General features: G+C 37.2%; 3 protein-coding genes and 3 pseudogenes across 3 annotated transcripts; 4 read left to right on the forward strand and 2 right to left on the reverse strand.

The window, feature by feature from the left end:
- Positions 1-7,106: 7,106 nt before the first annotated feature.
- Positions 7,107-7,724, reverse strand: LOC145991350 (uncharacterized). Its single transcript, XM_083127351.1, has one exon. It carries the CDS (start codon positions 7,722-7,724, stop codon positions 7,107-7,109), a length of 618 nt encoding a protein of 205 aa, XP_082983477.1.
- A 5,045-nt stretch (positions 7,725-12,769) lies between these two features.
- On the reverse strand, positions 12,770-157,297 carry LOC145991352 (uncharacterized). Its single transcript, XM_083127352.1, has 7 exons — positions 157,147-157,297; positions 69,604-72,594; positions 64,796-64,971; positions 60,932-61,125; positions 58,611-58,947; positions 45,519-45,616; positions 12,770-14,163 (listed from the first exon to the last, which is right to left on the reverse strand). The coding sequence occupies exons 1-7, from the start codon at positions 157,295-157,297 to the stop codon at positions 13,662-13,664; spliced, it is 4,449 nt and encodes a 1,482-aa protein (XP_082983478.1). The 3' UTR covers positions 12,770-13,661.
- Positions 157,298-195,868: 38,571 nt separating this feature from the next.
- On the forward strand, positions 195,869-196,396 carry LOC145991353 (uncharacterized). Its single transcript, XM_083127353.1, has one exon. The coding sequence runs from the start codon at positions 195,869-195,871 to the stop codon at positions 196,394-196,396; it is 528 nt and encodes a 175-aa protein (XP_082983479.1).
- A 64,465-nt stretch (positions 196,397-260,861) lies between these two features.
- On the forward strand, positions 260,862-261,566 carry LOC145991354 (uncharacterized; annotated as a pseudogene).
- Positions 261,567-264,827: 3,261 nt separating this feature from the next.
- Positions 264,828-265,532, forward strand: LOC145991355 (uncharacterized; annotated as a pseudogene).
- A 3,261-nt stretch (positions 265,533-268,793) lies between these two features.
- On the forward strand, positions 268,794-269,498 carry LOC145991356 (uncharacterized; annotated as a pseudogene).
- Positions 269,499-288,358: the final 18,860 nt, after the last annotated feature.

Consider the following 288,358-nt stretch of genomic DNA (forward strand, 5'->3'; position numbering starts at 1 on the left):
AAAAAACTGAATCACAAAGGTCACGTGGTCGCTACACTGCCAGTCGCTCTCTATCTTAACAGTCCATACGCGCTGAGTAATGCTCGTTCGTTTCGAGTCCCTGTGACGGGTACGCCAAGCTTTGTATAACCACCCTGCCTGAAGCTGTCAAACACATTTCGGGTTATACAAATAAAAAAAAATACAGTTGAAGTAAGATATATGTAATAGCTCGCTTTCATACAGCATACACTTACATTTCTGCAAACGCACAAGCAACACTTCGAAGTAACCTTGCACGTAGCTGGCTTCGTACCGAATTATTTCCTTCACTTGACACTGGTACAAACGAAACAGGTAACCTCTCACACATGCGCGATACACAAAATCCTGTACGACAGGAAATGGTCATAAACTATAAACAGCTAATGATACACATACTCAAACAGAAATAATAAATTGGATAAAGAACCTTGAGGAATTTTTATGATTCTGCATGCACGACTTGAAATAACATATATTTTCAACTGGAGGAAATCACCATCAACTTTGAGCATTGAGAGGAAAATTTCGGAGCAGTTTATGCGACATTTCCTTTACAATATCCTGCATAATATGGAGGAGTTATCAAAAAATCTATTTCAGGACTTCTGGATAAAATGTGCTTGGAACACAGGAAGGTTGAAAGGTATTCAAAAATGTCAACGTGTTTTTAACACTACATTGGTACACGTGTTCCATAGTAACGCAGTTGGTATACCATGAGCGTGGTGCTCAGACATGAATTTTATTATGTTTTGTATTTTTTTCGAATATATCTTCTCGTTTATCATATTGAAAATAGTTTATAAATATGTATTGCCTAATATATATGACTTATAAGTGAACTATTTTCTTATAAATTGTATAATAACAAAATTATATTCTTGTATTGCAATATTACTGATTACACTGATTAACAGAAAAAAAATTTCGGCGGATATCTTGGTATCCAACATGCACTCTAAGACAATTGAAACATGCTGATTCAAAATATGCAAACCATTTGTGTGTAACACCCACCATTCTTGAGATATACATCAACCATTTATATATGTTTAACATTGTATCAAGGCAAACAACTCACAGACATAGGTTTCACTAAAGCACTTTTTGCTACATGGAGTACTATTGAACATGGTTTTAGCTAAGAAAATTGTGCAAATGCATCACATGACACATATACTATATAGTAACATCTAGTTGAAGGTATAATACACATATAAAATACATACATATAGAAAATACTTCCTTAATCTAAGGTGTGGTTGGTTTGAATTTCTTGGCTGTAGAGTTGCGTTTGGGCTGAGCATTTGGCATGTCACACTGAAGCATCCAACAGTAGTCAGCCTACATTGCTGCACTCCATCGACACTGATAGTGTGATTCCATCACCAAGATGTCCTGATGAAAATGTTCACCATGTTCATCGCTGACTGAACCTAGGTTATTGGGGAAGAAGTCAAGATGTGAGTCGAGGAGATAATTTTGAGGGACATGTTGCAACCCAGCTGTCTTCTGTACACACTAATGCACTTCTGCACAACATTCACATAGTCAGCAGATTTATAATTTCGAAGGAAATTGGCTACGACTGACTTCAATGCCACCCAGTAAGTCCTGGAAGTGGCTGTCAGCAATGATCTTCCTTATTTGTGGACCTATGAACACACCTTCTTTCACTTTCGCATAACTCAACTCCGGAAACTTGTTGCACAGGTACCGAAAAGCATCTGAGTCGTTGTCTAGTGCCTTCACGAAATTCTTCATGAGTCCCTGCTTCAAATGAAGCGGTGGCATGATAACTTTTTCACGCTCAACCAATGGCACACGAAAGATGTCTTTACTTCATGACTGCATTCTATCTCTGATCGGCCAATTTTTCTTTATGTAGTGGTGCTTCCTATCTCTGCTATCCCACTCGCAGATGAAGCAGAAGTACTTCTTCGCCTTCCTTATCCAACGACGCAAGTTGCGTGCACATGTCCAACATACGAACTGTGGTGCTGATATATATTATAAAATATATTATTATATCTGGTGAACTAGCAGTTATGGCGAATGTACATAGTCTGTGTATAACAATGATTATGCATCTTGTTTATGTGTCTTATGGATGATTTAAGTTTTAATAATGTAATCCACCTTGTTACAAGGTTTAATATATTTAATTATGAAATTCCAATCTTGAGATGTTTATTTCTGTTTATGTCATAAATATTAGGACATAACAAAATGGCAACGAGGATTAAAGAAAATAAATAATTACTACGGTAAGTCAGCAACATAATGTGAAGGCCAACTTCAACAAATGTACCTTTCTATCACCGGAAGTTGAATACTTGGGATACTGCATATCTTCGAAAGGCATTAGTCCTTCCCGTAATAATCTAGAAGCAATATTGGACTATCCAGAACCATCTGACATCTCACAGTTGAGGTCCTTTATCGGCATGTTAAACTTCCATCGCTTCAAAGATACCACATCTTACCTCTCTCTTGAAGAAAGATGTTTCGTGGAAATGGACTACTGAAACATCCAAAGAGTTTGGGAACATTCTAAAGGAACTACGAGAAGCACAGCCCAAAATACCATTTGATCCAAATAAACCTATTGTGCTGATATGCGATGGTTCTCCATACAGTTACGGTGCCCGATTATGCCATCTTGTTGAAGGTGAGCTCGCTACGGTGGCATGTACATCATCTACACTTAGTGATGTGGAGAAAAGATATGCACAGGTAGAAAGAGAAGCATTAAGTGTAGTATTTGGCGTGAGGAAATTTGAAAAATTCCTAAGAGGACTTCATTTTGAGATAATCTCCGATGCTACAGCCATTAAGTTCATATTTTCACCAGGGAAGTCAATCTCCAAGCATGCCTCGAACAGACTACTGCGTTAGTCTCTCTTTCTATCTGGATTCAACTACGACATGGTGACATCATCACGTGTACCTGTGGCAGACATGCTCAGCAGGTTACCTTGACCCAGTAGATGAGGAAGCTACATTGTGTTACAACATGACAGGTACCAAAGTGCTGATTTCTCTACAGATGATCGCTGATCACACCAATGCTGATCCAGTGATATCCGAAGTTGCAATATATGTAAAAAGGGGTTGGCTGAAAAGTTTAATCAACGGATGAGGGATTCCAATATTTACCCTTACTATGAAAGGCGAAACCTTCTCTTGCTAGAGGCAGGATGTCTGTGGTGGATGGGAGGTTAGTCATCCCACAGTTGCTTCGCTCGTGGAACTCTTCCATTCGCACCACCCTGGGGAAAGGACAATGATGGAGACCTTACGATCACAAGCATGGTGGCCCAGGATGACAAGGGATATACAACATTGTATCCAGACCTGTGAAACATGCCAAGCCACACGTTTCAGGATCAAGAAAGGTCAAGATAATAGGTGGCCGGAAGCTAGATTTGTAGGACAAAGACTCCACATAGACCATTTCTTCTTGGCTGGGAGGAAGTTCCTATTAGTTGTGGATGCTTAGTTGCTGGGTAGATGTCTGTCCCGTATTGTCCTTAGATACACCGGAGACCATACACTGGATTCTTCAGACATGCTCGACTCTCGGAATTCCACAAACAATAGTTTCGGATAATGGTCCGACATTCATCAGAATCAAGTTCCGTTCCATTTGCCAACAGTTCGGGATTGAACACATCACAAGCAACGGGCTTGAATAGAGGTACATACGCACGGTGAAGACTGGCATGTCGAAGGTGTTGCACGAACATTCACATCTGACTTCTTTACAGTTAGATGCCAAGTTAGAAGAGTACCTGCTGTTTTTGAGGAATTCCTGGTTGTGAGAGAAGTGTAGTCTTCCTGCAGTCTCAGTCCTCACCTTCACTCCAAGAACATGGTGGAACTGTATACGTGATGTTCATACTAGAGATGCCGAGGGGACAGAAGCTTCTCCTTTCTTGAAGCCTAGGAGTAACCACGGCAACCCATACAGGACATTATCACCTACCGAAACTATGGGTTCAATCACCAAAGCACTTGTCACCTAACTTCAAGGAGGCAGATATTGTAGAAAGGTTGGGTGGATCTCGCCTTTACAAAATGCACTTTGCCAATGGAACTCAAAGAGTGGTACATTCACGTTGGATTCGTCACAAGAGACACACCTCTCATCTCTTTTTCTCTATATCCCCCCCCCCCTTCTCTCTCTTTGTTTACAACAAAACAGTCCAGTAACCTGGGATGGTGATAGTCCACCCGGACCAGAAGGCATGGCGGAGGATCGAAATTCAGATTCCGAAACTACCCCACCTCAACCAGACGTTGATGACCATCAACCCCAAAATGCTGATGCTGCTCCACGACCAAGATACACTCCTCATGTGCCTAGAAGATCGACCAGTATTAAGATACCCACTGACAGATACGGTTACCATTGTTAATTTTTTTTTTTGTAACTCTGGGAGCAATGTAGTGCTGCCTCCTAGAGGAAGAAGAAGCAAGCTACTGTTGCTAAACAATTTCTTTTTTTTTTGCAAACATAACCTGGAATGGAGAATGTAGTTTCATTATAACGTAAAGTGTTACGTTGATTTGTGAGTTCCTTAATAAATGCAGTTAATCTTGTTAATACATATACGTGTGAGGTAATTGATGTGGATGCATCAAATGATCATAAAACCCAGAATGGAAAGTTTCATGACAGAGATGAGCATGATACATTAACTAACACTGAATAACTACATGAAAAAGTTGTGGAAACAAAAATCATTGTATTCCATTGTTATTTCTTTCTATTTTATTTATTTTATATCACGTTCTAGGTCTTAGATTAATTGTAATGCATTGATGAAATGGGTGAAGGGAAGGACAGAATGATGCATCCATACCTTAACCAGGTATCCAACCTGGGGCCTCTGGCTTCATAATGTGTGTGATGCTGACCACTTCAACAGACAGCCATATAATTATTCAAGACTTACAGATTTTACATTTTCCAAAAAATTGAATGACACTATTTTCAACCTTTGTATTATTCTGGTACTTACAATTTTATTTTGTATTATTTTACATCATTAACCTCTGGATCTACAGTTTAAAAAGGGATCTGAACCACTGTTCAAGGATTGACCCAGAATCACACAATCATTGGGAAGACTGGCTCATTGTAACGATGAGGGTGAATTATAATCAAATTAAATTGTTGAAGGTATTTTCGTACTAGACTTTTATTACTCTGTATAATCTTGATGTTATTTTTGGCTAATCAGGAAGATAACTGTACAATGGTGAACACACGAAACTAATGTGACATGCACAAATGAACTTCCATGGCCAAGTCAGGATTCAAACCTGGAACCCTCAGCATATGATGATTAATACACACACACACACACACAACACTAACCTTTACCTTTACAATGGAACACCCATGCCCTACGCAGGGTTCAACTGTGACAACGCAAATCAAATGGCAACAAGCTTAGGCACTGACTCAGCTTCTTTCTAATCTATTCTATTTTTTTTAATATTTTACATCAACTTTACTTACCTCTTGGGTTAACCATGACAATGACAAGAGATGATAAACTAATGAAACAAATGCATAGAATAAAAACATTCCTATCCAAGATTCAAATCTAGGACATCTGGTCTTCTGGTATGTTAAACAGCATTTGTAAAAAAATCAATTTTCTTGAAAATTAAACAAGTCATTCCCCAGCTGCATACCTTTCAGCTTACGATATTAAAACATTGAAGTGATCAGACCCTTTAAAGGTCATAGAGCATGCCCAGCAGGGATGCCTTCATTCTAGGTGCACAATCCTTACGGGAAAAAATTAAAACTGCATGGAAGATGACTGGAAAATGCTGCTTGGGTCCCAAACTTTGTGTGGGGTGTTTTTAGGTCCATTGGCACTGATGGGTGACTTGCTAAATCGTCACCTTTTGGGAATTTTGGACTATGCTAATGTTACAATAACCACTCCGACATAACTTCTTACAACAGAAAACAAAACCAAATTAGATAATCTTGTATTACACCACTTGTGCTGTGTGAAATGAAATAGGAAAATAATAATACTCCCTCTGTCCCATAATTATTGTCCGGTACACCTTTGTTTGTTGTCCCATAATAATTGTCCGATATTCAAACTGTGAAATTGGTGTATACAGAGGAAGAAAATGAAACATGGGAATGAGTCATACAACTTTATTACTCAAGGATCAGTACAAATTGGCCGATCAAGTATACAAAAGAACCTAAATAAAAAGTAATCAATCCAGGATCAATACAAAGTGACCAAGAAGTTCGACAAAATAAAACATCAAGACGAAAGAGATTGTTGGTCCAGGAAGGTTGTCATCCCATCAACGAGCTAGATCTAGTGCTGCAGTGCTGCTGTAGCCTCGTCATAAATGTTTCGAGGACACTCCAAGCGAGATGGCAGGACGTTTCGGCGGTTCAAGTGTGCTTTTGGCATATGGGGAATCCTGTAGTTGTTCCCACCTTTGGAGGCGCATAATTTCAATGAGACAGGACTGCAAAGTGAAAAAGATGTTGATGAGCTTGTCGCGTGTCAGATCAGAGAAAGATGTTTCAACGGCGGCGATCAACTCATCAATAGTTTGTGGAGTTGCCTGATGCTGGAGAGACTGAATTGCCTGGAAGTACCCCATATCTAAAACATTCATGTCCGGACTGTTTGGCGGTTGGCATACGAGATCCAAAGTATTACACTCGCTGCTGCAGCATCCATCCAGGCGCGGTCATTGGGAACGATATGCAGACGTGCATTGTTCTGCTGAACGGACACCTGGATTCTCACTGTGTGCAGTCCACGAAGCCATTGTGCATCTATGGCTGGGATTAACTTGTTGATGATCATGTTACTGTAAACATCTTTGGTAACAGTTAATGGTTTGGTGACCATTGTACCAGCAGGACGATTCCTACTGTTCCTCTTGGCAGGTTCCTTGCTGACGAACGGCCAAATGCCTAACTCACCATTAAATCACTGCTTGCGACCAGGATCCCAACGAGGCCGGGCGACGGCAGCCAGAAACATGATGTTGGGAATAAAAGATTTGCTTTTACATGTTCACTGCGGGTCTGGTTCGTTGGGCAGCAAGTACAATTTCTGACCGTCCTTCATCAGGTAGAACGATTTTTCATCTACATGAACTGTCTCCATCATCATGTTGAACTTCGGATTTCCGATTTCAGGACAAGCGACTGTGGTAGGATCCAGCATTGACAAGGCAAATTTTAGACATTCCATCTTGTTGCTATCAGTCAATAATGGCTTCAGCGCATTCGTATGCACTCTGATCTCTCCTGCCTTCACACGCCTGTGTAGGGTACTCTTAGCAACATTTAGCGCCACTACCATTGAACGAATATTCTGCCGCTTTCGCAGTGGTAGGTTCTGTAGTCGTTGTAGGGCGAGATCCTTCTTCTTTGGTCCAACTTTGCCCTTCATCAGAGATGCAACCGCAGCACAAATGGCCCCATTTTTCAACGATTGCCGCCCCTGTTGCCAAATGTGACGTACTGTTCTCGTACTTACATGAAATTTCTCAGCCGCACTTGTCATGGCACCTTTCTTCACTACGCCAGCCGTACTGTTTTCAAAGAGAAACTCGTACACTGTCTGTCGTTTACTGTCCGTGAGGTTCTTGCTACCTCTGTCGCTTCCTATCATGGGTTGTGTGTTCATGGCTGTTCTTCTCACACGTACTTACTGAAGGAGTGCTCTACTAACGATTTGCAGCGTGCCTTGCTAGACCGGTTGCCATACAGTGCCACACCGGTGTGTTGCAACCCAATGCCTCCTTTTGGTAATCGTCTGGGCGGTATTTCTTGCTCGTTGCGATAAGGTCACATTGTTCCCCTTCACAATCTTGAAGACTGATCTACTGTGCCTCTCCTCATCCGTGTGCTTTCCATCAGCCTCTTCATCTGTAATTCCTGTACTACCATTTTGGCATTCTGGACTATAATTATGGGACAGAGGGAGTAATAATAATAATACACCAACTGAAATTTGGACAGTAAAATTTTATTAACTTTTCATTGAAACAAAAATACAGCTTTTTTCCAAATAAGATAGATGGAATTAAGAGTATGTCTTTCAAAAACACTAAAACTTTAAAATTCAATGGATAACTACAGAACTACAGATGTAAAAAAAATATTTCCCAATGTTAAAAAATTGATTCCTGACTGATCCCTTTCTTTCTTGCAATTTATGGTCGCTACAAAAAAGTTAGCACTTTTCAACTGTAAATTGGAAGAAGGAAACTACAATGCAAAAAAAAAATACATACCTAGAGAAACAGATAACTCAAACAGTAATTTTAATACAAATGTAATACTCAAATCCGCAGGATAGTAATTCTCTCATTTTCAGTAAGAAAATTTGTATCTTTTCATCATTTTGTGATTGGGTTTTCAATACTGTTTTGCACATTTCTCATGTGTTAATGTGTTGAAATGTTTGTGTAGCTAAAAAAAAAACTTTGATAATTTTGATTTGTTGATTATGTCTTGAAAGTGCCCTTCCAGTAATTATACTGTTTATTTCAAAGGTAAACTATAGGTTTTCATGACATATTTGCTTAACTTCCACATACAATACCCATTGCAGGAAGATTTCTGAAACACATGCCACTTATATTTCACTTCCCTTTGTGGTCAAAAGGTTGCAAAAACATTCTTCCTATCTTTCCTGTCCACTATCTTGATTTTCTCAATAATTTGAGAGTTTATCTGGATAAATACTTTAATACAGTATATAATTACAGCTATAATAACATTTAGATATCTATTAACTCCACACTACTATTAGCTAAATACTTTCAAAATAGTATAAAAATATATACCTAACAACGTACAAGGTTATAAAATCACAGAATATTTCATATGTTGATTTCTCATTGAGATCCAAGTAATGAATGTGCACAAATTATTTTAAGGTGTTAATTTATCATCACTGAACTGACGATATGTTCCAAAGATGGCGTTTACAAATATTAGCATCATCTAAAACTAGGGATGTGACGAAGCTGAAAATTTACCGATGCCGATGTACTCACCGATAATTTTTGGAACCGATACCGATGCCGATATTTAACCGATTCCGATACATAAGATAATTAAACAGAAATGGGATGTTATTTTCTGCATGACAAAAGTAAATTTGGTATGTACATTTCTATTGCATATCATATGTATATACATATATATTCTCAAGAGGTGCGAATGTACATTTGCATCTACAAAAGGTGGTTATGTGAACCTTTAAGAACATGGATTCTCAAGAGATTTAACATTAGTACACAAGCAGCTCCTTGAAATGCTAAATGAATTCCTGTTCTTAATGTTGGAAATTTACTGCTGCCAGATTCAACTTCAGAAACACGAGTTTTGGAAGCACTTCAGGAAGTAACCTACTTCTTCTCTTATCGCAAATCTGTTCAGCAACACTGAACACTCAATCACTGAATACTGATGCAGCAGGTATGCCCAAGTATTTTCTCAGCACTTGCTTCAGGTTTCAATATTCATTTTTGAATTTCCAATACAACAGCAGATCCTGGTTCAGCAATGTTCTGTTTTATTTCCGATTTTGAGTTAGGTTGATCCTCTGAATGAGAGTTTGCAATAATTTTATTACATAAACTCTACAATAATGATGAATCATAATCTAATTTTCAATAAATCTTACAAAACTGATATATATAACTTATTAGAAGGTAAAACTCTAGTATAATCTGTACCGGTTTAAATATCGGATTTTTTGCCGATTCCGATACCGATGCCGATATGTCAATTTATGGCCGATTTTCATACATCTGTAATCGGCTTCGGCACATCCCTATCTAAAACCATCATTGTGCTAATGTATTCATTTGGCACTTTGTTCTTTACAATAAATGCATATAAAAATCTAATACTAATTAAAGCTAATACTTTCAATAGATTTTGTTCACTGTTAGCCTTCAACCTTTACTGTTGCGTGTTATGTAATGTAAAGTTGAAAGTAAATAAAAATATTGTCATGTGGAGTGGTCCTCCTTCAGTTCTTGTGTTGCACGTGGATCTCTTTTGTATGCCATTGTCTCCCTTAACAGTCTCTCCCTCTTCCCCTACTAATGCGTATTAAACAGTCTAGCTGAAGTCATATTGTGTAATGGCTGCATATCAATTAAAGAGCCTGACGAGTGCAAACGAGAAAATTACTGCAGAAGACTTCTGAATAATATCGCTACACTTACATGAGTTATTAAGTATGGTTTTTTCCTTCCTGGCAAGTACATTTGCAGAATGCACAGTATTTTGCAGCAGAGAACCTTACCTTGCACGTGAACAGCCACTCCTTGATGAAATAATTGGTGTTGAGTGTGCTGTCTTGTGGTTGTGCACCACTGGGCCATCATGGATATGTTTGATTAATTCTGTGCTCAACTCACTGAAGAGGAAGGGTCAGTACTATCACCATTAGACTCCACAAGAGCACTCAGTACAAATTAAATCCACCCACAATATAGGAACTGACAACGTTAGTTACTCAGTCACTGTTATCAATGCTGGGTATGCACAGCTTTGCATGTTGGATGTGTACTGACGGGCACCAATTTCAACATCTTCTATGACAGTGAGTCATCCCTAATTCTTTATGTACTTATGTATATGTGTATGTATTTTGGTATATACATTACAGTACAGACACACGCTACTTTTTCAGGCACCACCTGAGCATATGTACATGTGAGCTACAACAGAATCCATGTATACAAATTATAATGTAAACTGTCTAGGTTAAAAGTGTTTACAATAGTTACAAATGTCAGAATACAAATACATTGTTAAATGTTGCTTGAAAATATCACAGATTTTCTTATCACATAATTAGGAAATGAAGATAGCTCAAAATCACATTTAGTACAAATATTTGGTGTTTTTTGCATAATTCCCAGAAAACATGATAATGTCTGGCAGTATTTTGCACAATATTCTGATTCTAGGCATTTGCAGGCTCGCATTGGCAAATACATACTTATAGCAGGCAATATTGGCACTTCAGCACTGGTATTGGTTCAACCCTATCACACAATTTTTTTAATAATTAGCATAAATATTCATAATACGAGGGTTGCTTGCAATACACAACATATGAATATAAATAACAATTAAATTGATCAATTGATATGCAATTTTAACTAATATCAAAGAGTTACTGACCAAAAAATTTACTATTACCAGTAACTGATATTCTACCTACTCTATATGAAATGGAAAATGTTTCATGAAAATGCTGAATGGTCCCTTCATGTCTTTAGCATATGTAAGTATCAGATGACTGCAATGAGTTTTGACTTAGACAAATATACTGCACATTTAGAAATTAATTAGAAAAACATGATGCACAAATTATACCTTTATATATATATACAAAACAATAACAAGCCACATTGCATCTAAAGATATCAGTTTGGCGGTTAAGCGGATATAAGTAATTAACTCTGATACACTTACAACAAGTAATGGTATAGGTACATTCTTGGTAATAGAAAAGAACACAGTATATAATTATATATCTTGACACAGCAAAATATGTCAACATAACAATACTTAGTGGCAAGTAATTGAAATACATTTTAGGCCCCTTCACTCTGTGTAAGGCACTTTTCAGATAGGCCGATGAAAATTACAAGAATAACTTGATTTATTTCTTGTTCAAATCATTAATGTGCAATCATGGAATATTGTGTCAGTCAAAAAATAAAATAATACTGGCTTCTACTCCAGAAAGGCTACATAATGTGAATAACAACAGCATTACTAAAACTTTTCTCTTACTATTATTCCCTCTTTATTTTGTGTGTTGTATAAAGTCATTCATGAAGAAACTAAGATTTGTTTGAAGCCTTTTGAAAAAGAAATCCATTAGACCTTTTCCATTAATTGTTTTCTTTGAGTGTCTTTATGGCATTACACCATAAAACAAAAGAGTTAAAATACTTCAATGGATGCTGGTTTAGAAACTTGTATTAAGAGCCACACTTACCCAAAAAAACTAACACAGCTTCTTGTTCATTAGAGAACTATTAAAAAATAACTACAGTGGGTGCCCATTTAACCGGCTGCTCAGCTGAGGAAGTGAGTCAAACAACATGTTTGTCCCTAGCCTTAATTTTTTTGTTAAATCTCTATTCAGTTGAGCAGTGAATGTATTGTTGTGCAGACATTATTATTGTTATGTGCGAACAGTGTACTGTACCCTACATGCTTATTTTTACTCATTACTGTTCAGTAATTTTCCTTGGCAAAATGAGTGAAATACGAAAGCACAATTTAGTGAGGGTGGAACAAAAAATTAAATGCTCTTGAATGTTTAGACAAGGGGAACCAGTGAAACATATCTGTGATGAATTCAAAAAATGTATGTATTTCTGAAGATACAGTTTTCTGTGGATTTTTTCCTCATCTTGTGAAGTGATGTTGTGATGTTTACTGTAATATTCCATTACATAATTTGGTTTAATTGGCCATTTCATTATCCAGTCAAGGGTCCGGTCCCATAGTAGCTGTAGGGCACCCTCTGTAACTAAATAACTCAAGAAGTGACACATTAATTTTGTATATGCAATTCACTATCATAGCTGATTCTGAATATACATATGTGTGTGTGTGGGGGGGGGGGGAGTGGTTAAAATGGCTACTGGCTATGACCGTATGATACTATTTGCATTTGGGCATGATGGTGGGTAACATTCTTAACTTCTGGATTGCTATCGTGCCTTCTCCACTTCTTCTTTGCTCTTGTTAACCTATAACTGGCATAGCGTGGTCCCAGGGACCCGCGATCTAGAACAACACCTTCGTTCTCTGAAGCAATAACATGTACTTCCCTCTCCTTTTCGGTAGCTTCATATTTTGGAATATCACGTAACCTGCTGGCGCCACTTCGCTAGCTGCGATTTAGTTTCAGAGCAATAGACACCTGTGGGTCCACAGATGATGCGACGCCATTTGAGTAAATATTTTGGCAAGGAACCTTCTTCAAGAATCTGAGATGTTGAATCGTTTTTCAGTGAAAATATTCTTGAAATAAAAAATAAACTTGAATAAGTTGCAAGCGGCAGTGATTTGTCAGATCTGGAGTCTGATCACAAAAGTGATAATGAAGTACTTATCTCCACTGACTATCACTACGATCAATTAGCTTTTCCCCCTCATTTCGACATTGTGCAGAATTTTTTTATGTGATTTTGTTTTCATTGGGTAACTACGTGTATGTTCTGTGATAATTGAACAACTAAATGATTTTTTGTATCTTACAGTCCCATGAAAATGTATTTTCAGCCTTTTACGAAAAATGAACAGATTTTTATAGTGTTAGATAAATTGAGTAATAAAAACTGCAATAATGGAAATAATGGACAAAAGTTTATCATAATTCCATAAAGTAGGTCCGAAATAGATGACAATTTGTGAAAAGTTTGCTACTGTTTTGATAACTTATGGAAATAGCGAATTTAAGTTTGTGGTCCACGGGACCACGTCACACCCTTACAATCTGGCAACATGTCAGTTACGGGTTAATTTTAATGTCATTTTCTTGCCTCTCTGGAGAAGAGTTGCTCACATATTAAAGATCTGTAATTGCATTTACTTGCCTATCATCTACCACTGTGATTTCCTCTGCCATTCTTTTGTTAATCTTTCTCTCCCACATGTTGGACACTTTTGTGATAACATCAGAAATGGCAGCCGAAGATGACTGCTCGCTGGTAAAAAATGACAAAATCATCGACTTGATAACCTCATGAAATAAATTACTGTCAAATACTGCCTTCTTCACCACATTCTCAATATTTTCCACAACAGTACTGCTAAGATATAAAGATGACTCTTTGGTTCCATAATCGCTTAAAATTTCACTTAAGGTGGATGTCAGAATTTCCTCAAAAGATGGATTTAAAATGTTCATCAAGGAGCGCTTATGTTGAGAAGACACACACACATCTGTTCCACTGGCAAGCTGATCTAATGGTGCACCCTCCACTGCTGTTGGAGGAACATCCTTCCCTTCATTCTGCTCAACTTGTTGGGTCACCTCTTCGAATGGAACGGGCTCACCATTTATCATTCTGCAGTGGAAAGAGGGTATGACGATTGTTTCATTGTGTCAGATTTCATACATGCCTTACACAGGGTGTCCGGGCTTCAGGTAAACAAAAAGAACATGCTATAACTTTCGAACGAATTCATAGAAATGTGCAAGCAAATACTCATTCGATAGGAAATATCTTCAAGATTTTATAGCCAACACGGCAACACTGCAACTGTCACACTGTGCGCTGTATGATGGGAAATTGCAAAATCGTTAGGTATCGGAGCGCGCTTGCTTGATTTGTTATTCATGATGTGGACCCCGCAGCGGAAAGTGTAGTGCGTGCTTTGGCTAGCTGAATTGAAATCAGTTACACGTGTTAAGCAGCGTGTCAGAATGGAATGGAATGTGGATCCTCCCACGCAAAACCATTTACGAGTGGGAAAAGACTAAAGGAAACTGGCAGTTTGCTGTCTCAGGCAGAGAAGTATCTGAAGAAGAGACTGTTGAACATGTGCGGGACTCGTTCTGCAGGAGTCCACGGAAGTTGGTAAGTCAGGAAAGTAGAGAACTAGGGATTCCTCGTTCAACAGAACATGATATTGTCCACAAACATCAACGTTTGCATGTGTACAAAGTGCACTGCTTCAACACCTTAAGCCAAACGATCCACAGAAGAGAAGAGACTTCGCTGTGACAATGCTGTCCTGGATTGAAGAAGATGAAAATTTTCTTGATAAGTTGTTTTTTAGTGATGAGTCCACCTTCCATGTTTGTGGTAAGGTAAATCGGTATAATTGTCATGTGTGGGGTAGTGAGAATCCTCACCAGCTGATGGAATATGAAAGGGATACACTGAAAATTAATGTCTGGTTAGGACTGCATAAGAATGGCATGGCAGGACCTTTTTTTTTTTTTTTTCATAGAGGCTACAGTGATTGGACAGGTCTTCCGGGATATGTTGGAGAACTTTGTACTTCCTCAGATACCCCCTCATTTCCTTTTCCAGCAGGATGGGGCCCCTCCTCACTATCGCAGAGATGTCACAGCGTTGCTCAATCGGACATTTCCGGAACAGTGGATTGGATGAGGTGGGCCGATACCTTGGCCCTCAAGATCCCCAGATTTCATGCCATTAGACTTTTTTGCTTGGGGATTCATAAAGGACATTGTGTGCCAAACAAAAATTCAAAATGTGGCAGATTTGAGAGAACGTATCAATAATGCAGTTCAGTTATAACGCCCCAAATGCTTGTCAATGTGTGGCAAGACGTAGATTATCGTTTTATCTGTAGAGCTACAAATGGTGCTCATAATGAGATTTATTGACACATGAACAATTTCAGCTATTCTTCTACGATTATGAAGAGTTCATACATAGTTTTCTTTAGTTATTTGTAACTTGTAACGTGAAAATCATTTCATTCATAACATGGCTGCTTAAGAAATTCTGCTCTTTTCATTTGTATATCTAACGATATTGCAATTTCCCATCATGCAGTGTGCAGCATGGCAGTTGCAGTGTTGCCATGTTGGCTATAAAATCTTGAAGATATTTCCTATCGAATGAGTATATGCTTGCACATTTCTATCAATTCGTTCAAAAGTTATAGCATGTTCTTTTCATTTACCTGAAGCCCGAACACCCTGTATATCAAAACACCAAATAGTTTGCTGATTCACAGAAGGTGGCAGAAGTATGCACACCATAACCCAATGCTTACATCTGTAGTTTGCAAGTCTGCAAATAGAGGGGTCTCACCAGCGACACAAAGTAAAAGGAACATTTTGTTGCTCACAACATGGATGATTGTTTTTTAAACTGGTTCTAATTATCACTTGCAGACACTATTTTTCTGCTTAAAACTTGAAATATTGAATTTGTAAATGATGTTTTAGTTAGAAAAGCAATATTGAAAGATCCTTACATGTACAGAGGTGTAGAAATGTACAATGGTTTTGCATCTACCGTATGTGTAAGGATCTGACCTGATGGAAGGTAGTGGAACTAACGTGTGATGGACTCTCGCAAAGATATATGATGTTGGAAAATAGTGATTATGTGTCGCTAAGAAAGTGGATCATGGTGGGCACTCTAGGATCATAATAAAATTCAAGTAAAATTCATGGTTTTTCAAGGTGAACTTTCGAAAAATTCAAGGGCATAAGAGTTGTATTCTCTATTTCAACCTTTCGTATTATCGCCTGTCACCACCCACACTCATACACACACAAATATATTAATAATACAAAGGGACTGTGTGATGCCAATGTATCCAAAAATTCTAATTCAATTAAATAGTATATATGTTTAAAATATTTAATTCAAGGTGCATTTCACACACTTAGACTCGAAATACATCTACAAACACAAATTGCTATTGTTATGGGACATACAAATCTTCAAAAAAATGTTAATTGTGTCAGAATTTCAAACTCAAATTTACCTAATCAACGTCAAGATTTCTTATCTTGCAGTAATCTTAAGTCTGTCAGATAGATTGTTCTGCAAAGGACACTAACAAAGTAAACGGATTGAGAGAATCATGTTTTATTTACCACAAAGCTTTCTTTTCCTTGCTTGATAATAATTAAGGCTAAACTTTGAAAAACTTGCCCATGACATTTATAAATATGTATAAATTGAATGGGATTTGGATTAATAGAAGTTGGAATTTTTCATGTCTGAGGAGAAAAATGCATGCAGAATTCCCAGAGCCAATAATTCACGTGAATCATGGAATTCAAGGAATTCCTGGTGAGTAGCCACCGTGTGGATGTTCAACGTGACATTTGGGGAAAGAGTTTCTGAATGACAGTTGGATGTTTGTGTACAGGAATACTCAAGGATTACATGGACATTTCAAATCCAGTCTGGGAAAACTAACTTGACATGGATCCCGGAAGTGAGGAAGGAAGGGAAGAAACGTCACAGGTATTCCAACCACATGATGAAACGAGGAGGTAAGGGAATTTTACTTTCCTTAAGAGCAGAGTCGACATAAACTCTGAACATGCACGAGAACACTGTAGTTCTTTAGTTATTGTTTAACACATTGGGGTCTCACGACGGGCATAGCCCTCAGTGCACTTAAAGTCAATGTGGACGAATGATGGGCATAGCCCATCCTGCGGTATGCATTTGCTTTGCCGATTGAACTACGGGCTATGTTCATACTTCGTCTCATGTGCGTGTTCATTCAAGCCCCTCTGTTGAAATTCCGATCGCTAGGTGGCTCATGTGCTATTTTTATCTCGCACCTGCGACTGTTTGTTGTCGGGTTGATGTATGTTGCATTGTTTAGAATGGCGTCCTTAGATCCAGACTGCATAGCGGAAATTATGAATGAGGATTCCGCCTCAGGGTTTGAAGTTAGCGACGATTTTGATGATGCAGATGAATTTGAAGATTTGGAAGGTAGGTTATATTCGTAATAATTAATTGTTGACAATATAAACAGTGTTGCAAACTCTAGTATTTTATGAATGAAGTGAGAAGTGGTATTTTTTTTGAGTCTATTCATCTTGCCTCTTGCTTGATTCTCCTACATGCACTGATGTATTTTTAGTTTTTCCATTTAAAGATAAAAATATATTTATAGCATGAAATGATGACATGCGAGCTAATTGTATTGGAATATATATTAGCTTAATACTACAAGGTAAGCCAATATGAATATAAAATATAATATAAAATTTACCGATACCGATAACCGATATTCTACCGATCCGATATAAGATTAGAGATGGTCCTTGAAAAACCTGGAAGGTTCACTGACCTCTTTAAGAAATGTGTGTTTCAAGGTGACTGCAGTGCAAAAGAAGTTGCATATTTAGTCATTTACTTTTTAGAAAGTAGGGCATGGATATTATCCATAGAAATTACAACGAAATGGCAGAATTTTGCACTAAATTATCAGATAATAATCGATATATCGGATCGGTGAAATAATCGGTAATTTTACCGATAAACCGATACACCGATATGCCTATATCGGCCGATACCGATAGAGTACCGATTAATCGGTCCCATCCCTACTACAAGGTATATTTGTGGTGAAAGGGTTAGGCCAAAGAATGCTTTTGTTTATTGGTAGGGCAAAAATAATGTGTTTTCAAGAAAAGGATATTACCTATAAATTCCCGACAGTTATTGTTTGAATTATAGTAAAAATAAGAAACTGTTGTGCCAAACACAAGTCCTGATCGATCAAGTCCTGATCGATCATGTGCTGACCGATGCCATTTTTGGTCACAGTCCTGGTCGGTCATACCTTGACCGATGGAGCAGAACCTTTTTCATCGCCTTGCAACCCTGTTTATATTCTATGCTTATGACTCGAAGTGCATGAGACTTGAAACGAAGAGTCGATATGCATCGACAGCAACGCTGGTGCTCTTCAACTCCCTAATGACATCAGCAGCAGCTGGCGATTCAGAGGATGAAGAAATACTTCCAGACACATGGAAGCAGCCAGGGACGGGCAGTGTGGGACCTACAGTCCCACCGTTACATTTATTTTTAATTTTTTCTTTGGATGGAAAAAGGCATTAGGAACAAAATAAATATTGAATTATAATGTAGACATGTGGTTGCAAATAGGACATAGAATTTCAGAGTAGCTACGATTTTTTGATTATGAAATTCCCCGACTTTTCCAGGTTTTCCAGACCAGAAATAAAATTTTTCCAGACATGTTTGTCGTCATGATTTTTGCTTTTGAACCTCATGTTTTTCAATTAAATATGCATGCACGTTAATTATTATGAATATACCCAGTTATTAGCAGAAAATTTACCAAGTGATTAATATAATGCTATTCAATGAAAAAATAAATAACTAATGTACTTCCCAATTTTCACTGTCATTACAATTAAGGTGGTGTAAAAAAATCAATAAAAAAATGTGGCATTTATCAAAGCTTTACAATGTAACCTGTATACAACCTCAATTAGCCTACATCAATACAAATGAGAAACAACAGAAAATTAGGTCATGTACCTTTAGAAAATATGCAATAAGTTTAATGATTATATTTTTTAATTTATTGAAAATAGTAGGCTACATATTACGGAAATTCAGAACTTAAATGGGGCCGGTGACCAACCATACACCTAAAAAAAAAAATATATACGCGGGCCATACTTTGGAATCAAATATCTCCATTATTTGAGTTTCCCACATGCTGGAACCAATTTTATATTACAGAAAGCATCGAAATCTGTCTTTTAAAAGGTAACAGTTCCGAATGTTTTATGATTTTTTTTTCACATTTTCCTAGCAGGAAGACTAATTATCATAGAATTTTGGCAATCATTGTGACATGAAATTTGAACCTTCCTTAAAATCATGAGCACTATTTGGATTCGAAAAAAGTTATTTATGTAGAAAAAAAAAACCTTCAAAATGACCTTACTCAATCAAAAAGGCTTCCCACAGACAAGGTATTCTCCGGTTGACAAGCGACAGTAAGTATGTTAAACTAGTGGGAATGAATGTAGAAATAAATCGGAACCTTAGTAGAGTGCATTCAGGGTCATTATTTTAATTCTAAGACAACCAAACCTGACATTCCTAACCTAACCACAAAAGCATATATTAACAAAATCTTAAGTAATCGCTAAAACTCTGCAGTATGTGTTAACAGACAGAAATCGAAATTGAACCATGTAAAAGTTGCATTTGTAACATGATGAAATCGTAATAAAACAAAAGGAACTTGGGCTCATTTTCTCCACTTTTCAGCATAATTTCATTCTACATGCAAACAATACGTAAAATTACTATCGGCATGAAACCAACATTCCTAACCTAACAACGATGTGTGACCAGCGTAAGTTTAATTCCTCTAATTCGCACCAGTTTTTTAAAAATAAATTCGTTCTACATGCACAAAACACGTGCATATTCGAATATTGACATCACTGATACTGCATAAAATCACTAATTTCTCGGGTGTAACACCATAGGCGTAGCTAGAACTTTATATTTGGGTGTGCACAAAGAAAAAAATGAGGTCTTGTACCTTTATAATAGCATATTTTGCAACACATCACTTGGCTCTTTAACTGCACTGATGTTTGTAAAGGAATATGAATTCACTACATGACAGTGCTGAAAAATTCTGCATATATGTAGTAGACCTGTTTGAGTTGGTGTTTTAAGTCCACTTTATGCACAGAAAGGCTAATCGGGACTGGACCTACAGTTTTTAAAGTGGGATCCGAACCACTTGTGCCTCCACCGGGTATCAAACCCGGGATCCCTCGATTGCAAGGTAATGACGCTACCAATGCGCCATGGGGGAGGCCCCGAATATATGTAGTAGAAAAAATAAAATTGCATAGAAATTACACACACAAAAAATGTTCATAAATGTTACAAACAAATACATCAAAATACATGTCATCTATAACAAGAGAAGTCTGTCAAAAGGTGCAATGTTCTTAAACTCATCAATAACTTCATTTACATCAATAGATTAAGCTTTTGCCTGTTCCACAAATAGCAAGAGCAGGGCTTCCAATTTATCCTGCTTCTGAGTTGCTCTTAATTTAGTTTAAACTTGGGTAAGCTTGGAGAAAGCTCTCTCACACGTACAGCTTGTGACAGGTATAGAAGAAAAGCGCAGTAGTACAGAGTAGAATGCAGTAAATATCATCTTTCTCCAATGACATAAAAAGTATCGAAAATCTATAGACAACAGTTTCATCAGCGAAAATGCACACGTTTGTACAAAGTAATGACATTTTCAACTTCTTACAAACTGCCGCTTATTTTTTCTCTTATTGAAATATCTGTCTTTAATTCTCTTTGATAAAGTAACCCATTAGGGTGTGCCTAAGCACACCCAGCACACCCCGTAGCAACGCCTATGTGTAACACATCTCTGCAATGTAAAAACTATGACAACGAGCAAATGAACTAGTAGATCAGGTTGCTTCTGAACGGGTCGGAAACGAAGGACTCAAATTCACAGAACGGGTTCACGGAGGAACAAAGTAGTGAGTCCCTTTGTTTTTACTCGGCATCCGCACGCATCCAGTGTGACGTCAACCACAGCCAGTTACGTGAAATTCTGCTCTTCAAGCTTTATTACAGATCCAAAACCAATGAACTGTCCGAACACCAACCTGTTCCGCTTCACGTATCAAAAGAGAATGGGTTCCGAACGGGTGTGTTCTTGAAGAAAGAAAATTTCCTCACTACACACAAAGCTAAAGCAACATTTTTTCTGCAAGAAATTCTGAGGATGGCTGGTGCGTAGGTCTAGTCTTCAGTAGCTTCTTCTATAAGGAAAAATCTCACGCCTCTCCAAATTCCGGTCTTGAACAGGTTCACAAGAACGAGTCGCAAAATGAACTGATCCAAGAACCTAGATCCGAGAGTGAATAAATATAGAATTGAAATGCGAAGAAACCATAATTCTGTACGTAACAGACTAGAAGTCATAATGACGAGAGGAACAAGTTTCTGAACTGAATCTTTTGGGAGGACTGGAATCACAAGAACCGAATTCGGAAGTGGAAATGAACTGTTCGTTCATTTTGTAACTGGTTCTCCTGCAACTCCAAAATGCACGTAAATTCCAGAAAATATGCAAAATTCCCTGACTTTTCCCTGACCAACCAAATTCCCTGACTTTTCCCTGTTTTCCAGGTTTTCCAGTCACGTAGCAACCCTGAATTTATTCCTGTCCCATGTCTCAACAGGGTGGGAGGAAAGGCAAAATTTTGTCATTTCTGTTTTTTCAATTTTCACATTTGAAGCCATGAATATTAACAAATACATACAGATAGCAACACTTCGTATTTTCTATCAAAGTACATTTTATTCTTGGTAAAATGTTTCTTGTTTCACTAAATTATTTGCCATAGGAAGGAAGCTATAACAATTTTTGCTAAATCTTACAAAACTCGTTTAAATAGCCTGGCAAATAATTGGTATGTACAGATGCAATAGGTCTCATAGAGAAACTGCACCACAGACTTTAAAGGTTGACAATCAAGAATAGTTAACCAATAAAATAAATTTTAAAATGATCTTTCACATTTGAATTCTCAAAATAAGAAATATTTTTAGAATATTGTGATATTTTGGTAGATGTACAGTCCCTACCAAAAGTTTAAGACCACCAACTTTTATCATATAAATGAATCCTGACCGAAATATGGAGTGAAATTGTATGGAAGTAATATAGTATGTGAGGCATATATTGCCGAAAAAATATTGGTATACGTCTTGTAGTTGTTGAGATATGAAAGTGGAAAATCAAATTTCTTAACTGAAAAATCCAGCATTTTGAAGTACAGATGAATGTGTATACACGTAACCAATGTCGTTATGACAGTACTGAATTTTTTCCAGTATTGTGAAACATGAACAAAGATTTTATATTTTTTTTTCTAAAATGTGCAAAATGAAAAAAAAAAATACAGCTAAAACTGAGAGGTCTTCAGATAACAATATCTTCCTCCAGCATTAAAATCATGTTGGGCTGATTCTGGGTCAGGAGATTACGGAGTTCTTGGGAAAGAGGGATGAAGGTCGTTTTGGAATTCACTTTGTTTTATCCGCATTCAAGTGAAGAGGGAGGGTTGTGGATTCAGCAATTTCTTCTCGTGTATTTGTATGACTAAGTAAGTAGCCTTTGTTGCTTTAAACTTGAATTATACAAGGATCGGTATAAATATCAGTAGGAATCAATAAGGGTATTGGAAAATGGTGGTATTGGCTCAGACTGACTTGCACCTGAGTTGACAATGAGGCACCTTGGAAGATACAGGAAACTACGAACATATGCAGGATGCATGCACATGAAGTTTTGAGCAGCGTCATGACTCTGTGCCCCATTCTTGACCTATTAGCTTCTCTAGTGGCAACAATCAAGCACAAAAACCCTCAATGATGTGAAAGTGTGATAAGAAATTTAAGAAAGGGCACTTGTCCTAAAATTTTGACAATTTTGGCATATTTATGGGATATATCTCAGTAAAATGTCTAAAAAAAATAAAAAATGGAAGAATGCTGTCATAAAAAAGGTAGGTACACCCTCTAATTGGTCATCTGAACAACATGCATGGACAAGAACACATTCAGATGATTTAATAGCACCAGAAGGAAGAAGACCATTTATGACGATATTCTTTAATGTGCTACTGTTGTATCCTCTGTAAGGAAAGGGGGGGGAGAGAATACAATTCTTCGAAGCTATGTGTCGTTGGTCCGGTGAAAGCTTGCTAGCTAACTTCAAATAAATAAAGTTCGTACTTGAGGTTTTAAATATATATGTATATTGAATAAAGTCACTGGAGACACCACAATCACAGTTTGGTTACAGTTGCCGTCACAGGTACATATTCACAAATCAATGCAGACACCTAGTTTTTACAGACAGTCTTCCAGACAGAGCACAAGGAATAATTTCCAAAGATATTTACCCGGCAGCTCCACTGGAATAGCGTGTGGATGTGCAACTGTATTCTAACACAGAATTTTTGGGCTTCTTATACAAAACTTAGGTCATTTACATGATCTATTACAAGTCATTAAGTTCTTTCTGTTTTTCTATTTTGATGGGTCTACGTGCGGAGCACCATGTTTTGACATTTGGAATAGTTTACCGACACCTGAGGGTTACCTGGTCAAGGTTACCAAAACATGTTTTGAACTTGAGGGTTCCAGATCCCATTAAGCAAGAGGAAGAGGCCTCTGAACTATAATTACATTAAATCACTTTCGCTACCCTTTTACCTTAAATCTAACACAAACATTGACACAAATTGACAGCCGTACTTCCCTTCTTTTTTTTTAACTAAGAATAATTGTATATCAAAAAGGAGGGTTAAATCAAAATACGAGTACAAATGAAAAAGGTTGTCACCTACAACACTACCAAGCCCCATGTAATAAAGAGACCCAGGTTTGATATGCAGTGAAGGTGCATTGCACAGTGGTTTGATCCCACTGTATACTGTAGGGCCAGTCCCAATTACCCTGTCTGAGCAATAAGTAGACTTAAAACAAACTTTGCTGCAAAGCCTCAAATTTTCTGTATTAACATTTTACTTCTATTTTTTCATCCCATTTGTTGCATCATTCTTAATGTTTCAAACCCCTGGGAAAAGTCCTGGAAACAGGACTGAAATGTACATATTTTAGGACAAGAACCATATGTAAATACATTGAGGAATGGCTATTGTGTGAACATTCAAGAAAGTGCAAAATATACGATGATTTTTTTGTACAAATAATGAAATATTCCAATATGTTGGCATGTGGTTGATAATACACGGGAGCAAGATCTCCAGTGAGTCAGTCTGGATGGTGCGGTATGTCTGTGTTTGATTTCCAGGTTTCCAGGATAAGTGGTCTCACCTTTTTCCTGAATAACTGGCTCTGGGGGCTGATCTAACCAGTAGCGTGCGCTCAAGAGAAACAGGGCAATCACTGCTCGTGTAGATTTTCAAAAGTTCTTATGGAATATTTTGTGCTTTTGTTGCTTCCTGACTTTTAGACTGGGGCTGCTTCTCTGCTGAAGAGAGAGGCAGAATTCTCTATTCATGTTTGTCTTTTGTCCGTGCCTGCAGTCTACCCCTTGCAGATTTGTGTTGTTTTTCCATGTATTGCCTGGTAAGTTTACACAGGACTGCGGCTAGCTGGTACATGTTAATAACTTTTTGCTTTCCCAAATGTCAGTGTCTGCAAGTGTGCAAACTCTACTCTACAGGTAATTTATCTTAGTTATGCAGGGATGGCGGAAGTCTCTCAAAAGTGTTTGAATCAGTTACATTTTGCATTGTGCCAAAGAAGTATTAGTAGTTTTTGCTATTCTTTTTTGGGGTAAGAAATAAGTCATGTACATATTATTCATGAATATGGGTTATTTAGTTCCTGTCAAAAAAAAAAAAAAAAAAACCTGTAGTGTCCTCTACTCAGAGTTACCCTTCCACACAGTTGCTATCACGCTCGATGCATTTGTGCCAGCGTTTTATCCAACCCTCAAAACCAGTTTGAAAAATTCCACAGAACACTCCCTGCCCCACCGTTCAGAGCTGTTTTAACTTCCTGTAGGTCATAGAATCTCATGTCATGAAGCACATACTTAGCTCAGACTTAAGTACAGTCAACTCTCGATTCAACGACCTTTCACAGTTCCCGGGAAAAGGGTCGTTATTTCGAAGGGGTCGTTATTGGAATTTGCACCAATTTTCAGCTTAAAGGGAGCTCAAACGGACACAAAGATGCCTAGGAGATGACAACAGCATTTATCCTGGTAGTTATACAACCTGTTATGAACATGATGCGTGTTGTGAAAAGGAAAATAGAACATGAAAAAGTTTCACAAAAGAGAATTTAAAATAATGTTACTTTGTTTCAATTGTGCACAGTCGTTGCTTTTCCAGGAAATTCTTACAATTCTAATTCATGAGAAACCCGTTTGCACTGAGACCAATGGAAAGGAAAACAATCTCTCTCTTATTGCAAGCGAAACTCGAAGAATCTTGACACCAGTCAGACTGGTGCCAGCAAAAGTCGGGAGATAATCGTGCAGAATGAATGTTGGATTTTATACCGGTCTACTGGAGCATTGTCTGTTACAAGATTAACTGGTAAGATTAGATCTCTCGGGAGAAACAACACAACCTCTCTAGGTACCAGACAAAAAAAAATAAAGGCAAGGCTGTAATTTTCGTTCTGGTTCGGCTGTGTAAAATACATCGTAAAAAAAAAGTCACTTTTCTTTGCTTCAACCAACTTCATTCACCCTCCTTCCCCATTCAAGGGAGCAGTCCAAACTCCTTCCTTGACTTGCATTGTAATCCAGCGTGAAAAAGGAAACGCGCAACTTGCGATCTGTTTTCACCCAATGCGTATTCTAGGACACGTCATTAAACCTCATTAAACAGTGTGGCAGTCGATAATCATTCGGGTTTGGAATTGAATTTCACTTTAAACTGTATATTTAGTCCCGATTAGCCCATCAGCATAAAATGAACTGAAAACAAGCTTTATGAAACTGCGCATTTTCACATATCAAAATGGTAGACCGTTATTTACTCTCACGTTAATCGACGATTTAATGTTGGATTTAGGAGTATTCTCGATGTCAAACACCCACCCCTCCAAACATTTTCCCCTTGAATAATGTCTTTTTAATTGGTCTCAGCAACCATTCCTACATTGAACACTTTTTTTTTCCTCCACATGAATGGTTCTGAAGAAAAGCGGATGCAAATTAACAGATTTGAGTAGTAGGAAAGTATATAGGATGAGTGCCAGAAAGTACGAGCCCCCCTCAAGCAGATTTGCTACACTTAAAACAGGCTCAACATGCCCATATGAGCTTTTTGCTCAAGTGTGGAACCCTTGCCTAATCCAAGATTTTTGTAAAAATGCCCTCATGGATTCCATGAGAAAGTACGAACCCCCTCAGATTGATTTGTCTACACTTACAAAAGGCACTTCTGTAAGATTGTTGTCCATAAATTTGTTAAAAATATGCCCCTCTTGGGCCATACTTAAAACTAGGCTATACCCACCTATATACACCTACACCCACCCACACCCACCCACGCATATTCACTTCCGGTCTACTTCCGGTCCACTTCCGGTCCACTTCCGGTTCACTTCCGGTCCACTTCCGGTTCACTTCCGGTCCACTTCCGGTCCACTTCCGGTCCACTTCCGGTTCACTTCCGGTCTACTTCCGGTTTAAGTTCAACTGGATACCATTCAATTTGTTTATCTATTATTAAAACAATGCAATATGCAGAGACCCTCTAGAATTGCTCCGTGACTCTCTCATTTCTTACGTCATAAACATATGATTTTTCCCCTATGAGAATGACACTACATATGGTGTCATCTGGTAATGCCTCCTGGAATTCACAGATAATTTTAATGTTTGTCCTGTCATTAACCACAACTTGTTTTCTTTTTGAAGTGTTGATTACAAACATGGGTCTCTGTGTTTTGAATTCATCTGGTGTGTAATACATATCAGTATTGCCAGTAGTGACTCTTTTGAAAGCCGAAAAAGCCTCATATAATTTAAGGAAATCATCCTTGGACATGTCTAAATTGTAATTTTCTCTAGGAAATACCTCATTTCTGCCATTTTTAAGATATATGTTCTTGATGTTGCAGTTATCAAATTTACTTGAATTTTTTTCCTGATTATTGTGTCTTCCAGTCTGAAACAATACCACCACAAAATCAGGCATGTCGTATTGTATGCTGGAGAATGAGTTTGTAGCATCAAACTCATAATATGTGCCAGATGCGGGCTTCTGTACGCATTGATATGTGTAAAATTGCAGAGGAATCTGTGGATTTTTTACTATATCAGCTTTGTATTTAAGAGCATAACTGGCCTCATATTCAACAACTGGGATTCTTAACTCCATAGTCTGAATAAGGCATTTTCCTGCATCTGGTAAGGTATTAGGCAGAGCTTCCCCTGTAGGGTTTAATGTGCTGTACCTCATCAAAGCATTATTATCATTTGCAGCTCTTCTAAATGTGATTCTTAACCCGCCCTTCCACATAATATCTTTGTAATCCGAGAAGAATCCTGGCAACAGGCGCATGGGGAACAGCACTGTGTGGTTCTTGGATAATATTTTATCACCAGCTTCAAATCCACCGATTCTGTAGTAAGAAGCCTCGGTTTTGGATAATTTTAATGTGGCCAAAGCTGTGGAGGTAATGCCGGGATAATCCACTCTGTTTATAACAACGCCATGCTTTCTGATATCAATTTCAGAGAACAGATGCGGTACAAAATTGTCCACCAATCTTATGTTTGAATTTGCCGGATAATCTGTACCATCGAGCTTCACAACATCAAATTTGATGTATAGATCTGCTCTGTGGGGGTGTATAAAGCCATCCCCTACATCAAGATCAACCTCAATCTCTGTGTTGGGTTGATTTAAATTTGCAAATGTCCTCCTGTTTGGGGGGAATGATTGTAGCTCATAACTCTCAATATTTTCCATTGTATGTATTTTTATTTAAATGTTAATCTCTATGATTGCAGTTGTTGTGGCTCCATCAAAATCAACTAATTCTTCTTTTTCATTAGTGACCATCAATTCAATGTAATCTATTCTATTATGGCATACAGGAAAATATAATGTTGGGGATGGATTGTAGATGATGGGCTCCATAAATTCGGAATTAGGTTTGAATGTTGCAATGATGCCAGTTTGTTTGTGAGTGCCTATGCCATTTGATTTGGTGATCATACCCTCGGCCACATTACAGTGAATATTCAGAGTCTCTATGGCTAAGAATTTAGGTATATTCATAGCAGTGTGTTTGATGGCCGCTTCAAGTTTTGTGTTGTTCTCAAATCCTAACAGCTCTCCTATAGTACCCAGATCCACTGTTTCTGTAGCAGATACAATCTCTACTCTGTGAGTGACAGAATTTTGACTTAACACTACACCTCTGGGTAATTGAGCATTTAGAGTGGACAGATTATATTGCCCTGGAGTGATGACAATTTTTTGATCCCCTACTGCAATTTTGTTGTTGTGGTGTGTAATATTAGGGATTAGGTACATGCCGTAAAATGCTCTGAGAGCTATTGTTTTGGGATACACTATATCATCATGTAATTTGAGTTTCAATATTGAATTTTGGCTGGTGAGATGGAATACCCCCATGATGTTTCAGATACCACAAGGCCTTTTGAAAATTTTCAATTGATGGTTTATTTATTTGAGACATATATCTAAGAACAGATAAACACAAATGTCCGCAATTAACATCTTTAAAGTTTTGAACACGGGCATTATTGTAATAAAGATTAGGTGATTTTAGATATTTTATTAAATTTTCAGGTGGAACACCTCCAAATGAATCAAACACAAATGCCTCATCGTTTAAATATTTAAGATAACAGATCCAGTGAGTGCCCTGATTTTTGTACTCATCCAAATTAACAATGCCACACTCTTTGTTGAGTGGTTGTTCCGGTAAAGAATCAGACATGTACACACCTCTAAAATTTTTGATGCCCAGTGGCTTGATTAAAGCTTCAATATCTTGGTTTGTAAGCGGCTCTTGTTTTTTTTAAACTTACTCATGGCTCTCTTAACACCTTTGCCTTTTTTCTCCATTGCCAGGTTATGGCGCTTCTGCTCATCTAATTCTGCCCTATTTTTCTTGGCATCTATTACTGTTTTTGCTATGGCAGCTGATCCCCCAGCCAAGCTCCCAACAGCCCCGAGAGCAGCTAAGATGGCAGGGATGGTAAATATAAACCCCCCTGTATGCAATTTTTTCCTGGATTGCTGTAATTTTTTTAATTGGGGGGTACTAAGCAACAATTTCATACCATGGCCCTTTGCAAGACAAGAGCGTTTTTTCTTGCGCTGCTTTTTGGTTAAAAGACTATCAATAGTTTTAAGAGATTTGAGACCTGCATAAGGTATTTGATACATAACACCCTTGGCCTTCATTCTAGGTTTATTATATACATATTCACAACCCCCACCCCAGTTTTTGTTTGGTGCTCATAGCTATGGTGGTTCCCAATGCTGATATTCTCTCACTTAAAGAAGCATCTTTGCTTACAAATCTACCAAATGCAGCCTCTTCTAATTTCTTGTCTGCAACATGTCTCTTGTCAAGATCAGAATGTGTGTTGTATGCTATGTCATGGTCTCTACAAGCAGCATCTAGAGGATTTACACCAGGATCTCCTCTGTTTAATCTATGATCCAATTTTGTACCGGGACCACAATACTGATAGCCTGGAATGTGTAGTTCAAATGGCAGCTTGTTTATAATGTCATTAACAAGCCCCCGACCCTCAGAAAGATTCCAAAATTTGGGGGGTAGAGTATTAATAATTTTTATGAGATATCCAATCCCCTTAGGGTCATTCACTATAAAATTAGACAATTTTGTGCTTATCATGTCCATAATTCCAACCTTTTCATTGTAAAAATTGTGGTTGCCAGCATTTTCCTCCCCAGCTATCACCAATAACCTATCCACAAGTTTCCTGACATCATCAACCCAGACAAATTCTTTAGGCAGGGTGTTGTATTGTTTGATTCCACTGCCAGTCTTAATCTGTGACCATATGGGCTTGATTAAATTATTGTATTTTGCCCCACTGCTAGACTTGACTCTTTTTTGTGTGGGATCATTGTTCTGGTATAGAGCATCTGATTTTATTAATATTTCTTTGTAATCCTCATAATCTTGCTCTGTATAGCTGCCAGGCCTTTTCCTAGTCATCAGTTCCCACAACCCAGGTGTTCCGGTGTACTTAACAAAAGCACCTTTTTCTCCGAGACGAGATTCTGAATATACAATTATATCATCTCCCATAAATGTTACTCTAAAATTGCCAATTCTATGAATGATGCTCCCGTCAAGCTCTGTGTCGGCATATAAGCCAAAAACCTCATCTTTGTTGTCTTTAGGTGTGGTTAAATATTTTTGAGCAAGAAGACCCAATTCAATAGGATCCTGACTAGCCTCAATTCTTCTAGGAGCAACAGGACTAGGTGTATGAATACTGGAAAGTGGGGTGAATGGATAATCTAATATGTTCCTTGCAGCTACAGGTACAAGCTCCGTGATCAAATCTTGATTTTGCTCTGTAACAGTTTTGATATTCTTACCTAAATTATTAATAGCATCAATTACAGGCTGTTCTGTTTGTTTGTGTTTTTCATAAATTCCCCGGTTCTCTGATTTCCATCCCTTGAATCTTTTTACAAGATAATCTCTTAATTTAAGATCGTCAATGATTGGTCGTTTCATGGTTGTTTATATACGTCTCTACGTCTAGAAAATCGTTGATTTTACTTCTATATTTGCCAGTATTAGGTGTTCTTGTCATATCAATTGTGACAAACCCATAACTGTCCTGGTTCCAGCACTTGCTGCAAAATTTGGAAAAATCATTGTAGCTCAAGTCCCCACCTACATATTCATCATGTATGTGTTTGAGGTTGGTATGATCTTGATGAAACACACATATAAAATTGCTGTTGTCTCGGATCAGCTGCTTCGGTATTTTAGAAAAAGTCTGTGCCAGGTAGAAGCAATCAATGTTTTTGTGTCGGCCCTGTGTAAAGAAATTTCTAACCTTGTTTTGATTATCCAGTATAATGTCATCAAACACAACAACAGAATTATCGAGACATTCATGAAGTGGCTTAACATCTGGTTCAAAAGTGGCAATATCCAATCCATCATATAGCTTCATCAACTGCTGATATTTTAATTGTTCCAAGCTCTTAGAAAAGACATACAAGTGCCTGTTTTTCCAGTCTAACCAGTTGGGTGCCAATAAAAAATTATCAACCATTAGTGTAGTTTTACCACAAGCAGATGGCCCAACAATAAGACATCTAATATTATCAGGCAGCAAGTTGCCATTTCTCTTATTCTGTTGTTCAGGTTCTGGCAGCCTTTTTATAACATCCCAGGTGCTCATATTATCACTTTGTCTGCATCGATCCAGCTGTTTTCCGGATGACCCAGCCATTTGACAAGTAACTTGTTGCCTTTTCTGCGGATGATTTTTTCTATGAGATATGTGTCAGGCTGTTTAGTTTTGCTGAGTTCTTGTTCATAGAACCTGCCTTTGAGAATTTCTCCTCGATGATCTTTTATTATATATGTGTTAAGGGTTCCGGGTTTAACTTGAACTACTGTAAATAATTCAGTACTCCAGTTTCTTGTAAAGCCTCTTTTGAATAAGTGCTTATATTTGCTGATTCTTACTTGATCGCCCACCCTGTATTTGGCCTTTCTTGTTGTTGGCTGGTATCTAGGATAATAAACAGTCCTGATCAATTTTTGCTCATCAGATGAAGTTACTTCAGAGGGTTTCATGTTGATTGTGGAATGGACAGAGTTGTTATATTTATGTAGAAGTTCTGGAAGAATATTAATCCATTTATAATTACCCTGCAGTGTAAATTGTTTATACATAAGATTTTTTAGGGTTCTGTTGAATCTCTCTACAATTGAGGCCTTGAGATCACTGTAACTCGAGTAATGTTTTATTGCCTGGCTTTTAATAAATTGTTGAAACACTGAATTATAAAATTCTTTGCCATTATCTGTTTGCAAATAGCGTGGTGATCTTCCTGAATGATTGATGATTGTCCTGATGGCTTCTGTAACACATTTTCCAGTCTTGGATTTGAGTGGCACAGCCCAGGCAAATTTTGAAAATGTATCTATTACAGTGAGTAGATACTTGTAGCCCTTGTTGATTTTGTCTAAGTTTTTCAACTGTCCACTTGACAACTCAATCAAGTCGCTCTGCCATAAATCATCTATGCCCTTTGTGACTACTGGGAGTCTCTTAAAATTATGTCTGGCCTGTCTGTGTAGTTCATCAACTATAATTTCTCTAGACATAATATGAAAACAAGAATATTGCAACTATGGGGTATTCAGCAGCTGAGACTGCAGGATTTTCTAAATATAATTTGTCTCCTATTTGTATTTTAAATTCCAAAGTGCCATCATCTTCAGTATAGGCTGTTTCTAATGTGTTGGGATCTGTAAAATCCTCCAATTCTACACTGGTGATTTTCACTTTGTTCTCAGCATTTGTTATTGATAAGGTAGGGTAGTGGTGTGCCTGTGGCTGATGCCAATATTTGATCTTGATTGGTCTCAATGTGCCCCCAACAAAAAACTGGTAATAAAATTGTGCAGGGGACAGCATATATATTTTGCCACCTGGTGTAAATGGTGAATCATATTCTTTGTTGGGGATGCTGTACAATTCAAGAATTACTGAATGTTTTGGATTCTCGATTATGCCTGTTATTTCCTTTTCTGCTGTAAGCAATCTGCTTGTTACAGATTCAAGATGCTCATTGATGGTCCTAACAACATCATCGTGGCCTGGCTTAATTTTTATGTCCACAACAAGTTTCTTGTATTGTTGCACAATCTCTTGTAGCTGGGTGGCAAAAACAGACAGAGCATTTGCTTGATTGGATTCCATGGTCCCTAGCTGCTGCTTGATATTAGCTACAATTTGTTGCAAATTTTCAACAACTGCCAATTTTGAATTTTGAGCAGTAAGATCATGGACCTGTCTTCTGATATCCTCAAACAGGGCATGCAATTCATTAATATGTTGATTGGTTGGAAGAGTGGCCACTGTCTGAGTGAGTTGTTTGATCTCTGTCTGGATATTCTTGATATCTTCTGATTTCAATATCCTATTCACAGCTCTCTTAATATTTTTAAGTTCCTGTGATGTGGGAAGATTTGATACTGTATTTTGCAAAAATTCAAGTGCCAATTTCACATTGTTTAATTCAGAAGCATCAGCCACATTTTGCATAGCATTTTGGAGCAGGACTATATCTGCCTGAGTGGGTGTGGATTGTTGTAAAATTTCAAGTTTTGTTTGGATATCATCGATCAAGTGATGAAAATGAGATAGTTCAGATTCAGTGTTGAGGTTTTCAAGCTTTGTGATTTGGCAAATGTACAAGAAACTCGCCTGCCCGGTATTGTAGATACTCTTGTCAGTGTCCAGCAACAAATCACAAAGCTTGAAAACCTCAACACTGAATCTGAACTATCTCATTTTCATCACTTGATCGATGATATCCAAACAAAACTTGAAATTTTACAACAATCCACACCCACTCAGGCAGATATAGTCCTGCTCCAAAATGCTATGCAAAATGTGGCTGATGCTTCTGAATTAAACAATGTGAAATTGGCACTTGAATTTTTGCAAAATACAGTATCAAATCTTCCCACATCACAGGAACTTAAAAATATTAAGAGAGCTGTGAATAGGATATTGAAATCAGAAGATATCAAGAATATCCAGACAGAGATCAAACAACTCACTCAGACAGTGGCCACTCTTCCAACCAATCAACATATTAATGAATTGCATGCCCTGTTTGAGGATATCAGAAGACAGGTCCATGATCTTACTGCTCAAAATTCAAAATTGGCAGTTGTTGAAAATTTGCAACAAATTGTAGCTAATATCAAGCAGCAGCTAGGGACCATGGAATCCAATCAAGCAAATGCTCTGTCTGTTTTTGCCACCCAGCTACAAGAGATTGTGCAACAATACAAGAAACTTGTTGTGGACATAAAAATTAAGCCAGGCCACGATGATGTTGTTAGGACCATCAATGAGCATCTTGAATCTGTAACAAGCAGATTGCTTACAGCAGAAAAGGAAATAACAGGCATAATCGAGAATCCAAAACATTCAGTAATTCTTGAATTGTACAGCATCCCCAACAAAGAATATGATTCACCATTTACACCAGGTGGCAAAATATATATGCTGTCCCCTGCACAATTTTATTACCAGTTTTTTGTTGGGGGCACATTGAGACCAATCAAGATCAAATATTGGCATCAGCCACAGGCACACCACTACCCTACCTTATCAATAACAAATGCTGAGAACAAAGTGAAAATCACCAGTGTAGAATTGGAGGATTTTACAGATCCCAACACATTAGAAACAGCCTATACTGAAGATGATGGCACTTTGGAATTTAAAATACAAATAGGAGACAAATTATATTTAGAAAATCCTGCAGTCTCAGCTGCTGAATACCCCATAGTTGCAATATTCTTGTTTTCATATTATGTCTAGAGAAATTATAGTTGATGAACTACACAGACAGGCCAGACATAATTTTAAGAGACTCCCAGTAGTCACAAAGGGCATAGATGATTTATGGCAGAGCGACTTGATTGAGTTGTCAAGTGGACAGTTGAAAAACTTAGACAAAATCAACAAGGGCTACAAGTATCTACTCACTGTAATAGATACATTTTCAAAATTTGCCTGGGCTGTGCCACTCAAATCCAAGACTGGAAAATGTGTTACAGAAGCCATCAGGACAATCATCAATCATTCAGGAAGATCACCACGCTATTTGCAAACAGATAATGGCAAAGAATTTTATAATTCAGTGTTTCAACAATTTATTAAAAGCCAGGCAATAAAACATTACTCGAGTTACAGTGATCTCAAGGCCTCAATTGTAGAGAGATTCAACAGAACCCTAAAAAATCTTATGTATAAACAATTTACACTGCAGGGTAATTATAAATGGATTAATATTCTTCCAGAACTTCTACATAAATATAACAACTCTGTCCATTCCACAATCAACATGAAACCCTCTGAAGTAACTTCATCTGATGAGCAAAAATTGATCAGGACTGTTTATTATCCTAGATACCAGCCAACAACAAGAAAGGCCAAATACAGGGTGGGCGATCAAGTAAGAATCAGCAAATATAAGCACTTATTCAAAAGAGGCTTTACAAGAAACTGGAGTACTGAATTATTTACAGTAGTTCAAGTTAAACCCGGAACCCTTAACACATATATAATAAAAGATCATCGAGGAGAAATTCTCAAAGGCAGGTTCTATGAACAAGAACTCAGCAAAACTAAACAGCCTGACACATATCTCATAGAAAAAATCATCCGCAGAAAAGGCAACAAGTTACTTGTCAAATGGCTGGGTCATCCGGAAAACAGCTGGATCGATGCAGACAAAGTGATAATATGAGCACCTGGGATGTTATAAAAAGGCTGCCAGAACCTGAACAACAGAATAAGAGAAATGGCAACTTGCTGCCTGATAATATTAGATGTCTTATTGTTGGGCCATCTGCTTGTGGTAAAACTACACTAATGGTTGATAATTTTTTATTGGCACCCAACTGGTTAGACTGGAAAAACAGGCACTTGTATGTCTTTTCTAAGAGCTTGGAACAATTAAAATATCAGCAGTTGATGAAGCTATATGATGGATTGGATATTGCCACTTTTGAACCAGATGTTAAGCCACTTCATGAATGTCTCGATAATTCTGTTGTTGTGTTTGATGACATTATACTGGATAATCAAAACAAGGTTAGAAATTTCTTTACACAGGGCCGACACAAAAACATTGATTGCTTCTACCTGGCACAGACTTTTTCTAAAATACCGAAGCAGCTGATCCGAGACAACAGCAATTTTATATGTGTGTTTCATCAAGATCATACCAACCTCAAACACATACATGATGAATATGTAGGTGGGGACTTGAGCTACAATGATTTTTCCAAATTTTGCAGCAAGTGCTGGAACCAGGACAGTTATGGGTTTGTCACAATTGATATGACAAGAACACCTAATACTGGCAAATATAGAAGTAAAATCAACGATTTTCTAGACGTAGAGACGTATATAAACAACCATGAAACGACCAATCATTGACGATCTTAAATTAAGAGATTATCTTGTAAAAAGATTCAAGGGATGGAAATCAGAGAACCGGGGAATTTATGAAAAACACAAACAAACAGAACAGCCTGTAATTGATGCTATTAATAATTTAGGTAAGAATATCAAAACTGTTACAGAGCAAAATCAAGATTTGATCACGGAGCTTGTACCTGTAGCTGCAAGGAACATATTAGATTATCCATTCACCCCACTTTCCAGTATTCATACACCTAGTCCTGTTGCTCCTAGAAGAATTGAGGCTAGTCAGGATCCTATTGAATTGGGTCTTCTTGCTCAAAAATATTTAACCACACCTAAAGACAACAAAGATGAGGTTTTTGGCTTATATGCCGACACAGAGCTTGACGGGAGCATCATTCATAGAATTGGCAATTTTAGAGTAACATTTATGGGAGATGATATAATTGTATATTCAGAATCTCGTCTCGGAGAAAAAGGTGCTTTTGTTAAGTACACCGGAACACCTGGGTTGTGGGAACTGATGACTAGGAAAAGGCCTGGCAGCTATACAGAGCAAGATTATGAGGATTACAAAGAAATATTAATAAAATCAGATGCTCTATACCAGAACAATGATCCCACACAAAAAAGAGTCAAGTCTAGCAGTGGGGCAAAATACAATAATTTAATCAAGCCCATATGGTCACAGATTAAGACTGGCAGTGGAATCAAACAATACAACACCCTGCCTAAAGAATTTGTCTGGGTTGATGATGTCAGGAAACTTGTGGATAGGTTATTGGTGATAGCTGGGGAGGAAAATGCTGGCAACCACAATTTTTACAATGAAAAGGTTGGAATTATGGACATGATAAGCACAAAATTGTCTAATTTTATAGTGAATGACCCTAAGGGGATTGGATATCTCATAAAAATTATTAATACTCTACCCCCCAAATTTTGGAATCTTTCTGAGGGTCGGGGGCTTGTTAATGACATTATAAACAAGCTGCCATTTGAACTACACATTCCAGGCTATCAGTATTGTGGTCCCGGTACAAAATTGGATCATAGATTAAACAGAGGAGATCCTGGTGTAAATCCTCTAGATGCTGCTTGTAGAGACCATGACATAGCATACAACACACATTCTGATCTTGACAAGAGACATGTTGCAGACAAGAAATTAGAAGAGGCTGCATTTGGTAGATTTGTAAGCAAAGATGCTTCTTTAAGTGAGAGAATATCAGCATTGGGAACCACCATAGCTATGAGCACCAAACAAAAACTGGGGTGGGGGTTGTGAATATGTATATAATAAACCTAGAATGAAGGCCAAGGGTGTTATGTATCAAATACCTTATGCAGGTCTCAAATCTCTTAAAACTATTGATAGTCTTTTAACCAAAAAGCAGCGCAAGAAAAAACGCTCTTGTCTTGCAAAGGGCCATGGTATGAAATTGTTGCTTAGTACCCCCCAATTAAAAAAATTACAGCAATCCAGGAAAAAATTGCATACAGGGGGGTTTATATTTACCATCCCTGCCATCTTAGCTGCTCTCGGGGCTGTTGGGAGCTTGGCTGGGGGATCAGCTGCCATAGCAAAAACAGTAATAGATGCCAAGAAAAATAGGGCAGAATTAGATGAGCAGAAGCGCCATAACCTGGCAATGGAGAAAAAAGGCAAAGGTGTTAAGAGAGCCATGAGTAAGTTTAAAAAAAACAAGAGCCGCTTACAAACCAAGATATTGAAGCTTTAATCAAGCCACTGGGCATCAAAAATTTTAGAGGTGTGTACATGTCTGATTCTTTACCGGAACAACCACTCAACAAAGAGTGTGGCATTGTTAATTTGGATGAGTACAAAAATCAGGGCACTCACTGGATCTGTTATCTTAAATATTTAAACGATGAGGCATTTGTGTTTGATTCATTTGGAGGTGTTCCACCTGAAAATTTAATAAAATATCTAAAATCACCTAATCTTTATTACAATAATGCCCGTGTTCAAAACTTTAAAGATGTTAATTGCGGACATTTGTGTTTATCTGTTCTTAGATATATGTCTCAAATAAATAAACCATCAATTGAAAATTTTCAAAAGGCCTTGTGGTATCTGAAACATCATGGGGGTATTCCATCTCACCAGCCAAAATTCAATATTGAAACTCAAATTACATGATGATATAGTGTATCCCAAAACAATAGCTCTCAGAGCATTTTACGGCATGTACCTAATCCCTAATATTACACACCACAACAACAAAATTGCAGTAGGGGATCAAAAAATTGTCATCACTCCAGGGCAATATAATCTGTCCACTCTAAATGCTCAATTACCCAGAGGTGTAGTGTTAAGTCAAAATTCTGTCACTCACAGAGTAGAGATTGTATCTGCTACAGAAACAGTGGATCTGGGTACTATAGGAGAGCTGTTAGGATTTGAGAACAACACAAAACTTGAAGCGGCCATCAAACACACTGCTATGAATATACCTAAATTCTTAGCCATAGAGACTCTGAATATTCACTGTAATGTGGCCGAGGGTATGATCACCAAATCAAATGGCATAGGCACTCACAAACAAACTGGCATCATTGCAACATTCAAACCTAATTCCGAATTTATGGAGCCCATCATCTACAATCCATCCCCAACATTATATTTTCCTGTATGCCATAATAGAATAGATTACATTGAATTGATGGTCACTAATGAAAAAGAAGAATTAGTTGATTTTGCTGGAGCCACAACAACTGCAATCATAGAGATTAACATTTAAATAAAAATACATACAAGAAGAAAATGGAAAATATTGAGAGTTATGAGCTACAATCATTCCCCCCAAACAGGAGGACATTTGCAAATTTAAATCAACCCAACACAGAGATTGAGGTTGATCTTGATGTAGGGGATGGCTTTATACACCCCCACAGAGCAGATCTATACATCAAATTTGATGTTGTGAAGCTCGATGGTACAGATTATCCGGCAAATTCAAACATAAGATTGGTGGACAATTTTGTACCGCATCTGTTCTCTGAAATTGAGATCAGAAAGCATGGCGTTGTTATAAACAGAGTGGATTATCCCGGCATTACCTCCACAGCTTTGGCCACATTAAAATTATCCAAAACCGAGGCTTCTTACTACAGAATCGGTGGATTTGAAGCTGGTGATAAAATATTATCCAAGAACCACACAGTGCTGTTCCCCATGCGCCTGTTGCCAGGATTCTTCTCGGATTACAAAGATATTATGTGGAAGGGCGGGTTAAGAATCACATTTAGAAGAGCTGCAAATGATAATAATGCTTTGATGAGGTACAGCACATTAAACCCTACAGGGGAAGCTCTGCCTAATACCTTACCAGATGCAGGAAAATGCCTTATTCAGACTATGGAGTTAAGAATCCCAGTTGTTGAATATGAGGCCAGTTATGCTCTTAAATACAAAGCTGATATAGTAAAAAATCCACAGATTCCTCTGCAATTTTACACATATCAATGCGTACAGAAGCCCGCATCTGGCACATATTATGAGTTTGATGCTACAAACTCATTCTCCAGCATACAATACGACATGCCTGATTTTGTGGTGGTATTGTTTCAGACTGGAAGACACAATAATCAGGAAAAAAATTCAAGTAAATTTGATAACTGCAACATCAAGAACATATATCTTAAAAATGGCAGAAATGAGGTATTTCCTAGAGAAAATTACAATTTAGACATGTCCAAGGATGATTTCCTTAAATTATATGAGGCTTTTTCGGCTTTCAAAAGAGTCACTACTGGCAATACTGATATGTATTACACACCAGATGAATTCAAAACACAGAGACCCATGTTTGTAATCAACACTTCAAAAAGAAAACAAGTTGTGGTTAATGACAGGACAAACATTAAAATTATCTGTGAATTCCAGGAGGCATTACCAGATGACACCATATGTAGTGTCATTCTCATAGGGGAAAAATCATATGTTTATGACGTAAGAAATGAGAGAGTCACGGAGCAATTCTAGAGGGTCTCTGCATATTGCATTGTTTTAATAATAGATAAACAAATTGAATGGTATCCAGTTGAACTTAAACCGGAAGTAGACCGGAAGTGAACCGGAAGTGGACCGGAAGTGGACCGGAAGTGAACCGGAAGTGGACCGGAAGTGGACCGGAAGTGGACCGGAAGTGAACCGGAAGTGGACCGGAAGTAGACCGGAAGTGAATATGCGTGGGTGGGTGTGGGTGGGTGTAGGTGTATATAGGTGGGTATAGCCTAGTTTTAAGTATGGCCCAAGAGGGGCATATTTTTAACAAATTTATGGACAACAATCTTACAGAAGTGCCTTTTGTAAGTGTAGACAAATCAATCTGAGGGGGTTCGTACTTTCTCATGGAATCCATGAGGGCATTTTTACAAAAATCTTGGATTAGGCAAGGGTTCCACACTTGAGCAAAAAGCTCATATGGGCATGTTGAGCCTGTTTTAAGTGTAGCAAATCTGCTTGAGGGGGGCTCGTACTTTCTGGCACTCATCCTATATACTTTCCTACTACTGATTTGCTTATCAGAAGGCGTAGAACATGAAGTTATTTTAACTCTTGTTTTCCTTTCTGGAGATCGAATTTCATTATCGTCAAATCAAAACAGCTTTGCGAGATTCAAAACAATAACTTTTTCCTTCGCGCTGGATGAGTCATCGCTGTTATCTGCAAGCAAGAGCTTTGCAGACGCTGGACAAAACACTGGCGCCAGCTGCATCGTAAAAACAAGGAGACCGGCTGGAAGTTCGAGCAACAGGTGGCGGAAGAGAAAAGTCCCAGCATTTTAAAGATAACGCAACTGTCGAAGACGGAACTTTCAACAGCAGTGTAAAGAAGAAAGAAATGACCCTTGCTTTACGTTTTACCATGCAACAGACAATAATATGGGCAATATTTCCTATGCAGACAACAGCATTAAAATAATAATAATAATAATAAATAAATAAAAAAAACAACTGAAATCTGCAATTATCAACATTGCCGTGCACACCAGTGGCGGAGAATGAGCTGGGGAAAGGGTAGAGGGTCACTTTTTTTTTTAATTGTTCTATGGTTTTTGTTCGTTTTCAAGAATATATCAAGAAATGGTTGCCCCATTTTAGACGTCAAAGGAAAGGAAGAGGGGTGGTTCCTTTTCCACTCTCGCCTGTAATCAGCCCGCATCAGCAAGAAAATCGTGGCTGAAACAATCTGCATCGCCCCCCCCACCCCCTATGTTTGCTGACAGAAAAAGAGGGAGAAGTCAGTCAGCCAACGGAACACTTTTTTGGCAGATATTACGACGTGGACACAATTAGGAAAACGTATGAAGTGGGAAACGGGAGTTATGATGCACTTAAGATCGAAGTAAACTTTTGTGGAAACCTGGATGACAACACATTAAGCAGGTTGACGATCTTTACTTCACCTACAGTGAGTCACATAATTATTCGGACACACAGTAAATTTCTAACGTTTAAGAGCGGGAAGGGAGTGAAATCTGTGTACAGCGTTGAAGTTGATTTTCGTTTAAAAAATGTCATGTTTAGCACAAAATTGGACGATAAAAAGTTAAAAAATGAACATCAGCAACAATATAACGAAGGATGAATCCCTACCATTGCAAAAATAGTGCCACAAAATTATTCGGACACATAGTAAATGTTAACGTAAGTTTGCGATACAGTGACAATTTCGATTTACGAATTGATTGATACTCTGTTCATATATATTAAGTCTGGTTTCCTGTAGGTTTCTGTAGCAATTATGATCGCGTTTTGTTTAACAAAGTTGTGATATAAGAACATTTTCTATGTAGAAATGGAGCGAAGAGGAAAGTTCATTTGAACAACGTCAGTTAGTGATATGGCACCACGCTAAGGGTAAAACTTACCATGCAATAGCCTCAATGTTGAAAATGAAAAAAAGTACAGTTGCAGATATTATTAAGTGATTTAAAGATGAAGACAGGATTGAGTCCCACGGTCATACAGGGAGACCAAGAATTTTTCCCCCAGAGAAGAGACAGTAATCGTGAGGAAAATTTAAAAAAAAAACCAAAGATGTGTGCTCCAATGGTGTGTGCTGAGGTAGCTGAGGAGTGTGGAAAGCATAGTCATCCTGAAACTATACGAAGAGTGCTCAGAAGGGCAAACTATCATGGCCATGTAGCCAGGAGAAAGCCATTTGTAAGTAAGCCAAACAGGACAAAAAGACTGGTGTTCACAAAGGAACACTTAGGAAAGGATCAGACATGGTGGAATTGGGTAATTTTCACTGACGAGAGTAAATTCAATATTTGTGAGTCAGATGGGAGGGTAACAGTGTGGCGTAAACCAAATGAGGAACTCCGAGGGAAAAATTTGCAAGCAACAGTGAAGCACGGGGGTGGTAATGTAATGGTTTGGGGCTGCATGTCGGCCCAAGGCGTTGGTAAATTGGCTTTCATCGAACAGACAATGGACAGGTACCGTTACCTTGACATTCTGAAGTAAAATCTAAAGACTAATGCTGAAATGATGGGCATTCTCTGTAACTTTATGTTTTATTAAGATAATGACCCGAAGAACACTTCCCGCGTAGTACAAGAATGGTTATTGTACAACTGCCCAAAAGTGCTCCATCCTCCACCGCAGTCTCCAGACTTGAACGTCATTGAGCACCTCTGGTGTAAGTTGGAAAAAGAAGTGAGGAAAATGCCTATAACCTCGAAGGCAGACCTCAAGGAGAGACTTCAACATGAATGGGCCAACATATCGCCAGTGTACACCAGAAAATTGGTAGAAAGTATGCCAAATCGTTTTATCCGAGGTGTTAAAAATGAAAGGGATGCCTACCAGATACTGACATTTCTGTTCGTTGCTTTTCAAGCGTGTTTTCCTGTTTCTCCTTCCATGTGTCCGAATAATTTTGTTTAACCCACAAAAAATGTTTGTTTTGTTTAATGAAAATATTTTACTAATATATTATATTAAACATAATTGAAGATAATTAACAGTGTGCTCATATTGAGTTTTATTTGTTAAATAAATATTAAACATTTATCATCGTATTATATCACGACTACGTCAGTAAATATTCAGAAACCTTATCTGTCCGAATAATTATGTGACTCACCGTATGTGGTTTTTATTATCTCTAACAGTTTCGCTTTTTATGAAGTGTTGCAGGGAACAAAGAACACGTTTTGAATGAAAGCGGTTACCGGAAGTTGTCGGCTACAAGGCCGAAAGTTGCTCACTCACGGGAACCTGCTGAACTCTAGGTCAGAGCTGGACAGATGGGCCAGACTTCCAGGCGCCACGCATCTGTATTTTCGAACATTCCTGCGCTCTGATCTCTCAAGGTGATGTATTTATCGATGAAAGAGCTTGACCTGCCATACATATTGGCAAAGACTGCAAGTCCAGCAGTCATTTCCCCCCTTCCCCCGCGAGTTTTCAGCAGCTCTTAGGACAAGGAAACAAGTCAAGTAGATTCAAAATAACATCCAAGCACATTCGATCTTCTCTTCTCGCGTATCCAAGAGAAAGCGTGGCAAAACAAGCCTGGCACGTTGGGTAGTGGCCGTCGGGTGCAAGGTAACATTGGTGCACTTGAGGGAGGGGAGGGCAGAGGTCAAGTGCTATTGGATATGACTCAAGCATGGTGAGGTGGTGTCTATTTTTAGTTCAGACCTAATTGTGAGCGGTAGAGCACTCGTAAAGGGAATGAGTGGAGGAAAAAACAACGCAGTTTTCGGCCGATTTCCTTCAATTTTTCAACTTTTTTTTTCCAAATTTTTCTATTTTTTTCTAAATTTTTCACGGTTCCCAGGAAAAGGGTCGTTACTTCGAGAGGGTCGTTATACCGGGGTCATAGAATCGAGAGTTGACTGTAGTTAAGTTCAAAGAGGAAGAAACTCAAAGTGTGGACATGACAAGGAGTGGCAGGCCATCAATGTCGTTGACCGACGACAATCTCCACAGGGATGATGAGTTCATTCGAGAGGACAGACACTTCACCATCCAGGAAATTTCTGATGCAGTGCACATGTCCTATGGGTCAGCACATGCAATGATTGATAGTTTGGAATACCATAAAGTCGGAGCTAAGTCTGTGCTTCGTGGCATGAGATTCGATGAACTACAGGAGGTTACAACAGCTCTAAACGGTGTGGCAGGGAGTGTTCTGTGCAATTTTTCCAAACTGGTTTTAAGGGCTGGATAAAACACTAGCACAAATGCATCAAACGTGATGGCAACTGTATGGAAGGGTAACTCTGAGTAGAGGACACTACAGGTAAACTATATGTATGTTCATTGTTTCAATCTTTTCACTATTAAACAAATTATACCTCAACAGACAAAACTTTTTTATACCCCCTCGTATGTAAGGTAGGATATGAAAGGTAGTTAGTATGAAGTAGGGTAAGGGAGACCAGGTGTAAAACTGTAGCCTGGACTGACTATTGCTTACATTTTCCTTTCTTTTATTTTCAAGACGAAACACAGTTGATAAGATACTCATCACATCATTTGACAAGTCTGAAAGGCAGCACAAAGGAAGGTTTCCAGATGGTTCATAACACCTTCGTCATTTTTCAAAATTGCGGCCAGTAAGGTAATTTCAGAGGGGACCACAGAGATGAAAAAAAACTTGATGATAGGTCTGGGATACATTGAAAGTGATGGTCAGTGGACAAGAGACTCCAAGGCACAATTACATGTAAATATGGACATCTGGTTGAAATTGTTCTCTGTTCCTTTGTGAAGGTGGTTTAGAAACAGATCTATCCCCTGGGAAAATATTGAACCATTTTGATTAACATTATCTGTTGATGCTGTACTTTTCTCCAGTCAAAATGTGCATGTGTGTTTCTTTTTTATTTGCGCCAAATGTGTATTATATTTTTGAAAGTTGAGCAAATTTGGTACATTTAAATTACATAATGTACCAAAATAATAAATGAAATATGTCCATATCTAGTGTATGTTTTATATATATATCCTAGACTATTGAAGCTAATAAAATATAGCATTCTGGTCCTTTTTTTGTGCTTTTCAAGAGCAATTCAATAAAGGCAAATTATACACTAAGTACACGCAAAACACCAAGAAATACTCAATGTTAGAATAATAACTATCATACCTTTCCGAGAAACAACATCCATCAGAGACATCCAAAGAAGACATGGGAGTGTGGTTTCTACCACCTGCATTGGTGGTTTCTGAATCCTCAGAATTAAACTGCGGAAGGTGAAACAAAAATAATTAGGTACATGCAATTCAAAAAATAAATAACTAAAACAACATGCTCAAATTTAACTTGGACTAAAAAAAATTATCACAATGTCAATAAATATCCTTCTGGGAGTAGTGACAGCGAGTCACTGAAATTGATTGGCAAATATAATACAGTCACAGGAAGTTATTACACATTGATATAAGAAGATAAAATCAGATAATCGGATATATTAGGTAATAAGGTATTAAAAATTATGAATACTCCAATTTAGAAGTAACCAGTAGACAGACCTACATAAACATGAGTTACTTAAAAAAATGTCCTTATTCAGTTCCGATTTAATCTATGATAACCATTTTTTTAAAGGTAGGCTTTCAATCTTTTATTGCCATAAGAACAAAGAGTGTTTTTTTTGGGGGGGGAGGGGTTCGAAATGACTGCTCTCTTTTGAATTCTATAAATAAAAAACCATGATCATGATTAAATTTTAATATGGTGCAGGTAGAATGGTTTATAAATGCAATTTTAAAATGTCACTTTTTTTTAAATTGATCAAAAATAACGTCTTCATTTTGTGAAGCAACTATTTCTTAGTATTGTGTAGTCCTAAAAATATGATCTTGATCTTGTTTTAAAACCCTTTGAAGCTGTTTTTAAAACCCATCATCATTGTCAATTCACATTGTGAAACCAATTGATACAGATTTTTATTCAACAAAGTAAAGATGTGTGCTGAACGTTACTACCAGGCTCACAGTGACAGCCCACATATTCCATGGTTCAATGCACATTTCTGTTGAGTGCAATTCAACTTATTTACATTTTATCGCTATTGGATAACACATGTTTTACAGAATTTCAGAGAGAGCAGTCAACACAAAACAAAACACATGTACTTCTTTTTCTTCTCATTAACATAAAAAATTGAAGGTATACCTGAAAAAAATTGGTTACCATACATTATCACAGGATTGAATAACTAAATTTTGAAATCACTTGTTTCTATGTAGGTTTATTGGTTACTTTTCATTTGGAGTTCAAAGTTGAGTGTCCATAATTTTTAATCGATAGTAATTCTTAAATTGGCAACATTTCAATACTCTCATGGTAATTTTATAAAGCATTGCGACTAATATTTGTTACAAGTGACAATGCTTACCTTGAACACATTTAAATACATCTTTGTGTAAACACCACTGGATTTAAGAATTTGAAATTTTGAAGAAAGAAAGAATGTTAATTCATGATATATACTACCCCAACTGCTTCCATGTCCCTGATATCATCACATTTTTAATATTTTTTTTTCTCATTTTTTCTAACCTTAGGCCAAGTCATCAAACTCCCTTCTTTTTTCTGTTATCTGTATATATGTCTGTATCAGGCCCATACCCAAGGGGGGGGGCAAGGGGGCCATGCCTCCCACCCTTGAGCCATGAAATATTTTGAGGCAAACCTACAAAAATCACATGGATAATTTTTAAGATTTTTGCAAGAATTTAGATTCTCTTCTTGCATAAATGAGTGGGTTGTCTCTGGAGAGAGGCAGACTCCAGAAGTCTGCAGTCTACTATATTTAGTAATTTTAGTTTTATAACCATTTATTATTATTATTATTATTATTATTATTTATTTGTTCAGCACAGGATACATTTCCCAATTATGTTGAACATAATACACTGTGAATAAATAACAAGATAGAAGAGAGAAAAAAAAGAATAAAGTATGAACGTCTATGTACACAATATTTACATCAATTTATGAACTTATTGTTGTGATTATCTTTTTTCTCAGCACACTACGTGGGTCTGTGAACATATCAAAGTCTACAGTTTCTAATAGTTCATTCACCGTGTCCTGCATGTGGACTGCAGGTGAAAACCTATGCGTGTTAACCCTTGACCTCTCCGTGTAGAATAATTTTCGGTTTCTTGCACTGTGTCGGCCTACATTAAAGTTTATACTTTCTAACAGTGCAGAACACTCACAGCCGTGATTAATCAGTTTCTGTAAAAAAAATGACATCACTGACGACTCTTCTGTTGAACAAAGTTTCCAGACCGAAATGCTTGCATAAAGATGTATAGTTCTTTTTGTGATATTCAATGTTCACCTTGAAGCACAGCCATTTCACAAACTGCCTTTGGACGCTCTCCACTTCCTCTTGCAATGTTTTGTACTGTGGATTCCATATGGGACTGCAGTATTCCAGTACTGGACGAACAAGTGTGACGTATATTTTTACAACCATAGGCACAGAAAAATTAAACAGAAAATTTCTTCTAATGAAACCAACTAGCTTTATACACCTTTTCACCAAGGCTTGATAATGGGTGTTGAATGACAGGTCAGCTGTGAAGTGGACACCGAGGTCAATGACAACTCTCATACGCCTCACCGTCGAGCTGCCAATTTTATATTCGTGTGTAATGGTTGTTCTCTTGTCGGTGAATGATGTTACTTACTCACATTTATGATCATTCCCATCTGCTTACACCAGTCTGCGAAGCAGTTTAGGCCTTCCTGCATCATGTGACAGTCATTCAATGAGCTGATTGGATAGTACAGTTTTATATCGTCTGCGTACATTAGAATATTGACTTTTTGCAGGTGGCTCAAAATGTTCCAATTTGGTCGGGACAGTTCACCATATTTACTCCCTGTTTTGACCTTTTTCGAACTGTAGTCTTGATGAGAAAATGTCCTCTTTTTGCGGTTAATTCACATTCAGACATGTTCTTCATTATAAGGATAATTCTGTAGCATTGGTGGTCACATTCAGGGTACGAATTCCCATGATGGAAGGGGGATCTCCCACCTTCCCACCAACGATCTTGTTCTATTAAAATTATTCCCCCATTAAAATTTTCCGAGGGTAAGATTTTGTGTTCTAACAAGAAAGATAAGCAATTAGTTTGGACTTCAAACATACTTTACTAATGTAAGAATAACATCATAAACACATACAAAGAAGGACTAACAAAGAATTATGTCTGCCTGTGTGTGAATGTTGCATACATATTTTGTTCTCTCTCTCTCTCTCTTTAGGGCTGGTAACAGCATGGGGTAAAAACATACTTCTACAGTCATAGATAAGATTTTAAAATTATATCAAATTGAACTAGTAAGAAATGGAGCCGTAGCTGCGAAGGCGGTTGTCATTGTCACCCTACGCCCCTGGAACATAGAAATTAGACCGAGCTGTTATTTCTCCTCCATTTCTCACCCCCTTTTGTCGGGAATAAAACATAGCACTTGCATGTTAATTTAATAAAACTAATGTCTTCTTAAAGTTTCTCATTTTTTGTCCCTCCACCTTTAATTTGCAATCGATTTTGCAAATGCAAACAATAACACACACTGCTTCAAGGAAGATGGTGTGGGATGCCCAACCAAATGTCTTATTAGCCACATTTCTTGAATGCTTAGTTTTCTTTTCATCGGAAAAGAGTAAGTACATAAAATTTCTACAATGTCTAAGTATGCCAGCCACATCTAGGCAGGAAAGTGGGGGGAGGGAATCATTCTCGTCCTAGGTGCCGAAATCTCTAGCTACAACCCTGATAAGGAAATATGCATGCACAGTATATATGAGTACAGTGAAATAATATAGTGAATATTTCTACACAAGGATTATAATATTATATCACTGTAGCATATATGAGAAACCCATACCTGAAAGAAGCTTGAAGGTATTTATTCATAAGCGCTCTAGTCGTCTTCCTCGGTCTCCATGTCACTGATTTCACTCATTTCCGAGTCACTCTCCTGGAGGTTGATAATTAGATTTTGCACCCTTGGTGCCTGTACTACTGGTGCTAGGTTTTGAGAGTGACATTATTTAAAATAAAAAGAACACACACTATTGCACGAAAGGGCTGTGTTTAATCTTTTCACAAACTGTTCTTTGTGGCGCACATGTGAACGATAAGCAAATAATTTTACACCAGCCTTGCTACGAAAACGCTGAACTCAAACTGACCCAGACTTTCAATGTTCGAGAATGCCCAGAACAATGAAGGGTTCATAGTTTATATCGAGGCGAATTTAACACCCACAGTTTTCCCTAGACACAACAACTCAGCTGCGTCAACACGATAGCAACGAAAGAAAACAGGCGGAAGGAAATGAAAGGTGATGTTTCCCTTGTTTCTTCAAGGAACCATAACTCTGGCTGTACGCGACGGAAATTCATGGGACTTGGACAGTCAGGTTCAAAATGTATTTCCCCATCTTATGATGAACCTTAAAGTGGCGAGTTTTATGAAAACTTCTTGCACGCAAGAAAAATACAGAACACGGCTTTTAACTTCCGCGCCGCAGTCTCCCAACTGTACAACATTGGACTCCTGCCATTGGCTGATCGCCACGCACACCCTCTGCGTGGCCCTGCCCGATATCGCTTCTAAAAGCGTGCGTCGTATAGTATTGTAAGAAGGAGACTGGATTCTGGCCAAACAGTCTCTTTAAGCTCTCTCTCTTATCTTGCGTCAGAAGAAGGGGCTGCATTTCTCTAAATGATGCACACTACCACCTCTGGACTGCTATCCTCATCTGCGCATAACTCTCCCACCCCTGCCACAGGCCTCAAGGGAAAAGTGTGATTTGTTGTATCTTCAAAAGTAGAAACTGTGGGCTCTGGGTTCAGCAAAATGGACCAGGGCATTTTTCCAACTATGCCCCCACTACCTTCATGCCTGACAGGTTGAAAATCAGAGACCATCCCCATCAGTGTTACAGTACAAAGCCATTGGTCACTTTGATTGAACATTGTGGACTGTTCTGTAAAACCATGCAAAGTTGCATTGATTGATTGATTTGGTGTGTTTTAAGTCCACTTTATGCACAGTAAGGCTAATCGAGACTGGACCTACAGTTTAAAGTGGGATCCGAACCACTATGTGTCTCCACTGGGAATCACACCTGGACCCCTTAATTACAAGACAACATTGGGGCCCAGTCTTCTGAAATGGTCCTGATATCACTTACATCTGAAGAGAATTAGAAGGGGGTGGATGAAATGATTGAAGTCCTCCAGTCACCTGCCATTTAACAGCTAGAACCACAGGTGGGTTCCTTGGTTGTCTTCGGTTCAATTCATTTCCGCAAGTTTTTATCACCATTTATTTGTTCTGCAAGCACCTTAACGTTGGACTCTGCGTCACCAAATTATTCGTACCGCTCAGTGTTTTAGCACTTGGCCGTTCACACGCTCTAGCCACAACAATCAGCACTGCACACATATATGTACAAAAAGAACTTCTTGGGAGCGACCCCTTCACCGCCTTACTTCTTCACTGTTAAAACTTCGATTGTCTGTCCCAGGACTCTCCACATTCCTGAAAACACTATTTTACACTATTATCTTCTCCTGACCAATCAGGAGCTTTCACTTTCTACTTCTTTATGCACTATTGACAATGGACAAGGAGGGTGTGTGACCTCGCAAGTTTACAACATTATATTTTACCCTTTTATTAAAGTAGGCAGAAACGTTCCCAGGGTCGAAATTTATGTAAGCTAAATTGTTTACTTAGGAACCTAATTGTGAACTTCGCACGCAAGGGATGTCTTCGAAATGGTGACATGCTTGTAAATATTCAAGTGAAAATATATGGTCACACAGATGGACAGAGTAAGGCCTTGACATAAGAATGTTTGAAAATATGGTGTGACTCGAATTGGAAGAGACCCCTCCCTAGAATGGAGGATGTGGAGCCATGTAAGATGGAAGAAAATCACTAATTTGAGAAAGTCGAAACAGGAAAAGACAAAGTGATACCTTTACGTAATTTTGCCAGCGAAATTTTGATATGCCTGGCAACACAGATGTCCAGGCACTAATTTTGTAGCTCTATTCTTACACCTATTGTCTAACGTAATAATATTCCAAACTTTTTGTGAGGAGTGTATAATTACAATTTATAACATTTATCAGAAGTGAATAACATAATTGTATCACTGAACACGAAACTATTTCCAAAAGTCTACAACACATTACTTTATGTGTATAAAGGATGGATGATTTATATCTAGAATGTAGTAATCCATGTTTAAGTTTTTCAAATGTAGTAAATGGCTTTTTAAAAATAAAGTTATTAACACAATCACATCTCCATCTTCAGGAAATATTGAGTACTATATTCACATATGTCTGAGACTGATAAATCTAGTTAACAATGTACAATAAATGCATCAACATTTTAATTGATGATTACTCTATAACCACCTAAACACAGAAAATCGAGGAACTTGAATGAAAGTCCCAGAAACAATGTAATATGTGTTAAAAAGATATTGGTAAATTTCCCATATCCGGAAAATGGATTTCTTCAAATTTACAGGTGAAATTACTTACCGAATGTAGTTTTTTTATAGTTGTGGAAGTTCGAGGAAGTGTTTTGTTGCATCGTTCATTGAATTCTGTCCATTTCCTTCCAGCTGGATGTTGCCTGTGTTTGATGACGTAATCCCGGTCAGTGTTTCCAAACACGTGTTTTGTAACTGAAGAAGGTACGTTTCTGCAAATGGTTTGTAGGGCTCTGTGCCAATGGTTCGTGGGGCTATGTGTCAATGGTTCATGGGGCTATGCAAGAATGGTGTGTGGGGCTACAATTTTTTTGTTTCTAAACCAATTTTTAACTATTCTAACCTAAACGTGATTCAACCTAACCTAACCTATCCAGAAATGGTTTGTGTGGCTATGTATGAATGGTTCGTGGGGTTATGCATCAATGGTTTGTGGGACTACATAGGTACTTTTGGGTGGGGTGGGGTGGAAACACTGCATGCTGACTGTGACCGCCATTTCACGTGTTACGGAAGGGAAGAAACAACGAAGAAAACTTACTCGATATGTCGCAAATAGAGCATATTTCTGTGAAATAAGTGAAATGCCACCTTCAACAATGTTTCTCAATGCAGAATACGTTTAAATGTACTAGCAAATTTCAGCCATTTTACGGATATGGGAAATTTACCAAGATATTTTACAAAAATATAAAAAATCTAGTTCAATAAAGCTGTTTTATTTCAAGAAATAATATTTCACATATGTGTGAATGATGGATTTTCTTCTTGCTGTTGTTCGGTTGGGGTGAGATTCATTTTCCGACATGTAAAACTTCAAATTCTACACAATATTGGACATTTCCACTCATTTTTTTTTACAACAATTTTAAAAACTACACTCTGGAAAAATGACCCCTGCAAGTTCTCGCGTTTCTCTGCGTCCAGTTTAAGGCAGAAACTAGACTTCCAAAGTTGCGAGGCTAGTGATGGCATCCCCCAGCTAATTCACTTTCAATTGCATCCCAGGATTAGGTACAGTGAGAATTAATATCTTAGAGCCATTCAAGAACATTCCGACAATAGATATCTCTGATATATCACTGAAATGACACATGAAAAGAGAAAGATACGTAACAGTAACTGTAACTCAATTATTTTGCCCAGTAGTGAATAATAAAAATGACAGTTACTTCAAGTTTTTATATGAGAGGAAATTTTGGAATATTTTGAATTTTGTTACCTCTATATTGCCATTCATTGATTTGGGTTATTTTACTGCACTTTTTGCCACTTTTGGCTAATCGTAAAGATGAAGATTAGTGATGGCATGAAACTCAAGAAGGGACACTCACAAAGAACACCCATGCCCAGGACAGGATTTGAACCTGGGATCCTGTACTATATTGTCAAATATAGATATACATCAAGATTCAATGTATAATGCAGGGAAATGTAAAATCTGGGAATGTAAAATTAGGGTTTCACTGTATAAAGTTAATTATGATTTAATGAAAATAAATTTTAGATGGTCTTGAGTGGAAAGAAAATGAACAATGTGTTTGCATTTCATTCATGAAACATATTACAACGAATCCAAAATGCCTGCACTCGTTTAGTTTTCAATCTAAAATACTGAGAGCATTTGACACCGTACTTTATGAAGGTCAAGTGGCTTAAATTAAATGACAAACGTAATATTTATAAGTTAATTTTACTGTACAAAATCCTCCAAATAAAAGACCAGCAATATCTCTATAACCGATTTCAACATCTTTCTGACTTTCCCAGTTGCAAAAAGCAAAGGTCTATGCTCTCCATTCCACTCCACAAATCCAACTTTTTTGCAGATTCCTTTACTGTTATCTCAGCAGGCCATTGGAACAAGTTGCCACCTGAAATCATCTTTTTTCCTCAATTCTGATGTTCAAAAAATTGTTAAAGTTACGCATATTATATAATGAAAATTAAATGTTTGACTTCCCTAATAAAGTGGCGGGCACAGAGAATGATAGAAGGACGTAAGGCACAAAAATGATATAACGTAATACTTAAGATGAATTATCGTCAAAGTATATCATTTTGGACTGTATTTAAGTAAGTGTAATGTTATGTATTTGCTTGTACGTGTGTATGTGTAAGGGCAAGAATATGTACAGGGAGGTTATTTCAGTCGTTTACCGTCAGAGCGTCGGTTGTCGAGCAGCCCCTTCATGCAACAGGTCCCGGCAAATTAACTTACAGGAAGTCCGTAACAGAAAATGCTTGTTTTGTAATGTTTCCACTTTTCACAATTACAGTTACAATTACAATTGAAATAAGCATGTACCTTGTTGCAAGGATGCTGCAAAAGGTGTCCTTCCAAATACAAATATTTCTGGCACCTTATTTCTGACATCTAATCTTAGATTAGACATCGCTACTTTATTCTCAGTTGTCGCGACAGCACCGGCAGCTTATCGGGGGTTGGGGGAGTTGTTAGCCGCGAGCGGGTGCTTCATACTGAACTAATGTGACACCTGTCGGCAGTGATGCCAACCGTAGGGACATGTCCCTATGCATACAGACTTTTCACTATATTTTGCCCGCGTAGGGACAGATTTTAGTAAATAAGGGAAAACGTAGGGACTTTTTTCAATCTTGGAAAATAACAATTTATTGCGCAAAGTTGCAAAGCTTACTCACCAGTCAGGTGCACTGTCTTCGTGCTCGGTTTGGAATGAATGGATTAGTTTATCTGGATACATTAGCGAGTAGGAGAAAAAAGAACTAACACATCTCCATCAGAATTTTGGAACATGTTATCGGTTACCAAGAACTTTCAAGGCAAGTTCTTTTTTGAAAACATTTCCACTCTCGCAAAAATAGTGCTAACATTGCCACATTCTAACGCAAAAATGGAAATAATATTTTCAATGTTAAGTGATACAAAAACAAAAAAGAGAAATAAAATGGGACCAGAATTGTTCAAGACTGCAGGAAATACAGCATCAGCAACCAACATCTATCTCTTCACAGCAGCAGCATGTATGACTTAAAATAACATAATCAACATTAAACAACTCAACGTTCTTCATTAGAGATGTGCGGTATCTTGAAAAGTCAGGACCGGGATCAGGAAAAAAAATTCCCATCCCGATCCCGACTTCGGGAAATGACTTCCTGACTTTTCAGGATCCCAAACAGTCAGGAAATAAAGAATGGTCACTTTAAAAAGTTGTTAATTCTTGACGTTTTCTGCATTGTAAGTTTCTGGAACTTATCGGTAAGTTTTTATTCTAGAAATGCAAAAACAATCACTTAAAGTGAAAATGACGTGTAGAATTCGAGATTTCCAGAGCTTCGGGAAATTTCGAACATTTCCCGTCCAAAAAAAAACTTCCCAGTTGGTCGGAAAATTGCAAATTTTTTCATCCCGAATGTCGGGATTTAAAAAAAATTACATCCCGTCCCAAAAAATTCTGTCCCGCACACCCCTATTATTCATTAAGGCAAGAATTTACAATACTGGACCCTTCTGTAATTTCTATGCTACGTCTTATCTCATGAAATAATTAGTCGTGATGATTTATCTCAAGTTAACATGTTGGGGTGAGGTGAAAAAATTGTTCATTAACGTGTGGAAGTTGTAAAATAAGTATTTTATTCTCACAATGATTCTCAGTATACAAATATGGTAGCCATATTTGTTGATATGAACAATTGATGATTTTCGCAATTAGTTACGCTGTCTACAGCGTTCCCACAATGTTGATTTCATACTTGGAGAGCATGGATCATGTAAGAATGGCGGAAGAGAACAGTAAAAAAGTTGTTAATGTTGTACAGATTGTTAGGTGGAGTGTCCAGGAGGATGGCCGTGGGCTAATTAATAAACTTATGGGTTTCAGTATATTGCCCAAAGAAGGTGCTTACATGTGACAGCGACAATCACGATGTAGAAGAACATGTGGAGTGTGGATTGATTTGATTACAGGTAAGTTTGGCAACAGTGCTTCAATCGTAAAATTGCAGGATACGAAAATGGCATCTTCGATAATGTGCATTTGCCGTTAAAGTGCTAAGAAAATATGATTTTTTTAATCGGTTCGTAATCACAATTAACACAAAACCATTCATGGATAACCCCTCTGACCATTCTCGGTAAGGTTAGGTTAATTAGGTTAGGCAAGTAAAACATAGTTAAAATTTAGGGTCGAAAAACCATGCATGGGTAACCCCACAAACCATTGACGGATAGCCCACGAACCATTCAGTTAAGGTTAGGTTTGGTTAGGGTAGGCAAACATACTTAAAATTTGGGGTCGTAGTAATATCAGGAATGCATATTTCATTTTTTAAGTATTGGAAACACAAAGTCTTTCAGTAAATAATGAGCAATCGTGCCGATCGTGAACCACTCAATTTCACTTATTTTGGAATTTCTACACGTGACCCACAAATTTTAACTTCAAATTCGTGATTAGGAGGCTTCAATTAGTGAGTATGCAAAATATTACAAAAAACGGGGAGGGGTCCTGTATTGTAAATTCACTCCTTCATTGATTGTGGAAGCACCGAACAGAAAGATTTGGTATGTAAATGTGTATAATTTATCTTCTGTTTTGTATGCGCATGAGTTGTTGTTTTTTTAGTCGCTTTACTTGGCGCAGGGACATTTGGTCAGTAGTAGGGACATTGCCGAAAAATGATTAGCAACACTGTCGGCTACCACACGTAGTGAGTGTACCGTACCCTCATGCTCACTTCTGTTTGCGTTTATCAGTACGAGTGTTTTTGCACTGTGTTATTGAGTTCGTGTGCTATTCAGTGCTAGTGCTTTATTGTATGTTAATTGTTATTCATTCATTAGTTATGCTGCTAAATAAATATAGCCTTGAACAAAGAGTTTTTATGTACAATAATTACGTGAAAACGAATTCTTGCAGAAAAGTGGTCATGCAATTATGAGAGACAGGATCTCTTGAACCTAAGAAACGTGTTGTATTGCTGTTGAAGGAGGTCATTTTCAACATCTCTTATAACACAGGAGGTTAGTGATCATCATTATTATTACTTTTAAATATCATTTTACGCTTCTGGTTTGCTTTATGCGCCGGGATGCTGTCTTCCCTTTCTGTCAACTGAAGATAAAGCAGTGATGTCTAATCTAAGATTAGATGTCAGAAATAAGGTGCCAGAAATATTTGTATTTGGGAGGACACCTTTTGCAGCATCCTTGCGACAAGGTACGTGCTTATTTCAATTGTAATTGTAACTGTAATTGTGAAAAGTGGAAATATTACAAAACAAGCGGTTTCTATTACGGACTTCCTGTAAGTCAATTTGCCGGGACCTGCTGCATGAAAAGACTGACACGCTGACGGTAAACGACTACAATAACCTCCCTGTATGTGTGAGTGTGAGTGCCTGTATCTATACGTTAGATTATCATTCAGTATGTATTTTTTCTTTGTATTTTTTATTCCTCTGTAATTTTTATATATTTTCTTTTTTTTCTTTCTTTTTTCAATATGTCAATATTCCACACTTAAATTTTTTTGTAAAAATGGTCAAGTGCAAGGAAAGGCTCCACACCCTTAACTTCGCCATGTAAAAGAAGACAAAATAAATTAAATACGTAAATAAATTACATGAGGAGTTATATCCCATACAGAATAAAGAATTTAAATGCAACAGTAACTCATTTAACCCCAACATTAAAAGTATAAAACTTTTAAAACTTTTATACTCTTAAAACTAACTTTAAAAAAAAACCTCCACACACACACACACACACAGACTTAGAAAGCCATACAACAGTGGTGTAGTTACTCAATATGCTGATCACGAAAATTAATTAGCAGCATGAAATGAGAAAATGCACATGGTTTTTAATAGGGATCGAGTGATATGAACATTTTACTGAATAAGCACAATAGGAAATTTAATATCCAATATACAATTGCAATGTTCCTTGAAGAACATGATGGTACAATTAACCTCCTTTATTAAGGCATGTAATTAGATGACTGCCATGGATTTTACCTGCGTATTTAGGCATTCCCTCTACAAAACCATGATGTATGAATTACATGAGTATATTTATAAAAAATTAAACAAAAGGGCAGAATGTTCCACTAAATTACACCCTACTTAAAGAGGTATTGGACCAGTAAAACCATACACAATTTCAGCTGGCCCCCATGGTGGAGTGGTTAGCACATCACGCTACAATGCCAGGGGTACCAGGTTCGAATCCTGGCCTAGGCATGGTTTTGATTGATTAATTGATTTACTTTATTTTACTTCGCATCGTGTGACACTTTTGGCCAATTTGCAATGATAGGGATGAGTATTGATATGATGAACTTGATGAATGGACACTCACAAACATCCATGCCCATGCCAGGATTAGAACCTGGAACCCCTAGCGTCGTAGCGCTCCACCACGGGGGCTGGGCATGGATGTTTGTGACTGTCCATTCATCAATTTCATCATGTCATCACTCATCCCCACAAATTAGCCAAAAGATGCACAAAAAACTAAGTAAAATAAAGAAATTCAATCAATCAATTTAAACACAATTTTACCTATAAACAGATAGTGAAGAGTACAGATTAACCTGTCCCATACTTGGTTTTAACATCACGAGCAGTTTTAAAATATAAATGTTTGTGGGGCATAGATAACAAAAACATTTCAAACATGCATCAGTGTATACTCACTTGCATTGTGTATCTCTTCCTTGGAAGCACAATGTAATCATCAGCAGAGAGTATTACAGCCTCCTGTATCTCCTCACTTGTCTCTTCCTCCGAGTCATCAGGAACATTAACATAATCATCCTCTGCATACTGAAAGCTGCTACTAGAATCAGGCACAGCTGCAGTTTGTACACAGCCATTTTCTCTATGTGCGAAAACGTTCCTTCCTGAAATACCCTCTTCTTCCTGTTCCTCACCACTCGTGCTACTGCCATGACTCTGCCCCTTATCTTTGCTATCTCTTGGTTCTGAAGAATTTTTGATGTTATTATTTTTTGCATGTTTCAATTCGAAAGTTCTGAAAATGGGAAAATTTGACAAAATTGAAAGAAACATAAAAAAGAAAGTTTACAATGGCTGTGACTATAAGAGCAATCTGCATTAATCTACCCAAGATTTTATTTGGGGGAGTGGGGATGGGGTGAACTTTGAACCTGATTTAGCCTACAGAAGCAATATATTTTGGCAATATTATTTTTGCAGATAGACAATGAATTTAGTAAACTCATGTCATTTAAACAGCATTACATTGATATACTCATTCACATGTCATATACTCATTTACACAGCAAAGTACAGATAAACTAATTCACATCTCTAATGATATTCTTTTAAACTTTCAGTTGGGAATGAATTTAGAAATGTACATTTTGGGAAAGTGAACAAGGGGGAGGGGGGAACCCTCGGTTAATGGATATGGTGATTATATACTACATATCATAAAGGCATTGGATTACCAATTTTTTTCTTGTCTGTTAACGGAAGTGGTGTAAGAAACATGCTGCCTCCTAACCCCTCTGGGTCTTTGCACCTTTCACTGCAGAACTATCGAAGTTTTACATATCAGGTGGGATGATATCTATGTGGTGGTTTCATAGGTGGAGTCAGCTAGCTGTCGAGTGGATTCAGCCAGGTAATCAAGAGAGTTTAAGACGATCATGGTGGACTCCATCTCAGCTGATATCATCCTTGTGGTGGAGGTCTAGAAGAGCTTTTTGTTGGGAGGGGTAAAGTTTGGTTTGTCATGGAGCTTGGAATGAGCAGTCTGGTAGAAATAACGGCAGAGGTGTACCTTTCAGGGGGTAGTTGGAAGAAGGAAGGACAAAATTGGAGAATACTTAGATGGGTTTTCTTGGTTCTGGTCACGAGGAAGAGTTTTTTGCCCAGAAATATTGCCATCGGAGATTCCAGGCAAATGTATGGATGTTAAATAGTGGCAGAATTGATTGGGAGAAGCATTGGGGGAGAATGTGAGGCCTTTGGATAAAACATCTATTTGGGCAGTGGTGAGTTCATGGCTGGACAAATTAAGTAGTGGTGAGAATGAGGCAATGGTAAGGGGGATCAAGTAATAGTGGACATTTGGGAGAGAATTTGGGTGAAAGTGTGAAATGGGGGGGAGGGCAAAGAGGACAGTCAGCCGGGAAAGATTGATGGCAGAGATTGGGACAGTTTGTGAAGGTGTTTTTTGTTGAGATCACTATTGATGGAGTGGGCAGTGTGCCAGAGGGAATCAATTTTTTCTTGGCAGTCACCTGGGGTCAACAACAGGATTTTGGTTAGAGACTGGATAGAAATGGACAGTTCCTGGGCATTGTGCAGCTGGGATTGGTACATGCATGGGTAAGGTGGCTGGAGCATGGTGCTGATCACATCACTTCTAAAATGGCAAAGATCAAGAATGTGTGACTCCATACCCCCATATTTCCTGTATGTGCCTTAATGCCATGGTGCTGTATGTACGGGGAACTTTACCTTTTACCTAAACGTGGATGTGACATAGCTTTGGCCAAGATGAGAAACCATGGAGGGGTAGGCAGGGGGAATTCCCCCACCAAAAGTTTGCTCTCTCTTTTTCTCAAGAAATGATTAACAGATCCACACCAATAACAATAAACAGACAATAAAAGTTAAATAAGAATGCAAGAGAAATACAGTAAAACCTCGACTTTATGTTTTTCAGGGGACCAAGCTGAAAAACTTACAATGTTGGAAAATGTAAAATCAGGGTTCAACTGTATAACCACAAAATATAATTGATTTACAGAGGTCTATTAATAGAAAGCAAAAAATAAATAAAAACTGATACATAATAAAACTATGTCAACTATTTTCTAATTATTGACAACTTTAACCAGTTAGTAAAGGAATTACCTTGCTACATGTATGTGTGTGGATTAACATATTCCTCCCCCAACCAGTCTTCAATGATTTGGCAGTCTGGCTTTGGAGTAGGAAACAATGAAGGATTGAACACTCTACTTACTCAAAGCAATTCTTACCTGTCATCATCGATAAAATTTGAAGAAGCTGTCTCTAATATTTTCTTGTGTTCATTAATTATCTCTGAGTCCCTACAAATGGATTTCCCCTCCTTTTCCTCATTCAGTTCTTCGTCCTCTCCATAAAGTATGTCTATCTTGGATGGTGAACCATCGTGTGCAGTTTTCTCTATCTGGCGACCCAGCTCTTGCATCTACAGATAAACAAGGGAACACATGTCTACTGTAATCCCTTGAGCATTATAAATGAAAACTCTTAGAACTAGTAAATAGTGTAATATTAAAAGCACAGAGGAATGCTCACCAACAAATATTAAGCTCAAAATATCTTGCATAATGTGTCTCTCTGTAGTCAATTGTATATTTAACCCCTGCAGATGGGATAATGTACACGCGTCCATTCAGAAACATTTATGCTAATGATAGTGTGTTATACACATGTCCATCCAATGCACTACACTCAGATCCCTCTACTGACAATACAAGCAAATTGTTACAACCAGGTGACATATACACTGCTCTCCATAAATTAAGCAACAAATGGTGATCATCCAATAGAATCAAACACAAGGTCGGAGGGTGTACATATTTTATTTGTAAAGAAAGAAACAAGTCTCCCACGCCTTACAGAACAGAAGAAACACAAAACAAGGTACACTCGTGGGCAAAAGAAATGAAATGTACGCATGGAGCATCACAGGTGGTAAACGTTGGAGACGGAATGTGACCGTTGTCTGACACTAATAAGGGATATGATCACCGCTCGCAGCAATGCACGCCTCACAACGCCGCCGCATGCTGCCAATAAGGTTGTCCACCAACTCATTGGGTATGAGGGTCCATTGTTGGGAGAGAGACAGTTGAAGGTCTTGGAGTGTTTGTGGAGGGGGCACAAGGCCAGCGAGACGTCTCCCCAGAGCATCCCACATGTGTTCAATGGGGTTAAGGTCCGGGGAACAGAATGGCCACACCATGCGTTGAATATGGTGTTCGTCCAAGAACCGATCGACTAGTCCTGCCCTATGGGGACGGGCATTATCATCCTGCAGAATGAAGCCCAGACCTCGTTCTCATGCGAAGGGTTCCACATAACGTGCAAGGACCTCATCCCTATAGCGCTAACCTGTCATGGTGCCACGTGGGAGGATATAGAGGTCAGTACATCCACCAATAGAAATGCCACCCCATACAAGCACACCTCCACCACCATATCTGTCCCTTTCAACAATATTGGAGGGATGGTAACGAGTTCCTGCCTCTCTCCAGACCAATGGGCGTCGCAAATCACTGTCCAGTGAGAACCTGGACTCATCAGTGAAGAGAACGGACCGCCACTGGTCCAGTGTCCAGTTCACATGTTCTCGTGCCCAACGTAAGCGGGCTGTCTTCTGACGCTGGGTGAGTGCTATACACAACACTGGTCTCCTGGCATACAACCCACCCTCGTGTAGCCGTCTGCGTACTGTACTCGTTGACATAGGCCAGCCATCCTGTGGCAGCAATAGCTGCTGTACGCACTTGGGTAGCTGTTGCGGACCTGTTACGTTGATTTGTCAAACGGATATATCGGTCATCCCTGACCAATGTCACACGCGATCGACCTCCACTGAAACTCCGCGATGCATTTTGCATTCTCTGGAACTTGTTCCATAACCTGCTGACAACTGAACGATCGAGATTGAGCCACCTGGCCACTTCGACCTGACGCTGCCCGGCTTCTAGTCTACCGATGGCACGCCACCTTAATTCATCAGCCAAATGATGCCTGGTTGCCATATTCGACCCTTTCCGCGAACTTGACTCACCTCTGCACTCTCCAGATAGAGACACACACCTCTTCCGTGCACGCGCTTCTTCGACTCCCATACCTGGTACGCCAGAAATCCGTGCGAGGGCACGATGATCGCACTTTATGACTCACCTGTTTTCCCTAACGCATTCGTTGCTTTCTTTCAGCGTGCCCACCACTCTTCTTCTCTTTTCTTCAACTGTTTTTTCTTTTACCTTACATTTTCTTGTTGTTGCTTAATTTCTGGAGGGCAGTGTAGTTCAAAACCTTGAACTTTACTGCCATGTACAGGGAAGGAGAAAAAGTCTTGCTCAGTTATGAACAGAAATACATGATATTAGCATAATTTGAAAGAGGAATATTTGAAGTTTTACACAGATCCTAAATGCATTAACTGTGCTCTACCGGGGGGGGGGGGGGGGGGCTCAGCCCCCTGGAACTGCCATCAGCCCCCTTGACAGTAGGCAAAAATATATTGTGTAAATTTGTTTGCAGTGAAGAGTGAAAATGTAGACAAGAGACATTATTTTGCTCACAACTTTGGTGAAGGATAAATTCAGAGAACGTGAACAACAGCTAATACATTTGTTCGGAGAAGCCTAAGTAGCAAGTAGCGGTAAGTATTTAGAAGATTCTCTTCTCTCGACTCTAGAAAGTTCTTTCATGGGCCTTCTTTATCTGTACCTTCGTTGTCCCTGTTGCAATCTGTGACTTTAAAGTCATGCAAATTCCCTCTGCATCTGCGTCAAAGGTTCGGAACGAAGGGGTGTTTCATTGCTTCGGCCAGGGGTGGAATGTACTGTAGGCACTAGGATTGAATACTGTGCATTTTTCTTGTGTGATATAAATATGTTTCATCAAAAGTAGTATAGTGTGTGCAGTACAGGATCTTATTCCTTTTGTATTTTATTGTACTCGCTTGTTAAATTTTTTGTAATCTTGAATTTTATTTTGTTTTTATTTTAATCTGTACTTTTTGGGATTAGTTGGTAGACCAGCAACAGCTGAAACTTGCCCAGCAATAAAGTCAATTCAATTTACCTTCATTTAATACTCTTAAACTTTTGAAAATTGACTTGCTGTGCTCCCAACATGTAGCAGGGCAGATATCCAGGCAGTACTCTTATTCTCACCAAACACTTTCAAGCACTTATTGTGTGATGTCTCCGATGGCACCAGACCAATAGTGAGTGATTTCCTCCTGTGGAGTTTCGTCAAAGACAATGTTTATTTTCCTGAATTTCGACAATGTCAGAATTGCAAAGGGTCATAACACCGCTATTGGAAATGTCACACAAGACATGCTTGAGAGGGTTTGGCAAGATTGTCGAACTACCGTGTTACGCATGGGGCATACATAGAATGCATTTAAGGCCAGTACAAAACATCAAGCATCCCTCTTTCACATGGTGGTAATATCATATCTGTCTGATCAATATTAATGAATATTAGTGAAAAAATATCAGTGTGGTATTATAAAACTGTCCAATAATTTGTGGACATGGTGTATTGTGCTAACGCTCTGCAACAGAGGCTGGCTGAATTACCTCTTTGGCTAAGCTCCAACTCCCTTTGACAGAACTCCAAATGATCCACAATTTTCATTCACAGAATCATAGTATTAAACTTTTTATTTTTTGATTTTGACTTGCTTTGTTTTACTTTGCTTTTTGTGCCACATTTGGCTAATTTGCGAAGATGGAGATGAGTGATGACATGAAGAAATTGATGAATGAACACTCACAAACGTCCACGCCAAGGCCGGGATTCGACCCTGGGACCCTTAGCGTCGTAGCGTGGTATTAAACTTTTGGAAAGGTAAACATGATGAGATAACATGCATGTAACACTATTTTTATGTTATTTGCAAATCTCATTTTAGTTCCATTAATTTCACTTGCTACATCTATAAATCAGAGTGCAGATAATGAATGTTTTTGTTTATTAATATTTGGAGTGGTTGTGTCAGCACTTGAGGCTATTTGCACCTGTCACAAGATACTGTATGTGTTACACATATGTTAATTAAGAATATTTATTTAATTTAGTAATTCATTATTTTCCTAAAGACTTACCAGCTGTTGTACCACATGTCTCCTTATTTTATGTTCATCACAATACTTATATATCTTGGCAGACTGCTCTATAGGATCTTTTGCCTTTCCTCCAAAATTTATAACACTATGTTTCGACTTGTTAGTTTCTGATTCCTTTTCATTCCCAGATCTCCACACATAACGGATTTTCTGACCTTAAAGAAATAGATACCTTGCTTTACAAATGACAGGCAAAGAATGAATGGTATATTGTATGGACAAGGCAGATTAATCAGTACCCTTATCAGTATTTTTCAATAGGGACATATGTTACTAATAAATTTACCAATTGAATACACCTATAAATAGCATGTAATTTAGTACAAAATTCTTCCATTTTCTCAATTTTTTATCGATATAAACATGTGATTAATATGCACTGGCTTAAAATGGCAAAAGTCTAAATATACATTTTCTTTTTTGAAAGTAAACTCATTGCAGTCGCTTACAACATTAAAGAGGTTAATGGAACAATCATGTACTTCCAAGGAACATTCGCAAGTTTGTATCTGATGGGTAGAAAATCAGTTATCATTATCAGTAAATTTTACATCTGTACTTTATTGGTCATCATCATAATCATCCTTCACTGTTTCCTGCCTCTGGCTGAGTCGGCAAAGAAGTCAAGCCTCTCCATTTTTTCCTGGTCTTCCACCACTCCTCTCTTACCATGATGTTCCAGTATTGTCCTCTTCTCCTATCCAGTATTGTCCTCTTCTCCTAACACTCTTGGCTATCTGCTCCTTCCACCGACATCTTGGTCTCCCTCTTGACCTTATTCCCACTCCTTGTGCATTGCAAGTTCTTACTGGTAGTCTTTCTGCATCCATCCCTTTCATGTGTCCGAACTATCTCATCTGTGCCTGATCTATCCTGTCCTGAGGCGTCACCACACCCACTGTCTCTCCGATCGCCTCATTCCTAATTCTATCCCTTCTAGTCTTCCCCAATATACTCCTTAAAAATTTCATCTCCACTGCCAGCATCTTTTTTTGTCTCTCTGTCATAATCCAAGTCTCTGCTCCGTACGTAATTATTGGCACATAGTAGGTGTTGAATATTACCTTCTTGCATTTCATAGGTACATACCTGTTCCATATTATAGTTCAAATGCTTTGATATAGTCCACTACCCATTTGTCCTCTTCTGTTTACTTCCTCATCTATTCCTCCACTTCTCTCAATTATGCTTCCCAGATACTTGAAGCTGTCCACTACTCTCAAGTTTTCCGTGTCCATCTTTATTCTTGGTTCATTTCTAGCATTGTTTCTTGTTGCTATTAGCACCTTGCTCTTTTCTGCACTGAATGTCATTCCTGCTCTTCTGATATCCTCATTCCAACTATCAAGCTGTCTCTGTACTTCTTCTTCCTTGTTCCCCCCATATTACTAAGCCATCAGCTAACAATAGGGCCTTCATGTTTTCCTCTCCAATCTTCTTCCCCACCTCTTCATTAATTGCAACCATTACGAAGAGCAGTGGAAAAATAGCACTTCCCTTTTTTAGTCCACTACTTATAGAACCAGTCTGTTCTTCCCACTGGTGTCTTCACACAGCTCTGATTGGCCTTGTATGTGCTCTGCACTCTACACACTATCTCTTCCTCGACTCCTTTTGCTCTTAGAGCTTTCCAAATCTTTGTTCTGTCCATGCTATCGTATGCCTTTTCTATATCTAGGAATGCCATAATAAAATCATTTCCATACTTGTAGTGCCTTTCATGCATTTGCCTCATGGTGAATATCAGGTCTACTGTTGATCTGCCTCTTCTAAATCCATACTGTTCCTCTCTCATGTTCAGCTCTGTTACTTCCCTTATTCTTTTCTCTAATATTTTCTCATACACCTTTGCTGAGTGGCACATAAGTGTTATTCCTCTGCAGTTCTAACATTCCTTTCTGTCACCCTTCTTGAATATGGGAACTATTAGTCCATTTGTCCAATCTCTTGGCACTTCTCTCTCTTGCCATTATATTTTCAACACTCTGTACAGGCACTGCACACCAATCACTCTTGCTTCTAGTATCATTTCCACTGGCACTTCATCTACTCCAGGTGCTCTACCTCTCTTCATTCTCTTCAGTGCTTCCTCCACTTCTTGATATCAGAAAAATATTATACATCACAGAGTCCCAGCTTCTAACCAGCCTATGTGAACATAAATTGACCCTGAAAAAAAAAAAGAAGGTGATTTTCATCCTCATCATGTGATTAGCCAAACTCATACAAATTGCTGCAATGTTCCAGATACTGGTAATGTGTTTGCAGAAATCAGTAAGTCCAGCCTTTCTATTGTACCATCATATTATGAGGGAGTCAAATGAAAACCTTAATTTTAGTTTTTTATTATCTCGTAGATTTCTGCGCGAAGGGCTGCACAAGCATGCTGCATTTTAGCAAATAACTTTTGTTGATCTACATATGTTAACAAGTATGAGTTAATGCCTGTTTACCTCAAAAAGAATAATCTTTGGGATGCATGTGATGTCACTTATGAGCCAGTGCAAAAACCTTTCCACTCATCTGCTTGCAAGCTGAGGCCATTTTCAAACTTCCTCCTATATTTGTAAACTTGTTGGTGTTGCAGGCATGTGTAGATATATTCAATTTTCATATCCAGGAAAATGGCTTCCAGAAGGTAAGAAAGAACTGCTCCTCACTGGTGTAAGTGTATGGAGGAGGCGCCATCTTTAAAATGACAAATATGGCATTTTAAAGCCCATTTGGCCAGTGTTGCAGCCTTCCGTAAATAACAGTTGACACCTCATGTAACATTGAGCTACATACAGTCTGTCCTGTAATTTTGGTTGCACTTTTAGGCTTTTCATTTGACTCCCCCTTGTACAATACAATACAATCATCATATGATATGCTGATATGTGGTATCTTGTTTTCAACCAGTACATTTTGTTAAAGCATATCATTAAGTTTCCAACTTGAAAACACATATATTTTGGATGCCATATTGCAATATGTAAAAACAATGCATGCATATTCATATATGTGTCTGTGTGTGTGTGTGTGCGCGCATGAACGCGTTCTCATGTGTCAAAGTTCACTGCTTCCAGCCGCAGTTTCATCCGTTATGGACTAAAAAAAAGAGCAATGGCGGAATTGAAAACTGAAGTTTTTGTGAGTTGACAAGCAAATAATAGTTCACGATAAGTGGACAGTATAAAACATTCACAAATGACTTTTTGAGTACCCTGCAAATTTGATTAAGGAACAGATTTCCAAGAATAACACATTTTCTCAAAAGAGTTACCCATCAAGAAAGGTTAGTCTCGTACATTATTATTTTTTAAGCAATTAAAACAATGAAGATCATTGGTATTCAAAAGAATACTGCTCTGGTTATAAACATCTTAATCCAAGTTTCTTTACCATGAACACCCCAAAAGCATTTACTTGAATGTCAGACAGGAGTAAAACAAATGTGGTAGTACTTGTCTTTCCATCATTGTCAGTCCTGGGAAACTGTCAATATTCCCTAGGTCGTGGGTCTTAGAATAAGGGAAGGAATGACTACCCCTCACATGTTGCTAGTGTGGTACACAATCATGTACTACCAGGTGTTTTGCCTTTAATTGTGGTGTATGATTGTGTGACATCATTACTTCAAGAGAGCTGCTGCTTCACACACTAACAAAGAAAATAAATTAAACTTCTATAAAATTGGAGTTTGACAATTTTGCTTAAGATACATTTTTTTGTTCAGAATTGAAAATGGAACCAAAAACATCCCTATCGTTCATATATATTTGGAACACTTATGGAGATATCTCCAGTGAATCTATTTTGAACCCTTTTTGTGAAGATTCTAAGCAAAATATTTCGCTTTACATTTTACTTGTCATTCTCGCATACGAAAGGGTAAATAACTGCCCGTGATAATTTCCCTACAATTGTGGGCTATGGTCTATGTGACATCATAAATCCAAGATGGCTTCCACAGCAGTAAACAACAAATAAAATTGTTCATAATTCCTTTTGGAGTGGTTTTGACCATTTGTAAGTTTGTTGGTTTTTTGCACGAAGGGAAGACTGTGGAGGATGTCTTCATTAGCAGGCATGCAATATGTTGGAGAACATACATGACATCCAAAATCCAAGATGGCTACAATGACAGAACGGCAAATAAAATACTGAAAAAACTGTAAGAATCTATTCTTTCTGTTTCATTTAAAATTCTGAACAAAAAAATGTCTTATGCAAAATTGTTAAAAACCACTTTTGAAGGAGTTGTGATGTCTTTGTTAGTGCCTGAAGCAGCAGCCATCTTGGACTGATGATATCACACAGTCCATATGCCACAATTGCAGGCAAAACACCTGGTAGTACATGATTGTGTACCACACTAGCAACATATCAGTGGTAGTCATTTCTTCCCTTCATTCAAAAAACCACAGAATTACAAATGCCCCTTGGCTATTCTTTCCATTTACTGGAAAGGAAAGGATCATGTTATCAGATTGGAAATTGAAATCCACCCCACTAAATGTATCCTCATCACATATAATTTTGTTGACATTCAGAAAAATACTGAAGTCAATGGATCAAGATTGTGTTCCATCATTTCACTTGATGCAGCTATAGAATACAGAGTTCTGTCCACACTTTGGCAAATCATTACACAAACCTTGATACAGATGTGACACTAAAGTCAAGAATATCAGAATTTGTGTTAGATCAAAATGGAATCAGCTCAGCCATCACACATACACACAGTGTGTGTGTGAGAGAGAGGGAGAGAGAAACATGCATGAAAATCAAGAAATGGTGTTTACCTTTGAAAAATACATCTTTCAAGTCCAGATTTGTTAGAGACACACCACAGAGTTCCACCTTATTCCTATAGACCTCTACCAAGATGCCTGTAGAGGTTCTAAAAACACCTGAATGCACCGACAGGTCCATAATTTCACCATCACTTTCAACTTCTTCGCAACCCACTGTCTCCTTCTGCTGTTCAGGTTCATCATTCTCTGGCAGAAGTTTCATCCAAACATGTGTTGCCACCCATTTGTAAGACTTGCCACGACTTGTGGAACCATCACCCTTCTGGATTTTGAGTTCCACCTCATCGCCTTGACACACACAGTCATCTACATGGGAACCATAAGGCAATTTCTCACCCCCAATACACAATCTGTTGGTCATTGCAAAGACTTCTACAAAATTGCTTGCAACTTTCACACTGATGATGAAAGCATATGGTGGCATCAGTTTTGTAACTAAACCATCGTAAAGTTTTCCAGTGGTGAATTCTTGTACTTCACCAGCAGCTTGATTAGTGTTCCTCGATATCTCTGTTACAGTTGTTTGATTATCTGATGTCACTGATGTTTGTGGCTTTTTACCAGTCCATGCAATCTGACACTGAAATTCTGCACCACTCTCGTGCACTTTAGCCATACGAAAACAATCAAAATTTATTCGCATTCCAACCTTTACATTCTGACCTACATCAGCAACTTGGGAACAACTACCTGAATTGACGTGAAGGACATCTTTTGAGCAAAGTACTTTACTTGGACCATTCAGATTGCTATTAATAATAACTTCATCAGAATTCAATATCACGTCTATTTTTCCTGTTTCTCCAAAGTATATCTTGTTTCTACATTTTGCAGAGAAGTGTTGTGTGGTGACCTGGTGATTCTTAGTCTCCCATGAGACTGCATCTGGCTGCGGTGAAGCAGGCTTAGGACCTTTCCAAACAAGAAATGCCTGGTACTCTGCTCCACATCTATGTGGATGCTTCAGTTTCAATGCATTAAAATTCAACTTTCTTCCCACACTAATGTAACTTGACAATGGTTCCTCACCACACAGCTCACCATTCACATACAGCATGCTTTTGTCAAACACAACCTCGCTCCTTCCACCAGTGAAGATGTTGATCTGCAAAACTCCCTCTGTATGTGACAGGAAACGCAACAAGGGTCCACAGCATTCAGTAACTTGAGAAGGCTTATTCTGGACATGCTTTCTGTCACTCTTTTGAGAATTTATACAATCATCAGGCTCTCCTGCTTTGGTGTTGAATTTGTTTGCAATGGGACTGATTACCGAGTTAGTGTTTGTACCCACTCGTGCTAAATTCAATTGTTCGTTTGACAAATTAGGACTGTTTGATACTTTCTCTATATCACACATATTGTTTTCAGATTTTTTCAATTCTGTTTGACATTGTACAATATTATCAGAAGTAGTTTTCGTTTCTGCTACTTTTCTTTCATCTAATTCTACAGGGCTAGTGTTAGAAATGTTCTGCACTGCTGTTGGATATAAGACTTCATTTGCTCTGTGTTGTGAACTCTCTTCACTTGTCCATTCTCTGTCATCATAACAGGCATTCGCATTAATTTGACTTTTCACTGTTTCCATGGTCTCTGATTGTTTACACACATGAGCTCTACTCTGTGGCTCTTGGCTTGCATTCTTCTCATCATGTTGGTCTGCCATTTGTTTCTGAGCAAATTTTGGTTTCTTCCCGACCCAAGCAAGCGACACATAGTAAACACTTCCAGAATCCAACTTGACGCCAAATGCATCAAAATTCAATGTACTTCCATTCAAAACTGATACCTTCCATTCCCTTTGAGAACATTCTTTTTGATCATAAAACAAATGGTTCTTGTGGAAAGGAATGAAAAAGGTTCTTCCTTCATGATTCCACTGAACAAGACCCAATCTATTATCATCGTTCTTGTAGCTCACCTTCCCACTTTGACCTTTCACTGTGTGTATATTTCCAAGTAGCTCATCACTGAAGCAAACCCTGAACTTATCACAGGCCACTTTGATACCATCTTCACAAGAACATTCTGCCACATTTTCAGTGAGGTCATTCACTGCACCTTGTACATCATCAACAGCAACTCTTGCAACTGTTCCCTTTTCCAAAGGCTGCTTAACTTTACAGTCAATATCAAATAAAATTTCACCAGTAGAACTACCATTTGACAATGAATCTGAGGCTGTGTTGGATGATACTTCATTTAACAAACTACCTGTAGAAGAGAGGTCTTCTCTACTTTTATCTTCCTTCTCCACAAATACAACCAATGCTGAGTAAGGCACTTGCAGTTTGGTGGTGTTTTTAATAACATCCATCTTAATCTTCTGCCCTTGGTGTAAATAATAGGCTAAGGATGACTTGTTTCTTAAACTTCGTCCCAAGAAGAATACGTTATCTCTCGTAAAATAAGCTTTCTCGTCTCTTGCTAAGAAATTAAAAGATGCCACACCAGATTCATTTCTCAATGTCAAAATGCGACCCTCAATATCTTGTGCTACAAGATGACTTTCATTCAAAATATTTCCCTTTGGTGCATTATCATCATGTTTATTCTTGCATTGCAATGCAGGTACTTTAAGCTTTTCCATCAACTCTGATGAACTGAGTTCTGGAGTGTGAGAGCTTTTGGAACATACCCAAGCCAAGACAGCAAAGTACAAATCCATTCCTTTTCCATTAATAGTTCTCTCGGCTTTGAATGTGATGCATGTCCCCACAGTGATACTTTCTCCTAAAGGTCTGTTATTGCATCCAACACCATCCAAGTAGAGCCGACTTTTATTCAACTGCACTAGTATCTCTTTACCTTTGATGAAACTTCTGATAATGCCACTGGAAGATGAAACTATCTCCACCAAGATCCCAAACAATTCACCAACAAAAACTGAGCCATCTTTTATTATTGGTTCATCTTGTCCATTAATCTCATCCTTACAGTAACTTCTGTATTCCATCTTTTCCATTGTTACAGCTTCTGAAACATAATACAATAGAACTCAATTGTCATTACTTTTTCAGATAACCTATTTGTATGCAATGAGTAGAAACAAACTATTGTTCACAAATAATGTCTCATAATTGTCTCTAGATGGGTCTGAATTATTAATCACATTTTTCACTGATTGGTATGTAATCATTAAGACTTCTCTAGAAATATTATCACATTTTCACATGAGAAACTGCAGGTTACTGTGTGTAAAATGAACATTACTGCCAAATGACTATTTCCATGATGGGCTATTGCTAAGAAATTACAGCTTCTGTGCATATCATTGTTTGAAGGAAGGGCATCACAACTTCTGGACAACAGGCAGCAAAAAATCTACTTCACTTGCCATTCCGATGAGTGCATACATTGCTTCCAGCTGTAAAGAAAATAAAAACCACACATTATTTATGTCTTTATATTATTATACATCACTTTTCTACACCTACAATTTGCAAATGGTGTTTGGAGTTGGCCAAAATTATTTTCTTTTTTCTACAGAGGAAATGCAAAATGGCCCACTTGCCTAATCAGGGTGGCTACAAACAAGCAGAAATGAAATTCCCTGACTTTTCCAGGTTTTCCAGGACAAAATTTACATTTTTCCCTGACAATTACAAACTAAACTAAATCGATGTTTTTGCAAATAGAAATAATAAACTCACACAGATCCACGTATGGTTTTGTTAAGTACCAATATTATCTTCTATGAAATTGACTTAATTTCTCTATTCTCTATGATTTGAATTCAAACTGAAAAATAGTGAATTTTGGAAAATTATTACAATTCACAAGCTAGGGAAGGATTACAGAATTTTGTCATACGCAGTAAGTTTAACATAAAATACTCGATTATTTTTAAAGTTACGACTAAATGAGATAAGAGTGAAGAGTGAATGATTAAGAAATACAATTTGTAATTTATGAGTCTCCTTATACATTCTCGGTATTATATGTTGATATTTCCACTGAAGTTTGGAACCCTCTGCTTGCACGAACCATGAGTGCGGACTCATTTTTCAATGCATAAAGTTACTTCTCTCTTCTCTGTAAAGCAAATAACTTTAGTCTTGCATATAAGTGAAACAATTGAATCGAATAAAATAAAGTGTCATATTTCCTTACATTATCAATGGGATTTCTGCTTCAGTATAGTATATCCAAGTGAAGTACTGTGAAACTGACAACATGCAGTTATACCATTAATGCTGACGAAAAGGATATGTAGATATTTGAAATTTAACGCAAGGAATTTATAGAATTGCATTGTATAGGTACCTGATTTAGCTAACCACATATTAAAACAGGAACACTATAATAATAAAAGCTCCTGAAAGTTCATATACGAGGGGCATCCTGAAAAAAGCTCCAATGGTGCCTATACGCAGCACTAGTGGTCGGAGAGTGACACACACACACGTGCAGGCAGGAAGAAGTGGTATGTAGCTGTAATCTTGTACAGTTGCAATGCAGCCGTTTTAGGACAGTTCTAGGTTAAAGATTACAGCTCTCATACAGTCTCCCACTGACTGCGATGTAGCCTATATTGCACGCTCAGAATTTGGCACAGAGCCACCAGCAATTGTGTGAGGTGTGCAGACGGAACGTCGTGAGTGATAGTATGGTCAGACAATTCACGGAAGGCCAATCGAATGTACACAACCCCATACAGCTGAGTACACATGGGCCCTTTGCATCACTTCAGGTGAGAGATCTTGGACCACTCCCTGTACAGCCCTGGCCTTGAATGTACCGACTTTCAACTCTTTGTTTAACTGAAGAAGTTTCTGGCAGGGCAAGGATTTGACAGCTACAATGCGGTAGAGATAGTTCTAGTCTTTGCTGTCAGACACATATACCATGGGCATACAAAATTTAGTGCCATGCTACGACAAATGCCAGAACAACGGTGGTGATTATGCCGAAAATTAGGTTAGGACTCACTGTTACAGCCTGACAAGTTAATTCCCGATATGCGCAGATCGCTGCGGAGCACTTCCTATTACGTCATCCTCCCCACCACTCATCTACGTACTGGTTTGGTGTGGAGACTACGAGTGCTGCCAACTCAGCAAAATTAAGCTAAAACAAATATGACAAACAATTTTTACTGTGTAGATTGACGGCGCCTCCTCATATTATATCAGTTTATGATTGTCATTTGATTTAATCAGGTCTTTGAAAATGCGTGCGGTGCGTGGATCGTAAACTGTAGTATTATGCATGTGCGTTAAGGTTTATAACGAAGAGAAACTTCTGGGCGAATGACTTCATTTTCTGAATGCGACATTGAGCATTGTTTTTTTTTTTAAAGATGAGTGGGGTCCCCCAACCGATGCTTGATGTCGCATTCAGAAAATGAACTCATTCACCAAGAAGTTCTTTTGTTTATCGTACAACAATCACTACGAGAAGGCAATCTGATAACACGCTTGGCTGTGTTCTTTTTTAAAGCACTGAAATGTTCTTGCTCTTTACTCTTGGCTGCATATTTTTGGAATGCAAAAATCAAATCATGCCAGGTCCAACGAAATTCACAATCTGCTCTGGAAAGCCCTTTAGAGGACAGGCCAGATAAATTGTTTACAATGTTGCAACATATTTGCGAAATCAGGTGTTACATAAACTTAAGTATAATGTTGTCGAGTCAACAAGCGCCACCACGGGAGTATCTAAATGGATGGTTTTTCAAGTTCTGAAAGAATTTGATTGGACTGATATGTTGTTGTAAGTTCACTAGGCTAATCGGGACTGGACGAACAGTTTAAAGTGGGATCTGAACCACTATGTGCCTCCACCAGCAATTGAACCCAGGATCTCTTGATTACAAGGCGATGACGCTACCACTGCGCCATCGGGGAGTTCAAGTTTTAAAAGAAGGAAAAGAGTCGTTGGCAAAAGGTACTCCGACAGGTAGAAAATAGCCCAGAAAAAGCGAATACAAATTTCGTTGAAAATCCTCAGACCATTCCCAGGTTGCAACACTTCGAACCAACGTCGCTGCAGAGAATGGAGAGGGGAAATGTGGTGTGAGCTGCCCAACAGATATTTGCAGCGTCTTGTTTTTAAACTTGTCAAGTTATACTAATGCAATAAATTACAACTGATATTCTTGTTTTATTTATGCCTAATCGGTAGGGACCTTGATATTTTGTTATTTTTTTTAAATTGGTGTATTTTCTTATTTTTTATTTTTTTACTATACGGTGTTATTTTTCCCAATATTCACATTTTCTGGCAAATATCTGAAATTATACCTTCATGGTGTTTTTAAACTACTGTTTCAAATTGTAAGTCACATGGCTTATGCCTGTTTGTGAGAGTTTGATATCTTGAAAGTTATTTTGGGAAAGTTATTTTCCATACCCTTTTTTAATTTTAAGGTAAGGATTTTAGATAATGGAATTTATCCAGTATATACTGAAGGGTGCATAATGACCATAAGTGGCGACACACCCAAAAAATTAAAATCAATCAATCTCTCGTGACAGATACCAATATATTATGGCACCAAAAATTGGCATTATCTTTTTTTGACTTGTTAGTGTTACGTTTCCCAAAATTCGCATTTTTGTTTTAGAACATTTATCTGCCAAATATACCGAAACGTAATATTCCATTGTGCTTTTAAACTATTATTTTAAATTGTAGCTCACATGGTCTACGTATTTTCGTGACAGTTTGATATGATGGAACAGGTTTCTGAGGAAGTAGAAGTAAAGTGCTCCCCTGCACTTTTCCATGAAGGTGTATAGTAGGGGTGTGGAGTTAGGGCCCCACGCATTCCTGATCACGGCTGAAGGTAGGGGTGATGTGATCAGCACCACACTCCTGGCTACCTTTATCTCTCAAAGTTTCCTCAAGGTACCAGCTTCATATGATGCTGGGTGGGCGCTGGAGCAGTTTGAATAGGTGGAAAACATCCCGGTTCCCCCCGCAGGGGATCAACCCCGGGTCTCTCGCATAGTAGTCGCACACCGTAACGACTGAGCTTCATTATACTCACTCGACAAATGCCGATGATGTGCACTTAGCTTGGTAATTCAAGACATGCCTCGTATGACAAATATGAATATGTGACTCCCGTGCGACGGTAGATACGCACTCAATCTCCTGTTAGAACCCTGCCACTTTGCAAATGTGATGAATGCAAATGGTTTTGAAAGAAGTTGAAAAAATCGTGGGAAATACATGATTTAATGTGGCTGTCGGAATTATTCCATGTACGTATAACTCTATAGTATACTCTTGAGTAAAATGTTGGAAAACTTGCATGTTCTATGTACACAAACATGGCCTAGAAAAGACAAGAATGTTGGATTTCATGGAATTTGCTGCCATCTGTTGGTTTTCCTTTAAATTACATGAAATTATGTGCGATTGCATCACTTTATTACGTAGACAAAAACAGCTGAGAAATGGCGTCGCACGAGCGGGTAAAGGGCATCGAAGCGGACGAAATTTGTGCATTTTCAGAGGAAAGTGACAGTGAAGATTCAATTTATTCATTTCTATCTGCAAGTGAAAGTGAAGTAAACTATGCAGAACAGGAAGTAGATAGTGTCAGTGATAGTGAAAGCGAATTAGATGGCATTACATCCTCACCTGTTGCGTCATCGAATGTAACCTGGAACTGGAGAGAAGTTATGACTCTTTCAAAGCAAATAAACTTGCATTTTGTGAATTGTGCGGTCCCCAAAAAGCAGTCAATAATGTTTTTGATGCCTTTTTGTTGTTTTTTGACAAAGAAGTTGTAGAACTCATTGTCAGAGAAACTAACTTATATGCCGACACTTATATTGAACAATGCACATTGAAACCACATTCATGAATGCGCAAATGGCAACCAGTTACCGTGGAAGAAATATATCTTGTTCTGGGAATATTTATGCTTATGTGTATAGTTAAAAACCAACTATAAAGAGTTATTTTAGTAAAGATGCATCTGTTGAGACCCCATTTCCTAAAACGATATCAGGGGACAAGTTTGAACTCATATGTAAATTTGAAGACAGACAGAGTACTTTGTAAGCGCAACATGTAAGTTTTTATTTTTATTATTATTTTTGTTATTACAGTATAAATCTCATTATTTATACATTTTTGTGTAGTGTGAAGTTTCGTTTACAAGTCCTGAAAATTTCATTGTAATTGAGGACATGGTTTTTAAGATATGTTCAATTTTGTGACATTATGCGAAAATTGCTGTTTTGGTGATTTAAAATTACCGCCTCTCGCAGCAGCTGATGGGTATTTAACTCCCGGCTTGAAGGGTTAAAACAACAATTCAATCATCATTCCAAAAAATTATTTTTATAATGCCCATAAATGCCTACTTTGAGAGTTAGCACTCAGCCATTTTTGCACTCAGCTTTCTTTTTTCACCTACATTGTTCATGTAGAACTGAATGAAATTTCATATTCACCAGATCTGAGGGTCACAAGGGATGTTAGATCTTTGGAAATTCCAAATGTCACTTAATCAGGGTAAGCAAACTGGACAAATGGGTAGTGACTCAAACTAGAACAAAACGAGGACAACCCTCCCTTTCATTTCTTTCTCACCTGAAAGCTTGAAGGAATCAATCAGTACTCATTTGCTATGTTGTGTGTAAGAAAGGTAGTTGTCTGTGGACACTAACATAGACAGCAAGAACATATGTAGGGGGGGGGGCGGATGGACCCCCTTCCCTAAAAGACTTATAAAGTACGAAAATTAAAAAATAATGAAAAATATATTTGTTTAGCCTTTGTTGTATAATACCCTCTGAACGTATTGGAAGACAAGGTTTTATTGGGGATCATACAGCTTTAAATGACATTACAAAGATGATTTATGTACACTACTACTTAATATAATATGCATAAAATATTAATCAGAAACTTACTTTTCTCCAACTACATGTAACATCATTTTTGTTATTCGATAAATATTCAATTATTCATCTATTTGACATTAATTTCATTGCCAGGGCACTTGTTTTTATGTAAATTATTCCGATCTTAACTACAGGTAAGCTACGTAATGAATAGGCGCTGTTATATCTCTAGTCTTTTTACCTATTACTGTAATGATAATATAATATTAATTTATGTATTGTAACTAGTATTAATTTGATTTTATATAATTATTTTCATTTAAACATTATCATTATTATTCCTGAGACAGTTGGCTTGGACCGCCCCCAAAACGTATTTCTAGATAAGTGCCTGATGGACAGAACCTTTTAATTTCTTTGGAACAGGTTGGAATTTTTGGTGGGCATTATATAGATGTGTTCTGGGGGAAGGCGGAATACAGTATAAAATATTTCATAATTGGGTTATTCCATGCCAAATCATCACAGCTCCCAACCTGACTATCCCAGATTTTCGTGAAATTTATATATAGGGCAGGTAATGCTAAGTTGTTCCTCATTCATATATAATCTTCTTGTTAGTACTATTTTTGTTCACTGCACTGTTTGAAATGTTCGTTAGTTTGTTAATAAATAATTCAACATTGGTTATGGGCCCAGGAGCCTGATGCAAACTGTATGAAAGAAGTGAAGACACAGGCTTGTAAAGTACCAGTGTTGATTCAAGATGTCAGGCGATAAGTCTATGACCATATAATTAAATGGACTAAATTATGCATTGTGGAGGTACCAAATGAAGCTGGTGTTAATGGAAAACGATCTATGGACAATCGTGGATCTAGAGAAAAGTTCGCAAGTTACAAACGCGACAAGGTAAGGCATTAGCAAAAACTGTACTTGCAATTTGTGATGAACAGCAAATGCACATAAGACACTTCTGTACTGCAAAAGAAGTGTGGGAAGAACTACAAAATGCACCATGTGATAGCAAGTTTCGAATTGTGCAATTGCGAAGAAAGTTACACTAGCTGTGAAAGTATGGAAATATATTTGGAGAAAATAAATGAAACTATGACGTTTAGCTACAACAGTTTCGTGTGGTTTGTCCGACAACTGGGATAGAGTGGGCTCAGCCCTATGTAATCTACCTGAAGGTGAATTTACACATGCAATGGTGTAGAGATGTCTGAACGCAGAAGCTGCGAGATGACAGGAAAATAACATTAAAAGACAATCCGCTTTGTTGTGAAGAAAAAGACAGTAATGCATTTTCCTAAAACAAAGAAAACAGATGGATGTGTCACCTCCCCAACACCAGCGTGTGATAATTTGTTATAAATGTAAACAGAGTGGACATTTTGCTAGAGACTGTACATCAAAATACAATTCAAAGGACAATACAAGGAAAATTCCTAAGATCAAAAGCATGAATGTTTTCATGTACTATTATTGCAAATGAAAATGTGTGGATAATAGACTCTGGTGCTACCCATCATATGACTCCAAATGATCTTTTTTTCAACAATTGACAAGGAATCGTGTGCTGAAAATATTACCACAGCTGATGGTACAACACAAATTATAACTGGAAAGGGTATGGTTGAAGCAAAAATCAAAAATACTAAGGGTGTACTTAGTGAATTTGAAGCTTAAAATACCTTCTTGGTTTCTGGTTTGAAACATGGAATTTTGTCAGTAAAACAGTTAACAATAAGGGTTGTTGTATTTATGATGAGTATGGGAACAAATTGATTTAGGCTGAAAAAGAAGGTTGATTATATGTTGTAAATACATTAAATCATGGTATAAAGTGTTGTGTCAACACAAAAAACACATAATGAATCATTAGATTTGTGACATCGTCAATTTATACATGTAGGAGGGAAACATCAAATTCTATAAATGGCAAAACCAGAGTCTTTGTTAGGTCTAAATTGTAAATTAGATAAGTCAACACCATGTAATAGTAGCTAGGAGGAAAGTCAACCAAGCAACTATTTATGAGTAGTTATGACACTGAAAATCATAATTTTGGAACAGGCTTTTTCATAAATAATAGAATTATCTCGTCTCTTAAAACAGTAGAATTTATTAATGATAGGATATCATATGCAGTTTTACAGGGTAGGTGGTGTAAAATTATTTATAAAATTATTTTAATAAACATACATGCACCAAAGGAAGATAAAGATGATAATAATAAAGATGATTTTTATACAGAGTTAGAACAGGTCTTTGATAAATTTTCTCAGTATGATATGAAAATTCTGTTAGGTGACTGTAATGCACAGATTGGCAAAGAAGAGACATTTAAACCCACGATTGGTAAAGAAAGTCTTCATGAATTAAGTAATGATAATGGTATAAGATTGATTACTTTTGCAACCTCAAAGAATTTAATTGTGAAAAGTACCACTTTTAAACATAAAGATATCAATAAATATACCTGGTCTTCTCCGTAAGCCATGGTTTGATAATGAATGTCATAATCTAATAGAAATAAGAAATCAGGCTAGACTTAGGTGGTTAAATAACGCTAATGATACAAATCTAAACAATTATAATAGAATAAAGCGAGAAGTTAACCGCACGTTTAGAAGTAAAAAAAGAGATTACTTGAAATACAAAATTAACGAAATTGAAACAAACAGCAAAAATAAAAATATCAGAGATTTATATAAAGGTGTAAATGAGTTTAGAAAGGGGTGGCAACCTAAAGTAAACTTGATAAAAGATAAAGACGGTGATTTTCTAGCTGACCCAAACAATATTCTAAATAGATGGAAGAACTACTTTAATGACCTTTTAAATGTCCATGTAGGAGATAAATCAGAAGTAAATGAAGTACACACAGCAGAACCTTTAGTTCCAGAACCTAACTTGACTGAAGTTAAAGATGCTATTAAAAGGCTAAAGAATAACAAAGCACCTGGCATTGATTTAATACCAGCTGAGTTAATTAAATATGGTGGAAATTCATTAATATGGCAAATTCATAAATTAATTTGTTTAATATGGAATAAAGAAGAAATACCTCAACAGTGGAAAGAATCCATAATTGTTCCTGTGTTTAAAAAAGGTGATAAAATGAACTGCAGTAATTACCGTGGAATTTCTCTACTCTCAACAACATATAAAATATTAGCTAACATTCTTTTAACAAGACTAACCGCATATGCTAATGAAATTATAGGTATTATCAATGTGGATTTAAACGTAACAGATGAACTACAGATCAAGTTTTTCACATCAGACAGACACTTGAAAAAAAGTGGGAATATAATCAAAATGTCCATCAGCTATTCATTGATTTCAAAAAAGCATATGATTCAGTCAAAAGAGATAAATTATATAATATATTAGTAGAGTTTGGAATACCTAAGAAGCTTGTTAGTATGATAAATATATGTACCAGTGAAACAGAAAGTAAAATTTGTGTGGGTATTAATATGTCTGACAAATTTACAATTCATGATGGGTTAAAACAAGGAGATGCATTATCTCCATTGCTCTTTAATTTTGCCTTAGAATATGCTGTTAGGAAGGTAAAAGAAACTAAAGAAGGACTAAAATTAAATGGTGTTACTCAGTTGTTAGCATATGCAGATGATGTAGACTTACTAGGGGATGATGTGATTACAATTAAGAATAATGCTAAAATATTTTTCAAAACTACTAAAGAGATAGGTTTGGAAGTTAACAAAGAGAAAACTAAATATATGCTTACAGGCCGAAACCAAGTGTTAGGTAATAATCAAAATCTAATTATTGATAACAACTCGTTTGAACCAGTTTCCAAATTCAAATACTTAGGAGTAATATTAACAAATGAAAATTATATTAAAGAGGAAATAAAAAGTAGGCTTAATTCAGGAAATGCATGTTACTTCTCTCTTCATAAACTTTTGTCTTCTCGTTTAATATCTAAGAAACTAAAAGTTAAAATATACAAAACAGTAATTTTGCCTGTAGTATTATATGAATGTGAAACTTGGTCCCTTACATTGAAAGTGGAACATAAATTGAGAGTATTTGAAAATAAGATCCTTAGGAAAATATTTGGACCTAAAAGGGATGAGGAAACAGGTGAGTGGAGAAGGTTACATAATTTAGAAGTACATAATTTGTATTCATGTCCAGATATTATTAGAATAATTAAATCAAGAAGACTTAGGTGGGCAGGCCATGTGGCACGAATGGGAGAGGAAAGAGGAGTTTACAGGATTCTTGTTGGGAAACCTGATGGTAAGAGACCTGTAGGAAGGCCAAGACGAAGATGGAGGGACAACGTTGGGATGGACCTAAGGGAAATCGGTAGAGATGGAAAAGAGTATATAGAACTTGCTCAAGATAGGGAAAGATGGAAGGCCTGTGTTGCTGCAGCCATGAACCTTCGGGTTTAAGAAGGCTAGGGAGTTAGTTAAGAAGGCTAGGGAGTTAGTTAGAGTTAGTTAGTTATGACACAAAAAGGAAAACATCAATACTGGAGCTTGTGCCTTCCGATCTCATGGGACGTGCTGGATATGTATTAAGCATAATAGATGATTTCATGGTGGTTGCGGTAAACGCGGTTTAAAATTACTTACGTGAAATTTAAAAGATTTCGTAATTCCGCGTTGCACAATTTAATGGTTCAATCCTATTAATTTCGAAGATCCACTGTCTTCATTCACAAAAGGGTACGGCGTTTGAAGCGGAGATGGTACCGCGTCAGTACATTGTTTGTTCCCGGGCGGCGGTGGTTGCGATTTTTCCCGTTCGGCAGCACTGGCGCGCGCATCTTGGTTTGCATCGTCTGCTTCCTGTTGTCCGGTGGCGTTGCCAGTTGGGGGTTGGGGGGCTGGGCCGTGTTGCTCGGTAATGTGCCGTTCCTGTTCCCCGCGTGGCTGGAGGGGGGTCGAGTATGTGTATAGCATCTTTTCTTTTTCAGGTCGGGGATCTTTCTGAGGACAGGGTGCCAAGTTGGGTGTGCTTGTCCATTGTCCAGGTTTAGTGCTGGTTTCTGCTGGATGATAGCATGGGTTTCTTTGATGCTATCATCCAGCAGAAACCAGCACTAAACCTGGACAATGGACAAGCACACCCAACTTGGCACCCTGTCCTCAGAAAGATCCCCGACCTGAAAAAGAAAAGATGCTATACACATACTCGACCCCCCTCCAGCCAAGCGGGGAACAGGAACGGCACATTACCGAGCAACACGGCCCAGCCCCCCAACCCCCAACTGGCAACGCCACCGGACAACAGGAAGCAGACGACGCAAACCAAGATGCGCGCGCCAGTGCTGCCGAACGGGAAAAATCGCAACCACCGCCGCCCGGGAACAAACAATGTACTGACACGGTACCATCTCCGCTTCAAACGCCGTACGCTTTTGTGAATGAAGACAGTGGATCTTCGAAATTAATAGGATTGAACCATTAAATTGTGCAACGTGGAATTACGAAATCTTTTAAATTTCACGTAAGTAATAGATGATGTAAGCAGATATACATGTCTACATTTTGAAATCCAAAGATAATGTATTTAGGACATTTAAGAATTGGAAAGTGGAAGTTGAAAAACAAATTGAAAAAGTTTGAAAAAAATATGAACTGATAATGGGTTGGAATTCTGTTCGGGGATGACTTTGTAGGGAACATGGAATAATACATGAAAGAACAATGGTACACACCAGAACAAAATGGAGTGGCCGAACTTATGAATCATGTGAGAGTAACATACAAGTAACATACCAAGGACACTTTGGGCTAAACTGGTTGGTTGGTTGAGTTGGTGTTTTAAGTCTACTTTATGCACAGTAAGGCTAATCTGGACTGGACCTACAGTTTAAATTGGGATATTAACCACTATGTGCCTCTATCAGGTTTCGAACCCGGGACCCCTTGATTACAAGACAACAAGGCTAACACTATGTCACCAGGAAGGATTGGGCTGAACTGACATCCACAGCAGCTTACATTAGAAACCATACAACAAATAGTCATAATGAAGCAAAAACCCAACATGAACTGTTGACTGGAAAAAACACCTAGTGTGAGACATCTCAAAGCAATTGGATGTGAAGTTTTTGTGCACACACCTAAACAAAGGCATACTTCAAATCTAAGTACAAGAGCTGAACAGGGTATACTGGTTGGGTATGCAATTCATGGCATACCAAATCTGGATGCCAAGATAAAATAGAACCGAGAGATTTTGTATTCAAAGAAGATGGTAAAAAAGTTGAAGAGCAAGACTACAAAGACAAAGTAAATTTAAAGGAAGAAGTAATATTCTTCAACAAAGATGACCAAACAGAATCAGAAAATAACTTGGAAAATATGTGTCAAGAAGAAGAGGAGGAAGAGAGGGGGTGAAAAATCTCCTGAAGAAAACTTTACCAGAAAACACCATATTACACTAAAACTGAATCCGAATTGGAAGGAACATTGCTGTAATCATACAATAAATGAATGGTCATATTCAGTCCAAGATGAGTACATTGCAGACCCCATTGAAGAGGGGGTTAAAGTCATACAAGAAGAGAGAGAATCACTAAGGGAACATAATGTTTGGGAATTAGCAGAATTACTACATAGTCACACCTGTTGATTGCATATGGGTATTCAAGAAAAAGAAAACTGAGAATAAAGTGCAGTTCAAAGCATGATTAGTAGCTAAAGGTTTTGCACAGAAAAAGGGCATAGATTACAATGATATATATGTTCCTGTACCAAGTTTCGACACAACCAGATTACTCACTGCTGTCGAAAAAGGATGGATACTAGACCAATATGATATGAAAAATGCTTACCTACATAGTGAACTGAAGAGGCTATATACATGAAGCAACCAGAAAAGGGGACAGGAAAGACTGTATTGCAGACTGAAAAAGTCTATATATGGCTTAAAGCAAAGTGGAAGATGTTGGAATGAATATTTGGATGAGGCACTAACAAAGAAAGGGTTTATTAAAACATTGGGGTCTCACGACGGACATAGCCCGCAGTGCACTTAAAGTCAATGTGGACGAACGACAGGCATAGCCCGTCCTGTGGTATGCAATCGCTTTGCCGATTGAACGACGGGCTATGCTCGTACTTCGTCTCATGCACGTGTTCATTCAAGCCCCTCTGTTGAAATTCCGACCGCTAGGTGACTCATGTGCTATTTTTATCTCGCACATGACTGTTTGTTGTCGGGTTGATGTATTGTGCATTGTTTAGAATGGCGTCGTTAGATCCAGACTGCATAGAGGATTCCGCCTCAGAGTTTGAAGTTAGCGATGATTTTGATGATGCAAATGAATTTGAAGATTTGGAAGGTAAGTTATATTCGTAATAATTATTGTCGACAATATAAACAGTGTTGCAAACTCTAGTATTTTATGAATGAAGTGAGAAGAGTTAATTTTTTTGGATCTATTCATCTTGCTTCTTGCTTGATTCTCCTACATGCACTAATGATTTTTTAGTTTTTCCATTTATTATTTTGTATAGTGTATGTAAAATGAAAATTTATTTTATTTGTTTAGTTTATTTATTTATTTCTTTAATTTTTACAGATGACGCAGAACCAACTAATACATCGTCTGGTCATGTCCTGCAGCCACTTTTTCATACAAAAGATAATTACTTGTAATTTGTAATTATTTTTTGTTATGTGCACATAAGAAGTATTCTTATGCAAGATTCAAAAGATGTATTGATAGTTTATGTAGTTAATTATTGAAATTTCCAGATTACGAACTCAAAATATCTCTATATTAACATTTGTTACAATGTTGTACTTTTTTCTTCTTCACAAAACATTGCTGAAAAAAAATTAAAAAACGTCTGAAAATGAAAATAAAATTTAACAAATTTTTGTTCATTGAAAAGAGGAAGTTTTGTAGATTTAAGAAATATGTGGTAAATAAAAACAAATTAAAAATATTTTTTCTATGATTTTTTTAAAAACAACCAAAAACCGCAGACCAGAGGTAACAATGCTGTATTATGAGGCCAGACCCGAATGTGTTAAAAACAAAAGTTGATCCTTGTATTTACAGCTTAGACTCAAAACAGGGAAGATTGATACTAATAGTATACTAGCCATATCACAAAATGAAACAACAAGACAGTGGTTGATGACATGTTTGGAATCATGTTTCAAAGAGAAATATATATGGGATTAGTATCACATTTGATAGGGGTAAAGTTCAACGATCTATTGATGAGGGAAACTGAGCAAATGTTACAACATCGCTTCTTCACACACTACACTGACCCAATCGTGCAAGCAATACCTAGCATACCACTGGCCCAGCATTAACATTCCTCCGTCACTACTGGGTTCGGCCGCCTGATAGAGGTAATCAACCTGGTGGTAGAGGAATGAAAACCTGCAGGGTCAACACATTATCACAGGGAATAAAACTTCGCCTTTGGGATGAAAATAGGACAGTTATCGTAGATCACAGAAACCGTCGGGATGAGCATGGTAAGTGCCGCGAGCGAGTTGAATCATGGAGGTAGCCAGCGAAGACTGGGCCAGGCAAGTGTGGAGAGAGCTCTGTCTTCATCATCTTCCCTCTTCTCGGCCAGTCGGGCCAACGAGTTAAACTTAACCTCCCACTTTTCTTCAAGCTACATCCTTGTGTCTCCAGCGATACCCGTCACTAAATGGAGTCACACTTCACTATATATATATTGGTGGGATAACATTATCACATGAACTTATGTTGATTAGCTGGTGAAAAGATTTGAATTACAAGATGCCAAGGATGTCAACACACCGACGGAAAGTCGACCTGAATTCTCAGATGAAGGCGAACAAGAAATTGATGTCGTTTATCAAGAATTTATTGGTGGGCTATTATATTTATCTCAAAGGACCAGACCATATATAGCATTTGACATTGGTAAACTAGCACAATATTGTTCCAAATATAACAGATAGCAGCCAAAAGAATTCTTCAATATGTGAAAACTACCAAACATGTTTACTGTTCCGTGCAAAGAAAGGGAAGGGTTATTATCACCAAGAAATAGACAGACGAAGATTTGAATCCTGGTTTAGTGAAGTGATTCATAAATTGAAACCAAATAGAGTAATAGCAGCAGACAATACATTAAATTGCATGTATCACCAATTACAAATCATAACTTTCTTTGTTTTGGTGCTATGAACTTCAAATGTGTGCATCTTATAGTAATGGATGTTTTGCGAATGTCGCAACAAAATTTCTCATAAATTTATTTCTTTCTAAACTAAAAACAATAACTTACACAACCCCATTTTCAAACATATTTCTTGATTTATATTAAGCAATAACACATTTATTACATATTTTTTGCACAGAAAGTCATTTAATAAAAATGTATGGTTCAGGAGACAAAAAAGAAGGAAAAAGACATTCCGCTTGACATGCATGTATGGGTTTTGATTTTCTCATTATCTGCAATATGAACAGTTTGTTGGTTGAGGCAAGACTGGCACGAAAGATTCTGTGCCCCATTCTTCTCGGATTAATAAATAAAACTTGATGCAAACTGAACCTGTCATGTGTCTTAGCTAGGGATCTATTTGTCATGTACATCATGCTCTTGATAACTTCTGAGACCAACTGCACTGTTAATAGAAAAAAAAGAAGGGTTGGGGATTGTGCAATGATCAACTTGAAGTGTACTAGAAATTGTTATTCCTTTTGCTAATGGGTCATTCCATGCCAAACCATCCAATGGTGGTTGCATGACCAGTTTAGAAAAATTTCTTTTTTAGTACATAGGTTTGTACATGTTTCTAGATATCAAAACCAATGTTCAAAAAAAAATTATTGTCTTTAGTTCCCCTGGGGCAGCCATTTTTCCAACATGGCGTATGTCTTTTTTTGCTCATGTAGTAGTATACAGAAACCTTAATATCTCAAAAACCATTAAAGCTAGAGACCTGAAACAAAATTCATTTTGTAGCTAATGAAGTATACTTCCTATGATGTGCAGGTATATTTTGCTTCAAATTGCATCGTAAGTACGAAAATTATGATGGAATAATGGTGTTATAATTGGAAAATGGGGTAACAATAGTTTAAAAAATGCATTTTTAAGCCCGATTTTTTTAATGAAGGGGTTTAGTCTAAGGCTTGATTTTGTTTTCATGTATAGACCTACCTGCAGGGTGTCTGTAAATAAAATATCAGTGCTTAGAAATGCACCTCTCTTTTACAGCATGGGCTCAAACATGGCCGTTCATTGAATTTTGACAGTTTTCGGGGTTAAATTCTGAAATTTGGCACATAGGAAGCCCTTCATGAACCTAACTCACAGTAAAAATCTCAACTTTTAGATTCAACTCGTTTTGGTCAATATGAGGTAACATATGTCACCTAATTTCTGATGTTGCAAAGTAAGGTTAAACTACATCCCATACTAAGAATAATGAAGTCTTTTCTTTTTCTTTTTTAAATTTGGGTTAAATAAAGGCTCAGAAAATATAGTAACATAAGGTTTTAATACTTGACTTACCATAAATTGAAATTACAAGGTATGACAATTGAAAATCTGCGAAATTTCATTGCAAAAGGTTTGATTTATTAGGTACCTATGACCAGTTGGTATTGTCAGCTCCAAAACTGAGCTTCCCCCCCCCCATATTTTTATCAATGTAGCAGTACATGCAGCTTAAGATAGGCAGTGGCATGCCCAGTAATTTCGAAAGGGAGGGTGGGGTTACATATAATTTTTTAGTATACAGCCCTGTTTTTGCCACATTATCCTGCCTTTGACGTAATTGTTTAGGGAATACTAGGCCAAAGGTATTGGGTTATGACCCCCAGAAACCCCTCCTTGGGCACTCCACTGAAAGTAGGCTATTTATTTTGGAGTGTCAGAGCTGGTAGAATATATTATCTTTTGTTTCCTTTATATTCCACTTTTTCTTTTCTTCCAAGAAAAAGACATTCGTTGAAATAGATGTGAGTCATGCACAGCAGAAGATTCAGAGACATGTTTTAATAGGATGTGAGGCAAGCCTGGAATTGATCTGTGCATGTACAATCTCTGCTGTCATTCTTCCTTTGCGTAATGTGCCGAGAGTAGTGACTTGTGAATGTTTATCTGTGACAGGAAATGGAGTGTTCTGTAATATTTTTAACTGGAGAGGACTGTCATAAATACCCTTTTGGTAAGGTTCCCAAAGACCTAACTCTAATCTTAACGAAGTCAGTGAAAATGATAATACTTCTTAGGTCAAGACTACAGGTGTATGGCTTAGAGAAAATATGCAAATACCATTAAATCTAGCTTTTTATATGGTAAAGTATGTTGTGATTTTCAGAAGTACCACTTCAAGAAAAGGTTAATTAAGGTAAAAAAGTGCCAAGAAAGCCTTATACCAGTTAAATCAATGTGCCTGACATGTTGGAGTAAAAGTTTCATATGTGGAGAAAGTGACTCCTTAAATGCCAGAATTGAAATCATGTCTTTGTCCCTAGCCAAGGAAAACTAAAGGAAATGCATGAAGTCTGTTCTGTTTTTTATGCATCTGCTGTTTCAAAACTGAGGAGGCTTATTGCAGAAAAACAATAAAGTGCTCTTGCTCGAAAAACCATTCACATCCTACAAGGAGTGCAAAGGAAACTGGAAAGTTGCTTTTCACTAAGTATTAAAACTCAAGAAAAGGAAAGCAAGTGTGACAATCCTTTGCATGGCCAGTACAATCATATAATTGAAATTATAAGAAGAAAAATGTAAATGAGCAAAAAACTAATGTTGAAAAGGTCAGAATCATCAGTTTGATTGCTACCACTTGGTCAAGAAAAAATATGTGATGGACTGAAGGTTTCTGATAATTTACTTAGGAACTTACTGAAAGAACAAAGAATCCTGCCTGATTTAACAAAGAGAATGAATAGGAAACTGGAGCTGACAATACCAACTGGTCGTGGGTACCTAATAAATCAAACCTTTTGCAATGAAATTTCGCAGATTTTCAATTGTCATACCTTGTAATTTCAATTTATGGTAAGTCAAGTATTAAAACCTTTTGTTACTATATTTTCTGAGCCTTTATTTAACCCAAATTTAAAAAAGAAAAAGAAAAGACTTCATTATTCTTAGTATGGGATGTAGTTTAACCTTACTTTGCAACGTCAGAAATTAGGTGACATATGTTACCTCATATTGACCAAAACGAGGTGAATCTAAAAGTTGAGATTTTTACTGTGAGTTAGGTTCATGAAGGGCTTCCTATGTGCCAAATTTCAGAATTTTTAAAGGGGACCCATCTGAGATATTTAACCCCGAAAACTGTCAAAATTCAATGAACGGCCATGTTTGAGCCCATGCTGTAAAAGAGAGGTGCATTTCTAAGCACTGATATTTTATTTACAGACACCCTGCAGGTAGGTCTACACATGGAAACAAAATCAAGCCTTAGACTAAACCCCTTCATTAAAAAAATCGGGCTTAAAAATGCATTTTTTAAACTATTGTTACCCCATTTTCGACCATAATTTTCGTACTTATGATGCAATTTCAAGCAAAATATACCTGCACATCATAGGAAGTATACTTCATTAGCTACAAAATGAATTTTGTTTCAGGTCTCTAGCTTTAATGGTTTTTGAGATATTAAGGTTTCTGTATACTGCTATATGAGCAAAAAAAAAAAAAAGACATATGCCATGTTGGAAAAATGGCTGCCCCAGGAGAACTAAAGACAATAATTTTTTTTGAACATTGGTTTTGAACTCTAGAAACATGTACAAACCTATGTACTAAAAATGAAATTTTTCTAAAATGGTCATGCAACCATTTTTTAAAAAATTGGTTGATTTGACATGGAATGACCCTAATCTAACTTTTATAACACACTGCATGAGGAAAAACCCCAGTCATTGTTGAAGGCTTTCTATGGCAGGTTACACTACTCACTCGACCTCCCCAATTTGGTGATTGGTGGACACTTGTCTCATGAACAGGGCAAAATGTCAGGATACTTTTTATGCCACCACCAGGAGACTCAAACCTATGTGCATCCCATAGACAGAGCACAAGCATGGCCACAGTGTGGGACAAACTTTCATGTACTGAATTTTAATTTGCTCTTTTGTGTTGAGCACAGCTTTTGTTTGAAAAGAAAAATACATTTCCATACACATCAAATGCCACAATAGATGTTACACACATGTGTCAATGTTTTTTTTTTTTTTACATCCTGTATACAAAAAAAGAATGACGTGACATATTTTTCGAATCGGTGGGTTGGAATTGTGTAAGAATACCCATCAGGGTAACATCTACAGAACAAAGTTAAAATTTATTGACTAGTGTAATCAATATAAGGACATAGTAAGTAAACTGTTAGGGCTTCTTTTGAGTTAGTGTAAGTCCACTTTATGCACACATAGGCTAATAGGGACTTGACCTACAGTTTAAAGTAGGATCCAAAACCACCATGCACCTCCACCCGGCTTTCTTGAATAAACATGTGGTTGTCGAACTTTTTATGCAAAAGTAGTGAGTAGCTGTAGCTGTACAAAAGCTGCTTTTAAAATGTTGGCATGCATGCAGGCATTTATTTCTACAATGGATATTTCCACTTTGACATGAAAAACGTTTTAAATCCATTCATTTTACAGATAATGACACAAACATGAGATGTGCAAAATATCTCGGCGATATTTGTTTCGGGTCTCGAGAAACACGCCTTCAAACACCGCTGAAATTAACCCACTATGTCACGGATTTGAAAACGTCCTCTCCACAGACAGGAGGTCCTCTGACGTCATCACTTAGAAATGCGTGCAGGCGGGGCTTCTGCACATCCCGTCAACTTAGCATGAGCTGCGGAAGCGACAGAAAATTCACTTGTTACTGTGTAAAACAAGTATCTTACAACTTCCAGTGCAAAAATCTGTGGTCCATTTCCTGGAGATGAATTATGCCCTAGCAGTATAGTAGTATTTACTATAATTCAGACACTCGGTAGAGGGTTTTCCAAATAGGGTGACAAAGCAAACCTTGTAACAGTCAATGGCTGATCACGTGAACAGCCTTGTTCATTGCGAATACATAGGTTAGTTCTGACTGACAAGAACTTAATGTTATAGGAATGCCTTTTCTGGAATTACAATTATTTTCGTCACAATATTTTCTTCACAAATTTTAAAATTATACTTTTAGAACACACTGGTTTACACCCCAATTTTTGCAATATAAGAGGTGATACGGTATAAAAAGGTATGGTGAGTTTTTAAATTTAATGCAGTAAATGGCAGTTTTCTTCAGTTAACATATATATTGCAAATTTTTGTATTTAGCCTACTTTTACGTCGCTTTTCCGTTCACTTTGTTTAACCGCAACGATGAGAATGCATGGTTAATTTATTATGTATCATCTCTAACATCACATTTCTTCCCACTTTTGGATAATCGCTACAATGAAGATTAATAACTACAAGCAGTATTCGAAGTTGGGGTGCAGGAGTACCCCCCCCCAACACACACACTACCACCAACTGCACAATCTAAGTATCACCCAACCTGCCATGATAAGAGACGAAGTTTCTCTTCCGTTCCATCTCATTTCGAAATCATTCACTTGTCCCATCTCCTTTTATGAGACGAGACGGAACATGCCTCATCTCGTGAGCAACACTAACATTAACAATAGAAGCATCCCCCTAGGTGTCCCCAAAGTCTCGAGCAAACATCCTCCCATGTAACAATTTCCAGTTCAATGAAATGTCACTCACAAGGAAACAGTCATGCCCAGGTCGAGAGTCAAACCTGGAACATGCGATTTCCTCAGATAAATCATGAATTTTGTGTATAATAATTACAACGCCAGTTCATTCCTGGTAATTCTGAATCTGCAGTTTGGTTTGCATATATAAGCAGGATAATATTTAGTTTTCGAGGGCTGTACCGTCGAAACGAGGAGTCAAAAAAAAAAAAAAAAAAAAAAAAAATTAAGAAAGTTTTTTTTTGTATTTATAATGATAAGACTTTGCATACGTTGTTAATTCTATATTTTTCTAGACTTGAGACGAGAACGAGAATTGCCCTCCCAAACCGAGATGGACAGTGGCGTGCCCAAGTGGGGGTTGGTGGGGGTTATAACCCATCCCCCTTTGGCCTAGTATTCCTAAAAAAAGACTGTCAAAGGTAGGAAAAGATGGCAAAATGTGGGCTGACTACGTCAAAAAGTGTACATAACCCCTCCCTTTCGAAAATCCTGGGCACGCCACTGGAGACGGATGTTTATAAATTGAGATGAGACTGTCAATGAGACATTTACAAATAAACACGAGACAGACATTTACAACTCTCAACGAGAACGAGACCAAGGCTGCCATGTCTCATCTCGATAGGATCCTTAGTGGTGAAGTTGTGAACCAACCAACTAATGCGTTCGGGGTAACGAGATGAGGCAGCTTTCTTGGTAGTACAAAATTCAAAATAATTATATTGTACCATTTCAGTATGGGATACTGTTATGCACATGGGCATATATATAGTTCACGGGGGGGAGGGATGGATCAACTTTTGGTATGATTAGGGTTGCTTTATTTTGTAAGTGAAAATCCAGGACACTGCTGGCCTGAAGCTTGTTGGGGAGCATGGGGGGAGGGGATGTTGGACCCGATAAAGTTGTGTGTTTGTAGTCACGAAGTATTGATACTTTTCTGTACATCTTGTGTGACTACGTTTTTAAGAACCAAATTTCCTTAATATGATTCGAGGGGGAAAAAATAACTGATTAGACAGTCTCAATGCAGTTTCTTATCGCAGAAATTCCGAAATTATCAGGAAATTGCAGATATTGGTCTGCAGTCCCATCTGGTGTGTGGACTTAAGAAATTTCCTTTCCATCCGTATCACGTCCTATACGTCTCTAATTTAGGAGAATGAAATAAGTCCGAAGGATTTTTTTTATGAACAAGCAGATAGAACAAGGAAACTGGTAATTTTAGTGAACCAAAAAAAGAGGGGGGTTGGACCCGTTGAATCCCCCTTAAGTATGCCCATGGTTATACACATTATTTCCTTGTAATAATTATACATAAACTAAGTATAGGTATGTACTGTGCAACTAATGTAATCTTCTCAGTGTATTTTCTCTTATCTGCACAAAAATATTTGATCATAATTTGCGCAACAGAAATGGAACACAAACTGAAATTGCTTTATGGAAAAGAATTGAGTGGAAATGTCCATTACTTGATAGAAATTTAAAGCTTATTACCAAGATAAAAAAAGGTCACAACTTGTAAAAACAGCACATCAAAAAAGAAGATATGTCGGTGATGTTCATCCAACAATCAGAAGTTGGACTGCAATTCCATGTGCAACCCATTTTTTCAGTATTAGTTTAACTTCTCAAATCATAAAAAATAATGTAAAACCCATTTCCAGTTTTGGTAAAACTGTCAAATCCGGGAATCGGATTTCTTCAAATTTACAGGAGAAAGTACTTACGGAATTGAGTTTCTGTGTAATTTCGGAAGGTCGTAGAAGTGTTTGCTCGCATTTTTCAATGTATTTGGCTGTTAATTCATGCATTTTTCTATAATAATGTCCATCCAATGCACAAAACCTGTTGCTTGCATTTCCATCCACGTACTTGAACCAGATATTGCGAGCATCTGATAACGTAATCCCCTGTAAGTGTTTCCAAACACAGTTTTTTCACTATATTGCCCAACCTAAAACAACCAAACCTAACCTTACCGTGATGATGCGTGGGGCAATCGTGAATGCTTTTTGGGGCTATTTGTGAATGGTCATACTATCCCGAATGGTTTTTGGGGCAATGCGGGAATTTTTCTGTTAAGAAGGTTGAAACACTGCTTTGCCGTTTGAAACACAACACTAGTCAAGATTTGCCCGCCATTTTGCATGTTCATGAAGCGAGAAAAGAACGAACAATAATTACTCGATATGTCGACAATAGATACTAATTTCGTTAAAAAAAAAAAGCGAAATCCCTTGTTAAACAATCTTTCGCAATGCAGAATAAGTAAGTACGGGAGCGATTTTACAATACCGGGAATTTCTCCATTTTGTTTGAAATTCGGCATACTCACTAAATTAGGGCTCCTAATCACGAATCTGAAGTTAAAATTTGGCGCTCACGTACGTCCGTGAAGTTAGCACCGAACTGAAACGAGAAGTAAGCGACCTGAACTCAGCTGAAGCAAAGGATATAGATGGTAGCTCAGGGTTGCCAGGAGTGTAAAAAAAAAGCCATCCAATTCAAGGGAGCCGGAAAATTATGCAAATAGCAGTTTATGAATTTATACTTGTTTTCGGGTGGGGGGGGGGGGGAATACACGAAAGTCACCAATATTACAAAAATGTATGGACGTACGGATACAAATGCAATTGTAATGGGTAAATTGGAAAAAAAAAAACACAGCAAAAAAAACCTAGGATTTCATAAAAACATTTTTCTATAAGCCTGCATACTCAACATCACTCTTCCTACTATATTCTAGCATCTAGAGTACTCGCACCGAATTGAAATGTCACAAAATAACGTATACGAGGGAATAATGAAAAACTTAATGTCCCGCGGTGTCCAACCTGTGGCCCGCGAGGATTTGGTTTCCCAAAGAAATCAAAGCAGGTTCCTTTCCCAAAAACCCTGTATGCTCCATATATTTCTTCGAATCGGATTCTAGGTTCTAGGGCATTTTCAATGTAATCGTACGTACCGAGTATAAGGGGGAAATTTTAAAATTCCCTCATGTCCAAACTATGCCCGCGGAGATCTGATAATCTAGGGTATCGTAACCACATCCTTTGTTTATCACCCTGTATAGTCAAAATATTTCTTCGAACGATATTCTTGCTTCTAGGGAACTAGCACCGAATGAAATGTCACATAATAACGTATACGAGGGAATAATGATAAACTTAATGTCCCACAGTACCCAACCTATGGCCCGCGAGGTTTTGCTTTTACAATGAAATCAAAGTACGTTCCTTCGGCAATCACCCTGTATGCTCCATATATTTATTCGAATCGTATTCTAGGTTTTAGGGCAATTTCAATGGAATCGTACGTACCGAGTATAAGGGGGAAATTTTAAAATTCCCTCATGTCCAAACTGTGGCCCGCGAAGATCTGATAATCTAGGGTGTCGTAACCACATCCTTTGTTTATCACCCTGTATAGTCAAAATATTTCTTCGAACGATATTCTTGCCTCTAGGGAACTAGCACCGAATTGAAATGTCGCATAATAACGAATACGAAGGAATAATGAAAAACTTATTGTCCCGCGGTACCCAACCTGTGTTCCGCGAGGATATCGTTTCACCTTGAAATCAAAGTACGTTCCTTCGCCAATCACCCTGTATGCTCCATATATTTCTTCGAATCGGATTCTAGGTTCTAGGGCATTTTCAATGGAATCCTACGTACCGAGTATAAGGGGGGAAATTTTAAAATTCCCTCATGTCCAAACTGTGGCCCGCGAAGATCTGATAATCTAGGGTGTCGTAAGCACATCCTTTGTTTATCACCCTGTATAGTCAAAATATTTCTTCGAACGATATTCTTGCTTCTAGGGAACTAGCACCGAACTGAAATGTCACAAAATAACGTATACGAGGGAATAATGAAAAACTTAATGTCCCGCGGTGCCCAACCTGTGCCCCGCGAGCATTTGGTTTCTCCATGAAATCAAAGTACGTTCCTTCGGCAATCACCCTGTATGCTCCATATATTTCTTCGAATCGTATTCTAGGTTCTAGGGCATTTTCAATGGAATCCTACGTACCGAGTATAAGGGGGAAATTTTAAAATTCCCTCATGTCCAAACTGTGGCCCGCGAAGATCTGATAATCTAGGGTGTCGTAAGCACATCATTTGTTTATCACCCTGTATAGTCAAAATATTTCTTCGAACGATATTCTTGCCTCTAGGGAACTAGCACCGAACTGAAATGTCACAAAATAACGTATATTAGGGAATAATGAAAAACTTAATGTCCCGCGGTGCCCAACCTGTGCCCCGCGAGGATTTGGTTTCACCATGAAATCAAAGTACGTTCCTTCGGCAATCACCCTGTATGCTCCATATATATCTTCGAATCGTATTCTAGGTTCTAGGGCATTTTCAATGGAATCCTACGTACCGAGTATAAGGGGGAAATTTTAAAATTTCCTCATGTCCAAACTGTGGCCCGCGAAGATCTGATAATCTAGGGTGTCGTAAGCACATCATTTGTTTATCACCCTGTATAGTCAAAATATTTCTTCGAACGATATTCTTGCTTCTAGGGAACTAGCACCGTACTGAAATGTCACAAAATAACGTATACGAGGGAATAATGAAAAACTTAATGTCCCGCGGTGCCCAACCTGTGCCCCGCGAGGATTTGGTTTCACCATGAAATCAAAGTACGTTCCTTCGGCAATCACCCTGTATGCTCCATATATTTCTTCGAATCGTATTCTAGGTTCTAGGGCATTTTCAATGGAATCCTACGTACCGAGTATAAGGGGGAAATTTTAAAAATCCCTCATGTCCAAACTGTGGCCCGCGAAGTTATGATAATCTAGGGTATCGTAAGCACATCATTTGTTTATCACCCTGTATAGTCAAAATATTTCTTCGAACGATATTCTTGCCTCTAGGGAACTAGCACCGAACTGAAATGTCACAAAATAACGTATACGAGGGAATAATGAAAAACTTAATGTCACGCGGTGCCCAACCTGTGCCCCGCGAGGATTTGGTTTCACCATGAAATCAAAGTACGTTCCTTCGGCAATCACCCTGTATGCTCCATATATTTCTTCGAATCGTATTCTAGGTTCTAGGGCATTTTCAATGGAATCCTACGTACCGAGTATAAGGGGGAAATTTAAAAATTCCCTGATGTCCAAACTGTGGCCCGCGAAGATCTGATAATCTAGGGTGTTGTAAGCACATCCTTTTTTTATCACCCTGTATAGTCAAAATATTTCTTCGAACGATATTCTTGCTTCTAGGGAACTAGCACCGAACTGAAATGTCACAAAATAACGTATACGAGGGAATAATGAAAAACGTAATGTCCCGCTGTGCCCAACCTGTGCCCCGCGAGGATTTGGTTTCTCCATGAAATCAAAGTACGTTCCTTCGGCAATCACCCTGTATGCTCCATATATTTCTTCGAATCGTATTCTAGGTTCTAGGGCATTTTCAATGGAATCTACGTACCGAGTATAAGGGGGAAATTATAAATTTTACTCATGTCCAAACTGTGGCCCGCGAAGATCTGATAATCTAGGGTGTCGTAAGCACATCATTTGTTTATCACCCTGTATAGTCAAAATATTTCTTCGAACGATATTCTTGCTTCTAGGGAACTAGCACCGAACTGAAATGTCACAAAATAACGTATACGAGGGAATAATGAAAAACTTAATGTCCCGCGGTGCCCAACCTGTGTCCGCGAGGATTTGGTTTCTCCATGAAATCAAAGTACGTTCCTTCGGCAATCACCCTGTATGCTCCATATATTTCTTCGAATCGTATTCTAGGTTCTAGGGCATTTTCAATGGAATCCTACGTACCGAGTATAAGGGGGAAATTATAAAATTCCCTCATGTCCAAACTGTGGCCCGCGAAGATCTGATAATCTAGGGTGTCGTAAGCACATCATTTGTTTATCACCCTGTATAGTCAAAATATTTCTTCGAACGATATTCTTGCTTCTAGGGAACTAGCACCGAACTGAAATGTCACAAAATAACGTATACGAGGGAATAATGAAAAACTTAATGTCCCGCGGTGCCCAACCTGTGCCCCGCGAGGATTTGGTTTCACCATGAAATGAAAGTACGTTCCTTCGGCAATCACCCTGTATGCTCCATATATTTCTTCGAATCGTATTCTAGGTTCTAGGGCATTTTCAATGGAATCCTACGTACCGAGTATAAGGGGGAAATTTTAAAAATCCCTGATGTCCAAACTGTGGCCCGCGAAGATCTGATAATCTAGGGTGTCGTAAGCACATCCTTTTTTATCACCCTGTATAGTCAAAATATTTCTTCGAACGATATTCTTGCTTCTAGGGAACTAGCACCGAACTGAAATGTCACAAAATAACGTATACGAGGGAATAATGAAAAACTTAATGTCCCGCGGTGCCCAACCTGTGCCCCGCGAGGATTTGGTTTCACCATGAAATCAAAGTACGTTCCTTCGGCAATCACCCTGTATGCTCCATATATTTCTTCGAATCGTATTCTAGGTTCTAGGGCATTTTAAATGGAATCTACGTACCGAGTATAAGGGGGAAATTATAAATTTTACTCATGTCCAAACTGTGGCCCGCGAAGATCTGATAATCTAGGGTGTCGTAAGCACATCATTTGTTTATCACCCTGTATAGTCAAAATATTTCTTCGAACGATATTCTTGCTTCTAGGGAACTAGCACCGAACTGAAATGTCACAAAATAACGTATACGAGGGAATAATGAAAAACTTAATGTCCCTCGGTGCCCAACCTGTGTCCGCGAGGATTTGGTTTCTCCATGAAATCAAAGTACGTTCCTTCGGCAATCACCCTGTATGCTCCATATATTTCTTCGAATCGTATTCTAGGTTCTAGGGCATTTTCAATGGAATCCTACGTACCGAGTATAAGGGGGAAATTTTAAAATTCCCGGATGTCCAAACTGTGGCCCGCGAAGATCTGATAATCTAGGGTGTCGTAAGCACATCATTTGTTTATCACCCTGTATAGTCAAAATATTTCTTCGAACGATATTCTTGCTTCTAGCGAACTAGCACCGAACTGAAATGTCACAAAATAACGTATACGAGGGAATAATGAAAAACGTAATGTCCCGCTGTGCCCAACCTGTGCCCCGCGAGGATTTGGTTTCTCCATGAAATCAAAGTACGTTCCTTCGGCAATCACCCTGTATGCTCCATATATTTCTTCGAATCGTATTCTAGGTTCTAGGGCATTTTCAATGGAATCTACGTACCGAGTATAAGGGGGAAATTATAAATTTTACTCATGTCCAAACTGTGGCCCGCGAAGATCTGATAATCTAGGGTGTCGTAAGCACATCATTTGTTTATCACCCTGTATAGTCAAAATATTTCTTCGAACGATATTCTTGCTTCTAGGGAACTAGAACCGAACTGAAATGTCACAAAATAACGTATACGAGGGAATAATGAAAAACTTAATGTCCCGCGGTGCCCAACCTGTGTCCGCGAGGATTTGGTTTCTCCATGAAATCAAAGTACGTTCCTTCGGCAATCACCCTGTATGCTCCATATATTTCTTCGAATCGTATTCTAGGTTCTAGGGCATTTTCAATGGAATCCTACGTACCGAGTATAAGGGGGAAATTATAAAATTCCCTCATGTCCAAACTGTGGCCCGCGAAGATCTGATAATCTAGGGTGTCGTAAGCACATCATTTGTTTATCACCCTGTATAGTCAAAATATTTCTTCGAACGATATTCTTGCTTCTAGGGAACTAGCACCGAACTGAAATGTCACAAAATAACGTATACGAGGGAATAATGAAAAACTTAATGTCCCGCGGTGCCCAACCTGTGCCCCGCGAGAATTTGGTTTCACCATGAAATGAAAGTACGTTCCTTCGGCAATCACCCTGTATGCTCCATATATTTCTTCGAATCGTATTCTAGGTTCTAGGGCATTTTCAATGGAATCCTACGTACCGAGTATAAGGGGGAAATTTTAAAAATCCCTGATGTCCAAACTGTGGCCCGCGAAGATCTGATAATCTAGGGTGTCGTAAGCACATCCTTTTTTATCACCCTGTATAGTCAAAATATTTCTTCGAACGATATTCTTGCTTCTAGGGAACTAGCACCGAACTGAAATGTCACAAAATAACGTATACGAGGGAATAATGAAAAACTTAATGTCCCGCGGTGCCCAACCTGTGCCCCGCGAGGATTTGGTTTCACCATGAAATCAAAGTACGTTCCTTCGGCAATCACCCTGTATGCTCCATATATTTCTTCGAATCGTATTCTAGGTTCTAGGGCATTTTCAATGGAATCCTACGTACCGAGTATAAGGGGGAAATTTTAAAAATCCCTGATGTCCAAACTGTGGCCCGCGAAGATCTGATAATCTAGGGTGTCGTAAGCACATCCTTTTTTATCACCCTGTATAGTCAAAATATTTCTTCGAACGATATTCTTGCTTCTAGGGAACTAGCACCGAACTGAAATGTCACAAAATAACGTATACGAGGGAATAATGAAAAACTTAATGTCCCTCGGTGCCCAACCTGTGTCCGCGAGGATTTGATTTCTCCATGAAATCAAAGTACGTTCCTTCGGCAATCACCCTGTATGCTCCATATATTTCTTCGAATCGTATTCTAGGTTCTAGGGCATTTTCAATGGAATCCTACGTACCGAGTATAAGGGGGAAATTTTAAAATTCCCGGATGTCCAAACTGTGGCCCGCGAAGATCTGATAATCTAGGGTGTCGTAAGCACATCATTTGTTTATCACCCTGTATAGTCAAAATATTTCTTCGAACGATATTCTTGCTTCTAGCGAACTAGCACCGAACTGAAATGTCACAAAATAACGTATACGAGGGAATAATGAAAAACGTAATGTCCCGCTGTGCCCAACCTGTGCCCCGCGAGGATTTGGTTTCACCATGAAATCAAAGTACGTTCCTTCGGCAATCACCCTGTATGCTCCATATATTTCTTCGAATCGTATTCTAGGTTCTAGGGCATTTTCAATGGAATCCTACGTACCGAGTATAAGGGGGAAATTATAAAATTCCCTCATGTCCAAACTGTGGCCCGCGAAGATCTGATAATCTAGGGTGTCGTAAGCACATCATTTGTTTATCACCCTGTATAGTCAAAATATTTCTTCGAACGATATTCTTGCTTCTAGGGAACTAGCACCGAACTGAAATGTCACAAAATAACGTATACGAGGGAATAATGAAAAACTTAATGTCCCGCGGTGCCCAACCTGTGCCCCGCGAGGATTTGGTTTCACCACGAAATCAAAGTACGTTCTTTCGGCAATCAGCCTGTATACTCCACATATTTCTTCGAATCGTATTCTAGGTTCTAGGGCATTTTCAATGGAATCGTACGTACCGAGTATAAGGGGGAAATTTTAAAATTCCCTCATGTCCAAACTGTGGCCCGCGAAGATCTGATAATCTAGGGTGTCGTAAGCACATCATTTGTTTATCACCCTGTATAGTCAAAATATTTCTTCGAACGATATTCTTGCTTCTAGGGAACTAGCACCGAACTGAAATGTCACAAAATAACGTATACGAGGGAATAATGAAAAACGTAATGTCCCGCGGTGCCCAACCTGTGCCCCGTGAGGATTTGGTTTCACCATGAAATCATAGTACGTTCCTTCGGCAATCACCCTGTATGCTCCATATATTTCTTCGAATCGTATTCTAGGTTCTAGGGCATTTTCAATGGAATCCTACGTACCGAGTATAAGGGGGAAATTATAAAATTCCCTCATGTCCAAACTGTGGCCCGCGAAGATCTGATAATCTAGGGTGTCGTAAGCACATCCTTTTTTTATCACCCTGTATAGTCAAAATATTTCTTCGAACGATATTCTTGCTTCTAGCGAACTAGCACCGAATTGAAATGTCACAAAATAACGTATACGAGGTAATAATGAAAAACGTAATGTCCCGCTGTGCCCAACCTGTGCCCCGCGAGGATTTGGTTTCACCATGAAATCAAAGTACGTTCCTTCGGCAATCACCCTGTATGCTCCATATATTTCTTCAAATCGTAATCTAGGTTCTAGGGCATTTTCAATGGAATCTACGTACCGAGTATAAGGGGGAAATTATAAAATTTACTCATGTCCAAACTGTGGCCCGCGAAGATCTGATAATCTAGGGTGTCGTAAGCACATCCTTTTTTTATCACCCTGTATAGTCAAAATATTTCTTCGAACGATATTCTTGCTTCTAGGGAACTAGCACCGAACTGAAATGTCACAAAATAACGTATACGAGGGAATAATGAAAAACGTAATGTCCCGCGGTGCCCAACCTGTGCCCCGTGAGGATTTGGTTTCACCATGAAATCAAAGTACGTTCCTTCGGCAATCACCCTGTATGCTCCATATATTTCTTCGAATCGTATTCTAGGTTCTAGGGCATTTTCAATGGAATCCTACGTACCGAGTATAAGGGGGAAATAATAAAATTCCCTCATGTCCAAACTGTGGCCCGCGAAGATCTGATAATCTAGGGTGTCGTAAGCACATCATTTGTTTATCACCCTGTATAGTCAAAATATTTCCTCGAACGATATTCTTGCTTCTAGGGAACTAGCACCGAACTGAAATGTCACAAAATAACGTATACGAGGGAATAATGAAAAACTTAATGTCCCGCGGTGCCCAACCTGTGCCCCGCGAGGATTTGGTTTCACCATGAAATCAAAGTACGTTCCTTCGGCAATCACTCTGTATGCTCCATATATTTCTTCGAATCGTATTCTAGGTTCTCGGGCATTTTCAATGGAATCCTACGTACCGAGTATAAGGGGGAAATTTTAAAATTCCCTCATGTCCAAACTGTGGCCCGCGAAGATCTGATAATCTAGGGTGTCGTAAGCACATCGTTTTTTTATCACCCTGTATAGTCAAAATATTTCTTCGAACGATATTCTTGCTTCTAGGGAACTAGCACCGAACTGAAATGTCACAAAATAACGTATACGAGGGAATAATGAAAAACTTAATGTCCCGCGGTGCCCAACCTGTGCCCCGCGAGGATTTGGTTTCACCACGAAATCAAAGTACGTTCCTTCGGCAATCAGCCTGTATGCTCCACATATTTCTTCGAATCGTATTCTAGGTTCTAGGGCATTTTCAATGGAATCCTACGTACCGAGTATAAGGGGGAAATTTTAAAATTCCCTGATGTCCAAACTGTGGCCCGCGAAGATCTGATAATCTAGGGTGTCGTAAGCACATCCTTTTTTTATCACCCTGTATAGTCTAAATATTTCTTCGAACGATATTCTTGCTTCTAGCGAACTAGCACCGAACTGAAATGTCACAAAATAACGTATACGAGGTAATAATGAAAAACGTAATGTCCCGCTGTGCCCAACCTGTGCCCCGCGAGGATTTGGTTTCACCATGAAATCAAAGTACGTTCCTTCGGCAATCACCCTGTATGCTCCATATATTTCTTCGAATCGTATTCTAGGTTCTAGGGCATTTTCAATGGAATCTACGTACCGAGTATAAGGGGGAAATTATAAAATTTACTCATGTCCAAACTGTGGCCCGCGAAGATCTGATAATCTAGGGTGTCGTCAGCACATCCTTTTTTTATCACCCTGTATAGTCAAAATATTTCTTCGAACGATATTCTTGCTTCTAGGGAACTAGCACCGAACTGAAATGTCACAAAATAACGTATACGAGGGAATAATGAAAAACGTAATGTCCCGCGGTGCCCAACCTGTGCCCCGTGAGGATTTGGTTTCACCATGAAATCAAAGTACGTTCCTTCGGCAATCACCCTGTATGCTCCATATATTTCTTCGAATCGTATTCTAGGTTCTAGGGCATTTTCAATGGAATCATACGTACCGAGTATAAGGGGGAAATTATAAAATTCCCTCATGTCCAAACTGTGGCCCGCGAAGATCTGATAATCTAGGGTGTCGTAAGCACATCATTTGTTTATCACCCTGTATAGTCAAAATATTTCCTCGAACGATATTCTTGCTTCTAGGGAACTAGAACCGAACTGAAATGTAACAAAATAACGTATACGAGGGAATAATGAAAAACTTAATGTCCCGCGGTGCCCAACCTGTGCCTCGCGAGGATTTGGTTTCACCATGAAATCAAAGTACGTTCCTTCGGCAATCACTCTGTATGCTCCATATATTTCTTCGAATCGTATTCTAGGTTCTCGGGCATTTTCAATAGAATCCTACGTACCGAGTATAAGGGGGAAATTTTAAAATTCCCTCATGTCCAAACTGTGGCCCGCGAAGATCTGATAATCTAGGGTGTCGTAAGCACATCCTTTTTTTATCACCCTGTATAGTCAAAATATTTCTTCGAACGATATTCTTGCTTCTAGGGAACTAGCACCGAACTGAAATGTCACAAAATAACGTATACGAGGGAATAATGAAAAACGTAATGTCCCGCGGTGCCCAACCTGTGCCCCGTGAGGATTTGGTTTCACCATGAAATCAAAGTACGTTCCTTCGGCAATCACCCTGTATGCTCCATATATTTCTTCGAATCGTATTCTAGGTTCTAGGGCATTTTCAGTGGAATCCTACGTACCGAGTATAAGGGGGAAATTTTAAAATTCCCTCATGTCCAAACTGTGGCCCGCGAAGATCTGATAATCTAGGGTGTCGTAAGCACATCATTTGTTTATCACCCTGTATAGTCAAAATATTTCTTCGAACGATATTCTTGCTTCTAGGGAACTAGCACCGAACTGAAATGTCACAAAATAACGTAAACGAGGGAATAATGAAAAACTTAATGTCCCGCGGTGCCCAAACTGTGCCCGCGAGGATTTGGTTTCACCACGAAATCAAAGTACGTTCCTTCGGCAATCAGCCTGTATGCTCCACATATTTCTTCGAATCGTATTCTAGGTTCTAGGGCATTTTCAATGGAATCGTACGTACCGAGTATAAGGGGGAAATTTTAAAATTCCCTCATTACCAAACTGTGGCCCGCGAAGATCTGATAATCTAGGGTGTCGTAAGCACATCATTTATTTATCACCCTGTATAGTCAAAATATTTCTTCGAACGATATTCTTGCTTCTAGGGAACTAGCACCGAACTGAAATGTCACAAAATAGCGAATACGAGGGAATAATGAAAAACTTAATGTCCCGCGGTGCCCAACCTGTGCCCCGCGAGGATTTGGTTTCACCATGAAATGAAAGTACGTTCCTTCGGCAATCACTCTGTATGCTCCATATATTTCTTCGAATCGTATTCTAGGTTCTAGGGCATTTTCAATGGAATCCTACGTACCGAGTATAAGGGGAAATTTTAAAATTCCCTCATGTCCAAACTGTGGCCCGCGAAGATCTGATAATCTAGGGTGTCGTAAGCACATCCTTTGTTTATCACCCTGTATAGTCAAAATATTTCTTCGAACGATATTCTTGCGTCTAGGGAACTAGCACCGAACTGAAATGTCACAAAATAACGTATACGAGGGAATAATGAAAAACTTAATGTCCCGCGGTGCCCAACCTGTGCCCCGCGAGCATTTGGTTTCTCCATGAAATCAAAGTACCTTCCTTCGGCAATCACCCTGTATGCTCCATATATTTCTTCGAATCGTATTCTAGGTTCTAGGGCATTTTCAATGGAATCCTACGTACCGAGTATAAGGGGGAAATTTTAAAATTCCCGTATGTCCAAACTGTGGCCCGCGAAGATCTGATAATCTAGGGTGTCGTAAGCACATCATTTGTTTATCACCCTGTATAGTCAAAATATTTCTTCGAACGATATTCTTGCTTCTAGCGAACTAGCACCGAACTGAAATGTCACAAAATAACGTATACGAGGGAATAATGAAAAACGTAATGTCCCGCTGTGCCCAACCTGTGCCCCGCGAGGATTTGGTTTCACCATGAAATCAAAGTACGTTCCTTCGGCAATCACCCTGTATGCTCCATATATTTCTTCGAATCGTATTCTAGGTTCTAGGGCATTTTCAATGGAATCTACGTACCGAGTATAAGGGGGAAATTATAAAATTTACTCATGTCCAAACTGTGGCCCGCGAAGATCTGATAATCTAGGGTGTCGTAAGCACATAATTTTTTATCACCCTGTATAGCCAAAATATTTCTTCGAACGATATTCTTGCTTCTAGGGAACTAGCACCGAACTGAAATGTCACAAAATAACGTATACGAGGGAATAATGAAAAACTTAATGTCCCGCGGTGCCCAATCTGTGTCCGCGAGGATTTGGTTTCACCACGAAATCAAAGTACGTTCCTTCGGCAATCAGCCTGTATGCTCCACATATTTCTTCGAATCGTATTCGAGGTTCTAGGGCATTTTCAATGGAATCGTACGTACCGAGTATAAGGGGGAAATTTTAAAATTCCCTCATGACCAAACTGTGGCCCGCGAAGATCTGATAATCTAGGGTGTCGTAAGCACATCATTTGTTTTTCACCCTGTATAGTCAAAATATTTCTTCGAACGATATTCTTGCTTCTAGGGAACTAGCACCGAACTGAAATGTCACAAAATAACGTGTACGAGGGAATAATGAAAAACTTAATGTCCCGCGGTGCCCAACCTGTGCCCCGCGAGGATTTGGTTTCACCATGAAATCAAAGTACGTTCCTTCGGCAATCACTCTGTATGCTCCATATATTTCTTCGAATCGTATTCTAGGTTCTCGGGCATTTTCAATGGAATCCTACGTACCGAGTATAAGAGGAAAATTTTAAAATTCCCTCATGTCCAAACTGTGGCCCGCGAAGATCTGATAATCTAGGGTGTCGTAAGCACATCCTTTGTTTATCACCCTGTATAGTCAAAATATTTCTCCGAACGATATTCTTGCTTCTAGGGAACTAGCACCGAACTGAAATGTCACAAAATAACGTATACGAGGGAATAATGAAAAACTTAATGTCCCGCGGTGCCCAACCTGTGCCCGCGAGGATTTGTTTTCACCACGAAATCAAAGTACGTTCCTTCGGCAATCAGCCTGTATGCTCCACATATTTCTTCGAATCGTATTCTAGGTTCTAGGGCATTTTCAATGGAATCCTACGTACCGAGTATAAGGGGGAAATTTTAAAATTCCCTGATGTCCAAACTGTGGCCCGCGAAGATCTGATAATCTAGGGTGTCGTAAGCACATCATTTGTTTATCACCCTGTATAGTCAAAATATTTCTTCGAACGATATTCTTGCTTCTAGGGAACTAGCACCGAACTGAAATGTCACAAAATAACGTATACGAGGGAATAATGAAAAACTTAATGTCCCGCGGTGCCCAACCTGTGCCCCGCGAGGATTTGGTTTCACCACGAAATCAAAGTACGTTCCTTCGGCAATCAGCCTGTATGCTCCATATATTTCTTCGAATCGTATTCTAGGTTCTAGGGCATTTTCAATGGAATCCTACGTACCGTGTATAAGGGGGAAATTTTAAAATTCTCTCATGTCCAAACTGTGGCCCGCGAAGATCTGATAATCTAGGGTGTCGTAAACACATCATATCACCCTGTATAGTCAAAATATTTCTTCGAACGATATTCTTGCTTCTAGGGAACTAGCACCGAATTGAAATGTCACAAAATAACGTATACGAGGGAATAATGAAAAACTTAATGTCCTGCGGTGTCCAAGCTGTGGCCAGTAGTATAAAAGTATATACTACTGGGCAGTGGCGTCGCGTGCGGTTCACATACGGGTGTTCACAATATTTTTTTATACTGAATGGAGATTTACTCCTCTCCCTTGTAACTTCATCTTCAATTGAAAAAGTAAGAATAACAGTTCAACTTATTTTCAACTATTTCCCACAAAAATCACGCTATATTTGAAGTAATACATTTCCTTATTCAATTAACACCCTTTTAATTATGCAATTTACAATTAGTAATGGCTAGTGCAAACTAATTAGTATAACATGCAATCTCAGGTATGTACAATGCAAGACTACCATACTTCGCAATCTACTTTCTATTACACCGACCATATGTTAACCAACATTCATTCAGCATCGTTAGCGGGACAGACGGGAGGACGCGTCCAATCCAGAAAAGAAATATTTTGTATGTAAGATATTTGGGAATTATACAGAATGACCTCGCCCCGCCCACAATAACTCGGTTGGGATGCTTATGATCAATGTGACATTCCATATGTTCCTTCTTCCCTCGTGTTTCGTATTTTCCCTCCTAGCATCATTTTGCCATGGTTCAGAGAGATTGATTTTTGACCATTTAATGCAAGGGTTCTCAAATTTCTTTGCTTCACGGCGCCCTTAGCGTTTCAAGATTTTTGCGTGGCGCCAAGAATGTAGCCCTCTCTAACACTTGCATCAGTCAGTTACTTGTAAGATTGCATGCCTTAAGTTAAAAATTAAACACGTATTTCAAATTCAGAAACATATCATATGTAAAAATGTACTAAATAAGCACATATTTGAAACATCCATAGCACTGGCTAACAATTCAGTGAAAATATTGGAACATTTCGCAGCGCCCCTGCGCCCCTCAGGATGCCGCGGCACACTCTTATTATTAACATATTTACCCGTCGTTGCCTTCTAATCGAGGGGTCCTCTGTTCGATTCCCGTGGAGGAACTTAGTTATTCGAATCCCACTTAAAACTGTAGGTCCAGTCCCGATTAGTCTTACCGAGCATAAATTGGACTTAAAACACCAAAAAAATCAATCAAACATATTTACCATCCTTGATCTTATGCATTGCACGAAACTAATCGTTCCAGAGGCAGTCTTTTTGTATAGCTATGTGCAAATGGTAACAAACGCCCAGAAGGTGTCCTTTGCCCATCCATGCTTCGAGTGAATTGTTCAATTACAAGAACTGTCCGATGAAAAAAGAATAACAATTGTCTTTTAGATATATTAAAATATTTTTTAAATGTATCTATTACAAACAAGACTACTTACTGATTTGTCCGAATAAGTGGCTAAAGAACACACTCTAAATATGCACTTTCAATTATACATTTGCACATGAACTCCCTCCTGAAGGATAACCGGCCGAAGCCTATAATTGAGCTCTAGATATTACACAGAAAAAAATAAAATTCTCGCTGTGGGTCGAGTAATTGAACGCCACACACCGACGCACAATGCACTTAATAATGATATCAAGAGAAACTAAATTCTACATTATGCTGGCACTTACCTTTATAGAGGATACAGTTCCTTTAGTAATTTCTGTTGCAACCACTGTGGTGAATTTTACTTGTGTTCTACCTCTTGTAGAATGTAGAGGTCCGGCTGGTGAGGGCCCATCCTTTTTACAGTACTTCAGTTCGTTCTGCTTCGCTCATTCGCGAAAATGGAGTTTCTTTCAAACTCTTAACAGTATTCATAGTGTACAAAACACAACACTACACACACACACACGGCACAACACACACACACACACACACGCACGCACGTCTGAAAGCCAATGCACATAAGGTCACCCAACCGCTTGCCAATAGATATCGCGCTCTCCAACAGTCGACACCACTCTAATCGCGTTTTGCCGGTTGCCGCCAAAGAGCATAGGCTTTTTTATTGCCCCGCAAAAGGAAGGGAATTTGACCTTTCCAAAATTAACGTGTCCCTTGCAGGTCTCCCACAGCAACAGTGTTGCCAACAACTGAAACGCAGAAGTTGCTAAATCTTCAACATGCGCTAAAAGTTGCTGAATCAAATTTACTGGTGAAAAATGCAAAATATATTTTTAAAAAGTGCTGTAAAGAACAACTTACATCAGGTTTATTCCAACCAATAAATTAAATTTCAATGTTTGTGCGTTTATATGTACATTAAAAAAATACTTAATTTCAAATGAGAATTTATGCATATTTCATTTTAACTTTCTAACTTCAAAGAAGAAAATATTATGTGTAGCAAAAATGCATCTCTAGTATTCTGAAAGTTATATTTTGTTCTTCACAATAAGCATATTCCAATAACGTAGAGAATAGTAAAAATAATTTACTAACATCAATTAAATTTTTTTACGGTAACAGCTATTTAGGCCTAGGACTCCATACTATTCTGAGTATAGTTACCAGAAAAATGCGCGTTCAATTGATGTAAATGTAGTCGGCACTTTCCTTTGCAATTTAATTCGGTGAGAGTTCTTCTTTTTTTTTTGCATTAAAAACGTCGATTACTAAAAAAAGGTTGCACAGTCTGAATGGCCCTTAGCCGCACATGCGCAAATCATATAAACCTTGAAAGATATGTAACTCTGCAGACTAGTTTCTAAAGAAAAGTCGCTCGTCACTATTCCGTGAACTTTAGAGCCCACTGGAATTTAAAATCCGCCAGGTTTAGCGACTTCACACTAAAGTTTGCAACTATGTAGTGCAGACCGTCTCGAGTCCCCCTAGGCATGCCTTGTATATGCTGCACTCTGGTGCCGAATGCAAGAAGTATTGCCGCTTGAATCCGGGCTCCCAGCACCATATGTTCGCACAGCCCAGTGAACACTTCCGCGGTATAGTGGCCAACAGCCCGTTAGCTGCCAGTTCACAAAACACAACACAGCAATTGTGTTCATCGCAACCGTGCAACACAGGAGTCAGTGTTACCAACTATCTAAAAAAGTTATCAGACGTGAAAGACGTCAACTCCGAGTAAATTGTGTGTATATTTTCGAACATCAAAAAAGTATTTTTTTCAATTAAATATGTGTGTGTGTGTGTGTGTGCATTTAATATGTACGTAATTTAAAACATATACATGAGTGTTCACGTGATCATGCGAACATTATCACGCGACGCGCCTGCTACTGGGGCGAGAAAGTATGAGCCCCCCTCAGGCAGATTTGGCTACACTTAAAAGTAGCTCAAGATGTGCATATGAGCTTATTGCTCAAGTGTGGTACTCTGTCTAACCCAAGATTTTTGTAAAAATGCCCTCGGGAATTTCCCGGGAAAGTATGACCCCCTCAGATTGATTTGCCTACACTTACAAAAGCTACATCTGTGAGATTGTTGTCCATAAGCTTGTTAAAATAATGGCCTTCTTGATATTGTTTTTGCTACACCTAAAACTAAGCCAAAAATGCTCATAAGAGCCACCCACACCCACCCACATACACCCACACCCACCTACACCTACACATATTTACTTCCGGTCCACTTCCGGTTTAAGTTCAGAGAATTAATATGTTACCTGGAATATGCTCAATATTTTAATTGGACACCAGGCCCAACTTGCATATCTAGTACTAAGACAATGCATTTTGCAGAGGCCTTCTAGAATTGCTCTGTGACTCTCTCATTTCTTACATCATAAACATATGATTTTTCACCTATAAGAATAACACTACATATGGTGTCATCAGGGAGTGTATCGTGGAATTCACAGATAATTTTAATGTTTGTCCTGTCATTAACCACAACTTGTTTCCTTTTTGAGGTGTTGATGACAAACATGGGTCTCTGTGCTTTGAATTCATCTGGTGTGTAATACATGTCAGTATTGCCAGTAGTGACCCTTTTGTATGCTGTAAATGCTTCATATAATTTAAGAAAATCATCCTTGGACATGTTTAAATTATAATTTTCTCTGGGGAACACCTCATTTCTGCCATTTTTAAGATATATGTTCTTGATGTTGCAGCTATCAAATTTACTTGAATTTTTTTCCTGATTATTGTGTCTTCGAGTCTGAAACAGTACCACCACAAAATCTGGCATGTCATATTGTATACTGGAGAATGAATTTGTAGCATCAAACTCATAATAGCTACCAGTGGCAGGCTTCTGCACACATTGATATGTATAAAATTGTAAAGACACCTGTGGATTTTTTAGGATATCTGCTTTGTGTTTAAGAGAATAACTGGCTTCATATTCAACAACTGGAATTCTTAGCTCCATAGTCTGAATAAGGCACTTGCCTTCATCAGGTAGGGTATTAGGCAGAGCTTCCCCAGTAGAATTTAATGTACTGTACCTCATCAAAGCATTATTATCATTGGCAGCTCTTCTAAATGTGATTCTTAAACCACCCTTCCACATAATATCTTTGTAATCTGAGAAGAATCCTGGCAACAGGCGCATAGGAAACAGCACTGTGTGACTCTTAGATATTATTTTATCACCAGCCTCAAATCCACCTATTTTGTAGTAAGAAGCCTCGGTCTTGGGTAATTTTAGTGTGGCCAAAGCTGTAGAGGTAATACCAGGGTAATCTACTCTGTTTATAACAACACCATGTTTTCTGATCTCAATTTCAGAGAACAGATGTGGCACAAAATTGTCTACCAATCTTATATTTGAGTTAGCAGGATAATCTGTACCATCGAGCTTTACAACATCAAATTTGATGTATAGATCTGCTCTGTGGGGGTGTATAAAGCCATCCCCTACATCAAGATCAACCTCAATCTCTATGTTGGGTTGATTTAAATTTGCAAATGTCCTCCTGTTTGGGGGGAATGATTGTAGCTCATAACTCTCAATATTTTCCATTTTTTGTATGTATTTTTATTTAACTGCTATGATTGCAGTTGTTGTGGCTCCAGCAAAATCAACTAATTATTCTTTTTCACTAGTGACCATCAACTCAATGTAATCTATTCTATTATGGCACACAGGAAAATATAATGTTGGTGATGGAGTGTAGATGATGGGCTCCATAAATTCAGAGTTAGGTTTGAATGTTGCAATGATGCCAGTTTGTTTGTGAGTGCCTATGCCATTTGATTTGGTGATCATACCCTCGGCCACATTACAGTGAATATTCAGAGTCTCTATGGCTAAGAATTTGGGTATATTAATAGCAGTGTGTTTAATGGCTGGTTCAAGTTTTGTGTTGTTCTCAAAGCCTAACAGCTCTCCTATAGTACCCAGATCCACTGTTTCTGTAGCAGACACAATCTCTACTCTGTGAGTGACAGAATTTTGAGTTAACACTATACCTCTGGGTAACTGAGCATTTAGAGTAGACAGATTATATTGCCCTGGAGTGATGACAATTTTTTGATCACCAACTGCAATTGTGTTGTTGTGGTGTGTAATATTAGGGATCAAGTACATGCCATAAAATGCTCTGAGAGCTATTGTTTTGGGATACACTATATCATCATGTAATCTAAGTTTCAATATTGAATTTTGGCTGGTGAGATGGAATACCCCCATGATGTTTTAAATACCACAGGGCCTTTTGAAAATCTTCAATTGATGGTTTATTTATTTGAGACAGATATCTAAGAACAGATAAACACAGATGTCCACAATTAACATCTTTGAAATTTGGAACACGGGCATTATTGTAATAAAGATTAGTTGATTTTAGATATTTTACTAAATTTTCAGGTGGAACACCTCCAAATGAATCAAACACAAATGCCTCATCTTTTAAATATTTAAGATAACAGATCCAGTGAGTGGCCTGATTTTTGTACTGATCCAAATTAACTATGCCACACTCTTTGTTGAGTGGTTGTTCTGGTAAAGAATCAGACATGTACACACCTCTAAAATTTTTGATGCCCAGTGGCTTGATTAAAGCTTCAATATCTTGGTTTGTAAGCGGCTCTTGTTTTTTTTAAACTTATTCATGGCTCTCTTAACACCTTTGCCTTGTTTTTTCCATGGCCAGATTATGGCGCTTTATTTCATCTAATTCTGCCTTATTCTTTTTGGCATCTATTACTGTTTTTGCTATAGCAGCTGATCCCCCAGTCAAGTTCCCCACAGCCCCCAAAGCTGCTAAGATGGCCGGGATAGTAAATATGAAGCCCCCTGTATGCAATTTTTTCTAGATTGCTGTAATTTTTTTAATTGAGGGGTACTAAGTAATAATTTCATACCATGGCACTTGGCAAGACAAGAATTTTTTTTCTTGCGCTGCTTTTTGGTTAAAAGACTATCAATAGTTTTAAGAGATTTAAGACCTGCATAAGGTATCTGATACATAACACCCTTGGCCTTCATCCTAGGTTTATTATATACATATTCACAGCCCCCACCCCAGTTTTTGTTTGGTGTTCATAGCTATGGTGGTTCCCAATGCTGCTATTCTTTCACTTAAAGAAGCATCTTTGCTTACAAATCTACCAAATGCAGCCCCTTCTAATTTCTTGTCTGCAACATGTCTCTTGTCAAGATCAGAATGTGTGTTGTATGCTATGTCATGGTCTCTACAAGAAGCATCTAGAGGATTAACACCAGGGTCACCTCTGTTTAATCTATGGTCCAATTTTGTACCGGGACCACAATACTGATAGCCTGGTATGTGTAGTTCAAATGGCAGCTTGTTTATGATGTCATTAACCAGCCCCCGACCCTCAGAGATATTCCAAAATTTAGGTGGTAGAGTATTAATAATTTTTATAAGATATCCAATGCCCTTAGTGTCATTCACTATAAAATTAGACAATTTGGTGGCTATCATGTCCATAATTCCAAACTTTTCATTGTAAAAATTGTAATTGCCAGCATTTTCTTCCCCAGCTATGACCAGCAACCTATCTACAAGTTTCCTGACATCATCAACCCAGACAAATTCTTCAGGCAGGGTGTTGTAATGTTTGATCCCACTACCAGTCTTGATCTGTGACCATATGGGCTTGATTAAGTTGTTGTATTTTGCTCCACTGCTAGACTTGACTCTTTTTGTGTGGGATCATTGTTCTGGTATAGAGCATCTGATTTTATTAATATTTCTTTGTAATGCTCATAATCTTGATCTGTATAGTTGCCAGGCCTTTTCCTAGTCATCAGTTCCCACAATCCAGGTGTGCCAGGGTACTTAACAAAAGCACCTCTTTCTCCAAGATGAGATTCTGAATATACAATTAGATCATCTCCCATAAATGTTACTCTAAAATTGCCAATTCTATGTATGATGCTACCATCACGCTCTGTGTCAGCATATAAGCCAAAAACCTCATCTTTGTTGTCTTTAGGTGTGCTTAAATATTTTTGAGCAAGAAGACCCAATTCAATAGGATCCTGAGTAGCTTCAATTCTTCGAGGAGCAATAGGACTAGGTGTATGAATACTAGAAAGTGGGGTGATTGGATAATCTAATATGTTCCTAGCAGCTACAGGTACAAGCTCTGTTATCAAATTTTGATTTTGCTCTGTAACAGTTTTGATATTTTTACCTAATTCACTAATAGCATCAATAATAGGCTGTTCTGTTTGCTTGTGTTGTTCATAGATTCCTCGGTTCTCTGATTTCCATCCCTTAAATCTTTTTACAAGATAATCTCTTAATTTAAGATCATCAATGATTGGCCTTTTCATGGTTATTTATATATGTTTCAATGTCTAGAAAATTGTTAATTTTATTTCTATATTTACCACTACTGGGTTTCCTTGTCATATCAATTGTGACAAACCCATAACTGTTCTGATTCCAGCACCTACTGCAAAACTTAGAAAAATCATTGTAGCTCAAGTCACCACCTACATATTCATCATGTATGTGTTTGAGGTTGGTATGATCTTGATGAAACACACATATAAAATTGCTGTTGTCTCGGATCAGCTGCTTCGGTATTTTAGAAAAAGTCTGTGCCAGGTAGAAGCAATCTATGTTTTTGTGCCGCCCATCTGTAAAAAAATTTCTAACCTTGTTTTGATTATCCAGTATAATGTCATCAAACACAACAACAGAATTATCGAGACATTCATGGAGTGGCTTAACATCTGATTCAAAAGTGGCTATATCCAGTCCATCATATAGCTTCATCAGCTGCTGATATTTTAATTGTTCCAAGCTCTTAGAGAAGACATACAAATGCCTGTTTTTCCAGTCTAACCAGTTGGTTGCTAATAAAAAATTATCAATCATTAGTGTAGTTTTACCACAAGCCGATGGTCCAACAATAAGACATCTAATATTATCAGGCAGCAGCTTGCCATTTCTCTTATTCTGCTGTTCAGGCTCTGGTAGTCTCTTTATAACATCCCAGGTGTTCATAGTATCACTTTGTCTGCCTCGATCCAGCTGTGTTCTGGGAGTCCTAGCCATTTCACAAGTATCTTGTTGCCTTTTCTGCGGATGATCTTTTCTATAAGATATGTGTCAGGCTGCTTAGTTTTGCTGAGTTCTTCTTCATAGAACCGGCCTTTGAGAATTTCTCCTCGGTGGTCTTTTATTATATATGTGTATCGGGTCCCAGGTTTAACTTGAACCACTGTAAATAATTCAGTGCTCCAGTTTCTGGTAAAGCCTCTTTTGAATATGTGCTTATATTTGCTGATTCTTACTTGATCACCTACCTTGTATTTGGCTTTTCTTGTTGTTGGCTGGTATCTAGGATAATAAACAGTACTGATCAATTTTTGCTCATCAGATGAAGTTACCTCAGAGGGTTTCATGTTGATTGTGGAATGGACCGAGTTGTTATATCTATCTAAAAGTTCTGGTAGGATACTGAGCCATTTATAATTACCTTGAAGTGTAAATTGTTTATATATATGATTTTTTAGGGTTTTGTTGAATCTTTCAACAATAGAGGCCTTGAGATCACTGTAACTCGAGTAATGTTGTATTGACTGGCTTTTAATACATTGTTGAAACACCGAATTATAGAATTCTTTGCCATTATCTGTTTGCAAATAGCGCGGTGATCTTCCACTCTGATTGATGATTGTCCTGAAGGCTTCTGTAACACATGCTCCAGTCTTGGATTTGAGTGGCACAGCCCAGGCAAATTTTGAAAATGTATCTATGACAGTGAGTAGATACTTGTAGCCCTTGTTGATCTTGTCTAAGTTTTTCAGCTGTCCACTTGCCATCTCAACCAAGTCACACTGCCATAAATCATCTATGCCTTTTGTAACCACTGGCAGTCTCTTATAATTATGTCTGGCTTGTCTGTGTAATTCATCAACAATAATTTGTCTAGACATAGTATGTAAACAAGAATATTGCAACTATGCGATGTTCAGCAGCTGATACTACAGGATTTTCTAAATATAATTTGTCTCCTATTTGTATATTAAATTCCAGAGAACCATCATCTTGAGCATAAGATGTTTCTAATGTATTGGGGTCTGTAAAATCCTCTAACTCTACACTGGTGACCTTTGGTATGTTGTCAGCATTGGTTATTGATAAGGTAGGGTAGTGGTGAGCCTGTGGTTGTAGCCAATATTTGATCTTGATTGGTCTAAGTGTGCCCCAACAAAAAACTGGTAATAAAATTGTGCAGGGGACAGCATATATATTTTGCCACCTGGTGTAAATGGTGAATCATATTCTTTGTTGGGGATACTGTACAATTCAAGAATTACTGTATGTTTAGGATTCTCGATTAGGCCAGTTATTTCTTTTTCTGCTGTAAGCAATCTACTTGTTACAGATTCAAGGTGCTCATTGATAGTCCTAACAATCTCATCGTGCCCTGGTTTAATTCTTATCTCCACAGCAAGTTTCTTGTATTGTTGCACAATTTCTTGAAGCTGCGTGGCAAAAACAGACAAAGCATTTGCTTGGTTGGATTCCATGGTCCCTAGCTGTTGCTTGATGTTGGCTACAATTTGCTGTAGATTTTCAACAACAGCCAATTTTGAAATTTGAGCAGTAAGATCATGGACTTGTCTTCTGATATCCTCAAACAGGGCATGCAGTTCATTAATATGTTGATTAGTTGGTAGAGTGGCCACTGTCTGAGTAAGTTGTTTGATCTCTGTCTGGATATTCTTGATATCTTATGATTTCAATATGCGATTCACAGCTCTCTTAATATTTTTAAGTTCCTGTGATGTAGGCAGATTTGCTACAGTATTCTGCAAAGATTCAAGTGACAATTTCACATTATTTAATTCAGAAGCATCAGGCACACTACGCATAGCATCTTGAAGCAGAGCTATGTCTGCCTGAGTAGGTGTTGATTGTTGTAAAATTTCAAGCTTTGTTTGGATATCATCGATCAAGTGATGAAAATGAGATAGCTCAGATTCAGTGTTGAGGTTTTCAAGTTTGGTGATCTGTTGCTGAACACTGACAAGGGTGTCTACAATACCATGCAGGCGAGATTCTAGAGTTTCTTGTACATTTGTCAGATCACTTTGCACTGCTGCTATGGTACCTTCAATGTGGGTTATGGTACTCTGAATTTTTCCAAAATCTTCATATGTTTCAAGTTGCAGCTTGATGTTGGCAACACTACGAGTTATAGCACTCAGAGCATCAGAAGATGGTAGGTTGTTCATAAAATTTTCAAGTGTCTCAATTTTTTCTTTACCCTCGGCTATGGCATTGTTCAAGGGGTCCAGATTAGGTATCTGTAGTGATTGAATCTGTTCTTTTAGAATGGAAATCACTAGATCAAAATCTTCTTGTGACTTTATGCTTTTGACAATTGTTTGGAGCTGTGCCTGGACATTATTAATCTGTTCTTCTAATTGTTGTTTCAATTGCTCAGAGTTGGTAGCCTAAGTCTTAAATTTGGCTTGAAGAGCTGCTACAGCCTCCTCTAAACTTTGAAAATTATCTAATGTAGCCAAATCAGTATATTTTTGAAGCAGCAATTTGAGTTCAGAATCAATTTTAAGAAGAGGGTCCATACATTGTGATTGTAAATTTGTAATTTCTAGTTGAAGACTGGCATTCAGTGTGGTTTGTAAAGCTTGTAAATCACTTCTTAATTTTTTGACTCTGACATCAAGCATCAGAATCTCATCACTGTGATCTTCATGCCTTGTATGGCCAAATATATCATTAGGCATTTTTGTTTTAGTGGTTATTTATTATTGAATATCTAATTCTTAATTCTATAAAAAAGGTATAAGCTTGTCATAGGATCCTGGGACCTCAATATATAAGCAGTCATCAGCAGAAACAGTATATACAGTGCCAGAAATCATGTTTGAGTGCTTAATTCTATAAATATTTCTCCCTATTGAAATCTTGACATTACCCTCGGGGGTTGTAATAAATTGTAATTGACCACCTACAGGTAACTGGTAGTGATTTAAATTATTGTTAAATATGTACAATGTTTTACCTGTTTTATCATCAACATCTGTAAGTATGCTGTTCAGATGAATAATTAACAAACCACTTAGTTTAGATATCATAGATTGTATATCAGAAGAGGGTGCTGGTGTTGGCAGGTCCATAATAGCCTGTTTTTTGAACCCAAATAAGTTCATAGGCATGTTTATATATTTCAAATCATGCTCTGTAATTGGGCATTGATTGCCACTTCTCAAGTCACAATGACCCCATGGTAGAGTATGTATGCCACATGATAAAATGCATCTCTTATCATCATATGGGTCAAGAGGAATTTTTCTTACAACATTTGTAGTCAACAAGTGATCTTTACTCTGAATTCTGCATTCTGATGTTCTTATTAAAGTCTGGGTTTTGAGACAATTTTTGTAATCTTCAAATTGGAGCTCTTTGTCCACAGTTACTCTGCCAATGCCTTTGGCTTTTTTGCAACAACACCACTACATGTTTCAAAGCTGTACATCTTGGCCCTTAACCCAGCAAATGCCACAATAACATCACCAAGTGTCTCATCTTTTAACTTGCCAGGCACCTTTTTGTTGTGGGGTTGAATCTTTGTATGTTCACTGGTATCAAAATATTCAAGCAATACAGGCTGTGACATATCTTGATAGACATCTTCTGTCTGAATATCAAGAATAAAGCTATCTGTGTCCATGTACATCAGTTTTACACGATCAGCATAAAAAGGCTTCAGCACATCATAATACAATTTTAGCATGTGTAATTTGGCCAATTCTAATATCACAGCCCCTACATAAATAGGCTTATCAAACTTAATCTTTGTTTTTTTCATGTTGAAAAGTGTCATATTCTCATCATAAATTCTTCTGTAGTTGAAATTAGGCTTTGCTATTAATTTTTTGCTCCGGCTGGGGTCAGTAATTAATTTAACATCAGTATGTTTTCTGACATTTTCTATAGTTTTGCCATACACTGAATTTACCATCAATTTAAACAAGGTCTTATCAAATTGGCTCATTGCAGATGTTCGAAGCTCTGTGTTTGTGTCAATATATGGCTTCAACCATCTTGAGTGCCTGAACCTCAAAACTTTGCAAACTTTGGTCACTTGAACCACATGATGCATCAGGAACTGGAGGTTTTTGTAATATATGACATAATCCTGTTTTGGCTCTAGAGTCATCATTAGCTTCTTCTGTTTAGAGCCAGGTGAACACTTAACCTCAGGAATTGGGAGCAGATCAGAAAATGTGTTGTGTAAATCATCAGGAATTTTCAGATCAACCTCTAAGAATAGACCATAGTCACTGTCATCAAAATCCTTAAGATCCTCAATGTTGAAATCTTCAACCCACTCAAGCCCTGCATATGGCAATTTATCCATCATAGCATAACCATACAGGCTGTTGGCATCTACATACAGTATATAATTTGATGGCAGTGCTGGATCATAATTGTGAATATACTTGTTATTTGCTCTGGCATATCTCTGAGAACATTGCACCATGCCTCCTCTTATACATTGTTCCATAAACAGATACATATCTTGATCTTGGATCAGATCCAATTGCATTTTAGTATTCAAAAACATTGCAGACCATGCTAGGCCTGGAGCACTGTAGAAATACATTGGATCCAGTTTATAATTTTCCATGGAAGATTTTTTAAATGCCTGAAGTATATCAGCTAAGAGAGACACATCAAGTTTTAAATATGCTTTATGATAATCACCAAGTGTCTGACATTTTAAGTTGTCCCACATCAACTGGGCATATATATAATCATCATCAGTGATTCCAGATGCTCTGAGTTTGCTGTAGAACTCTTGTTGTGGTGGCAGAGAACACTCATCAAATTTAGAAAAATCTGTAACATAGTCATATGGATATACACCCTTCCGCCTAATTAATTTCAGGTCCTGATTTGGAAACAAAGCACATGTGATTTTGAATTGATCATCAGATAATTGACTGGCCAGTGTAGCCAGGCTAGCCGACAGAATTCTGTAGGAATCAAGAAATCTTAAGTGAATGGGAACACCATTAACTTTAATTATCTTGCTAATAGCAATATATTTCTCATCATTTTCTGCTAAAATATTTAAATTCTGCTTGTCAAACCCCTCGTACCTGATCAAATGATGAAAATCATAATTGGATGCACCATGGCAAAATATAGGGACAAATTTTGGTCTCTGGATCTTAATATTACAGCTATTACACAGGGCCATTTTGAATTTACCATCTGTATGAGAATTGTGATGCACCTTGATATTTGTATCTGAAAATTCAGAATCACATACCGGGCATTTTTCTGCATTGTTGAAATCTTCAATCTGATCCTCTGTTAAAGGCAACATGGGTTTTGATTTTAATAAGACATTAGATGCTATGTTATGCCACTCATTTTCTATTCTATGTGCAAATTCTTTGATGGCATCTGGTCCCATGTATAAATATTCTTCACTAACAACACCATCCTGTACAACAACATAATAAAAACTAGAAGGTTCATGTAACTGGTATGATGTAATTGAAGATTCATCAGGATCTGGGCTGCAGAATGCAAGGGGTTTGAGGTTTGATTCAAAATCACAGACTATATATGCTGGGTGTTCCAATAAGGCTTCAAATTTTTTGAATTTGGCATTTTCACTTGGACTAGGCATCACCATATGAACAGGTTTATGGTTGCCACAGTATTTTAAATGTTCAATTAACTTGTTTTTAGCAATTTCTGCATTCACTTCACTAACCCCATTTATTATTTTTTTACCATCAAATACAGTCAAACATCTTCTGCACAAATTGAATATTCTATGAGTTTTGTCTAGTTGTTTTCTGACTAAAGCTTCAAGACTGTGTATCAGAGTGTAATGATATGTGCCATCCCCTTCAATTAAGAGCAGATCAATCGGGACAGCAGAATCATCATCAAGTGTACTGATTCTGAGAGGTGCTATCAAGCAATTGCCACGGCCAGTAGAACAAATAAATACATTAATAGATAATTGTTTACCATTGATATCCCTGGCCTTTTTTTTTTCAAATTTATCAATATTCTGAACTGACATTGGATATTTTAAGCCCTTCATTGCTTCATCAAAATCATGTTCATGCTGTTTATAATAACTTATTCTATCTGGATTATTTAAAAGTGGATAAAAAGCAGCTAAAATACACCACAGAAAACATTTCTCATCATTATTTTCTACGTTGTCCACGGCTTTTTTGTTTTTGATATTGTCAGGTAAAGACACATATGTGGAACCTTGTAATGGGCTGAATTCAGAAATATTAACATAGAGCTTGTGTGGAGTTCCGCATAGGCTCCATCCTGATTCTTTTGCAGCAAATTCAGAGTGTTTAACATTCAATTGCTCTATCAAACTGCTTATTATTTTGTCTAAATTTGCATTTGAATATACCGGTACAGTTTCTGTTATGTGGGGCTGTGTAAATTTTGTGCCATTTGGTTTCTTTTATTGTGCAAACAATTTGAGGGACAGCTTATAAGAGCCATTTTGTGCATTTAGAATTGCCTGCACATTAGAATTTACACTGTTCAAAAAATTCTTAATATCACATCTTGGCTCTGATACAAAACGGTGATCCCTAAGTTGGCCAGCAAAACTGCTATGGATGGGTTCATAGCGTGGCTGCTTTGCTGCTCTAGCATTAACAGGTGTTTCAAGCTTCCTTTTCAGACCAGATGTAGATTATTGTGGGGGCAATGTTGATGACTGTACAGAACAAGTACCCATATTAATATATGTGAAGTATTCCATGCTATATTTTCTATGGCATTTTGGGCATATTTTTGTGGGTGTTCTGCATTTGTCTGGATTACAATTCCTTTGGTGCTTAGCCCAATTAGGGCTGGATATATTCTTATTACATTGATTACAATATTTTTGATTTGGCATTTTTGTTGTTGGTTTATTATATAAAATTTCTTGGGGTTCAAATCAAAATTCTATGCTTAATAAAAAATATCAGTTGGGTTCAGCAGTGTGCTTTGTATACCTAGTGTGTGTGTGTGTGTGTGTGTATGTGTGTTAATATTTTTGGCTTTGGTATTTATATAAAATTTCTTGTGGTTCAAATCAAAATTCTATGCTTAATAAAACATATCAGTTGGGTTCAGCAGTGTGCTTTGTATACCTAGTGTGTGTGTATGTGTGTTAATATTTTTGATTTGGCATTTTTGTTGTTGGTTTATTATATAAAATTTCTTGGGGTTCAAATCAAAACTCTATACTTAATAAAAAATATCAGTTGGGTTCAGCAGTGTGCTTTGTATACCTAGTGTGTGTGCGTGTGTGTGTGTGTAAATATGTTTGGCTTTGGCATTTTTGTTGTTGGTTTATTATATAAAATTTCTTGGGGTTCAAATCAAAACTCTATACTTAATAAACCTAAAAAACACAGGTGTCTGTCAAATAAACCGGGAGTGACCGGGAGTGGACCAGAAGTGACTGGAAGTGGACCAGAAGTGACTGGAAGTGGACCGGAAGTAAATATGTGTAGGTGTGGGTGGCTCTTATGAGCATTTTTGGCTTAGTTTTAGGTGTAGCAAAAACAATATCAAGAAGGCCATATTTTTAACAAGCTTATGGACAACAATCTCACAGATGTAGCTTTTGTAAGTGTAGGCAAATCAATCTGAGGGGTCATACTTTAACGGGAAATTCCCGAGCGCATTTTTACAAAAATCCTGACAGAGTACCACACTTGAGCAATAAGCTCATATGCACATCTTGAGCTAGTTTTAAGTGTAGCCAAATCTGCCTGAGGGGGGCTCATACTTATATACTTTTATACTACTGGCCACAGGTTGGACACCGCGGGACATTAAGTTTTTCATTATTCCCTCGTATACGTTATTTTGTGACATTTCAATTCGGTGCTAGTTCCCTAGAAGCAAGAATATCGTTCGAAGAAATATTTTGACTATACAGGGTGATAAACAAATGATGTGGTTATGACACCCTAGATTATCAGATCTTCGCGGGCCACAGTTTGGACATCAGGGAATTTTAGAATTTTCCCCTTATACTCGGTACGTACGATTCCATTGAAAATGCCCTAGAACCTAGAATACGATTCGAAGAAATATATGGAGCATACAGGGTGATTGCCGAAGGAACCTTATTTTGATTTCGTGGTGAAACCAAATCCTCGCGGGGCACACGTTGGGCACCGCGAGACATTAAGTTTTTCATTATTCCCTCGTATACGTTATTTTGTGACATTTCAGTTCGGTGCTAGTTCCCTAGAAGCAAGAATATCGTTCGAAGAAATATTTTGACTATGCAGGGTGATAAACAAATGATGTGCTTACGACACCCTAGATTATCAGATCTTCGCGGGCCACAGTTTGGTCATGAGGGAATTTTAAAATTTCCCCCTTATACTCCGTACGTACAATTCCATTGAAAATGCCCTAGAACCTAGAATACGATTCGAAGAAATATGTGGAGCATACAGGGTGATTGCCGAAGGAACGTACTTTGATTTCATGGTGAAACCAAATCCTCGCGGGGCACAGGTTGGGCACCGCGGGACATTAAGTTTTTCATTATTCCCTCGTATACGTTATTTTGCGACATTTCAGTTCGGTGCTAGTTCCCTAGAGGCAAGAATATCGTTCGAAGAAATATTTTGACTATACAGGGGGATAGACAAAGAATGTGGTTACGACACCCTAGATTATCAGATCTTCGCGGGCCACAGTTTGGACATCAGGGAATTTTAGAATTTCCCCCTTATACTCGGTACGTACGATTCCATTGAAAATGCCCTACAACCTAGAATACGATTCGAAGAAATATATGGAGCATACAGGGTGATTGCCGAAGGAACGTACTTTGATTTCATGGTGAAACCAAATCCTCGCGGGGCACAGGTTGGGCACCGCGTGACATTAAGTTTTTCATTATTCCCTCGTATACGTTATTTTGCGACATTTCAGTTCGGTGCTAGTTCCCTAGAGGCAAGAATATCCTGCGAAGAACGATTTTGACTATACAGGGTGATAAACAAAGGATGTGCTTACGACACCCTAGATTATCAGATCTTCGCGGGCCACAGTTTGAACATCAGGGAATTTTAAAATTTCCCCCTTATACTCGGTACGTAGGATTCCATTGAAAATGCCCTAGAACCTAGAATACGATTCGAAGAAATATATGGAGCATACAGGGTGATTGCCGAAGGAACCTTATTTTGATTTCGTGGTGAAACCAAATCCTCGCGGGGCACAGGTTGGGCACCGCGAGACATTAAGTTTTTCATTATTCCCTCGTATACGTTATTTTGTGACATTTCAGTTCGGTGCTAGTTCCCTAGAAGCAAGAATATCGTTCGAAGAAATATTTTGACTATACAGGGTGATAAACAAATGATGTGCTTACGACACCCTAGATTATCAGATCTTCGCGGGCCACAGTTTGGACATGAGGGAATTTTAAAATTTCCCCCTTATACTCGGTACGTAGGATTCCATTGAAAATGCCCTAGAACCTAGAATACGATTCGAAGAAATATATGGAGCATACAGAGTGATTGCCGAAGGAACGTACTTTGATTTTGTGGTGAAACCAAATCCTCGCGGGGCAAAGGTTGGGCACCGCGGGACATTAAGTTTTTCATTATTCCCTCGTATACGTTATTTTGTGACATTTCAGTTCGGTGCTAGTTCCCTAGAAGCAAGAATATCGTTCGAAGAAATATTTTGACTATACAGGGTGATAAACAAATGATGTGCTTACGACACCCTAGATTATAAGATCTTCGCGGGTCACAGTTTGGACATGAGGGAATTTTATAATTTCCCCCTTATACTCTTTACGTAGGATTCCATTGAAAATGCCCTAGAACCTAGAATACGATTCGAAGAAATATATGGAGCATACAGGGTGATTGCCGAAGGAACGTACTTTGATTTCGTGGAGAAACCAAATCCTCGCGGGGCACAGGTTGGTCACCGCGTGACATTAGGTTTTTCTTTATTCCCTCGTATACGTTATTTTGTGACATTTCAGTTCGGTGCTAGTTCCCTAGAGGCAAGAATATCGTTCGAAGAAATATTTTGACTATACAGGGTGATAAACAAAGGATGTGCTTACGACACCCTAGATTATCAGATCTTCGCGGGCCACAGTTTGGACATGAGGGAATTTTAAAATTTCCCCCTTATACTCGGTACGTAGGATTCCATTGAAAATGCCCTAGAACCTAGAATACGATTCGAAGAAATATATGGAGCATACAGGGTGATTGGCGAAGGAACGTACTTTGATTTCAAGGTGAAACGATATCCTCGCGGAACACAGGTTGGGTACCGCGGGACAATAAGTTTTTCATTATTCCTTCGTATTCGTTATTATGCGACATTTCAATTCGGTGCTAGTTCCCTACAGGCAAGAATATCGTTCGAGGAAATATTTTGACTATACAGGGTGATATACAAAGGATGTGGTTACGACACCCTAGATTATCAGATCTTCGCGGGCCACAGTTTGGACATGAGGGAATTTTAAAATTTCCCCCTTATACTCGGTACGTAGGATTCCATTGAAAATGCCCTAGAACCTAGAATCCGATTCGAAGAAATATATGGAGCATACAGGGTGATTGGCGAAGGAACGTACTTTGATTTCAAGGTGAAACGATATCCTCGCGGAACACAGGTTGGGTACCGCGGGACAATAAGTTTTTCATTATTCCCTCGTATTCGTTATTATGCGACATTTCAATTCGGTGCTAGTTCCCTAGAGGCAAGAATATCGTTCGAAGAAATATTTTGACTATACAGGGTGATAAACAGAGGATGTGGTTACGACACCCTAGATTATCAGATCTTCGCGGGCCACAGTTTGGACATGAGGGAATTTTAAAATTTTCCCCTTATACTCGGTACGTACGATTCCATTGAAAATGCCCTAGAACCTAGAATACGATTCGAAGAAATATATGGAGCATACAGGCTGATTGCCGAAGGAACGTACTTTGATTTCAATGTGAAACGATATCCTCGCGGAACACAGGTTGGGTACCGCGGGACATTAGGTTTTTCATTATTCCCTCGTATACGTTATTTTGTGACATTTCAGTTCGGTGCTAGTTCCCTAGAAGCAAGAATATCGTTCGAAGAAATATTTTGGCTATACAGGGTGATAAACAAAGGATGTGCTTACGACACCCTAGATTTTCAGATCTTCGCGGGCCACAGTTTGGACATGAGGGAATTTTAAAACTTTCCCCTTATACTCGGTACGTAGGATTCCATTGAAAATGCGCTAGAACCTAGAATACGATTCGAAGAAATATGTGGAGCATACAGGCTGATTGCCGAAGGAACGTACTTTGATTTCGTGGTGAAACCAAATCCTCGCGGGGCACAGGTAGGGGCACCGCGGGACATTAGGTTTTTCATTATTCCCTCGTATACGTTATTTTGTGACATTTCAGTTCGGTGCTAGTTCCCTAGAAGCAAGAATATCGTTCGAAGAAATAATTTGACTATACAGGGTGATAAACAAATGATGTGCTTACGACACCCTAGATTATCAGATCTTCGCGGGCCACAGTTTGGACATGAGGGAATTTTATAATTTCCCCCTTATACTCGGTACGTAGGATTCCATTGAAAATGCCCTAGAACCTAGAATACGATTCGAAGAAATATATGGAGCATACAGGGTGATTGCCGAAGGAACGTACTTTGATTTCATGGAGAAACCAAATCCTCGCGGAGCACAGGTTTGGCACCGCGTGACATTAAGTTTTTCATTATTCCCTCGTATACGTTATTTTGTGACATTTCAGTTCGGTGCTAGTTCCCTAGAGGCAAGAATATCGTTCGAAGAAATATTTTGACTATACAGGGTGATAAACAAAGGATGTGCTTACGACACCCTAGATTATCAGATCTTCGCGGGCCACAGTTTGGACATGAGGGAATTTTAAAATTTCCCCCTTATACTCGGTACGTAGGATTCCATTGAAAATGCCCTAGAACCTAGAATCCGATTCGAAGAAATATATGGAGCATACAGGGTGATTGGCGAAGGAACGTACTTTGATTTCAAGGTGAAACGATATCCTCGCGGAACACAGGTTGGGTACCGCGGGACAATAAGTTTTTCATTATTCCTTCGTATTCGTTATTATGCGACATTTCAATTCGGTGCTAGTTCACTAGAGGCAAGAATATCGTTCGAAGAAATATTTTGACTATACAGGGTGATAAACAAAGGATGTGGTTACGACACCCTAGATTATCAGATCTTCGCGGGCCACAGTTTGGACATGAGGGAATTTTAAAATTTCCCCCTTATACTCGGTACGTACGATTCCATTGAAAATGCCCTAGAACCTAGAATACGATTCGAAGAAATATATGGAGCATACAGGATGATTGGCGAAGGAACGTACTTTGATTTCATGGTGAAACCAAATCCTCGCGGGGCACAGGTTGGGCACCGCGGGACATTAAGTTTTTCATTATTCCCTCGTATACGTTATTTTGTGACATTTCAGTTCGGTGCTAGTTCGCTAGAAGCAAGAATATCGTTCGAAGAAATATTTTGACTATACAGGGTGATAAACAAAGGATGTGGTTATGACACCCTAGATTATCAGATCTTCGCGGGCCACAGTTTGGACATGAGGGAATTTTAAAATTTCCCCCTTATACTCGGTACGTACGATTACATTGAAAATGCCCTAGAACCTAGAATCCGATTCGAAGAAATATATGGAGCATACAGGGTTTTTGGGGAAGGAACCTGCTTTGATTTCTTTGGGAAACCAAATCCTCGCGGGCTACAGGTTGGACACCGCGGGACATTAAGTTTTTCATTATTCTCTCGTATACGTTATTTTGTGACATATCAATTCGGTGGGAGTACTCTAGATGCTAGAATATAGTAGGAAGAATGATGTTGAGTATGCAGGCTTATAGAAAAATGTTATGAAATCCTAGGTTTTTTTTGCGGTGTTTTTTTTTCAATTTACCCATTACAATTGCATTTGTATACGTACGTGCATACATTTTTGTAATATCGGTGAATTTCGTGTATTCCCCCCCCCACCCGAAAACAAATATAAATTCATAAACTGCTATTTGCATAATTTTCCGGCTCTCTTGAATTGGATGGCTTTTTTTTTTTACACTCCTGGCAACCCTGAGCTACCATCTATATCCTTTGCTTCAGCTGCGTTCAGGTCGCTTACTTCTCGTTTCAATTCGGTGCTAACTTCACGGACGTCGCTCACGTGTCGAACTTGCAAAATAAGAGGGTCCGTCATCGCAACCGACAATGCACAATTGCTCATTATTTATTGCAATATTTTCAGTTTCGAATACTTAAAGAACGAAATATATATATTCCTGATATTACTACGACCCTAAAATTTAACTATGTTTCCTAACCTAACCTAACCACGTGCCAATGGTTCGAGAGGCTAGCACCAATGGTCCTTGGGGCTAGCCATAATTCAGGAATTTCTATACGTGAGCACCAAATTTTAAGTGCAGATTCGTGATTAGGAGACCCAAATTAGTAAGTATCCGAAATTTCAAACAAATTGGAGAAATTCCCTGTATTGTTAAATTATACCTTTTTTTTAAAAAAAAACTAACGTTTCTCATTCTCCCTGAAAACTTATGAAAAATCATTCACCAATGAGAAGGAAGCTCGAGAGATTTCCATAAAGAACTCCAAAAACGGTCACTCTACAGAATAAATTACAATGCATGCACGTATTATTTTCTGCGGTCGAAGAACTACTGTTATATACTTTAAAAATCCTTTAGGAAACAACAAAAAAAGTCGAACAGATTGGTCGCGCACTGAACACCACTAAAAAATTTCCCATAGCATGCCGTTACGTATAAATAAATACCAGTAGCCAACAGTATAATAACATAATCATTTAATTCGTGTCAATTTCACAAAATAACTTGTATACCAAACTTCCCAATCTATGAAAGTATAGTGTATTAGCAACTTACAGGAAAAAAATATATACTTATTAACGAAATTGTATGGTTTCGATCTGGGGGTTCCCCGTAGATTCAGCGGAAGGGGAATATGTTCCTCTCACTATACAATTCTCACAAAGCATTAGTTAAACGTTCAAATATTTATCTCGGAACATACTTAGATGTCCGAAAAAAAAATACATAACACAACTTTTTTCAAAGCTGTTCGGTTAAACTTACATAATGATATTCTTTACACGCGTATTCTTTACGGTTCTCAAATCGTCCATTATGATCAGGTAATGTTAAGTGTGTAGTGAAATATCTATGATCGGCCTCCAAAGAAATTGGTATGTAATACACGTCTACGTCTGAAGCATGTAACAATAAAAATAAGCATTTAGTGCATTATCAACGAGCTTGGTTTATAAAAATATCATTTTATCTGCGTTTTAATTAACGCAGAGTGCTTTTGGAGTAAAGTAGATACTTCTTCTCCACACATGGACAATTTATGTTATATATTCAGGAAAGGTATATTCAAATGATTCGATTCTTGCCAACGATCGATTAAGTGTGAAGATGATCGATAACCCCGACGAACAAATGAATCTCGAGAGTGGCGCAACCACAAGGGCCAGGTAGCATTGTCCCTCCAAACTGTTGTGTATTTGGAACACATGCAGATCTCACACAAGGTGTCGAATACATTATAAATGATATGCACGCATAATTCAGCATAATTCAACATTCTTTAATTGACCACAAATTACCATTCAACAAACTATAATGAACTCCATTTATACAAGACCAAAACACAATCTCTTTTTGGGGCCTCCCCCATGGCGCAGTGGTAGCGTCATTGCCTTGTAATCAAGGGTTCCCGGGTTCGATACCCAGTGGAGGCACAAGTGGTTCGGATCCCACTTTAAACTGTAGGTCCAGTCCCGATTAGCCTTACTGTGCATAAAGTGGACTTAAAACAGCAACTCAAACCAAACAATCTCTTTTTATCAACATCTTACAACTTCAAAGGTCTTATAAACCATACAGACTATTTACGCAATAAGCGTCACACATACCACACAAACATGGAGGGAAACTAATCTCAGAGGGGCAAAAGGGGCAAACAGTAAAGAAAGAAGCAAGGATAACAAAATCAAAGAGAAGCACCTAGAATCAAACATACGCCTAATCGACCGGAAGGCAAAATTTGAAAGAACCAAAGACATGCTTAAGAAAATATATTAAGAAAAATTAGATACAATAACATGCCAAATGAGAGAACGATTCTCCCAAGGCTACAATGGAACTCCTAGAAATTATGTTACAATACCCATTGCTGAATGGGAGAATGACAAGAAAACTGAGACCGAAATTTATTTATTTATGTATTTAAAGACATGACACTACAGGCAAATGCCCACTTACAGTGTCTTGTATTATAACACTGTTTGGCACACAAAATATGCAATCAGAATAATTCATAAGGTACAATACTATGATAATATGTGTTACAGTAATATAAAAATTAATATAAGATTAGATATGAAAAAGAAGTATAAAGTATTAACCTGACAGTTGGGGTTAGAACTTACACATGATAACCAAGAAAATAAATAAGGATAAACATATGAGCTTCACCTTACATTTATAAACGATGATATATAGATGTAATGATAGTAATTAGTAATTAGTAAATAACACAAAAAGAAAAAATAGGATAGACTCTTCTGCCTGTACATAAAGAGGCTGAACTACTAAGCAATGTTAAGTCTGGTTTTGGACTGAAGTTTCAGTTTCGTTTTTGAACCTTCGAAAACTTTGGAATATGTCTATCTTATCATATGTCTTTGCAATTTCGTTAATAACCTACACATTCTCCGAGTGGGTGCCGCATTGGCTGACTTTGTTTGAGCTCTCGGTACTTGGAACAGCTCTTTCCGTGGTCTTACCTTATTATATGGTACATAAAAAAGGATTTCTGAGAGCAGCTGAGAGGAGTCTAATGAGTTGTTTAAAAGTTTATGTAAGAATAGTAACTGATGTATGTTCCTTCTATCGCCTAGGGATTGCACATTGAAGTATTTTTTTAGGGTATGATAAGGAGTATATTTGGGGTAAACGCCGTCTCTTTTCAGTCCTAGGAATCGAAGGAACTTGTTTTGTACATTCTCTATTCTGCTGGTTTCATTTAGGTTTTGTGGGGACCAGACGATAGACGCGTATTTCAATTTCGACCTTACGTAGGTATTGTATAGCATTTGAATTGTTTCTAACTTCTGAAAGTCGTTTCCCATTCTCATTATAAACCCTAGGTTTCGGTACCCTTCTGCTACAATGCGGTCGATGTGTTTTCGGAAACTGTTATTTTCTTCAAACTGAACACCAAGATCTTTATAACTTGAAACTCTGTCTAACGTGTGGCCACTGATTGTGTAAGTGTGCGTGTAGAGTTGTTTCTTGCGAGTGAAAGTCATAATTTTGCATTTTAAAATTGAGTTTTAGCTTGTTTTTAGCGCACCAGTCTACAAGATTTTCAAAGTCTTTTTGCAGTTCCAAGCTATCATTATCGTTTGTTATAGACTTAAATATTTTCAGGTCATCCGCGTACAAGAGTTTCTTGGAATGTAGCAGGCATTCTGGGAGATCGTTAACAATCACAAGAAATAGCAGTGGTCCAAGGTTCGATCCTTGCGGGACACCCGAGGAGGTCTGAAATACAGCTATTATCATATCTAACATACTGTTTTCGGTCTTTCAGGTAGGAGGAGATTAGTTTTAAAACATGGGCTGAGAGGTTAAGATGGTGAAGCTTTTTTAGAAGTGTATCATGGTCAACAAGGTCAAACGCCTTTGAAAAATCAGTATACATTACATCAACTTGCCCTTTCCCGTCCACCATAATAGTTATAAAGTCGGAGATTTCCAATAAATTTGTTACAATGGACCGTTTAGGTATGAATCCATGCTGGTGAGGGGACAGTATCGGATGAAGGTGTCTAGAAATGTATTTACGTAAGATTTGTTCGAAGAGTTTTGCAGGAGTTGAAATAAGAGCGACTGGCCTATAGTTGTTGATATCAGCTTTGTCGGAAGTCTTTGGTACGGGACACACCTCAGAAAGCTTCCATATTTCCGGGAAAACTCAGGTGGAGAGTGAAAGGTTGAATAAGATGTGTAGCGGGTACTTAAGGCTTTCCGAGCATCCCTTTATCACGTATATCGGGACCAACAGATCTTTTCGGTTTTAGTGATTTTATTGCATCTTCCACGTAATTTAGGGAAATTTCACCAATATGGAGCATGTCCAATAGTTCGTTAGTGTTATCCAGGAGGAATGTTGTTTCGTAGCTTGATTTGTCATCGCTATAGACTGACTTGAAATGACGAGCAAATGCATCCGCATTTTCTTTCCCGCTTCGTAGAGATTGATTTTGGTAGGTGGTGGGGTGGTTAGGTGTTTTCTTTCTTTTGTTTTTCACAAAGAACCAAAATCTTTTGGGATCGTATTGTATACCTAATTCACCGTTTAGCACACTGTTAAAAATGGTTTAGTCAATAGTGACTAAATCTATATATTCGCGGGGGTTTTAGTCAAAATTGAAGAAGCAGTTTTCTAAAGTGAGTAAGTTTCGGTATTCAGTCTTCATCATGTCCATTTAGTCATTTGTGTAGAATATTTTATTTTAAGTTTTGCAATCTGATTGAATTCTAAATCACCAAGAGAAAATGTTTTCATCCATTCTTCACATTCTTCAGTTGAAGCAGATATTTTTTGTACGTACTGTCAATAGAAAGAAAGAACTATTTTTTCTCTCAGTGTAGCTTTGTTTTGTTTCTGTGCGCCCATCATTGCGCGGAAGGATACTACCATGAAAATGCTGTTGTACACGCTAAAGTTGACGGGAAATGTTTGTCGCGTCGCAGGCCCGTAGCTAGAGGGGGGGCAGGGGGGGCTACTGCCCCCCTGAGAGCCTGCCTTGCCCCCCCTGTGAAAAATACAGAACATATTCCTACCTGGAATTCTCACTAATCTTTACAATTATATTCTGTATTACTCTAGCAACATAACAAAAACATTTATTGATTTTGTGATTTATGAAGGTGGATTCCATATAATGTCGTATCAGGATTGGGGAGAAATAATTCCCTTCCAGTTTCAGACTTCGGGAAATGATTTCACAATTTTCAGTATATAGAACAGTTGTGACAATTTGAGTAGTCTTGTATTAAAGGTGCCTAATGTGTTTGGATGTTTTTCTTGGATGTGTTGCTATGAGGTTTGAACTGCATAATTTTTTGTTTCCCAAGTCTACCTTTTGGTAATAGCGATTCATGTGATAGAGAGAGGGAGGGGATATTTGATTTTTGTTACTTAGCGTTGCTTTTCTGCCACATCTAGCTAATCGTGACAATGAGTGATGACGTGAAATTGATGAAGAGACACTCACAAACAGTGTTGCAACCACAGGGTGGCAGGGGCATTGTCCCCCCAATCTTGGACGGAAGTCCAATCTAGGGGGGGCAAACATTGAAGTAAAGAAACATGACTAGCAGAATCTAAGAACAGCAGGACAAATGGATACTCGAGATGGAATTAATTTTCAAGTCTTTCTTGCACTTTTCTTCCAGACGGCTAAGGGCACTTGCAGGGGGCACAGAGGGGCAATTGCACCTTCGATTTCAAATTTTATACAAATAAAAGTATATTTCGTAAAATTTTCTTGCTCGCTTCGCTCGCAAAAAAAATACCTACTGTTCATATAGTCCAAGTTCAGAGCCATAGCTAGGGGGTGGTGGAAGTCAGCCTTGGGAACCAAAACGATCTGAATGAAGTGTACATGGAAGTTATACTGTACGTGTCATATGTACAAATAGAATAATTTCCGTCATGCATATTCTGTCATTGAAAAATACAGTTTGCGTGCTTGTTTTCCATTACTAGCTAATATGAAATTGAACGTGTTGGACTAATATTTCTCATAATTTGTTGAAACACAAATGCTTTAGCACCGACTTCTACCCCCTTTTGCATGATTTATGACGATAATAACATATTTTAATGCTACTATTATTACTACCACTACCACCACTATATTAATATTATTATTATTGGCACGTTTGTCATGGTACTTGACCCCCTCTCCAGATAAAAATTTGTGGTTTCGCATCTGCTCACAAAGAACACTCATGCCCAGGCTCGAACCTGGAACCCCCTGGCTTCGTAGTGTGTTATGATGGAGGTCAGCTAATGAAAGATGTGGGACAGCTTACTGGCTCAAATTATTATCAAACATGATGAAAATGTGATAGTGTTTCACATTTATTATTTCGGTTAGAAAACTATAAAATTTGTAGTTTGATAAGAGTTACACTAAGCATCTTATGGAGTGTAAATATCAATTTCAAATCTTATGAATCATTTCTCTATGCAAACGCATCAAATATGATAAGCAACATAGGTGTGTGTTATGATATCCATTTTATGAAAGAAAATTTAAGTTTTAACCCTTACTGTTTGCATGATATCGTTTCCATATTATGTTATATATTGCTCTCAGAATTTTAAACGGCAGTATAAATTAATGCCATTTGCAACTGCGAAGCTATCAATGGGATTGCATACATTAAGAACAGAAGATGGCATATTTCGATTGCTTGTAACATCGAAAGTAGAATTAGACAAGTGAATAGTGACTGAGAAGAGTATAAGTATAAAGAAACTGATGTTTGGGGTTTGTACGCTTCTGCTCAAAAAGTGGTGACGATAAGCGGCCCAGAGACCTCGTGCCGTGGAAATGGAGTAAGGCGAAGGAGGCCTCATATCGTTCGGTTTCATACCATAGCCATTAAGGAAGATATTTTTCATAATGTAAAGAGGATACAAAATTTCCCTCTATAAAACTTGATATGAAATATTAATGATGACACTGTAATCCAAGAAGTCATTGATCAATCAAGGGATTCCTATTTGCTTGTCGGGTGTCAAACACATGTATTTCAACAACACAATATTTTGCAAAATGGTTAACGTAACCAGTAGGCAAACATTGTCTGTAATGATGCAAGAGTCTTTCATTTGAAGCAAATAGCATCCGTGGTGGAGTAAGAGACCCATGTTTCAATGTTTTAGCAAGTAGGCCTACAAAAAATGTATTACAATTTTTTACACAATTCATCAAAGTCTAGATAATATGTAACCATTCTTATTTAATTAATTCGATTTTTCTTGCATAAAACAACACAATGGTGTTGTTGGATTCTCGTTAGATTCCTTTGTGCGTAAAAATCTTGCATCCTGGAAACTAGTGGGAAACATTATGAAGCACGATTTATAAATGACTTCCTTAATCAGTTCTGCAGAGAAGCCCAAAGTTGTTGGTACATATTAATCATCTGTTAACATTATTGACCTGTAAATATAAAGTAGATACAGTCCCGATTAGCCTATTTATGTTAAACTTTATCTGTGTATTTTTTGGTAGTCCGAAAGGTTATAATCGAAATATTGCTATTTGATGTTGCTTGAACTTTTATTGTTCGTTGGAGTTTCAAGATAACATCCCTTTCCTGTTACTTATTACTTTTGGAGGAGGGGGGGGAGGCAAGTGCCTCTTTGTACCTTGCTATATCTGTCAATGCAACACAATATATTAAAAATTTGCCCCCTCTAGGACTGACTTCGCCCCCCCTACTAAGAATTCCTGGCTACGGGCCTGTCGCGTCGTGCCTTTCTTACAAATTTACAAACCGAACTGTATACAAGGAGCTTCGAGTGAAATTCCATTGAAGATGATGAGATTGCCTTCTGTGGAAATATTTTCAGGATCGTCTCTGAATTTAGAACGTAAGTACTTTTCGATATTGAAATCTTGGTTTGTTTTGTACTCGAATATGGCGACCACATTTCTCGGCCAGGGTTACTTAAGTCAAGCGTATTTTAATCACTGCCTTGTAAAACTAGAGAAAAATCAAACTCCATTTTTTTAGGAAGTATATTTGTACAATTTTTGCTGGTTTGCTGTACAGGAAAAAATAACTTGTTCAAACGTAGCAACGAGGAGCATTACCGACATGTTCGAACATATTATCCGACTCACCTCTAGTTTTCTTTAAATATTTCTTTCACGAAGATTGCCGTGTTTAAGCAGGTTGCATGTATATTTCGTTTTCAATAAGTTCAGCTGTAATGTAAAGATATCCTAAAACAAAGGATTTTACGAATGTTTGTGTCCACGATTTGTGTATTAATAATTTTTCCCACACAGGTACTACCGATATACGTTGTATATAATTTGTGTGTGTGTAGTGGTAAAAGTGTTAAGAATGTTTTTTGTGTGAACTGTTGTGTATTCATAACTTTTCACTACCTTTAAGCACTACATAAGTTTCCCACACAGATACTATATAACATTATCCATAATTTGTGTTTTAGTGGGAAAAGTGTCACCAAAAGCATTTTATTCCTTGTAATCGTGTAGCAAACCAGCACAAACTTGTAAAAAAATATTTAACACAGAGACTTTAACCTGTTCACTTTGATGGTCAAGTATCATACACATTTTTCTATGTATTTTGAACACTTTTTCTCTGTAAAAGACTGATTTTATTACCACTTGGAACATTATTGGAGCTCTCCATTTTAACAGGGTTATTGGTTGAGAAGTATGAGGGTGTATGGATAGTATGCATGTTTAGCATAACATTCTATGAAGCTAGAATCCCAGGTTCGAACACTGTGTAAGATATGTATATACCAACTTTCTATGCTATATCTATTACGAAGAGTTTCCATTTGTATAGTTTTTCCACTGAATGTTTTTGCTATGCAAAAGGAGGGAGATATATATATAACCTGGAATATGCATGTTTATAGTATGAGGGGCTACATGTATGTATGTTATATGTCATCCACACTACACAAATTTAAATAACACTGGCTGACATAACTGTTTATGGATATCTACATCATAAAAATATGTTTACATCTAAAATTTTATTTTTATTCTTAAAATTTGAGGTCATTACAATAATGAGAAGAAGACACATTCACAACTTTAATTTTACTTAGCAAGCAGCAAATATTTTTCATACATTGATTGTTTTATTTCACTGCATGTTGTTACTGCTAATCAAGGTGTTGATCTGCCTGCAAAATACTACTTTTATAACCATTTGGAGTAGTATTGGAGGTCTTCCTTTTATGAGTGTATAGGCTTAATGTGATGCTTATTATGAGATTGTTGCCTAACCTGGAATATACATGTTCAGTAAATGAGGGGCTACACTTCTGTATGTTATATGCCATCCGCACTGTCCAAATTTAAACAACGCTGGTTGACACACCTGTATTTGAATCTACATACTGAAGGATGTGTTTACTTCAGTCTTATTGATTTAGTTTTGAAATTTGATACCATATTTCATGCTTTGCTGCATGAAGTTGCCTTTAAATTTAATTTAAAAGAATGTTGCTCATGTTTAGAATATATCATCTCCCTTCTTCCACTTGCATAGCAAGATACTCAGGGGAAAAACTGCATTGATGGAAACTGTAACAGATCTACTTAGAAGCAGAATCATATTCTTTAAAAATGATGAATGTTTAAAATGCTATGGAAAGTTGGGATATACATGTCTCAACCAGTGTTTAAATCTGGGATTCATGGTTTCCTACCACATTATGCTAACCACTTCCACAAACAGGCTAATTTCACAGATATAATCAGGTATAATTTTCTTCTTTCCTGTACTACAATGTATAACAAGCTCAGAATTAAATCATTATCACAAACACTCATGTAATGCTAGTTATGTATAATGTAAATAATATATATTTACACTTTTAACTCAAAATAGAACTCAACTGGGAACAAAGTAGGTTTATGATAGGTATAAAAAAGTATACATCAATTTTGCATAATCTCGATGCATCTTAACTAGGGCTGAGCCGATACCACTTTGAACCGATGCCGATACTCTCACCGATTCCCACCAATACTTGGAAATTGTAATAATGAAAAGTTGCTTAGAAATTTCATTAACAATAGTGTATAAGTATTCCACTCTAATTATATACATCAATTGATCAATATATTTGCCTTAAAATACACAAAAATTACATTAGAATATTGATTTTACATGTTATGTTCACACAAAACTGCTGAAAATTAAAGAGAAACTTCTAACTTTGCATAATTTCCAGATAGGCTCCACAACATACTTATGTTGGACATATTTGCTGGCACTATGTTTAAAAAAGTGAGCTAATTGCTGTCATAAGTACATAGTAAACTCAACACTAATGATGTGACTCACAGTTGTAACATTTGTATGCCTTTACATGATATCTTTTAAAAATATCCCACCTCTTAGTGCCATTCAACACGCCGGCTGTGTAAGGGCATGAATGTATCCTCGTATCGAAACAGAGGGGGCCAAATACCTACCAATCAGTGGGATCATATTACTTGGCACAGAACAATTTGAAGTTTGTATTGCTAGTAGTAAGTGTCCTGTTGCCAGGAATATGATGCATGTTTTAAATCCCGGTGACTGGTATGTTATGTCATATGATTATAAGAGCTATCCAGGGGAGCTGGTGGGTGAACTTTGATATAATCCAGAATAAAATACAAGTCTCCATTATGAGTAGAGCTGACTTCTACTTTCAGTGGCCTCTGCCAAAGGACCAGATTTTTTTTTTTTTTTTTGCGGGGGGGGCGGCTTATCTTGTGTCATGGTCAATAGCAGAGGACATTTTACATTGAATGAAGATATTTAAACAGTTGACGTGTGGTGTAAGTTTGCTTATTCAGATTTGTAATATATAGAATATGTGTTTCTAAATCTTTTACTCCCATGTTACAAAAGTCACATCAGTGTGTGTAAATTAACTACAATAATTTGCTGAATTTGTATAATCTGATATTTTGTCATTTCACTCTTCAGTTGTTGAGTGTACTGCAAAAAAATATTCATTTGATTTATAGAATAGGCACCATTGTTTTTCTCACATTGAAGTTTTTTTGTTTCACTATGTGTGGCAAATACGTATGTTACATTTACAAAATGAGTGAGCATTATATTTTACTTAAACATCTCACACCAAGCACATTGTCCAATACTTACTATGAGCTATCTGGGTGTCTGTACTTTTCATATTCATGGTGTGCATATGCCCTAATATACAGGTCGGGTACCTTATTTCGCTACCTTAGTCACTTTGGAATGATCCTGAATGGATTGATGAAGAAACATTCTTGTAGAAACATTCAATTTATACCTTCAGTTTGGTTCCTACATTTTAACACATCTCTTTGGAATATTTTGATTTGATTTGGTGTTTTAAGTACACTTTATGCACAGTATGGCTAATCGGGACTGGACCTAAAATTCAAAGTGGGATCCGAACCACTATGTGCCTCCACCGGGTATAGAACTCGGGACCCCTTGATTAGAAGGTGGCGACACTACCACTGCACCATCGTGAAGGCACCTCTCTTCGGAATATAACTAGTGGGGTGGAATATTGACAATTTCTTAATTCTGTATCATTTTTGAATAAGAAAGACATGTAATTAGGATTTTTTTTGTTATCATCCAAGTAATGGTTAATTTTTGGTTCCTGCATAGCCAAATGGTTATGGCTCATAAATGATTTTAGTACAAACAGTTTTAAGTTCAATTTCTATTAGAGCCCCCCAAGATAGTTTGTGAGGACAATTATGAGCTACTTGAAAAGAAATAGCTGAATCCAATTGGGAAAGCTACATAACAATGTCACTGGAAATGTACGTGCACACCACATGTCGCGCAATGGAAGTCAACTGACAGGTCTTGCAGAGCTCCGACATACCATGTCGTGCACGTTTATGAATCTCTAAGATTATTTAGTTCTGTGTTTCTTCATTTTCTGTTAATATAAGTTTATATTTCTTCTTTATCAGATGGAAATGTTTCATGGTTTAGAAGTGAGAAACATTGAATTGAAAAATTAATGGGTTACATTTATGCACTTTCAAAAACTTCCAGCAGAATTACATCTTAAAATCTGTGTCTGCATGTGTTTTTGAGGCAAGAGAACTAAGCAGTCAAGATTAGATGTGTAAGTTCACTTTCAGTCTAAATTATTATGCTTCACGCACACTACAGAAAGTGCCTGCTAATAAACAAAATTGGAATATGTTAATGAAACTGACAATTGAGAAAAGGTGCGACTTGGAAGGAATTGTAGTCTAGAGTCATGGAATTTATTGACAGTACTGTAAAACATGAAGAGGTGTGCAATAACATTTTTACTTTCAATATCAAACTACAAATGCCATTGTTTTTGTCTTTTTCTATGTTGACAAAAGTTCAATGAACAATGATTTTAAGCCCACCTTATGCAAAGATAGACTAATTGGGACTGGTGAAACTGTTTAAATTACAATTTTCAATGTACAGCACTGTGTCCAGCTGGGAATCAAATCCAGAGATAACGTGGAATCAGAACAATTATGTGGCTCCATGGGGGAGTTACAATAGGTGAATTGAATAATACTGAATATGATTGATTTGTGAATAACTTAGATTATGCTTTGATAGGGTCAAATGAAACTGAGTATTTATGTCCCTCAGAATGAGACAGCAATGCAAGTTATGCTGATTAGTGTGTTGCAAATTGAATTGCATCGGAAGCATTTTGAAGCGTTTCACTTTACTGATGAAGAATAGTTCAAACGAATGTGTTTCATGGTTTTCAAAAGTCTGCTAAACAGTCTTGCATGTTTTAAAACTGACAGTGTCAAAAATCATTATATTTATATATTGTGAGTGGGTTTGAAAAACTTGTTTTGCTGAATTGAAGTACCATATACAGTATATCTACTGCAGTGTATAACGGGGGATTGTAAAAATTTTTCGTACACTGTCTTATATTTAGGAATTGTGGATTTCTTATTTAGGATACTGTATTCTTCAAAAGTAAGAGAGAAACACATTTATGTTTTGTGGCAATTATTATACATGTTAGATGTTAATGAAAGTATTATTTTTATAAGCAATAGAAATGAGCTTCATGTGGTGCACTGTAATTGCTCTTTCTGTCGTAAATAGCAACAAAGTTGAGAAAATATCTCATTTACAGGTGATCTTGACCATGTTCTTATTGGATATTTTATAATATCATATCTTACCATGATAATTTGCAATATATTTGTATAAACATGTTTTCAATTTTAATATTCACTAAATGTTTCTTCATGTGGTATGATTTTGTTTTTCAGGATGGAGATGTCTGGGAAATCGTAGGATTAAATGAAATGGTCTTATCCAGTCACCTGAAGAGGACATGTGTTGGGATGAAACTGAATGAATAATAAGAATGGACTTAAGGTGATTGCCAGCTGCTTTTTTGTTTGAAATATTGACATGACGTAAGTGGCTAGGCTTTGCTGTATCTTTTGTGGAGGTGAATCTTTGAACAAGTGATTACAGGTGTGGCTTAGATTTTCTTTTGCTGTGGAACATTTATTTGGGTGAGGTAGTGTATGTGGATCTCCATCTTACATGTATTTTCTTCAGTTTTTAACATCTGAAAATGTAGCAAGGTAAGGCAATAATATACTTTGGATAGGCATTCATTTTGTTATAGAAACCAGTGTGTAACATCAATAAATGGTTATTCATAGTCATAAAATTCCTTCCACACAGCTTGCATCTAAATTTCCTGAGGGTGGGGGGAAGTCTGCCAGGCCCACCCAGTGGCGGAGAAGTTACTGTTCGAGGGACAAATTTCAGTCAGGTACCTCATCTGACCGAGAATAAGTTCTAACAACACTTGCACTGTTTTACATAAATAATATAGACTACTGTGGACAGGAACCAAGCAGACTTCGATGGTCTAGTGTTTAGCATATTGTTTTGCAAAAATAAAGAGTCCAGGGTGGGGAAAAATTATTATTGAAATTGCTGTTTGCTTTAAGTCCACTTTATGCACAAATATGCTTTAGGGACTGGAGTTAAAGTTGAAACTACTGTAGAATCCAAATCAAAATGTTCCTCCACCAGGTATCGAACCTAGGACCTTTTTATAATTCTTCCCATTGCCATTGTGAACTGAATGCTCAGACATGAGAAGTAATGTGAATAACTAATGAAAACAAAAATCTATTTTCTCAAGGGGTCACCTTTTAAGGCACATTCCACAGTGGTTTGAATCCAAATTTAAACTGTGGATCCAGTTTCGGTTAGTCTGTCATGAGCATATAGTAGGTTTAAACTTTGTGATGAAATACAGAATATTTTGGTCTTCAAAAAATACTAAGAATAATAATATTAAAAAACCTGGCAATTAGGAGGGGTGAGTGCCCCAATCGCTCTCCGTGTGGGTGCGTGTCTAGACCCATGACTTCTTGTCTTTTCTATTTTTATGATGCAAGCATTTTTAGTAAAAGTTGAAAATAAATTACACTGTTCCCTAGGGTGTTCCCAATGTTTATGTATTATTTTTGTTCATAATGTCATAAAGTAACTCGCATAGGAGGAAAAATTCAACTGGTGGACCTGTGAATGCCCCCACCCTCTTGCACATGGCAGTGACAGTGTACAAGTGGTTGGTAATTTTTGTAATTATTATAGTTACTATATAAACTATATAGACATTAATATGATTTTTTGAAGTTCAGTGAATGGTAAAATATGTGTACATTCTTTCAATGATTGGTTCTTGTTTTTTTATTAATGATAGTAATTCTTTAATTGTTATAGTATAACAGCATCTATGTAAATAACAAAGAAATCAGTGATTCAATAATATATTGGCTTGGAGTTTAGGGATTAAAAAAAGTGTAGACCACTGAGTCTACCGCTGAGGTGTACGGCAAGAAAATCTGATGAAAATTTTGAAATACCTAAATACAGTAAACGCCTGATATAGCCTGGCCTGCTAAAGGCTACAAATGAAATGGATTATAGGGAAGTATCATAATGATGTTCACAGCAGTGAGTAGGCTTATAAGTCCAGGTCAGCACTAATGCAAGACCAGTGAAAGTCGCAAAAAAAATGTTAACATTTAGATTTTCTTTGCCTACTTTTACAATGCTATTTTAGTCTGGTTTTTCATTTTAATGATTTGGTTTTCTTTTTCCTTATTTTTATTTATCTTTATACTTTAGCCTACATAGACATTTAAACACAAGCAACTCCTTGAATTATTTAAATGTAGCCAGCCTACCTATTAGTAAGAAAATATACTTTTTATCCATAAGGTCATTTTCAACTATAAAATGAAACATATTGTAGCTGGGTATAGAGCATATTAAAAATAACATATATTTTTTGATCAATCTCATGTTTGAATGAGAATTTGTGGTTTGCTATTGTTACTTATTGAGCAGTTTGTTATGTGAGAGTTCCAATAAATAAATTTCAAAATGAATTGTCCATTTGTTTTAATTCACAGTTTTCTTCCAATCCTTCCGTTATTTACGTAATGATTTTAATGTAATTTTTAATTCCAAGAATATTTCCAAATTACACCTAGTTTGTTATTTTTTAAGTCATAAACAATGGTGGTGTCTGTATGAGCAGTGATTCTCTTTTTTGTGTGTGTGGTGGATAATTTATTTGCCCTTATTGGGAATGATTTTGGTCATTTTTCTAAGGTATATGCTTCAAGAACATGTATTTGTTCTACCTAACGTACCTAACAAATGAAGGACAATAATTTGATGTTTTTCTGCCTCTTGGGTTAAGCTGGATAAGAATGAATGTCGGATTGATGAAATGTATGAGGCATGTACCATGCATCCATGTCTTATACAGGGTTCAAACAAACTTGAGACCTCATAGCTCTTTTGGCACATACCACTGACCAGTTAGCCAATTTGAAGCCAACCTATCTTATTTTATGAATTAAATTTTCAGAATATTTATGCAGAATTTTTACTGTCATAGAATGTAGTTCGTGTAAAGAATTTGACACACTTGACTTTTTTTTTCCACATATATTTCTAATTGATGGTGTAATGCTTGTTAATTCTGTGTTAAATTAAATAAACTACTATATATTCTCTGCACATGCTTCTTCTACATGTATTTCTATCTGAGGTAAGATATTTTTTTCAATTATTGCAAAGTTTTCCAGGAACCCTTTTTTTCCAGCTTGAACAAATATTATTGCTACAGACTTACTAAAGAAGAAATTGTTCCTTAGCTGCATACTCAGGATGTTCCATTGTTTAGTCTCAATCTTGAAATAAACTAATCATTTTTCAAGCAACTGGTCTCAAATATAGGTAACTTGAAAAGTGACAAATTTATTTTAATCTTGGAAAGTAGTTTCTCTTTAATTTTGACTAAATCTACCTCAAGCTTGAGAAGCAATACTTATTCAATTTTGATCTAATTTAAATCAAAAATGAATAAACTGATCTCAGCCTTGAGAAGCAGTAATTATTCAATTTTGACTAAATTTTAGTCAAAAAAATAAATAAATCCACTTCAGCCTTGAGAAGCAGTAATTATTCAATTTTGACTAAATTTTAGTCAAAAAATGAATAAATTGACCTCAGCCTTGAGAAGCAGTCATTATTCAATTTTGACTAAATTTTAGTCAAGAAATGAATAAATTGATTTCTCACTTTTGACTATATAACACACTGAAATGAAATGACTAAATGCATGTAGTCACTTTTGACACAAATTGAGTCGGTGCTAGTTTCAGTACTTGATTTAGTCTAAAGTGACTAAATTTTGCTCGATTTTGACAAGTTGTTTTTACAGTGCAGATATTCATCGTACGCCTTGGAAATGCGCTTTTTAACGTTCTTCCGCAATTCTTTAAATTTAGCTTCATGCAAGGCGGCATCCCCGATCTGTCTTTTCCATTTCCAATGATGCATAGCTTTAAGAGCTATATCCTTTTTTATTTCCCAGGTGAACCAGCATGGATATAGTTGCGACTTGAGATTCGTGTAGGGGACGCATTTATCAAATACCGAGTTTAAAATGCCATAGAATGTACGGACCGCATCATTTATATCTTTATAATTTCTTAATACATCCCAGTTTACAACTTGAAATTCTTTGAATAGTTTTAAAAAATCAGCCTTTTGAAAATTATATCGTATTTGTCTTGCCTTGGGTTTGATTTTGCGTGGTTGTGGGTGAGAAGCACACAGCATTAGTGCAGGATGGTGCTTATCTTCAGGTACTATCAGAAGCTCATTCATTTCAACAGATACGTAGTTCAAATTGGTTATTATTAAGTCTAACGTTTTGCCATAAGTGTTTAACACATCGTTACAGTTTTTTAAAGAATGGAATTCGAGGAAATTTTGTAAATGTAGACACGTGTTTGCTGAATTTACTAAATCTGAATGTGAGCCGACGATTTCTGGAATATTAAAGTCGCCTGTCAGAAGTAATCGACACCCAGTCGGACATTGCGAGGTTATGTGATCAAACAGTGTATCGTATGTTTTAGATGGGGAATCAGGCGGGACATATACTACACACACATTCAAGTTAGTTTCATCATCCATTTTAACTTTAACAATTAAACATTCAACGGTAGGGTCCTCAAGATTGCAGTCTATTTTGCTGCTTTGGAATTTCCGTCGAACACCTAGCAGGACACCTCCACCTTTGGTTTTTCCTGAGGCGATCGGGTCACGGTCTGTCCTGAATACGACGTATCTGTCGTCAAACAGTGCCTCATTAGCATGAGCAGACGTTAACCAAGTCTCGGAACATGCCACCGCATCGTAATCATTGGATAATACACTTAGGTAAAACTGTTTTGTTTTCGTTCTTAGCTCTCGTACGTTCTGATATGCAATATTAAAGTGTTTGCTTTTGTTATTCTTATCGTGAAAGTTTAACTGACCAAAGGTGTTTCGTTTTGGATTGCAATTTACCGAGTCACAGGCAAGAGGGTCGCTTTTCTTGCATTCCTGAATCAAGGGGAATCTCCATAGGGAATCTCGCGGCCTCGTTGCTTTCTGAGACAGACACACTCGGCGTCAGCTTACCTGGATATTGCAGACGATGGGCGTGGCTACGTGAGGGTCCTCAAGGAAGTTGGCGGTCGCTCGGACCTACTCTTCCTTGTCCTACGGGGGATCCCTGGGGTGAGGGAGGGGAGGGTTCTGACGTTGACCAGCCGCAGGATGACCTTGGGTGTTGTTGTCATCAGTATTCTGGGCGCCCGGAAAATCCTGCAGGTCTCGTAGCGTATATTTGCGACCGTCAATAATGAGATGTAGGAAACTCAGGTGGGATCGATGACCTTTCCTTCGAGCGTCGTTCATGACCAGGAGCAGCAGTTGGCGTTCCTTCCTCACACTGAGCGAGAAATCTTCATCCACGAACACTCTAGGGGAGAATTCACACCGAAGAAACGCGCAACGCGCGACACGCAACATGCAACATGTGTCGCTTGGAAGCCAACACTCAGTAATCAATGCAACCTTTCGAACCGAAGAAACATGGCAAGATGCACGTGTCGCATGTCGCTTACGTGCCTCTCGGACTGTGCCGTTTTCTCAATACCGTGCATCGTGTTGCTTCAGTTTCTTGTTCGCGCATGCGCAGCGAATGCTTCATTTCAACGATCTGTATTTAGACTCTAGAAGAGAGCCCAACCGGCATTATGTTTGATCCTCTAATTTGTTGATATAATAAAGTATCGATATGTATAATGTTTTAAGATTTAAACACAACGTTCATTTCACTTTATCAACTTTTTTGATGCAGTTATCTATCGGCTGTAATTTGCCTTCAACATCGTGAAAAGAGGCCGTGTTTTGGCCATTTACCTGACTGCTTTTATTTGAAAAAGTCAGCTTATGGAGGCACTTTAGTCCAAACTATATTAGTTAACATGGTAAAGTACTCTAGTGCATTGTTTTTCAACCACGGGCCGCGACCCGATACCGTGACCTTGTATCAATTATACTGAGCACCGAAATGTTCTGCTGAAACTGGTTGACAACTATCATAATCCCAATATCATATTTGAGTTGTGAGTTTTCGTTTTTTAAGTCCATTTTATGCACAAAAAGACTAATCGGAACTGGATCTGCCCGGTGCCTCCCCGGTTATCGAACCCGGATCACTTAATTACAAGGAGACGACGTTACCACTTTGTCTTCCATATTTTTATATTTGTCAACAAATCTACACACGTAATCAAACTATTATTACTCTTATGATTATGCTAGAATTTATTTATCAATATTTAGTTTCATAGGTACATGTTAATTCATGCATAAAATCTTCAATACTGTAAAGATTTACGAGGAAAATTCTTCGGCTAAGGGCATTGACTTAAAAAGAATACCGTGGCATGGTTTCAAGAAGGTTGAGAACAATTTCTCTAGTGTTTAGGTATTCGCTTTATTCAGGCTGAAAAGTCTAGCGTATACAGTTTGATTCCAGTGCATATTATTTCTCAGTTTTCTCATGCACAACATGCCTCTCCCAAGTTTCAATAACTTGCACAAATTTTACAACGCAGTTTATATGTAACCAGGGACGTAGCTAGGTTGATCAGTTCGGGGGGGCCCAAAACTTAAGATTTTTTTTCTATCAAACTATTAAAAACTAACAAACTATTAATATACCATATAGGCCTACATAAGTATATATATATATATATATATATATATATATATACAGGGTGTCATTTTAATGGCGCCCACGGACCACGGAAACGTATAGAGGACATCAAAACAAACAACTTTTCTCAGTAACATTTTTCTCGTTGGTGCATCGTTTCGGCGCTACAGCCGTTCAAAAAAGCCCGTTTTGCCGCCTGAAGGCTGGCAACCACACACAACATTTGATTGCATTTGTGACGTCATATCCCGTCGTGAAGCGATGCGTTCCAGGGTTGCCAGGAACACACATACTCTGTGAAAAATGACATAGCTACAATCAGCCACATTATGTACCGTAACACAAAACGAGAGAAACACGTTCTGTAACCTAACAGGAAGTAAACAAACGATACAAAAAATGGTAGAAAGAAAATAGAATTCAAGTGGAAGTGGTCATATCGAATTTTGTCTCAGATTACTTGTCAAATATTTGCAAATCTAGTTACCAAGTTCGCATCTACAATTTAGTCTATCCACTTCGTCCTTCTGATGCTAGTTGTCTGTGACACACTGAAGAGATGACAAAATAGAAATGAAAGAACTCAGAATTTCAAAGGTAAGCAACACATAATATAATGTATATTTAGAGCATTATGAAGCAAGTGGCAAAAATGATATAAGTAGTAGTAATACAAGCTCTAAGACGGCTATGTGTTTTTACCTATGCACCGGATACACATGTAATAGTTTGCATATGTGAAGAGGGCAGTGTATTCATCATTAGATTGTTACTGTGGTTGTACTTGTTTTAGCCGTAATGTAACAACGTGAACCTCGGATACTTCCGTTATCGGCACAAAAGTACCGCATGGCATCTGGACACAAACCTGTAGATATCAACCTTGCAACGAGATTTGCAAATATTTGACATGTAGTTGGGCGTAAACAGCCACGTGTAAGCTGTAAGTGCAATAAAATTTATTGTTGTTGATATTTTAGATGTAGGCTGAGACAAAATCCGACATTGACATTTCATTTTGAATACTTTTTTACCATTTCTCATATCGTTAGTTCACTTCCCCCTGCCCCTGAGATGACTGCTGATCTTCTAGCTGGTAGGCTATGATGTTCGGTCTGCTGGACGCGTTTCTCGCTTCGTTTTACAGCAAATAATGTGGTTGGTAGTTTGTCATTTTTACCAAAATTTGTTTGTTCCTTGCAACCCTGCCATGCGCTGTTTCGCCCTAGGATATGACGTCAGAGGTACGATCAAATGTTGTGTTGGGTTGCCAGCATCCAGGCGGCAAAACGGTCTTTTTCGAACGGCTGTAGCGTCGAATCGACGCACCAACGAGAAAAATGTTACTGAGAAAAGTTGTTTGTTTTGATGTCCTCTATACGAATCTGTGGTCCGTGAGCGCCATTAAAATGACACCCTGTATATATAAGGGGTGTAAGGGGTGACCTTCCACGTAGTACACCCAAATGTCAACCTCACTTCCATGTTAGTACACCCTGGACTGAAGACTAACGAGGCTCTGGCGACTGGCCCCATGGCCAGTATAATTTTGTTTGTGTTGTCCTGTTCTTTTGTCCTTGTGTGTGCTGAGTGCCCCTGTACAGCCTCAGCTTTTAACGAAAGTCAGAACATTTTAATATTTTATTATTTTAGTTCTGCAACGATAGAGTTGCTATTTGTAACGATAAGGGGCTGGACCTAGTATAATGTGACGGGTGCAAATTAGCCTTAGTGCTGACGCACCCAAAATTTTAAATTCAATTCAATTCAATTTATATATATATATATATATATATATATATATATATATATATATATATATATATATATATATATATAATCTTGTTGGAAGAGAACATTATTTTCTCCTGTAGCCCCCAAAAATTTACGGATATAGACTCGTGAAATCCACGGCCATTATTCGGGAATCTAAATGCAGAATGAACTTATTAACTTAATGGCATCTAGACAGTCTTTAAAAATCCATGTATTTTCTCTTGTCAGATTTTTGAGACACCAAGAACAATGTCATTAGTCCTTACTCCTTAGATTTGTAAATTTGCTCGAAGAAAATTGAAAAGTAGAGAAAACCCTCTTCCGTGGGTTTAGATATAAAAGGGTGCTGGTATTAGGTCTACGTACAAGTATGACAACAGTGCGAAAATGAAATGTTTGTGTAATGAGTTCAAGATAGGCATCCCATGTATATTGTTTATACCAGAACCGAATCCGGCGGCCTTTAGTGAAAGGCGACACCCTTAACCACTATTCTATGGGACATGCACGAGTCTTTCGTGGCGTCGTACTGTACACATTGGAGAATGATGACGATATATATGAAATTGTATGCACACATCTAGTTTCTTAAAAGTAATGTTCTTTGCGCGTGCAAAACTAAATATATGATGGCAATAGAAACAACAAAATTCCCGTGCGCTCAAATTATTGCGCTCTAGTCTTTCAAGGTTTGATCCCTGGTAGAAACTCCAAAATTTCTGTGATGGCCCAACACCGTGAGGACAATTGGGAAGCTACTTGAAATCAATATGTAAGTGAATTCCACTCTCAAAACTAGATGGGACTCAATGTGATGACCACGCGTCACCGAATGGAAAAACACTTCGGAGGCTTTGTCCTTCAAAATTAATTTTACTGAATAACTGTAGTTTTCTTTAGAGGACTTAAACATGGCTTTTTTGCACAGTACAATGTTGTTTTCTTTCACCCTACTTTTATAGTTTTTCATTCAAAGGATTCCACTCCCGAAGCATGAGCATGACACACTACGAAACCAGAGGTCCAAGCTTCGGACCTTGGACAGGTGTGGATGCATCATGTCTCGCATCGCTATTCCTTCGGATCATCATTCAATCTCATCGTCGCATTTAACCCAAGAGGTAGAAAGGCGGTGTAAAATAACGAAATAGAAATTATTGATTGACTTGGTTCATTTTACGTAACTTTTCTGACACTTTTTGGCTAATCGTGAAGATGAGAATGAGTTAAGATTAACTTGATGAAAGGACCATCACAAAGAAGACACGTTCTCAGGCCGGGATTCGAACACGGGACATTCTGTTTCGTAGCGTAACCTGCTAACCACTCCACCACGTAGTTGTCGGCCCAAATAGAAATGAAAATTAGAAAATGCCGTCTTGAATTTGCAGGAACCGAGTTCACCAGCAAGGGCAAAAGATTTTCGCTCCCACTAGGATAGGCAAATAACAGAAAATGCTTGATAAGTAATTTGGCTCTCCGTATTTCATGATATTATTATGTAAGTAACCATTATTCGCTATATTACTTTGGATTAATTTTATTTGTATGTCTAGTCAACTTTCCCGCCTAAGCACTGAGCAGCAGCCACAGCGTCTGCATTTGCGGGTGGAGGCCAGAGTTGCTAAAGGTCCAGGAATTTTAAATAAATTCAATTCCCATCCAGGAGAGAAAATCAGCAAGCGTAAATGGGTTCTGGACCGTAAGGAACCTCTTCATCTGTAACGTTTTCAATTCGGTCCATGATTTTTTTCCAGATGAATTTAATTTCGGTCCAGGAACCTTATTTCCTGAAGAATTTAAATATGGTCAACGAACATTTTTTTTCCGGATCAGTTTAAATAGGGTCAAAGTTCCGTATTGAAATGAAACAATTCGCAACTTGGTACGAATTTAGATTGTGCGAGAGAAAATGTTCCGGTCCTATAACGGAATCCTAAAGAACAAATTAGTATGTATGCATTCCCTAATCTTGAACAATCCCAGGGTTGTTAATGGTCCAGGTATTGTAAATAAATTAATTTCCCATCCGGGAGAGAAAATCAGCAAGTGTAAATGGGTTCTAGGCCTCAATTCGGTCCAGGAACCTTTTTACCGTATGAATTTAAATACGGTGCAGGAACTCTTTTTTCGGTAAAATTTAAATACGGTCCAGGAACCTTATTTTTTGGCTGTATTTAAACACTGTCCAATAACCTTTTTTCCAGGATCAATTAAAATTCGGCGCAGGAATATTTTCCGGATTAATTTAAATACGATCCAGTATCCTTTTCTAATGGAACAATACAATACTAGGACCACATTTAAATTGTGCGAGAAGAAAGGTTCCAGTCCTGCAACGGACCCCAATAAAACCCATAGAAGTTATGGGTAGATGGACCTTTGAGAAACCTGGTAGAGGCTAAATGAAGAAAAATCACAAAATATGCAGAATTTTGAAACATATTATTTCTAGAGCATTCACACTACTATATAAAGTTGACTACATACCTCGTTTCCCTCCTTAATTGAAATGTGACTTATTCTTCATCACATGTGAGATCAACCGCGCTGGGAGTCAAACGCGGTCTCCTGTGTTGGACATTTGGTCGATCAGTCGATCCTACTTCAATTTTTTCGAGAGGAAAACGAGCTGGCAGCTTCACACTCGAAATTTCACTTCGCCTACCCCCGTGGCAGAGTGGTTAGCACATCGTGCTATGATTGCAAGGTGTGCCGGGTTCGAATTCCGGACTGACCATGGGTGTTTGTTGTGTCCATTGATCAATTTAATCATATCATCACTCATGCCCATCTTCGCAATTAGCCAAATGTAACAGAAGAGCAAAGTAAAATGAACCAAATTACTCGAAATTTCACTCGCAATGCATGAAAATGAGATCTCAAGCACTCCGTGATCCTACCGGAATCTCACGTTTACAGAAGCTAACTACGAAACCACTTCTTGGATCAAACTGTTCTTCGAACTAGCTGACCTGACAGTCATCAATTGTCGACCAATCAACACAGTAGGGCAAAAAGAAGCAGATGTTTCTTGAAAATGAGTGGAAAGTTACCAAGGAAGGATATAAACTCGATACATTACAAAGGCTTATTATGGTCTTTCCCTTTATTGCAGGTTATGAGCACAAGGGTTGAGTGTGGGAACCTGAAGGAACCGCGACATCTTTGTCATTCATCTCCCGCCAGAAAAGGGACAAACAGTAGAATTTTGTCTCTTGCAATTTGAAAAGCCTATGTCCATGCTGAACCATAAAGTAATTAACCCAGAAAGTCCTAGCTACCTGCAGTGCATTTCGGCGAGGCCGATAACCAGAGCCCGATGAAGAGAAGATTTTGTGGGAGGGGGTGACCTGGCTTAGTCCCCCTGGTGTGCATGAAGGGAAAGTGTGTTTTCAAAAGGTCCCCGACTTCCCAGAAAGGGACGGCCCATAAAATCACTGCATTTCCTACCAATGCATCCGTTTGTATTCAACCAAAATGTATGTCACCGTAGGATCCGAGCACTTCGAGTTCTGTCGGTTGCGGGACTTCTTGAGTCTTTTGTCAACATGGTGCCAATCAGAGTTTCTTGCTGCCAAGGTCGTTGCACCTATGAATCGGCTCTTCAGCTTGAGTGGCAAAAGACATGTTGTACGGAGGAAAGTTGCACCGGAAATTACCTTCTTAATACGATGAAACCTGTAAAACATCCACAGATATTTATTCGTGGGTGGTCCCTCTGACAAAACATCAATATTCTCAAAATTCTTCGAAACGGACTGTGTAAAACATTGCAATACTCCAAAAACTGAACCTGCTCTGCAACACAAGGAAAATGCCTCATTTAGCAATTAATGTGCCTTTGTTAAGTTGGTAAGTTCAGTATGGCACTACATTTTAAATAATGCTGATGGAATAAATCAATAACGTCTGTTAAATGACAACGACTCCTTACCACAAGAATATAATTATTCTTTACGGATATCCCCTATAACGGTTGGGGGCTCGACGTGCTGACCCCACGTCACCCCATTACTGGTTAAAGATCTCCACACCTTCAGGTAGGATTGTGGGAGGGAGACTGGCAGTCGTAAGATAGGCCAAAGCCCTTCCAGGTCTGTCAAACCACGGGTTATTATTTATTTATAGATGCTTAAATACATGTGCAACCTCACATGTCTTAACAGTGACTTATTTCAAGGGTTGTACTTGACTCAACATAATACGCTTACTGTGTGAGGCAGATTCATATGAAAAAACCAAAATAATAACAATAATAATAATAATTTACTTCAAAATTACAAAAATGTATTTACTTGTTCTTGTTTAAATTTTGGATTCTTCGAAAAGTTTGTTAAGGAGTTGAGTTGAGTTGGTGTTTTTAAGTCCACTTTATGCACAGTAAGGCTAATCGGGACTGGACCTACAGTTTAAAGTAAGATCCGGACCACTGTGTACCTGCACCAATGTATCGAATGCGGGATTCCTCGATTACAAGGCAACAACGCTATCACTGCGCAATCGTTTGTTAAAGAGGATTCTCAAAATCTGTCTTCACGATATCGAGAAAAATATGCAACTCGAGAAATCGTACAGTTTGTGAAGATAATTAGTTTTAACACGTTGCGTGTATTAGACTGTTTCAATGGTAGAATAGATATTTGGTGCGAATAATACTACGTACTTACCCGGAGATATGAGGCATCCTGCCACCATTATACTTATCTAGCATGTATTGCGCTCTAATTCTGGACCAGTTGCAACTGTTTGCATTTTATGTGGTTTACCGCTGCACAAGCGGTCGTTCTATAATCTACTCAAGCTCAAAACATCGTTTGGACACAAGGGCAACACTCAACGCCCAACCCTGCCTGTTGTTGACCTGCGACTGCTAGGGGTGGAAAGACCTCTCTCTCAAAATTCCGAGAAATGACGAAGTTCTAGGTTCCTACACTGACATCCACTATAGCTACAACCAGGAAAACGAGAACGAAATGTGGTTTTGGGTTTGTTCCACTCAAATTAAGAACAGTGTTTCTAACTGAAAGAAAAAAATACTGAAAAACTATTTTGCAATATTTGTCATAAAAGTAAAATTTTCAGCAAGTGTAGAACAGGCCCCCCCGGGCCCCCCTAACGACGTCCCTGCATGTAACAATGTCTCTTTTTACGTTATTTTCATGTGATTAATAAACTGATTAATGCAATTATATCGGTACCATCATGCAAACTGAGCAAAGAAACCAAGTGTCGCTTGCCGCGTGCATCTTGTTTCTTCGGTGTGAAACACTCGTGTCGCATGTTGCATGTTGTGTGTTTCTTCGGTGTGATTTCTCCCTAGAACCTTTCAATCTGTGTCTATTTCTTAGAATTTCATCCTTCTTCTTGTAGCGAAGAAATCTGCAGACAATCGGGGAGGGTCCTTGCCTTGAACGTGTTTTTATTCTATGACAACGTTGAATGTCATCCTCACCTAAACGCACTTGCAATTTCGTATCGATAAGGTCCTTCACTTTCCCCTCCATTGTCTCCCAATCTTCCTTGCCACCCTCCTGGGGGATGCCAAAAAAACACCAGGTTCTCGCGCCTACTTCTTTTCTCTTGGTCATCAAGATGATTGCAGTAACCTTGTAACTCACCGACTTCGCACACGAGTTTGTTTATATCGCTCTCCATGACCGAAACTCTATCCAACAAATGTGTGACTCTGTCGTTCAGTTGCCTCACTTCCTTAACGATCGATTCCTTGGAGCACTGCAATTGTTTCAACAGTTCACGAATTTCACTCATTTCCACTTGTTCTAACATCGGGGGGCCAGGTTTTTTTTTTCACACCACCGATAACTAATAACGTCAACTCTATTACTCCATATGCGAAGAAACTTTTCGAGGTTGTCAGCCCTGCACATGAGGCTACACCGGAAGGCTTGGAATAGCTCGAACAAAAGCCAGGATTAATCATCTAGGGGTGTTGGGGTACGGAATGAAATTTCAGGGGTGCAATGTTGAAAAAAGAGGAAATAAAGAAAACATAAAATACGCATGCATGTTTTAACCATTACATGAAAATACGAATCAACTTTTAGTGGACTTCTATGAAAATATATCAATGGAACTGAACAGTACAAGTGACGCTTTATTCTTGCTTGCTTTGACCACAAGAACCACATGTTTTGCAATTTGAAACGAACAAAGCTTTTTTTAATTTTGTCTCTTAAGCCGAGCTTTATGCACAGATCAGCCACAGTTGGCCCTATTCGCGATTAAAATTACCACCTAAGCGCTAGTGTCGCTTCCAATCTGGCCACTCTATGTAGGATAAATCTTTGTTTACATTCAGCAGTAGTACGAAGCAGCAGCATAATGTCATGGCTGCTATGGTAAAAATGTTTAAATTATTCGATGTTTATAAATATTGCTAATGTGATGTGAATTCCAGGAACTCTTAACGAAGCTGTGATGGGAACTAAGCATTTAATTATGATAGGCAAAAATATCACGGAAGACGCAGACGAAACAAATGTATACGCACTGGTTCTTCAAAGCAGTGCTGCATCATCTGCACCTCATGTTGTAACTGGGGTTCTCGGAAATTATTTGAAAATAGAGAAATTGAAATTGACCTATACTTGAAAAGCTGGCAGGAGAAAATTGCGAACACATCGTTGCAGTTCTTTCTCGATAATATTCACGATTTCATGACCAGGCTATCCTCACTAAAAAAGGACATCGTACTGAATGAAAGAGCAATATTAGCATGTCCATTTTCATTTTCTGGTTACATTTGATATTAATTCATTCTTAAACTATTTTCATCTTCTCTTGACTTGCACCTGTTCCAAATTTCACACATACATATTACATGGATGCATTGGGTAAGATGCTTCATGACTTCGAAAAAGAAAAACGTTTTGTTTATAAAGTACAATTTAAAATTTTACTTTCATGGCAATATATATTTATCTCTCAAAAAATAAAGTGAGCAGACTCGTGCATTCTTCGTAATTTCCTTGCCGAAGTACAGTGTTATTCCCCATGCCATAATCTTCTGTAAATCAATTACATTTTCCCTGATTTATTTACAAATTTCATTTTGTTGATTCCACGAGGTGAAAACACATGATACATTTTCATTTGTCCTGAACCATAAAACGATTTAGAGCACAAAAAAACCTGAACAGTAGACCTTACTCTTTCACATATTCCCCATGCTATAAACGACTTCAATACAACGTATCCTACTTAGACTAGTTCATGAAAGTTCCACCAGGTGGCATATCGGTTAATTTTAATCGAGAATAGCGCACAGGATCAGTGGACCCCCAGTAATGTATGACAATGGTAGCAAACCAGTAACCATTTAGAAACCTTGTTACGAATAAACAGCTGTTCCACTGGCATTCTTTGTACAGGATCTTATGTACTTTGTCCAGTGTTTGTGTTTTGCTATTTACGTACACAATTCCTCACTCTGGAACACCAACTTCAGGGGTCGGAATTGTTTTGGTTGCTATTTTGAAACCGGTCAGTGGATTACAAAATCATGTTTGCATCCTTTTCACGTTTTCTGTGACTTTTAAATCGAGGTTTTACTCGACCCCCTTGCCATTTGAAATTTTCGAGTTCTTCCCTAACTTTAGACCCCCTTTTTTGGGTCACGCGGTTTCATACTTTTTCAGTCCAGCAGTCATCATGTGGCATATCTTTGGAAAGCGTGTGTCCTGCACTTTCCGAAACTGTTATGGTGATGCACTTATCTTAATTGTTAAGCTCGGTATACTCCATTTGGCTCACCTTCCTGTTTTTTGCAAAACCATTTTCTACACGGAAAACTGTAGGTGGTACAGAAAATGTTTCATATGACAATCGTATTTTTTCCCCGCCTTTCCGAATCTGCATTCCAAACATAGCCTTCCCATTTGAAAATCGCATGAACGGGGCATGTGCCCCCCACTAAAACCACAAAGGGTGGCTTTCGGACTGTTGCAAATACTTTCTACGTATTCTTTGGGCCCAACTTAGTGGTGCATTTTTTTGTTTCAACATGATACGATCTCCTGTTCTCAAGGAAAAGTAGTGTCTGGGTCGCTCTGAAACACCCTGTGTGTGTATATATATATAAGGAGATACTAATATAAATATAATATATTATAAATTACATAAAATATGGAAATGAAATAAATACAGTATAAATCAATAATAGAAGTTATTTACCTTGAAGAAATACATTAATTATGTGTGTAATAAAGGGCCTGTAAATAATTGACACTCTAGAAAGTACGTACATATATGTAATTGAGTACAAACTACGAAATAAATATATATTTACAAAAATTGCGTTTATGTATACATTGTTGACATTTATTCTTCCATTCCTTGATTAACTTTTTTGAATGTCCCAACGGGCATGTAAAATATATCTAATTTTGGTTCCCTTTCGGAACATCTGTTGTACAGTTCACACATTCTCCTGATAGGTGATTTATTTATAATGTTCGATCTTCTGTAACTACTGTAAAAGACTCCCTCTTTGGATAGTGTCTTGGAGATAGGAACACGTATCTGTAATTGTTCTAGAAGATGTTGCACTTGAATATTATTGTTCATGATTTTGTATAAGAAACAGAGCAATTGCATCTTCCTTCTTTTGCTGAGAGAAGGCAGGTTGTGGTGTTTACAGAGGGAAGTGTATGATTCGTATCGGGGATATATGCCTGTTTCTTCATAAGTGGCGTACCTTACGAATTTAGACTGTAGCATTTCTAATTTATGACTAACTAACTAACTCCCTAGCCTTCTTAAACCCGAAGGTTCATGGCTGCAGCAACACAGGCCTTCCATCTTTCCCTATCTTGAGCAAGTTCTATATACTCTTTTCCATCCCTAACGATTTCCCTTAGGTCCATCTCAACGTTGTCCCTCCATCTTCATCTTGGCCTTCCTACAGGTCTCTTACCATCAGGTTTCCCAACAAGAATCCTGTAAACTCCTCTTTCCTCTCCCATTCGTGCCACATGGCCTGCCCACCTAAGTCTTCTTGATTTAATTATTCTAATAATATCTGGACATGAATACAAATTATGTACTTCTAAATTATGTAACCTTCTCCACTCACCTGTCTCCTCATCCCTTTTAGGTCCAAAGATTTTCCTAAGGATCTTATTTTCAAATACTCTCAATTTATGTTCCTCTTTCAATGTAAGGGACCAAGTTTCACATCCATATAACACTACAGGCAAAATTACTGTTTTGTATATTTTAACTTTTAGTTTCTTAGATATTAAACGAGAAGACAAAAGTTTATGAAGAGAGAAGTAACATCCATTTCCTGAATTAAGCCTGCTTTTTATTTCCTCTTTCATATAATTTTCATTTGTTAATATTACTCCTAAGTATTTGAATTTGGGAACTGGCTCAAACGAGTTGTTATCAATAATTAGATTTTGATTATTACCTAACACTTGGTTTCAGCCTGTAAGCATATATTTAGTTTTCTCTTTGTTAACTTCCAAACCTATTTCTTTAGCAGTTTTGAAAAATATTTTAGCATTATTCTTAATTGTATTCACATCATCCCCCAGTAAGTCTACATCATCTGCATATGCTAACAACTGAGTCACACCTTTTAATTTTAGTCCTTCTTTAGTTTCTTTTACCTTCCTTACAGCATATTCTAAGGCAAAATTAAAGAGCAATGGAGATAATGCATCTCCTTGTTTTAATCCATCATGAATTGTAAATTTGTCAGACATATTAATACCCACTCGAATTTTACTTTCTGTTTCACTGGTGCATACTTTTATCATACTAACAAGCTTCTTATTTATTCCAAACTCTACTAATATATTATATAATTTATCTCTTTTGACCGAATCATATGCTTTTTTGAAATCAATGAATAGCTGATGGACATTTTGATTATATTCCCACTTTTTTTCAAGTGTCTGTCTGATGTGAAAAATTTGATCTGTAGTTGATCTGTTACGTTTAAATCCACATTGATAATCACCTATAATTTCATTAGCATATGGGGTTAGTCTTGTTAAAAGAATGTTAGACAATATTTTGTATGTTGTTGAGAGTAGAGAAATTCCACGGTAATTATTGCAGTTCATTTTATCACCTTTTTTAAACACAGGAACAATTATGGATTCTTTCCACTGTTGAGGGATTTCTTCTTTATTCCATATTAAACAAATTAATTTATGAATTTGGCATATAAATGAATTTCCACCATATTTAATTAACTCAGCTGGTATTAAATCAATGCCAGGTGCTTTGTTATTCTTTAGCCTTTTAATAGCATCTTTAACTTCAGTCAAGTTAGGTTCTGGAACTAAAGGTTCTGCTGTGTGGACTTCATTTACTTCTGATTTATCTCCTACATGAACATTTAAAAGGTCATTAAAGTAGTTCTTCCATCTATTTAGAATATCGCTTGGGTCAGCTAGAAATTCACCGTCTTTATCTTTTATCAAGTTTACTTTAGGTTGCCACCCCTTTCTAAACTCATTTACACCTTTATATAAATCTCCGATATTTTTATTTTTACTGTTTGTTTCAATTTCGTTAATTTTGTATTTCAAGTAATCTCTTTTTTTACTTCTAAACGTGCGGTCAACTTCTCGCTTTATTCTATTATAATTGTTTAGATTTGTATCATCAGAGTTATTTAACCACCTAAGTCTAGCCTGATTTCTTATTTCTATTAGATTATGACATTCATTATCAAAGCATGGCTTACTTTTTCTCGGTTTATGGTATCCTATACTTTCTTTAGCTGCTGATTCTATTGCATTACGTATGTGCTCCCAATTGTTAATTACGTCTGTTTCATTTATATTTTCATCATCATTTAAATCCTGCAAAACATCAAATCTATTTGACAGTTTAATTTGGTAATCTTTCTTAATTCTTTCATCAGTAAACTTTCCTGTATCAAATTTTAGATCTTTTAGATTTTGTTGCTTATGATTTATCACTGAGAGTCTTTCTCTTAATTTAGCAATTACTAAATAATGGTCACTGGCACAGTCAGCACCTCTATGTGTACGAACGTCAATTATACTAGTATGCCTTGTCTTATCAATGAGAATATGATCTATCTGATTATGAGTTTTACCATCTGGAGAAGACCAGGTAAATTTATTGATATCTTTATGTTTAAAAGTGTGGCCGCGGTGGCTCAGTCGGTAACGCGTCTGACTACCATGCTCAAGGTCCCGGGTTCGATCCCCGGCCGGTTCAAATCCGGGAACTTTTCTAACGGTGAAAGCGGCCCCGGCGCCCACTCAGCGTCGAATAACATGGGTACCTGGGGGAAACCCTGGGGGGTAAAGGCGGTCAGGGGCGTGATGCTGATCACATCACCCCCACTCACGACCGGATCAAGAAAGTGTGGGGCGTTACCCCCACACCCCCTATACGCCTTCATGGCGTGGTGCTATGCACAGGGGAACACTTTACCTTTTTTATGTTTAAAAGTGGTACTTTTCACAATTAAATTCTTTGAGGTTGCAAAAGTAATCAATCTTATACCATTATCATTACTTAATTCATGAAGACTTTCTTTACCAATCGTGGGTTTAAATGTCTCTTCTTTGCCAATCTGTGCATTACAGTCACCTAACAGAATTTTCATATCATACTGAGAAAATTTATCAAAGACCTGTTCTAACTCTGTATATGTATTTAGTAATATCATCTTTATCTTCCGTTGGTGCATGTATGTTTATTAAAATAATTTTACACCACCTACCCTGTAAAACTGCATATGATATCCTATCATTAAGAAATTCTACTGTTTTAAGAGCCGAGATAATTCTATTATTTATGAAAAAGCCTGTTCCAAAATTATGATTTTCAGTACCACCATAGAAAAAAGTATAATTTTTAGTTTTACAATTCCCTTCTCCTGGCCACCTAACTTCCTGGACAGCTACTACATCTAATTTATACTTAACTATCTCATTAACTGTACACGGAAATGCCCCAGGCCGGTAAAGGCTAAGAACATTCCAGGTGCCTAATTTAATATCCTTATTCCTAACGTAGATCTTATCCTTAGTCCAGGGACCTCCCAAAGTAGTCCCCACCCAGAGATCCGAACGGGGGACAATTTTACCTCTGGAATATTTTACCTTGGGAACATCCATGGCCTTATATTGCTGTTTCTTGACATTATTTTTACAGTCCAGAGTTGTCAGCTATACGCCTAACCCCCAATATGAATGGAGGAACTACTACACAAGACAAACACAAAAACATTAGACAGCACAATTACTACACAAGACACACACAAACACATCTCAACTATAACACAATATAAACACAAACACACCACAACTACTACACAATATAAACATAAACAAACTACATGCCACAACTACTACACAAGACAAACACAAACAAATTAGACAGCACAACTACTACGCAAGACAAAACAAACACACTAGACAGCACAACTACTACACAAACATACCAGACAGCACAACTACAACACAAGACACATACATACACATCACCGATACTACACAAGACAAACAGATATACATTAGACAGCATAACTACTATATAAGATAAACACAAACACACTAGACAACACAACTACTACACAAGACAATCCCAACCACACTAGACAGCACACCTACTACACAAGGCAAACCCACATACAAGCACACCACAACAAGATAAACACAAACACACTAGACACCACAGCCACTACACAAGACAAATTCACACATTACACAACACAACTACTGCACAAGACACACAAACACACAACAACCACTACACAAGGAAAAAACAAACGCACAACTACTACTACACAAGATAAATACTACTACACATAAATTTCTAATTTATGGATGTACCTTTTGTTCTGAGGAGCCCATATTTCTGCTACATATTCTACTTTGCTTCGGACTAAAGCGTTAAATATTATTTTCATTATTTCTTTGTTCATAAACTCTTTACTCATTTGCGTACCCTAGGTTCCTGTGTGGCTCATTTACGACCCTTTCAACATGTGTTGCAAATGTATGTTTTGAATCAAATGTAACTCCTAGATCTCTCATCTCATTAACCCTTTTAATTTTTGTGTTATTTATTTTGTAATTGAATTCAAGTTGCTTTCTGTTACTCGAGTGTGTCATCGCGCAGCATTTTCCTATATTCAGATTAAGATAATTTATTCTGCACAATTTCATTTTGTAAGGATTTGCAGTCATCAACTTTACCAATAGTCATACCTAATTTTAAGTCATCCGCGTATAAGAGTCTGAATGAGAAATTTAGTGCGGGTTTGGAGAGGTCGTAACACGAGAGTTTACTCAACAAAATATCATGGTTTACTCTATCGAAGGCCTTGGATATATCTGTATAGATGACATCTACTTGCTTTCTTTCTTCTAGATTAGTTGCAACGAAATTACTTAGGAGGGATAGGTTCGTAACAATGGATCTACCCGGGACGAAGCCGTGTTGGTTTGCAGATATTACTGGGGATATGTGTGACAACAATCTTTGATAAATAAGACATTCAAAAACTTTTGCGGGCGCAGACAATGAAGCTATGGGACTATGCTCTTCAATGTTACCGGTGCCACTATTTTTGGGTACGGGACGCACTCTAGATGTTTTCCATTTCATGGGAAATACAGACGTAGCTAGGGAAAGATTGAATATTTTCATTAAGGGTAGGGCTAATAAGCTTGCCCAATCTTTTAACACGTAGGAAGGAATGCCGTCAGGGGCAAAGGATTTCTTTGGTTTTAACTTTTTTATTGCCTTTTCAACATCTTCAATACTGACTGCGTTTAGTACAAATGCTTCACCTACGTCTATTTTTTTTGTGGTCTTCGATTAAATTGCAGTCGTAATTCGCGGGCGTGCTCTTATAGGTGGAAAGGAAATGCTGAACAAAGGCGTTCGCAATTGCCTCGTCATCGTCTAGTGTAGTGTCATTGTATATGAGGGGCATGGACGTATTTTTCCTTCCTTTATTTTGGACGAAGGACCAGAACTGTCTAAAATTGAGTTTTATATAATTTTCTGTTTCTGATATGTAATTCCTGTAAGCTTTTTCAATTTGCCGTTTGGTTATTTTGCGGAGAGTTTCAAACTGTACACGATGAAAGTTGATATTCCCAATTCCGCGTTTCCATTTCTTATGGTGGTGGGATTTGCTTTTAATGTTTTTAATTATGCCACTGGTGAACCAACTAGGATAGCGTGATGTTATGGATTTGTTTCTGTACGGGACGGTGACTTCGAAAACTTTATCAAGATTTTCGTAAAAAATATCACGCGCGTCATTTACATTCTTTTGATTGGATATTTCTTCCCAGTTGATGGTAGCAATTAGTAGTTATAGAGGGGGCACGAGCAGCCACCCCCCAAAATCTAACAATTTCATAGTGAGCTCTCTTAGTGTAATTTAACTGAAAATCATGATTTTAACTGAGATTTTCCAAGTGAAAAAAAGTGAAAATTTGTTTTACGCAAGAGCTTAAATTTCAATTTTATTGTTTAAAAATTCTAACATTTAGATAATTTCCCCTATTACATCCAATTTTTTAAAATTTCACTTTTTTTCAAATAACTAAAGCGAAATCTATTACTTTTTAACTGTAAAAAATAATTGACTCTCATGAGTCAATTTTAAAAATTTTTACAAAATACCCAAGTATACATTCGGTCCATTTATATCTGAACCGAAGATTCCATACTTGCATATTCTCATATCCTCCAAGTGTTATGACAGTGTAATTCACACTGTTTGTGCTTATATCTAATCAGTAACATCATGGTGGTACAAGAAATATACAAGTTTAAGATATTCTAGTATTGGGGGGGGGGGGGAGCACAAACTTAGCTACGTCAACTTAAGAGCGCTCTATTATGGTCTTCAGCTAAATCCCGTTACTGCTTGATCATGTTATAAAACATTAGGTAATGAAACTTGTGTCTGACAAGTACTTTTTTTGCAACTAGATGGCGAGCACTTACACATACATACTTCTATTTGTTAGTACCCCCCCTCTCCCTCTTCAAGAAAAGTGTAATATGCAAGTGTATGTACAAATATTGAGGCATTGCTAAATGTTACTAGCTCGGAGAAAGTTACGCATGCTCAGTTATAAAAGCTATATTAGTACTCTCTATTACAACTAGATGGCGAGCACTTACATATACACACACACACACACACACACATGCTTCTATTCTGTTTTCATGTTTCTCCAAGTACAATTATTTGCTACTAGATGGCAATACTGTGTAAAAAATAATATTTTTCTCTTCGGAGGCTCTGTAATATGCAGCAATATGTAGAAACAACAAGGCAATGCTCTGTTAGAAATATTATTGATTTGCAAAACAGTGTTGTTCGGAAAATCCAAAGGTTCCCCGAGGGAAGCATGTTTTTTTGTTTGTGTAGTTGCTTAAGGTTACATGATTTATTGCAAGGCAAAGATATTGGCTAGTTAAGGAAAGTTATGTTAATAAATATTGTCTTGGGGGGAATGTTAACCCCTCCCTCTCCCTCTCTTTTTTCTCCTTCTAAAAAATCAGAGACAAAAAACTGAATGAAATGCATGAATGGCGAGGTCATGTTGTGCGAAGAGAAATCAATATTAGCCTGTAACACTGACATATGTGGCGTGCGAAGAGGGGATCGATGACAGTTCGTGACATGACACGCTAAACAGATTCAACTTGGAATAAAGATTGTTATCTGTTTCTTTGCATGTAATAAAGAAAGACAATAAGTAATAGATTTTGTCTTATAGTTTTCTTGACCTAGTGTTCACTTCCAAATTATTAAAATACACATATCTCGAAAACTATGCAACGTAGAATGGTGCAGTTTTTTATTCGCTTCGTCTCAACGTACTCTTTAAAATGAGACCAAAGTCGACACAGCTTATCATAAAAAATATTTTATATTTTAAGAATTTGTAAAAAATATAATATATTAAAATGATAAAAATATCCCAAAAGAAAAAAAATGCAAATGAAAGTATTTGGCTATAAGAAGCAACATATTCTCCAAATAGAGAGAAGTTCAGACAGCAGCATGCAAGTGATTTCCGATCTTCATCGTAAATTGAGAGGGTTGGTCATTATTCAACTTAATAGTATATGGTACGAAGTTGATGAGAATACAGGAAAGCAACTACATGTTTTTAACAACAACCATCCATTATATGAAATCCCTGTGACAGGAAAGATTGAAATAAGTATCTCTCCACCCAATTCAGCAGTTGTTCACATAGGTCGAAATTTGTACAGGATTAAACACAATAATATGATTCCCAATACAATATATGATATGGAAGCAGGTGATTTCCTCTACGCTGAAATAATTGGCGACTATGATAAACTAATTCCTCTTTTTATCGAAATAAGAATAATCTATCTTCTTATGAATATATAAATACCGAAACAAATATAAAATAATAAATAAAAAAATAAAACATAAATAAATAAAACAAAACAAAATGGACATATTTGGAAACAGAAGACGACAGGAGATTCCAATTAATTCCAGCGAGACTGCTAGTTTAGATGCACGTCTAAAGAAACTTAAATCAGAGTTATTAATATTACAAAATTCTTTGATTGTAAGCTTACATGCTGAAATTACCAATCTACAGTCTGAATTAATTAATCCCATAGTAAAAATTGATGGGGAACTCAAGTCTTTACTTCAAAAATATACTAATTTACCGTCTCTCGATAATGTTAAAAATTTAAAAGAGAATTTAGCTAAATTAAAAAATTATCTTGAAAAATTTCGTCAAATTCACACAACTACCTCGGAACATCTAAAGCAAGAACTAAATAACCTAGCGAATACTATTCGTACCGAACTACTTTCCAGAATTGAAATTATCAAGACTCAAGAGCAATATGAACTGCTTAATGCAAGTATTCTTGAATTACGGGAGCAATTTTTATCTTTTGAAATTCCCTCACTGGAATATATTAAATCCGAACTGCAAACAGACCAATTACATGCAGCCATAACAGAAATTCATTCCAAACTACAAATATTAGAAGATTTTATCAATAATTTACCTTCATCTTCCGAATTAAATGCCATTGCTTGCAGTGTTGCAAGCATCAAATTGCAATTAGAAACTTACGAAGATTTTGGATAGATACAGGGTACCATAGCTCATATTGAAGATACTTTGGCAACCATGAGAAACGCATTGACGAATGTACAGGAAACTCTGGAATTTAAGTTGCCAAGCATAACCGAATCTTTAAATGTAATTCAACGACAGATCACAAAATTAGAGAATCTCAATACTGAATCTGAACTATCTCATTTTCACCATATCATAGACGACATACAGAATAAATTGCAAATACTGCAACAGTCTACCCCTACGCAAGATGACATACAGCAACTTAAAAATGCCTTAACCAGTGTAGCATCTGCTACAGAATTAGATGTAGTTAAGCAAGCTTTAACCTCACTTCAAAACACAGTATCCAATTTACCCACTTCCGAGGAGATGAGATCTGTAAAAAGAGCAGTAAATAGAATATTGAAGACGGCGGACATTAAGAACATTCAAGCTGAAATTGTCGTAATTCAAGATACTATTGCTACTTTGCCTACCAATCAGATTGTGAATGAATTACATGCATTGTTTGTAGAAATCAGAAGGCAGGTATTAGATCTTACAAACCAGAGCACTAAATTGAAACTTGTAGAAAGTTTACTGGAGATTACTTCCAACATTAGAGAACAAATTGCTACCCTCGAAACAAGCCAGGAATCTGCTTTATCAGATTTCACATCAGAACTTCACGATCTCAAAGAACAATATAAACAATTGTATGTCGATGTGAAAATCAAACCCAGCTACGATGAAGTGGTACGCACCATAAACGAATATCAAGAAACGGTATTAAGCAGATTAGATGATCTCGAATTACGTCAATTTTTCACTGTTGAGATAGTTAGGCTTGAGAGTGTACCAAATGTACGAGAGCACTGGACTTATGTTAATGCAGGAAATGTTTATAAAATGTACCCTTACAGTCAGTCTCTTGAATTTTTCGTTGATGGCGAAATTATTTTTTTTAAAATTTGGCTATGTGAAGAAGGGAAAGCATGTGGAAGTACCAAATTTCACCATACAGAGAAAAGATGGCATCTACAGAGCACTACAGATACCTGTTGCATATTGGAACGAATCTGGAAATAAATATAAAATACATGAGGATCAAGAATTATCTGTTTTCCTTGTGCAAGCTAATGACAAATTATTATTTGAGGTGAAACAATTATACCCCGAGGATAATCCATTTTATGTCATATTTTCTTATAGAATCCGATGTCAAGACAAGATATAGTTAATGAATTACACAGACCAGCTCGTCGTAACTACAAACAACTGAGTGTAGTAACGAAAGGTGTAAATGATTTGTTTCAGGCTGATCTGATTAAGATGGCCCCCCCAAGGGGGACTTTAAAAAATTTGGATAAGATAAATCATGGTTACAAATATATGCTTACAGTTATTGATACCTTTAGCAAATATGCATGGGCTGTTCCCTTAAAATCCAAGACTAGTACTTGAGTTACCGAGGCTTTTAAGTAGATATTTAGTGAGGGAAGGATACTAAAATATTTCAGACAGATAGAGGGAAAGAATTTTACAATTCTACATTTGCTAAGTTAATGCAACAACATAATATTAAACATTATTCTACATACAGTGATCTGAAAGCTAGTATAGTGGAACGATTCAACAGAACATTAAAAAATCGCATGTGGAGACAATTTCCTCTACAGGGCAATTATAAGTGGGTGCAAATTTTACCCAAGCTAGTTCATGATTACAACAACACAGTACACAGTACTATTCACATGAAACCTGCTGAGGTAACCAAATCTGATGAGTAAAGATTGATTTCGACTGTTTATTGTCAAAAATATACATACACTAGCAAGAAGCCAAAGTTTAAAATAGGGGATCAGGTAAGGGTCAGTAAATATAAAGAGTTATTCGAGAAGGGATTTATTAAAAATTGGAGTACGGAGTTATTTTCAGTGGTTCTAGTTTTACTAGGGAATAGAAATACATATATAATAAAAGATAATCATAACACAATATTGAAAGGGAGATTTTATGAAGAGGAACTCAGTAAAACAAAATATTGAGATACATATCTAATCGAGAAAATATTAAAGAAGAAAAATAATAAATTGTATGTGAAATGGTTAGGTCTGCCAGACAAAAGTTGGATAGAAGCAAACCAGGTGATTCTTTGACACCAACATGGAATGTGGTACAGCGTTTACCAGATGTAGTGGAAACTAATAAAAAAATGGAGAGTTGTTACCTGATAACATAAGATGCCTCATTGCAGGGCCAAAAAAAAAAACACTTTGCTGGTTGATAATTTCTTGCTTGCCCCCAATTGGCTAGATTGGAAAAATAGACACTTGTATGTATTCTCAAAAAGTTTAGAAGAACCGAAATACCAACAACTCATGAGGTTGTACGAGGGACTGGGCATAGCTACATTTGCATCAACAATAAAACCTCTCGACCAATTTTTGAAAAATTCTGTTGTGGTGTTTGATGATGTTATTCAGGAAAATCAGAATGAAATTAGAATTTTTTTACACAGGGTCGTCACAAAGAAATAGACTGCTTTTATTTAGCTCAAACTTATTCCAAAATTCCCAAACAATTACTACGAGATAATACAAACTTAATCTGTTTGTTTCGTCAAGATCGTACTAATTTGAAACATGTATACGATGATTATGTGGGAGGAGACTTAAATTACAACCAATTTTCAAAATTCTGTTCATCTTGTTGGAACAGCGACGATTTTGGATTTGTTACTATCGACATGACTCGTAAACCTAACAATGATAAATTCAGAAATAAAATCAACGACTTTTTAAACGTTGAAACGATATAAAATAACCATTAATCAAAAAAATAAATATGACGAAACATAAAATAGAAGATAATTCGAAATTACGAGAGTACTTGTCCAAACGTTTCAAAGGTTGGAAATCAGAGAATCGAGGTTTTTACGAACAACACAAGCGTCAAGACCAACCTATGATCGATGCAATTAGTGGTCTTGGTAAAGAGATTAAGAGTGTGACAGAACAAAATAAATTGGTACCTCTTACTGCTAAAAATTATGCAGATTTCCCTCCTACGCCATTATCTAGTATATACATTCCTTTGGTACTTAAGGAACCACCTGCTAAAGCAGCTATAGAAGAATCAGAGAAAATCGAGTTGGGTCACCTGGCAAGGGATTACCTGAGTACTGGAAAATTCGAAAAAGATGAAGTATTTGGTTTGTATCCAACTATGGAGGGAAATGAAGGCGTAGTATGGAAAATTGGCAAATCTATAGTAACATTCGAAGGGGATAACATAAAAATTAATTTGGGTGGGAGAAACAGCTGGTCCAGATATCCTGGTACCGTAGGGCTATGGGAGCTCATTACCAAAAAACAACCAAAAAATTTTACAGAAGATGATTATCAAAGTTATTCTGAAATTTTGACACTCTCTGATGCTTTGTACCAAAATAACGATGCCAGTCAAAAGCGTGTGAAATCGAGCAGCGGGGATAAATACAAAAATCTGATTAAACCTATCTGGAATCAACTAAAAACCGGTAATGGTATAAAACAATATAATACTTTACCTAAGGAATTTGTATGGGTAAACGATGTGAGAAAACTTCTAGATAGGTTGCTGGTTATAGCAGGGGAAGAAAATGCTGGGAACAATAATTTCCATAATGAGAAAATGGGTATTTTAAACATGATCAGTGACTAACTAGCTTATTTCATTCTAAACGATCTCAAAGGTATAGGATACTTAATTAAAATTATCAATACTTTACCTCCTAAATTCTGGAATATATCAGAGGGTCGAGGTTTGGTGAATGATATTATTATTAAATTTCCATTCGAATTACACGTACCTGGTTACCAATACTGCGGTCCGGGGACAAAACTTGAAAGAAGGTTAGAAAGAGGAGAGAGGGGTATTAATCCTCTTGATGCAGCTTGTAAAGAACATGACATTGCATACAACACACACAAAGAACTGGATGATCATCATATGGCTGATCAAAAATTAGAAGAGGCTGCATTTAGAATATTAACCAGCAAAGATGCTTCATTAGGTGAACGAATAACAGCATTGGGTACAACTATTGCTATGAATACAAAACAAAAATTAGGGTGGGGTTTGTAATAAATAAATATATAATATAAATACCTTGAAAAATAATGATAATAAATAATAACAACAACATGAAGCCAAAAGGAATACCATATCACAATCTTAAAAATTTGAAAATAAATTCAATTTTAATTTAAAACACAACAAGAAAAGAAGAAGCAATGTATAGCCAAAGAAAATGGAATGAAATTATTACTCAGTACGCCACAATTAAAACGATTGCAAAATACAAGAAAGAAAACACAGTGGAGGATTCATATTCAGCATTCCAGCAATCCTGGCTGCATTGGGGGCAGTTGGGAGCCTAGCCAGGGGCAATGCTGCTATAGCCAAAACTGTAATTGATTCAAAAAAGAATAAGGCAGAACTAGAAGAGCAGAAGCGTCATAATCTTGCCATGGGGAAAAAAAGGCAGCGGTGTGAAGTCCAGAGCACTCAGAAAATTAAAAAAAAAAAGAAAAAGCACTCACGAACCAAGACATTGAATCTTTAGTTAAAATATTTAAAATTAAACACTTCAGGTGGGTTTTCATGTCTAATTCACTCCCTAAAGGTAGTCCCCACTCTCGAGAATGTGGCGTGGTCAATTTGGATAAGTCCGAAAATATTGGTACCCACTGGAGTAAAGAAAACTTATTCATGTAAAACTCTTTTCCGTAAACTTAATGTGTTAACTCTCCCCTGCATATACATTTATGAATGCTTAATTTATGTTAAGCAAAATATTTCCAACTTTGCCACAAATGAGGAAATACATGGCCTAAACACAAGAAATAAAGACAAACTTCACATAAAACACTGCCGCCTTAACTTATGTAAGAAAGGTCCCTTAAACTCTTCCATAGATCTCTACAATAAACTACCACAAGATGTGAGGAAAGAACCAAAATTGATGATATTCAAGCACAAGATAAAATCAATGCTTCTGAAGCATGTTTTTTATTCTATAGCTGAATACATGGAAGCGACTTTTACATAAGACAAATGTACATAATGTAGTATAATCACATATTATTCTTGTAAAATTAAATGTCAAATGAAAGTGGGTAATTAGTATCACCTAGAAGTAGGCTGTAATGTTCTATATCTTCTCATGTTATACTTTTTTGTGATTTTGATATAATACCAGAGTAAGACCCAATTTTTTACAATTTTTGGCTATATATTTTGTATTTGTAAAATCTATTAATGTAGTATTGTATTGTAATGTAAGTATTGACATGTCCTATATTACCATGTACTGTAATTTGTACACACCGGTAGTCCTTGGACGCAAATAAACTAAACTAAACTAAACTAAACTGAACTATTATAAACAAAATGACAATGCTTTTATTTTTTATTCTTTCGGAGGGCTACCCCATACAGAATTAATTCGTTACTTGAAACATGTTAAAATTTATTACAACGACGATCGTATTCAAGATTTCGATCAAATTATATGTGGTCATGTTTGCATTACGATGCTCAGAATTTTAAATAAAATACCAAACATAAAATTAAGAGATTTTCAAAAAGCTGTATTATATATTATATATGGAAATTTTTCATCTCTCCAGCGAGACTTCGGTTTTGAAACTACATCTTCATGATGATATTTTCTATCGAAAATCCATAGCTCTAAGAGCATTCTACAGTATGTATCTGATTCCGAATGTAACTACCTACAACAATACTATATTAGTAGGTAATGAAATAATAATTATTCCTCCTGGATAGTATAACTTATCTACTGTACAATTTGAACTTCCAACCACTGTCTTCCTTTCTCAAAATTCTGTAACACACAGAGTAGAGACTGTAACTACCAATGAAACAGTGGACTTATCTACCATGGGAGAACTATTAGGATTTGAGAACAATAGCAAATTAGAACCAGGTATTAGGCACATAGGTAAATTTATACCAAAATTCTTAGCTATTGAGACTTTAAATATTCACTGTAACATTGCCAAAGGTATGATTATCAAAGCAGAAGAAAATTCGATTGGCAGTCACAAGGAGACAGGTATCATTGCTACATTTAAACCGAATTCGGAATTTATGGAACCTATCTTCTATTCCCCAATCCCACCAGTCTATTTCCCTGTTTCTATTGATAAAGTTAATTACATAGAAATAACAATTACAAATGAGAAAAATGAAATGATCGATTTTGCTGGTGCTAATAGCACTGCGATAATAGAATTTAATATTTAAAATATATAAATAAATACCAAATGGAGAATATCGAGAGTTATGAATTACAGTCCTTCCAACCAAACAGGAGGACATTTGCAAATTTGAATCAGCCCAACAAAGAGATACAGTATGACATCACGGTAGGGGATGGGTTTATTCATCCACATAGATCAGATCTGTATATAAAATTTGATATTGTAAAACAAAGTAATGGTGAAGAATATCCAGCTACCGCTAATGTAAAACTTATAGATAATTTTGTTCCATTCTTATTCTCTCAAATTGAAATTAGGAAGCATGGTACACTCATAGACAGGATTGATTGCCCTGGAATTACATCCACTACAGTGGGGACATTAAAACTGTCCAAATCAGAGAAGCATATTATAAAATTGGTGGGTTCGAAGCTGGAACAAAAATTCAAGCAAAAAGTCACACAGTACTGTTCCCCATGATATTGCTATTTAGATTTTTCTCTGATTATAAAGAAATTATGTGGAAAGGTGGTTTGAGTGTCATATTTCGCAGAGCACCCAATGATCATAATGCTATCATGAGATACAAAACTTTAAATGCAGATGGAACAGCTAATGAGGCTAGTTTACCCTAAGCTGCGAAATGCGTGATTCAGTCTATGGAGTTACGAATGCCTATAGTTGAATATGAATCGAATTATGCTCTCAAATACAAAGCCAACATTTTGAAAAATCCCCAAATTCCGATTCAATTTTATACTTATCAATGCATTCAGAAGACTGTGGAAGGTAAATTGTTTGAATTTGACCTTACTAATCAGTTCCAATCTTTGCAATATGACATGCCAGAGTTTGTAGCTTTGTTGTTTCAAACAGGGAGAGATGACAATCAGGAAAAAGATAGCAGCCAGTTTGATAATTGTAAATTTAAAAATGTGTATCTGAATAATGGCAGAAATGAGGTGTTCCCTCGTGAAAATTATAATTTAAACATTGCAGAACATGATTATTTGAAGTTATATGAAGCTTATAGTGCTTTTAAACGAGTAACTGAAGGAAGCATAGACATGTATTATAATCCAGGTGAGTTCATAATTCACAGACCAATATTTTTAATAAATGCGTCAAAAAGAAAATTGGTAGTTATAAATGATCGAACCAATATAAAATTGATATGTGAGTTTCATGAAACTTTACCAGAAAATACTACATGTAGTGCTATATTAATAGTAGAGAAGTCATATGTATATGATGTAAAGAATGAGAGAGTCATAGAACAGTTTTAAATAGAATAAAATAGAATATAGAATTGTATTATTTTATTATTTACTTCAGAGCCTTATGCTCGATAAAAATATATGAATAATTATATATAACATTAAAAATTAAATATAAATATTTTTTATCAACTTTGTAATTTACATTTATTACAATGTTTTGTCTTAACATTTTCATAGTGTCCATATTCTCTAGTATGGATGTTACAATCTAATATTTCTAATATATTGTCATGGCCATCGAGGGCTATTTTATTTTTTATTGTAGTATAAAGAGTATGATTTTTTTGGTAAATTAATATGCAGACATTAATTCTTTTTCATTTTTATTTTCAAATAAATAATTTTTAAAATCATCCATTGTCAGTCTTACTATATTTGGTCGATTTATACCCTTAGCTTTTTTAATTTCTTCTTATTTTTCATCTATTTTGATACAATACATTTTTGCTCTGCGTCCAGCAAATTCTGATATTATAGATCCTGCTGCTTCATCTTTCATTTTCCCAGGGATCATCTTGTTATCAACACTGTATAATAAATTATATAATGAACAATCTTTTGGATAGTTACTAAAATCAAAATGTTCTTTCATATCTAGTAAATCTTTGTACAAATCCTATGTTTCTATTTCATATATAAAACTATCAGTATCCATGTATGCTACTTTTATGTTTTCGTATCTAGCTTGCATCACATCATAATGGAATTTATACATTTCTAATTTAGATAATTCAAGAATTGTAACACCCACAGCTATTGGCACATCACACACTACATCGGTGTTACTTCTTTCAATAAGAGTCATATTTTCAGTAATTTCTCTAAAACTTTTGTATGTAGGATCAGCAATAAGTTTCAAAAGTTTTTCCAATTGGTCGCCAAATCGATTTTTTTGTTCTCTAAAAATTTTCCATATATAGCATTAATTATTAATTTATAAAGATCTCTTAAAACTTTAGAATTTGTTTGTATTAGATTGTTTGTGTTTTTCACAATATATTGAACTAACCATTTTGTTTGATCAAATTCTAAACCCCAATGGATTTTTGTTATTAACATACCTTGCTTTTCATAATATTGTAACATTCGATAATGAAGTACATAATTATTTTTGTTTTCGAATGTTAACATTAATTTTGTTTTTTCTGTACCTGGAACCTTTTGAGATACTGGTGCCATAGGTAATCCATGGTGTTTTGTCATGACACCATTGTGGGTATAGCATATCAACTTCCAATAGACAACCTTTAGAATAATCTTCAGGCCAATTTAAGAAATCCTTCTTATCAAGTTCTTCCTAGATCATCCATTCGTAATTACCAATCGGGAGTGATTGAGTCATAACATACCCATATAAATTGTTCATATCAATATAGTGAATATATTTAGATTTTTTATTAGCATCATAATCAGATATATATTTATTGTTTGCTTTTATATATCTCAAAGGATACAGTACTATACCACCACGTATAGCAGATTCAACAAATGTAAACTGTTCAGTATCTTCGAGAAGACCAATTTCAACTCCAGTATTTAAAAGCATAGCTTGCCAAGATAAACCAGGTGTTGTACACATAAAAACAGGATCCAAATTATATTTTTCAAAACAATTTTTTCGAAAAGTGTCGAACACATCAGCCAACAAGAGAACATCTAATTTCAAATAATAATCATGATAATCTCCCATTGTTTCACAACCTAGCATGTCCCAAATTGTGTGTGCAAGTTGATAATCTTCCTCGCTACATTCTTTATCTTGAAGATAGTTATAAAATGCTTCTCTCGGTGGTAACTGTCTCTCTTCAAATTTTTCAAAATCATCCATGTATTGATAGGGGTAGACTCCTTTTCTCATTAGCAAATTTATATCATATTGCCCAAATTCTTTTTTTGTATAAATAAATTTGTCTTTGGTTAATTATTTGACCAGAGTAGCTAAACTGCTGGAAAGAAACAGATATGAATCCAAAAATTTAAGAACAACTGTTCTTTTATTTTCTAATCTGATAGTTTTCTCTACAATAATATATTTTTCTTTAGTCTGTGATATAATATTAATATTCTCTGTATCATAATCTAATTCTTTAATAAATAAATGTGTATCAAAATTTTTTGAATTGTGAATAATTACTGGAATAAAAAATGGTTTTTGTATTTTCAAGTTACATGAAATACAAATCGTATGGATATATTCTCCATTAAAATGGTTGTGGTGTAGAATTTTTTCATTATCTAAATCAAAATTACTTTTACAGTACACACATTGTATGGCATTATTATATTCCCGTTGTTGTTCTGGTGTAATATCCATCATTGGTTTTTCTGTAAGTAAGAATGGAGCAAGAATTTTTACCCACTCTCGAAGTGTTTCAATAAATTTTTTGGCTGCATCTTCACCTCGATATATAAACGGCTCTTTTAAGTTATCTGGTATCTGGATCCCATAAGTATTTATTAATTTTAGTCCAAAACTACAAGCTTCATGCTTAGCTATATATCTTGTATGTGATGTACTTGAGTCTTGGTTAAAGTTGTTTGCTATTAGCTTTTGTATTGTTTCCAAATCAGCAGAGATTATAAATGGGTGTTTTAGCAGTGCCTTAAACATAGAAAATTTTATACTTTTCTTTGGAAATTTGTAAGTTACATGAAGATGAGTATTACAATTTCTAATATGTTGCTCTAATTGTTGTTCGCTTGATATTTTACCCCTTCCATAAAATGTTTTCAGACATCTATCACATATAGTAATTTTACCATGATGTGGTGTTACTTGACTTTTTGTCAATTTTTGGAGATCCTGTATGAGACAGTAGTGTTTTTGTTATTTTTTTAACATATAATAAATTTATAGTATGTATATCATGTGGTGATGAATAATTCTGTTTGAGTACATAAATATCATCATTTTTTTATTATAACCATAAACATGAACAGCTATCGATCGATTATTGTGCTCTTTGTATTGTTTTTCAAATTGCTCGATAGCTAAGACGTCTACTGGATATTTTATTCCTTTCATAGCTTTTTAAAATTCTATTTCAATTTTTTTATATTGAGAAACACGATATTTATAATCTTTAGCTGGATGAAAATGTGCTATGATACACCAAAGAAAACATTTATTGTCATCATTTTGAATATTCAATACACCTTTTTTGTTTCTGATCTGTTCTGGTAATCTAAAATAACTAGATCCACTTTCCCTTCCAAGGGGGTGATATTTTGCTATTTTCAATTCAAGTTTATGGTCTGTATCACAAAGTGACCATCCTGAATTTCTTTTTTCAAAATTTTCATGTTTTAACTTACGTTCTTCACAAAAGTTATCATAAATATCATCTAATTGATGTTTGTTACTATAGTGTAGAATTTTTGTAAGAGTATAATTATAAAAAATGTCTTCTTGATTATTAGAAGAATTTCTATAGTTTGATGATAAAATAAAATTTATTTTGGGAGAACATATTGTAAGTTGACTATTTATTTTATTTATAATTTGGGGTTTGAGTTTAGTTAGAAAATGGGGAATATCTAATGCTTCATTATTTATATCAGTTGTATCATATATAATATGATCTAAAAAATGTTGATTATTCATTTTTTTTATAATTAAGTTTTGGAATTAGTTTTAAATATACAATTTTTTTTCTTTTGGTTTCTTAAATTCATTTTAAAAAATTATAAAATTTGAGATTGGTTTTATATATACAAAAAACATTTTTTAAGATGACATATTTTTAATTAAAATAATTAAAAAATATATGTTATTTAAAAAACAAAAAATATAAAAATATACTATATACTGTAATAAATATTTGCGTTTTATATGTTAGTATACAAAACTATATATTTTTTGGTAATTAATAAACCTCTTCTCTGTTTACTTTGATATGCAAGTACGGTATCTTCGGTTCAGATATAAATGGACCGAATGTATACTGGGCTATTTTGCAAAAATTTTTAAAATTGACTCACGAGAGTCAATTATTTTTTACAGTTAAAAAGTAATAGATTTCGCTTTAGTTATTTGAAAAAAGTGAAATTTTAAAAAATTGGATGTCATAGGGGAAATTATCTAAATGTTAGAATTTTTATACAATAAAATTGAAATTTAAGCTCTTGCGTAAAACAAATTTTCAGTTTTTTACACTTAGAAAATCAGCTAAAATCATGATTTTCAGTTAAATTACACTAAGAGAGCGCACTATGAAATTGTTAGATTTTGGGGGATGGCTGCTCGTGCCCCCTCTATAACTACTGCAATTTCATGGTACATTACTTCAAAGTTTGTTTTTTGGAAATTACGTATGCTAATTGTTTTCTCTTTATTTGCTTTAACGTGTTTTGAATCAAAGAATTCGATGCTAAGTTGGGTGTGATGTTCAACTAACGTTTCAGTTTCTTCACAGACCGACACGTTTTCGATGTTAGTCAGTACTGGAACTCAAGGCCATTTCCGTCAACAACCTCGTACTCGTGACGTAGTGACCGACAGACCCTTGGGAGTCGAGGAAAAGGAGGGTGGAAATATTCCACACCCTGCAAAAGTGTAGTTAGTTGTGCTTCTAGCTGTGTACTGTGAACGTGCGGTTTTACAGGTGGATGTGTTCATTTAGTGTTTTTAGTAGGTTTTCTAAAACAAGAAGTAAACTTTTGATAGCATGATGTCATCTCGTTGCTGTGTGCCATATTGCAAAGGCAATTACGACAATGGATCCACAGTGACAGTGTTTTCCTTTCCAAATAATCCAGAGCACCGAGAGAAATGAATTAGAGCTATACACAGAAAGGGGTTTTACACCAACAAAAGATTCCATGGTAATTTCAAGTAGCTAGTATAAGAAACATGTTTTAGTTTGAAATAACATTTTCAAGCTCCCTTTGTATAGGCTACTCCTAAAGAGCTAGCAATTTCTCTCATCTGTTTAAATGCTTACATAAGTAATTAAGCAGACAAGAATCTGTTCTATGCTCATCGAGAGCATATTTGCCGTAGTGCATAACATACAGGCCTCACGTGCATATACTTTACGCTGCATTATGCGTAGCTGAAATAAACGAAAACTCACCCTTGATACATTTTCTCTTCCTTATAATATTCACTTTGGTAAGACAATATTAGAGAGACAATCTAGTATAATTTTGTAATTTTTAAATGTTACGTCGCTTTCAGACTTTCTAGGTTAATAACGATGATGAGCATAAATAGTGAATTGATGAAATATATTAACGAACGAGCAGAATGAATTGCTTATGAAGCCAAGAACGAGATATTTATTTCAAACTAATCACGAAACCGAGAACGAGACATCAAGTTCAATCTCGTCATGCAACCGAGAATGAAACGTCCATTTCAAACTTGTAACGAAACTGAGACCGAGACATCCATTTCAAACTTGTCACGAAACCGAGAACGAGACGTTCATTTCAAACTCGTAACGAAACCGAGACGTCCATTTGAAATTCGTAACGAAATCTAGAACGAGAAATCCATTTCAAACTCTTTACGAAACCGAGAACGAGATATTTATTTGAAACTCGTAACGAGACCGAGAACAAGATGTCCATTTCAAACTCGTAACGAAACCGAGACCGAGAGATCCATTTTAAACTCGTCACGAAACCTGTTTAGTTTTGATATATATAGTTGTGGCTTACTTACATTGTGTGTTAAAGGTTCGTTTTTTGTGCTGGTGCTGCTTAATTGAGGGGTCGTTACATTTACTTTGCGTGAGATTATTCTATATTATTGCATTTTGCTTTGAGGTGATTCATTTTTACGAATCTGTTTAGTTTTGATGTAGTTCTAGCTTACTTACATTGTGCTTTTTAGCCACTAATTTGGAGGTGGAGCTCATGAAACTTATGTTCCTGGTGTTTTAATTTTATCATACGTTTTGAGATAATAATATTTCAGAATGCATTTCTTTCTTATGTAGTTAAGAAACAACTACATGTAGTTGTAGTTTACTTACATTTTCTGTGCTTGTCCTAAAGCAATATTTTTTTTATAAAGACAGTAATAGGAAAGTTGTAAAACAAAATATCATGCACGAGTCTTGTATTTCGATTTGTCCGTAGCAGTTATTGGTATATTAACAACAAACCAGCACGTAGATACAATTTTTGAAGCTCTAAATATCTTGGTCATTGCAACTTAAAATAACATTATCCGTACACGATGACTATATTGAAAAATGTGTATTGTTGTGGTTCTCAAAGTGCCTTACGATCCCCTAGGTTGTGATTTTTAAATGTTAAGGCAGTAGACATAGATTTAAAATAGCCTAATGAAATATAAAAGTCTCCCCGGACACCTGAATTCAAGTGATGCATGATTGACTTGGTCAGTGAATAAGTTAGAACGATGCATTCAAGCAAGGTTAAGAAAAGTGCAACCGGTAGAAATTACATTGCGTACGATTTTTCTTAAATATTTCTCTGGCTCTTTGCTGGCTCTCCAGGTTAAATGTGATATCGACAATGAATGAATAAATGTAAATGTCAGAACATGTTTAAAAAATTGTCTACCTGAAAATCTGTATATCCTAATAAATTTTGTGTATTAATAAATTTGTTTCTAATGTGTTTGAATAGTAAGAATAAAATGCAAAGAAATGTCCGTAAATAAATGTAAATCAATACATTTGGAGAGAAAAAAAATGATGTTTGTTCTAATCTGTTACAATGCACATATTACATAATATTTTGGTATATTAAATTAATCTCCTTTCAGCAGATTGGTATCTCATTATTTGCTATGCTTGTTCTACAAAATTCTGTTCAATTACGTAGTAAAGTCCGCGCGTTTATTATGTCCCCATCGGCAACCCTTTTATAAAACTTAACACTGACAACAATAGCAAACAATAGCCAAGCCGCTCCCAATAAGCGCGTGCACTCAGACGTTGTTGCCACATTTTCTTTACATTTCTTGTAGTTGCAAGGCGCCTCTCATTATTTTTGCTCCATAACCACGTGCGGGGTTGATTCTTTTTAACTAGTTGTGTTGTGTTATGGTGCTGTTTTGTTGCTTTGTTATAGAGTTGTGCTTTTAGTTTTTTCCTTAGACTTTGCATAATGCAAGTTATCACTCACGCTGCTATTGAAAATCCTAAGTATGAAGACAAAACTGCAGGATATTATTTCCTTCATGGAGAGCAGAGGTGCCCACCCCCCCCCCCTTCAAAGCCAATGGCGCATTCCCCCAAAAATCATGTCATGCGTCCCCCCAGATTATATCATGTGTCCCCCCCAAAAAAACATCATTCGCGCCCTCAAACCATATCATAATCCCCACAAAGTATGTAATTACGACAGTGTGTCTACCGAAAGTACCTTTTTTCTTAGCTTTACAGAACACTATACTTGATCTGCCCTTATTCCCATCACTCAAGACCACCCCTAAAATCGTTCATAAACCCCAAAAATAGTTTGGATGAATGTGTAATAGTTGATGTCTATTTGAATGAAATACCATGTTACATTGTCCATATTTTTTGATGGTTCGATTTTCGAAATAACTTAAAGCTAGCACATTGATTGGTTAAATGTAGTAAATTAAAATATGTAAATATGCATATAAATAGTATTTTTGAGTGGGTTTATAAAACTCAATTTGAGTATTTAACACAAATTGTTACACAACTTAAGATAAAGATAGAATAATTCAACCTTGGCAAACCAAATAATATGCTCCAGCCGTATGGCAGATTCAATTTGTTTCAGGAGACATTACAGAACCCTAGCTAGAAATTCTTAACCTCAGGGCGATAATATAACAGGGTTCCTCTTTCAAAGAACTCACCCTCACCCCCCGTTTTCCTCGGGTAAATATAATTATTTTATTAACAAACCATAATCCATAACAATAATTACTTGGATTTTATCTTCAGTGCAAATTTAAAATTTTCCTGTGACAAGTTAGAAGTACGGATTCGATATATTTTTGTCCCAAATGATGCACCTGCTTTAAATTAAGCAGTATACCAACACTAAGCATTATATTTTAAGAAGGGATGTTATTAATGAATATCGAGAATATCGCTTATATCTTGTAATGCAGCTATAGTATGAAACTTCACATTCACCACAGTAAAGCGCCAAACACGCATTCTCGCAACACATGATTGCGGGTGAAGCGAGCAAGAAAATGTTTACACCCATTTCTTTGCAGGCTTTCAAGAATATTAATTTAATGGGGTGTCAATACTTCCTTAAGATCCCGAGATATTTTGTCTTTTCCAGCTTCTCTTTTGGCACGTTTGGGGTCGAAAACGTGTACTACATACAATATCGCTAAATACAGTGTCCAAAATTTCATGTTCGAACTCTCTCTCCACTACAGAAATCTCTCGACAATCTAAGGTTTAACACTTTATCAAGAGCTTCCTATTTCCCCCTTTATATGTAATACTCAATCCTACCACCAAAATTTCCATGCTAGTTTTAGACAGCATTGCCTCCTCCAAAAAAAAAAAAAAAAATCTCAGTCCCCACACCAGAATTTCCGAAACAGTCTAAGACAATAGTAATACACAAGAATTGGATACCCCCTCATTTTAATGTTCAATCCCCCTCTAACTAAAATACCAGCCATAATGTAAGACCTAGATTTGGATACTGCCCCCCCCCACGTTTAATTCAGAATCCCTTCCCCCAGAACCCCTGTGTCAATTAAGGCCTAATATATAAGAGTTGGATATTCCACCCCCTTTCGATAATACCCTTAAACACTTCCTTTTTAATCTTTATCTGTATTTATTTTCTCCTTCCATATTCTTTAATTTTGTTTCTCTTTTTTTTCTTTTTTCCTTACAATTTCCTTCTGCTTTTCCTCTTTATTTCTTCAATTTGGCAACATCGCTTTCCTACTCCAGTTTGTTGCTTCTACTTCAAAACAAAACCGCCAGCTTGGATGTTTCTTTTAACAAAGAGTACCGCTCCCTTTGTTAACCACTGGGATATAATGAACGCGCGGACTTTAATACTTTTCAGCTGCAGAAGGAATATCGTAAACTGGGCTACGAACGAACAGCACTGGCTGTTGTTGGAAGGGTCGGTCGGCATGACGTCACGCGGCAGGGGAGTGGCCTTCCAGTTCCAGGGGGTGATGCCTGTGCAGATCCTCAGTTGAACCCCCACGGGACAGTTCCTGCCATAGTGAAGTTTCGGGCGGCAGGCAGATGCTCGGGGTAGCTATATGGGCAAAATCACGGGCAGCTTTATTAAGTCCGGAATCCTGAAACGCGGCAACGCTGTCTCGTTGGCCTAAACATCCAGCTACATAGCAAAATTGATGTTGACTCTTAACGAAACACGGGGAATCTGTGTAAAATGTTTTTCTTTTTCCAAATCTGGGCAGAAGATTGACATTACGAAGTTAGTGGAAAACATACTTTAACAATGGAAATATATATTTGCCGTTAAATAACTTGAAATAAGAAAATACAATGCCAACTTTCCAATAATGTGTAGTTTACCCTTATTTATTTGCTAGCATTTCGGAATGACATTCGAATCTAACAACTAAATATTTAAATGATGAAAGATCTAACACACTGGCCTTAAAGTTCTAAAAGTAAGACGTACAAAATAGTTGTGGACGTGATAAACATATAGTCCACGTATGTACAAGGCAAAAAAAATTCCGAGTGCTGCGAGAAAGTGGATAATTTTGCATGGCTTAGAAATTAGTAGGTGTTTCATTTCCGTTTTTTTTCTCTTGCGGAGATATGTTACAGTGAAGGAATTAGTGATTTTGTGTTCAACTGTTTTTGTTAGGTTAGGCAGTTTTATGCTCTTAGAGTAGGGTTACCAGACGTCTGGTTTTCCCGGACATGTCATGTCCTACATTTTAGCGTCTTGTTCGGCGTCCGGGCGGAATTTGAAAAATATCATAAATGTCCTACATTTTGAGCTTCACAAAATATGAATTAGGAAAACGCGTGCTTCAGCTGGACAAAGAAAACCATACAAGTTATACAAGGCAAGTCCAGAAAGTAAGTTCCGTTTGGTAATAAAATTAAATTGTGTACAGATACAGAAAAGTTATTTATTGCACAAAATTCTACAACTCTTAAACTACTTTTCCACATAACTGCCGAAATTTTGCAGGCATTTGTCATAGCGTGGCACAAGTTTTTGTATACCTTCTTCATAGAAATTTGCCGCCTGTGTCTTCAACCAGTTGGAAACAGTTTCTTTCAGCTCGTCGTCATTGTTGAAGTGTTGACCGCCAAGGAAAGACTTGAGATGTAAGAACAGATGAAAGTCGCTACACCAAATTTTGTCTAATGTGTTCTATGCCCAAGCCAGGAAAACTATTGGTTGTAATTTGGAACTGGTTATTAGATAGTTTGCCGGCAAGAACATCCAGGCCAGCAGAGAGAAATCGCATCAAGTCCAGGAATCTCATATCAATAGTGTCGCCCCAGAAATCCTCACTTTTTTGCAGACTGATATATCACTCTTGATTCTCTGCTAGGACATGTATGCGCTCTGTATCATAACCAAGGTGCCTAACCAAATGGTGGAAATCATAGCCACTGCCATTGTGGAAGAATATGGGGACAAATTTGTTTCTCTGCATTTTGAGATTGCAAGTGTTGTAAAAGTGCTCGAGATTTTCTCCTGTAAAATGATCATGGTGATGGATTTTCTTATTTTTGTCTTTAAATATGAATTGCACTGCGGGCAGATTACAGTAGCATCATATAATTGCTCTTCGACAGCAGATAATGGAGCTCTTGGTTTCGATACAGATAATACCTTACCAATTTTCGTCACCTCTTCCTTCTATTTCGGGAGAAAGTGTTTGACGGCATCGGGTCCTCGGTATACATAAGACTCATTGGGTTTTGATGAATTGCACCACACAACTACGTATCTACAGACCTCATGGAGCTGATAATGTGTTGTCGAAGAGATTTCAGGATCAGATTTGTTGTGTGGTTTGAGAAATGCCTCAAAATCTGCTATTATTATAGCTGGATGCTCCCACAGGGCTTTGTGTTGTTTGAATTTCTCGGTCTCTTGTGGTTTAGGCATATCAATAAGCACAGGCTTGTTTTCGCCACAGTATCGTTTGTGCTCTTCAAGTTTTTGGCTAGCATTTTCTTGATTAATGAAATTGACATAGTTCTGTTGAACACGATTATCAAATGTGGTCATTTTATCATAAAAACCTGTTTTCTACCTTCTCTGCCCACTTTCGCATTGACGTTCAGCACCTTTTTTAGTCATTATATTCCAGTAATGTCTGAAAATGAGTTAGTACCTATAGTAATCTAACATTATGATACATCACAAGCACCATTTGGAGCAATTTTCAGATATCACTGGTAATTCCATCACACACAGATGATAATTCCATCACATTGATGTACAGCCATTCCATGAACATTGCTGGACACGAAAGTATTACATATGTGAGTAGTACCAAAACATACCTTTGTAGGAAAAGTTTTACTTCCGCGTATCAACTACCTACGTTTGTATGCCAAAAAACTTGAAAAATTGTGACGGAATTGCCATTTTGTCTTACCTATTAAAAACGCGTATGTCTCACTTTACATACACAGAATATCATAGTGAAATACACCAATTAGTTCTTCTAGGGCATGTTAATCTTACCATACTACCATATTAGTTCTTTCTTGCCACATACAGCGAGTTCATGGACTGTTAAAATGCACAATCAACATACCATGCCATGTACCTTGCGGCCATCTTGGAAAATAGTGTTTCTGACCACCTACAGTATTGCTTTTAACGAAACAAAGGCATGTTCCATTAACTAAAGGTATATCTCTCGTATAATAATATCTTCGTTTATATGTGCAACGCTTTTGAGTTTTTGGTCTGGAGGTTTACATTTTCGTGCAATTGCCCAAATACAGCTCGCCGGCTCACACATGAGAAGGAAAAAATATCCTACCTTCAATTCTGGTTTGGTGCTTTTTTAAAGACGGAGTCTCATACTCGATTTCTTGTCCCTAGGCCACGCAGGATCTGATCTCGTTTTTCAATGTAAATTAATATCAAGATGTTCGTCAAAATATACCTTTGTGGCAAAATATAGTAGATGTGGTGAATCCAAGCAGAGATTGACATTAGAAAGTCATTAATAGTTATTGTCAACTTAAGAGCATATGTGCTAAAAAGGTTAAAGAACCGGCTGCAAGGGTAGCTTGTTTCAGTCATGAACAGGCTATGAATATGTAGTTCAATTCATTGTCACTGGACCTCTTAGGGAGACCTCACACTGAAGCGACACACAACACATGACGCTTGGGAACGAGTCAATCAGCAGCAACGTTTCACACCGTAGGGGCATCACAGGCTGCACAAGCCTACGCTCGATTGGTGAAATTCTCAAGCGACACATGTCGCCGGTCAGTTGTCGCTCCACTGTGATTTCTCCCTCCATCACGATTAATGTATTCACACAATAGCCAAAGTAAAATATTAATGAAACTAGAATTAGAAAATTTTGCAGGATGTGGGTTCCATTATTATAACATAACATTACGTACAGTATAATTGAAAGTGCAGTGAATTATTTTTCAAATTTAAATATCTACCTTCAGGATAGTTGTCTTACCTCTTTATGAAATAGATCGGTGTTCTCTAAATGTGAATGTATTGTCCAAGCATGTTCTTTAAATAGGGCAAATTGTATCTTTAAAATTTGTTGAAGATAATGTGACTATAATTTAAATTATATTCAGAGATCGAGACGAGAACGAGAGAGCGTTTACATAACTTGGGGCAAGAACGAGATTTACATCTTGAAAAGGGACCAGACTGTCTCAATTCCATTCACTGTAATTTCTGTAGGGCCTCCCAAGGCACGTATCTAGAAATATACCGAACAAAGCGTGTCAGGAATAATAATAATAATAATAATAATAGCAATAATAATATGATGTTTAAGTTAAAATTGAATTTTTATTACATAAATAGGTAAAAAGATCGAATAACAGCACTTATTCATTATCTAGCTTACCTGCAGTTAAGATCGTCATAATTTGCATAAAAACAAGTGCCCTGGCAAAGAAATTCATTTCAAATTGATGAAGATTTGAATATTTATTGAATAAAAAAGAATGTTAGATCCAGTTGGCGAAAAATGAAGTTCCTGATTAATATTTTATGCATATTGTTATACAAGTAGCGTGCAAGAATAAATCTTTGGCACTGTCCTTTGAAGCCCAATGATTCCAATTTGCCTTCCAATAAGTTCAAAGAAAATTATAACCATCGATTATGTAATAAATGTTAAACATGTATATTTTCATTATTTATTTTTTGGGGAGGGGTACGGACCCCCCTAAATAAGTCCTTGAGTTCCTAGATGGAATTGGTAGTAATTCTGCCACCTTGTATTCAAGGGGTTTCACTTTCAATCCGCGGTGGAACTACACCGTAGTCCGGATCCCACTTTATCCTTTAGGCCCAGTCCCGATCACCCTATTTGAGCATGTAGTAGACTTAAACAAACTTTAATTTTGCTATAATTTATGTAAGATTAAATTAGGACAGTCTCTGTGTTAATGTATTTATCCTTTTGGAAAATATAAATAACACAAATTAAACACAATGAACAAACAACCGGGTGAGGGAAATCAACTTTCGAGTTTCCCAAATGGTCGGAGCACGGTCAAAAGCCGCCCCAAAGGAAAAAGACAATGCGAAGGGTAGACGAAGAAGAAGGCCACGCTCCGTGGCCACGCCTTCTCTAGTAAAAAGTGGTCAGAGTCCTCTATCGGCAGACGGCTGAACTTGTAGGACTCGAATGTAGCGCCAGGAGACAGGAGATATCGAAGGTATATTGCGGTTTTGAAAATGCACTTCCATGTTTGCAATGGCTTATTGTCACAATGGGCCTCTCAATTTGAATAAAATAAAAATCAGTTTACTCAGAAAGGATGCAAGAAAGCCTTGCAAGGTTAAATTTTTACAGTAACTTAGAATCGGGCTCTATACGCCGATCCAAAAATGGGATATTTGACAGCTAATATCTTTTAAAATATAGAAGTGATAAAACATGTTCAATATTCACTGTTAAGATTCTGTTGAAGATTGTAAATAGTATTGCTTTCCGCTCCTCATTTATTTTTATTTTACTCCCGCAAGGAGCTTCTTGCAAGAACGCGGAATTCTGGGAGCGTGATATTCGAACACAGCGGCATGGTGCATGTCGGCTCGCGGCAGCCGGAAGAACATTTTTCAGCCTATCGGATGTGGGCTTTTGTGTATCTTATTCAGTGTGCAAACATATTTAATTACTGTATAATGCCAAGTGAATTAAAGGACTTGTATCATATGCAAATTTGTTGCTGTATCCGTTGTTCCAGCCCTATGGTAAGGTATTCAATATGGCGTCAACCCCAGAGGTGCTAGTTTTCTATCGTGGTGTTACCTGGAAGGAATCTACAGACATTTATGGTCCTCCGCATTCCGGATATAGTGACAGTTTGTTTCGTGCAGGTCAGTGATCATCAGTCGTGACAGTGCTAATTGTGATAGTGTTACAGAACAAACAGTGTTTTTGGTTTGCACGCATACATGTTTTCCGCGCTTTCGTAACGAACATTGTTTCAACGCATTTTGCAGTGATTGTTTCAACGCATTTTGCAGTGACCTTGAACTCGGGTACGATTACAGTAGCATTAATCGTCACGGTACAGTGGAATCAGCTGTTTCAGGAACTCTCGTTTGCAAACGCATGAAGCAATAGCTGACCTTGAACTTTTCTTCCGTTCTACGATTTTCGTCAGAATCAACAATGAAGCTCTGCGGAGAAAACCACAATCAAAAATCAACTCCCCGTGAAGTGTGTTAGCTTCGGCAGCGGTGAGTACAAAAGTCTGGTTTCCTATAACATTCCTTTTTCTTCATTGTTTCATAGCCTTTTGCATTCTTGTGTTTATTTCTGCATTCAGTTTCGTTTCTTAGCAAGCATGGCAAACGTAAGAGCATTGATCAAAGAAAGAAGCTCCCACAAAGGGAAACTTATACGCATTCAATCGTATGTCAGTACTTACGACGAATCCTCAGCTAAAATACAACAAATAAAAACCCGCATGGAACATGTAAATGCTATCTGGAGTAAACTAGAAGGCGTTCTAGACACAATAGAATCAGAAACAACCAAGGGTGAGCACGACGCGGAAAGGAATAAAATCGAAGAAATGTATTTTGATTTAAAGTCACAGATGCAAACATTAATTGACAACCATGATAAAGCAACATGTATAGAAAATAAATGTGTATCTAAAACTTCAAATACGCAAGTGAAACTGCCGGCAATTCTATTACCACATTTTAGCAGTAATTACACGCAGTGGGTGTCTTTCAAGGACATGTTCGTATCGCTGATACACAACAATGTAGATATTTCAAATGTTCAGAAGTTTCAGTATTTGCGCGTATCGTTGAAAGGCGAGGCCTTACATCTAATTCAAAATTTGCCAATGACAGAAGCAAATTACGCTATTGCTTGGGAGCAACTCAATGAGCAATACGACAATAAAAGGTTGATTGCAGTCTCACATGTAAATGATATTTTACATATCAATCCAGTTGTAAAGGAGAATTGTCAGGAACTTCGTGCATTTACAAACACTACAGTTAGCTCTATTTTAGCGCTCAAAATGATAGCTGACGACACGTCGTTAACTGATATAATTTTAGTTCAGCATCTTGTTTCAAATCTCGCTCCTGCAACGAGAAGAGCATTTGAACTAGAAAGTAATGATACTGAATTTAGCACATTAGATCAGCTCTTTAGTTTTCTAGAGCACAGATGCCAGTCTCTTGAAAAGATTAATCCAGTTACGAGTGAAGGTAACAAGGTAGCAACAAAATCATCTACTAATATGCACAAACAGTACAGTGCTAAATGTGAACAATCTTCGAAGTCATATGTTACAACAGATTCTTCATGTGCATGTTTTGTAAAGCAAACAAACATCGCTTATTTTCGTCTGAAGCCTTTAAGAAAGCTTCTATTCCACAAAATTATACATTTTTACGTGAAAATCGCGTATGTTTTAACTGTCTTAGCAGCAACAATCACGTTTCGGCACAGTGTAAATATGGTGTGTGCAAGCGATGTAAACAGAAGCATAGTACTTTACTTCATGTAGATGAAGGTACATCCAATGTAAAGCAGCAGCGTGAAATGTCATCTGGGGGTCACATGAACACATCGATGGTAAACAATACAAGCGATTCTTCACAGCATTCAGATCAAGCACCTCAGGTTTCTTATTGTTCAATTAAGCGGAAAAGTGCATCATAGGTGTTACTTGCTATGGCAATTGTTCAAGTACAAGATATAGCGGGCAATTGGGTCAATTGTCATGCTCTTTTGGATGCGGTGAGTCAGAATAATTTCATTGTTGAAGATGTTGTCCAAAGTAATCGTCTTAGAAAGGTAAAGCATCGAGTTCCCATTCAGGGAATCAACAATTCGTCAGCTGAATCGATTCATTCAGTAGAGATCCCTCTGAGATCTAATAATAGCAATTTTACGACAAGTATTTCGTGCTCAGTGTTGCCAACCATCACAGGACTAATGCCTTCAAAAAGGATTGATGCATCTGAATGGCACATTCCAACAGATATTCGTTTAGCAGACCCAAGCTTTTGTTCGCCGGGCAAAATACAGATTCTGCTTGGTGCAGAGGTTTTCTTTACCGTCATGAAGCCTGAAAAGAGAACAAAACCAGGAAATTTCCCCATTCTTCAAGACACGGAGTTTGGATGGATTATTGCAGGGAAGATTCCAGCAACATCTTCTAGCAACAGTATTACTAGGTCATTTTTCACGAGAAAGGAAGATTCTCTCAGCTTGCAACTCCAACAGTTCTGGATCATAGAGGAGATCCACACGAAAGTGCAATCACCAGAAGAAATTGCTTGCGAGCAACATTTTCAGCGAAATGTAACACGAGATGAAAGTGCCTGTTATACAGTCAGGCTGCCATTACGTAAGGATCGTTCAGTGTTAGGTGACTCCTCACACTCTACATTAACTCGATTTCACCAATTAGAAATGAGACTTCAACGTCAACCACAATTAAAGGCTGATTATACAGAATTTATGCAAGAATATTACCAGTTGGGACACATGGAGCCCATAGGAAATTTAAATGATGTACAAACAAATAACTGCACAAAATTTTTCATTCTGCATCATTATTGTGTTTTCAATGATTCCAGTACAACGAAAATACGTGTTGTTTTTTATGGGAGTTCGCCATCAACAAGCGGTGAATCAATAAATAGCATACAAATGGTTGGACCTACCATACAGGAAGATTTGTTTTCCATTGTTCTGAGATTTCGAACTCACAAGGTGGCTTTGGTTTCTGATGTAACAAAAATGTATAGAATGATACACATACATCCTGATGACAGGCCACTGCAATGCATTCTGTGGAGAAACTCTCCTCAGGAACTCATAACAGTATTTCAATAGAATACGGTCTCGTATGGGCTTACATGAAGTGCCTTTTTAGCAACCCGATGTCTGAAGCAGTTAGCCGAAGATGAAGCAGTTAACTTCCCACACGCATCTCAAGTGTTGCAGCATGATTTCTATGTTGATGATTACGTTGGAGGAAGCAGTAGCGTGCAAGGTGTGTTACAACTTTATCAAGATCTATCAGAACTTCTGAAAAGAGGAGGATTCATCTTACGAAAGTGGTGCTCCAACAGCACTGAAGTACTCAACGCTATTCCAGAATCACTGAGAGAGACTCAAAATCTAATTCATTTTCATACCTAGGGTGTTAAAACTCTAGGAGTTTCATGGAATCCCTCTGCAGACACTTTCATGATTAACATTGGAGCCAAGTCTGTTAACATGATGTCACACAAACCAACCAAAAGTCAAGTAGCCAGTGTTATTGCCCAGATATTTGATCCAATTGGACTACTTTCACCAGTAACTGTAATGTATAAGTATTTTTACAACAGTTGTGGCTTCACAACATACACTGGGATGATCCACTACCAGAAAGCCTGCAAGTTGAATGGGTTCATCTTCATTCTCAGCTACCAGTCAGTGAAATGCAAATACCACGTTTCATCCTAACACCTGGTTGTGTCAAGAATATATAAATCCTTGGCTTTTCCGATGCATCGGAGAAAAATTATGGCAGTTGCTTGTATGTTCGTTCAGCAAACAAAGAAGGTTACACCGAAGTTCACTTACTGTGCTCAAAATCACGGATCGCCCCGATCAAGAAAACCACTCTTCCTAGATTGGAACTGTGCGCTTCAGTCTTATTGGCCAAATTACTCAACAAGACTCTCCCAATTTTGAGACTTAATATTGACAATGTTTATTTGTGGACAGATTCACAAATAGTTCTGGCATGGCTCAGATCGCCGGCAAGCAGATGGAAGCCTTTTGTATCCAACAGAGTAGCGCAAATTCAAGAATTTACTCAAACTTATCAATGGAGACATGTTTCGTCCAAGGATAATCCAGCGGATTTAATATCCCGTGGAGTTAAACCTCAAGATCTTCATCATCATTCACTATGGTTTCATGGTCCAGCTTGGTTGCAAGAAAATGAAACGTGCTGGCCATCATCATCATCTGACACAAGTCTTAACAACAAAGATGTTCCTGAACAACGAAAGCTTCCTGTAACCACACTGGTGTCTCATCTGCAATCAGAGGCAATAATAAACAATTTTTCTACATTTTTCAAATTGTTAAGGATTGTAGCGCTCTGTAAAAGATTCATTCGCAATTGTAAAAATGCAAGTAACAAACAATGCGATCCACTTAATTCAATTGACATTGAAGATGTCACTCAAACGTGCGTCGTTATGACACAAATTTCGTTCTTTCATCGAGAGATAAATGATCTCACTGCCAAAGGGCAAGTATCCAACAAAAGTATCCTCAAGGACTTACACCCCTTTCTGGATAATCAGGGAATTCTTCGTGTTGGAGCTAGGCTAGAAAATAGCAACTTGGAATTCAGCAGCAAGCATCAAATCATTTTGCATCCAAAAAGTCACTTCGCCTGTCTACTAATTGCATCAGAGCATGAACGATTGATGCACGCAGCACCTCAATTGTTAATCTCATCCATTCGAGAAAGGTACTGGATACCTAGAATACGACAAGTTATTAAGCAAATCATTCATCAGTGTTTAACTTGTTATCGTTTGAAGGCATCCGCAGCACATCAGCTAATGGGACAGCTCCCATCCATCAGAGTTACACCTAGCAAGGCATTTAATCATGTGGGCATAGACTATGCCGGACCATACGTCATCAAAGTAGGGTCAATCAGGAGTAAAATCACAAAGAAATGCTACATAGCTCTTTTCACGTGCCTAGCCACGAGAGCAATACATCTTGAGCTAGTAACAGACCTTACTTCTGAAGCTTTCATAGCAGCATTGCGACGCTTTACAGCAAGGCGAGGCAAGTGTTCCACCATTATCAGCGATAATGCCACAACATTTCAAGGAGCGAAGAACGAACTTCAGAAACTTCAATTGCTATTTCAATCGCAAGGATTCAGTGAAGACATTCAAAGGTATGCAGCACAAGAAAACTTTCAGTGGAAAAACTCACCTCCATGTTGTCCATCATTCGGTGGTGTCTGGGAAAGCGCCTTAAAATCCATGAAGTACCATCTTCGCAGAGTCGCCAAGAATGCTGTACTGACATACGAAGAGCTGTCAACTCTTTTGTGCCAAATCGAAGCTTGCTTAAACTCTCGACCTCTTACATCCTTACCTGACTCTCATCAAGAATTTAATTACCTCACTCCAGGCCACTTTCTTATTGGTGGTCCACTAACTTCCTTTCCTCATCCAGACTTAACTGATCTCAAGGAAAATAGACTTTCCATGTGGCAACGAGTTCAACAGTTTCAACAAAGGATTTGGAGAAACTGGTCCCGAGATTATCTGCATGGTATGCAACAGCGTCAGAAGTGGACAACCACGCAGCCCAACCTTCAACCAGGACTACTTGTGCTTCTGAAAGAAGACAACCTACCCCCATTATCCTGGAAAATGGGCATTATAGAAGAAGTGTTTCCAGGGAAAGACAATTTAGTTCGTGTAGCCGTGGTTCGCACCAAGGATGGAGTGTACCGAAGGGCTCTCAGTAAGATTGTGCCTCTTCCAGATGGGAAGATCAATTGAACTTTCATGATTTAGTTTGGATGCTGCGCATTCCAACGGGCGGGGGGGGGGGGGGAATGCGGAATTCTGGGAGCGTGATATTCGAACACAGCGGCATGGTGCATGTCGGCTCGCGGCAGCTGGAAGAACATTTTTCAGCCTATCGGATGTGGGCTTTTGTGTATCTTATTCAGTGTGCAAACGTATTTAATTACTGTATAATGCCAAGTGAATTAAAGGACTTGTATCATATGCAAATTTGTTGCTGTATCCGTTGTTCCAGCCCTATGGTAAGGTATTCAATATGGCGTCAACCCCAGAGGTGCTAGTTTTCTTTCGTGGTGTTACCTGGAAGGAATCTACAGACAGATTCATCCTTTCTAATCAATTTACCACAAAGCTCATTCAAATGTCTCAAATGGTTTTCGAGTAAAAGAGTTCCGGATGAAGGTCTGTTTTCCGCTGCCCATGGTATGACCTGTTAAAAAGTTATGAGTCAAGACTATTTGCGGCTTTATATGACAGTGGAATAAGACAACTGAAAGATGCGGCTTGTAGATTCAATGCGGACATTACTACAGTAAATCGTAGCTCTCTACTACAAAAACATTATAATAATAGTTGTTCTGTAGCTGGGACAGAGTGAAATGCCCTGAATATCAGCTGTTACCTGCTTGTAATCTTGCTACCATGAATACAAAATTGAATCAACTTGTTCAAAACAACAATTTCTAAGTGAACATAACAAAATCAACAGGTACACAGAGTCTTCTGAAGCTATAGTAATACGATAACAGAATTCTTCAAAATGAAACACCATAATTTTTTTAACACCAAAAACTAAATTTAAAAATTCGCAATCGACATACGTAAGAACTATAGTCACTCAACACACAGTCAACTTACTGACATACCTGTTTCAGATATCGCGATTAATCCACAATAGAAATAACCATCACTTCGGTCTTTGTAAACAGATTTAGAGGTATATGTTGAAAATCTCTTGCGTGTTGCAAGTGGATAATTAAATCACTGTCAACTTGCAGGCGTTGGTGCAGGTAGCTCTTAGTAGAAAGCCTCACAACGTCGACAACGTCTCTACCATCTGTGGGGGCCTCTTTTTTATAGTTGGAGCACAAGGCTATTTGCACCTTACAGCCTTGCACCGGAGAACCAACTTAACATAAGCAGCATGAAACAGTTCTCAGAATTAGTGAGAAATAGCTCAAGATAGTGTAAAAAGTTAGAAATGTGGATAAACATGCTTCATTCTCATCGTCACAATTAACGTAGAGGGTATTCTGAATCTTTGATTTAGTTTGCAGCAATAATTCTAATTCATTGCATATGCTTATTATACGAGTAAATCCCATCTAGATTAATTATATATAATAAGAATATAACACGGATGAAGATATGCAAGTAAAACAAGAGAGAATTCCCACACTTCAAATCTTGAACCGGTCTCAAACAATTGACCTCGATTTCACTTCAAGGGAAACCTCGCTTCATGTAGCAACACTGCCTCTGCCAAGCGTGGCACAGAAATTAGGAAAGTAAGAAGTAGTTTTCTCCCGCCAACGTTGTTTCCAGCGTTTGAACTGAGCAGGCAGGGTGCGCGGTTTTAAGTAACCACTCACCCCTCGCCCTCTCCATGCTCAACGGGAAAGTTAACCTGGTCGTCACAGGGGTGGATTGGAGAACTATTAGTGGCGTTCATGAACCAGTCTTTAAATTCTGAACAATTTTCTTAAGTTTGGAAGTTTTTTAATAGTTTGTATAATATACAGGGTGTATCATAAGTAATAGCGCAAACTGACGCAGTTGAAAGTACACGATAATAGAAGCAAAAATGTCTCAGTAAACATGCGTCCACAAACAAGTCGATTTCGAGATAATTGCGAATGTATGGTTACAAGCCGCCACTGACTTCATTGTTTGTAATCGTCATCCTAGTTGGTAAAATGCTAATAATACATTAAGAAAGGCCATTTGAAATCTCTTTGTTTTTAGTGAACATTCTACTTACTTTAACACATGTTAGTATGTTACATGTTACAATTACTGTACAGTCCTACCTGTTAAAGGAGGTGTTCAAAGTGTCGTCCTTGCATCTCGATGCAATACTGTACGCGATTCCGCATTGAGTTTCGAATTCTTTCGAACACCCCCTGTTCATTTCGGAATTGGTCACAAGCATGTAACTACTTATTGTATCCATCTCCTGTTTGATTACAAGGCCAAATCTCGGAAATCTTCTGTTTCGTAAACAAAGAGCAAAACCTCGCAAAGCGCAAGGAGTAAAGTACTCGGTGTTTACAAAATGCAATCAGTGATGGCTTCTAACCACACATTCACACACTTTATTAGCATTTAACAACTACGACGACGTTTACAATCAATGAAGTCAGTGGCAGCTTGTAACCACTTATTCGCAATTATCTCGAAAACGGCTCGTTTGCTGACCCATGTATACTGAGACTTTTTCTTCTATTATCGTGTACTTTCAACTGTGTCAGTTTGCGATACTACTTATGATACACCCTGTATAATGAGCATTTACCTACGTATTGAAGCTGAATGTATAAAATATATATGAAAAGATTCGTTTGCAGGAAGTAAACAAGGTAGAATTGAGAATACGCCACTGCTATAAATGGACGAAAAATAACAAAAGTGCATATGACAACATTGAGTTATCGTGCGCATGCGTAGAAGATGTTTGCAGCATCACCGTCACCATCGTAGGTGTGTGGCCATAGTTTGAACTAGCGAATACATTGCGTACCTTGCAAAGCTTGTACTACACCGATAGTTTTGTTTTTAAAATAGAAAAATCTAAACCTTCTATTTTAGAATACCAGGGAGTTAATAAGTAGCTCATTGTGACAGACGACAGAATTCCTTCAAGTCCGGTGAAGTCCACTTATAGGTTGATCGAGTTTGGACCTGCAATTTCGATTGGGATCCACACTACAGGGTGAGTCAAAAGTCCCTAACCACCCCATATAAAATGAAAGGGAGTGTAGATTGCAGCAATTGATCATGGTAGTAGTATGTTAGGCCTAGGGGGAAACTTTTTGGTGCATGTCATGACAATGTCCGCCATCTTGGTGACCGCCATCTTGGATCCAACTTCATTTTTTGAAATTGGAAGGGGGCATGTGGAGTATGATTTTGGGCTAAACTTTCACCAGGAATTCAGTGGTGGAATCAGATTTATGAAAACTTTAATGATTTCCTCCACAGAATGCAATAAAATTACTAATTTGCTTTTCACTTGGAATGTCATTAGCAACACAAATCTGTTCAAACCGCTCCAAATTCGAATCAATGTTATCTTTATCCACATCGAAAGGTTCCAGAATATGTCCTTGAATCCCATACATAGTCGCTAGATTGTGAAACATCTATGATGTTATTATATCTTGGAATATAGATGTTCAATTGTTTTGTTGATTTGGATTGTCAAGCATGGACTTAGCCATGTTGTATGTATATTCTTAGTTATGGATTAAATTATAATTTTGTATAAAATCGAACCCACATGATTTATTATATCATATTACCGTGGTTGGTAATACAACAGATGCCAGACAGAAGACTGTGAACTCCACGCAGGTAGAGGACAAAGGAATTTGCGGTCAAGGTCAAATGACGTCAGAACGCCAGAACAAAGCAAGAACACGAGAACCTGATTCACCAATCAGAGAACGCATCGGTAGATTTTCAGAACCGGTTTTTCCAAGATAAACTAGAATGCAAGAACAGGAGAAAAGTATGCTACACTGTAACAGAGGACAAGGGTGGAATTGAACCAGACAACAAAGGATGTCTGGGACTGTGTGCTCAAAGCCAAACTTTGAAGCTATGCCTTGCTTGTAGAACCGATTTTTATGTTACTATGTACTATTTAATATAATATTGAGTTTATTTTTTACCAAACTTTGACTTTATGTCAAACATTTTCCCAGCTTATTCTTATTTTTACTCAAATAACACAATTTAAACGATTCTAGCAAGAGTTTTTTATTATATTTTCAACACACAAACCGTGTTCTTCAATTTTTAATTGTTTATTTTTCAAGTTTTGGACACACAAAGAGTATTTTGTCCATCTTTAAATTATTATTTTACCAAAATAACGCAATTTTATTTATTCAGGAAACATTTCTTGTTATATTTTAGACTTAAAAAGAATATTTTCAACTTTTAATTGATTATTTTACAAGTTTATGCTTATTTTTACCAAATTACCCCATTCCATCTGTCCAGGAAAGACTTTTAGTTACATTATCGACACACAAAGTGTATGTTCTCAACTTCTATCTGTTTATTTCACAAGTTTAGGTTTATTATCACTCAAATAACACAATTTCATCTGTTCAGGAAATACTTTTTTTATATTTTGACACACACACACACACTCTCTCTCTCTCACAGAAAGAGAGAGAGATTTTTTCCAAGTTTACAGGATTATTCTCCAAGTTTACTCAAATAACAGAATTTAAATGTGTTTTGAATTAAATTTTGAAATATTATACACACCTTAGAACTTTGTAGTATCCTAATATAGAAATACAGAACCAAAAATAGCATAGTGGAAATCTGAAAACAGAAAACTATAAAATAACTTTTAGTTAAAAATACTTTTTCTTTAGTTTTTAGAAAAAATAAAAAATAAAACCCTAAGTTAAAAATTAGTGAATGTGAGATACAAAACGCAATAAATAGAAAATTTAATACAAAGACTTAAAAAAATTCTTTGTAAATCCAAATTGCAATAAAAAATGTTTCCTGAATAGTTAAAATTGTGTTATTAGAATAAAAAATTACATAAACTTGAGAAATAATAAGTTAAAAATTGACAAGAGACACTTTTTGTGTCAAAAAGATAACAAAACAATTGTTGCCTGATTAGATAAAATTGTGTTATTTGAGTAATAATAAGCCTAAACTTGTAAAATAAAATGGTAGAACTTGACAAAACATACTTTAGTATCCAAAATATAATTGAAAACTTTCTTGAATAGACTAAAACGTCTTACTTTGCTAAAATAAACGTAAGATTGAAAAATAAAAGGGTAAAACTTAACGAAACACAGTTCGTGTGCACAAAATTCAAAACACATTTAAAATGTGTTATTTGAGTAAACTTAGAGAATAATCCTGTAAACTTGGAAAAAAATTCTGTCTGTGTGTGTGTGTGTGTATGTGTGTGTGCGTGTCCAAAATTTAATAAAAAATGTTGCCTGAATAGTATAAATAGTGTTATTTTGGTAAAAAATTAACATGAAATTCTAAAATAATAAGTTAAAAATTGAAAAAAAAATGTCTGCGAGTCCAAAATTTAATAAAAAAGGTTGCCTGTATAGTATAAATAGTGTTATTTTGGTAAACAATTAAGATAAAGTTGTAAAATAAAAAGTTAAAAATTGAAAAATGTCTTTGCGAGTCCAAAATTTAATAAAAAAATGTTGCCTGAATAGTATAAATAGTGTTATTTTGGTAAAAGAGCATAAAATTTAAAAATAAAAGGGTAAAAAACTTGACGAAACACCCTTCGTTTGTACAAAATTTAATTCAAAACACATTTAAATTCTGTTATTTTTGTAAACTTGGAAAATAACCCTGTAAACTTGGAATAAATCACTCTCTCTTTCTGTGAGAGTATGTGTGTGTGTGTGTGTGTGTGTGTGTGTGTGTGTGTGTGTGTGTGTGTGTGTGTGTGTGTGTGTGTGTGTGTGTGGGAAAATGTAAAAAAAGTATTTCCTGAACAGATGAAATTGTGTTATTTGAGTGATAATAAACCTAAACTTGTGAAATAAACAGATAGAAGTTGAGAACACACACTTTGTGTGTCGATAATGTAACTAAAAGTCTTTCCTGGACAGATGGAATGGGGTAATTTGGTAAAAATAAGCATAAACTTGTAAAATAATCAATTAAAAGTTGAAAATATTCTTTTTAAGTCTAAAATATAACAAGAAATGTTTCCTGAATAAATAAAATTGCGTTATTTTGGTAAAATAATAATTTAAAGATGGACAAAATACTCTTTGTGTGTCCAAAACTTGAAAAATAAACAATTAAAAATTGAAGAACACGGTTTGTGTGTTGAAAATATAATAAAAAACTCTTGCTAGAATCGTTTAAATTGTGTTATTTGAGTAAAAATAAGAATAAGCTGGGAAAATGTTTGACATAAAGTCAAAGTTTGGTAAAAAATAAACTCAATATTATATTAAATAGTACATAGTAACATAAATTTACTACCTAAATCAACAATCAAAGGGTCCTACGTTCGATACCCCGTGATAAAAGCAAATAGTGAAAACTGTAGGCCCAGTCCCTGATAGGTCTCCCTTCTTCCTAGTACAGATATAAAACCCTTATGCTTCATTCTCCTTGTTCAAGGTACAATTCTCGCTCCAATCTAATTGGTATCCCAAAATCCTTTTTTCTTGTCTTCTCGGTAACCTTGGGCTACTTTCACAGAAACCTGTTCTGACATGCAAGCGCTCTAGCCTAATCCCTATGTTTCAGCATCCCGAGCCTTGGAGGCAAACCTGAGCTGAATATTAATTGGCGGCTGAAACCGGTTCTACAAGCAAGGCATAGCTTCAAAGTTTGGCTTTGAGCGCGCAGTCCCAGATATCCTTTGTTGTCTGGTTCAATTCCGCCCTTGTCCTCTGTTACAGTGTAGCATACTTTTCTCCTGTTCTTGCATTCTAGTTTATCTTGGAAGAACCGGTTCTGAAAATCTACCGACCCGTTCTCTGATTGGTGAATCAGGTTCTCGCGTTCTGACATGATTTGACCTTGACCGCAAATTCCTTTGTCCTCTACCTGCGCGGAGTTCACAGTCTTCTGTCTATCATCAGACTCAGCTCATACGTTATACATAGTTTGTCTCCGCTCAATATATTACATGCCATATAACATTATTACATAGTGCACTATATTTATTACCGTTACATATCGTTGGTTCGAGTACCAGGACCGTCTTTTTTCGTACCATTAACGCCCTTCATAGCGTTTCATAAACCGTAAACTCTTATTTTCAATATTATAAACATTAATATTATCGGTTCATACATTAGATACTTTGCAGTAATGAATATAAAATCATATGCATAACATTTAGTTCCGCTAATTACCTTCTATATACATATTTTTCATAAAATAAATAATTACATATTCATAAAAGTTATAAATATGAAAATACATAAATGTAAAGTATTCTAATAATATGCAAATTTATTCAAATGATGCAAATTAATTATTGATAATAAGCAAATTTATTCAAATTATGCCAATTAGTTCTTAATGATATGCAGACACATAAATATAAATTATTCTAATGATATGCAAATTTATTCTAAATACATGCAAATAAATTCTTAATTATATGCAAATTAATTAACACCCGTGCACTAATTTTCCTTGGCTGGGATGACAACTACTCTTTTTGAGATCAGTATAGTGTTTACTATCACAAAGAAATTATGTGCGCCTATTTTTTTAAAAATAAATTCTTTCATATTTACAAGTATTAAGTGCATCTTAATCTTACACGGAAGGTAGCTTACATCGTAAGTTTTAAGTAGACTGAAGGATTTTTTTTAAAAAAGAAGATTTACGTAATGAGCACACCACACTCCCTCTAAAAATTTGGCATGAAATCTGCGACGAATATGTGGAATTAGTCAAAAACCTAATTCGACTAATATTAGTGGAAAAAATACCAGATTATTTTTCCAACTAATTAGTCGATATTTTGTTACGACTAACCATTAATTAGTCGACGGTGCCTATCAAGTGTTTTATATTCTACCGTTATGCCTGATGGAGGTACAAAGTGAATCGGATCCCACTTTAAACTGTAGGTCCAGTCCCGACTAGCCATTTTGTACATAAATTGAACTAAAAATGAAACATAATAAAAAAACACAACTAAAAACTCTAATCTTGCGGCCATATGGGGATATCGCTACCCTCCTTCAATATTTGATGTGTGTAAATTCTTAGTGCTAACGCAAGACACATTGCTCTTTTAACGAAAAGTGCCATTGTCGCCAGAGAGGTTCGATAAATTTTACCAGACTTGCTCAACAATTATGAAAACGACTAATATACATGCTGTAAATTGCAATAACAACACCAGAAATATATTTATGGTTTGGAAATGATCGAATTATTATGTAGTTCTTCTTATTATAATATCTTCTTACTAACAATAACATGGCACACGTCTTGCAGGAGTATATTTAGTGTTCTGGCACGTAAATTGTTCTACTAATTTAATACGTGTATGTTACAGGCACGCATACATGACACCAAACTGGCAAGCTGCAAGTACATGACAGTGCGAGTTCAACTTCCATAAACACATCAGTCAGTGGTGGTAAATTTTCCATCTAACCTTTGGATGGAAATGACAACCACCATTTTTCGACACGCTATTGGATAGATAGTATACAGTACTAGCATAAAATACAAAAGCACGTTGAACACGCAAGTAACAAAATATAAAAAAATAGCAGAAAGCTCTAAAATCTATGTTCCTGTGGGGAATTTTTGATGTGTTTTTTGAAAAAGTACACAATTTTTTTAAGGATATATCTTCACTAACTTCGTATTTGTGAGGAATGAGTACAAAAGCAGGTATTCTCCAGAATCTAGACTTTACATTAATGTCCGATACGCGTCATCCCTTTGTTTCCCAACTGCTGGTGCTGTAATCACAGTTACCCCCCTTACCGATGAGTTTCTTTCTTCAATGCCATGCCCCGTGGGACACCTTCTTTGCAAACACAAGTCTCACACACCTGCCTCCCGTGACGTCTCTTTCCCCAGTTGCTTGAAATTTGCGAGTTTGACCAGAAGTGAAAAGCGGGCGCCTCCAAGCAGAGGATATTCGAACTTCTTGCAGGCGCTCTTTTAAGATTACAGAAGTTTGCGGCCTGAGATGAATGTCTGCCTATTACCTTTGTCTGTGGTACTGGTTCCAGGTGTTCCCCCATAGTACGAACAACCTCGTCGTAGCTAGGTTTGATTTTTACATCAACATAGAGTTGTTTAAATTGCTCTTTCAAATCATGGAGCTGTGTGGTGAAAGTTGATAAGGCTGATTCTTAATTTGTTTCTATAGTCCCAATTTGAAGCTTAATATTTCAAATAATTTTCTGTAAACTCTCCACAAGCCTCAATTTGGAGCTTTGGCTAGAAAGATCATGTACTTGGTTTCTAATTTCCATAAATAATGAGTGCAGTTCACCGACGATCTGGTTGGTGGGCAAAATGGTAATAGTTTCTTGAATTTGTGCAATTTCCACCTGGATGTTTTTGATATCCTCAGATTTGAGTATTCGATTTACTGCTCTTTTCAGAGCTCTCAGTTCTTGAGAAGTAGGTAAGCTAGCTACAGTATTCTAGAGTGTCGTCAGAGCTTCTTCCACAGCATCTAATTCAGTGGCATCGCTACAGTACTCAGAGCTTCTTGTAGTTGTATTATATCATTTTGTGTAGGTGTTGATTGCTGCAATGTTTCCAATTTATTCTGTATGTCATCTATCAGATGATGAAAATGAGATAATTCAGATTCAGAATTCAGATTTTCCAGCCTAGTAATCTGTTGCTGGATTATATTCAGAGTTTTGTTGGTGCCAGGTAATATTTATTCCATTGTTTCCTGGACACCTTTTAGTTAATTTTTCATGGTTACTACAGTATCCTCAAAATGGGATATGGTGCTTTGAATTTTCCCAAAATCCTCGTAAGTTTCAAGCTGGGGTTTGATGTTGGTAACATTACGAGTAATGGCATTGCATTCACTGGAGGAGGGTAGATTATTTGTAAAATTTGCTAATATTTGAAGTTTAGCTTGGACTTCAGTTACGGCAGTGTGAAGCTTATCTGTTTCTAGTTCAATTTTTATATTTTCCAATGTAGAAATCTCAAAGGATTGAAACTGCTCTTGCAAATCAGCAATTACACTCTTGAGTTTTGATACTATGGATAATGGCTTGTAGTTCTGTGTGAATACTGTTTGTTTGATCATTCAATTGTTGTTTCAGTTATTCTGCATTGGTGGTCTGGGCTTGTCGAAATCTCTCAAGCCCATTTTTTTAATTTGCCTTCACTCTCCTCTAAACTTTGAAGATTGTCCATTGAGGCCAAATTAGTGAATTTTTGCAGTAGGGATTTGAGTTCACCATAAATTTTGAGAATAGGATCTAGACACTGATACTGGATGCTGGCTATCTCAGATTAGAGACTAGAGTTGAGAGTTTCCTGTAATGCTCGGAGATCAGTACGTAATTTTTTGACTCTAATATCAAACCCAAGAATCTCATCACTGTGTTCATTGTGTTTTGTGTGACCAAAAATATCATTTGGCATTTTGGTAATGGTTATTTATTATTGGATATGTAATTTTCAACTCCAAAAACAGAGGTTCAACTTTGTCTAGGGACATTACTTTTAACACATCCTGCCGACCCTTCCTATGTTGAAGGTAAACCCGTCTCCTTTTCTAGGAGGTAAAGAAGAAAAAAAAATGTTGAAAATTACTCGAAAACAGAGGTATAAGTTTGTCGTAATCTCCTAGCAACTCTATATACAGACAATCATTTGCAGATATATCATACGTGGCGACAGAATCCATCTTGTCATATTTAATACGATAAATATTACTCCGAGTAAATATTTTTATCTCACCCTTATTCTCAGGATTTATTGGAAATTGTAATTTCCCACCAATGAGGAATTTGTAATAATTTAAATTGTTATTGAAGATATAAAATATTTTACCAGTATCATAATTGTCTTGTGTTAGGATACTATTCAAGTTGATAATTAGGAATCCATTTAGTTTAGATAAGAGATCAGTGAGATTTGGTGACTATCTGAACAGGCACTTCCATGGCTTGTTTTCTAAACCCAAACAGACTCATTGGTTATTTTTATTGGCAAATATCACATTGGTTGCTATCTCTTAGGTAATAATGATCCCATCGAAATGTATGTATCTCACATGAAAGAGTCTGTCTCTTGTTGTCCTCTGAATCCAGAGCAATTTTTCTCACTTTATTTGCAGTCAATATATGATCAACACTTTCGATTCTAGTCTCGTCCCTCAGTTTGGGAGACTTAGTTTTGAGACAGTTGTAATAATCATCCAAGGAGAGTTTGTTCTCTATTATGGTTCTACCAACTGCCTTGGCCTTTTTGATAGTGTCTCCCACTGATCTAATTGCATACATCTTTGCTCGTAATCCAACAAACTCTGTAATAATATTATTATTTTTCTCGTCTTTTAGTTTGCCTGGCACATTTTTGTTGTGGGAAGGAATAACAAAACTAGGATTATATGAAGATGTATCAAAATAATCAAGCAACACAGGGTGTTTTATATCTTCATAGAGATTAGGTGTTTTTATATGATATAAAAAACTATCTGTATCCATATACAGATAAAAAAGCTTCATTGTATCATAAGAAAACTGCAGCATGTGTAGCTTAGACGTATCCAGAACTGTAGCTCCCAAACAGATAGGTTTGTCAAATTTGATCCATCGCTTCTCCATTTGAAAGAGTGTCAAATCTTCATGATATATTGTTCTCAATTTGAATTTTGGATCTGTCATCAATTTATTACACTTTTTTGGACAGAGACCAGCCTGACATCTACATGCTTCCTGATATTCTCCATGGCCTAACCATAGACAGCATTGTTTATTAATTTGTAGAAATTCTTATCCAAATCTGATAGTGGCAACTTTTCTACGTCTTGTATTGGTTTCAATATAAGGCTTCAACCACTCCGAATGCCTGAATCTGAGAACTCTTCGGATTTGTACTATATGGACCCCCTTCTCTATCAAGAATCTGAGATTCTTATAGTGGATGACATATCTCTCTTTAGATCCAAGAGCCATTAGAAGTTTCTTCTGTTTTGATTCGGGTTGATATTTGAACTCAGGAGCTGGTGGCAAATCTGAAAACTGATTGTGCAAAATCATGAGGGAAATCAATTCCACCTTAGCATAGAAACCATACTCAGTGTTATCAAAATTTTGTATAACTATTGATGTAGGATCTATCCACTCAAAACCACCATAGGGGAGTTTCTGGATCATTGAATAAACATACAAATTATTCACATCAACATAGAATATGTAGCTGGAGGGTTCATTTGGGTTATATTCTGTCATATGTATGTTGTTGGCCCTTTCATATCTCTGTGTTCGTTGTACCATGCCCCCGCGTATAGATCTTTCTATAAAAAGAAGCATATTCACATCTTTAATCAGCTCAAGTTGGATTTTTGTTTTGAGCAACATAGCTGACCAAGCTAACTCTGGGAGACTGTAAAAGTGTGCTGGGTCCAATTTATAGATAACCATGGACAATTTTCTAAAAGCCTGAAATACGTCAGCAAGAATTGTTACATTCATTTTAAATAGGCATCATGGTAGTCTCCCAGGGTCCTACACCCTAATTTCTCCCACATTAGTTGTGCATTATGGTAATTCTGATCTGAGATATTTTGTTCTCTAAGTTGGCTGTAAAACTTATCTTGAGGAGGAAGAGACTCATCTTCAAATTTAGTATGGTCAGTTACATATGCATATGGATAGTCCAATTTTTGTCTAATGTGTTCTATGCCCAAGCCAGGAAAACTAGTAGTTGTAATTTGGAGCTGGTCATTAGATAGCTTGCTGGCAAGAGCTCTAGGCCAGCAGAGGGAAATCGCATGGAGTCTAGGAATCTCATCTTAATAATGCCACCACCAGGAATCTTTACTGTTTTGCTGAGACTGATATATCTCTCTTGATTCTCTGCTAAGGCTTCTATGTTCTCTGTAACATAACTGAGATGCCTAACGAAATGGTGCCTAACGAAATCATATCCACTGCCATTATAAAAGAATATCGGAACACATTTGTCTCTCTGTATTTTGAGATTGGAATTGTTGCATAAAATCCCCACTTTATTTTCCTGTGAAATGGCAATGATGATAAATTTTCTAATTTTCATCTGTAAAATATGAATTGCACTGTGGGCAGATCTCAGTAGCATCATATAATTGGTTTTTGGCAGCAGGTAATGGTGCTCTTGGTTTTGACACAGATAATACCATACCAATTTCCATTACCTCTTTTTTTAATTTTTTGAGAAATTGTTTGACAGCATTAGATACTCTGTATACATAAGGCTCATTAGGTTTTAATGAATTACAGCACACAACTACAAACCTCATGGAGCTGATAAGGTGTAGTCGAAGAGATTTCTGGATCAGAGTTTGAATAGTTGAAGGGTTTGAGATATGCCTCAAAATCTGCTATTATTATAGCTGGATGCTCCAACAGGATCTTGAATTGTTTAAATTTCTCAACCTCCTTTGGTTTGGGCATAATAATACTCACAGCCTTGTTCTCACCACAGTATTGTTTGTGGTCTTCAAGTTTCTGGTTAGCAATTTCTGGATTATTATATTTGACATAGTTCTGTTGTTTACAATTATCAAATGTAGTCAAACACTTATGACAAATTTTGATTTCCCTGTCATATTTGGTATTTTGGCTTTTAACCAAACGAGAAAGATTGCGAAAAAGACAGCAATGGAAATTTCTGTTATCTGAAATAAGTAACAACTTGATGACAATAGCATTATCATTATAGTTGGTGCTTATTCTGAGGGGATTTACAAAATTATTCTCTGTATAGGCATACACATTGATTGCCAAGAGTTCCTTTGCCTTTGTTTCAAATTTTGTTATATCAGATGTAGCAACAGGATACTGGATCCCTGACATAACATGCTCAAACTCTTTCTAATACTTCATATAATGATGTACTAGTTGTGGATTCTTATGAATTGGGTAAAGTTTTGCCAAGACACCATATAAGACACTTGTTATCTTTATAATTTCATATATTGAACATTGCTTTCTTGTTCTGAGTATTCGCTGGAAGAGGGACATAGATAAAAGCAGAGAGGGTTGAGAATTGACTTATTTTCTGTTCCAGTTTATGTGGACTTCCACACAATTTCCAACCAGATCCTTTGGCCACAAATTGCTCATGTTTTGTAAACAATGTGTCCATATGCTGGGCATAGATTTCTTCCAAATTATCTATATCACTGAAATATAGAGTCTGAGTCTTGGAACAATGACAAAATATTTGACGTGTTTCATCAGGTTTCTCATATTCAGAGGACAGAGTAGTATTGAGCTTCATAGATTTATTTTTAAGTTCATTTTTCAAGAGTTCTATTGTTGAAGATTTTATGTTCTTCAAGAAATTGTTGATATGAAAGGAGTAATCATTGAGTCGAACACCGAAAGCTGTAACACTAGGCATGGTCGAAGATCTACTTTGTTTCAGAGCCATCAGTTGCAGCTGTATCTGCTTCTCTTTTTCTAGGATTGGTCTGGATGGTTGATGGTTAAGATTCACAACTCTTCTTATATCTGTTACTATTGGGCATGCTAATATGATTTCCACAATAGGGACAGGGTTGGATTGGTAATATAGGATTTTTTGGTTGATTAGTGCATATTGCCTGGTGTTTTGACCAATTTGTTTTAGATATGAAATTACCACAATTGTGACATTCACTTTTAGGAGAGGGATTTACCATTGTTTTTATTTGGTATTGATATATAACTTTTTCTGGATACTCTACAACTCTAGAGGGTGTCAATATTTCAATCTCACTTGGAGATAATATTTTTCGCTAAACACTTTTAAAAATTGAATAGAAACTAACCTATGCTTAAGTACATCAAGAATAGTAAACTATTTTGGGTATTGGTTATTATATATAGATTTTGCTGGGTACTAGTATTTATATATAGAGAGAGACCAAACAGACTAATCTTGCCAATATTGAGCTTTTGAGCTTCTACAGTGACTGAAACTCTGTATACCAGCTCTTCAAGTAATTTAGACACACTGTATTTAATCAGAATAGTATGTGATAGATTTTCTGACTACTTAAAATAGTAGGGTGTTGCAAATAAATCAAATTAGGAACTCCTCTAATTTATTAGATAATATTGGTATAATATTTTGAAGAAAAATTTATTTAAACATATAATATTGAAAAATTCTGTATGGTAATAGGGTTTATATTGTTCAAGTAATATAAATTGTCTAGCTTAGTTGGAATTTTAGACGTATCTGTGTACGTAAATATTTTCTCAACCATCACAAAATGCTTCTTTCAAGTGAAAAAGTTTGTCTTTTTTGCTCTATCTCTTGCCATTTTTGAGATATGGACCATCAAAATTAATTTTGGCAAGTGAGCCAAAGGGGTTATCAGACAACAACTAGCAAAACTCATATATGCTTGTAGCATGCAACACGTTGAATAATATGCAACAAAAACTGAGCTCTCTACGGTGATTTGTTCAGAAGTTTGCAGTTAATTTTGGGAAGTAGGCCTAAGTGGTTCTCAAACCACATAAGACATGTTGATTAATATGCAAAAAATCTGAGCTTTCTGTGATTATTCGTTCAGAAGTTATAAGCACTTAAAGTTAATTTTGGCAAGTGGATCAAAGTAGGGAAAGGGGGGATATGGAATTTACGAAAATATCATGTACGGGTAGTATACCACACGTACTCTTGGTTAAGCTTTCGCCACATTTTGCTCTATCTTTTACCATTTTCGAGATATGGCCAACCAAAATTTTGGGGGTGGGCCAACATTGATCGTAGCCCCTCCAAACTTGGTATGTGGATTCTGAACCACCACAAAATGCTTCGCCGATGTACAAAATTTTGTCCGTTTCACTCTACTCTTACAGTTTTCGAGATATGGACCACCAAAGTTAATTTTTGGCAGGTGGGTCAAAGTGGCTACATTGTATAAATTTGGCCAGTTGAGCAAGTCAAAAAAATGTTTCTATCATATTTTCATCAAATAAATACTTAAATATTTGACACAATACCTCATTAGGCATATCTGTTAACATGTTATAATTAAGTAAAAACTACCAATATCAAGTATGTTACTTATCATTGACTTTTATTTAAGAGTTCAATTTTATAATATTTGGATCTAAATAACATTAACAATGAAGATAATTTTTACTAAGCTTGAAGCTAAGTATTCATGATCTAAGTAAAACAAGTAAGTTCAAAAAGATGTTAACAGTCCTTATTAGGAGAGTCTTTTCTAAGCAACACACTTATAGTATTTACTAGATCTGAGAAAATATGAGTAAAAGTTATATTTATTTTTTATGCATATCTAAGGAACTACCTTAGGTAGAAGCAAAGCAGAGTATCTAAAAAATAACTAGTGATCATGTAGTCAGTAGTTTTCATATCTAAGAAACTACCTTGGCATCATTCTCAAACAGGACTAAGCACTGTTTGGAGCATAACCCAAGTACACTCTCAACCAATCAACAGGTGGTCAAATGACCCTGGGGATAGAATATTCCCAAGCCAGCTTAGTTCTCAGAAAATCCACCAAAGAGTCAGTGCTAAACAATCAATAGGGGTCTGTTACTTACCCAATATAATCAAGTAATGTAAATAGTTTGCTAAAGAGGAATAGATATTATAGCAGCACCAGGCGGGGCCTCCCCCTTGGCGCAGTGGTAGTGTCATTGCCTTGTAATCAAGGGGTCCCGGGTTCGGTACCCGGTGGAGGCACAAGTTTTTCGGATCCCACTTTAAACTGTAGGTCCAGTCCCGATTAGCCTTACTGCGCATAAAGTGGACTTAAAACACCAAATCAAACCAAAGCAGCACCAGGCGTGCAAGATTAAGAATTAGCATAATATATGTGAATAACTGTATAAATAAGAACAAATAAAATTGGAAAGATGAAAAACAATAGAATCTACTATAAGAAGATAAAGAATAAATATAAAAGAAATAAATTAATGTGTATATACGCGATAAATCAAACCAGTGATCATACGTAAATTGATCAGAAAACTAAAGAAGTCAAAGCACTGATACAAATTTGTGTCTTTGAACAGATATTGCATCTGTCTGATTGATTACCATTCCCATAGCGGAAATTTTGTTTACATCGGTGGCGGCGTGTTCCAGCCGTAGCACCTACTTGGATGCGCGTGTCAGTCGTTTGGCACCAAGTATACACTCTGTTGTACCCAGTTAGTGTTGGCACGTTCCAATCGCAGCTGCAAGGGAGTAGATTAGTATATTTCCCAAAGCTTAAAGGAAAAAGTTGGAAAAAGGATATATGAATTCGTAAATCGTCAAAAAGCTGAAATCCAGACCATGCATTAAGAAGGAAGTCCAGATCCAGATATGTCCATTAAGAAGGAAGTCCAGATCCAGACCATCCATTAAAAAGGAAGTCCAGATCCAGATCTGTCCATTAATAAGGAAGCTCACATAGGAAACCCAGAAGGAAGTCCAGACCTGTCTATTAAGAAGGAAGTCCAGACTGTCCATTAAGAAGGAAGTCCAGACTGTCCATTAAGAAGGAAGTCCATATAGAAGAATATACAAATTGAAGAAAAGAAATAATAAAAAACATATTGAGATAAAACTTGACTGTAGATGAGAATTATAGAGAAAAGTAGCTCATCATGTAAATATTCTATTTCCATGTATCCTTGTTTATATAATATATTCGTTTAAACGTCTCCATTGGAATGCATCCTGTCTGGTTTCGTTGTCTACAAAGAAACATACCCTGTATATATTCTAGCTGTGGTTTAAGATTAAGATTCATGCACCTTGCACCAAATAGAGGTAGCAGGTCACATGATCTTTGCAGGATATTCCTGAGCTAGCTGAGTTATTGGGACATTCCCGAATTTCACTTACAAGTATGTATAAGTTCCCATTCCCAAAATCTGCAAGTGTGAAGGAGAGGAGAGGGAAGGAGCATACTAATATATATGTATACACACCCAACCAATCAGCAGAGTCACGTGACCCTAGAGTAGAACTGGGCTCTCAAAACATTCAGCTGAGCTCTTGCTAATCATCCTAGTACGGGGATTTAGAATTCGTACCATGATTAATCAATTTGGTACACCTATAAATTAGCTAAATCCACCAAAAGATATGAAAATATAGCTTAATTTTAGCCAAAATAGACCATGGTATAAATTGGCCTTGTACAAGGTTGTGGGCAGAACCAATCAACCTATTAAACTAATGATAAACCTTGCCCTTCTTTAACCGGCCTGTCTAGTAATCATAAGGATAAGAGTATGAAAGATATTTTCAAACTGCGCAATACAAGAAAACTAGCTGGTTATCAGGTTGTGATGTTACAGAGAGGCTGTTCTGTTGGCCTTGTCTATTGTTTGGTGTTGATAGAACAAGTGTGTGGACCAAGTATGGATTTAGGAATTTAAACGTACTATTGGTTTCTATTTCAAGAAATGCATGAAAAATCTATCCAGGTTGGCTACTCTAAGACCGTGATAAAATTCAATTATAAATCCAGATTTTCAAGGTGAACTTTCAAAAAATTCAATGCAAAAAAATTAAGGATACAAGCAAGAGTTTCCTCTATTTCAACCTTACTTATTCCGCCCCCAATATATTCTAACAACATAGGCATCCGCTCGGTAGGCAAGGGAGGGAGTCAATCCCCCCCCCCCTAATCACTGACGTTCGGAGATTTGTGTCCACAAAGGGACAAACATGTGGCATATTATCCGATAATAGTGCTGCCACCTAAAAAAAACCCTTGAATTTGAAATTATCGCATTCCTGCGTCCCCCATTACATAATAAATAATGTAAATTGCTATGACCGAAATTGCTATGACTGAAATCAAATTATACGTGTCAAATATATACTTTTCTGTTGACATTCGTTTTCGATGGGGAAGGTTTCGCTTTCCTTGCCCCCCCCCTTCGAGACCTTTCATGTCCCTACATTATTATACTTTCACCTAGAAATTAAGTGTAGAGGAATCTTACCTCTGTTATTAAACGATATTACAAGAGAAAATGAAGCATTTTCAAGCCGATGAAAGTTAAAAGCAACTACTACGGAAGAAGGGGGTGCAGTGGCGCAAACACAAGGGAGCAGAGGGCCATTGCATTTTTCCAATCTGAGACTGTCCTTTTCTCAAATTGTCATGTTCAAAGTTAATATTATTTATGTTATTGATGTTGTTTTAACTTATGCATGTCTGTTTTATATATATATTGTTATAATCATCTTATCACGCTGTATAAAATACAAGAAATCAAATTGCTGTAACCATAGCAACGAGAAATAATAAGTACTAAAAATGGTGATGGAAGTTGTGAGATTTTCTGCGCCTGTATTGTAGTTATTTTAAATATAACGGTTATTGTTAATTACGCAATTTTATTTGCATTGATAATCGTTCTGCAAGTTTAAACGCAGCGACAGTTATCAAGAGTGGCGACCCAGAAGCCAGGATTGTTCAAAAAGTGTGCAATCTTCTGAATGTGGTAAGAATGTCTGTTGTAATGGAACAGAATTTTTGTCATATGCTGAAGTAAGACTTACGTCACATTCTTCAGTGTGCTTGTATAACGTAACTTCTTACGTGAATCATCACATGTTTGAAGATCACAATGGCTGATAAGTTAAAACAAAGTAAATCTAAATCGTCGCGTAAAGAAACAAACATTCAGGCTAATACAATGACTACTTACTTTGATGCTGGTAATCCCGTAGTCGCTTCCAGTAATGCGAATACTACAGAACATGATGTTTGTTCTACAAAACCTGATAAATTATCTTGTTGTAATGATCCTGACAATGATTTGAGGTATGTTCAGTGTACACTGTGCTCGTCATGGCATCATAAACCTTGTCTCAAACTTACAGTCACTCACTGGACAATTTATTCGACTACACTAGAAAATTATTATTGTAAATGTTGCAAACCAGATTATGATCCTTTTAGTTTGCCAGCATATCTAGAAACTCTTAACCCGAATTTTGGTGATTTGTTAAGTACTGTTAAGACTATTCAATTGCTTATGGTCACTTCTAATTAAGACCTCAAGACGAAACTAGAAAAGTTTACTGCTGAAATGAAATCGCAGTTAGAACAGTCTAATGCTGAAATGAAATCTCAGTTAGAAAATTCTATAAAATCACAGTTAGAACAGTCTAAATCTGAAATGAAATTGCAGTTAGAACAGTCTAATGAAGAACTAAAAGCACGAATGGATCTTGCTAACCAAGATATGAAATTACAGTTACAGCAATCTAATCAAGAATTTGCAGAGTTTAATGAGAATATTAAGTCTCAGTTTGAACAATTGGAATTGGATATTTATAGTAACCTAACTTCCAAATTTGAATTGGTTCATCAAGAAATTAATACTGTTAATCAAAGATTAGACAACTTGACCTCCGATGTTAAAACACAACTTGATTCAATAGCTTCCGAATGTGTCAAGAAAAATGAACATTTGGGAAGTATTTTAAATAGCAATATTTCTCAAATCCGAACAGAACAAGACGTTCAAGGGCAACAAATTTTAATAAATAAAGATTTGATTAGCTAATACGATAAATCTATTACAGTATGTTCATCCAAAATAACTGATATTAATAATAGATTATCATCGTTGGAAGTTGCTGGTATTGAAAATATACATTTTGGTACGTATATTACTGATTGTAATAACATTTTGCAACATATAGAATCTCGTGTTGATGTTTTACAAACTAATTATGCAAATTCTCAACGCAACACAAAGGGAAATCTGAAACCTACCCTTGTACAAAATAGTTCTCAAACTAAGACATCACGTGAATGGGCTAGAAATGCAGTTGACCCAGGGGTGACTAATTCATCTACTTATTCATCTGATGAATCTTCAACAACCCATGTGAAAACAACGTTCGATGAACCACATGTTCGAAATCGTGTTCGCTGGAAGTGAAACAAAAGATTTATTTCAACCTGCAATGAGGAACATTATCGAAATAATATGTCACCTAATAGTGTACAGTTTAAGTGTAAAAGTAATTATGCGATTAACAATATGCAGACAACTTCCAGATTGAATTCTACCGTTACAAATATTGATAAACATTACAATGTTCAACAATGTTGTTCTGCTGATGGTGAAAATACTTACACAAATCAAATGTTTACATACTCTGAAGAATCTAACCTTCCTGTCGTTTATCGTAGTAATGTACCTGGCGAAACGTGTGGGTTTGTCATGTTTCATCCTTGCAGAATGAAGCTTCCAGACCATGGTCTCAAGGTGAAAGGCTTAATGCAAATTTAATGACAGGCACAAGTTATGCTAAAATTGGTGTTAATGAGCCAAATACAAATAACAATTACTGTGATAATCCACAAAGTCAGTTTGATTGTTGTATTTCTCCAATGTCTTTACCTGTAATTACTGTTGGGGATAGAGGAAACAGATATGTAAAAATAAATGAACTGTCTCATTTACCCAAATTTTCTGGGAAAATAGAAGACCAATCAGCTCGAGAATATCTAGAACGTCTTAATTCCATGCTTGATCTTATGGGCATTCCAATTAACAAAAGGCTACAGAGTATTCAGCGGTGTTTCACCAACAGAGCTGCGTACTGGTATAGAACTCACAAACGTATGTTTTCTTCATATGATCATTTTCAAAGGGAATTCATGAAACAATTTGCAAGTCCGGAAATAATAGTCTCAGTTATCAGTATTAAGGAACTGGAAGTATGATCCTACAGTACATGGTGATTTAGAAAGTTTTGCGTTGAAAACGTATTCCAATTATTGTAATTTAGTTGAAAACCCAAACGAATTGGATGTTATTCAATTAGTTATTAGCCAGTTACCAAATAATATAGCTAATAACATAACTTGTCATGAGATACGTTCTATGGACCAATTAACAACTATGTTAAGGAAATTAGATGTTGTCCAAAGTAGTAGAAGAGGAGTTATTTTCCTACCGGAAGAAATCGATAATAGTAGTAAGGTTAAACCCAACAAGAATCCTGACAGTATGAAATCAAAATTTCGTGTCAAGCAAATTAATGTTAAACACACCAAAAACACTTGCTCGTCTTCTACTCAGACTTCGTCGATGGATGCTCAAGTACCCTTTACTAATGAATTTGGCAATGCTAATTCAAGATATGGACCGTTTAGAGGTAGCAATGGTAGTTTTAGATGACGTAGAAATAATCGAGGCTATTCAGGATTTTCATATAGTAACAGAAATAATTTCAGATTCCAAAGAAATAATGCATACTCTGGTATTTCCGGTGACATTACAAATAGGCATTATAATCAGGATGCTGTAAGTTCTCAGTTACCTAACAGTAGTCAGAACGGAAGGATTTTCTACAATAGGCAAGCGCAGTATTCAAGTGAGCCTGCTCTCACTCCTACTTATAGTCAACCTGTTAATGTGACTTCATTACAACCACAAGATGCATCTACAACGTCTGGAATATCAAATTCTCCTTCTGGAAATGTATCAAGGATCTTTACACGACAATCTGGTATTGGAACATCTTACCAATCAACAACAAATTTAAATTAAAGGAGCGGATGGAAGTGCCTCGTTCACTCTGCTTTCTTTCAGAGAGGCCAAATTTGAACAAACGAAATTCATTTGAAACACAGGAAATTATGAATGTACGTAATAATAAAGACTTAATATCGGAACCACTACAAGTGATTTTTTTATTGGAATGGTTTGAAGAAGAACCTGAATGGACTGTTAGTGATTATGATATTCCGGTTCCATTAACTGAAGTTCCAGTTATTCATGGAATTATTTGTCAAATACCTGTAGTTTGTATTATATATTCTGGAAGTCAGGCAAATGTTCTAAATTTTGACGTTTGGTGTAAACTATCATCTTTGATTGGCAACATTAAACTGGATAATGTGGAAGATGTAAAACTCACCGGTTTCGCTGGATCCAAGAAGTGTAAAGTTGTTGGTAGTAAAATTATTAATCTGCAGATAAAGCACGAATACTTTTCTATGGAATTTTTTGTTCTTAAAGAGCTGAATACCGATGTTATTTTAGGAGTTCCATTTTTGAGGAAATACAAAGCTGTAATTGATTTTAAAGAAGGGAATGTAAGTTTGCTAAATGACAAAGGAAAGGAAATTTCCTCTGTTTTAACTCGCCAATGTTCTTCTACAGAAGATTCGAAGTATTGTACAAAGACTAACTTTTGTTCCGAAGATACATTAAATGATTATGAAAGTTATTCATGTAGATTGTTACGTGATGCGTCAACTTTGAATGATGATGTAGAATATATGCCATCTAAGAAGTCCATTTATGAGTCTGTTTTTAGAAATGATAATTTAGACAATTGCAGAAAGCTAATTTGTTCAAACTTCTGTCGTATTATCACGTACAATTTTCAGATAAACCTAGAAAAGGAACTGTTGAACCTTACAAGATTCAATTAGATACTGTAACACCTATTACAAGCACACCTTATCCCATACCAATATCAAGGAGACAACCTTTAGAAGAAGAGCTTTTCCAGTGGGAGAAATGGGGAATTATTTACCAGGATTCATCACCATATCTTAACCCTCTACATATAGTGCCAAAGCAAGGAGGTCTTTGGAGACCTGTGATCGATTTTAGGAAACTTAATCAACATGTTATATCGCCACAAGTGAGAGTAGAAGCAATTAACGAACTGTTACAGAGGTTCCCAGGATGTGTTTATTTTTCTTCAATTGATTTATCATGCGGTTATTTTCAAATACCATTGACTGAAGATTCATATCCTTACACAGCTTTTTCTTATAGAGGCAGACAATATCTTTTCCGCTATCTTCTGCTTGGGATTCGTTCAGCAGTCTAAGTGTTCCAGGACAGAATGAATAAAATATTCTTCACCGATTGCCGAAATTTTGTTGTTTGTTATGGAAATGGCACAGCCTTTGTATGATCTGTTGAAAAGGGAATCAAAATGGCAATGGAATGATGTTCATGCTTCAGTTTTTGAAAACCTGGGCAAGTTACTGATATCTCCAAAGGCTTTGTATCAACCAGATTTCATGAAACCTTTCAATGTCAACACAGATGGTTCAAAGAAAGGAATAGGAGTTGTTCTATGGCAAGACTCAACTGAAAATTCTGAAGGACCACGTATAATTCAATACGCTAGCAGATCTCTTAAAGGCAATGAGTTATCATTCAATACTCACGAGATTGAATGCTTAGCAATATTATTTGCTTTTGAAAAATTCTACATTAAATAGCTGGAACTAAGGTGAAATTGTTTACCGATCACCAATCTTTATCTTGGCTTGAATCTACTAAAACTTTGAATCCACGATTAAATTGTTGGAGTTTGAAATTACTAATGTTTGATTATACATCACGTGCCGGGAAAATCTAATGAAGCTGCAGATGCTTTAAGCAGATATCCTGATTTAAGTACAGGTTTTCCAACTCTATCGGAACTATATGTAAATAACATAATTCTTGATTTTCTTGACAAAGATAGTGTAGCATTTTGGCAAGAAAGTCAAAATTCGGATTCTTATTGCAGTGCCATTATACAAAAGTTACAAAATGGGAATTTGTTAAAGAATATAAAAAGGCAATATTCGATTCAAGATAATATATTATTCCTGAAACATTTGAAACAGGACAAGTGGAAACTTGTAGTACCTATTGTTGTTGTACCCAAAATTCTTCATAAATTACATGACTTACAAGGTCATTTTGGATACTATAAATTATTTAATAAGTGCAGAAGTTTATATTATTTGCCTAAAATGAAAGTTAGTATCAAGCAGTATTTGAACGACTGTTAAACATGCGCAAAAACGAAACAAGCTCACACAAAATTTAGTAAGGATGAATTGCATGTATATTAAACTACTCCCCATGATATGTTATCAATAGATCTTGTTGGACCGTTACCCAAATCACAAAGATATAGTTACATATTAACAATAGTTGACACAATGTCCAAATTTTTAATGGCATATCCGTTAAGGAAGGCAACGTCACGTGAAATAATTAACAAATTCAAGCTCCAGTATTTTTACCACTATCCAGCATGTAAGGTAATATTATCAGATAACGGTTCCCAATTTAAATCACAAGAGTGGAAGTTATATATGGATGACTGTAACATAAAACATATCACCAGGTCAGTTTATTCGCCTTTCGCAAATCCTGTGGAAAGGTACAACAAAGAGTTAATACGATTGTTACGATTATATACTTCGCAAAATCATCAGGACAGGGTAAAATATTTGAATTATGTAACAGGACTTCTTAATAATTCAGTTTCAGAAATAACAAGTTTCACACCTAGTGAACTTTTCCTTCATCACGAATTAAAGGATTCAATTCTCAATCAAATTAACCTGGCCAGATGATTTAAAGTTTGTGCCCTGGAAACACAAGTATTTTATCGCGAGAGCACGTATTAAGGAAAGATATAAGCGCAAAACTATTGAGTGTGATGCAAATAAATTGAAGATAGTCCCAGGTGATATTGTTTTAGTGAAAAATCATGAACATAGTAGTGCAATTAACAAGAAAATTCATAAGTTTATGGAATTATGGCTTGGACCCTATATAGTTGATGCTGTGAAAAACAATTATACAATTTTGATGTCTATGGACGGAAATAAGATAACAACAAGGCAGAACTTGTCAAATATCAAGAAATTTAATTGTTCTGATGAGAAAAAGGAAGAATTGCTTAAGCTAATGTAATTGTTATGAAGTGATGCATAAGTAGCTGTAAATTGGAACACTGAGATGACATTTTCAGAACTTTAATAAAAAGAGTATTGTAAATTTTTGAATTGGTTAATTATGTCAAGTGAACTCTCTCATTATCCTGACGAGTGTATATTAAAAGCAGGACTCAAATCTTATATAATATATATATATAAAAAAATGTTGTCTTCATTTTTTTTACCAGGAGAAGGGGAGAGATTGAGACTGTCCTATTCTCAAATTGTCATGTTCAAAGTTAATATTATTTATGTTATTGATGTTGTTTTAACTTATGCATGTCTGTTTTATATATATATTGTTATAATCATCTTATCACGCTGTATAAAATACAAGAAATCAAATTGCTGTAACCATAGCAATGAGAAATAATAAGTACTAAAAATGGTGATTTAAGTTGTGAGATTTTCTGCGCCTGTATTGTATTTATTTTAAATATAACAGTTATGGTTAATTACGCAATTTTATTTGCATTGATAATCGTTCTGCAAGTTTAAACGCAGCGACAGTTATCAAGAAATCTTGGACGGAAATCAATTCTAGGGGGACGAACATTGAAGTAAAAGAAAACAAGACTAGCTCAATCCAAGAGTAGCAGGACAAAAGATACTAAAGATGGAATTTTTTTCACGACCTTTTTCCAGACGGCCAGGAACACCTGAAGCGGGCACAGAGGGGCAATTGCCCCCTTCAAGTTTTATACAAATAAATATACATGTCGTAAAATTTTCTTGCTCGCTTCGCTCGCAATGTCTCCTTTTGTTAGTCTTCTCAAGTTCATAGCCGTAGCTAGGGGACAGCGGGAGTTGTCCCTGGGCGCGGAACAATCTGAATGAGAAAAATTGTACAAGGGAATTCCATGGTATCCCATTAATTTCTTGCATCCTGAAATCTATGTTATCAATTTCAAAAAATTTGGATAGAAGAAATTTTCTTGCTCGCTTTGCTCGCAATTTGTTTCTGTGATGCATTGTAATGTACCAGTGAGAAAGTGAGAACAACTAAGTACTTCAAACAGTTGCTGCTATAACAGATTGGTTTGGAGGAAAAGGAGCGAGCACATTTCAGAGACAATTTATATTACATTTGCTGTTGGTTTGTTATAGGGTGGATGAATTGATTATTAATGTATTTAAATAGTATATATATATACTCTATGTAATCAAAAGTATCCGGACACACCGCGAAACGTGTGTTTATCATAAAGGGCGAACACATAGTCAGCGAACGCAGTAGTCTTCAGACAGTGTGAGTGTGAGACAGCAGTATGGGATGGTCTGAGGAACTCACAGACTTTGAACGTGGTCAGTTGGTTGGGTGCCACTTGTTTAGGAAGTCTGTGTGTGAGATTTCCACCCTCCTAAACATCCCTCTGTCCACTGTTTCCAATGTTATAGTGAAGGGATGTGTACAACTCAAAAGCGTGCAGGCCAACCTCCCATGTTGACCTCCAGAGACCATCGAGTGTTGAAGAGGGTCGTACAGCATTATCGTCAATCATCCATTGCCACCATCACACAGGAATTCCGAACTGCATCAGGATCTACTCCAAGCACCATTACTGTTTGGCTCAAGGTGCGGGAACTTGGTTTCCATGGCCGAGCAGCTGCCCATAAGTCAAATATCACACAGACAAATGCCAAACGCCGCCTCGTGTGGTGCAAGGAGCATCGAAACTGGACCATAGAACAGTGGAATACCGTTGTGTGGAGTAATGAATCATAGTACACAATGTGGCGATCCGATGGTAGGGTGTGGGTGTGGCCAATGCCTGGTGAACGACATCTACCAGCCTGTATAGTGCCGACAGTGAAATTTGGAGTTGGCCGGGTTACAGTGTGGTCATGTTTCTCCTAAAGGGAGCTTGGCCCTCTTGTTGCTTTAGATGGCAATGTCACGGCACAAGCTTACGTTGACATTTTAACAGCTTTCATGCTGCCTACCGTCGAAGACCAGTTCGGGGATGACCATTGTGTCTTTCAACATGACCGAGCACCCATTCATACTGCAGGGCTTGTGGGGGAGTGGTTTGACGACAACAACGTCCCACTAATGGACTGGCCTGCGCAGTGTCCTGATTTGTATCCCATAGAACATCTGTGGGATGTTTTGGAATGCCGACTTTGTGCTAGACCACACCGATCCACATCAATACATCTTCTCATTTTGGCGATCTGCGAGGGATGGGCTGCCATTCCTCAGGAAACCTTCCGACACCTGATTGAGAGTGAAGGCTGTCATCAAGGCTAAGGGTGGACCAATACCATATTGACTGCCAGTGTTCCCGATGGAGGGTTGCCCAAACTTGTACTTTATTTTCAGGTGGGTGTCCAGATACTTCTGATCACATAGAGTATATATAGACACACACGTATACCCATCAATGTAATAAAACTAAAAGAGTGAGATCAAATTAGGTTTTTCTTTCCTGATTGTACTTTCAAGGCTTTTGTCCCCCCCTAATCAGAGGGTCTGCGCACACCTATGATTAACATAGTTCCAATGTGTCCAAAGTTCTAATTCAATTCAACTGAAAGATAAACTTCGTGGTTGATTGTTAAGTGACCCAAGTTCGAATCCCTGGTTTGGTGATTTCAGGTGCGAATATTCAGAAAATGTCCCTCCAGAAGAAGTTCTGTGGCTTACCCAGCCTCTCATCAATGGCTGCCTGGGGGGTAAAGATGTACGGAGCATAGTGTTGATCACATCACCTCCAGTATGGCCGAAGTAGAGGGTTTTGTACCCTGAGGGCATATTTGTTTGCGTGTTTTCGGTGACCTTGTGGATGTGTGGGGAATTTGCGTGTTTCCTGGAGTTTAAATTCCTGGAATTGTGGGTGTGGTTTTGGCTTTCGGAGACTGGAATGGGGAGGGTGTGAGAGAAGAATGGTCTGTAAAGGAATTGCTTTAAGGGATAACAGATGGGCATCTGATTGAATGTGTTAACCTTGAGTGGATAAAAGGAGATGAATTCTGGGAAAAGGGTGTGAGAGAAGAGTGGCCGGTAGAGGAATTGCTTGAAGGGAAAACAGAATGGCATTTTGTTGAATGTGTGACCTTGAGTGGATAATAGGAGCTGAACTTTGGGAAAGGGTGTGAGAGAAGAGTGTTCGGTAGAGTAATTGTTTTATGAGTAAAGAGATGTGTTTTGGTGCGACAGAATTCTTACAAGAGATTCGTTGAACGTGTTGACCGTGAGTGAATAGGGATAATTCCTCAAGGAGGATACCACCATGCCGACACAATGTCGAAGTCTACCTTGAAATAGCTAACATATGCCGAGGAGCAAAATAACATCACCATCATCCACGGTGGAAGGACCCGTGAAACATATGTGTTGGGTGGACGTTTTAAAGTAGACGGCTTCCACGAAGACACGCAAACCTGCTACGAATTTTTGGGGTGCTGGTTTCACGGATGTCCACGGTGTATATCTACCAACAGAATTGTGTATCCCGAGTACGACAACCAGAATAGCGAAGAAGAAGAAAAGGAAGAAGAAGAAGAAGTTGAAGCTGGAGGTTATAGTGGTTAACGGTATATAACAGAGAATAATAAATACGTCAACCGTGTGAATATGGCGGCATTCAGGTATGAAACAACATGTCGCAGAATCAGTGTCCTACAGTCTGAAGGTTAAAATGTTGAAACCATGTGGGAGTGTGACTTTAAGAAGATATTAGAAACTGACCCACAACTTGAGAAATACTTAACAACACATCCTGTTGTACAGTGCACACCTTTAAATCCACGGGATGCATTATATGGAGGGACAATAGAGACTATCAGAAAATAATTATAAAGTCAAGGAAAATGAACAGTTGAAATACTAGTATTTTACAAGTCTTTACCCCTATGTCAACAAATACTATGTTTATCCAATAGGACATCCTACCCTCTTCCTTGAAGATTCCATCCCTCCTGTATCGGAAATATTAACTATGGAAGGGTTAATCAAATGTACTGTTCTTCCACCTCAAACACTTCAGCCTGTTTTACCTACAAAAATGAACAGCAGACTAATGTTTGTTCTGTGCAAAGAATGTGGATTACAACTAAGGTGTGAAGGTACCTGTCAACATTCAATAGAACATCGTGCACTGACTGGGACGTGGGTGATAGCAGAGGTTCGTAAAGCCTGCACTTTAGGTTACACTGTACTATTGGTATGAGAAGTGTGGAAGTATGAAACAATTGTGTACAACCCTATCACCAAATCCGGTGGCTTGTTTACGGGTTATGTGAACACGTTTCTAAAAATCAAACAAGAAGCAAGTGGTTGGCCTTTGTGGTGTAAGACAGAAGGGGATAAAAAAGCATATATCCAACAATATTTTGAGAGAGAGGGCATTTTGTTGGATGAAAAAAACATTGAGGTGAACCCTGGTAAATGCACCCTCGCAAAACTATGTCTGAATTCTTTGTGGGGCAAGTTCTGTCAAAGGGGTTATTTTTTTAAAAACCACCATCATCACAGAATCAAAAGATTTTCTTGATAAAATAACAACCCGAACATTATTATTGGTGGAGTTATATTTATCAACCAGGACACTGCATTGGTAAACAGGATACAAGTTGAAGAGGCTGTCCTCAGAAACGATAAAATAAGTGTCCCCATTGGTGCATTCACAACATGTCACGCACGTCTTAAATTGCACGACCTTCTGGAGAAATTGGACGATAGAGTGTGTTACCAATTCTGTAATTTACATTGATAACTCTAGAATGGAATACCATCCCCAAATAGGTGATGCTCTAGGGGAACTAGTGGACTTCGATTCGAATGATGTGTGTGAAAAATTTGTCTCAACAGCACCAAAAAGTTACAGAACCAGAATATATATGCAAAATAAAAGGAATCACACTGAATGCTTCAACTTCAACATCGGTGAATTTCCACACAATGTGTGATATGGTGAAAAATGAAAAATCTGAAGTTATTGTGGACAATATTTTTAGAATTCGGAGAACAAAACAATTCCAGGTGATAAGTATATCGGAAACACGTCTGTTCCAACCGGTGTTGGGGAAACGTTGTTTAAACCATAAACATCTCTCGTATCCTTATGGTTTCTGCATGAAGTAAATATAAAGCTTGTTTCTCTACTGTCCGGATCGGTACTATGTTAATTTTGTCATCGGATCCTATGCAGACTAGGTACAAAATATATTTACAGATGGAAAGATCTCCATTCTTCTTCAAACCTCGTAGAATAAGAATCTGGAAGGTTTTTTTTTCAAGGTATAATGTACCCCAAACTCTTTCATCCTTTCATCATGATGGTTTGTGGGGCATCAGGAAGCGGAAAAAGTACTTTTGTGACAAATATGGTCGACTACATCGTTCATCTTGCCAAAGGATCCGTCAAAAAAATCATATGGTGCTACTATCAGGCAAACAGTATTCCGAAAAATCTTCGCAATGTGCAATATCATAAAGGCATCGTCGATTAGCAATCGTGGAATGGAAAAAAACCCACTCTCATAATCCTGGATGATCTTATGATGGTTGATCAAGGAGAAAAGTCGTCGACCTTTTCACAAAAGGCAACGATCACAAAAACATTTTGGTGGTGTTCATAACACAGAATCTCTTTCATCAAGGAAAAAATGCAGGGACATTTTTCTGAATGCGAAACATTTTGTTATTTTTAAAAATCCACAAGATATGAACCAATTCACTGTTTTGCACAACAACTTCATCCTCACCGCATGAAGGTACTCGAAAAAGTATATATAGATGCTACCACGCAACCTTACAGTTATTTGTATATCGATCTCTCACAGTCAACACCGGATCCTTTACGTTACCAGACAGACATTTTTAACCAGAATTACTCAACTACATATCTTCCTCCGGAATGTTTAACACATCGAGATGAAGAAAACTAGGAAGACACGTACCAAATCACGTCCTAACAGGAATAGACATTCGACTTCTTTCAAGAAACAATCACCTTTCTTGCATGTGTTGAAAAATTCACCTACCAAAATCCGTAAATCATTATTGAAACGTGCTCCGAAAAAACGATACGTTTCATCAGCGAATGCTGCCTGAACGTTTTAAAAGGGAACGTGAAAATTAAACCATCCACAAAACGTCGTCTGACACCTTACAAGACGGTCTTACGCAATCTCGTGAAACCGAAAGTGAACATCGAAAAATGAAGAAAACTTCTTGTGCAGAAAGGAGGACTTCTACCCTTACTTCTAGGCTCTTTGTTAACGGGTCTTCTCGGTACTCTCATTCCCCATTGAGAAATGACATCTTGTTACAAGAAATGATCGTCCTTTCACCGGAACAGTTAGCACGTATTCTTGGTTCCGACTCGTCTGTAACTCAAACATTATCCTTCTAGATAAGAAGATGAATGATATGCTAAAAATGAAAAATATAACAGACGATCAAAAATGGCATCTTTACAGAAAGGAACTAGACGAGTATTTATGGTTGAGTTGAAAATCCAAAGAACCATTACAGATTCCTATTTTTCAAGATAACGACGGTTCTTCTACTACTTCACCAGGATTGGCATATTTTCCTCCGAACGTCACAGAGACATTACCCCGTAATACACATCATCAGTTACAAAATATCATCGATGAGTACCAATCTACGGCACAACATTTGATAGACAAACGTCAGGAAAAAACTCTTCCAGATCCGAAGACATTGAAGTTCTCATCATCACCAACGGCAACCCCTGGACCGTCTCGTCCAAAGAAACAGAAGAAGAAGAAAGCGACCGTCCGTGTTTCCAGAAAAACTACACCTTTTCTGAGAACACCTGACGCATACAAGCTGGTTGCTCTGAGAAAAAGCAGTAGACAGAGATCTGTCATGGGAGTCCCTAAGTTAAAACACACTCAAATTCTCACCAAAACATCCCCGACACCATGCTTCATTCTCATCTGTATATCATTTATGGAACGCGGTACGGGATAAAAATATATCCCGCAATACGGTGAAAGAATGGCTGATGCACCAGGAAACATACACTCTCCACAAACCTGCGAGGAAAAGGTTTCCTCGAAATCAGTACGATGTGTGGAACATAGACATGCTTTGGGAAGCTGATCTCAACGACATGACATCGATACAAAAACACAACGATGGATACATCTGACAGTGGTCGATGTATTTTCAAAATATGCCTTTGCATTACCGCTAAGAAATAAAACAAGCAATTCAGTAACCGAAGCTTTCAAAACTATTTTCGGACAAAGCAGATGAAAGCCTGTCACACTACAGAGCGACCAAGGAACAGAATTCACAAATTCTACATTCCAGAAGTTTGTAAAAAATGAACATGTAAAATTTTCGACCGCTTGAAATTATCCTATGAAAGCAAGTGTAGTGGAACGTTTCAACAGAACATTAAAAGAACGAATGTGGAAATATTTAACCTCAAAACAAACACTACATTACGTAGACATTTTACCGCAACTTCTCGAAGGTTACAATACAGCAATCCACAGTTCCATAGGAATGGCGCTTCGAGATGTCAACGAGTCAAAACGGCTCAACAAACCTGACAAACATATCTTCAGATCTGAATGTTGGTGATATCGTACGAATCTCCTTCGTCAAAGGACATTACGAGAAGGGGTACGAACAATCGTGGTCACGAGAATTTTTCAAAATCCACTCCCTTGTTCAGCGAACACCTGTACCTGTATACATATTAGACGACTTAAATGAAGAACCAGTAACAGGTACATTTTACAAACATGAACTGCAAAAAGTTTATTCGGATCCTGATGAAGAGTATAAAATTTATAAGATTTTGAACACCTGGGGAAAAGGTAAAAATTTGGAATACCTGGTTCGCTGGCTAGGATATCCACCTAGTTTCGATTCGTGGATCAAGGCATCTTCCGTAAAACAGTTATCGGAAAAATATTTTCCAAAACATACTTATATCAAAATTTATCGTCACCACGATCCAGTTTATTCTTTGTGTTCGGCGAGAATGGACGATAATGTCTATGTTTACCTCCCGTCATCTGCATCGGAGGAATATTTTCCAAGCAACACGTTCACCCATTTTACCGTGAAACCTGCAAAACGGATAGATCTGTTTCCAGAATTGTGGGAAGTCGGATTAGCAGACTGCATTATTCAACTCTATACGACAATGTTTTGGAAACGGATTCTGGAATGTTAACTTTTCCTGTTTGGACATATGCAAATGCTAAGGACCTGATCTCTTCCATCGAAGAAGACCTCCCTGATAACCTTGAAATACGGAGAACCGTTCTCGAGAAATTCTGGCATTTTTTACTGGAAACACAATGGGACTCGTCGGGAAATCCACAAAGGTGGCTGGCTGCTTTCTTATTTTTAATTTCTTTATTAAGAATATATATAATATATAATACATATACACATATTATCCTGAAAGTAACAAAATAGTTCTATTTGAAAAGAAGTGGTAAATAAAACTAAAATATAATTTTTCTAAATAAAGTTTATAGAGTGCCCAACACATACAATACCAACCTTCAACAAAATATAGGCTGCTTCCATTATACATATCTAGGCTATCTTCATTAGAGCCAAGTTGTTGCCATCCCTCTCGATCATATTGTTCTGTAAGTTGAGAAAGCTGAATGATTTTGCTACTCCCATTCATCATCAACTGGAGAGGCTGTTGGGGTTCTTCGCTGTCTCCATAGCAATCTTTGCATCCACAACAATAGAACACGTTACTTATGTAACAATTAACTGCTCTGATCAATACACATATTCATCTCGTATTAACCTAATTGAAGATAAATTGAAGCTAGTTAAACATGAAACATCATGCGTAAGAACTGTAAATATTAAGTGGAGCAACAAAATCTCAATATGTTCTGTTGTACACCACAACTGCCAGCTGGTATTGTTTAAGAAAGAGTTCTGTAGCTTTTGACGATGTATATTAAAATATCTGTATTTGTATGAACCTTTAAAAAGGTGGGAATATGTCTTCTGCACGAGCCCCACTTCATGTCAAGACCTTATTTACTTACAGACCGGTTCAAGTTTAATTTTTCACAAGACCCTTTAGAAAATTGCTATCATGCCAAGTAAAGAGCTGCCACAGTGTAACTCAAGTGTAACAGTTTCTCCAAGATGGAAGGCATTACATTGCATGCAGATCAGAATGTAAATGACATTAGGTGTTGCATACATACACTTTTGGGTGAATGGGTTGCTGTCTTCTATGGTCTGAATGTACAAGGGTTGTTCAAGTCAAACTGAGACCTTGGATTTTTCACAATAATGAAATACATTTGAACGTCTATAAGTGACTTTTGTTCTCGATGTAACCTTCCACTACACAATACACTTATGCCAGCATTTCACTAGTGTTTACCAACAGTGTAGAAATATGTGCCAGTATGTCAGACCATGATCAGACTGCTTGCTTAACCCCTTCATCACTGCTGAAATGCTGACATATGAGGAACTCTTTTAAGAGTGCAAACAGATGAAAATAAATCGCTTGAGCAAAAGATCAGGACTGCAAGGGGGTGTGAGACAGTAACTTCCAGCTGAGTTCCTGCGGGGTGCAAATTGTGTGGTGAGCACCTGTACTCGTGCATAGTATTGTAGCAAAATAATGCATTTAGTGATGAAACCAAGCTGTTTTTGAGATTGTGCTCAAGCTTTCCACAGACAGATGCTTCTGTTCAGAAAGTTGGTGGCATATTATCCATTGATATTCAAGGATGCACTCACTGAATAAATGGCTGAAAGTTTGAAAGCCTGTATGAAAAATAGTGGTTACGGAATGACTGCAGTGAACAGGATCATCTTGACTTGATATACAGCTGGCTGTCTTTAAAGCATTATCACCAATCAAATATTTTACTGCTGTTAAGAGTCTGATCACCATACTGTGAATGAAGTCCTCTGTAAATGCTGGTCGGTTTACACATTCATATACAATACATTTCATCATAACATCAATTCCTTGTTTTTACTTACAATCTTGTTTTACAATTGACTCATGTTGCCCACGATGTTAGCCCTGCATGCAGTAATGGTAGAAACTTGTCTCTTATAAGTAAAGTTATTTATATACATGTGGGTGTGTTCCATTATTCTCAAAAATTGATATTCTTGGTTTGACTTGAATAACTCTCGTGGATTTCTATAGGCTTGTTGAAGCTGAGAGATAAAAATAGAAGGTCGATCACAAATTGAAATTTTGCATTTTGTGGAAAGTCTGTATCATACTTTTACAGAGATATTTGTTTAATGAAAAAATCTCTGGTTATTGTAAATGATTTTGTATTATTGTGGTTTAAGTATGGCCTTTCTGGGATGATGAAATACCACATGTGGAAGTGCATATACTGAAGATGATTGATAGTTAATGTGAATGAATGTGTTTGAGGACATCATCCTCATTTAAGTTCATGTTTGTTGTAGGCGAACCTTTCTGAAAATGCTTTCAAGTGGAAATCACTATGCAAAACTTGTTACGGTCATTTTCAAGAAAGATGGTAAGGGTTCTCTCCATTAGATCAGAGCAAGGAATATGAAGCAGAGAGGGATTAATATTTGAAATGTCTGAGTTGACAAATTGTTCTCATTTTCCATGACAATTTTCTGAATAGTACTGAAGCGTAGATCTTGAAATCGTAGATTGTTAGATGGAAAACTATGAGAGTCAGATGGATGTTGAGAGATGTTCTTGGTTTTGGGGGTTAGGGTTGTTAATTCAGAAAATAGTTCTGAACTTGTATCTGATTTCAGTGCAAGTTAATAGCCAATCAGTGTTAAAGAGAAATGAAAAGCATCAAGTGATTTCCAAAAATTCATAGATTTCACCCTATTAGAGAAACAATGTATTAGTTATTGTCATCAAACAGATAGGAAAAGTCTCTATGAACATGAACTTCTATATTTATCAACTATAAACAGGCATTTGAAGTCCTAAACAGCAAAGAGTGAAATAAATCTATTGGAAATATAGACAATAAACTAGTAAGATTATTATTAATTATTGCAAGGAATGCCACAAAAGCAATAATGATATCACTTAAGAATTATAAATCAACAGAGGAGTGGAAGAAGGTGATGGATTAGCAACAGACTAATACTACCTTCACACATTGTACTAATGTTATGCATCAAGGAGGCACAATTTCCAATAAAACATGTCACATACACTGATAACATGTACTATGAAAAGAGAAATATATGAGCTAAAGTGGACTTAAAACACCAAATCAATAAATCAATCAAGAAATATGTGAGCATATCAGAAGGAATATCTGCAACTGTAAATCTGAATTAAACTATATATAAGACTATGTCAGGATCAGAAAACAGCAACAGGATTGCAAGAAAAGGGGAAAACATTATAAGAATAAAAAGTTTTAAAAAACGGAACATGGGGAAAGCATACATTTTTTGTATGTGTGTGTCTGTGTGTGTCTGGAAGGGGGTATTCAATATTTAAATGAAATTCATTTAAATAAATATCTTGCATTTTTCCAGTTTTACATATCATACCATAGAAATTACCATTTCATTCCCTGTCAATAGCATAATTATCTACATATATGCAATAGAATATATCTAAATCCATTTCTTCTGTTTTCTGCTTGTCTAAAAATGTCCTCACTATAATTCAAGATTACTCAACGTGAGTCCTTTGAACAGAATTTTAGAAGAATAAAATGATACTCATGGAACATTGCAATTGAATAAATTAATTTGCTATCTTAGAGTTTTATTAATGGTAAAAATGATTGTAACAATGAATGACATTTCTGTAACTATGAAACATGACTCTTGCACTTGAAAAATGGCAAGTAGAGAGAACAAAACAAAGATTGATAAAAATTGCCAATGGCTATAAGAAAACATTTCCGTGCACATGGTGGTGGAGGAAATTAATCTATGCCAAGGAATGTATAATAAATTTTTAATTTTAGGTAAGTACAAAAGAGATTATGTGTATATATATACAGGTGGCGGATATTGCAACTGCAACACCTGGAACGCAGACACTAACCTTTATTAGTATAGTTTTATGTCGTCTTTGGATTGCCAGAGCAGCAGCTACTTGTCTGGGGAAGGATCATTAGAGGTCTTGCACAGTTGTGTGAGAAATTTGAGAAAGGTGAGCTCATCCAAGAACATGACATGTTTGAGGTGCTGGCTTTGTGCAAGATTTGTGCTGCTGGAACCAATCAATCCATTATTTGGCATTGGTGATAGTGATCAAGGGTTTCAGGATAGCAACATTGCCATGGATGTTGGACCTATGAAATTTTGTTAGAAGCAGTTTCAGTCAAGTATGTATTAAATTATGCGGTGACTTTTGCAGCGGTGGCTTTACGCTTTTTGGACACAATCTCCTTCAATACCCTGACGTCCCTGACAGACAGCCTCTGCTGCTTCCCCCGACAGTTACTCCTCCTGGATTGGTTCCTCCTTCATTCTGGTATGCTGCCGTGACTCTTGATTCTTGCAGTCTCCATTACTAATGTACCGGCGAGACGAGCACCAACAATTTGTCCTCTTTCGAACCCCATTCTACTGTGTGAAACAGAATATTCGATGTGCACTCCAGCTACTATTGTGCCAATGTGACTGACAGACACACTTATTTGCTCAAATACCTGCTACACTGTGCCTGATCAACAGGTTGCGCAGGCGAGCACTCGAGTGGTGTCTTCTGTAATCATAACTATGTACTTTATCAGTTATTTTCTTTTATAGAATAACAAAACAGGGAAGTAAAGTTTGTCATCATTAATACACTGTAGCACAAAATTACTACATTTTTACATATTTCTTGGTAAAATGTTCTCCTTCAATTTGATGCAACTATCTTTCTCCTGACAAGACAAAGTTTGAGTGGGTTTGACGTTTTTTTCCTTCTTAATGTAACGTTTAAAATTCGATGTTAATCTGGGAAAATGCAAAAAATTACATTGTAGTTTGAAAGCCCAAAAGCAAAACAATCTGTCTCATTAACCTTTCAAAACATATTTACACACTTTTTTCTCCATTCCTCAGTTTTTTTGTGTTATTGTTAAAATCAAACTTTCACAACAGTATTAATATGAAGTAAAGTTGAAAAGCGTGGGTGAACTAGCAATAACCTTTGTCTACCTCAATGGAAGCTCCTTCCTACTTGCACAGTCATACATGCTAACCCCAAAAAAGCTACAAACCTATTAATTTTTGATATACTAATTCATTAAGAGCAATCTTCTTAAAGGAAATATCAAATATTCGCAAGCCACTTCACATTCCATTTGTTTCCATATATCACCAGTGTTTTTGTTTGTTGTTAATCTCTTGTACTGACTGAATTCCAAGAACTCCTTTCAGTGGGTTTTCCAGCTGTGAGAAACTATCCCCAGTCATGCACTGACATTCCTATCTCATCATATAGTGTTACAACTTAGATATCATTGTGAATCGAGAGTTTTCCTCCCTCAGAAATGGGAAAATCGATGGTGCAAATCTGTATCACAAGAAGAAAACAACCTCTACTGCTGTCATTGAGTTTTCAAATCTGCTCAAACAACGAGGATGTGAATGAAGCAACCAGCTGTTTACATTAATGTTAACCTGTTCCTGCATTGTAAAATGAAGAGTGCTGTCAAAAACTCACTGCTTTCATCTTTATCCATGATAAATAGATGTACAATAAATGTGCATAAATAAATGAAGCACATGTTCATTACACTTCCATTCAAAACATGGGACAATATCCAGTTCCTTGACATATTCGAGTGCCTTGAATAAACAGGCATGAACAATAGGGAAGCAGAGGGAGAAACAAATGACTATCCAATTTATTATTTATCACAAGTTTGCTATGGTCTTTCTCATTTCAGTAGAACTGATCATCCTCATCTCACCCTGTTCTGACAATGACAGCATCATAAAAACACACAAACTCTTGGTATCTTGCCTTGAATGTAAAAAAGTAGGAACCTTGTGAGTAGGGAGGAAGAAAGAGGAGGGGAAAACAAATGAGAGTGAAACTGGGGTTGAAAATTCACAACATGCCTTGGTACGATGTGAAACTTTCTTTAACAAAAATTAACTTCCATAATGAACTTACAACATTGAACCTCTTGCGAATAATCATAAATAGTTCAAAAATTAAATTTAATTTTAACTGTGTACATACAGAGATCAGATTTTATGTAATATATATATATATATATATATATATATATATATACAGGGTGTCATATTAATGGTGCCCACGGACCACGGAAACGTATAGATTACATCAAAACAAACATCTTTTCTCAGTAACATTTTTCTCGTTGGCGCATCGTTTCGGCGCTACAGTCGTTCAAAAAAGCTCGTTTTGCCTCCTGAATGCTGGCAACCACACACAACATTTGATTTCAATTGTGACGTCATATCCCGTCGTGAAGCGATGCGTTCCAGGGTTGCCAGGAAAACACATATTCTGTGAAAAATGACATAGCTAAAATCAGCCACATTATGTACCGTAAAACAAAACGAGAAAACACGTTCTGTAACCTAACAGGAAGTAAATAAACGATACGAAATATGGTAGAAAGAAAATAGATTTCAAGTGGAAGTAGTCATATCGAATTTTGCCTTAGCGCACATATGAAATATTTGCAAATATAGTTACCAAGTTGGTATCTACAATTTAGTCTATCCACTTCGTCCTTCTGATACTAGTTGTCTGTGACACACTGAACAGATGACAAAATAGAAATGAAAGAACTCAAAATTCCAAAGGTAAGCAACACATAATATAATGCATATTCAGGGCATTATGAGGCAAGTGACAAAAATGGTTGAGAATACAGGGATATAAAAAGTAGTAAAACAAACTCTCCGTCGACTGTGTTTATCTACGCCCCGGATACACATGTAAGAGTTTGCAACTGTGAACAGGGCAGTATATTCGCTACTGATTCATCATTATATTGTTGCTGTGGTTGTACGTGTTTTAGCCATAATGTAACAACGTGAACCTCAGATACTTCCGTTATCAGCACAAAATTACCACAAGGCATCTGGACACAAACCTGTAGATATCAACCTTGCAACGAGATTTGCAAATATAATTGACATGTAGCTGGGCGTAAACAGCCACATGTAAGTTGTAAGTACAATAACATTTATTGTTGTTGATTTTTGACATGTAGGCTGATACAAAATCCGATAATGACACTTCATTTTGAATACGTTTTTCTACCATTTCTCATATCGTTGGTTCACTTCCCCCTTCCCCTGAGATTACTGCTGATCTTCTGGCTGGTAGGCTATGGTGTTCAGTTTACTAGGCGTGTTTCTCGCTTCGTTTTACAGCTAATAATGTGGATGGTGGTTTGTCATTTTTCACAAAATTTGTGTGTTCCTTGTAACACTGCCGTGCGCTATTTCGCCGCAGGAAATGACGTCACAGATACGATCAAATGTTGTGTTGGGTTGCCAGCATCCAGGCGGCAAGACGGTATTTTTTGAACGGCTGTAGCGTCGAATTGACGCACCAACGAGAAAAATGTTACTGAGAAAAGTTGTTTGTTTTGATGTCCTCTACACGAATCTGTTGTCCGTGGGCGCCATTAAAATGACACCCTGTATATATATATATATATATATATATATATCCTTATGTATAGAAAAAAGTGTTATTTAAATTATTTTCAATATTTTGAAGAAAAAATGCTATAATTTCTTGAAGGATGCCCCTCCCACACTACCCCTTTATCTACCTACAACCAAAACTTGCTTTTCAGAGAAACATCAAAGAAGCTACAGCTTGATACATTGTAGTCTATTATGAAGAAATTGAAACAAATGAGACTATGTTTTCATCCCTATTAAAACAGATAATGAACATCACAGAACCTTTTCCCTGCTTTGGAAAATCTTTAAAGTAACAGAAAAATTTGCAACACTTGCATTTACGTCAGTGGTTGATTCTGAAATTGCTTCATCCTCATAATTCTCTTCTACTTCTATAGTTAATTTGTGATGATATGGATGAAAGATGTGAAAATGAAATTGGTGAATTGAAGCTAACATCTGTGTTGGAGTGGTTTCGGGAAATGCTCTTCGAAGCCTGGAAGTCATCTGTTTGAATCTTGGGTAAGCCATAGATTTATCATTGTATTTGTTCTATCGTCATATCATGATATCCTTATTCATCCTTATCATCACAATTAACCTAGACATGCTGAAAGCAATGTAAAATAATCCAAATCCAATAGAGATAAAATAGATATATCGGGATGAGTCATAAATTTGTAGCATTTTGTCAAACAGAGGCCGATAATCCTCCAAACAGGAGTTAAATGTGTAGTAGAGTAAAGTGGGTACTGGTCATCATCTGTACACACCCATGGGCTTAATAATTGCGATTAAGATGTTTGAGGAGTTTCCTTTTGTTTGTGTATCACTGCTTAAAAAATGGGGTGAACGGTGAAGGAAATTAATAGCATAGCATCTGAAGGGATAGTGCATCCTACAAATAGAAATCTAACTCTTTTGGTCTTAAGATAACAGTGTTATCTATAAGCAAGGTGTCCATGAGCAGTAACCACCATTACACCATTACTGAGGTCGCATTCCAAGTACCCTGGAAGCAACAGCTGACAATTAGTAACAGACGAGGGCTGTTACTTTTCTAAATCTAACTCTTTTGGTCTTAAGATATCAGTGTTATCTATAAGCAAGGTGTCCACGAGCAGTAACCACAATTACACCATTACTGAGAGGCCTCCCTGATGGCGCAGTGGTAGTGTAATCAAGGGGTCCCGGGTTCGATACCCGGTGGAGGCACATAGTGGTTCGGATCCCACTTTAAACTGTAGGTCCAGTCCCGATTAGCCTTACTGTGCATAAAGTGGACTTAAAACACCAAATCAATCAATCAATCAATCAAAACCATTACTGAGGTCGCATTCCAAGCACCCTGGAAGCAACAGCTGACAATTAGTAACAGACGAGGGCTATACATCATTTGCTAATTGCAGCATCTTTGTCATCTGCTGACCTTGAATGGTTTGCCATGATCTCAGATGAAGTTCAGCAAGTTGCCACACTTTTCTTTGAAATTTCTGCATATGCCACATGGCAACAGGTTTTTGTTGGAGACAACTGATGAGAAGTGAGTCATTCTTTTCTATCCCAACACAGAAAACCAATGGTTTCAGTAAATAAGGCTCAAGCGGTGGTTCAAAGATGAAATATTGAGAGGAATGATGCCAAGCCAGATGTTAAACCATAATCTATTTGTTGCCCAATACAACCTAACCTGAAACACTGGAAACCTAAGAATTTGTCTGCATATGCATTGAAAACATACCTATACTGCAAATGTCTCCAAAAATCAAAGTCTCTCACCAACCCATGATGACTCACAAATTCCTTAGTGGGTTGAAAAAAATTTAAGGGAGGGAATTATGAATTTTTTTTTTAATATCTAGTGATATACTTAATTCTTTTCCCCTTTTCATGTACCCAAAATTATTGCTTACCGTGGATGCAATTTTCTGAAGGGTTTTCCAAAAATTCATCTTAAGTCAGCAACTCAGGGTATTAAGTCAGCCACTGAGAAAGACACATTCTCATACCTAGAAAATATGACCATCACACAGATATTGCATCGAAAATTCTGTTCATCCATTCATTTAATACATACGTTACAAAAGATATGAGAATGCTTTTTTTACACAGCCAACTAGTAAAACTTGTGCTGTAACTAGGTTATATTGAAGCTGTGTGAGTTTTTCCAGTTGAGTTTTCTTTATCTTTAAATAGAGCCAATGTCTGCTGATTATTTTTGATTGGGTGAGTTATTTGTTACATGAATAATGAGTTTGATTGTTGCAGATAGTAAGAGTACCATGGACACAGCAGTCAAACACAAATAACTGTCTGTGAGGGTGAAATATGAGTTCAACAAAATCATCAATATCTAAGCTTACACTATACAATTAGGATATGAAGGATGCAGATAACTGAGACAATTGAAGAGAAGCCAGAAATCGCCTGACAAAAAGAAGTCATTGAAGGTTGGTTTTTGTATGTGTGGAACACTCTGGTGCTTAATTCTAGAAAATAATACTTTTTGTCTTTTTTCCATAGCATTTTCCATTTGTCTATAATTTAAGTATTTCTGCAACTAATAACACTTTCTCTACATGAATGAGAATACACATTAGAATAGGTAAAAGAAAATACAAAATGAAATAAAAGCAAGACTGTAGACGTTTAGTGGATTCAATTTCCATTGTCCCAATCCGGGAACTTTTCTAACATTGGAAGCAGCCCCGGCGCCCACCCAGTGTCGAAAAACATGGGTACCTGGGGGAAACCCTGGGGGGTAAAGGTGGTCAGGGGCGTGATGCTGATCACATCACCCCCAATCACGACTGGATCAAGAAAGTGTGGGGCGTTACCCCCCCATCCATTGCCTTCATGGCGTGGTGCTAAGCACAGGGGAACACTTTATTTCTTTTTTTTTTACCCAATAGAGCAAAATAATACAAAATATTCCTGATTTTACAATTTCCAGTGTTTTAAATTTTTTCAACTCGATTCCCTGAAAAACATAAAATCAAGATTCCACTGTATAAATTTGTCCATCACTCACTGGTTGAAATCCAATTTTATATTATACTATCTTGTTTCCATAGCCAAACATTTTCTGTAATCTACAGCATTTTCCCCCATTCTAATTTTAAAAATTCACAATTCAAGCTATTGGAATTGTTAATATCTAGCCAGCTCAGAAGCCAATAATATTTGGTGGTTAATCAAAGATCTTAGCACCGAAAACTACTGGTTTGAGATCTAGCACAGACATGGGTAGTTCCTTGTTAGAGTCCCTGTGTCAATGTCACTTATTCATCATTGATTGCCTCAAGGGGCAAAAAAAGCAACGTAAAATAAGGAAAATATGGAATAACAATTTCAGCAATGTTGATGATTCACGGATGTTTTGTAAAACATTTAAATGCTGACCAATTCAAAATTTATTGTATAAAGGATACACTAAAACGTAATGTTTCTACCCTCTAACAGGGTCTTCTTCAGATAAAGATTCACAATAAATTCATTCTGAATTTATTTTATACAATAATTTTTGCCTTGGTCAGATTTTGAATGTTTTGTTAAACATGGAAACAAGGCTTACCGGTGGTACCATTTATGTTCTGCCCTTTTTTTTCAAGGTAATCTAGTAAAAGCTGAGCTTCTAACATTGGATTGAGTGGTCAATTCATGAGAGATTTTATCTTTATCAATATAGTTGTTAACTGTGCACACTCTCTTCATGTACCATACATACATACCTTAACGTGCATTGTGGAAACAGTAATTTAGATAAAGATAATGCATTCACTTCTTACATCAAAGGGTAGCATTTAGGTACACTCTCACTGGTTACTTCTGATGGCTAGTAACAACCAGTCAAGACTACTAGAAGGAAAGGCTGGGGTCAGACACGCCTCTTTTCGCGACTGCCGCGGGTGTGACGTCATGGGCAGACAAAACCCAGCTGAGTCTTTACCCCATACGGAAAGAAACGTGGAAAGGCTGATTTGTTTTGTTCATTTCGCTCCTTTTTTCTTGTATTTCTGGATTGTTGGGTTCAGGGTGCGAAATCCTGGAGGGGACGATGGGGATTCCCCCCCACCAACAATCTTGGCCACAAAAAAAAAAAACCAAAAATTTCCCAGGGGAAAGAGTTTTTGTTATAACAATGAAAAGATAAGCAATTACTTTTAATTTCAAATATACTTTACTAAGAATAATATTGAAAACGCACACAAATTAGTGTAGTTGTGAGTGTTGAATGCTTTCTGTCCCAAGAGATCATTAACAAATCTACATCAATACGCACAGTAAAAGTAAAACAAGAATGCAAAACAATAATAACTATGAAATCTAATTGATTTATATTAACATAGTGCACAAACTAAACAAAAACTTACACATAGTAAAACCACTTCAACTATGTCATAATTTATTAACATCTTTAACCGGTTACTAAAGGAATTAGTTAGCTGCTTTACACTATCTGATATGTATGAAAGTAACAAATTAATTTCTAATTAATAATCACAATAAATATTTTAATTGAGTAATTTATTTTTACTTTTAATAACATTACAAATATGTACATCGTATAATTCACACATATGTTTGTGGGGAGGGGGGTTGTTGGTTACGAACATCCTCCCCCTCACCAGTTTTCAATGATTTCGCACCCTTGTGGGTTGTGAGGTGTTGCAGTTCACAATGCCTTCAGTGAGGTGTTGCAACGTGTCGTGATTTCCGATGAAAAAATAAAAACAGCAGGCGACAATATATAACTGAACACATCACATCTAACCAGTGATGTGCACTGAGGAGTAGCTAGTCTAGCAGAGATAGTTCAATCAATCTCACATCTCGAATTATATTCAAATCACAATATTTATTGTCTTGTTAAAGCCACAGTTCATATGCAACACTTTCTTTTCCACACGCTTCTCGTCCATCGGTGTGATCCGCGGGCAAAGCTGGCTGGATACCCTAGCTTGCTCTTCTTCCGCAAGACCAGTTTCCAGGTAGAAACGGCCGGCCGAAGGAAGAGGAATATTTCTACCTCTACCTCCCTTGCCCCTTCGCCCCCCGCTGCAATGGTTGAAAGCCCAGGCTTTCAGATCCCCCAGTCTATCTCCTATAGGACAGAAAGGGGATTGGTTTCTCATAGATTTTTTTGTAAATCCTCTAAAGAACTCAGGGTAAAATTTTCTGCAGTACTTACGTTCTCTGTATTTACACAACCTTTTACACGTTGTACAATATGTACGTATGTATAATATGGGATGTAGTTTTATTATTTATGAAATGGGAACGTGTTATGTGCAGACAATAATGTTATGCTTTCTTTTTTCTTTTTCAAATATGGAATATATAATGATTAAATTACAAATGTGCACTCGGACCCTCCCTCACTCTCGTTTTAGTAGTGTTTTATTTAAATATACTACTCTTGGCCTCTAACAGTCATAAATACGGATGTATTTATTTGGGCAAGAGAACGCGCGTTCATATTGTTGTTGGTTTGGTTTATTTTACTTCCCTTTTCTGCCACATTTCGTTATCGCGAAAATGAGGATGAGTGATGACATGATGAAATTGATGAAGGGACCTCGAACAATCCAGGCTGGGATTCGAACCCGTGATGAGCGTGCATTCTTGTCCTATGTGTTGCAGTGAATAATGAAATAATTTGGAATGAAAAATGTATCTCAGCACTCAAAAAGTCAAATGAATATCATTGAAGAAACAACAAAAAAGTGTGTTGTGTTTTGTTACCTGTTTTGTTTCTGTGCACTTAAAACATCAAATCAACCAACCGTGGGGGAGTGGTTATTACAGCGTGCTACAACACCAGGAGTTTCGGGTTTGAACCCGGACCTGGGCATGGGTATTCTTTGTGTTTGTCCCTTCATTAATTTTATCGCATCATTTTTGCAATTAACCAAATGTGACAAAAAGCGACGTTAAGTAACAAAAATGAAATCAAATCATTGATTGATTGCTCGAATTTGGTTTATTTTACTTAGTTTTTCCGCCACTTTTGGCTAATCGCGAAGATGATACGATAAAATTGATGAAGGGACACACACAAAGAATACTCGTGGCCAAGCCGAGATTCGAAACCAGGATCTGTGGCTTAGAGTCAAATCAAATCGTTTTTTTTTTTATTTTCGAATGTGGGTGGGGGTTACGTGTACTTGTTTTTAGTACTCATTCATCATTTTGCAATCTTTTCCTGTTATTGACATTCTTCCTTTTTAGGAATACTTTGCCCTAAAGGGGGGAGGGGTGTGACTCATACCAACCCCCAACCCCCCTTTAGCACACCACTGACTGCTACCCCAAGTGTCGACGTCACCGCACATCACTGCATCTAACGAGACTTGTTAGTGGATTGCGATACCAGTAGTCTCATTACACAACATCAGGCTACCATACACTTCAATTGGGTTACAATTATTAGAATAAAAAATAATAATATTGTAATTTTTTAATAAAGGCTCTCAGGAGTATAGTAAGATAAAAAAAACTGCAAGCATACCCCTCCCAATTTAATATCCAGTCCCTCACCAAAATTCCTATGTCAATTTTTGGTTCACTGTTGGTATTGAAGAGTTGAATCTCGACCTCCTCCAAATAATTTAATTCTCAATCGCCATACCAAAATTTCCACAACAGTCTAAGCGCAACAGTAATTAATAGTCAAGACTTGGCTATCTCCCATCCTAGTGCTCAATTTCCTTACTATAGAGTTGGAAACTTCCCCAACCAAGGGTAATTCCACATCAGAATTCACGATAAAAAGTTAAGGTTTAATATGTAATAGCTGGCTGGATATTGTGCACCTCAAATAGTAGATACCGTGTTGCCGAGAGACGACACTGGTATGTCTCGTCGCGTGAAAATGCCATCCCCCCCCCAAAAAGTTAAGTGGACTAAACCAGCTTTCACATACCCGCCTGTGGGCACCCCTGTTCGACATCCCACTGATTATATATATACATATATAAAGTGACCCTCGACTTTCTTCAGTTCTATGTCTCAAGTTTTCGTTCAGTCAAAAGTTTTTTAAAGTGTTTGTTACATAATACACACGGAACTTCCCCACATTCCTCCCTGTGTAGTTCAAAGATTCATAAGACTCAGAATTGTAATCTGAATAAGGAAAATTAATTAAGAAGTAAATACCAATAGTCGAAGCAAAGTTACCAAATTTGAAGAAGTTAAGTGAAAACAGCTCCTCTCTCACTCCTAAAAGAGAGCAATAGATGAGATGGTTTTCTTTTACATATTCAACTTATTCATAATTTTGACTTTCTGCCTTTCTTTATTTAACAAAATTATTTTACGCATTCAACATATTTTTTTTACTAGGTGTATTAACCCCAATTTTACATGAAACCTAATGTTTCACAGAGGAATGTTACGACATATAAACTACCAATAAAATGTGTGCGTAAATGGCTGTGTAATCCAACTGTAAGGACATACGTTATGTCGGATCCTAAGTAAGTCTGTGTATTCACTCCCAATTAGCTTTTGGGCATAATTACGGCTCTTTTTTGTTCATAATTACTGCTTTGATTCGGCTGCGAAACCGGAGCGTAGAGCGATCTGTCCGCGCATGACGTCACGCCTGACGTCAAGGACCACGTGATCAGGTATGGCCCCAACCTTCTCCTCTACTAGTCTTGACAACCAGTGGCCTGTAGTGCTGTAATACGGAAAGCTCGGCTATAGAAACCACAGTGTATTTGGTTGATTCTCGAGTCCTTCAGAACTTTGCATTCTTGCATGCTTTCTTGAAGTACATCACAATCGCATCAGCCAAAACATTACGCTGAGAAAAGTGTTTACATGCACATAACAACTGCAAATTTAAAGATAATTTCTGCAATTCAAGAAATACATGCATGAAATAAGATAAAACAATACTTACTGAGATAATTTACAAAACGTTTACACTAGTCATGCCGCACCAGTTTTATAATTGGTGATATTCAGCATCAGGTAAGAAATTATTAAATTGTACATTCTGATAATGCACACAATAGCTCATCAATTTTAATGAATTATTAAGTGAGAATTTTTCCTCAAAATGAATCATTCATACGAGGGCCACTATTTATATTTTGAGCCTTGGCAACACTGATTGAAGTTAGGCGCGATTTGACGTTTGCACGGAATCGTCTGGCATTATTGACCATAACGTACTAAAAATGTTTTGTCAATAGCTTGATTTGTGTTGTTTATGTTGCCTTGGAGATTGCGCGACAACAATAAAATGGAATTAACTCGTGAACATTTTCGTGCGATGATTTTTTACGATTTTCGACGTGGATTATCAAGACAAGAGTGCATCGATCAACATACTTCCACATTTGGCGATGAAGTCCCATCCTTTGCCACTGTGAAACGCTGGTATAACGAATTTAATCGTGGCTGCCATTCGCTCACCGATGAGACTCGCGAAGGTCGTCCAAAATCAGTTGTTGTTCAAGAAAACATTGATGCTGTGCTAAACCTAATACTGCAAGATCGTCATGTGACATACTGTGAGATTGAGGCAACCATAGGCATTAGTTCCACCAGCATATATAAAATATTACATGATCATTTAACTGTGAGAAAGGTATGTTCTCGTTGGATCCCACACAATTTGACAAAAACTCAAAAAGACGCTCGCGTCAATTGGTGCAAACAAATGCTCAATAAATACAATCGTGGTGCTTCAAAAGACGTATATAAGATTGTAACAGGTGACGAATCATGGATATATGCATATGAGCCGGAACGTAAACAGCAGTCGACTGTATGGGTGTTTCAAGATGAACACAATCCAACAAAAGTTGTTCGTGCTCGAAGCACATCGAAACAAATGGTCGCCTGTTTTTTCGGGAAAACTGGTCATGTGACAACTGTGCCTTTAGAGGAACGTAGAATGGTCAACTCTGAATGGTACACAACAATTTGTTTGCCAGAGGTATTCGGTCAAATACGGAAAACAAACAAACGCCGTCGCATCATTCTTCATCAAGACAATGCCAGCTGTCACACATCTCGTCTAACAACCGACTTTATGAACAGTCAAAAAATCGAATTGATGGGTCATCCACCATACAGTCCTGATTTGGCACCCAATGACTTCTTCTTGTTCCCCAATGTCAAGAATAAATTGCATGGACAACGATTTTCGTCGGCGGAAGAAGCCGTTGATGCGTTCAAAAACCATATTATGGAGGTGTCTCAAGAAGATTGGAAAAACTGCTTTGACAAATGGTTCGAACGAATGCAAAAGTGTATTGACCATAAAGGAGAATACTTCGAAAAACAATAAGGCAGTTTTCAATGCCAAATTCCTGTTTTTTCATTGTTAGGCTCAAAATATAAATAGTGACCCTCGTACCCTTACATAATGAGATAAATGGTTGAAATGAGTTGATGGACACACATCAAAAACACACGGACTTTTATACGTTATATGACACCACACTTAAGGTGCCTTTATTGGTATGGTAAAATACACAGGCAAAAATTTACCGTTTCTTGTGTATAGAAAAGCAATACATCAACTGTAACAACTTAAAATTAAACAATGTTTACTACTTAATTGGTTAGTATATATTATTTTATGATTCCTTCTCTGCTTCTGTATTAATTCAAAATTTATAGGGATCGACCTTCTGGCAAGGCATCCAAAAGTGAACTTTCCTTCCATGTAGTACACTCCATTAACAGCTTTTTGCAGGCCAACAAGCCTCTGGCGGCTAGACCCAGACACAAGATAATCCTTTGTGGAGTTGTGTTGTGTTTGCCCTTCTGTGTGCTCAGTGCCTCTTTACAGCCACAGCTTTAAAATTAGGTTATGATATTTTAGTCCTGAGAGATAGTGTAGTTTTAGTTCTTGTTAAGTAATGAATTCATTTTAGATATTGAGTAAGAAAGTTTTACCAAGCATATGTTATGTTCACGTTAGGGACTTGTCCTCAATTTTGTTTTAGTTATTGGGCTTATCCCTGTATTGCATGATGGACATAAATAGTGTATGTGCTGATGTATCCATACTATAAAAATCAATGAATCAAATTTTGTTGTAGGGAATCCATTGGTCTCATAAAGAGAAGCTGGAGAAATGCCTGAGCATCAGATCCCAGAGTGAGTAAAAAGTTATTTGCTGCAGTACAGATAATCAGTGAGCTTACAGACACACAATAGCCTTAACAGATGCCCTACTTTAACTGTACCAAGAGGGAAAGAACAAACTGTTAAGGTAAGTGATTTATTGACTTTATACTTTTCCTTATTATTTTCTACCTTTCTTCCCCTTATTGGATTCACTTCTTCTTGCCTCTCTTCCTTCTTCTGGTGGACTCAGTTCTTCCTATCTCTCTCTCCATCCCTTCCCTTGGTGGGTTATATTTCCTTAATTTTCCTCCATTCTCTTTGAAAGAGCCCATTTTTATATCTCCATCTTCCTCCTTGGTGGATTGATTTCCTTCTATGCTTCTTCCTGTTTCCTTCCATTTGTTTGGAACATATTAATTTCCTCTTCTTTTTTGACAACATGAAGAGGAGAGATAGGAAGATAGGAAGAAATTCTCCTCTGTGGAGAATGAAAGGTGAGAGAAGGAAATGAAGCAGTAGGGGGGAGAAAGCGACAACTGAGGTCTCCATTGAAGAATGGAAAGTGTGTGGAAGAATGGAATCCATCAAGGGAAGTAAGGGGAACAGGAAGCAGGGGGTCACCCAAGGAGTGTGGAAGGTGAAAGGAGAAAATTTATCCACCAAGTGGAATAGGTGAGATAGGAGTTCCCCATAGGAAATGCAAGATGAGAAAAGGAGAGGAAGCCATCAAGTGGAAGAGAGGGGGATAACAAGAACTGAGTCCTGGAAGGTGATAGAAGGAAGGCAATGCACCCAGTCAAAGAGAGGAGAAAGGAGAGACTAACTCCTTCATGGAGAGAGGAATGTGATAGAAGATAATGAATCCATCAAGTGGAAAGGAGGACATTGGAAGAACTGACACCTTCATGGAGAGCAGAAGGGTAGAAAAGAAACCGAATCCAATGTGATGAAAATGGGAGATGGGAAAAGCTGAGTTATTGACGTTTTCTTTTATTTTGTATCCTTTACTTCATTCAACTCTCTTCTTTTTCCTTGGGAGCATTTCCTGTCTCCTCCTTTTCCACTTGGTGGATCCCAGTCCTCCTATCTTCTTCATTCTTCTCGGATTACTATTTACTTTCCTTGTCCAAAGAGGATTGAATTTCTTCCTTCTTTCTTTCCTGTTTCCTTGGTTATCTAATTTCTTTATATAACCTCCCTCCCTCCCTCATTTCCTTACATCACCTTCATTCTCCAAGGAGAACTCGTTCATCATATGTATGTCCATTGTCATGGTCGATTTAGCAGGCCCCGGGACAGAGTGGTTGGGACATCATGCTACCATGCTACTACGTAAGGGGTCCTGGGTTCGAATCCTAGACTGGGCATGGATGTTTGTGATTGTCCATTCATGAATTCAACCACATCATCGCTCATCCTCATCTTCACAAATTAGCCAAAAGTGACACAAAAGGCAAAGTAAAATAAAGCAAATCAATCAATCATGATCAATTTACTTTTTCCCATCTCCTTTACACTTCTAGTAGGACACAGTATTTCTTCCTATTTTCTTCCACTATCATTGGTGGATTTACTTCAGTACATCTCTCCATTTCTCTTTGCAGGACTAGATTTTCCATATCTGGCCCCTCCTTCACCATTGTGGAATCTCTTCCTCCTATCTCCTTCCTTTCTTCTCCTTAAAGGAAGTTTTTCTTACACAGTTCTTCCTGTCCTCTCTCTTACACTTTGGGATTTCCTTTTCTCTATCACCAACCATAATCACTCTATAATTTGATTTATTCCTTTTCTTTAATTAACTTCCATTCGTACTGAAGGAATGGGATTTTCCCCTCCCTGCATCTAGTGTATTCTCTTCTTCCTCTTATCTATAATTTCACTTGGATGATGACACAGTTTTTCCTATCTATTTTCTTCCTCTTAGGAGATGAGGGAATGGTAGAAGGCAATCCACCAAGGGATGATGGAGAGCTGAAAGATAGCAAAAACATAATTCCCAGATTAACACAGAAGAATGTATGATTGATTGACTTTATACTTTAAGTCCACTTTATGCACAGTAAGGCTAATCGGGACTGGACCTACAGTTTAAAGTTGGATCTGAACCACAATGTGCCTCCACTGGCTATCGAACCCAGAACCGCTTGCTTACAAGCTGATGACGTTACCACTGCAATGTCGGGGAGGTCCCAAAAGGATGTATGAGGAAGGAATATCACCAAGAAGAAGAGTAACTGATAGGAAGAATTGAATCCTTCAAGGAGAAGTGGTAGATATGAAAAGAAATGAATAAAGCAGGGAAAAGTGATGGAGACAAGGAGGACTTATTCTTTCAAGGGGAAGAAAGAGAAACGTTTAAGCAAAATCAAGGGAATGAAATAGTAACTGAATAATCAATAAGAAGGGAAGGAGTTGAGAAGAACCAATGTCACGAGATGGAAGATTATGGATATGAAGAACAGAGCCTTCCAGAAGAATGGAATTTTGACAAGAGAATAGCAATTTACCAAGTAAAGTATAGGAGACATGAAGAATCGAACCCTAAATGTAGAATGAAAGCTGAGAGGTGGGATGAAATCAGAGAAATGGTAGAGGCTTTATTGAATGAACTGAGTCCTTCATGGACAATGGAAGAGGAGAGGAGAAGAAGAATTTACCAAGTAAATCATAGAAGACATGAAGAATCAAATCCTAAATAAAGAATGAAAGCTGAGAAGTGGAATGAAATCAGAGAAGTGGTAGAGAGAGGGCTGGTTGAAAGAACTAAGTCCTTCATGGACAATGGAAGAGAAGATAGGAAGAAGAATACCTCAAGTAAAGCATAGAATACATGAAGAATCGAATCCTAATTAAAAATGAAAGCTGAGAGGTGGAAAAAGCTGAGAGGTGTAATGAAATCAGAGAAGTGGTAGAGGCCTGATTGAAAGACCTGAATAATTCATGGGCAATGGAAGAGAAGAAGATAAAAAGAACCCACCAAGTAAATCATAGGAGATATGAAGAATCGAATCCTAAATGAAGAATGAAAGCTGAGACGTGGAATGAAATCAGAGAAGTGGTAGAGGCCTGATTCAAAGAACTGTGTCGTTCATGGTCAATGGAAGAGGAGATGAAGAAAGTAATTCACCAAGTGAAAGAGAGGAGATAAGAAGAAATGATTTCTCATAGAGAAAGGAAGGAGATAGGAGGAAATGAATTCAGCAAGTGGAAGAGAACAGATTAGGGGATGGGAGTACTGCACGGAAAAAGTAACGTGAGAGAAGAAAAAATTGACCAAATTTAAGACGAGATATTACAAGAATTGAACACCTAATACGGAACGAACATGAATAGAGGATGAATGAGATCCATCTATTTGAAATATGGAGTTGGAAAGAACTTAGTCTTTCATGTGAAAGGAGGAAAGATATCCACCAAGTGGAAGAGGGGAATAGAAAGAACTGAATCCTATATTGAGAATGTAAGGTTCTAGAACAAAGAAAATCTAGCAAATGGAAGTAAGAGAAATAGGAAGAATAGAGTCTTTCAAAAATAAATGCAAAGGTAGGTAGAGGTGAAGACAAAGGTAGAAACAACTTAATCCTTCAAATAGGAAAAAGGGAAGGAGATAGAAGGGGAATATTTCGCCAAGGACAGAAATCATGAGAATGGGAGACTGAAGTGCTGGGGGACTAAGTAGAGAGATGAAATTAAGTAAATTGGCCATGGACAGTCGAAGGATATAAATAGGACTAAGTCCTCCATGGAAAACGGAGGGAATTTTACAGTAAAAGAGAAGGATATGTGAGGTGAGTAACCAAGGAGAAGGGAGAGAAATAACATGAAATAAACCACTAATGCAAGGGTAGAACATAAGAATTACTGAGCTATCCAAGGACAATAGAAGAAGATAGAAGAAAATGAATGAAAGAAAAGCACAAATGGCAATGAAAGGAGAACTAACTTCTCAGAAAAAGGAAGGGGACTAGGAAAGGCTGGCCGCGGTGGCTCAGTCGGTAACGCGTCTGACTACCATGCTCAAGGTCCCGGGTTCGATCCCCGGCCGGTTCAAATCCGGGAACTTTTCTAACGATGGAAGCGGCCCCGGCGCCCACCCAGCGTCGAATAACATGGGTACCTGGGGGAAACCCTGGGGGGTAAAGGCGGTCAGGGGCGTGATGCTGATCACATCACCCCCACTCACGACCGGATCAAGAAAGTGTGGGGCGTTACCCCCACACCCCCTATACGCCTTCATGGCGTTGTGCTAAGCACAGGGGAGCACTTTACCTTTTTTTTTTACCTAGGAAAGGCTGTAGGAAGAACTGAGTCCAATGAGTACAACTGAAGAAAGTATTAAGAAAGGATTCCACCAAGAAGAAAAGGCAAATATAGGATGAATGGCATTCTTTAAGGAGAGATGGGATGAAGTAAATCAACATGGAAAATGGAAGGCGAGACGAAAATCGGAATCCTTCCTGAAGAAGAATGAAGGTCGGAGGAGGTCAATCCATGGACAAGAGTAGGGTACAAGTAGATGAGACTCCTGCGCAGAGATGAGAAGTAGATAGGAGTGAAGAATTACACTTAGGGGAAGAGTTTAATTTGGGATGAAAGTAGTCCTCCAAGAAAATTGAAAGAGATGGAAGGAAGTGAATCTACCAAAGAAAATTGAAGGATGGAAGAAGTAACGTGTCCCCCAAGAGAAGAAAGGAAATAGGTAGAAGTAAATGAATCAAAGACAAGGCAAGGCTATGTAATTAACTGTATCCTGCAAAGAGAATGAATGGGGATAGGAAGAATTAAATCCATCAAGTTGAAGGAATAGAGATAGGACTTAGTGAAACTTTCAATGAGATGTTAAGGGGGAAAAAATAATTGATTCTTTGAGTCATCCAAGTTTCAAGTATTTGTGTTAAAATTTCAGTCATTTGGGCTTTCTATTTTAGAATTTAGTTTCTTGAATATACTTAAATTAAAATAGCACAAATATCATAATTCTAGTGCTCACAGCTATTACCTAAATGTTGTTTTTCGAAATTTCCAAAATGGCGAATATTTTAAAAAAAATTATATGTTTCTTAACTTCGATTTTTGGTGATTTTTCTCATGAGGTACCAGAGGGGCCAGAAGGAATTTAAGAATAAAATACCAAGTAGCTCTCCAAATTTTTCCACCTCGAGTCCTTTTGAGATAAAACATTCCTATTGTAGTAGAGTTTTCTTCTAATAGTTTCAATAGGTGTCGGATACACATATCACTTCATTTTCAGCCAAATTCAATTATTTTTGACTGCTTTGTTGTGTTTTGCTGACAATGTTCTTCATTTCATTGATCCAAAAATTTATAATGCACAAGTATGTTTCTTCACATATTTTACAACTTTATAATTTACATTACGTGTCAGAGTTAGAGGTGAAGCACAAAAATCTCCTAAACCCCTCCAGAAGAATGGAGAAATAATTAAGAGGCAGAAAATCAACCAAGGAGAAAGGAAGAAAATGGGAAGGACTGAATTCTCCAAGGAGTCTGGAAGAGGGTAGGAGGAAGGAAGTCTACAAATAGGATGAGGGGAGAGGAAGGACTGAGTCATCCGAGGATAATAGAAGGAGAAAAGATGAAAGGAACCCACAAGGTCAAAAAATGGTGATAGGAAGAACTGAGTTTTTAATGAAGAATGGAAAGTGAGAAGGGGGAATGGAATACATGAAGCAGAAGAATGGAGATAGGATGAACTAGGTTAAGAATGGAAAGTGAGACGAGAAAAGGAATGCACCAAGAGGAGGAGGGGGTTGGGAAGATGTGAGTCCTGCATGGAAAAAGGGAGATATGGAATGAAGTAAATCCACCAAGGTTATAGGAGGAAGTGAGTCCTCCAAGGAGAATAGAATGTGAGAGAAGAAAGGAAATCTACAAGAGGAAAGATGACAATAATGTGGAAGAACTGTGGCCCCTGAGGATAAGGGCTAGAAAGAGATTGCATGAAACAAATCAACAATAGGTATGGGATGGATATATGAATAACTGAATCCTTCATGGAGAATGAAGGGTGAGAGAAGAATGGAATCCACCAAATGGAAGAGGGGGTATGGAATGAACTTAGCTCTTCTAGGAAAATGCAAGGAGGTAGATGAGAGGGAATTCACCACAGCAATGAAGGGATACAGGAAGAACTGATTCCCCTGAGGCAAAGGAAGCAGGAAGTAAATCCACCAAAGGCAATAGAAGGTTATAGGAAGAACTGAGTCCTTCACGGAAAATGAAGGAAGGGAAATATCACTGGAAAACGTGGAACTGAGTCTTGCAAGGGGAAGGAAGAGAGATGAAATTAATCACCAATGATAAGGGATAGATATAGGAAAAACTGAGCTCTGCAAGGAGTATTGAAGATGAGAGGAGGAAGGGAATCCACGAGGGAAAAAGTGGGAGATAGAATGAACTGTATCATCCAAGGAAACAGAAAGGATATAGGAGAAGCATAATCATGTTGGAAAAAGTAAGATATAAGAAGAACTGCATTGTGCAAGAAGAAGAGAGAGACATGGGAGGAATTAAATGCACATAGGAGAAGGAACTGATTTGTCCAAGGGGAAGTGAGTGATATATGGGGAAGTAATTCCACAAAAAGGAAGAATTTAATGCATGAAAAACTTAATCATCCAAGGATAGCTTCAAGATGATGGGAAGGAGATAGGAAGAACTTTGTCTTCCAAGCACAAAGGAAAGAGATAGTCTGCTTAGTATTTTTGTTAGTCAGAATTTTGCCAGTTTTGGCGATGATGAGAATCAGTGATGATGATGATGGAGAGTTATTCATAAAGAACAGCCAACCACAGGCTCTGATTCAAACTTGAGAACTTCGATGAGAATCTTAAATCTACCACTTAATGTACTTGACTGGTGAGGTAGTGATGGTAAGGGAAGAGAGGGAAGATTTTGAAGGTGGTTAATTTTTATCTATTTCAGTTGTTCTGAGTTCTCCAACAAGAATGGGAGGAGATTTGTGGAAGCATATCCGCCAATGGTAGGGGGCAATAGAAAGATCTGAGTTGAGAAAGAGAGGAATGGGAGGAAATAAATCCATCAAGGAGCAGGGAGGAAGAGTGGAGAAAGCACAATAGAAAAAGAAAAAGAAAAAGTAAATTAGGAAACAAAGAGTAAATAAATTACTTACCTCAATATGTTCTTATTTCCATCTTGCCTCAGTGGATGGAGGGTAACTGTTTAGTTAATTCAAGATCTGGTGCACTGTGTTTCTTCCACTTCCTCCAAGGTCAATAGATACTATAGAACAATGATGCAGAAGTGTAATATGAAGCACAAATTACTAATTTATTGATCATGCAGAATACATTTTAAAAATATATTTTACTTTCAGTTTTAATTTATTGATGTCTGAAACTTTCAGAACCTTATTAGGCAACTAACAATCAATTAGGAACATGCAGCATGAGTGCCACCCATCAATATTCACTGTAAAATTGCACCATTGTGAACTATACTATACTGCACATGAGTGTTTTTCTGTAGCTGAATGTTATTTCCTTGTCTATGTTCTAAGCTTAACTGTATTGTCCTGTTGCACTTCATTGTCACATAAAATTACAAAGTTAAAGTCTCTTGCAAGCTTGGTTGACAATTGTGCTTTGGTTGTTAAGAATATAAACATCTGGGGGACAACTGTCCCTCCAAGTATGTGACTGTTATTAAATATTTAACATTGCATCACTTAGAAAAGTCAGCTAAAAATTACAGATGATGTTCGAAGAAAAAGAAAGAAAGAATATTCAGTATGCATGCACATGGTGTATTTTGTACCTTAAAGGTAGTTAATGGTTAATTTAATGCATAAAATTTACTTGAAATAGGTTTTATCAAACTACATGTTTCTAAATCTATGGAAAACATATATTAAAAAACTGTCTTAAGAACAGAGTATTTCTTAAAGTGGCAGAGCCATTATTGCTTAACCTGGCTTGTGTAGGACATTTTGTCCCAATGAACTAGAGTGATGAACTTTAGGCCATGAATTTAAGGGAGATTTCCAATTTTCGGCATTGAATTATGACATATTACAGGAGAGAGAGTCTCAACAAATTTTGTGCACTTTCAAGCGGTACATCACTTCACCAAATGTTTATGGATTGGATAATATTTAAAAATAAAAAATAATTATTTTACATTTTATATAATATACAGATCAAATTAGAGAATAAAAATTTACTAATTTGCATGTTTCTTAGTACTAACCCATATGTTTTTGTCCACTGCTGCTGCAGAACTAAACATCAATCAACTACCACAAGATATGATATTACTTCTGCCTGCCAAAAGTGAAACATGCAAGATCTTGCAGTTGACTTGAAGTTTTGCAGGTCTCGCTGAACTTGGAATATGTTGAAATTTTGCAATCTTGGTTGTTAATAAGAAATACGGGAGAAATAGAATGTTGATCTGGGAATGAGGAGAATCAAGAACAATGCACCCCACCACAGTTCCAATGATGATATAACACTTCAAAATATTACTTTGTTCTCAAGTTGCATTCTTATTTCAAAAACATTTGTATTTGTACTCTTGACAATGGTATATATATGTATATACACACTCTTATTTAATTAAAACACTGTTAATTTACTGATTCATATGAAAATTAAAATACAAAATTTGTGTGGATATAATAATGTAAAGATGAGGAGAGCATCTATTTATGTTTGTCTGATTTACATAAATTCTGATGTGTAGATAACATTCCCACTAACATTCATCATACAATGGTTATATCATGTTCTGGTTTCAATCTCAGTTCTTCATAGCAGTTCGTATATCTATTTGTTGATTCATCATACATCTATATCATTACAATTAACCAGTGTACAGAAGCAGGGAAGGAATGTAAAACAAAAAAAAGTCAAATAAAAGAGCATTATGCTATTAATGTCTGCCCCTACACATTGGACCTAACTCAGTGGCCAAGTGCATTAAGCAGTCAACTTTTGACCTCATCACCAAAATTTCATGGATTGTGCCCCAGTTTGGGCATAAGTGTTCTTTGTGAGTGTCCCTTCACATATTTCACCTAAGCATCACTCATACTCATATCCCAATTTGCAAGAAGTGGCAGAAAGAAGATATTAAAATAAAAATTACAATTAAACCTTTTGGATTGAAAGATGCAGTAACAGACTTGAATGCAAAATTTACCATATTTCACGGTTGGAGAAAGGAAGTGAAACATTTTTAAGTTCCTCTTGGAACCATGTTTCTATTAAAAATGGCCTCACATACCACATGTTGCAAATATGTTCTCAATGTCTAACCCTGATGGTTCTCTTGAAAATATTCATGGCAATTATGTAAAATATACAACGTGGAATTTTTCAATATCTTGCTTGCTAATAACACCTGGTATCCTAGTATAGCAAATTTTTTTAGAACAAGTCTTGTTGTGTTAATTAATGTTTGGGGATGTGCAGGTCTGTAGTCGAGAATATACGATGGTATATGACATTTACCCTCTGGTTAACCTTGCTCATTAGAGTCCCTTCTGTAGCAATGTGAATACCTTCTACTTTCATATCGTTCAAATTTATTTATGTAATTTGGTCATTACTCCAGTGAGCTTATAATCCTTAAGAGTGTTAGTCTGAAATATCCCTACATAATGTTCTTCTTTCTATTTCAAGATACAAAGGCTCTTATTATTAATTGCAACAATTGAAGTCTATTGCATTTCGATTTAAACACTGAGAGAATGAAAGAAAATAGAATATTCTTTTTTTGTCATTTTTTTTACATAAGTATGATTCCAGAACTTTCACTTTTAATATAATTTGTTGTATTCAATGTACTAAACATGTAGAAAGAGCTCTATTCAATGTACTAAAGATATTTAAGAATTAAGTAAATATATGTACAAAAATAAAAAAAAATGTATTTATAATAAATCCACAGTAGATTTTCTCTACTAGAATTACATTTTGTACTTTCTCTTAAAACATGTATCATAACTGTTAAGAATAATAGAAACACTGCGTTCTATGATGTGTATTTGTTTGGTGCTGCCAACTGGTAGCTGAGTGTAGAAATTATCAATTTTGGTGAATAGGATGTGTGGTAAATCACGGAATATTCTGTGTTATCAGTCTCGACTACATGGACGTTGATTTTTCTTTTTCGTTTTTTTTTTCTGTCTGTAATATTCTTGTACGCTAAACACAATATATGCTACTGCTTGAAATTGATACTTTGACTATTTCTTCAAATACCTTTAACAGGTTATGGGCACCAGGTCATGTTGTGCGTGAAAGTTTTTGAAGTTTGTTTCATCGTGAGTGCACACGTGAAAATGGCTGCATGCAGTGAATACAAAATATCCATCGACAAACTTAAAGGTCCTGATGATTGGGCAAAATGGAAGTGGTATATGAACATCGTGTTGCATGCATATGGACTTGAAACAATTGTGGATGGTTCACGAAATTTGTTGAATTACCGGTAGAACCAATGAGCAAACAGAAGGCAGCATTTGCGGAATGGCAAAAAGACGATGCAAAAGCAGCAAGTGTAATAGCCGATGCATTAAGCAAACCGATTGCAGAACTCGCCTTGACGTGTAATCATGCAAGAGAACTGTGGTGCAAATTGTGTGCCAGGTTTGAGCGCAGCAGTTCAAAATGCCTGAACAAGTTGATAGAGACTTTTTTCTGAATCCAGCGTGATGAAAAAGAAGACATTAGTGCACATGTGGGAAAGTTTGCAAGAACTATTTGTGGACTTAAATAATGATCTAAAGAAACACGATGAAAATACATTATCTGAACGTATGTTGAATGGTCGAATTTTGTCACTTTAGGTAAGGAATATGATCATTTCAAGGATCTGTGGGACAAAATTCCAGCAGAAAACCAAACTTTGAACTTACTTATTCAGAAGTTATGTGCTATTGAACTGCGTGACATCCAAAGTGAAAAGACTACGTCTGAAGCTACAACACTTTATGCACATGGTGAAAGTAAAAGTAAAACCAAAGTGTGTGAATATAAAAAGAGCAGTTACAGGAAATTTGGAAAAAGTTGTGCTGATCGTTATAAGAAAAAGTATCCTTGTAATAAATGCAAACAGGTAGGTCATTGGGCAGCAGAATGTCCACAGAAAAGAACAGCCAGCAAAGGAAAACTAGCAGTTAGTGGTGATGCATTTTTTTCATGTGTAATGGGGGCATCAGTTGGTAAAAACTATAGTGCAGATAGATGGTATTGTGATAGTGGTGCATCAAAACACATTACTCCAAACAAACAGTAAGCATATATTTAGTTTTCTCTTTGTTATCTTCCAAACCTATCTCTTTGTTAACTTCCAAACCTATTTCTTTAGCAGTTTTGAAAAATATTTTAGCATTATTCTTAATTGTATTTATATCAACCCCTAATAAGTCTACATCATCAGCATATGCTAACAACTGAGTCACACCATTTAATTTTAGTCCTTCTTTAGTTTCTTTTACCTTCCTAACAGCATATTCTAAGGCAAAATTAAAGAGCAATGGAGATAATGCATCTCCTTGTTTTAACCCATCATGAATTGTAAATTTGTCAGACACATTAATACCCACACGAATTTTACTTTCTGTTTCACTGGTGTATACTTTTATCATACTAACAAGCTTCTTAGGTATTCCAAACTCTACTAATATATTATATAATTTATCTCTTTTGACCGAATGATATGCTTTTTTGAAGAAAAGAATTTGATAACAAGAGTATTACTCCTCCATATACTCCTGAGCAAAATGGTGCTGCTGAACGAGAAAACAGCACTATTGTTGAGGCACCTCGTTCAATGCTAAATCCTACAAAACTACCAAAGGCTTTATGGGCTGAAGCTTGTAATACTGCAGTGTATGTCTTGAATCGTACAGGAAAATTGCCAGGTTATGGTAAGGCACCTTACGAACTCTGGTATAGATGAGAAGTTGGTAAGCTTGAGCATTTACGTATTTTTGGAACACAGTGTTATGTTCATGTGAACAAGAATTTCCGTTCCAAATTTGACAATAAGGCTATTTTTTGGTTTCTTGTTGGTTATGTTAATGACAAGGATGGTTATCGGGTTTGGATTCCTTCACAAAGGAAAGTAGTACTTAGTCATGATGTAAAATTCAAGGCTGAAATTAGCTCTAAATTGCACCATGGAACTACCATATCAGAAAATGATAAGGAACTTCAAAATTCTAACAAGAACATTACTGTTACTGTGACTGAATGTATGGAAGGAAAGATGGAAGTACAATTTGACAACAGATCTTCAGAAGAAGAATATACCATATTGACATCCGAAGGAAGTGAAGTTCAACCAATACACACTGATGAAAGAGGAAGTGAACGCAGTAAAAAGAAACCAGCTTGGATGGAAGGTAATGAAGCTGTATGTATGACTGATGTGAAAAATGACAGTGGTACAGACCCAAATTCATATTCCGAAGCTGTTGAATCAAACAATCACAAGAAATGGATGGAAGCTATGCATGAAGAATTAGATTCATTGAAAGAAAATGGAACTTGGGATCTTGTTGATCATCCTTCTAATGTTCAAGTACTGAAAAATCATTGTGTTTTTCATGTTAAGACTTCAAGTGAAGGTTCTCCTCATTTCAAAGCTAGATTAGTGGCTACAGGTTTTGTACAGAAACAAGGAATTGACTACAGTGAAACTTTCTGTCGTGTAGCTCGCTATGATACCATTCGAATGATGTTAGCGTTGGCTGCTTCAAAACAAATTAAATTAAAACAGTTTGATGTAAAGACTGCATTTTTAAATGGTATACTTGAGGAAAATTTGTATACGGAACAACCAGAAGGATTTGTTGATGGAAGCTCCACGTTGTTGGAATAAGATTCATCCAATTTATGAAGAAAACTGGTCTCAAAAACAGTTCAGCTGATCCATGTCTCTTTTATCGAAAATGCAGTGAGAATGTACTGTATGTAGCAATTTATGTTGATGATGGAGTGGTTGTTGGAAGCAATGAAAATGAAGTTGAAACTTTCATAAATGATTTGCAATGAGAATTTAAGATATCCGTAAGATCACTGGAAAATTTCTTGGGAATGAGAATACAATTCAATGAAGATGGCTCGATTACCTTAAACCAGGAGGCTTACACAAAAAGGATTCTAGCACAATTCCAGATGGCTAAGTCTAATGCTGTGTCAACTCCAGTAGGCTGTGAAGAAGTAGAAAATACTGAAGATGCTACCAGGAAGGTTCCGTATCATGAAGCAGTAGGATGCCTTACTTATTTAGCTGCTGCAACTCGTCCTGATATTGCATTCACAGTTAATAAGGCAGCAAGAGTACTGGAAAAGCCTTCTTCTTGGGATTGGAGCAATGTGAAGCGTATTTTCAGATATTTGAAAGGAACAGTGGATTTTAGCATAACATACAAAATAGGAAATTCACAACTGAAAGTCTTCAGTGATGTTGATTTTGCCGGTGACAAGAGGACAAGACGCTCAACAACAGGTATTGTTGCTACATTTGCTGGTGGAGCAGTTTCTTGGACAAGTCAATTCCAGAAGGTGGTGGCACTTTCTACAACTGAAGCTGAAATAGTTGCTGCAAGTGAAGGAGCAAAAGAATTGGTGTGGTTGAAGCAACTTTTGTTAGAACTGTCACAGCTTTCGGAGTTGGATCCTCCACCAACCCTCTATGTTGATAATGCCAGTGCAATGAAGTTAGCTAAATATCCGGAATATCATAAAAGGTCAAAACACATAGAAGTGAGACATTTTTATGTACGGGAAAGAGTGTAAATTGTGACATTAAGCTAGAGAATATCAGTGGAAATGAACAGTTAGCTGACCTACTAACAAAACCATTAGAACGTGTTCTCTTTAATATGTTGAGAAAGGCAACTGGTGTAAGTAATTGATTATTTTTTTGTGTGTTGATTTTGTCAATGCAGCGTTTGAAGGAAGTGTTAAGAATAACAGAAACACTGCATTCTATGATGTGTATTTGTTTGGTGCTGCCAACTGGTGGCCGAGTGTAGAACTTATCAATGTTGGTGAGTAGTATCTATGGTAAATCATGGAGTATTCTGTGTTATCAGTCTCGACTACATGGACGTTGATTTTTCTTGTTCGTTTTTTTTCTGTCTGTTATATTCTTGTACGCTAAACACAATATATGCTACTGCTTGAAATTGATACTTTGACTATTTCTTCAAATACCTTTAACAGGTTATGGGCACCAGGTCATGTTGTGCGTGAAAGTTTTTGAAGTTTGTTTCATCGTGAGTGCACACGTGAAAATGGCTGCATGCAGTGAATACAAAATATCCATCGACAAACTTAAAGGTCCTGATGATTGGGCAAAATGGAAGTGGTATATGAACATCGTGTTGCATGCATATGGACTTGAAACAATTGTGGATGGTTCGCGAAATTTGTTGAATTACCGGTAGAACCAATGAGCAAACAGAAGGCAGCATTTGCGGAATGGCAAAAAGACGATGCAAAAGCAGCAAGTGTAATAGCCGATGCATTAAGCAAACCGATTGCAGAACTCGCCTTGACGTGTAATCATGCAAGAGAACTGTGGTGCAAATTGTGTGCCAGGTTTGAGCGCAGCAGTTCAAAATGCCTGAACAAGTTGATAGAGACTTTTTTCTGAATCCAGCGTGATGAAAAAGAAGACATTAGTGCACATGTGGGAAAGTTTGCAAGAACTATTTGTGGACTTAAATGATGATCTAAAGAAACACGATGAAAATACATTATCTGAACGTATGTTGAATGGTCGAATTTTGTCACTTTAGGTAAGGAATATGATCATTTCAAGGATCTGTGGGACAAAATTCCAGCAGAAAACCAAACTTTGAACTTACTTATTCAGAAGTTATGTGCTATTGAACTGCGTGACATCCAAAGTGAAAAGACTACGTCTGAAGCTACAACACTTTATGCACATGGTGAAAGTAAAAGTAAAACCAAAGTGTGTGAATATAAAAAGAGCAGTTACAGGAAATTTGGAAAAAGTTGTGCTGATCGTTATAAGAAAAAGTATCCTTGTAATAAATGCAAACAGGTAGGTCATTGGGCAGCAGAATGTCCACAGAAAAGAACAGCCAGCAAAGGAAAACTAGCAGTTAGTGGTGATGCATTTTTTTCATGTGTAATGGGGGCATCAGTTGGTAAAAACTATAGTGCAGATAGATGGTATTGTGATAGTGGTGCATCAAAACACATTACTCCAAACAAACAGTAAGCATATATTTAGTTTTCTCTTTGTTATCTTCCAAACCTATCTCTTTGTTAACTTCCAAACCTATTTCTTTAGCAGTTTTGAAAAATATTTTAGCATTATTCTTAATTGTATTTATATCAACCCCTAATAAGTCTACATCATCAGCATATGCTAACAACTGAGTCACACCATTTAATTTTAGTCCTTCTTTAGTTTCTTTTACCTTCCTAACAGCATATTCTAAGGCAAAATTAAAGAGCAATGGAGATAATGCATCTCCTTGTTTTAACCCATCATGAATTGTAAATTTGTCAGACACATTAATACCCACACGAATTTTACTTTCTGTTTCACTGGTGTATACTTTTATCATACTAACAAGCTTCTTAGGTATTCCAAACTCTACTAATATATTATATAATTTATCTCTTTTGACCGAATGATATGCTTTTTTGAAGAAAAGAATTTGATAACAAGAGTATTACTCCTCCATATACTCCTGAGCAAAATGGTGCTGCTGAACGAGAAAACAGCACTATTGTTGAGGCACCTCGTTCAATGCTAAATCCTACAAAACTACCAAAGGCTTTATGGGCTGAAGCTTGTAATACTGCAGTGTATGTCTTGAATCGTACAGGAAAATTGCCAGGTTATGGTAAGGCACCTTACGAACTCTGGTATAGATGAGAAGTTGGTAAGCTTGAGCATTTACGTATTTTTGGAACACAGTGTTATGTTCATGTGAACAAGAATTTCCGTTCCAAATTTGACAATAAGGCTATTTTTTGGTTTCTTGTTGGTTATGTTAATGACAAGGATGGTTATCGGGTTTGGATTCCTTCACAAAGGAAAGTAGTACTTAGTCATGATGTAAAATTCAAGGCTGAAATTAGCTCTAAATTGCACCATGGAACTACCATATCAGAAAATGATAAGGAACTTCAAAATTCTAACAAGAACATTACTGTTACTGTGACTGAATGTATGGAAGGAAAGATGGAAGTACAATTTGACAACAGATCTTCAGAAGAAGAATATACCATATTGACATCCGAAGGAAGTGAAGTTCAACCAATACACACTGATGAAAGAGGAAGTGAACGCAGTAAAAAGAAACCAGCTTGGATGGAAGGTAATGAAGCTGTATGTATGACTGATGTGAAAAATGACAGTGGTACAGACCCAAATTCATATTCCGAAGCTGTTGAATCAAACAATCACAAGAAATGGATGGAAGCTATGCATGAAGAATTAGATTCATTGAAAGAAAATGGAACTTGGGATCTTGTTGATCATCCTTCTAATGTTCAAGTACTGAAAAATCATTGTGTTTTTCATGTTAAGACTTCAAGTGAAGGTTCTCCTCATTTCAAAGCTAGATTAGTGGCTACAGGTTTTGTACAGAAACAAGGAATTGACTACAGTGAAACTTTCTGTCGTGTAGCTCGCTATGATACCATTCGAATGATGTTAGCGTTGGCTGCTTCAAAACAAATTAAATTAAAACAGTTTGATGTAAAGACTGCATTTTTAAATGGTATACTTGAGGAAAATTTGTATACGGAACAACCAGAAGGATTTGTTGATGGAAGCTCCACGTTGTTGGAATAAGATTCATCCAATTTATGAAGAAAACTGGTCTCAAAAACAGTTCAGCTGATCCATGTCTCTTTTATCGAAAATGCAGTGAGAATGTACTGTATGTAGCAATTTATGTTGATGATGGAGTGGTTGTTGGAAGCAATGAAAATGAAGTTGAAACTTTCATAAATGATTTGCAATGAGAATTTAAGATATCCGTAAGATCACTGGAAAATTTCTTGGGAATGAGAATACAATTCAATGAAGATGGCTCGATTACCTTAAACCAGGAGGCTTACACAAAAAGGATTCTAGCACAATTCCAGATGGCTAAGTCTAATGCTGTGTCAACTCCAGTAGGCTGTGAAGAAGTAGAAAATACTGAAGATGCTACCAGGAAGGTTCCGTATCATGAAGCAGTAGGATGCCTTACTTATTTAGCTGCTGCAACTCGTCCTGATATTGCATTCACAGTTAATAAGGCAGCAAGAGTACTGGAAAAGCCTTCTTCTTGGGATTGGAGCAATGTGAAGCGTATTTTCAGATATTTGAAAGGAACAGTGGATTTTAGCATAACATACAAAATAGGAAATTCACAACTGAAAGTCTTCAGTGATGTTGATTTTGCCGGTGACAAGAGGACAAGACCCTCAACAACAGGTATTGTTGCTACATTTGCTGGTGGAGCAGTTTCTTGGACAAGTCAATTCCAGAAGGTGGTGGCACTTTCTACAACTGAAGCTGAAATAGTTGCTGCAAGTGAAGGAGCAAAAGAATTGGTGTGGTTGAAGCAACTTTTGTTAGAACTGTCACAGCTTTCGGAGTTGGATCCTCCACCAACCCTCTATGTTGATAATGCCAGTGCAATGAAGTTAGCTAAATATCCGGAATATCATAAAAGGTCAAAACACATAGAAGTGAGACATTTTTATGTACGGGAAAGAGTGTAAATTGTGACATTAAGCTAGAGAATATCAGTGGAAATGAACAGTTAGCTGACCTACTAACAAAACCATTAGAACGTGTTCTCTTTAATATGTTGAGAAAGGCAACTGGTGTATGTAATTGATTATTTTTTTGTGTGTTGATTTTGTCAATGCAGCGTTTGAAGGAAGTGTTAAGAATAACAGAAACACTGCATTCTATGATGTGTATTTGTTTGGTGCTGCCAACTGGTGGCCGAGTGTAGAACTTATCAATGTTGGTGAGTAGTATCTATGGTAAATCATGGAGTATTCTGTGTTATCAGTCTCGACTACATGGACGTTGATTTTTCTTGTTCGTTTTTTTTCTGTCTGTTATATTCTTGTACGCTAAACACAATATATGCTACTGCTTGAAATTGATACTTTGACTATTTCTTCAAATACCTTTAACAGGTTATGGGCACCAGGTCATGTTGTGCGTGAAAGTTTTTGAAGTTTGTTTCATCGTGAGTGCACACGTGAAAATGGCTGCATGCAGTGAATACAAAATATCCATCGACAAACTTAAAGGTCCTGATGATTGGGCAAAATGGAAGTGGTATATGAACATCGTGTTGCATGCATATGGACTTGAAACAATTGTGGATGGTTCGCGAAATTTGTTGAATTACCGGTAGAACCAATGAGCAAACAGAAGGCAGCATTTGCGGAATGGCAAAAAGACGATGCAAAAGCAGCAAGTGTAATAGCCGATGCATTAAGCAAACCGATTGCAGAACTCGCCTTGACGTGTAATCATGCAAGAGAACTGTGGTGCAAATTGTGTGCCAGGTTTGAGCGCAGCAGTTCAAAATGCCTGAACAAGTTGATAGAGACTTTTTTCTGAATCCAGCGTGATGAAAAAGAAGACATTAGTGCACATGTGGGAAAGTTTGCAAGAACTATTTGTGGACTTAAATGATGATCTAAAGAAACACGATGAAAATACATTATCTGAACGTATGTTGAATGGTCGAATTTTGTCACTTTAGGTAAGGAATATGATCATTTCAAGGATCTGTGGGACAAAATTCCAGCAGAAAACCAAACTTTGAACTTACTTATTCAGAAGTTATGTGCTATTGAACTGCGTGACATCCAAAGTGAAAAGACTACGTCTGAAGCTACAACACTTTATGCACATGGTGAAAGTAAAAGTAAAACCAAAGTGTGTGAATATAAAAAGAGCAGTTACAGGAAATTTGGAAAAAGTTGTGCTGATCGTTATAAGAAAAAGTATCCTTGTAATAAATGCAAACAGGTAGGTCATTGGGCAGCAGAATGTCCACAGAAAAGAACAGCCAGCAAAGGAAAACTAGCAGTTAGTGGTGATGCATTTTTTTCATGTGTAATGGGGGCATCAGTTGGTAAAAACTATAGTGCAGATAGATGGTATTGTGATAGTGGTGCATCAAAACACATTACTCCAAACAAACAGTAAGCATATATTTAGTTTTCTCTTTGTTATCTTCCAAACCTATCTCTTTGTTAACTTCCAAACCTATTTCTTTAGCAGTTTTGAAAAATATTTTAGCATTATTCTTAATTGTATTTATATCAACCCCTAATAAGTCTACATCATCAGCATATGCTAACAACTGAGTCACACCATTTAATTTTAGTCCTTCTTTAGTTTCTTTTACCTTCCTAACAGCATATTCTAAGGCAAAATTAAAGAGCAATGGAGATAATGCATCTCCTTGTTTTAACCCATCATGAATTGTAAATTTGTCAGACACATTAATACCCACACGAATTTTACTTTCTGTTTCACTGGTGTATACTTTTATCATACTAACAAGCTTCTTAGGTATTCCAAACTCTACTAATATATTATATAATTTATCTCTTTTGACCGAATGATATGCTTTTTTGAAGAAAAGAATTTGATAACAAGAGTATTACTCCTCCATATACTCCTGAGCAAAATGGTGCTGCTGAACGAGAAAACAGCACTATTGTTGAGGCACCTCGTTCAATGCTAAATCCTACAAAACTACCAAAGGCTTTATGGGCTGAAGCTTGTAATACTGCAGTGTATGTCTTGAATCGTACAGGAAAATTGCCAGGTTATGGTAAGGCACCTTACGAACTCTGGTATAGATGAGAAGTTGGTAAGCTTGAGCATTTACGTATTTTTGGAACACAGTGTTATGTTCATGTGAACAAGAATTTCCGTTCCAAATTTGACAATAAGGCTATTTTTTGGTTTCTTGTTGGTTATGTTAATGACAAGGATGGTTATCGGGTTTGGATTCCTTCACAAAGGAAAGTAGTACTTAGTCATGATGTAAAATTCAAGGCTGAAATTAGCTCTAAATTGCACCATGGAACTACCATATCAGAAAATGATAAGGAACTTCAAAATTCTAACAAGAACATTACTGTTACTGTGACTGAATGTATGGAAGGAAAGATGGAAGTACAATTTGACAACAGATCTTCAGAAGAAGAATATACCATATTGACATCCGAAGGAAGTGAAGTTCAACCAATACACACTGATGAAAGAGGAAGTGAACGCAGTAAAAAGAAACCAGCTTGGATGGAAGGTAATGAAGCTGTATGTATGACTGATGTGAAAAATGACAGTGGTACAGACCCAAATTCATATTCCGAAGCTGTTGAATCAAACAATCACAAGAAATGGATGGAAGCTATGCATGAAGAATTAGATTCATTGAAAGAAAATGGAACTTGGGATCTTGTTGATCATCCTTCTAATGTTCAAGTACTGAAAAATCATTGTGTTTTTCATGTTAAGACTTCAAGTGAAGGTTCTCCTCATTTCAAAGCTAGATTAGTGGCTACAGGTTTTGTACAGAAACAAGGAATTGACTACAGTGAAACTTTCTGTCGTGTAGCTCGCTATGATACCATTCGAATGATGTTAGCGTTGGCTGCTTCAAAACAAATTAAATTAAAACAGTTTGATGTAAAGACTGCATTTTTAAATGGTATACTTGAGGAAAATTTGTATACGGAACAACCAGAAGGATTTGTTGATGGAAGCTCCACGTTGTTGGAATAAGATTCATCCAATTTATGAAGAAAACTGGTCTCAAAAACAGTTCAGCTGATCCATGTCTCTTTTATCGAAAATGCAGTGAGAATGTACTGTATGTAGCAATTTATGTTGATGATGGAGTGGTTGTTGGAAGCAATGAAAATGAAGTTGAAACTTTCATAAATGATTTGCAATGAGAATTTAAGATATCCGTAAGATCACTGGAAAATTTCTTGGGAATGAGAATACAATTCAATGAAGATGGCTCGATTACCTTAAACCAGGAGGCTTACACAAAAAGGATTCTAGCACAATTCCAGATGGCTAAGTCTAATGCTGTGTCAACTCCAGTAGGCTGTGAAGAAGTAGAAAATACTGAAGATGCTACCAGGAAGGTTCCGTATCATGAAGCAGTAGGATGCCTTACTTATTTAGCTGCTGCAACTCGTCCTGATATTGCATTCACAGTTAATAAGGCAGCAAGAGTACTGGAAAAGCCTTCTTCTTGGGATTGGAGCAATGTGAAGCGTATTTTCAGATATTTGAAAGGAACAGTGGATTTTAGCATAACATACAAAATAGGAAATTCACAACTGAAAGTCTTCAGTGATGTTGATTTTGCCGGTGACAAGAGGACAAGACGCTCAACAACAGGTATTGTTGCTACATTTGCTGGTGGAGCAGTTTCTTGGACAAGTCAATTCCAGAAGGTGGTGGCACTTTCTACAACTGAAGCTGAAATAGTTGCTGCAAGTGAAGGAGCAAAAGAATTGGTGTGGTTGAAGCAACTTTTGTTAGAACTGCCACAGCTTTCGGAGTTGGATCCTCCACCAACCCTCTATGTTGATAATGCCAGTGCAATGAAGTTAGCTAAATATCCGGAATATCATAAAAGGTCAAAACACATAGAAGTGAGACATTTTTATGTACGGGAAAGAGTGTAAATTGTGACATTAAGCTAGAGAATATCAGTGGAAATGAACAGTTAGCTGACCTACTAACAAAACCATTAGAACGTGTTCTCTTTAATATGTTGAGAAAGGCAACTGGTGTATGTAATTGATTATTTTTTTGTGTGTTGATTTTGTCAATGCAGCGTTTGAAGGAAGTGTTAAGAATAACAGAAACACTGCATTCTATGATGTGTATTTGTTTGGTGCTGCCAACTGGTGGCCGAGTGTAGAACTTATCAATGTTGGTGAGTAGTATCTATGGTAAATCATGGAGTATTCTGTGTTATCAGTCTCGACTACATGGACGTTGATTTTTCTTGTTCGTTTTTTTTCTGTCTGTTATATTCTTGTACGCTAAACACAATATATGCCACTGCTTGAAATTGATACTTTGACTATTTCTTCAAATAACTTTAACAATAACTTTAAAAAAAATCTGCTATGAATGAAGTTCCAGGGTGTTCAATACACATGCTACACCAACCTTTACGTAATCAAGTGCTGTCTCCATTCTACTTCTGCACCATTGTGGTGCTTCGTGCTCTCATCATCACAATTATGTTGTCTGCATTCCTAGCATCTTCATTATGACATGTAAGTAAAATAAATTTCACGATTTCATTGCTCTTATTAATAAGCATCTGAGAGTTTTGCTTCCATAGTATCCTTACCGTATACAACAGTGAAACTCACTACTAACAATGCAATTCTCTTATCAACAATGCCATTTAAATGACATTAAGTATAGTCATGTTTACGATTGTGATATATAAAGAAAATAAACATTATCGATAGAGCTCAATGCATAGTTGGAAAACGTACTACAAAAGGGAAATAAAAGTTTCAAATGTGAGCCTGCCTTGAAAACAAAATTTCCATCATAACAATGTAGTGTTTCTTGTTTGAGTTCCTGTGATAAACTGTATTGGTCGAGAGAGCACAGGCACCATTGTGGTTTATTGTGCTGAAAGAGAGGACACCAAATTTTAGTGTGAACCACCTCCCATGCTCTTGGATTTCATAATTTAGCTAGGCTGAAAGATGATAAGAAGAGGTTAGACCATGACAGGGAAACTTATCTTTATCAGCATAGTCCATTTTGTTTGATTTTATTTCATATTTAGTGTCGCTTTGATACTACTTTTGACTAATCGCAATGGTGACGATGAGTGATAATATGATGAAATCAATGAAGGAACACCCATGCTCAAATCTGGATTCAAACCCAGTACCTCTGGCAACTTAGCGCATTGTGCTAACCTCTTCACCATGGAGGTTGAGATTCTCTTTTGTGTGAAAGAAATTCAAAGCCAAAGATCTGGAGATACTTTTATTTTTACTTCCTTGAAAACCAGGGAAGGAACTTTTGCAGATTTTGTCAGGTTTAACACTATGCCAATGTGCTAACAAGATTTGATTTGATTTGATTTGATTTAGTTTATTTTACTTCGCGTTTTGTGCCTCTTGGCTAATTTGCGAAGATGGGGATAAGTGATGAAATGATGAAATTTATGAATGGACATTCACAAACAACCAAGCCAGAGCGGAATTCGAACCCGGGATCCTTGGCATCGCAGTGCAATGTGTTAACCACTCAGCCACAGGGTCCGGCGCTAACAAGATTCAAGCTAGTTGATGCAGTAGTGTATGTGTGGATTTAATCCATACACTATATTTGCCACTTATATAGAAAAAGTAGCTATTAGTTCTGGTAACTGTTCGGAGTAATGAAACGAGCATCTCACTACATGTTCACTGCATGTTTACATTTTTGTGCGACTTCGCCATGCCCCACTTTACATCTGGTTTTGAAAGAAATAACATAGGGTTAAAAGGAATAAGGGTCTTCCAGAAAAGACAACAATCATTGTGTGGTTTTTGAGTGCAACATGAGATCGGAAATGTATATTTTCTCTGTTGTATAAAATTTGCGGCCCTAGGCTATACTTTGTTTTGGGCCATGCCATTATTATTATTATTTGAGTGCTAAGGGGGTAATGGTGTGCAGTGCCAGTATCCATGATCCATTGGTAGTTAGACTCGGAACAAAAATTAAAACTGCATATTGTGTATTCATGTCCAGATATTATTGCAATAATTAAATCAAGAAGACTTAGATGGGCAGATCATGTGGCATGAAAGGGAGAGGAAAGAGGAGTTTGCAGGATTCTCATTGGGAAACCTGATGGTAAGAGACCTGTAGGAAGGCCAAAATGAATTATAGGGATACGATTAAGATGGACCAAAAGGAAATTGGTAAGGCTGGAAATTATTGGATTGTTCTTGACCATGATAGGGACAGATGGAAGACTGTGCTGCTGCTGGCATAAAAACTCAGGTTTGAGAATGTTAGAGAGTAAGGAAGTAAGTAAGTAGTATTGCAAATAATTTCAGTAGAAATTTTAAACCGTTTTTGATGTCTAATATCATTTTCAAATTCCTTCCTACATGTGAACGTTTGCCTCACTACATGTTAACATTTATCCCAGCAGGTAAAAGTACATTTTTGCAATTTTTTACATAAATATATATATATACAAGGTGTCCATAAAGTCTCACCCCACACTGGGTATTGTGAGAATGGCTGTAAATAGGAAGAAATGGCGAAACACGTATTCCATGATGTTCAGGGGGAAACGTTTTGAGGAAAACCATTCCCTACCCAGGCCCCCAACAAGGGTGTAGGCTGGGGTCGACTCAACTTTTTCAAATAGGAAGGGGGGTTTAGGAATATGTCCTTTGAAAGGTCTTATCATAACAACAATAATAAAGCAAATCTGGGGTCTCTACGTAGCTCCAATTGACAATGGCATGAAATCAAATGTGGAACATGACCAGCATTGGATAGGACTCCAACTCCTACAGTAGTAATCCTAGACAACAGTGGGAGCTGGAAAAATGTTCCTACACTGTAGCATGATTTGGAGATATCCTAGCAGTGTCTACAAATACATACACCCCCCCCCCCCCAAGACATAGCAAGCGTCCGTACACAAAACCGCATATCATCGCTCCCCTGAGAAAGCTACCAGGAGGACAAGGACCGACATCCACAATTGCAATTCAGGTCAAATGGTGAAGGAGGCACATAGTTACATGTACAATGTCAACTGAAGGCAAATGGCGGGGTTACAAGATAAAGATGTTACAACATGTACACCACAAAAAGTCAAATTAACCTTATCTACTATTTACAGAACATGTTCGAAATGAGCCCCATTCACTTGTTTGAAAGAGAATGCAGATGGAGTATCGAACCTGACCAAGTAGTTAGTGTTACTACTGTTCTACTAATGTGTTTCTGGTATCTTCCATCACCGTGGTTCTGTTTATGTGGGTATTGGTGGTTAAAATGTTTGCAACAACGAGAAAAAATAATGGTGCCGGAAGGGCATGTTCTGGCGCAGACAAAGTGGAAATTATCTTTCTTTTTGGTGAATGTGGCAGAAACTACCGTGCCACTGCTGACAATTTAACGAATTGTATCCCCAATGCCCTAGTATTGACCATAAGTATGTTTCAGGACCTTGTGAAAAAATTCCGTGAAACTCAAAGCATCCAGGATGACCTCACATCGATGAGGCAACAGTGTTGGAAGTTATAGGATGTGTGACTGTAAACCCTGAAATGTCTCTCAGACAAATAGAAGAAGCAAGTAACATTCCACGGAGCTCTATCGGTAAGGTGTTAAAATTACACAAATTTCATCCTTACAAAATGCAGATAAAGCAAGAACTAGGAGATGATGGTTTTGATAGACGAATTGAGTTTTGCAAAATTATGTGCGACAGGATTGCTAACAATGAGAACTTCTTACACAACATCTGTTTCAGTGACGAAAGTTCTTTTTTTCTATATTGCTGTGATAATAAACACAATGTTTGAGTATGTACAGATGTTAATCCCCATGTTGTGAGGGAAGGCCATACACAAAGACCTGAGAAGGTTAATATGTGGGCAGGTATTTTAGGACACAACATAATTGAACACCTATTTCTTAATGGCAATTTAAACGGTAATCTGTACCTGCAAATTCTACATGACACAGTGGATCCCTTGGTAACAGACCTTGTAGAAAACTGAGTCGATGTCAATGGTGAGCCTGAATTTGATGTGGACAATATTGTTTTTCAGCAAGATGAATGTCCTGCACACTACACACTAGACACAACGTGAGTACTTGAACGAATATTATCCCACTAGGTGGATAGGCCATCGTTGTACGAGGTGCATCCAGAAAGTAAGTTTCCCTATTTTTTTCCCGTGAAAGTAAACATAATGAGCCGTGTAAACTGTGCATGCGCAGCAGAGCTAAGACGTATCAATCATATGCCAGGCGGACAGATCCCGCCCGGCGCCAGTAGCAAGGCAGCAGTAGTCCGAAGTGGAAGCTCGTATTCCTTCTCCCGCCGCATGCCAGTAGTGAGGCAGCAGTGGTCCGAAATGGAAGCTCGTATTCCTTCTCCCGCTGCATGCGAGGTTCGGTCGGTGATAAAGTTCCTGAATGCACAAAGCATTGTGCCAATTGACATTCATCGTCAGCTCTGTGAGGTCTATGGGCTGAACATTATGAGTAAGCAGATGGTGCATCGCTGGTGTCGGCAGTTTTCAGAAGGTCGTCAAAGTGTCCATGATGAAGAGCGCAGTGGGCATCCGTCCCTCATCACTGATGATCTGGTTGAGCCGGTGCGGCAGCGCATCATAGAGAACTGTCGCTTCACGATTACGGAGTTGAGTAGCCTTTTTCCGCAGATATCGCGATCCGTGTTGCATGAGATTGTCACGCAGCGCCTGCTGTTCAAAAAATTGTGTGCCAGGTGGGTGCCCAAAAACCTGACACCCTAACACAAAATGAAAGGTTCAGGAGCAGCACTGACATTCCTGCAATGGTACCATGATGACGGTGATGATTTCCTCGACAGGATCGTCACGAGCGATGAGACGTTGGTTTTGCACTTCACCCCGAAAACCAAGCAGCAGTCAATGCATTGGGGGCATAGTGGATCTCCGGTCAAACAGACGCTGTCAGTACAGAAAGTGATGTGCACCTTGTTTTGGGACAGGAAGGGCATTTTGCTCATTGACTTCCTCCCCAGAGGTGAAACGGTGAACACTGACTATTACTGTGAAACACTAAGGAAATTGCGACGTGCCATTCAAAACAAGAGGCGTGGCATGCTTACTGCAGGTGTTGTGCTCCTCCATGACAATGCTCGTCCACATACAGCTCGGCACACAACAGCTGTTTTGACGGAATTTGGCTGGGAGTTGTTTGATCATCCATCTTACAGTCCTGATCTGGCTCCAGGGGATTTTCACGCTTTCTTGCACCTCAAGAAATTCCTGTCCTCCGGTGAGCGTTTTGGCAACGACGAAGAACTGAAGACGTCTGTCACATGCTGGTTCCATTCACAGGCGGCAGAGTTCTACGACAGTGGGATCCAAAAGTTGATACAACGATACGACAAGTGTCTCAATTCTGGTGGTTGCTATGTTGAAAAATAGCTGAACCTTTGCTGTACCTGTTGCCAATAAATGGTTTCCTGAAACTGTGTTGGTTTTTTTTTTAAAAAATAGGGAAACTTACTTTCTGGAAGCACCTCGTACCATTGAATGGCCTGCAAGATTGCCTGATTTGTGTCTGAACGATTGTTTTTTTCTTTGGGGACACCTTAAATCTGTTGTGTACAAAACAGAACCTAGTAGTCTTGCTGATCTGCAACAAAGAATAATAGAAACCTGTAGAGCCATTTCAGCAGACACGTTCAGCAAAGTGCGACATGCATTTGATACTCCTCTGTTCTACTGCCAAGAAGTGAATGAGGCTCATTTCGAACATGTTCTGTAAATAGTAGGTAAGCTCAATTTGACTTTTAGTGGTGTAGTGACTTTTAGTTTTGTAAAATCTTGTAACACCTCCCCCCCCAAATTTGCCTTCAGTTGACATTGTACATGTAACTATGTGCCTCCATCACCATTTCACTTGAGTTGAGATTGTGCATGTCGGTCCTTGTCCTCCTGGAATCTCAGGGGGCGTGATGAAATGGGGGGGGGTATGTATTTGTAGAAACTGCTAGGATATCTCCGAATCATGCTACAGTGTAGGAACATTTTTCCAGCTCCCACTGTTGTCTAGGATTACTACTTAACGGATTGGAGTCCTATTCAATGCTGGTCATGTTCCACATTTGATTTCACACCATTGTCAGTTGGATCTACGTAGAGACCCCGGATTTGCTGTATTGTTGTTGTTATGATAAATCCCTTAAAAGGACATATTCTTCAACCCCCTTTGCTAATTGAAAAAAATGAGTCGACCCTAGCGTACATCCTTGTTGGAAGCCTGGGTAGGGAATGGTTGGCCTCAAAACGTTTCCCCCTGAACATCATGGAATACGTGTTTCGCCATTTCTTCCTATTTACAGCCATTCTCACAATACCCAGTGTGGGGTGAGACTTTATGGACACCCTGTATATAACAACAAATATATTTAAAACTTTAATCTGAGACCTAGAGAAACTGAAATAAGAATGTTTAAAGTTTGTTAGGTATAAATTTTAATATTCTGACTGCTTTTGTAGCTTACATATGTGGATGAAATACTAAGTGTGCCCTCTTACCCCACTATACTCTATTAGTGAATCAATTGAATCTGTGTATATTATTACGAAACATACAAAAAATGACTAATTTCATATTTTATTGTTGTAGTATTGTTTGTGTTACCATGGATGAGAGGGATTATACTTCATTTGTTCTCAAACTGATCTAATTGCTATGCTTGCACTTCTCACCATAAGTGATTCAAACTCTTGATGTGTGTATACAATTAATGTGAAACAGGTGATCAGTGAATATTGATTGCTAGTACTTTCACTATAGTACTTTTGGAACATTGTATATGCTCAGGAATTGAAGAAAGAAGCTTTGTTCTCTCAAATGTAATCACACTGCTATATTTTGAACGATGCCACTAAAAAATGTTCATGTTTTAGACTATGTTTTGTGTCTACAGGGTTGAGGACAAAATTACAAGAAAGAAAATGTGCAGGTAAGATAATGCAACATTTCATGAAACAGGATATGTAATAGCCAGCATTAACTTCTTGTTAGCATGTGTCTTCTTAGTTAGCTTATTTGTCACTCTTATGTATCTATCCATTTATTCCAAAAAGTTCATGTTTTAAGTCATGGTAAATACTAGAAAATTTCATCCTCTTTTTGAGTTATATGGTAATGTCATTCATTTTAAAAGTGCCAAATTTCTCCCTTCACTTTACACTATTTTAGCATTTTGTACGTCTTTATTCATATAAAATGTAATTTCTTTTGTTTCAGTTACATATAATGACATTTTCAATATGAGTAGATTCATTTGGGTTACAGTGTGTGGACAATCCCTGTGTTTCTCACTTTTCAGTAGCATAATTCATCATTACATTCAAGACTACAATTTTTCATTCATTCTGTTCTTTTGAATATAATGTATAACATTGTTTGAAAAATTAATACTTTTCTCATATTATGTAGAAATGTTTTGCTGGTTTACCTGTGTGGAGACAGCAAAAAATCAGGCAAAGCCAGTGCTGGCTTGGTAGCAAAGTTGGGAGAGCAATGGCACGATATGCCTGAGACCTAGTTTCAGGATCTGGTTGAGCCTGAATATTTCGCTAAAATTTCTACCTAGTACATCTTCTGTGTGTGCCAAATCATCAAGTAATTTTGCCACATTACTTACTATTACTCATGTACCATGTCCCACAGCCATAACTAAAGAAGTATGCACATTATTATACAAGAGAGTCTGCAAGATCTTTTCTTAGGCAGCGAAAAGTGAGATTTTACACCTTGGCTCTCAGTTAGAGAAATTCAAATTTTAGCTATTATTATTATTTATCAAATCATAAAATTGATAATACTTTGGCGTTGTTGACAAGTTGAGACTTGAGTCTACTAAATGGATTTCCCTTGATTTCTTTCTATAAACATCTGTTACTTTGCTGATGAATAGTTCTTTGTCTTTTTGTATTTTTTCATAATGTGCAGATATTGAACAGATACCACATTCGAGATGGGAAATTTAAAAAATGTCCCATCTCGGAAATTTCCTGAAGCAGAATTTATTTTTCCATCATGAAATGGCAATATTTTTGAGTCCAAAATGCCGGGGTTATAAAATTTCCTTTTCCAATCAAGTAGAGCCCAAATATTTTCAGTCCTGCACACCTGTTTTTAGGCAGTCAATATGATTCTGATGTCTGGTGAAGACATTCTTTTTGTTATTTTGTTGGACAAGGTAGGTAATTGTTGTAACTTACATGCTGTAAATCACAGAAAATAATATTATTTGTAATAATATTGCTAGATATTTCACCATTCGAATTATATGAAATTTTTCCAGGTATCTGGGGTCCTTTTGTGGGTGCCTATGTTACTGTATTCTCGTACAATGTGCAGATGTTAAATTTCAAGGCAAAACAAAAGTGGTAACAGTTTCATAGATCGGAGACACATTTCTTCAATTTTACACAAGAAATTACTTACGGAAATGAGTTTCTCTAAGGTTTACAATGTTCGTCGAGATATTTTCTTCCTAAAACTTCATAGAATGCAGCAGAACAATAAATAATCACTTTTCATGTAATAATATTGCGCTTTTTGTGTAAATCAACAACATTATGCCGTTGATTCTATTATGTACCTGCAGATGGCTCTAGCGGTGGAAGTCATGCGATCTCGCTAGTGGAATCAGGGTTTCCAAACACACACTTTTTTTTTCCGAGAAACGCGCGCTTTTCTTCGAGAAATTGGCATGTCATGGATGTGACGTTAGGTTATTATCGCACGTAGAAGATCCCTTGGATTTTACAATCCAACACGGCATAGTGAAGGAAGAAGTTGATTGCGAAAAATGTGGCAGTGCATGTAAGGTGCACGTTGGACGTGATGGCAATTGGTTGTATATTTGTTCGAAGAGAATTGATGGACAAGGTAAATTACATCGCAAGAAAGTTTGGAGCGATTTTACAATACCAGGAATTTCTCCATTTTGTTTGAAATTCGGCATACTCACTAATTTTGGCCCCCTAATCACAAATCTGCAGTTAAAGTTTGGCGCTCACACGTGGAAATAGCAAAATAATTTAAATTAAGTTCTCATTTATACACCCTCGATTTTAAAATTTCCCACCGATTCTGGGCTCCGTCCCTGGGGTAATTGACCTACCGCCCCCAACCACTAACGTGGCCATGCCTCCGCTCCACTCTGGCTCCCCTTCTTTCTCTATAGAGTCCCTGTTAAAGGCATGTTAGAAATTGGCAGGATTCACCTGCCCCCAAATAAGTGCCGAATTTATACGTGAGTGCCAAATTTTAAGTGCAGATTCTTGATTACGAGGCCCAAATTAGTAAGTATCCCAAATTTCAAACAAATTTGATAAATTTCCTTGTATTGTTAAATTATACTGAGCAATGTGTCATGGAATAAATATGTGAAAGATGTTGTGATGGTAAGTTAATCTCTTAATTTTTGCTAACGTAACCTAACCAAACCTAAAGTAACCTGGCTAACTTTGCATGTTTCGTGACTTGAAAGTATAATTTCAAAAACCCAATAATTCATGGAACATAGGAATTTTCATGCACAATAGAGTTGGAAACACTGATATTCGAAAACAAAAGAAGCGTTTTCATTCGCAAAGCACCCTGACATGCTTTCCGTAGCATTCAGGAAAGTGGTTTATTTTAGGAGAAAAAGTGTTTGTTTTCGTGCAAAAAGCATAATGGCAACTTCGACTATGTTCCGCAATACATAATTGGTAAGTACTAACCACGAGAAACACAAAATATCCGATTTAAATGTGTCTCCGATGTATGAAACTGTTACCACAAAAGTTGCCTGTCCAGAATATCATGAACGGAGTTAGATGGCTTAACATAGAAGTCCTTGATTTTGTGAAGACTACTCTCTCTATAGCTGTCTGCATGTAAATAAAATCTATGTGTTATTGAAATTGTTTCATTTTTTTGGGCAATAGAATTTATTTAGATCAGGCCCATACAGGGAAAACAACATGTGCCTTGCTAATAATATAATATATCTAAAATCCAGTTAACAGAAAATAGCTTGGAAGGGGCATCATATTTATACCAGTCTAGGGTGAATATTTTGTAGAACATTTCCCCTAAAAGAATGAAGAAAAACTTGTAAAACTAAACATCTCAGAACTACTCTTGTAGCAAGCACTAAAAAGTGGTGTTCAAAGTTAATACGGGTCAGGCAGAAACAATCTACCAATTTATTATAGTTCCTACAGTAACACTATATGAGGAATGTAAAGGACGAGAGTGGTAATTGATAAATAACATAATGCCATTTTATGACACAATAATTATTTTTTGAAAATCACATCTGTGAGATAACCACCGTCCTTTGTGATGCACTGATGGAGTCGACGAACGAAACTGTCCATTACTTTCACCAGCATTTCAGGTGGAATTGCCTTGACCTCTTCACTGGTGCAACTCTTCAGAATCTCTATGTTGGGGACAATTTTTTTCAAAATTCTCTTGAGATATGACAAGATGTTACAACATAATTTAGTGCTTTCTATACTACCTCTGCTTTCTATTACAACACTAAATAACATTGTTTTGCCTATCGTCTGCTTCACTGGATCCACTTACTTTGCAAAGAGTCATAGGAAAGAACTAGATATAAAGGTACACCAACAATATTACTGAAAGTTTAATTCCATAGAACATTAAATAACTGACAGAAGACACCATCAACAATAGAGAGACCACAGGTATGAAAGGATGGAAGAGCAACCCATAGGAGATAAGTACCAGTTTATACACTCTTGCTTCCTCTCTCCCCAATTCTAACATTCTATCTCTCTCTTTACCTTACCCTGGAGGCCTACCTTATTTCTCTCTTCTCCTTTATCTTTTCCCCCATTCTATTTTGAGGTAAGGCATCCTCTTATCTCCATCCACACTTGTAATATATATCTTTCTTATCATTTGAGTTCCTACATCTATCAATCTCCCTTCCTACCCCTTATCTCCCCTGCACATATTTTCAAGACATTGCAGCCAGACCCTGTGGCCGAGTGGTTAGCACATCATGCTGCGACACCAAGGGTCCTGGGTTCGAATCCTGCTCGGGCTTGGTTGTTTGTAAATATCCACTCATTATTTTAATCATTTCATCACTCATCCCCATCTTCGCAAATTAGCCAAAAGGCACAAAAACGTGAAGTAAAATAAACTAAATCAATCAATCAATTCAAGACATTGCATTCTCTGATTTTGATTTGATTTGATTTTGATTTTGATTTTGGTGTTTTAAGTCCACTTTATGCACAGTAAGGCTAATCGGGACTGGACCTACAGTTTAAAGTGGGATCCGAACCACTTGTGCCTCCACCGGGTATCGAACCCAGGACCCCTTGATTACAAGGCAATGACGCTACCACTGCGCCATGGGGGAGGCCCTAACATTGCATTCTCCTACCTTGCAATGTACTATTTATAACTCTCTCTATTTGTCTTGGAGGCCTGGCTTCCTTATATCTCCCCTCCCACTTATAATGCATCCCTCTATTCTCCATCCTGCAATCTCTTTCCCAACTCCTTACCCTCCCTCGTCATTCTCCTTGAAGGCCTCACTTTCTAGGATGATGTCTCTCTTACTACTTCATATCTCTCCCTCTGCTTTCATTTGAGTCCTTGCATCAATCTGCCTCCCTCCCTACTCCTTACTTTTCTCCCTCTTCAATCTTTTTCGAGATCTCACATCCTCTTATCTCTCTCTCAATATTCCTTATATCTCTCTCTCCATTCTTCTTGGAAGCCTGACTTCCTTCTGTTACCAACGTTAATCTCTCTATCATAATCCATTCTCTTGTAGTTTGAACTCATTCTTTTATCTTCATCCCTTTGTTTATTCTCATTAAGGTCTTCCATCCTCTATTTTTCTCAGTACTTCATATCTCTCTATCCATTCTCCTTGGAGACATGGATTCTTCCTATCATCCTCCATACCCCTTACCACTTCTGCTATACTTGTTGGAGGCTCAGTTTTCTGACATCCTAATATCTACATCTCATCTTTCTCTCCATTTTCCCTCAAAGCTTGGCTTTCTCCTCTCTCTATTCCTAATCCCAATTATGCCTCCCTCTATTTTCCTTTGAGTTCCTGCATCCATTAATATACCTCTCTAGTCCTCATCTCCCCTCCACTCTTTTTCGAGACATTGCATTATTTTACCTACTAATGTATTTCTCATTACTCCCTCTCCATTCTCCTTGAGGTATGTCTTCCTCCTATCTCCCTTCCCATTTCTAATGCTTCCCTCTATTTTCCTTTGAGACCTTGTACTCTGCAATCTCGTTGCATGTATCTTACCCTCTCTCATCATTCTCAATGGAGGCCTGACTTACTCCTATCCCCCTTCCTGCTTCATATCTCTCCCTCTATTACTATTTGAGTCCTTGCATAAATCTGCCTCCCTCCTTACTCCTTACCTCTCTCCCCATTAAATTTTGAAGCCTCATATCCTGATATTTCTTTCCCAATATTCCTCATTTCTCTCATTATTCCCCTTGGAGGGCTGACCTCCTCCTATCTCTCTTCCTATTTCATATCACACCCTCTATTTTTATTCGAATCCTTGCATCAATAAGTCTCCGTCGACACTCCTTATCTATCTTTCCATTCTCTTTCAAAGCCTTACATTCTCCTATCACTCTCTCAATATTTCATATATATTTTTCACCATTCTCGTTGAGGACATGACTTCCTCCTATCTCTCATCCTACTTCGTATGTCTCCCTCTGTTTTTATTTGAGTCTCTGCATCCATCTGCCTCCCTCGCTACTCCTTACCTCTCTCTCTCTACATTATCCTTTGAGGCCTCACACCTCCTATCTCTCTCTCAATATTCCTCATCTCTTTCTTCATTTCCCTTGCAGGACTGACTTCCTTCTGTTATCTACTCTAATCTCTTAATCATAATCCATTCTTCTTGGAGGTTGGCTTCCTTCTTTTCTTTTTTTAGCCTTAGTCTCTCTCTTTATTCTCATTAAGGTATTTCATCCCCTATCTTCCTTCATACTTCGTAACCCTCTATCCATTCTCCTCTGAGACCTGGCTTCTTTATATCTTTCTCCATATATTTTATCACTTCTGTTATTTTCCTTGGAGGCTGAGCTTCCTGATAATGTAATCCATATACATTATCTCCTGCCATTTTCCTTTAGATATGTCTTTGTCCTTTCCCCTCTCTACTCCTTATCTCACCCCACACTTCTTGGAGACATTGCATCCTTCTATTTCCCTTTACACTTCTTATATATATCTCTCTCTCCATTGCATCATCTTGTTTCTTTCAGTACTTCTTATCTCTTCTCCAGCCTCCTAGGAGATCTGACTTCCCTTTATCAAATTATCTGTCCCTACATTCTCTTCAGGGGCCTTGCATCCCACCATCTCCTTCCCTGCTTCATAACTCTTCTTAATTCTCCTTTGCGGTTTTGCATCCTACTATATTACTCCCTACTCTTTATCTTTCCCTCAATTCTCATCGACAGTCATATTTTCTTCATACTTCTAATCTCTCTTTTCAATCTCCTTCAATCATAGATCAGTGTCCTCAAAAAATCCAATTTCTTCTTCAAGGAGTTAAATCTTCCCATCTAATTTTTTCCAGTTATATCTTCTTCAATACTTCCTTGAGCCCTTGTTTTCTTCTAAATGAATTTTCACCCTTCATTTCCAGCAGTTTTAAGTCTGAAACTACATATTCTCCTGTCCATCTACCTTTTGAATCTTTTATCCTAACAATTCACTTGACTGCTTGCATCCACCCATCCCACCCTCACTTTAGAAGACCTGTGTGATCCCAAAACCATTCTTTCTTTTATAAAAGCAGGATAGACGAGATGGAAAGGAGACGAAAGGAATAGGCAAGCAAACAGGAGACCAAGCCTCAAAGCAGGTTCAAAGAGGGATAACACATAGGAGAGGAGATAGAAGGAAGTACCCTGAGAGGAGAATGGAGGAGGAGATAAAATGAAGATAGGAGACAGAATAAAGCCAGGTCTCCAAGCAAAATGAAGGAAGAACTAAGGAATTGGGAGGTACTCATACAGCACACAAATGTTCAGAGGACATCTATTGTATGTCTTTGGATATTCATGCCAAAGTTCTGCTCATCCAGAAGATAGTTAAGAATGTCCAGTATACATTCATTAGGTGTCTGTGCACGGACATTTACATAATATCTAGAAAATATTTTTCATGGATTATTATTTTTGGATATGTTTTGCACATTCTATCAAATGTTGTGGACTTACTTTTGGTTAGGTTTATGACATCAGTGCACCTTGGTTAAAGTCGGCTTCTGTTGGGGAGTGGTTAGCACATTCCACTATGATGCCAAGGGTCACATGTTCGAATGCTGACCTGGGCATGGATGTTTGTGAGTGACCATTCATCAATTTCATGATATCATCACTCATCTACATCTTTGCAAATTAGCCAAAAGTGGAACAAGAAGCGAAGTAAAATAAAGCAAATCAATCAATCAAGCAACTTGGTTAACTTGAACAGGATATTTTCTGGATGTTTATATCTGATTGTGAATAAGAAAATTATATTCTGGACAATATAATCTGAACATTATTCTGACAATTTTCACACATTTTGGATATTAAAAGCTCATTTCTCTACTAGATATATGATGTCCAAAACCTAATGCACACAAAAAAAAATAGTAAAGGGCTCCCCTGTGCTTAGCACTATGCCATGAAGGTGTACAGGGGGTGTGGGGGTAACGCCCCACACTTTCTTGATCCAGTCATGAGTGGGGGTTATGCGATCAGCAACACGCCCCTGACTGCCTTTACCCACAGGGTTTCCCCCAGGAACCCATGTCATTCAACACTGGGTGGGCGCCGGGGCCGCATCCAATGTTAGAAAATTTCCTGGATTTGAACCATCCGGGGATCGAACCCGGGACCTTTAGCATGGTAGTCAGATGCGTTACTGACTGATCCACCACATCCAAATCTAATGCACACACATGTTTATAACAGATACTCCTCTCTATGTCTCTCTCTCATACACAGAGGCACACAAACACACATCAACTCATAGTTGACAAATAGTATAAGCAATTTTTTGACAGCAAATGGGCTACTTTGAAATGTTTCTTATAAAATATTAAAAATATTGTTTAAATATATCACTTACAAACAAAAACCATCAAAATGTGTGCATTTAAGTACCTAAATTTTTGCGGGAGGCAGTTAGAGTGAATTGTGAATAAAAGTGCACACACCTTCAAACTTTACCCGCTACATGACTAATTTTTGTAGGAAGCTTGTCATTATTGGTGTCAGTACAAATTCACATTTTTTCCAGTTTTCTGAAAATTATTCAAAAACCGTTGAGAATATGAAAATCCTGAAGAGGATCCAATTTCTAGAAGTACTGTGAAATATGAAATTAAAGAAGAACGTTCCATTATGTGCTCTGGTTTCAGAGATAAGCATCTTTTCATGTAACACTCCATATTGAAAGTTCAGGGAGCATTGAGGGGAAGCTCAGGGAGGAAGGCTGGGGACTTTCGGTTGAATAATATTTTATGATGGTCTAACAATACACCAAAATTCAGCTTTCTGCTAATTAGTTCTGACAAAAAAAAAATCTTTTATTTACTGGGCTAGAAGGATGAGTAGAAGGAAAGAGATAGCAGGAAGGCAGGCTCCCAAAGAGAATAGAGGAGGAGATTAAAGAATAGGTCAGGAAACAGAAAGAAGGCAGATCTTCAAGTAAAGTAAAAAGAGAGAGAGAGAGAGAGATAGGGAGTATCGAGAAAGAAGGATCCAAGGCCTCAAAGGAGATTTGAGGGGGGAAGAAAAAAGGTAAAGGGATAGGTTGAAACCAGGCCTCCATGGATGGAGGAAGAGATAAGGATGCAATAGGGGGACAGAAGGAAGCCAGGTCTCCAAGAAAAATGAAGAGAGAGATCAGGAGTATAAAGGAAAATGGGAGGATGTGAGGCATCCGAGGAGAATGAAGAGGGAGATATATATATATATATATAGTATGGAGAGAACTAGGATGATGCACGTTGCCAAAGGGAACTGAATTTGGTTTAAAAGTAGGGAGGGTGATATTAGAAAGTCAGATATTTAAGAATAATTAATTAAAAGATATTGATTTTTGGAATATAATATCTCATAATTCAATACACACCTGGAGGAACTACTGGACTGTATAGACAATGCAGCCTGCTGGTGTGTAATGTATTATGAGATATAAGTGCATTAGGGTAGAAGACAAGAGGAAGACAGATATCCAAGGACAATGAAAAGAGTGATCAGGAGGATGAAGGAAGATAGTAGAGTGCAAAGCGTGAAAAGAGATGGGAGGAGAGATTAGAAATACAGAGATTGGAGAATGTCATGTGTGTAAAGGGAAAAAGAGTTATAGATTAGGATGGACAATAAATGAACGCAGGCCTCAATGTAGAATGGAGAGTAAAAATGAGGAACATTGATGATAACAAAAGAATGTGAAGCCTTGATTAGTGTAGGAGACAGAAGAAAGCCAGGCCTCCAAAGAGAATGGGGAGATGGAAGAGTATGGAGCAAGATAGAAGAATGAGATGCCTTCAAGGACAATGGAGGATTGATGAGTTCAGAAAGAGATAGTAGTTAGCTAGACCTTCAGGGAGAATGGAGGATGAGGTAGATATTAAGGATGAAGACATAACTAACCCATGCCTCCAAGGAGAAAGAAAGTTAAGATAAAGAGTAGGGATGCCAATAGGAGGGTGCAAGTCATCAAAGAAGATTGGAGGAGGGATTTGAAGTAGACAGAGAGATAGGGGGAAACCAAACCTCCAAGGAGAATGCAGCAAGAGATAGTTAGGTTAGAAGAAGTAAACCAGGCCTCTAAGTAAAACAGAGAGAGAGAGAGAGAGAGAGAGAGAAGGGGAGTATGAGAGAGAGAGGAAGATGTAAGGCCTAAAAAGAGAACGGAGAGAGAGAGAGAGAGAGAGAGAGAGAGAGGAAAAAGAGAGAAGGAGAGATAAGAAGTGTGGAGGGAAATAAAAGGATAAATGGCTCCAAGATGTGTGTGTGGAGGGATAAGAACTAGTAAGATATAGAGGACTATACAGGACCCAAATGAAGAATAGGAAGATATATAAGGATAAGGAATAGGGTTAGGAGAAAGTTTTCAAGGAGAATGGAAGGAAAGTTGTGTAAGTTATGCGATAGCAGGAAACTGAGCTAAAAGATAATGGGTATGGAGGAAGATAAGAAGAAGCCAGGCCTCCAAGGAGAAATGATAGAGGGATATGGAGTACAACTGAAGATAAAGGATGAAGGACCTTAATGGGAATAAAGAAAGAGATGAAGTCTAAGGAAAGAAGAAAAGGAATCCAGCCTCCAAGGAGAATGGATTATGATGTGAAGATTAGGGTAAGTAACAGAAGAAAGCTAGGTCTCCACAGAGAATGAGGAAAGAAATAAGAAATATTGAGAGAGAAATAGGAGGATGTGAGGACTCGATAGAGAATGGAGACAGATAGGTAAGGAGTAGGGAGAGAGGCAGAAGGATACAGCAATTCAAATGAAAAAAGAGGGAGAGATATTTAAGTAGGAAGAGAGAAAGGAGGAAGTGAAGCCTCAAAGGAGATGTGATGATGAGAGAGGTAAGAAGTATTGAGAGAGAGAAAGGATGATGTGAGATCATGAAGGAGAATGGAGAGAGAGGTAAGGAGTAGGGAGGGAGGCAGATGGATGCAGGGATTAAAACAAGAATAGCGAGAGATATATATATGATGTAAGAAGAGAGTTAGGAGGAAATCAGGCCTCAAAGGAGAATGGTGATGAGAGAGAAATAAATATTGAAAGAGAGATAGGAGTATGTGAGGCCTCAAAATAGAATGGAAAGGTAGGTAAGTAGTTGGGAGGGAGACAGTATTCGAATTCAAGTATTCATGCAAGTATTCAAATAGAAATAAAGGGAGAGATGTGAAATGGGAAGAGAGATAGGAGGAAGACGGGCCTCCAATGAGAATAGAGAGGAGTTATAAATAGTACATTGAGAGGAGTGAGGATATAATGTTTTGAAGGAGAGTGAAGGAAGATAGGGAATAGTAAGGGAGATTAATGGATGCAGGAACTAAAAGCAAAATTGAGAGAGGCATGACTAGTAGGGAGGGTGAAAAGAGGATGCTTGACCTCCACAGAGAATGGAGAAAGAGATATTGGAGAAGAGGGAAATAAGGCAGATCTCCAGGAGACTGGTGAGAGTAAGATAGGGAGTGTGGAGAGAGATAGAAGGTTACAATGACTCCAAGGAGAATAGAGGGAAATATGAACGTTAGGTGATAAGGGACAGAATGGAATAAAGTAAAAGTTAAAAAGGGAGATAGAAGTAGAGAATCCCTATTGTAATTGGGGAGGTAGGAAGCAAGAGTGTAAAAAGTGATAAAGATTATTACTTACCTCAAATGAGATGCTTTTCCATCCTTTCACACCTGTGATCTCTCTTGTTGATGGTATCTTCTGTCAGGTTATGTTGTGTGGAATTAACCTCAACGCTGTATTGTTGTCGAACCAATGGCTCCTGTATACCTAAGGAAAGGAGAATATTATACTATTTTTCATTTTAAGTAAATTGGCAAACTTATAATTAAAACTGAATTGTTATTAACTGACTTTAATATTTTTTTTAAATGTAATGATTATAATTTATTTGTCTTAAAAATTCTAAAATGCCCATGTGCATTCTTATAATAATAATAATAATAATAAAATCGTCTTT

The sequence above is a fragment of the Lepisma saccharinum genome, chromosome 8, assembly GCF_977018435.1.
Source record: "Lepisma saccharinum chromosome 8, izLepSacc3.1, whole genome shotgun sequence".
Taxonomy (NCBI): Eukaryota; Metazoa; Arthropoda; class Insecta; order Zygentoma; family Lepismatidae; genus Lepisma; species Lepisma saccharinum.

Bases quoted from the DNA above. Each gene is read 5' to 3' on its own strand.
- LOC145991350 (XM_083127351.1), bottom strand. From the start codon at position 7,724: ATGAACACACAACCCATGATAGGAAGCGACAGAGGTAGCAAGAACCTC.
- LOC145991352 (XM_083127352.1), bottom strand. From the start codon at position 157,297: ATGAGTGAAATTCGTGAACTGTTGAAACAATTGCAGTGCTCCAAGGAA. The intron at 61,126-64,795 runs GTAAGTCTTTAG...GTTTATCTGTAG, and splicing joins GACATGTGGTACAACAGCTG to ATGCAAGAGCTGGGTCGCCA. The intron at 14,164-45,518 runs GTATGATAGTTA...TTTCCACTGCAG, and splicing joins GGATGTTGTTTCTCGGAAAG to AATGATAAATGGTGAGCCCG.
- LOC145991353 (XM_083127353.1), top strand. From the start codon at position 195,869: ATGAAGTACCATCTTCGCAGAGTCGCCAAGAATGCTGTACTGACATAC.